This window comes from Martes martes (assembly GCF_963455335.1).
Source record: "Martes martes genome assembly, chromosome: 10".
Classification (NCBI taxonomy): Eukaryota; Metazoa; Chordata; class Mammalia; order Carnivora; family Mustelidae; genus Martes; species Martes martes.
This window is the reverse complement of record NC_137898.1, coordinates 21,710,823-21,999,180: the sequence shown is the minus strand read 5'-3', so window position 1 is coordinate 21,999,180 and position 288,358 is coordinate 21,710,823. Positions and strand designations below refer to the sequence as shown.

General features: G+C 40.3%; 1 protein-coding gene across 1 annotated transcript; it reads left to right on the top strand.

Moving 5' to 3' along the window:
• Window positions 1-127,051: 127,051 nt before the first annotated feature.
• On the top strand, window positions 127,052-284,642 carry HSD17B12 (hydroxysteroid 17-beta dehydrogenase 12). The gene is made up of 11 exons (XM_080814975.1): window positions 127,052-127,388; window positions 182,599-182,645; window positions 184,182-184,257; window positions 226,727-226,834; window positions 242,341-242,405; window positions 243,260-243,304; window positions 260,415-260,449; window positions 267,979-268,060; window positions 270,104-270,169; window positions 282,730-282,879; window positions 283,134-284,642. Exons 1-11 carry the CDS (start codon window positions 127,229-127,231, stop codon window positions 283,236-283,238), a joined length of 939 nt encoding a protein of 312 aa, XP_080671101.1. The 5' UTR covers window positions 127,052-127,228; the 3' UTR covers window positions 283,239-284,642.
• The last annotated feature ends 3,716 nt before the right edge of the window (window positions 284,643-288,358 follow it).

The window sequence follows — 288,358 nt, the reverse complement described above, 5'->3', positions numbered from 1 at the left end:
CTCACTTCCCTGTCTTCCTGTGGGAAATCATGGGCTGTTTTCTGGAACATGTATTATATTCCCTAGAGCAAGGGTAATTTCCCAGGAGAGTTGTTCTATGGAAGAAAACCCAAGTGTGTCCAGGTCTTAGTGGGTTCATTTCTAGGGTGGTGAGGAAATGAGAGGAGGAACGGAGCAGGGAGTTGTGTTCCCTCGGGCTATGTGTCTAGATATCAGTATATATGGACAAGTGTCTTTCTGCCCTTAGCTCTTAAGGAGACTCCTTGGCTCTCAACACTCACTTTATTAGGTATGAGGGTGGTCAATATATTTGAATAGTTATTGAGTGCTGGACACTGTGGAGAAAACAGAGGGAGTGCCAGGTAAGATCTTTGTCAGAAAGGAATTTATATCTCATAGGGGAAGTCCTACATTCTAGAAACACATGCTTAAGGAAATGTAAGCAGGTGTATGAGGTTACAAGCCAACATGAGTGGTGTAGACAAGTGCTTTGGTAGAAGGGGGAGAGCAGTAGATGCCAAGGAGCCAGAAAAGGATGGGGGGGGCGGGGATTTGAGTAAGTGAACAGGAGCCAGAGAAGACACCCTAGGTGCTGAGAACTACATGAACAAAGGCAGAGGCAAAGGTTGGCCACCCGATTGGTCATGGAGAAGGCCCTTTTGGATCTAGTGAAAGGCTCTAATAAAAGATCTAATAAAAGGATCAGAGGAAGTCAAAGATCTCCTTAATGAGTGAATCTATCAAGACCCAAAGCAGAAGCTTCCAGGTTCCCCTGCAGTCCTCTGGTTGCACAATATTCTCCAAATTTCAGCTCTGATCATATAAAACCCTATTAGGAACGTGCAGCAGCTCTCCATTGCCCAAACTCAATTATGGCAACGCAGGCCCTTTATGATTTATCCCAAACCTACCTTGTCAGCCCTGCCCCCTATCTACCCTTTCACGCCTACCATAATCCACAGAATTACTCTTGGTAATTCTGCCTTCTGTTTTCCCTCTTTGGTGCCTTCACTTGTAAGCTTTCCCTTTCTTTGGAATGTCCTCTCCTCCCGCACCATTTCTGCCCACTCATCCTTGAAGACACAGCTCAAGTGCCAGCTCATCCCACAGCCAGATGTAATTTTCATCTGAGTTCCCACAACATCGTGTACTCTATCTTGGCACCTCACGTTCTCCGTTGTATTCCAGATACGTAGAGGCATCAGCTTTCAAAGTAGGTACCACTAATCCAGCCACTTCTTTCCACCTCCATCACTGTCATCCTCGTCCTAGCTACTGTCATCTCTTGTCTGGACTGCTGAGTTAGCCTCCTGACCCGTCCCATTGCTTCCCTCTTGCCCTTTCCGGTCAGTCCTCCACATAGCAACAAGAGTGATCTTTTTAAAACATATACCAGATCTGGGGCGCCTGGGTGGCTCAGAGGGTTAAGGCCTCTGCCTTCGGCTCAGGTCCTGATCCCAGGGTCCTGGGATGGAGCCCCGCATCGGGCTCTCTCCTTGGCGGGGAGCCTGCTTCCTCCTCTCTCTCTCTGCCTGCCTCTCTGCCTACTTGTGATCTCTCTCTCTGTCGAATAAATAAATAAAATCTTAAAAAAAAAAATATACCAGATCATGTCATTCTCCTGCTCAAAACCCTACAATGGTTTTCCATCCACATTCAGATGTAACACAAGATTTATCTCAACATTTAGGACCCTGTGTCATCTGGCCCCATCTACCTCTCCTGTGTTCACTAAGGTCTAGCCACACTGGCTTTCTTCCTGTTTCTAGAACATTTCATGTCTTCCTCAGAAGCTTTACCCTTGTTGGCCCTCTTAATGGAGTGCATATCTCTTAGAAATTATAGGGCTCACTGCTGCATTTCATGTCTCTGGTCAGATACCTTCTTAGAGACGTGTTCCCTGGCTAGCTTATCTACAATTGGTTTTCCTGCCCGTCCCTCTCCCATTTCCTTGCTTTTTCTTAAAACCCGCTACCACTATCTAAGCCTTATTACATTAATTCTGTTGTTTATTTGTTCGTTGTCTCTCACCGTCATGAGAAGGTAAGCTTCATGAAGTCAGGAATTTCGGCCTTGTTCACTGATGTAGAACAAAGCTTTCTCACACATGGCAGGTGCTCAGTTTGTTAAACGAATTAATCTTAACTCTCTTACTCACCCAGAACATCCTTGAAAGCAAGCACCATGTGGATCCATTTGGGTCCCCTTCCCTGTCTCCTAGTCTCTTACGCAGAAGACCACTCAAGTGCTGTTTGAGTGAATTTCACATTCTGTACAGAGTATCTTCAACCGATTTTTCCCCTATAACGTGACTACACCTGTTTAGAAGATAACAGGAAATGGTCTTTATCTATTCTGTCACCTGAAAAGGTGTCTTCATTACATAGATCACTACATAGATTCCTGGAAGGTCCACTAGATCACTGTCTTCCCCTTAATTGGTTGTGAACTGAACTTTTTTTTTTTTTTTTGATGAAATAGAACAAATAAAATAGCAAAGTGCATTGCAAGTTGTAAGGCCAATATTGCCTTTCAGTTTGTGTGTGTGTTTGTGTGTGTGTCTTCAGGTCATGGTATAAAATATCTTATTGTTGGCTCTGGCTCAAAAACTTTAAAAGTTCTAGATGTCCCATAGATGGCTATTTATAGAATGCTTATTTATTCTCTTAGTAAATCTTTGACTTTTACTGTGCATTAAACGAGGTACTATATTATACATTTTCACATAGATTATTTCATACAGTCCTTGTAACAACTCCAAGAGTAGAGTACTGTTTTATTCCCATCTTACAGAGGGGCAAACTGAGGCTTAGAGAAATTAAGTAACTTGGGCAGGATCATGAAGCTGGTGCACAGCTAACTTGGTGATCCACTTTGGGGTTCTCCTTAAACACTACTCTCCAGTATCTCCAGCAGCATCTAGTCTTTGGTCTTGTAGAGTTCACTGCAAAAGCCCAGCTTGCTTTATGCACATAAAACAAACACTACCCCTACAGCGTTCTGATGGGCAGTTGTTCTAGGCAACCAAGTAGGACCCAGTGAAGCATGTGGATTTGGGACTTCCTGTGCTGCTGAAGAGTTCCACATGTGCAGAGAACTTGAGCATTCATGGTCTAGATGCATCCATACACACACACACACACCCCTTAGAGCTATAACTAGGTGTTCAAGAGAGCCACGTAACAGGAGCTGTGGCTTTTAGTAATGGGACATAGCCACAGACAGCCCATAACTTGAAAGGGAGGGACATAAGGGACTAAATCCCTTACTGTGTTCCCTTCTTGTCCTCAGTGTCCCTGTCAGGGACCCGCATTGGCGAACCAGAGATCAAGAGTCTATTAATGTAGACCACAGAGGTCAGCCTCTGGGCAGGGCACAGAGCAGAGTGGAGAGAGGGCCGGGTGGCTTGGGAGGGGCTGATGAGCATCCCCAGCTCCCCATTCTTGGTGTGCAGACCAACAAGAATCTCTGAGGCCTGGAAATGCCAAGCCTTGGCTCTGGTAGTACTTGACAGCTCTCCACGATGCTTACCTCTCCCCAAAGGACAAGATCTGAACCAGCCAACTGGGGCACTGCACAGCCTTGGGACACACTGCAAGCCCCTCCCTTGGCCCTCTTTTTATTCTCTGGGCTGCCAAGGGAGGAAAATCGGGCCAGGAAAAGAGCTGGCCCCCCTCATTCACCTAGGCATTTGCAGCTCTGCCAACACTTGGGCGTCTCGTCCATGATTTAATCACGGACAAGGTCAGTGGGTCTTGATGCAGACTGGGGATTCCACCATCTCAATGGCAGAAATTTATTCCTGCCAGGATTTTGCACACTTCAGAGTTGAACACCACCACCACACACACATACACACACCCACACACCCCGGGGAAAGAAGCAGAAAGCCAAGTGTGTGTGTGTGTGTCTGAGTGTGTGTAGGAGGGGAGGGGTAGAATGCAATCTTATAAAGGCATGTTCTTGCATGTACACTTGCCCAGGCTTTGCAGGCAAATGCACGGCCGGTGTTGTGGCTAAAATATGAATGAATGTGGTTGTGTGCAGGTGCATGAATGACTGTATGTGTCTGTGAATGAATGCATTTGGGACGAAGTGTGTATGGGAGCCCTTGCAAGCTGGGGTAGTGGTTTGCAGGTGCTTGGCGTCTGGAATCCTCCACCAATCAGCGTCTAGACCACAGTCTGTAAGTGCTGGGTTGGGGGAGAGGGGGACACTCGTTTGCTCAGAGCACCTCCCTTTTGCTGCTGCTACTGTGGCAGCTTGAGCCATTGGCAATTGCCTTGTCTTCCCTGAACCCTCAGGAAAGAAAGGCAGGGAAAGACAAAGGAAACCACGTGGTCAGCCTGTTATTAGTTGAAGATTCCTCCAAACACCAGAAATTGTCCTTAGATAAACTCTAGCCCCACAGCCTCCTGATTTGCCCTCAGTGCTCCTCCTTGGGGCTGAGCAAGGGGCCGATGAGTGGCTGGGGTATGATTTTTCTCTGACCTCCACTTCCCTGATCTATTAGCCCATTGTGGTAGAATTTATGCACATTCTGTCCTTGTCTGGAAACGTTGAGGTCGACATGTTACCCCCTTCTCTCTCAGCTAGATTTCAGGGCTGGAAAGAAAGGTCCTCATTCTTGTAGGAAATCATGATAAGCACAGCTGATTCGGTAGTTATAAAATGGCAATCTGACATTGTAGGTATACCAAAAAAAAAAAAAAAAAATGTAAGGCCCATTTAATTTTAAGTCAAATGATTTAAATATATCTTGGGTTCTCCTTCTCCTCCACCCAAGGCCCCCCACATCCCTTGTCATCCAAGTAGCCTCCTAAGAGGGCCCTTGTACACAATGGCCTTAATTAGTCCCCCTCATTAACAGTCTCAGCAGAGGCAAAAGACTGAATGGGTCAGAGAAACCAAATTCTTTTATCACTGAGAGGCACAAGTGCTGCCCATTGGAGGAGAGTGGGTCAGACAGAGGGTTGGGGAGCAAGAAATGTGGGGAATGAAGGCTCTACAAAATTGTGGTAAACTGCCTCCTCTGAAAATAGAAAAATCTAATAGCCACCCTCCCCCCAAGCTTTGAGAGTCACTCTGTATCACCCACCTCACTTCCGTTGGGGAGGCACCCTTTATATTCACGTATGTAATGCGTAGGTATGTATAAAACTGTATGGTTGTAAAACAGATGGGTTAAAACTGTATTGTTAGCTCTGTGAAGGGCGCAGTTGCTCCCCATAAAAAGTAGATTTTTTAGTAAGTGCAGAATTTAATAGTACAATCTAATTATCAATCTAATTGCATACTGAAATCCCCCAGATTAAACCTAATCCTGTTTCGGTGGGCTGCTAGGTCTTTTCTGCCAAGCAGCCATGAGAGGAAGGAACATCCCAGAGCCTTTGCTTATGAATGTACTGTCTCTGCTAAGTGTGAATGCGCTGGTGCTTTGTGTTTGTATGAATGGGGGTTGCATGTGCTGGTCAGAGGCCACGTGAGACACGTGGGGTGGGAATTATATCTTAAAAAAATGAATTGGAAAAAATGAAACAGGAAAGTGTGAATGGCATAAGTCTCTCCCATGGTGCCCCCTCTTCTCTGTTACCCACTGCCACCATAAGGCACACCTGTTTCATTAAAATTAATTCCTTGCTTTGCAAATAACAATAGATCAATATCTGTACTTGAGTTCCAGCCTTCTCTGGGACCACACTGCTAAAAACAGAGAGCCGCAACACAAAAGATACCGCAGTCAGCTCAAGCAAGGGGTTATTTTTAGATCAGAAAAAAAGAGGGGAAAGGGAAAAAAAAAAAAAGCAGTTCTGGGTTTTGCAATCTAATTTGGTCCCTTTTCTTAAGGGAAAAAAAAAATCCCATCAATGGCATTTTCCATACAATCTGATTTCTGTTTGGCTCCTAGAAAAAGCAGAGATCTAGGGCTGAAAATTCTGGAGTTTTATGGCTGATTCCAGCTAGTAGCCTTTCTTCACCAGGCTCCAACTGAATTAATTTGATACTATTTTTGAAAGTCAGTGTTTCTAAGGGAGACCTAATGACGCACTGACGTCAATGCAGGTCAATAGCACACACTGCTGGAACTGGGCGTGCTACACCGAGCCAGAGCTGGAGCCTTTTCAAACAGCCCCAACTCTGCAAATATCCCAGATTTGCGGGGGTTGGGGGGAGCCAGGGTTTTATTAGCATTGAGACCCCCACCATTCCCCCTCCCCGGACACCTTCATAATTGATGCATGTTTTCCTGATGCAAAAAAAAGAAAGAAGAAAATCCAAACAGATACAATCAGACGCACTGCAGTGCCAAAAAAAAAAAAAAAAAAAATCATACCTGTCAAAGGAACTGTATGTAATCCGTGCACACACACATTTACGTGCAGAATGCAATGCATATTATTAGGGTCTGTCTATAAATAGATCTCGGGAGTGTGTGCATGGGGACTTAGTCCCCAAACCGGGTTTTTGAACGTGGGTGATGAGTTCTTTGCTCTGATCAGTTACTCAGGAGGTGCCTGAATGTGTGGGGGTGGGAACGTGGGAGGGGGGCTGCCTCCTCTCTCCTTTCCTCTGGCTCCCCCCCTCCTTTCTTCTCTTTTTCTCTCTCCCCCTCCCTCCTCGCTCACCTCCCCTCTCCTCTCCCTCTATCCCTCTCTCATTTCCTCTTTCTCTTCTTCTCTCTCCTTCAGCCTTCCCCACCCTCTTTCTTTCTCTCCCCCTCCCTCTCTTCTCTCCTTTTCTCCCCCCTCCCTGTCTCCCCCTCCCTCTCTCTTCTCCCTCTCCCTCCAAGTCTGGCACTGAACGCGAACTGTTTTGCTTTGCTCCGGGAAGAGTGCAGACACATAACGTGAAATCCCGAGCTTTTTGCGTGGTGCATTTAAAATGCTTCCTTATTTATATTACCCTCATTCCCTCACCTCTCCCACCCCCTCACCAGTCCTTCCAAATTTCCCTAGAAATCTATGTAAAGCATGCGGAGGGGAAACATTTGCACAAAAAGTGAAGGAGCTCGCCAAGGTAGGTTATACCATGCACTGTCTTGTGTTTGGCTTTTGCAAAGTTTATGATGTCAGTTGGTGTATGTTTGGAGGAGTAGATCTGGGTGACTGGCCATGATTACTGTCTTTTTCACTGAACAATTATATTTGTACAGATTGCCTAGACTTCTTAAGCAGGCTTTCCGTGGTTGTGTGTGTATGTGTGATTTTTGCAAGAGGCATGCCAGTTGGAAGAGGATCCTGTGGTGGTAAACTGGGTAGAGGGTGCTGCCTCGTCTCCCCCCACCCTAATGTTTTGGGGGGGGCGGCGGTGGAGGGCGCTTCTGTAGTGGGCAAATGCTTCTTCCACTTTGTCCTATTTTGGGTTGATTCTCATTCACTAAGTGTCTTCATTCTTGTGATCATTTTGCACATGAAAATTTAGTTGCAAAAGGCTTCATGAAGTCAGAGCAAAGTGAGGGAGTGTGGGGAGATAAAGAGTCAGGGCACGGTGGTGGTGATGGTGGGAATATTTCTTGCATAGAGGATTTAATTTCTCACGACTTGGAGAAAATGCTCTTTAGTGGGTGCAATCAAAATAATAAAAAAAAACCTATTAGTGGGTAAAATGAAATTAAAAAAAAAAACTACATTTCCATTGCAAGAAGAAAAACTGCTACAGCTCACAACCACCTGTAGAGGGAAATCTTTATGCATGATTTCTTGGGGCCGGTTGTATAGAGGAAAACTGCCTGAAAAGGCGCCTGGCAAACTTTGCAGCATGAAGACAAGAGAGGCTGAACTCAGCAGGGTGGAGGGTTCCTGGCAGGGGTGGCAGAGGAGGGAAAGGCTGGCACCCAGCCAGGGTCTCTCAAGCCTGAGAAGCTGCAGAGTTGGCCTCTTTGCTCTGGGAGCCTGGTGTGGAGATGGGTCCAGCTTGAAGAGGAAAAGCTGCTAGGGGGCGAGGGCGTGCAGGGTGTATGTGTGCTGGGGTGTGTTCTGTGAGGTCAGGGGCTGTGCGGCGCCTGGTGCCATGGGGAGATGGGAGGTCAGAGGCCAGGTTTTCCAGCGGGGCCCTGGTTTCCCCGCTGCCCCACAAAGCAAGGTGGTTATCAACAAGTGTTTCTCCTGAGAAGATTAGTTTTGACAGAGACTTCAAGGGCTTCTCTAATCTGGGTAAATCCACCAGAGCTTTATTGTGTGTGGCAAAGAGAGTCATTCTTTGTTAGGAAGGAACTTGGGGAAGAGAGGTGGAGCGACAGTGAGGGGGGACTTTTGAACATCGGCCATTTGACCTTGGGGGCCAGAGTTCAAATCCTCGGGAGAGTAGAAAAGGCTGAAAAGAAAGTGACCCCCTCTTCCACCCCCCCCCCCCTTTCATACTGAGCTTTATCTTTAATGGGAAAAATTCCGTGCCTGGCGTTGGCCAAACCTCGTCAATGGGAATTCCATGTGTCTGAGAGCAGGATTTTTTTTTTTTTTTTTTAATCTAGGGAAGCAAGCAGCACTCTCAGCGGTAGTACTGTATTTTTTTTTCCCTGCAAATGATCTTCTAGGAAAGCTGAATCACCTCCACTCTGAAAAGCAGCCACTTCTGGGAGGTGGAGTTCAAGTCTCTGGAGGGGGGAGTACTCCCCCCCCCCCCACACACACAGCCTTTAAATATAGATGTGGGGGCACCGTTTGAATGTGAAGTTAAAATGCACTTAGAGATATGGGGAAGGTGACAGGCAATGGTTTTTTGGACTGGGCCAGGCTGGTAGTAGTGAAGACCACCGGGTTGAGGATGGGATTGGCAAGCGGTGACTTAGTAGCTTTTTGATCCTGGGCGTGTGGGAGGGGGCTGGGTCACCAAATTAACAGGAGAAGTGAATCTCTTTCAGCAGGGGGTGGGGGTGAGAGGGTGCTTGGAAGTTAACATCTGCAACGCTTGTGGCCACAGCAAGGCGCATCTCCAGAGCTAGAATAACCCAAAGGCATCGAGTCCAGACATAGAAACAGGATCAGAGGTGACACAGACTGGACTGCACCAGCTCTTAGGGTGACGCGTTGTCCAGCTAAAGAAAGCAGAGCGGATGGCAGTGCCATCTTTAGGGACCTGCCAGTGTGGAGTAAAACCAGGCCAACATGCCCGACATCCACTGTCCACGTCACTGGAAGTCCTAGTTCAGGGGCCTGCCCCCCCTCCCCCGCCCCATTTTTTATCCAGGGGTGGAGGAGGAATAGTCTTTCACAGCCTTGGAGGCAAGTAGGGTCACTTTCGTCGCTCCTTCTTAGAAAGAAATTATTTCTGTTCTTTACCTAAATCAGCAAGTGTCTGTCCCCTTTTGATATAAAGTTGGAAAGGAGAGTGGTTACAAGAAAAAACCTGGTCCTGGAAATATAGCTATGTGTCCTCCATAGTCCCCCGGACTCATTGGTATCACTCTCTACTCTGCTGTGGTGTCCTGAGGACCGAGTTCCAGAAGGACACCATTTTCACCCTAGCCTTAAAGGTGTTTCACGTCTGTCAGCCGGTCCCCAGAGATCCACGTAAAGACCACCCGTCTCAAGTTCTCCCAGGTGCCCAAGCACACATCCCGTACAGATACACATGCGCCGTGTACCTCACAAGTGTGCCAAGACCACAGCCCCGTGCGCAAGAATGTGTGTGTGTGTGCAGGGTTCTCTCCACACGTGAGCTCATGGGCGACACACACAGGAGCGGACCTTCTTCATCTTCTGTCACATCTGGTTCAGGGGTGGATCTGACGTCCCTGAGTGTATGTGGTGAACCTGAATTTGCCTTGGGTTTCCTCATACTCATTCAGGAGTGTTAGTTCCCTCTTCTCTCAACGTTGGAGAACCTTACCACAAGCAGCTGTCTACCCACTCATGAGAAGAATGGAGTCCAACTTTTCCCTTCATCACTTTGGATGAGCCCTGGTGCTTCACTGCTGTTTTCTTAACCATAAGGGCAGGAGCAGGGCCAACCACATAATTTGTGGGGTCCCGTATAGAATGACAATGTAGGGCTCCTTGTTCAAAAAGCAGGAAAAAAGTGCTGTTAGAGGAACTGACACATAAAACTTCTTTCTTTGTTTCTCTCAATTTGTTGTGTTGTTTTCTATTTGCTGTTGAATTGCTAAATAAAAATTAAAATTTTAAATTATTAGCATGAATTTTACCATCCCTCTTTATATTGTTCAGTGTTATAGGAGAGCATTTTATTTGCAGAATCACCAAAATTACACAATTCATATTTCCTTGGTCATACATGCATAGGTATTCTCTTCTTACCTGAATGATGGAAACCTCAAACAAAATTTACTCAACTGGTTTTATTTCACTTTTTAAATCCAAACATTCTACCAGCTCTCTCTGACGTCAGCTCTCTGATAAGGAAGGAATGAAAAGAAAAAGAACTGTGAGCTGTCCTATCCTTCCCTTTCCTCCTGTGTCATCATTTTCGGCATAGATGGTTGGTAAATACAGGGAAGGAATGAGGATAAGAAACTCTATGGTAGGGTTCCTTGTTCATTAGTGTTTCAAAGAACCCCACTGCCTTCTTTTTGCCTTTGAGCAAGTTCTGGTTCAAACAGCACTACCTCTGAGTACTGTCAATGCCCCCACTTACTCACAGATTTGTCTTTCACTTGCGTTGAGTCTCACTGAGCGCCACTGGAATTCTGTACTCTTGAGGGACTGCCAACACTATGGGGCAACAAGAGATGGTGAGCGTGTCCATGGCACATACTTTCTCTATTCACACATTCTCCACTGTCCCATAGACTTTGCTTACAAAACACAAGTTCGAAGGCAAAATTATTGTGAATTTCAAGACAAGGGTATTAAGTATTAAGAGTATTAGAGTATTAGGTATTAGAGTAGTAAGCCAAGCATGAAGCCCTGCTGAGCACAGGGCCATATATGACTATACAAGTTTGCCCACCCAAGAAGCCTAGGCAGGAGGAGGTGAGAAGTAATCCAGATCCTAGATTGAGAGCATGGTTGCTCATGCTCATCAAGCTAATACTACTATCTGCAGGGAAAAAAAAATCTTCAGCAACCTCCATTTTTGATCAATTGGGGTGTTCTTCTCCTCTAACCAAGTCCCACTCTGTGAAAAATCCACAAGTTTCATGGTGATCCTGTCACAGCTTTGAAGAGAGAAGTCATGTGCTGATCCTTCTGGGTCTGCTGAAGCCTTGGGTTAGAGACCAGGCCTGGAAATGAAGTATTATTCCAATCCTTACTCAACACTTCTGAGCTTGGCCCTATCCAATAGACCCTTTGCCTGAGAAGTACTTTGATTTCAGCATCTATAAATGAATAAAATAAAACTTAACTTGTTTCATGAATAATTGTGTTAGTTAGATATTTAATGGCAGGTTCTCAGAAAAGACTTTGGCAGTAGGTTCAACTGATGTTGATACAGAAGAAGTAGGGCTTAAGGCTCAAAGATTCAAGAGGAAGACAGTCCTCTATTATTCTGATGGACCCCAGTGCAAAGGGAATTTTCCCTTCCTTCATCAACCACCTCCGTACCCTTTAAGGAGCAAAGTTAGCAGGCACCTCAGAAATGTGAGGTGGACTAGAGTGGAAATCAGATGACATGAAAAATGCATTCAAACTAGAGAACAGAGACACTATTGACCCTCCATCATTGGTTGAGGGATTTTGAGAATTGTGTTTTCAGCCTTAATCTAGCTTTTCTTTCCTGCCCGGTCCTTTAGGTGACAGAACACCCTTTTGTGAAACATGGGAGTTTAGACTAAGCTACTGAGAGTACCTAGAGAAAAGAGGAAAAGGAATTACTCTTATTCTTTTATGTAACCTTTGTTAGACTTGGAGGCTGCTGCAGAGCAGCTCACTTAGTGGACTGGAAGATCAGTCGATGAGTAATTATTTACTGTTTGTGAAAGAGGCTAGCACAGTGCTTGACCCATTGTGGGTGTTTAATAAATGCTAGCTGACTCTGAGCGTGTCTTGTTATTGTGGAATATGTGGTATAGGCTATAGTTGAAAGAACCATGGATTTGGCTTCAAACGACATAGATTCAAGCAACCAAGGAAATATAGGATCTTGGACAAATTATTTAGGTTCTTTGTGACGTGCTGACCTCACCTGAACAATGGGAGTATTCACACTATAAGACGTACCCCATTGAGAATAAAATGAGAAATGAGATGGCTTATCCAAAAGCACTCTAGCATATTCTGCATATGTGAAATTTTTGTTGCACCTATATGTGTGCACGTAGGCACATGTTAAAAGTTTTTAAATCATGCTTACCTCTCTTTCCCATCCCAATTAGCAATAGGGGTAAACATAAGTCTCTGATAGGATGGACTCTCACAGGTTTCCTGAATACATTATCATGGCGGATAGTTCAGGGTTTGCACCCAAATCTGGGTTCTTGTATTTGGTTGGTTATGTGAGTTACAACAAGTTATTTAAACTCTCCACGCCTTGGTTTCTTGACAGTTAAAATTAGAGTAACAACAGTACCTACCTCAGAGATGTATGATGATGATTCATTGAGTTATTTGCAAAGGGCTTGGTACAGTGTCTGGAATATACTAAGTATTTGATATATTATCATTATATTTTTACTGGTATTTTTATTATCAGACCTCTGAAGCCAAGGAGACATCAGAAAAGTGGTGGGACAATCTTCTTATGGCATGTTGTGGGGTGGTATTTCCACCATGTGTCTTTCGTTCCTGTGTAGATTCTTCCTTCTCTGAAGATAGCTGGGCTGTTCTTAGACCTTCCCACATATGCTGGGACTCCTCTTGGGAGATGCTGGGTAAAATATATCTTCCCGCACCTTACCCTCTGATAGCCAAAGGAACTGTTCTCCACTGACCCTGCTAAGCTAGGGAGAGACCTGGGAAACTTCCCTGGACCTTTCATCTCAGCTCAGAGACCATAAGTTCTTTTCTCCCACTAGCCCTGAGTCCTGAGAGAGGAGGCATCCAGGTAAGGGGAAAGGGACTCAGTCTGTGCTTAGCACAGGTCATAGACCTCAAGAGAATGGATGTGAGAAGATTATCTGTGTTTGACTCACTGGAGCCTAGAGGCAAGACTCTAGGCCCCTCCTATCCACTGGGGCAAATTTCTAAGTCCTCCCTGGACACTGTGCGAGTCCCTCAGGGATTCCATGGAGGCAAGTATCACTATCTACTCTTCATCCAGATCTTGAGTTTTAATGACTTCATTCCTAGTGGAGGACAGAAGAAAGTAATCCCTTACCCGGTCCTCCTGACCTCGTGAAAAATTGGGAACTCAACAAAAATTTATGGAGGGTCCCCCCTAGATAGGAGGTCATATACTAGGCTCTGAAGATGGGTAATTAAGACATGCATCCTGCTTGCCATCATGGCACTCATAGTCTAGAAGGTGAAAAAGGCCTTTAGCAACTTACATTCTTCCTTTGGTAAGACCCTTACCAACCCTAGGTTCTTAGGAACTCATGAAGCTCTTGCTTAACCAATAATCCACTACAGGCTTCCTTTCCTTGTTCCAAACTTATCTTTCCTGTGTCCTATTCTGTCAGGAATCCTTTGATCCATGAGTTTATATGAACATGTTAACTGATGTGGATCTATCATTTGAAAAAGAAGTTCCATCTGTTAAAGTCCAGATTTTTGGGGGCACCTGGGTGGCTCAGGCGGTTAAGTGTCTGACTCTTGATCTGAGCTCTGGTCTTGATCTCAGAGTGGTGAGTTCAAGCCTCATGTGGGGCTCCAGGCCCAGCTCCCCTTAGAAAGTCCAGATTTTTTGTTCTAGGGACTTGATAATATTTGGGGAGGAAGCCAGGCTTTTGTGGCAGTTCATCCTATCCAAAGCTCATGAGATGATTATATTAGGTCTTATGGATCTCAGAATAGGACTTACCCTAACCAGTACATCTTGGGTATTAAAGAACCGCTGAGCCTGGGAAGATCTGCTTTCCAAGGAGTGGCCTCAACCTAGCTTCAGTCTGGGGCAGGAGTTAGGATCTCAATTCACTACAAGGGTTATTTACTCTACTTACTTTCCTATATTGAATTTACACAGATTTGGAAAACAAATCATTTGGGGAGGTGATTTTTTTTTTTTTTTTTTTTAAGGAAGAGTAAAATAGCCACTATCCCTCCATGAAAACTCCTTTGTTAGTCATCTCCACCAAGGCAAGAGGATTTCTCCCACTCTATATTAACCTACTATTTATAAACTCTCACATTTTAAAAAGCATTACAACCTATACTGTGTTCAAGGAATCTGGTGAGCTGAATATTTGGGAAAAGAAATCAATGAGCTCATTCCCTTGGCCTGTGACCTGGGGCAAGTTAACTCTCCCTCCAGGTTTTATTTCCCCTACACAGATTAAATGAACACCTTCCTTCCCGCTCCCCGCCCCCACCAGAAGGTAGGGGCTTCAGTACTAGTAGCCTGCCTCATCAGCAACTGCTATATTCTCTTATCTGTCCCCCAGTCTTCAGAGACCCTATGATTAGATAAATTGACTGAACCAGGTGTCAGCTGGGTTCTAGCCCTGGGTCTGCTGTCCTAACCTAGTGAACTTTGGTGATTCACTTGGCCTCTCTTTACCTCATCTCTAAAACAAAGGTCAGAGTCTACCAGACCTATAATTTATGTAATATCATGAGTGTTGGTCAGAGCAAGTTGAATAATTCCTGTCCTTAAGGAGCTCATAAGGTGTTTGGAAGAGTGAGCATGTAGGAGTTGAATGTACTGTTGTTACTGTTATCAGTCTTCTTTTCTGGTCATGGGATGGAGGGCTCAGTGGTTGCTCAGACCTCAGACAACAGGTTTTTCTGGGCCCATTAGTCCCCATGATGTCTGGCATTGCAGAGACCATCACAGCAAACACAACACAAGACTGAAAAAAAAAAGACTGACTATGGATCATTTTTCAGCTGGGACCTATACATCCCCAGCCTCTGCCAGCACTTTGGAGATCTTTCCATAAAGAGGAGAGACTCTCACATGGGGCTCAGAGCACAAGCCGGGGAGCCTGGATGAAAATCCTCCCTACTTAAGTAGTTCAGAGATCTCAGACAAGTTCAGTAACCTCTCTGTTTCCTCATCTGTAAAGATGGGAATAATAAGAGCTCCCACCTCCTATGGTTACAATGAGTAAATGAATACATACGAAGTGCTCAGGACATTGCCTGGTATATAAAAAGTGGTTAGTTGGATGCTTGTTGTTATTAGTGTTTCCCCCATTCATCAGGCGTCTCTGTCTCTAATATCCCACCCCTTCAGGTCCCCCTAGGGAGATTTCTATGCACTTGAAGATTTCAAGGAAAACATACTCTATAACTAGTTTGGCCCTGAAGGGCTCAAAGCAGGATGGACATGAAGCAGGTTGCAGCATGATGAAGGCTGGTTCCTGCTGAGGACTTGTGCATCCATATCAGGGCCTGGAAGTTAACCTGACCATAAATCTCTAATCATAATGAGCCCCGCATGTGCATGAGTCTGAGATCTAATCAAAACATTAACTCTCCTGAGTTACAATCCAGACCAAAGTTGTGTTTTGATTTGCAACTTTACATATCATTTTAAACCAATCAGAACCTATATATTTGCTAATACTGGTGGTCCACAGCCGCAAGTTATTCCATGAGTCAAAACACTTGGTATAAGCCCTAGAGATGGACCAAAAGGATAAGACAAGACTGGGCCTGAGTCCTCTCTTCTCCCTGTGGCCAGTGGTTCTCAGGCTCTTCAAGGCAGTAGCTCCTTCATTTTTTTCTCCTCCTTGTCATCAGAGGCCTGCGTTCTCACTGGATAGCTTCCTTCTGTTGACTTCAAGCGGAGGATGAGTAGTAGCAGCCAAGCTCATGGGGTAATTGAAGGCAGGGTCTTTGTCACCTATGGGTATGAGGAGCACCTCCTATGATGTTTGCTCTGCAGCCTGCACTTTCCCTACTAGGTCCCAGCCCCTATGTCAAAGGAGCCAACATTGACCCTTAACCAGAGGTGGGTAAGTAGAGCCACCAAAGTTACAGATCCAGACAGATGGAGTCATGGTTTGAGAGTTGCTGATAGAGTCCATAGCTTACCCCTCTTCCCCAGATTATTATTATTATTATTTTTTTAGATTTTATTTATTTGACAGAGAGAGATCACATGTAGGCTGAGAGGCAGGCAGAGAGAGAAGAGGAAGCAGGCTTCCTGCTGAGCAGAGAGCCCGATGCATGTCTCGATCCCAGGACCCTGGAATCATGACCTGAGCCGAAGGCAGAGGCTTAACCCACCGAGCCACCCAGGTGCCCCTCCCAGATTATTCTTAATGGCAGTTCTCAAAAAGTCTTTTCTTTACAGGCATGAGCCCTAGAGGTTTCTGTCCTTGAACTAAGTCCCCAGATGTCAGTCATTCCGTTCATCTCAAATTATAAAAGTCCAGTGCATTTGCCAAAGATGTAATGAGTCCATTTTGCTCTCCACGGTTTGGTCCAGGGTCACACTTGCCCTGTGGAAATGAAACAATGGGGTGAGAAGGAACATCAGATATTTCCATTGGTCCTGGTTAGAACTTAAGGTATGCTCTGGTTCTCCTTACTCGTGGAAACTTCTAGTACTGAAGGGAACTCCACTATTGTCTATTCTGGAAAACCTGGCTAGGGCTCAAAGAGGGGCTGCTCTGTATCTCAGACCAGCTGTTACACTTAATCACTGTTTGACCTAGGGCAGGTTATGTAGCCCCTCTAAGTCCCGGCTTTTCAACTTTAAAATGGTAACGGTAGTAGAAACTGTTTCACTCAGTTGCTGTAAGGATTGAATAGGATGATACATACCTATTAGCACAGTAGTTGAGATCAGTAAATAACGAAAAATATTGGTCATTGTTACTCTTGGTATTGTGCAACAGAAGGAGACAGAGGAGCTCATATATTTTCAACCTTCCTATATGTTAAGTCTTTGCCTTATTCTGGGTTCCTCCTAAGCTATGTATCATCCTATAAGTAGGTAAGGCACCGAGCCTCTTGGGTACCCTAAAAGAAATGAGGCCACTGCTAATCAAAATCGGGCTGTGAGCAAATGTTAATTGTAAGAAAGACTAGAAATATCTCCTACTATCTCTTGGGGCTCCTACTATTACATTGATTAACTGTGAGCTAGAAGATAAGTGTGAGGAAGAAAGCTCTGTGTCCTGATAGTGGGCTACCTGGTTGACCTCAGGAATCTGAGCAGAGAAGGAACTGGAAAAGCTCAGCTCAGACCCTCAGTAGAATCCACCCCACCACATTTTGGCAGCCATCTTAGGTATTTTATCTGAAAGACATGCCATGTCCATCATTCAGTTCCTCATATACTTGTGTTTAAAGACCCCTAACAGCAGACAGGACAATTTCCTTCACTCTGCTGTGAACAGCAGCCAGGCTTCATGACTGCCTTATAACAAATTTAAAATAAAGGTCCTTCAGTGACTATGAATCTAGATAACTGTGGAGAGAGGGTGACTGGAAAACTAGACCACCTTCAAGATTCTAAGGGCAAGAGACGTGTTAGCCTCAAAGTCTCGGCCCCAGATCTCCTTGGATCAGCCCCAACAGGAACTGTCCTTTCTGTCCCAAGTGACAACCTGGAGCCCAAGAGTTGAACCAGGCCATGGGACACAACATGTCTCTGACGTTCAAGAACTCCTGGATTCTCTGAAAGCAGGACTGGGTCTAGGTCTTTTGCTCAGCACTGCAGCTTGCTCTCCGTAAAAAGGTCTCTGGTAGAGAAAAGGTCTGTGGCCTCTGGGCAGAGATTTGTTTTATGGAGAAATGAAGCAAATACAGGCTAGCGAAGAGCAGTTTTACCTGGGAGCTCCCTCTACTGGCTCTTTGGTAGAAATTCCTAAGCAGTCATTCTGCCCTGCCCTGTGGGTATCAATTTGAGGCATGTGAGCTTCTCGGTGCCTTGAACCAAGAAGAAAATAAGGTAGCCAAGGAAGATGAAACTCCAGAGGTTGGCCTCTTCTGCCTCCTTGATAATTTAATCTAACATTCATTGGGTGCCAACGCATTGCTAGGCATTTTACTTGTATGATCTCATTGAATACCACAACTCCATGTGGCAAGGTTTTACAAATAAGACAGCCCAAACCTGGAACATTAAGTAGGTTCCTGGCATGACTAGAGCCGACCATACTCACTGTTCTTAGGATTCTCCTGAATGAGAACGTCAAGAGAATCAAGAACCAAGAGACAAATGTGAAATTAGAAGTGGAACTTGTTCTCACCACCTAATATAAATAGTTTACACCTGGCTATGGGATTGTTCCGTAAACATTCTAGAGCATTTCATCCTTGCTTTTTAAAAAATCCAGCCCATGAGACAATTAAGTACATGACAATGCTTCCCAGTGCGTGCTTTTAGTGTGATGCCCATACTGAAGAACTCAGAGTAACTACCACAGTGACTAATAAGAATTTCCATTACAGAGGTGAGGCCTTCTTTAATTTGTGGAACATGTTCACACCTACATCTTTAAAAATCAAATCTTGTGAAGTGGGTAGAGCAGGTAGCGGTGTACTCATTTTATAAGTTGGGAATTCAAGATACTGAATGATGTGTTCCAGATTTTCGTTAGGAGCAAATGGCAGAGCCCAGACCAGATCTTCACTCACAGATTAAGTTCTGACTTTCTGGTTGGCATTGGTTGAAACGGAGGTCCAGATTGGGCTTTTTAACTACAGAAAATACTGTGAAAGCACCTCCTTGATCCTTACATCTAGGTCTTGGCCTGAGTCACTCCTTTCCCTGTCTCAGGCTGGTTCCTAACTGAGCTCCCTTGACAGTGAGTCATTTGGGAATTAGAATTACACAGCCACTTACCTTTTTTAAGGCTGGTCTCTCACCAACCCCCATTTCAAAGGTATCTAGGTCCCTGTGAGAATCCTAAATATTACTTCAACTCTCCCGTACAGTGCAAAGATGTAAACTTTTTCATTTAATACGGAATAATCTCAAAGCATTTCTACATTGTTTCTTTCTGGGGAGTCACAGGATTCCCATTCTCTTTGGGTGGGGACTGGTCTCTAATTTCATTGCTATGTCTCTAAACCTCCATTATGGGACATCGGCCACACCGGGTTTACCGAGTTCCTCCACCCCTGCCTGAAGACTTTCTGCCCTGAAGACTTTCTGCCAGCTGCTGCTTCTCCTATAGACAGAGTGATGTCATAATGGATCAGAATGGTCTCTGGTGATAATAACGTAACAGATCCAAGAGTAGGCTTTCTGCAGCACCTTCTGAGCAACTGGACTATCAGTGTCTTAAAGGGAGTGGTTGGGTTAAAAACATGTGTCTGTGATGTAACTCCCCGGCCCTGAGCTACTACTGGAAGCAGGTCTCTCTGGTTTGACCTGTTAATACCACAAACTCTACTTTGCCAGAAATGTGACTACTTGATGAATAAGTTGGTCCTGGCCTGCCAATTTGAAGTGAACTCATATTTGGCCATCGGCTGGTAAGGCTGAGCAACCCTTTATCTAACCGTAGCCTCGAGCATCTGTCCCTCGTGTCCCTGCCACCCCCAGGGAAGCCAAAATGATATCACTGAAGGAGGGGCGGGGAGAGCCTGGAACTGTGTGCTCACAGGGAACTGTGAGTGAAGGAATATATAGGTTGCTGACACCCTATCCCTTTCATTCTTGCTTGTTGTAGGAGCGCCAACGATCAAGAGGAGACCAGATGAGTTTTCAAAGCAGTCCTCAAACACCCAGGACACACCTCATCCTTTGCCTCGTGCTTTCTGCAATGTTGCTGCTTACAGTCATCTTCCTGTTAACCCTTGCCATAATTACCCCTTCCTGATCACCATTCTTTCACCATTCACAACCCACTCAGCTCTTTCTCCAAGGTGCCCATCTCATGGACAGTGGCTTTGTTCTCTGGCAAGTTCCCTTCTGAGTTATGTCCAGATGGCTAACAGAAGTTGCCCCCTCTCCTACCCCCTGCTTCATGCCCCAAAGCCCAGCATGTCAGGAAAATCACAGCACACCGTACCTCTCCCAAAATGAAGTTGCAAGACTCTCTACCAGAGCAGTCTCACTCAGTGAAGGTACTCAAGGTATCTGATTGTGATGTAATTAAAACTAGATGGAAAAACCAGAAATCCCTTAATCCCAGTCAGATAGAGTGAAAGAGCTTACTCATGACTATTTGGATTGATTGAGAATGTGGAGGTAGGAAGAAAGAGAAAGAGAGTCTCAGGATTGCACTGTCCCTGAATACAGGATGGAATCATCTAGACTTTTTTTTTTTCCTCCAATTAAATTTGCATTTCATTCTACCACATTGTGATGGCTTCACTCTAGACATTTTCGTTTGAGACCCAAGGCTTTTCTTCATGGGTTCTGAACCAAGGTTCCTGGATGGTGAGGTAAGTGACATTTGCCAGCACTGTCTAGGGTGATTTGTAGTGATCTCTGAAGCCCAGGGCTCATAAACCAGACCTGCCCTGTTAGGCAGTTAAGATTTGTCTGCTCTGGGTTCCTCTTGACCCAAATGTCCTTCAGGGATCCCCAGCCAAGCCACAGACGTTAGTCCAACCTCACAAAGTTAATCTCATCCAAAAAACAGACCTCAGGATTACCCAAACCAGAATTTGTTGAGGTCATGGCGCTCTCCTTCTCAAAGACAATCGCTACAAAAAGTGTGGTCCTTGGAAAACCCACTATACCTGGAATTCATATTCCTCCCCACATCTTATTTCTGCTTTTAGTGGTAAGCTAGAACTAATGGAAGAAGCTGGGTTTTCACATGTGAGCTTCAAGTTTCTCTCCTATGGCAAGATTCAGACCTAATTTGTTACTTAAGTCATAGCCTTGCCAATAAGTACAAAAAACTGGCCAATCCAGCAGATATGTTAGTCCATTCTTCCTTGTGCTAAAGCCTGTAGTTATGGGACTACAAATTAAAGAAATATGGAGCCCATTTTTTCTTATTTGCCTGTCAGATATAGTGACCCAAGCAGCTAGTTTCAAGGCATTTTTAATCATGAAAAGATAAAAAAAAGTTTAGCTAATTCAGACCCCCATGAACTCATGATTGAGCTCTTCCTGCCCACTGAATTCAGGTATGGTAGACTGTATCTACCAACCACAAAATTAAAGCCAAACTCACATAGGCATCTTGAAGCACCCCTCAGGTAGTTCTTTTTTCCCCTGCAGTCCATGCTTTTAAAACTCTGATCCTTTTCTATTTAGTCTCTGCTAAACTAAAGCATGCTGGCATCCTGAGCCTTACCCCACCCTACCCCTTTAGCTGCAGCCCCCTATCATGCGCTTGCTCTGGCTTCCTTGTCTTTGCTTAGATCCTCACCATGAAACCTATTCTAGACATTCCTGGGTGACCCTCTGAGTCCCTATTCAAATGTGCCTTTCATCTGACAAGGCATGGGAAAACCTATCATCTGGTTCTCCAGGGTGTCTAGCAGAGTGGCATAGGGAGGGAGGAGGGCATTTGAAAGAGCTCACTCCCTGATAATGAAGGTGTGCGAAGAAGAGATACTGTCTTAACTGTTCTGAAGTTGAACACTGCATTTAGTTGAGACTTTTGAATGCTGATGGCAACAACAAAAAAGGGGGTGGTGGAATTCTAGTCAATTTCTTCCAGGGTGCAAGTGCTCCTTAAAAATATCACCCTCAGACCTCCAAATATGCTGGCTTCTAAGAAGTATTTCCCAAGACTGAATGTACCTCTTGATCAGGGTAAGTGATGAAAACATGTATTTAACAGGGGAAGGGGATTGTGGAATAGCTTGTATTATACATGCTGTGGCGCATCTCCCCCATGGTGCTAATGCCTTAGCTTCTAAAGTTTTCAGAATCAGGAATATGATCAGGGATGCCAGTTTCTAAAAGGGTGAAGGAGGGCTTGGATGATTAGCCAATCCAAATGCAGATCTGCTGCTGTTCTCACCTTAAGACAGCTTTCTTGGAAGACTGGACTGGGGAGTTTCTAACTCCTCCCTAGTGCCATCCAAAGGGCTGGTGTAGCAGCCTGAATGGACATAAAGTTCGCTGCATCTCCACACTGGCTGGCTTTGGACAAAACTCTTGAGTTTTGGATGAGGTTGAGCCAGCTGGTGCTTTCCTTGGTATAACTGGAGGGGGTGTCTTCTCAAGCAGATGGTCTTTTAGGGGGGTGATTCTCCTGGCACATGGGCCTCTTGAAGGAATAAAGTAGTTTCATTATTCAGGCCACTGCAGAGCAAGTTCCAGATATCTGCAATTCTACATGATGGTGCCCAAAAGTGGAATATAGAAGACCAGATACTGGAATAGAGACAACATGATGGAGCGGTATAGGCATGAGTGTTGGAGCCTCACAGATAGGAATTTGATTGGATACCAAGTTTTACCAACTTCAAGCTTTGAGACTTTTGGGCAAGTCACTTAAGCTATCTGGTCTCCATTTCCTTAGGTTTAAAATGGGAAAAATAATAACTAATATTTCTGGAGTGATTTCTGTGCTCAACAATCCAATTGGGTAGGTTAACATTATAATGACACCCGTACAGTTGCCTTAAGTACTATTCAAGATCGTTTATGTAAAGTGCCCAGCATGATGTCTGCCACAGAGTTGGTGCCAAAAACTATTGGTTTCTTTCTTCACTATCCCATCCCTTATTTTGGCCCCAAAGGTCAGCTCCCTAATGGAGACACCTTTAGGCAGGGAGGAATCTCTTTCCTGGACTTCCCTAATGCATTCCCTTTAGTTGATTTCTGGGGAGCTGCAGTTTTTTTCCTTCTCCAAGCCTAGTACTTTACCTACTGGCATTTTTCTTGGTGCTTGGAGAGGAGACAAGAGACACAAGCAGGACATTTCTAGGCTTCAGTGACCCTGAAAGAAAGGAGACTCAGTTCTTTTCAAGGGCTTGGTGACAGCAGTCTACCCCCACAGTCCTCTGGGGGAGCATTAGGGGAAACAAGTCCTCTTCATGCTTGGGATGTCCAGGAATGGGCTGGCAGTGCAGAAGGTGGTTTTCATCTTGGACTGGTTCCACATTGGTCTATTCATTCCCTAGGCACTGATCTTCAATGCTCAGACAGGAATTGGGCACCATAGCAGTTAACAAAGAATGGTGGGACAGCTCAGAAAGCCAAGGACACCAGCTCTAGTCGAGGCATGTACCAAAGGACCTGACTGATGTGGTGGGGGGCAATAATGGAGACAATGTCTACCTAGGACTAACTTTTTATGTTTCTGCTGAGCTTCCTAGCCACACCCCCACCTGCAATCTAACCAGCCAGCTTCATTGCAGTAGGGAAACAGGGACATGGCAGAAGGGCGCCCTCTTTTGGCAGGGGAAGAAGCAGAGACACTGAGTCTACCAATCCGCTAAAGTTAGATTAGGATAATTTTGGCTGCTACATTGAGCACATTTCTTCTTTTTCCAACTCTACCTCATTTGTAAGAGCTAGATTTCAGGGTTTGCTTAAAGATGTCAGGGGACCCTCAAAGTGACCTCAAATGAACCTGCCTTGATCTCAACGTAGACACAATGGCATCTAACCACCGTAGAAAGTAGGTCACATTATTTTAAATGGTCTCTTCTTTTTATAGATTATGTGGTCTGTATCAGAACTATATGGTTTCTGTGAATGTGCTCATATACATGAATTTATGCTTACCCATATACCTAGTCTCATATCTCTAGAAACATCCATACTTTGTGCATTTAGAAACATCCTTAGCCTGACATCTTCATGATTCCAAGAAGACTGCCTTGAAATGCTGCTGCCACATGTTGGGGAAGCTTTCTTGTCTGTCAGGCCACATCTGATGCTACCATGTGATAAGCCATCTTCAGTGCAAAAACCAGGGCCACCTACCTCCCATTGATATTTTTTCTGACTGCATACCTCCCCACTGCAGCCCCGTTCTCACATGCATTCATAGAGGCATTCATGGAGCTAAAAATAAGCAGTTGCTGATGGGGCTGCCAGAGGGTGTCCTCCATCCTGAGCGGCCGTTTGCCGTTTAGTAGGCAAAACTTAAGCCACAGACAGGAATTGAGGGTACAAGATGGGTTTAAGCTTAAATTAAAATCTCCGAGGCAAGCCAAGAAGCCTAGGAAGGTCTGAAGAGGGAGATGAGAGGGTATTAAAGATCACACTGTTGAAAGATCAGCCATGATCACTCCTAGGCCTTGTGCCCCAAATGGTAGCAGTAGCCTCTGAAAAACTGCTTACTGGCATCAAGGAAACCCATCATCAGGGAATGTTAAGAATGAGGGTTAATATAGGAAATAAAGACCTGGCTTAATGCCAGGTCTCTGCTTTCCAGTGCCCCCCACCCCCTCTGGGCAGAGGGCAGATGACTTGGGTATAGGATGCTGTGTAGATTTGGAAGGGTAATCCCTGTGTGTGTGATTTTGTTCAGATGTTTCAATTTGCAGGAATTCTTCCCACTTCATCACTCCACCAATCAATAAACCCTCTGTCATACAGAGGTGTGGCATGTCTTCTGCTGAAACCTCAGATTCAGATACAACACACTGAGGCATGTGAGCACACACACTTTGTCACCCTCATGAAACAAGCTCCATTCAAACTGGTTTAAAAATAGCACTCATCCACTGGTCTCCTTTCTTAGGGTTATTATTTTAAGAAGAAGAAAAGTAAAAGTAAAAGAAAAGGTCTCTTGGTCTTTAAGAGGGAGGAAGGGTAAAACCATCACCTAGTCTTAAAAAGTTCTGATAATGTTGCAAGAGACTAAGCATTTGCACTCTTTGTTGAATTTTCTTCTCTCTCACCATTCAACAAAAGTTGTTTATTTGCTAATACCCTGCCATCAGGATATTTATAGAGGTGGGTTTCCTTTTTGCGTGGTGAGGAGAGGGGAAAGCTGCAACATTGAGCCCTGTCCCTCCCTCTCGGGTTTCCCCCTCCCCCCAGCAGTGACTCCTCGGCGGCCGTTGGATTTGTGAATCAGCTTTCCCCTCCCCCCATTCAGGGGAGCCCCTAAACGCTGCTGGCCATTTACAAAGGGCTGTGTGTGTGTGTGTGTGTGTGTGTGTGTGTGTGTGTGTGTGTTAAACTGCAAGCTTATTTGTGCCTGTTCTGGGAGTCTGTCTGTCTGTAACTCGGATTATTGCCCTCTGGGAAGCTGTAGCTGGCTGATTCCGTGGGAGACCAAGCAGGATGCGTGGGCAGAGGAAACAGAAGAGGGAAAAGGAGGGAGGGAGAAGAGGGGAGCAGGGGAGACAACGGGAGCCGTAGAATCTGTTATTTGCGTCACTGGAGGAGCTGGGGCTATCTGCCCGACAAACACACAGAATTAATCCGAGTCATAGCCATAGCGGTCTTTGCTACAGTGACCAGTTGCGAAAGGGCGGGGAAAGGACGCTCGCCCGAGTCTGTACTGAGCGGACTTTGCACTGGGCGGCGCAGGGCTTTTGGGGAGGGGGCTGTCCTGCTGGGCACGCCCTCGGGGCCCCGCACGCCTAGTGCAGACGCGGCCGCAGCCTCCTCTGCACCTGCCTAGCCCAAGCCTGGGGTGGCGCCTGCCTCAGCGGCCTCGGCAGCTCAGTGGCTGCGCCGAACACAAAGCGCTGTCTCTGAGCAGAAGCCTCTTCTCGGCTGAACCAGACCCACCAAAGAGGAGAATCTGCACGTGACGTCAGTAGCTCATGACTGACGCAGGCTGGCAAAGGAGACTCAAGGCGGCTGCTCCGCGCTGCCTTCCTGAGTCTATTTTCTCCAACCCTCTCGTAGTGAATTTACTAGAACGCAAAACACACACACTCACACACACACACACACACACACACACACACACACACACACACACACACACACGCAGCTTTCAAAATATACATTTCCAAAGGCGGTGTGTTGCAAACACAGCGCGATTTTGCAAAGCATGGGTGGGAAACGTGGGAAGGGTATGGAAGCTTTTTTTTTTTTTTTTTCTTCCCTCATTTGGGAATCTCCATCGTGGATAGCGTTAGACTCTAGAGCTTGCTTGGGAAGCTCCTCTGGGGAAGGGGCCTAAGGACCCCCTTTCACCCCTCCCCAGCATGCAGGGAATCTGGTCAATGGAGACAAGCAGCTTTAAAAGAATACAACCACTCCAAAGCCTTCTGCTGGGGAGACTGCGAGAAGCTTGCAACAGGCAGAGGCAGACGGGAGTTAATGGGAGGGTGGGAAAATATAATATTTGGGTATTTTTCTGCTTTGAAAAACATCACCTGCAGTAATGCAAGTGAGTCTGGTGGTGCAGAAAAAAGTGAGGAGGGGGCGCTTAATGCACGTTTAATGTTTTGTATGTAACGTTCCAGCGAAATGCCTTTGTGTGTGGAGGTTTTTTCAGTACTTGCTAAAAATAGCATCAGGGTTTGATCGTGTTCCAGAAATAGACCGAGGGCTGTACTGGATAAAAAGCCAGCGCGGGTGGAAGAAAACCTGGACATCACCGCATTGCCCCCCCCAACTATGTCTGGAAATTAATTGTTGGATTTTTCCTCTCCTCTCTTCTGTCTCCCTCTCTCCTCCACTTTCTCTTCCCTCCCCCTGTGTTTCTCTTTCTCTCTCTTAAGGAGTTCCCGTTTGGGTAAGTAATATTATGTCATGTGCATGCCGCAGACTGTCTGAGGCTTACTTTTTGCATGCTCTGGGGTTCTTTTTTTGGCTGCCTTTCTACCCCTTTCTGAAGAAGAGGGTGGGACTGAGTGGAGGGTGAGGGGTATAGCTGTGTGTGTGCATAATGAATTTGGGGCTGCATGCAAAGGAACTGAAAGGGGGAATTCTTGCAGAGCTGGGAATCACCCTGACGAATCTCTGAATCAATAGCTGCTGCAACTCTCTCTTTCTTTATGGGTCGGCGCTGTTGAGCCCGGTTCTCTCGACTGCCCCCCTCCACTCCCAGTTTTCTCTGTCTTAAAGGGTGCTCAGATACCACTTAATGGACCATTTCTCTGTGAGATTAATGGAGGCGATGTGATATAGATTAAAATTGCATGGATGGGGCTGGGCGGTAAAGAGAGGGTAAAATCTCCATTCCTTTGACAAACTTCCCTACTCGCTCTGTTCCTGGAGCCCGAGGACTGAGACCCCGGCCCGGGCTGACTCAGGGCGCGGTAGCTGTCCATAGAAGGCAGGTGCTGAAAATTCCTTCGTCCTCCGCGAGTTCAGCTCCGAGCGCCAGGGGGCGGGGTTGGCGCCAGCTGCGGATAGCCCCGCCCTGGATGCAGAAGAGGGATTCGGAAAGGAGGGGGTTAAGGATGTTCAAAGGGGAGAGTCGTGACTTCGGTGAGAGCTTGGGGGAAAAGGAGGGGTGAGTGGGAAGGAAAGGGAAAAAAATTTAAAGGAGGGGAGAGCGAAGTGTTAGATTCGAGGATGAGCCAAGGCCCAGCGCTCCAGGAACCGAAAGCCGGTGGCTCACGGGCTTTCTCCGCAAAGGCCAGTTTCTATCTGGGTCTCCATTCCCAGGCTCCTGCACCTTCCCGCCAGTGGGTTTGAAAGATTTCTCTCCGGTGATGGTGACTCCCAAAATAAAAGACTATAGGTTGCTTTATTCGGACCCTCCTTACTCCCACTTCATGCCCCCAACGCTCCCACATTCTGCAATTCCCCGTAAGGTGTGTGAGGATGTGTCTGTGCATTATGGCATTTTTCTTACCATTCCCCTTTCCTTCGCGTCCTAGTCATAGGAACCCCAAATGAGTTGTGGAATGAATGAATTAGAAGCCAAAGCACAGGAGTTGCTGGTGAGATGCGCAGAAAATCCAGGCTTGGGAACAACGCGTGGAGCCTTAAAGTCAAAAGCCAAGGGTTTCTGAAAACCGACTCCGAGGGAAACTGGGGAATGGGGGTTCTTCTCCAAGTTGCTAAATGTTATTGGGGAGACCATCCACTCCCTGGGGTTATGGGATCGACCCAGAGTGAGATTCATTGCAATCGGCTCCAGACACTTTGACCAAACCTGTAGCCAGACAGGTGAGGAGGGAGGAAGGTTATCAGAGGCCAGAGGGGGGATGAATATCACGAGCACGCAAAGACATTCATACTGATTAACTCCTCAGAGAGGAATAATAAAAATGAATCCTCTAACTGGCCCACAAAGGTGGGCTGTACATGGTAGGGGAAATGAATCTTGCAGATCTGCGATAAGCTTGTGTGCATACAGGGATATTTTCTACATAATTAAAAAAAAATAAACTCAGGATGGTGAGGTAAGTATCTGAAGGGGATAGCCTTCAGGCGAGAGAGAATAGAGCCCAGGTACTCCGTGCTCCCTCTGTCCCATATTAATCCAGCCACAGTCTCTGGCTTTAGTGACCTGACCCCCACACAGGGCACCCAAGGTCCAACCCTCAGGGGGGAAATAAAGAGGGTGGGTCGAGTTATTTTTAGTTCAGAAGCAGTCCCTTTTTGAAAGATTCCCTGGTTGAGACTGAGTATTCGTCAACTCATAATAGTAACAAGGGCTGTTACCGATGTTGTGGAGAATAACACAAATAACGCTGCAACCCACACTGTCTTGACAATTCAGCTCAAACCAAAGCTGCTCGCAGCCTCTCGGCCCACCCCTCGGCCTCCTCGTCATTCACCCGGACCTACTGGTTTCTTTCCCCAAGCCTCGCCCCTCTCTGTCCTGAAAGTTGCGTGGTTGTGTTTACAAATTCTGCCACATTTGCAAGGGAAGTAGCTGGGGTAGGGGGAAGCGGCCGGGGCCGGGGAGGGTGGTAGGCTAATAAAACACTTGCAGCACGTGGAGCTCTAGTGGGGCTGGGGGTGGGGGTGGTCCAAAAGTCATGAAGGGGGAGGGGAGATGCCCCCTGTCCTCGTTTCCCCCATCCCTCGTTCCCCATCCCTTGGCACAATGCACAAGTTTACCCCCGAACTGGATCCTATTAAATAATTCAATGGTAGCGGTGTAATTTTGGTTGGAACCAGCACGGATTCCCAAGTCGTGACTGCAAAAAGTGAGTAATGCGCGCTGGCTGCGTCATGGCTCTAGTCACAGTTCATTCCGAACTGAGAAGGAATCGTGACTTTGCCTGGAGACGTCCCCTACATGGGAGACGGGGGGGGGGGCAAGCTAGGGGAGACGGGGATGGGGGGGAAGACCTATCCAATGAAAACCGCTGCCAGGGGGGCATTTGAACTCCGCCGCTCGCTGTCTCGCTCTCCCCACTCGGCCCGATGCACCTCTCTCCCCCCTCCCGGCCGGCGCGCTCTCTGGCGCGCTCGCTCGCTCTCCCGACGAGTCCTCAACAAGTTGGAAGAAGGCAGGAACGCAGGGGTTAAGCTCGGAAAGCAGCAATTACCAAGATCGTGACCCTCCCACACAGTACAGTAACTTATATACTTACCTGGAAGAGCCTGCTTTGCCGCTGGGCAAACACCCGTGGGGGGCGGGGAGGGGCGGGAGGGGAGCGGGCCGGTTGGAAAGGGACTCCTTCAAGCTGGCTGCAGTGCGGACGGGACCAGCGCGCTCTCGGGGCCTCCGGACCGAGGTAAGGAGGAGGGGGCTGGTACACCGGTCGGCTGGTGGTCTGTAGGTTCACTGGTCGGCTGAGCAGAACTTTTTTTTCCCAGTTGCCCCGCGCCGCAGCGGCGGCGGGCGCAGACGGTGGAGCCCCCTCTGGCGCGCTGGGCGCGCCGACGCTCGGGGGGGTGTGTGCGTGCGTCTGTCGGTCGCCTAGCCGAGGGGATGCCGTGGGAGAGTGGGTGGGTCGCAGAGCTGCGGAGGGTGATGGATGGGCGGAGGGGGTGGGTCGACAGGGACTTGGAGACAGTGCCTATTTCGTCTAGATACGTTTATTCCGGGCTTGCAGAGCAAGAGCGTGTGTGCGCCCGCGCCCGCCCGCACGTCGATTCCAGGGTGGCAAGAACAAATATGGCAACTTTCTTGCAATGTTTGCAGCATCCCACCCTGGCTGAGTTTTTCCCCCACTGGGGGGCTACCGTTGTGGAAGGAGGTGATCTGAACATTCCTTTGCCCACACCCTTCTTGGATACTGGGCGCGGGGGGGGGGGCGGGCAAGAGCAGACATGGGAAGGGTGGCGCTGCACTGGGAGGAAAGAGGTCAGCCCCTCGAAGTTTGGATGGATGGGATGGCAGAGGGGGCCTAGACTGAGACAGGGGAGAGAGAAAGAGGGAGAACGAAAAAAAAGGGATCACCCTCCTCCTTTCAACCCTGTCTCCCTTCCGCTCCCCTCTCTTTCCTCCTGCAAAATGTGGAATCTCCCGTCGTTGTGGGAGCCTGCGATCAGTGAGGGGCTCGTCCCTTGTTGTTCCCCTCAGCCTTCTGCAGAATGGGAAGGAAGGGGGGGGCTGCAGCAATGAAAGGGCACCTGAGGCGAGTGGGGGCATTAGACACCCAATATCTAGACGGGTTTGAAGAGGGTACAGAGGGAGGAGCTTCACCATTTCTCTTGAGCATTCAGAACTTTTTTTTTTTTTTTGAGGGTGGGATTGAGACATTCTCATTTTTCTAGAAATAGGTTGACTAGCGTGGAGTTTGGGTTTATTTTATGTTCATCTTTGCCTGTCGTTTTCTGTCTGAGTCTTCTGGCTTGGGTCCCGTTGGGAGAGGTCTGTCTCTCTTGAATCTTCTCTTGCTCAATATCTTGCACCCCTCTCCTCGCTTGGGCTGGAATGGGGGTAGGGGTCTTGGCCAGCTTTTTGCAACAACAAGATTTTAATGTGTTCCAGTCTGGGTTTTGTTGAATAATTAGAAATGGAAATATTTTTTTTCCTCCCTCCCCCTTCTGAAAAAAAAAAAAAAAAAAAGGGAAATGTGAGCTCTTTCCTGATTGGTGGGTGACGATTTTAGTCCGCACCAATGAGCTGGCGGCCTCGTCTGTATTTATTTAGTGCTCTGGGGGAGTTTTTCTCTTTACGCAGCGCCTGTAGTCACGGCTGGAACCTCGGCTGGGGGACTAGAAGGGACAAGAGCGGGTTCAGGGGAAATCCGAACTGTACCTGTTCAGAGATCCGCGACCTTGCAGCCGGGGCTGGCGGAACCCTGAGAGGGGAATGGGGATGATAGGCCAGATAGGCGGGGAAGCTCGGGGTGCTGAGTCTACGGAAGAGGGGTGGAGGCTGGGCGCCGGGATCCCTGGTTCCCCTCCGCGCTTCTCTTCTCGCCCTCCACACACCTCGCTCGCGTCTGTGCGGGCTGAGTTGGGGGGTCGCGGACGGTGTAAAGAAACGCAAGGATGGGTCGGGGGGTTCAGGGAGGGGCGGCAGAGGGGCGGGCGGCGCGCGGGGTGGAAAGGCAGAGCCGCGATGGAGCGCGCTGGGGAGACCCAGCGGGCTCGGCTCCGGGGTTCGGAGACATCCTTGGCTGAAGGCGGCGGCGGCGGCGGACTGAAGAAGCCAGCAGACTCTGCCCTTCGCGAATCTTTTTGCGGTCTGGGCTTGCTGTACATAACTCAATAGCCGGAAGCCCTTACCCCAAAAAGCATTCGCGGAGGGCGCGCTCGTCGAGAAGACCGCAGCCGGCAGCGATAGCCGAAGCCCGCACCTTCCCGAAGAGGCTCGGTCCGAGCCTTTCCCAGCCCTTTCCCCGTTTTCCACGGCAGAAACAATCCTTTCCCTCCCGTCCTTCCCGCTCTCCCTGAGGCATTGGTCACCCGCCTGTCTTCCGCGCGGGTCCCCCGCCCCCAACTTTTAAATCGACTTTGTATCACAGGGGGAATTGAAGCAGGCAGTGTGCGTGTGTTTTCGGAGAAGTGGAAAGAAGCTAAAATACAATAAAAGTTTACAGAAGTTGTGTCTTCCCCCCACCCCCGCCCACATCCCGAATAACCTTATTCACCCACTGCAAAAAAAAAAGGGGGGGGGGATCCTATCATAAGGCCAAGTCAGTACCTGGAATATAAATCAGTTTAGGACATGTCCTGGTCATTTTTGACCCTAAGGATCCAACTCTGCAATATAGGGGTGGGGAAGCCCTTGAGGGAGGAGCGGGAGGCCTTCAGCATCTTCTGTCCTAGCGTGGGGGACCCGGAGGTGAGGCGAGCCGCGGCGAATTGGGTAGCTCAGAAAAAGAGGGAAAACACCCAGGCACCGCCCGCTCCCCGGAGTCTCTTCTTCGTCCCGCACCTGCTTCCAACCTAATTTGGGGCGTTTTGCAGCCTCAGGTCTCTCTCATCTCATCTTTTTCAAAACTAAGCAGCACGGAACGGGGTAAAACAGGCGAAAACTGGGGAAACCCCCGCAGAGAAGGCGCTTTTGAGAGATGTGGTTGTACCCGACTCAGCAGCTTAGCAGTAGCAGCAGCAGCCCTGTCTTGGCCTCTCCAGGCGCCCCGTCCTGGGGAGGGAGGCAGAGCTGCAGGATTGGGAATCGTCTGTGGGTCCCCCTCCTTCCCTTGCAGTCGTTACCACTTCGGTTACAAGTGGCACAAATCAGGCCTTCGCCATGCTTTGCGCCCCGTGTCCTTCGCCAGCTAGAAACAGTGCTAGACGTCCTTAGGGACTGGACCAGAAGGACACACAGACATACACAGGCGCCCGCAGGGATGGACACGGATAGAGGATGAGTCTAGGGATATGAGAGTCTAAGATCCGAGGGCCGTGAAGCTTCCCATTTTCGGGGAGGGCCTGAATTCCCCCCGCACCCCAACCAGCGTTCTTCCAGCAAATTAAATGCCCACCATTATTCCCTTCTCCGTTAGCCAAGCACCCAGACTCTACCGTCTGCCGAAAAAGGAAAGGGCTGCGGAGTCCGAGAGTGCTGGCCAGAGTCTATCTTTTATAGCTCAGCCTGCGAGAAGGCACGGAGAAGTCACCGAAGGCGAGGACTTGAACCTCTGAGGCTAAATGAGAGCCCCTCTCCCCAGATAAAGGAGATTTTCCCTCCCTGATTGCGTTTTCGGAGAGAGTAAAAGGGTCCCTAAGATCTGCAGAGGAGATGGAGCAAAAGCAAAAACCCTGGGGGGTTTTCCTCCCTGCCTCTCACCTGGGGCCGTCTGTGGAGCGATAGCTCCCGCGGAGGGAGAAGCGTAAGAGCCACGTTAGGCTAAAAATAGCTTCACCCTATGTCCCTTCGGCTCTTTTTTCGTCTTTTGCTTCTTACATCCCCCACCTCCCCCCAGCCTGAAAGCCCTCCTCGCCCCAAAAGGCTGAATCTCCGCAGATTTGGGAGAGAGGTGACCTAAGACAAGTGAACTTGCACAGAAGAGGTTGAGCCACCGGAGCTCAGGCTGTTCGGGGTTACTGCCTCCCCAGTCCCCTCACTTCTCCCACGGAGGCTGGGTTTGAGGCAGGGGCTCCAGAGCCGCGGAGCACCGACCGAAGCCGGCGTCGTGCGCGCCAGAGCGAGTCCTTGGCTCGCCTCGCCTCAGCCAGACAACTGTTGCTGCTTGAGGCAGCTGCCTGCTGGCCGGGGCTGCTCACTTTTGATCCGGGCCGGGCGCGGGGGACTTGCGGAGAGGGGTGTCTCCGTCCGGGTGGGAACAGAGGAAAGGGCCCCCTCCCCTTTCCCTTCACAATAAGTGAAAATCTGTGGCTTTTCATGCCTCTTTCCTTCCTCCTCAAAGCAGCTGCGTCAGCCCGAGGCCAGTGGGAGCTGATCTCCCCCTTTCTCCCCACTCTGCCTTTGCTGAGGAAGGAGGGCGGGGTGGGGGGTTAATCTCTTAGAACCTTCCAACTGCTAATGCACGCCCCTCTTGAAAAAAGCCACGTCACCCAGTAAGCCAGGGGCCTGATGGAAACTTCTAGGCACTTGCTTCTGATGCCAAACTCTGGAGTCCCTATAGAGAAGCGGGTAGGGGTGACAGCTGGAGACCCTTCCTCACCCAGTTGGCTTCTCCGTGGGGAGTGGGACGTGTCCGAGAAGCCCCTGAGGAAACTTGGCTCCTCACGCCCAAATAGCTTAGTGTTTGACTGCGTTAGAAAATCAAGACGAGAGGTTGTCTCTGGAGGGGTGAAGGCACCTAGGAGATTCACCCCCTCTCCCGGCCATCTGCCCCCTAGTGGCTGGGCCGGGCTAGGGGGTTCTGCCCGCAGCCACCCTCAGGCCCCCTTTTGGTTGCCCTGAACCCACACTTCTCCCCTTCTGTCTCTCCTCCCCACCCAGGGCTGGAACCAGGTTTTCTCCTTTTGGCCCCTTTGCCCCTTCTATCCTCTTTCCAAGACCTGGGGCTGCTTTGAGTCCTTCTGCCTTATCTGCCTTAGGTTGGAGGCAAAGGAAGGGATTGAGATTGAGTCAAAAACACTTGCTGCCGTCTCAGACCAGACCCTCTTCTTTGTCCCAGGGACTTCCCAAACTGGGGGGGACTTTGTGAGCATCTCTGAAAAGCTCTCCTGGGGCATCAGCATCCCTGCTTTGCGCCCCTCTGCCCTTTTCCCTTCCTTCAGCCAACCCACTCCTTGATTTCCTAGAAAATGTCCCTGTCCCCAGTCTCTCCCATTCTCCTCCCGAGGCAGCAGAGTAACCCTACCCATCTTTTTGCCTTTTCAGGTAGTCAGACCTGTCCTGCCAGCCGGAGGTCTACGTGAGGGGTGGCCACTGGAGGCAAGAGTCTCGGAGGCCACGGAACTGAAGAGTCTGAACACTGTGAGCTCCAGAGTCCCAGGTGAGTGCAAAGATCCCTCAGCGCACGGCCCTTGGCCTGGGCAGAACCAAGGAGACTCCACACACACTTGGTGATACACTTGGTGATACAGCACAGGGAAATCAGGGATCCGGTGCTGAGGGCTGTCCTCAATGGCTTAACCTTTGGCAAAGAAAGGCACCCATCCCAGAGGTCGTTAGGAAAGACAGTGTCCTCCGAAGCAGACCCCTTCCTATTTTGTCTCCTCCAAGGGCTTGGGCCTGGGTGTGTGGACGCCCCCAGGACTGAGGCCTACAGGACCTCATCCATGGGGTGCAGCGTTCTCTCTCCACCCCCCACTTCCTAGGCTGTTTCAGGCCTCTGGCGGGGGTGGGGGGACAGGGATGTGTAGAGTTGAAAAGTTATTTGCTGAGCTCAGTTTCTCTGAGGAAACTGACATGTTGAGTTATTTCTCCTTAACTAAAGTTCAGCATAGGACAGGTAGGAAAAGTTTTAGATTATTGATTTTTTTTTTTTTGAGGAGTAAGGCATTAAACTCTAAATACATTTACTTTTCCTATTAACCAACAAAATTCTCTGCTATAGAGCTTTTGCTAGCTGCCTTTCTGAGCTTCAGAGTCATACTGTGAATTCTTATTGGGGAGTTCAGTTCTAGCGTGGCAGAGGACTTTGGAAAGCCCAGGGCAGTTAGATTTGTAAGGAAGGGAGAATGGAAGCTACCTGGCTAATCCTTGGATGGTATGTGAGCAAAACGTAGGAAACTGCCAAAAATCTTAGAGGGAAACTTGAGGCTCGTGGCAGAACAGAAGCACATTACACAGAAGACCTTCGGGTCATTATGCAACAGACCTATTTGTTGTATGAATTAAATGCCACATGAGTTTTTGGAAATGTTTACATTTTGCAAGTGGAACTCAAAGAACAAATAAATTGACTGGGATCCTCCATAATCCTACCCTGTAAAGTGAGGGCAAGGTCTTCAAATCATTCCCCCACCCTAACTTCCTCTAAATTCCCCTTTTTAATATAAGGGTCTGAAATTTACAACAGGTGTCTTTGTGCGATAGGGTTGTTGTTCACTCTAAGGGGTTAATATTTCCCTCTCCCCCGGCCCCCCTTAACTGATATTGCAGTTGCATTGCAGAGAAATGTAAGAAAATAATACATGGGTGGGCTTTTCTTGCCTGAAGGGTAACCTCTTCTGATCATGTTTGAAAAAAAATCTGTCTATGGGTTCAACCTCAAACTTAGATACAATATTTAGTATACAAAAGTTAGAAAGAGCTATAAAGGATATATAGACCAGTTCCTTCATTTTACAAATCAAGAAACAGAAGTTCAGAGAGGTTGAGTGATTTTACCAAGGTCACAGAGCTGGGGCTCAAATTCAGATTGTTTTTTGTCTACTCTGGGTTCTTTCTTTTTACTGAATATTTCCTACCATTGCCAAATGATAAGACAATCAATAAACATGATCTAGGGCATTGTAACGGATTCCCTTCCAAAATGACTTGCATTTAGGATGCCAGGGTTCAAAGAAGAGTATACTGGAAGTTTCTTCTGCTGGCCATTAGCATTCTGGAGGCATCCCTAGGTTAGGCACGGCTCTCCTCTCTCTCTCTCTTCTGACATGGCCTGAACTCAGAGCCTCCATGTTGGCCTCCTTCTGCCGAGGAAGTCATCAGCACGAGAAATTTGCTGTGTCATAGAATTCAAGTTATTGGTCTCTTTCAGAAACTGTCCCAGCATGAAGCAGCTCCCTGAGGCCTGGGCCCCTCTCCCCTATTTCTCTTCTCTGAGTGGCATTTGGATCCCTTCCTTCTTGCCTGCTGGGCTTGCTTTTGAGCTGTTAGGAGGGTAGCAAGGTCCAATTTGAATTCTCCCAGGATCTCCTAATAACTTTACAAGTAAGGAAGACCCTCAAAAGGAACTTTCGAACTGAGCAGAGGGTCTGTTGATCTCTGTTCCTCAGACATCTTTCAGAAAGCTGCAGCTCAACTGCTTGTCGGACTGATGCTTGGCCTGGCCGGTTTTAAGCTTACCTGCCAGCCCCCAGATCTAACTCCACTTTCATCTTTGTATATTTCCATCACTGACAGTGATTTCGATGCCGTGGGAGTGATCCTGTCCCCAGCACATAGGAAAAATAGCCATGCTCTGAGTGCCAGGACAAATACCTCATTCTGGTGGCCTTTTTCATAGACTCTCCCCACTGTTTGCCCCCCATTCCATCTCCCCTTTTGGGACGGGCACGTGTTGGCAGATTTAAACTAGCAAATGAGATGCATTTCTTTGCTTAAAAAGCAATAGTTTGGAAGGAAGAAAAATGAAATGCAGTGAAAGTTACAACTAGGCGAAAAAGCAAATCAACAGGGCTGTCTAGCAGTCGAAAGAGTTGAAAGAGCTCATTCTGTCTGATCCTGACTACTTAGGTTCATGACCTTACGGGAAAACAATTATATCCTTTCTAGGCCTTAATTTCTCCATCTATAGAATTAGGTGCTTTAGAGCTCAGACCCCTCATCCATTCATTCATTCAACAAACATTACTGAGTTCCTAGTATGGATCAGGCCTTTTTCTAGGCATTGGAGATAAAAATAATTTCTTCTCCCTTTGATAATCCAATGAAGCTAGGCACTTCCTCCCAGAAAAACAAAACAAGAATAGAAAAGAAAAACAAAAATAACACAGGTATTTTACATATAATTTCAGGGGGTTCATGACCTCCCTAAGCTCCATGAACCCCAAATTAAAATTTGTTTGTCTAGTTAGTCTCTGAGGCCTACATTTTGCCATATGAAGATTTGAGGCTTAGATCTCAGCGCCAAAGCTCGATTTTTAGTTGCTCCTTTTTTTTTTTCCTACTAGCTCCCTGTTGCATTTTTGTCGTGATTTTAGGCCCCCCTTTGTTGGAGAACAAATATCTGGAACTTACTTAATACGCAAACCGCTAGGTAAATGTTGAATAGAAAAATGAGTAACCAAAAGGCAAAGCAGGCATGGAGCCGAGGGACAGAAGCAGATGAGAAGTTTCATGTCCCACCCTAGCCTGTACCTGTAGAATTTCCAGAAGATAATCCATCTTTTAGGCTAAGTCTTCTCGGCAGAGTCTGGCAAGCGGTGGAGAGAAGAGAGGTTTGCACTGGAGCTGGACAGTAGAAGATCTGAACGTCCGGGTGAACTTCTGCTGGTGCTTTTGACTATCAGGGAACATTACAGCTGGATAGCACAGGGATGCCTTGAAAAGGGCAGGAAGATTCTGTTGTAGGTTGGGAGACACATAGCATAGCAGGACATGTATTCCAGGCAATTCTACCGAGGTCCTGGCTGAGGGAGAAATTAGGAGTCTCCAAGGCTCAAAATGGACATGGAGAGGCCGGTGTGCAAAGGTTTTATCCTAGTGCCGTGTTTCAGAGCCTCTCCCTTGCTGTCCTCGGGGCCCTCAGAATTCCTCCTTGCCATGACGAAGGCCTTGGTTTTTTTTATTTAGGGCAAAGGACATTTACCGACTGTAGTTCTGATCAGAAGCTGATGCAAACCTTACTAGCAGGGAGACGTAGATGCTCTTACTCAGCACGCCCGAGGCTCAGGGCCAGTGTAAGCCACTGCCTGGATTCAGATCTGACCTTGTAAAGACTTTGAGGTAGACTGTGGGAGGACAGGGGGAAGTGTGTGTTTCCACCTGAGCGAGAGAGTAGCAGGTCGCTATGGCTGAGGCTCCCGTGTGGGAAAATCCATCCACATGCAAACCAGTCTGAAATTTTCAATTTTTCCATTTCCTCATCTGTAAAATGGGAATAGTAATAGCAACCCTAAAGTTCTGGTGAGGATTAAAGGCGGTTATGCATGGAAAGTGCTTTATACCTGCTCAGTATTCGGTATACATTTCTCTCGTTGCTCTTGTTTTATTATCATTATTATTAATTTTATTATTATAATTTTTTTTCTGTTTGACACATATAGCAATGGCATATAAGGCTTAGATCCTAGAATCAGCCCTCATATAGACAGAGCTATTCTCTGAGTGATAGATAAAAGATAATCTTTTCTGGAAGCATCTGTCCATTTGCCCCACAGCTTGCCAGTGCCCAGGATTACCCAGCTGGGAGCAAATCAGAAGGGTTGATAGGAAAATCTTTTTCTCTACTTTAGGCATCCCTACACAAAGATTATCTCTTTGTGGTTTCATTTCCCTTTAATTCCTTGCTTTCCAGTTCTTTAAAAAAAATCTATTGAATTTAATCACAATTGTTTTTGCAAATCATTCTCTTTATACTTTTTTTGGTTGTTGTTGTTAACTTTCTGATCAGGGAGAATAAACGATTCGCCTAGGATGCCTGCCACTCACCTTTCACTTTCAGCCTCTATCCAGTCCTAAATTTTCAGGGCTTAGGTGATTCCCACCAAGGAAACAGTAAAGGAGAAAGAGAAGGGCAGGACTGGATGGCATCACTTGCTGTCATAAAGCATGTTTTCCCTTTCCTTTTCACACATATTTTATCTTTGTTCTTTTCTTCTTCCAGCTTCAACTTTTCATGGTCTTAGAAACCTTTTTGTCTCTTCTTACCCCCGAAAAAAAAAAAAAAAAAGATCTTTGCTCTCCTCCCTGCCATCCAGTTAACGTCCCATCAGGTAATTCTTTTAAGTCTTGGCTGCAAACTGCAGGGGTAATTATAGGGAGAATGTGATGTAGTCTCTACATTTCCAGATAACACTAGAAAAAAAGAGCCAAGTCACCCCCCAGACCTGTGGGGTACACCTGAGGCCATCCCAATGAGAAAGAAAAAGATGTTTTTTTAATCTATTTTATTTAATTTTCATAGAAATTGGACCCTCCCATATAGACTCTCCGTTTCAACTCAGAGCCTACCCATTGCTTCTACTCAGTGACTTTTCTTCTTTCTTTTTAAAAAAAAAAATCATAATTAAAAGCTCAGGGATATGTCAACTGCAGTCCATGCAGCTCTTCTTTGAAGACTTTTAAGAGAAGGATAAAGACAGCATAGTTTGAGGAAGCAGTAAAACCTAATGGTTGAGAGTCATGGGCTTGATTGCTAGTGAGACCCAGCTTTATTAACCAACTCTGTTCTTTTCAGCTGCGTGCCCTTAAGCAACTTGTGTCTCCAAGTCAGTTTTTGTCATCTGTAAAATGGGGATATTAAAGTACCTATTTCCCAACGACGTTGTTGGAGAGGTGAAACGAGATGTCAGGAAACACGCAGTCTAATACTTCAGGCATGTAGCATATACGCCACGGATATTCACTGTTTTGGCTAAGACAGATCCCTGCAGACCCAGGACTAGAAAAAGTCCTGCCCTCGTTGGAGAAGTTGAAGTACGAATAAGGAAGCAGAAACGTAAAGTTACTAATTGTCATGAGGTCGGAGATGAGTCTCGAGTCAAAGAGCGTCCGATCATACCAGTATTTTCTAGACATCGTGAACCCATCTGGAGCTGAACAAATAGTGATAGCATGAAGGGAACTTGATGAGGGCTTCCCAGCCTCTAAGGAGAGCCAGTCATTCAAATGGCAATGACCCCTTAATACTGCAACAGACAAATAACTTAGATTAGCTCTATAAAGGAATTATGATCCCCAGGTCAGCTCATCTTTCAGGCCCAGATCTCAAGTTAGTAGAAAAAAAAAAAAATCAAGTAAAAAGGTAGTTTCACTATTTGTTTCAAAGTGGAGTGAGTGTTTTTTTTTTTTTTTTTTTTAAATTAAGGGGTCTTCTTCACCCTTTGAATTTGTGGCAAGAACACTAGGTTAGGGAAGAGAAAAAGAGAGCATAAAACCTACTTGCTAGAGGTAGAGGTTTGATGAACCAAAATGAAATCATCTGGAAAATTCTATAATTCTCAGCTGATTCTGGGGCAGAAAGTAAATTGACAGCCTATAAATTAATTTTTAAAAGAAAGAGTGAATTAGCTATAGCCCTCCAAACTTTATCCTTTAGACTCTGAATCTTACTATTCACTTTAATGAAATAATATTTAAATAAAAAGGAGAAATAGTTTCCCTCTAATGAATTTTCTTAAGCCTAACTTTTTTAAAATTTTAAAACATGTAAGTAATGGGGCACAGAGGTAGTCATCTATAATAACATTTTTAAGGGAAAGAAAAAATTTTTATTGATAGGCAGCTTCCTGGATTAAAATTTGTTCATTAAAATGTTAAAGAATTAAAATTAGGATGTTAAGAGAACATATTAAGCTGTAGTACTCATCTGGCATTTTAATGTATTTGCAGACTTATAAAATCCTCCAATTCATAGAGATTTCCCCCTTGACATTACCTTTTAGGTAGTTTGTCTAGAATAAAAGCTGTTTTGGGTAGCTTTACACAAAAAATATTTACATTTAAATATGAAGTGGTCATGAAAACAATTGCTATCCCTTCAAATAATAAGTGGTATTTTAGAAATACAAATACAGGTTTATTGCTTTTTTGAGGATTAGCTATTAGCTTCTTAAAAATTTTTAATGATGCTTTAGAATTCTGAGAAAGGGAAATCTTTTTAAAAGAAGGGGGACTTTTAAAAATAAACTGTGTCCCTTTTTTTCATGTCATGATTGAAAATCTTTTTTCTCAGTGAGCTGCCTTTCAGCTAATCTAAGATTTAATGTGAAATTTTTTGTTTCTTTTTTGTTTGTTTGTTTTCTGTATAGTCAACTTGAATAACACTAAAGACAATTTACCCCAGTGAAGATCATCATTTAACCAAAGCTCAAATATTCAAGATATTTTATTTATGAATATAAAACATCAATTTTTCATGTGGCACAAAGGAAATATAACTTTCCAGAGAGATATGTGATGATTCATTAATATGCTTATTTTGGGGAGGGGTGCCACATTCTTTTAGTATTGATAAATTCATTCCTTAATTCGAAAATAAGATCCCTTTTGGAGTTAACTTTTAGTTAGAAATATAATTGTTATCAAAATATTTTTCCAGGTACAATTTTAAACAGGGCATTTTTTTTTTTTACTAACATAAATTGTAAAAGTTTATATTTTAGCACTAGGATAATTTCATCTCTATTTTTTCTTTCTGTATATGTTCATAGATTATAAAATTTATAGATCTTAATATAACACATCAAAATAGGTTCTTTTATTTGTGAAATTTATTCTTACAGAAGGATTATACATGACACTAAATAGAGACTGTTATTTACTGCTTTGCTTTTGGCAAAAATATTTTTGTTGTGGTTTTTATTTTTATATGTTAGGAGAGCCTTATAAGAAGTCAAAGTAGTAGATTCTGATAGTTGCTTGAGAAGTCATACTATAGAATTAAGTCAAATTTATGGAAATTTTCAGAAATGATTATAACTCAAAAAATAATATACGCCCCCAAAGAAAAGTATAAAACCCAGGTCACCAAATTGCTCCAAACTGATTTTTTTTTTCAAAGATTTCACAAATCTTTCATTTGTTTCTCATACTTTGCATTGTGACCGCCAACCTGTTGCATTTAGATGCTGTGTCTGCTGCAGAGAAGAGAGGAGAGCTCAAGTGATTAAAATAAATTTCCTTGTTCTCACTGCCATTTTCCTGGGCAGACAGGCACAGCCCGGGAGCAATCTTTCCATATATACGAGGGTTTTTTCCTACTCTTCCTGTTGTCTGTTAACATGTACCTGTATGGGAAAAAATTTGGCTAGTACAGCTTGCTTTCTTCTTCCCTTTTTTTTTTTTTTTTTTAAATGGAGGTTTTATGGCAGTCAGGAGGAGAAACTGATGCCTGTTAATTCTTTCTTTTTAAGGGGGTCAGAATTATATTTTTGATGCCATCCACTCTTGGAGGCTAATATATATTTACTGAAGGTAGGGAAGGGACGCTATGATCTTAAAGATCCCCAGAGGGTGAGGGAGAAATGTCACCAGCTAGTAAGTGACATGGAGAGTATGGGGTAAGGAGAGAGATGGGGAGATTATTCCAATATCTCAGCCCAGTGATGTCATCAAAACCCTGAAATTGTATACTCAACATCTGTCCACATGTTAATTTCGTTACGGTATTTTTGTTTGTACACGTGGGTATGTGCGTGCGTGTGCGCGCACACACACGCATATGCTATCACAAGCTGAGATACTCACTCGTCTTTCTCACTTAAGGTAGAAGGTAGAACTTAACCATTTGTTGTTCAGGGTACCCTAATGTTAAACCATAGTCTCATGCTGGCTTAAGCTGTCTAGTATCCCAGAAGATATAAATTCCTCTAAGTTTCATTTAAAATTAAAGTGCAGCCTGCCACATAAATAAGCTAAATATCAACATTATTTTTGACATAAGATAGTCTTTTTTCAAAAGTAAGTTACCCTCAACTCTGAATTAAACCTTAGAACCCTTTTTGCCTCCTTAAGAAAAACTGATCATGGAACTCTGCAGTTGTCAGCATCTGACAATGTTTAATCAAACATCATTAAATAAATAAAAATTTAATCCCTAACCTTGAATATGGAGGAATCCTAACAATGATGTGGGAAAGGCACTATCTAAAATGGTTTAGCATCAGAATCAATAAAAAAAATCGTAACTGTCAAATTTCTAAATCCTGTGAAAAGAGAAAGAACACTGATTTTATTTTCTCTTAGCAAACCACCTTGAGATCCTTGGAAGGAAAGCAATAGGTGATATAATTATAATCTTCAGTGTTGTAACCACCATTATTTACTGATTTTGTTGTTGAAAATACTGCCAATGAGCAAAAAAGAAATTAATGTATATAGCAGCATAAAGTAAGAAAAAGTAAAATATTTTAAAAAGGAAAGAAAAAAATCTGATGATAGGAAATTAAATTTGGAGAATTATTGGAGGCAGGTTTAAACATGTAATATAAATACATGAAATTCTTCTTTATACTGCTGTCTTCTTGCAGGAGTGCACGTACATAAATGTAAAATTTATAGACTACAAGTATTTTTTAATTGGTATTCAAGCTTATTTAAAATTTCACTGCTATTAAATTTGCCCATCATATTTTGGTAAATTTAGGTATCAGTATTCTCTGGAAAAGATTTCTTTTTTCCAAACTGGAAACAGGGATCACGAGGGGAAAAGGTCAACTCATCCTTTACCCTGATAATTGGATTAAGGCTTTCTGAGTCATAACGATGGTTAACTTTTTAAAATCTTAATTACTCCATAGTGACACAACCCTTGAAAAAGTAGTAATTGTTTTTAAATATCTGAAATTTTAAAAAAATACAACTTTGGTGAAGAAATCTTCTTTCAGGAAAAAAAAAATGTTAGCAATTTCTACAAAAACAAACAAAAAAGTCAAACCTATTTCATTAATATATTGAAACCAGATTCAGAGGAAATGTCCTTTTGGGGGAATTTTTCAATAAATAAAACACATATTTGATTTTAAGAAGGCATTCAATAGAGTGAAAAGATGCTAACATGTATGAGGAAGTTGAGTCTTAAAAAGAGTGTATTGAATTTTTGGCTCAAAATTTTATTAACCAATTCGGTTTTCCTTTTTGGTTGTTATTGTTGTTGTTGTTGTTGTTTTAAGGAATTTTTATACTCCTTTTTTTTAATTATTGTATTGATTGAATTACATTGACGTCAAAACTGTGCTCCTTCTTGTAACCTGGCTTGGTTAGGCCTTCTTAGGACTAGTGAATTAGTGAATGAATGAAGTCTTTTGTATTAGAGGCACGTACTCTCCGCTCTTGCTATGTTTCCATTAAGAATATGTTTTACTCAAAAGGGTACATTAGTCACTTATTTTTCTTTTTTCGTTTCTCTTTACTTTATTGATAACCTTTTTCTTCAGAATCTCATATCATGCTGCCCCAGCCCTACCCAAAATTAGCCAATCAAAAAAATTTGTTGTCTCCTTTTTTTCCCCCTCTTTCTTCTATTTTAAGGTTTTTTTTCCTTTGCAAAGCAAATAGCTTTTACTTAGAGCAAATTAATAGTCCTTACATAGTTAGAGCCTTTTTACTGGGACTACTGAAGTACTTGCACATTTGAGACCATTATGATGCAGCTTGGGGTCCAACAGTCTTGGTGAAATATCCAAACTATCTCAAGGAAACATTTGGTGTAAACAAAGGTGTGAGTCCCACCCTGATCCCAGCAGTGCTGAAGCCCGTGTTTATTCTAGGTTTTCTCTCACAACAGAGGGACAGAAGACTTTGTGTGTATCCTCAGGGAGGCAGAAATGTGTGGTGGTTTCCTCCAAAATCAGGATGAAGGGTCTCAGGTTTAGGTTGCTATGTGTATATGGGCATACCTTGTTTATGAACTGCACCTTTTCCCCCAAACTGTCATAGGGGACCTTTGGTCCAGTCTGATTTATGGTTTTACAAAGAACAGTTGAATCCAGATCAACTAACTACTAAGCAGTGAGTGATATGTTTTCATTGATTATCTGACTAGAATCGAGACCGTTACATGCTCCCTCTCCCTATGTTGAAGTTAATGCAACACTGTTGATGTATTCATTTATTTGTTCAACAGAAGATCCTTCTGGATGATGAGTCAGATGTTAGATGTAAATGAGAACTTACTTGTTAACGTTGATCTTTGAGTTCTGTAGGTCTGTGCGTTTTTAAAGTGATCCTCAATTGTCAGATTAATGTAGTTAAAATTTTAAATACAATTACTCCTCATTAGTTTCCTATTAACAACAGCAGCAAAAAACGGTAAACCTTCATGGGGAGTAACCAAGCAATGCTTTTGCTATTCATATATTCATTGAATACATTTGAAAATTGCTTGAAAATGTACTTTCGTGGAGTAACAAATTTCCACCTCTCACCCACAACGCACACACACAGAAAACATTCACAGAGCATGCACACACGCAGAGGAATCTATTGCCCTGTTTACATAATCTTCCATATTTGGTTTGTAGGTTGGCCTGAAGAGTGAGCCAATTCCCAAGTCATTTTGTATATGCTGATTCAAGATAGACTCTTAGGATTTTATGGAACTGGTAGGGACCCTCGAGATCATCCAGCCCAAACTGTCCATTCTACACGAGGACAAACTGAGGCAGACAGAGAGACACTGTCTTGCCTGAGTCCACAGAGAATTAGTGACTGGTCTAACGGCTAGAACCAGCAAGCCTAATGACGTCTGGCTCCAGGCAGAATAGAGATGTGATTCTGAGCTCCTGGGTGGAGCAAGGAAAAGCAAGTGGAAAAAGAGAAGGTGTTTTCCAGCTAGGGCATTTTTTGGAGACAGAATTATCAAAGCCTAAGTGTTTTTCACCCTGCCTCTGCATCATCCAACAGAGTTGATCCGGATAGCTCTTCCTCTCATTTTTTCCATTAAGTTCCCAAAAGGAGAGTAATTGAGTAACTTCCTTTCTCAAGCTCAGAAATCAAACCATTCCCCTTCTCTTGGTAGAATAATACAACAAACATTTATGATCCCCTGACATGTGTGAGCCTGTGAGCACAATGCCACATATTAGCAACCGAAGGATAAATCAGACAAGGTCTATGAAAGCACCTGGCATCCACAGTAGATGTTCAATAAATTCACTTACTACCTGTAAGGACGGGTTTAAATCAAGACAGATTTAAACAGCAACTAATATAAAGCAGCATATATTAATTTTAACTAGAGGTCAAATGGCCGTGGCACTGAAAGAAAGGAATGCTTAATTCTGATGGGGGTTCCGGGTTCAGCACATGTGAGCTGGACCTCATAAGTCGAGTAGGATTTTTTAAAAAGACTTTATTTATTTGACAGAGAGAGTACAAGCAGGGGGAGCAGCCGCTGGGGGGGAAGCAGACTCTCTGCTGAACAGGGAGCCCGATGCGGGGCTCGATCCCAGGACCCCGAAATCAGGACCTGAGTTGAAGGCAGATCTTTAACCGACTGAGCCTCCCAGGCGCCCGGGGATTTCGATAGATAATGAATAAGAGCATGTCTGGCTGTGGGAACCCCACCGGAAAGGTCTGACGTGGTGGGTGCATGAAGTGTCGGGTAACGCACTGTGATGGGAGCACTGGGTGACTGGGAATAATGAGGAAAAGGACACTACGGAGATGGTTAAGGCCCAGATGTAGAGGAAGTTGAATGCTGAGCAAGGACTTTGTGCTAAATTTGCAAGGCACTACAGAAGCCAATGAAGCCTTTGGACTAGGGAGTTGACCTCTGGTGATGCTATGAGAGGGTGGTCTGGGAGAAAAAGATAATGGAAGCAGGTGGCTCAGATTAGTTTGGGTCATTAGGATAGACCTGCCTTTCTCATATTGCTTTGAGGGAAGTCAAGACAGTACGAGTGTCTGACGGAAACTCATGTAGGGTGACACCATTCATGCCATCGCAGAGCCTGGTGTTCTGAGAAGCCGGGTGGGCCTTCGTTCGGCTTCCCTATCCACTCAGGGTACCCAGTACCAGTCAGCGTGCGCCAAGAAGCAGCCAGATCAGTGGGCATGCTGCTGTTGTGTGTGTGAAAGAGTGGCCTCCAGATGTCCACCGTCTTCGCGCAGAGTTCTGTGTCTCACGTGTCTGGTCTCCAGGGGCCTGTCAGCTCCTTTTGACCTGCGTCCTCAGATAACGTAGCGCTTCCTCCCCCAGGATGAGGAAGCGGAACCAGTCAGGTGTCTGAGCGCCATCTTGCTCCAGGTGTCTTGGATGGAAACCTCTCCGATAAGGGTTCTTTCTAAATCTCGATTTTGACCATCCGCGTACTGACCCAGCCGTTTCCGGGGCTGGGGTCATTTTCCCCTCCACCCTTGATCTCAGTGAAGGTGACTCATTTCTCTTGCATCCCCATTTCTGTTCATACTGGTTGTGCCAGTAGGAAAGTGTCCTTCTGTGGGTCTCGGGTGGGAACTAGGCCCTTCCTTTACTTCACATCTCCCCAACCACCCACCCCACACTGCTCCCACAGCTCTCTTGCTTTCTTGCTCTGTTTCCTGGCACCCCATGCCTGCCCGTTCCTGCCTCTGCTCCTTTGGACTCACGTCCTTGTCCCTCAGCCCTCTGCTTCTCTTGGTCCTCTTGGCTTCAACTGCCCTTCCCCTCAAAACCTCTCACGCATGCACCTGAGCTCTGTGCTCTGATGGCTCCGTATGGTGCCTTTGTGTCAGAGTGGGGTGTGACACGTCAGGCAAGGAAGTCCCTTCTGCAAGTGAGGACAAGACTCAGCCAGACCTCAGGATGATGTAAGTCACCAGGGGAGGAGGTCATATGTATGTGTGTGGAGGTGGGACCATGATGTCACATGTATGTATCTGCCTGGCGATGAATGCCTCTGGGGAAGCCGTTGTACTGCGGGCATAGACCCTAAACCCGGTGTTGAGAGATCGTGGTCTGATTTCTTACATCACTTTGGATAATATCATGGTTTAGGAGTTAAATGTAATCCTTTTGTTAGTAAATAGCACATACAGTCTCCTTTCATTTTTATAATATTGTTCCTATCTGCTCAACTATCGATCCATCTATCCACTGATTCTTATATCTGGATATCTGGATGAAATTCTCTGGAATAGTATTCACCCAATGATAATGATGGTTATTTCTAGATAGTAGGATTTGGTGTGATTTTTTTCTTTTTAAACTTCCTTGTTGATGTTTTTCTGTACTGCTTAAATTCCTAACAGAAAATCAGAATACCAGAATGGAATGAATGTTAGCTCAGATCACAACGGTCTCTATGTGTCCCTTACTACTTAATCTCTTTCTGTTTATATTTTTTTTCCATATAAAAGAGGAGATTTTAAAAGCCCCGTCCAGCTCCCCAAATCTATTATCATAACTTTCTTTATATAAAAATCATTTTATTGTTTTTGCTTTTAAAAATAGGTTATGCTTTAGGGCGCCTGAGTGGCTCAGTGGGTTAAGCCTCTGCCTTCGGCTCAGGTCATTATCTCAGGGTCTTGAGATCGAGCCCCGCATCAGGATCTCTGCTCAGCAGGGATCCTGCTTCCCCTTCTCTTTCTGCCTGCCTCTCTGCCTACTTGTGATCTCTGTCTGTCAAATAAATAAATGAAATCTTTAAAAAAAAAATTAAAAAATAAAAATAAATAAAAATAGGTTATGCTTAAAAAAAATAGTTTGTGGTTTTGGGGCACCTGGAGACTCAGTCGGTTAAGCGTCCGACTCTTGATTTGGTCTCAGGTCATGATCTAGGGGTTGTGAGATCGAGCCCCACATTGGGCTCTGTGCTAGGAGTGGAGTCTGATTAAGGTTCTCTCTCTCCCTCTTCCTCTCTTCTTCCCCTCAAAAATTTAAAAATAGATAAAGAATAAAAATAGTTTGTGGTTTTAAAGATCTTGTAGGCACATATAAATAGAACGATGGATGGATGGATGGGTGGATGGATGAATGGACGGGGATAGACACTTAAGATACTATGACTCTCATACAAAATGGGATCATACCACTGTTTTAAACAGAATTGTTACATTTAATTGTTCTTAGATTAAAGGAAGAAATCAAAGAAATTACTAAACTTCAAATGAACATTGCCTCATCACGAGAAATATCATTTCTTAAAATATCCCTTCTAAGGCCAAGAAGAAATTATGATGTACCCTCACGTGTTGCCACCATTACTTTTGACCCCATGTGGTTCCATGATTGATTTATGTCCCTTGACACAAGTACTTTTTCTTCCTCCCACCTCCTTTGCTTTCATTTTGATTTTTACTGTTTTATCATTTACAGTATGTGTGATTGTTATTTAGTTATATTATTATTGTTTGTACAGCATCACGTTTTATATCCTTCTGTAGCCATGATTCATAGCTTTTGTCTGGTGTTTGTTTCTTTTGTTATATTTTGTTACCGTTGCTTGTCCATCCTGGTGCTCTTTATTTGGATTTATTGTTTAATTGGCCCAATTTCACTGTAGACATTTTTCTCTATTTCCAAATAACTCATTGGTACTGTTTCTGTGAGTTCTTTTATATATATTGCCTTTATATTTGACTACCCATTCTATTCTTGGGTCACACTTTATTTCTAAAGAACTATGTAGTTATGTCTCTGTTCTCTTTCTGGCATTGAGCATTATTGTGGAGACGAGGGTCAGTGTGATAATTTCTCCTTGTAAGTAATTTACATTTTCTGACTGAATGTCTGAGAAGTGTTTTCTTTATCCTTGTTGTTATATTTTGGTGTTGTGAGTTTTGCATTCAGTAGTTCTAGAACCCAGTGAATACTTTTCAATAGATAGATTCAATTCTGCCTGGCTTTATATTATTAGCTGTAAAACCTTAGCAAGTTGCCAAATCTCTTTATGCCTCTGTTTTTTGATCTGTAAAATAGAAATGATTATAATACCTACCTCATAGAATCCTCAGGATGATTTGAGTTAACATGTATCAAGTACATGGAATAATTGTCTGGCACATAATAAGCACAATTTTTAAGGTTGCATTTTTTTAAAGAAATTTTCTTGTATTAGGTCTTTTAATACTTTTCCCCACTGTATTTATTGAGTTTATTGCTTTAAAGATATCAGTTATTATCATTATTATTGATCATTTTTATTATCCAGGCCCATTGACTTCTCTCTGACTTGTTTTAATTTATCTTTTCCATACTTTTCCATATGCATACACTATAATTACCTCAGTTCTTTATTCTGTAACTGTCCAGCTGTGTCTATGCTGTCCTTTGGTATTTTTATTTATTAATTTTTAATAGTATGTTTTGGCATCCATTTGTTCCCTTAGATCTGATCTTTCTCATCTCATTCTGTTTTATTTTATAAACTCATGTTCTAATTAGGTTATTCTTTAGTTAAATGCACATGTGAAGAATTTTTCTTCTTTCTTGAGTTACATTTTCTAAGCTGATTATTTGTGTGTCTTTTGCATGCTTTGTTAGTGCGCGTGTGCGTGCGTGCATGTACCTTGCATATGCTTGCATTGGTGACCTTCTATTTTTATCTTGGTCAGGCTTGACACTTCTATGCATATCGTATCTTCTCTCTATTTAGTCTGATAGTGTTAGTGATGTCTTGACTACCATCTCGCAGGAGCAATTTTTTCCCATAGGGTCTACACTTTAAGAGCTACCTAGTTCTTCCTATAGCCTGAGAGCAAGGGAGCAGAGAGAACTCAGCTAAGGCAGGCTTTGTTAGACAGCATGGGTTCTGCTTTCGCTTTGGAGATTTTATGAGTCGTCCTGTACCAGAGTTCACAGCTTCTGATTTGTGTGGGGGTGTGGATCTCCTTCTGATGGATAGACGATCTCTGGCTTCAGATCGATGCCTCACTCAGGACAGAGCCCGGTGGTCTCCATATCTGCCAGAAGCAGCCTTCTTGGCCTCTGTTTCTCTCAAGCAGCTGCCTGTATCTGTTTCTACTACTTTGCTGTGAAGAAGAAAAATACTAGCATATCCTCAATTTGCTTCTCACTAGGTTTGGGATTTTAGGTGAGAATTCTCATGATTGGCTCAACTTAACACCAGAGCTTTTGAGAAGTCGGGATGCAGTTAGGAGTCTAGCCATTTTGCTGCCCGACTCCACCCCAGAATTGATTTCTTTCTCAGCTATCCCTTTTTGAGCTTTATAGTATTCGCTGTGCCTCTCTCCTTGTGAGTTGTTACTAGAGAACTATATTGTTATTTCATTAGGTATTGGAGAAGGAATTTCTGTAAGGTGATTCTCTCTTTTCTTAACTCAGGGTCTTTCTCTGGACCTCATTCACTCCCATCTGTCCTGTTTCAATCTCTTAGGAATATTGAGGGGCTGATAGTAAAATTTAAAAAATATGGAATTATATTTAGCTACCAGATGAATACATGCTCATTTCAACCGGTTAAATAATACAAGGATACATCATTACAAAGTTCATATTTTCCTCCCAGCAAGTGCCCCATTTCCATTTCTGTGCGATAACAGCTTGAGTGTGGGAGGTTATGTCTTTAAAAACACAAGCACCCTTTAGAATCAAGGTACAGTGTGAATCTATTATACCAATAATGTACACACACACATTTGGTTTTTTTTTTTTTCGTATAATTAGTTAATTTGGTGCGATGTTCCCCAACACACACTGCTGTATTCTTAGTACCTACGGCAGCCCCCAGCCCATAGCAGCACCCAGTGCATTTTTGTTCAATAAATCAGTAAATGAATGGAGAACAGGACTCAGGTGATTTTATTTTGAAAGGCATTTGTACCATTTGTCTCTGTCAGCTTGGGCTGCTGTGACAAAATACCATTGACTGGGTAGCTTAAGTAACAGACATTTCTTCCTCACAGTTCCAAAGGCTAGAAGTCCAAGATCTAGGTCTTGGCTAATTCTGTTCCTGGTAGGAGCCGGCTTCTTGGCTTGTAGACAGCCACTCTCTCACTGTGTGCTCACATGACCTTTCCTCAGTGCACATGCATGGAGGAAGTGAGCTCCTGTCTCTGCTTATAAGGACACTAATCCTGCTGTGGAGCCCCACCTTCATTACCTCGTCTAAACCACCTCCTGAAAGCCCTGCCTCCCCATACCAACACATTAGGGTTTAGGGCTCCAGCATATGAATTTGGGGAGAAGACAAATATTCAACCCATAAGCATTTGAGGGCAGTAGGTAAAGACTGGGATATATGAATATCTCTAGGCTATTTGAGTTAGTGTATGTCCTCCAGCTGTGTCATTTTTGATTGTTGTCATTGTGGGCTTGTGCACCAAGAAATGGATGGGAAGAAGCACAGGAATGTGGATCTAGAAAGAGATTTGAGTCCGGGTCTGGGTTTTTCCCTTCTGGCCTAGTCTTTAGGTTAATTGTGTTCCAATATTCTTGTGAAAGGTCAAGATTACAGGTGCAACCCAGATAGGTTGTTTCATTTCAGAGATAAGACTTTCATCATCAAAGCCTTCTGGAAGCTGTTTTGCAAATGCATTGAGGCTCGATGTGAGATTGTGGAAGGTTTAGTGCCCACTCAGCTCCACTACTAGAAAAAGGTTGTAGAAAATTTCCATGCACCAAGACTGGCAGAATCCTAGTTTGGTCAATTTAAGGAGATCAGCTACAATTGACTCCACTTAATATTTTCTCCTGAGGATTTTTTTTTTAATTTCTTGGCCCAAAATAATAGTAATATTGGAAGTATATGTTTGCTATTAATCAGATTCCATATTTCCTCTGCAAGGATAAATATGCATCAGTAAAGAATGAAGCAACTCTTAATTCGGTGAACTTTGAAATCTTGAGTGAAAAATGCAATAGACTGTGATTTTATTTTTATTACCCTTAGTACTAAAAAACAAAAAACTTAGGTTGTAATTTTATTGTTTTGTATGTGACTTCCAAGCATCTTGTCCTGTCAGGGTGCTGTGTCTTTTTAAAAACATAAAGGAATTATGTTAATTTGGGGAAAATGTCATTCCAAGTAGAAGAATGCATACAGAAGGAGATACGTGAAATTTGCTGGTATTCCTAAAGCACACATTTGTTGGCCAGCTTGAAGAAAGATAGTGTAAGTGATGGGTTATAGAAACTAACTTGGAAAATTACTATTGATATTCCAAAATGTCATGGTTTACTCTTAAAAACTAAAAGCTTATTTTGTTATTATTTTGTTTCTCATTTTTGTTGAGTTTCTGGTTTTGGGATCACATAAAATCTATGCCCCAATTAGGCCATGTTAAGTTTACATAAAACTTTATTTTAATATGTTATTTCTAATTTAAAAAATCCTTCAAAGAATCAGACCAATATTTTTCTATGTTTATTTTTAGCTCCCTGTTAAACTTCCATAAGAATTTAATCCAAATTTACCTCTGAAAATGTAGACATACTCTGTTAATACAGAGTGAGACTTGTAACTGATGCCCTAACCTGATAATTCTGAGGCTAACAATGAGAAATTGTGATGCTGTTGGAGAAATATTTGAAAAAAATGAAATAACATGAAGCTTTTGTGTTTAAAACTCATTATTATGTAATACCGACTTATTTTGAATTGTAATATTGCAACTACATATTTTATCCTCCTTATTAATTCCCACATATATCTTACCTTATAATATGCACTGTACATGAAAAAAATTGATATGTATTATTTTTAAATAAACCTTAATTCTGAATGTTGGATAATTTCTTATTTCTCTTCTTTCAAACAATTGAGAATTTATAATATATAGTTAGATATTTATTTTGGCCTAGACTTGTTGAATTTTGTGACGCTCAAAATTTTCTGGACAAATAATCTTCAATTAAACTAGATATCCTTTATTCTCCAAAGGAGAGTAATGTTAAAATAGCATTAATGGGTTTATGTGGGTAAAGGTCCACTTTATTTCATGTTACTTTTGTTGGAATTTTGCTATTTTGCCGATATAGACCTGCCTGAAAATTGTGTACTTTAGCTTGTTTTTGTGATTTTTAACATGCTTTTATTTTTTTAAGGGCCACAAAAGTCATTTGAAAGTGGCTACTGTTAATAAAATGATGGAGTCAAAAAACTGAAACGCAAAATGGGAAAAATAGTTAAAGCTAAAGTTTCCATCACCATCCATTACCCACACCAAATACAGGACCCTCGTGTCAGGATTCCAGAAGCCCCCTGGATCTAGGATGTGCACCGACTCACACTGCAAGAAGAATTTCAACTTCTCATATTGAACTGAGTTATACGATCTTCATTCTACCTCTTCAATGTGATTTGGAAATTTCTTAAAGTTAGGAACTTTTCAGTAATGTCTTAGGAGTTAGGAGGCAATGGGGTATTTGCTATCTATTTCAAGTCAGATTACAACTGGCCCCCTTCAGCCCGAGCAGGCCGTTAATTCTGTGAGGGATGAAGCAGGATGGAAGCTTGGTCTTCCTCAAGTCAGGTGCACCGCTACGGGTGATCTTTGCAAAACGTTTCAGGATTTGCTATTGGGAGCCGCCATGTGTGGAAAATTCCAAGGTAGGGCAACCGTAATTCTTGGCCAGGTTTTTTGTGGTCAGAATGGGCAGAATGTCTCCTGCCAGGAAGGAACTTAGAGTTACCTGGGATTTCTGGGGACTGGGAGGTTAAATAGCCATGTGAACGTTGGTCTGGAATTGCTTGCCCCTTCTTATCCTGTTTCTGTCTTAGGTGGTCCATGGAATGAACGTGGATTTTTGTTTGTTTGTTTTTTTAATGTGAGTGGTAGAAAACGCTCTGGATCCGAGGGTCCTTTTGGTTACTGACTGGCTGTGTCCTCACAGGCAGTTTCTTCAACCTCTTTGTCTCCATTTTGTCTTTTGTGAATTATGGACCATAATAATTGCCTATCTGTATTACAATAGTGGCTTTGAAGTCTAACAAAATAGAGGATACTTGAGGGTATAAATCTCTACGTAAATACGAGGTATTCAGTATCATCGGTAATAATTACAGACTTCTCTGGAGAAATTGAGTGCCACAGTCCCTTACATTCTGAGGTATATAAAAGTGCACATGGGTTCTTTGGAGACTGTGTGCCAGAAACTACACCAAAGAAATCAGACAGCCTTAGTGAGCTGTCTTTGGTATTATGGATGCAGCCGATCTAAGGCCCAAGGAAAACAGTATGCCTAAATGAGGATGACTGGAAACACCGAACAAAGGATTGAGTGCAAGAACTTTGTGGCAGGACAGAAGTGGGAAAGAAGAGGAGGTCATTTCATCCAGGTCTCTGCCTGGTCTCAGGTCACTTCCTAAAACATTCAAGGTGCAAGGACTTACTGTTTTTAAATATCCCATGAAGGGAGTTCTCAGAGTCTCCCTTAAGGAACTTAATATACTTTGTGAAGTTCTTACTGATGTCTGGCTGTACCCATTTATTGCACAATTCAAGCACCCAGACTGCTTTGAAGATGTGAAGGACAATTTATCTGCTTCCTGATGGAATCTCTTTGGGCGTGTCACTCCCAAAGCGGTCCAACTCAGATGGCCTTGAGCGGCACGGATGGCTAAGGCTGCTGTTTGTGGAAGGGGAGTCAGCCGTCACTGTAAGAGTCTTGCTAATGATCAACAGGAGGATATTTTTTTCCTAGGAAACAATGATCCTACCTCCTGTCTATGTGGCTCGTTAGGGTTTATACGATACTTGCTCACACATTAGTGCTTTGGCCCTCACAACCAGTTCAGCAGTCACCATCCCCACTTGGAGTATAAGGAAACTGATGCCTGAACACTTTCAATCAAGTCACTGTGTTCACCCAGCAACCAAGGGTCAGAAGGGAGGACTGAAACCGGGACTTTTGTCTCCAAGTGCAGAGCACTAAGTAGGGTTCCCTGGAGAAGCTCCTCGTGCCCCCAGTGATTCCTCAACCAAATTAGGATAAGCCAGTGCTTTGTGCAAAAGAAAGAGGAAGTAAAACTGGGACTATCAGAGACTTTTAATTTGAGGCCAAGCAATTAATACTCATTCTTCTATGGATTACTCCCTTCTGAGAATTAAACGCACCCCAAAAATAATAGAATGACTTGAGAATACGAGCCTTCCACGCTTGTATGCGTTGGGAGTCTGTGTGATTAGTGCTGTGTGACTTCGGGTGGTTATTAAGCGTCTTAAGGCCCTGTTTTCAGTATCTGCAGAGAGGGGATTGCAACAGTCCCTACTTTAGGCGATTATTCTGGAAGTGAAGTGAATTGATATGGAAAGTGCTTAGCTCAGAAAAGAATGAACATGTTCAATGCATAATATTTATTATTATCTTAGTTGTTATTGTACTGAGAAATTTTGCTTCGTTATAGAAAAGTGGTATCATATCCTCATACTGCTTCCTTCTGTGAATTTTTTGACTGTGAGAGCCATAGGGGATCCTAGGAGACAGAGAAGAGGAAGGGTGATGGGTGTGTTGGCCAATGTGTGTGTGTGTGTGTGTGTGTGTGTGTGTGTGGCCCCACCTGGTATTACAGGCCTGAGAACTATGAAGTAAACTAGAAAAGTTTCTGAAAAGTTCAGAAAAGTTTCTGAGAAGACAAGAATAGACGTCAGAGCTTACTCCATAAAACTCAAGCACTTTTCCTCATTTCAAAGCCCTTCGAGCTCTGATTCAGAGCCCTTGTGCTTTTATTTTACCCTAATTGCTTATTTTTTTTCTTTAACAAGCATTTACTCATTACTTAATAAGTGTCAGACATGGGTCTAATTGCCTTACAAATAACTCATCTGATTGTCGGAGATAGGTACAGGAATACACCCATTTCACAGATAAGGAAACTGAGAAGCAATAGTATAAATGTACTCAATGCATGTGTAAAATAATATGAAAAATATAACCAGAGCCTATATATTTGCATAGTACTATATACTTGTTCAGTGGCTTTCACATGCATTTCTTTCATAAATGATTCTCAATCTTCACGACATAACTTCCCAGCCCACTTCAGATTAGAAGCTGTGGGCCAGAAGTTGGGAGGTGGCGATTGTGACATTGATGGTGACAAGGCAGAAAAGCTGGTTTTGAGATAATAGAATGACTATAAAAGGCAGTCCTGAGAACTCAAAACACACACCAGCCCAAGACCATTCCATGTAACGGAAACAAGTTCCACACATCTCAGTACATCCTGTGTGTGTAGCCCTTGTCTGGTCAGTTAAGGTTCGTGCCGATGGCTGGACCATCAGAAAGTGAGATGATGTTCCTCTGAAGATGACAGGAACCTATGCTTTTTTCCCAACTTGTCAACGTGTCTTTTTTTTTAAAATTTAGATAGAATTGACGTATAACATCATATTAGTTTCAGGTGTATAAGATGATTCATTATATGTATATATAGTGAAACGATCACGAGAAATCTAGCTAACATTCATCACCACACAGTTATAAATTTTTTCCCTCCAATGAGAATTTTAAGATCCATCCTCTTCACAACCTCCAAATACACAATAAAGTATTGTTAGCTATAGTCACCATGCTGTCCATGGCATCCCCAGGATGTTCTCATTTTTTTTTCAAAGATTTTATTTATTTGACAGAGAGGGATCACAAGTAGGCAGAGAGCCAGGCAGAGAGGGGGGGGGGGGGAAGCAGGCTCCCTGCTGAGCAGAGATCCCAATGTGGGGCTCGATCCCAGGACTCTGATCTCACGACCTGAGCCTAAGGCAGAGGCTTTTTTTTTTTTTTTTTATTTCTTTTCAGTGTTCCAAAATTCTTTTTTTTTTTTTAATTTTTTATTTCTTTTCAGCGTAACAGTATTCATTGTTTTTGCACCACACCCAGTGCTCCATGCAATCCATGCCCTCCCTAATACCCATGACCTGGTTCCCCCAACCTCCCACCCCCCGCCCCTTCAAAACCCTCAGGTTGTTTTTCAGAGCGGGTTAACCCACTGAGCCACCCAGGCGCCCTGGACTTACTCATTTTATAAATTAGGAGTTTGTACCTTTTAACCACCTTCACCCATCTGCCCACCCCCGGACCCCCTACTTCTGTATCTGTAAATTGGTTTTCCTTGTTTGGGGTTTGTTTTTTTAAGGTTCCACATATAAGCGAGACCATGCAATATTTGTCTGTCTCTGTCTGACTTACTTCATTTAGCACAGTATCTCTAGGTCCATCCATGTTGTCTCAAATGGCAAGATTTCCTTTTTTAGGGCTGAGTAATATTCCATTGTGTGTAGACATACATGTGTATGTGTGTATCTGTCACATTTTTTTAAGTGCATTCATCCATCAGTGGAGACTGAGGTTGTTTCCATGCTTTGGCTGTCATAAATAATGTTGCAGTGAACATGGGGAGTGCAGATATCTTTCCGAATTAGTGGTTTTGTTTCCTTCAGATAAATCTCCAGAGGTGGAATTGCTGGATTAGGTGGTAGTTCTATTTTTAATTTTCCATATTGGTTTCATATTGAAAATATGGTTTCCATATTGGTTTCCACAGTGACTGCATCAATTTACATTCTCACCAACAATGCACAAGTGTTCTCTTTTCTCCATATCCTTACCAGCTCTTGTTAGTTCTTGTCTTTTTGATAATCATCATTCTAATAGGTGTGATGTGATATCTCATTGTGGTTTTGATTTGCATTTCCCTGATGATTAGTGATGTTGGGCCCCTTTTCATGTACCAGTTGGCCAACTGTATGTCTTCTTTAGAAAATGTCTATTCAGATTCTCTGTCCATTTTTTAATTGGATTATTTGTTATTTTGCTATTGAATTGTATGATGTTTGCATTTTGAAAAAATTAAAATAAAATCTTCTTAAAGAGTGATGAACTTTCTTTGGAAGAAAACTTAGAAAGTACACTTAATCAAAAAGAAGACAAAATACGTATACTACTACTACTCAGAGATAGCATCTTATTGTGTGCATCGGTATAGAGTTTTGTTTTGTAAAAACAGGGTTGGGGTGCCTGGGTTGCTCAGTCAGTTAGGTGTCTGCTTTTGCCTTGGGTCATGCTCCCAGAGCCCAGGGATCGACCCCCACATTGGGCTCCCAGCTCAGCGGGAGTTTGCTTCTCTTTCTTCCACTCCCCCTGCTCATGCTCTCTCTTTCTCTCTCACTCGCTCAGATAAAGAAATACAATCTTTAAAAAAAAAAACAACAACAAAACAGGCTCAGTAACAATCCTTTGTTGTTGGAAAATTTTTTAACTTAAAAAAATTTGGGGGGCGCCTGGGCGGCTCAGTGGGTTAAAGCCTCTGCCTTCGGCTCAGGTCGTGATCTCAGGGTCCTGGGATCGAGCCCCCACATCGGGCTCTCTGCTCCGTGGGAAGCCTGCTTCCTCCTCTCTCTCTGCCTGCCTTTCTGCCTACTTGTGATCTCTGTCTGTCAAATAAATAAATAAAATCTTTAAACAAAAAAAAAAAAAAATGGGAGGGACCATTATAGGTAATTCAGTAAGAAAAATACTTGTAGCTAAATTTTTGTGAACATCCCTAATTATTTCTTTGGCTGACTTATTACCAAATTACTTTCCAGAAAAGTTGTCTCAAGTAGTAAAGCACTTTGGAAGGCCTTCCATTAAAAGCTCTTGACATGAGAGCCGACACAAGGGGAGTAAGGAGAGGAGGGGGAGCTGCAGAAATGGGGTCTGCTTCAGTTAACTGGGAAAGTCCTTCCATGGAGGAAAATCCCATTTCCAAATGAAGGAAGATATGTAAAGTCCTGCTATTTTCTAAGGCCTCAAAGAGCACGTTTAGTGTATAGTTCCCTTTCTCCACCTGCCCCAAACCCAGATTGATTGCTCTCTCTGCTACATGCTGTATGATAATTGGGAATATTACGACTCTTCCGAGTCACACTTTCCTCATAAGTAAAATGGGAATAATAGTATCTGCTTTGTAGGGGCCCTCAGAGTGTTAGAATCTCAAGATAGAGATAACATATGTGCGTTCCCATTTTAGAACAATGAAAACTTTTCACATGTCAGTTATGATGAATATAACTCTGTATATATTGGATCTCCGACACACCCTGCACCCATGGTCAAGGAAGAAGACCCCCAACCTGGCAAGGGGCAAGGGTTCTACTCCCAGAACTGCCAGTACCTCTCCCTGAGGGTTTAAGCAAGTTCCTTTCTCTCTCTGGAACTATTTCCCCATTTATAAAATGAGGGGTAGTACCACATGGCAGCCATTAGCAAGCTTTTGGTACGATCCTTACTGGCAACTCTGAGATAGGCTCAGAATGAGACTCATTAGTCCCATAAAGAAAACAATATCCAGCAAAATTAAATCTATCACCTATGGTTGCATTGTTCATATTTTCATCTGTTCCTTTCTGCAATGCTGGTAGCAAGGGATAAAATGAGAGTTCATGATTCCTAATTGTTACTAGAAAGAACAATTTGGAGTATGGTTTTCTCACCTCTTTCCCATAGAAGATTCCTTTTTCAATGTATTTATCTCTTTTATCCCCTTGGATTGCTCAATTGCTTTTGGCTAGGTTGATTCAGATATAAAGGGATTTTTTAAAAATACATATGGTGTCATAGGCACCCAGCATGAAATTGAATTCCTTAGTACATGAGGAAATCTTTGAGACCAGGGATATCTTATGCATTTTCCTATGCCCAGTATCTTGATATAACGTTTGGCACATAATCGATGACTAATGACTATTGTTATTAAAGGCGGATGGGTGAGCAAACAGACCAAGTGCAAGGTATCCAGCGTCTAATCAGGTCTTGGTTTCAGACAACTGGTTCAGCAAGAGTTTTCTTAAGAAGTAATTGGAAGGTTGGGGCGCCTGGGTGGCTCAGTGGGTTAAAGCCTCTGCCTTCGGCTCAGGTCATGATCCCAGGGTCCTGGGATCGAGCCCCGCATCGGGCTCTCTGCTCAGCAGGGAGCCTGCTTCCTCCTCTCTCTCTCTGCCTGCCTCTCTGCCTACTTGTGATCTCTGTCTGTCAAATAAATAAATAAAATCTTTAAAAAAAAAAAAAAAGAAGTAATTGGAAGGTACAAGGAAATTAGGAGGCAGCTGGTGAAGGCAGAAGATGTTGGTTGGAACTCTGGCTCTGACACTTATTAGCTGAGGGGCCTGAACCTCAGTTTCCTCAACTGGAGAATGGAAACGATAATGCCTACCTCGTTGCCATGGTTACACAGAGTACTAGTATATGGTAGGGGCTCATCACAGGGGAGTTCCTCCTAAAGAAAGAAGACATTACAAGATGTTTTGTGGGGACCATAAACAGCAGGGGAGATCTGGAAAATTTTGTTCTTGGGCATCTTTACATTAGTGCCGCCAAAAAGTGGCATTGTTTCGTCTTTGCCATGCAATGGAATGCATACACAGACCTACAGGAATATACTGACATGTGTTTGCATCCTCTGTCTCCCGTGGATAAAATGATACCTGAGAATATACAAGGTCTCCTAGAATATACAAGGTGTTTTTCCTCCTGTGGGCACACTTTTAGCACTTCCGAGATTGCCACTTGGCAGACAATGAGCATATTTTCTTGGAAATTCATTAGGAAAGTCCTGTGTTCCAAGGGTTTGAAATTTCATCCTTCCTAAAACCCAGTATATTTGATTTTCTGTTACCTGCATGCCAGCCGCCTATTTGATCGGTGGCATGTCTGTCCATGGGTCCAGTCTGTCGTCATCGTCTTCTTCTTAAGGTTTTTATTTATTTATTTATTTCAGACAGAGAGAGAGAGAGAGAGAGAGAGAGAGAGAGAGAGCGCCTGTACAGGAGGGAGGGGTTTAGGGAGAAGCAGACTCCCCGTTGAACAGGGAGTGGGATGTGGGGCTCAGGCCCAGGACCCTGGGATCCTGACCTGAGCCGAAGGTAGACACTTAACTGTCCAGTCTGTTTTCTTTATGACCCCTAAAATGACTCCCCCAGACCCCCCTTGATAGCTCTAATTGAATTGCTCAAGGAACACAAGTTACTTTAATAACGTTTTTTAAAAAGAGCAACAGCAGGTTGGGTTATGGACATTGGGGAGGGTGTGTGCTACGGTGAGTGCCGTGAAGTGTGTAAACCTGGCGATTCACAGACCTGTACCCCTGGGGCTAATAATATATTATATGTTAATAAAAAGAGCAACAGCAGCAAAGAAAACTGTGCCAGAAAGATAAACCTACTTAAAAAATATGTAGATGAGATCCCAAATATTTTGTGTTATCCTCTGCTTTCAAATTATTCATCCCATAGGAGGAATCTCCTTACCCGGTAGGCAAATTTTACCCATCCTTCCAGGTCCAGCTCAGATAACCCTTGTTTTATGAAGTCCTCCCTCCCCCAGTTCCAGATTGGTCGATGAGTTCTTGCTTAGGGCCAGTTTTGTGGCAGCTCAGTGACATTAATTTGTTTAATAAGTAGATAAAATATCACAATTAAGAATGTGCTGTATTAAATTTATGTTTAAGAGTTGCTAGTGGTTTTAAGGTTGTTATTATTTTTTAATCCTTCAGAACTTCAGACTCCCAGGCTGGGCATGGAGCCTCACTGACTCTGGTCTAGCACAGATGCAAACTCCCAGTGATCAAACAGCTCTGGTCAGGAGCAAGTGACAGGCTGTGGCCACCACTTGCCTTTGTCACCAACAGACTTCTCTGTCACCCCACACGCCTCCTCTCTGATAACCATAATTTTGCTCTCTATAGTTAAGAGTCTGTTTCCTGGTTTCTCTCTCTCTCTCTTTTCCCCCTTTGCTCGTTTGTTTTGTTTCTTAAATTTCACATATGAGTGAAATCACATGGCATTAGTCTTTCTCTGACTGACTTGTTTTGGTTAACGTAATACTCCCTAGCTCCACCCATGTCATTGCAAATGGCAAGATGTCATTCCTTTTTACAGCTGAATAATATTCCATTGTATACATATACCACTTCCTCATCCGTTCATCCATCTATGGACACTTGGGCTGTTTCCATATCTTGGCTATTGTAAATAATGCTGCTGTACACATGGGGATGCATGTATCCCTTCAAATTAGTGTTTTTGTAATTTTTGGGTAAATGCCCAGTAGCGAGATTGGTGGATTACAGGGTAGTTCTATTTTTAACTTTTTGAGGAAACTCCATATTGTTTTCCACAGTAGCTGCACCAGTTTGCATTCCTACCAATAGTGCACAAGTGATTTTTTTTCTCCACATCCTGCCCAAAACCCACTGTTTCTTGTGTTGTTGATTTTAGCCGTTCTGATGCATGAGGTGATATGTCACCATGGTTTTGATTTGCATTTTCCTGATGATAAGTGATGATGAGCATCTTTTCATGTGTCTGTTGGCCATCTGGATGTCTTCTTTAGAGAAAAGTCTGTTCATGATTTCTGCCCAGTTTTTAATTGGATTATTTGTTTTGGGGGTGTTGAGTTGTATAAGTTCTTTATATATTTTGAATACTAACCCTTTATCAGATATGTCATTTGCAAATATCTTCCCCCATTCCTAGGTTGTCTTTTAGTTTTGTTGAGTGCTTCCTTTGCTGTGCAGAAGACTTTTATTTTGATGTAGTCCCAATAGTTTATTTTTGCTTTTGTTTCCCTTGGCTCAGGGGATATTTCTAGAAAAAAGTTGCTCTGGCCAGTGTCAGAGAAATTACTGCCTGTGTTCTCTTCTAAGATTTTTATGGTTTCAGGTCTCACATGTAGGTCTTTAATCCATTTTGAATTTGTTTTGGTGTATGGTGTAAGAAAGTTGTCCGATTCCATTCTTTTGCGTATTGCTGTCCAGTTCTCCCAACACCATCTATTGAAGACTATCTTTTTCCCCTTGTATATTCTTTCCTTCTTTGTCAAAGATAACTGACCATATAACTGTGGGTTTATTTCTGGGTTTTCTATCTTATTCCATTGATCTATGTGTCTGGTTTTGTGCCAGTACTGTACTGTTTTGATTTCTACAGTTTTGGATATAATTTGAAGTCCAGAATCGTGATGCCTCCAGCTTTGCTTTCCTTTTTCACGATTGCTTTGTCTATTTGGATGTCTTTTGTGGTTCCATACAAATTTTAGGATTGTTTATTCTAGTTCTGTGAAAAATGCTGTTGGTATTTTGATAGAGATTGCATTCCACGTGTAGATTGCTTTGGGTAGCATAGGCGTTTTAACGGTATTTGTTGATTCAGTCCATGAGCATGGAATGTCTTTCCATTTTGTTGTGTCATCTTCAATTTCTTTCATCAGTGTTTTATAGTTTTCAGAGCACAGGTCTTTCACCTCTTTGGTTAGGTTTATTCCTAGGTATCTTATTATTTTTGGTGCAATTGTAATAGGATTGTTTTTTTCAATTTTCTCCTTCCATTGCTTCATTATTGGTGTATAGAAATGTAATAGATTTCTGTAGATTGATTCTGTATCCTGCAACTCTATGGAATTTGTTCATCAGTTCTAGCAGTTCTTTTGGTAGAATGTTTAGGCTTTTCTATATATGGTATCATTTCATCTTCAAATAGTGAAAGTTACTTCTTCCTTACCAATTTGGATGTCTTTCATTTCTTTGTGTTGTCTGATTGCTATGGCTAGGACCTCAGGTACTATGTTGAATAAAAGTGGTGAGAGTGGACATCCTTGTCTTGTTCCTGACGTTAGGAGAAAAGCTTTCAGTTTTTCCCTATTGAGGATGACATTAGCGGTGGGTTTTTCCATATATGGCCTTTATTAAGTTGAGGTATGTTCCCTCTAAACCTACTTTTTGAGGGTTTTTTATCATGATAGATATGTACTTTGTCAAATGCCTTTTCTGTGTTTATTGAAATGATCATATGGTTTTTATCCTTTCTCTTATTGATGTGATGTATCACACTGATTGATTTGCAAATATTGGACCACCCTTGTAATTCACGAATAAAACTGATTTGGGGTAATTATTTAAAATAACACTAATATTTTCAGTTTCTTCCAATACCAACTACCCATTGTCTATTATTTCAAATTCGGACAATAACCATGTAAGTTTTCATGGTTTTAGGGAAAAGAAACTGCGTTGTAAAATGGGTAAGTTAATCTCCTAGGTCACCCATTACAGACTGACTCTGAATTAATTGTACAACATAACTTAGTGCTGCTTGGGCTCATAGTAAGTTCATAGTAAAGAGTGTTTATTATTATTGCCATTGTTATGTTTTAAAGTGATGAACATAGGTCTTCTAGGGAATTCCAAACCCCATGTTCTTTCTGCTATGTCAGGGTATGCCTATCATCTTTCCTTTGTTTGACTCCTTTCTGGTTGAAAACAATGACAGAAAAAGATGACCACCCTCTTGGTATCAAATGATATAATTCATTGGAAAGTACTTTGAACACTGGAAAGTATTCATAGAACTCGAGGTATTATAATTATTAGTCAAATAATTATTAGAACATTATAATATTCTGATTATTATTATTGGTCCCTTTTCATCATTACATTGTGAGCCTTGGGACTAGGAATCGTGTCATATTCTTGACATCCACAGAACATGACTTAGGTGACACTTAATAAAAATAATGTGTGTAATACAAATTGCATTGACTTTCTTTGCAAGGTGGACTGGGAAGGGTCTAAGTTGGTCTGTGCTGACCCAGAAGCAGGCTGGTTCAGTGGCAACGCAAGCAAGACTGATAGTTCATTCATTCATTCAGAAAGGTGTATTGAGCCTCTCATATAGACGCTGCTCCAGATAAAGGGAAACAGCTGTGGACAAGAGTGATAAAGTCTAGCTAAGAAGCAGATAATGCCTAAGTAGGAAAATTACTGATTGTACCGAGCCACGAAGAAATGAAAATGATGCAGCCACCTTGTACAGGGTGGGTGAGAGAGGCCTTCAAGGCCCTGGGGGAAGAGTGGTCAGCTATGTCCCAAATAAGAAGGAGAGTTTCCCTGTAAACACCAAGGCCATGGAGCAGAGACAGGATTGACACACAGGACGGACAGTTAGGCCAATGTGGCTGGAGTGTAGTAAGAAGGGACAAGGCTAAGAGGTGAGGTCAGGGAAGTAGTCGGGATCCACATCATTTAGACCCTACTAGCCTGTCAGGAATTTGGGTTTAATTCCATGATCAATGAGAAAGCCATTGAAGGGTTTTAAGCGGAAGAATGATATGCTGACTTATTCTTGAAAATATCTCTTTGGCTGCTGGTGGAGGGCAGATTTGAAGAAAGGCAAGATGTCAACAGGGAAACCAGTTAAAAGCCTATTGCGGGTGAGAGATGACAGGGGTAGATGGAGAGAAGCAGATGTATCTTTGGCATGTTCTTGTGATACTACTCCTGGGGCCTAGGTTGTCTGTTCTCTCAGGAACGTGGAATGATGGAGCATTGCTCCCACTTCCCTAATTTTGTCTAGGGCTGGAAGCTGAATGAACAAATATTTGCCTATTCAGGACCAAAATTAGAATCTTAGGGTTGGAAGTGATTAACTGTCCCATTTTACAGATGACAATGTCATTTACAATGACAAAAGTGAGGTAAAGTAGCTGATCTAAGTCCCACAGTTTCTTACTGGCAAATCCCCTTCTAGCCCAGAGTTCTTTCCATTGCAGAAAGCAGTCCCTCCCTAGCAATGTTCTTTGCCCTTGTTTTGGCCTAAATCCTGAAAGGTCCAGCCCGGAATATTAAGAGGATTTCCTGATGGTTGTCTACATGGTCATGTGGTTTGGTGATTGGTGGCATGGTCAATAATATGACAGGGACAGATCTTTGTTTTCACTACATATGTCATCCATAAATAAAAACAGTTTTGCTTCTTTTTTTCCCCCTAAACTTTATGGCTTTCATTTCCTTTTCCCCCCTCCTTTGTTGCACTGGCTAAGATATTGAGGACAATGTTGTGAAATGGTGAAAACAGATATTCTTGTCTCATTCCTGAACTTAGTAAGGTGAGGGAGCTTAGCTGCAGGTTGTTCATAAAAGCCTTTTACAGTTAGGAATGTTCCTTAATTCCTAGTTTACTAAAACTGTTGGTTGTGGGTTTTTTTTTCCCCATGAATGTTAACTTCTCTTTGACATATATTGAAATGCTTGTGTCACTGTTCTTTATTTTGTGAATGTGGTGAACTACATTGATTTCCAGATATTAAACCCATATTGCTCTCTGAAATATACTCCAGTTGGTCACAATATAGTATCATTTTTATATATTGTTGGATTTGATTTGCTTATATTTTGTTAAATATTTCTGTCTATATTCATGAGAGATATTGTAGTTTTCTTCCTGTAATGTCCTTGGCTATTATCAGGGTTATGCTATTGTCATAAAATAAATAGGGAAATATTCCCTTTTCCTCCATTTTCTGAAAGAATTTATGTAAGTCGTTATTTGTTTTGGGTAGAATTCACCAGTGAGACCATGTCTGGAGTTTTCTTTGGGGAAAGTTTTTAATTCCTCTCCCATAGGTAAAAGGATATAGGATTATTTGCATTTTCTGTTTTGTCTGACTTAGCTCAGTGTCTAGGACACAAATTCCATTTCAAGTAAATTGTCAAATTTATTGTCATAAAGTTATTCATAATAATCTTGTATTGTCCTTTTACCATTTGGAAGATGTGTAATGATGCCCCTCTTTTATTATTTATATTGTTAATTTGTATTTTCTCTACTTTTTTCTTGCTCAGTCTAGCAAGGAATACATTAAATTTTGTGATCTTCTCAAAGAAACAATATTTTGTTTTCTTGGTTTTATGTGGGTTTTTTGGAAAGATTTTATTTATTTATTTGACAGAGAGATCACAAGTAGGCAGAGAGGCAGGCAGAGAGAGGGAGCAGTAGGCTCCCTGCTGAGCAGAGAGCCCAACATGGGGCTCGATTCCAGGACCCTGGGATCATGATCTGAGCCAAAGGCAGAGGCTTTAACCCACTGAGCCACCCAGGCGCCCCTTATGTTTTTCTATTTTATTGATTTCTGTTCTTACCTTTAAAAAAATTTTCATTTATCTGAGGGGGGGGACAGAGAGAGAGGGAGAGGGAGAGGGAGAAGCAGACTCCCCACTGAGTAGACAGCTGATGCAGGGCTCAATCCTAGGACCCTGAGACCATGATCTGAGTGAAAGGTGACAGTTAACCGACTGAGCCACCCAGGTGCCCCTGTTCTTATCTTTATTATTATTGCTGTTGTTGTTTAACCCTACATATTTGCTTTATTTCCTCTTCTTTTTCTAGTTTTTGCTTTATTTATTTATTTATTTTAAAGATTTATTTTTTCTATAAAGAAAGAGAGATGAAGGGAGAGTGGGATGGGGAGGGAAAGAAGAAGAGGGAGAGAGAGAATCTCTAGCAGATCCCCCGCTGAGCACAGACCCCCCCCCCCCATCGTGGGGCTCTATCTCATGACTTCAAGACCATGACCTGACCTGAATTCAAGAGTTGGATAATTAACTGGCTGAGCCACCCAGGCGCCCTGCGTTGTTTATTTCAAGTCTTTCCTTTAGTTGCAACCCACAACTTTTCAGATATGATTTTTTAAAATTATTATTCATTTAAAGTTCAGCTGAGGGCTATTTTAGATCTTTTGCTGATGATTTATAATTTCTTTTGCAGTCAGATAACATACCACATATGATTATAAAACTTTGAAAATTATTTAAATTTGTTTTGTGGCCCCGTATATGCTCTATTTTGGTAAGCATTCCCTGTGCACTTGAAAAAAAGAGTATATTCTGCAGTTGTTAGGTTTAGTGTTCAATTAGTATTAGTTAGATTAAGTTTATTGATAGAATTATTCAAATCTTATATTCTTACTAATTTTTTGTCTACTTGTATCAGTTTCTGGGACAGGAGAGTTAACATCTGACAATAATTATGGGTTTGTCTATTTTTTCCTTTAATTCTGTTTGTTTTGGCTTCATGTATTTTATTTTTAAAGATTTTATTTATTTATTTGACAGATAGAGATCACAAGTAGGCAGAGAGATTGGAGGAAGGAAGCAGGCTCCCCGCTGGGCAGAGAGCCCAATGTGGGGCTCGATCCCAGGACCCTGGGAATATGACCTGAGCCGAAGGCAGAGGCTTTAACCCACTGAGTCACCTAGGCGCCCCTGGCTTCATGTATTTTAAAGAACTGTTAATAGGCACATACTCATAGAGGATTATTATTTCTTCTTAAAAAAGTGACTCTTATCATTATGAAATATTCATTGTCTCTGTTAATATCATCTGATATTAATAACACACTCCAGCCTTCTTATGATTAGTGTCTCTATATTATATGTATTATATTTTTTCTCATTATTTTTTTAAAACTCATCTGTTTATTAATGTTTAGAACACAAATCTTTAGTACATAGTTAGATCTTGCTTTCTTATTCAGTCTGACAACAGCAACCTTTTTTAAAAGATTTTTTATTTTTTCATTTGAGACAGAGAGAGACAGAGAGAGAAACAGAGAGCATGGACAGAGGAGAGAGAAAGAAGGAGAAGCAGACTCCCGCTGAGCCAGGAACCTGACATGGGACTCAATCCCAGGACCCTGAGATCATAACCTGAGGCGAAGGCAGATGTTTAGCGATCTAAACCACCTAGGCACCTCAACAATAGCCTTTAATTGGAGTGTTTAATCAATTTCCACTTAATATAATTTCTAATATAGTTGAGTTTAAGTCTACATAAAGGGTTTATTTTGCCATCACTTTTTGAAGGAGATAGAATTCTCATTTGGCAAACTTTTTTCCTTCTCAGTATTTTAAAGAGGTCATTCCATCGTTTTCTGGCTTTCATTGTTTCTGATGAGAAGTCAGCGATATTTTAAATTTTTGTTCCTCCGTATATGATTCCCTGGCTATTTGATTTTTATTTTTATTTTTTTTAAAGATTTCATTTATTTATTTGACAGAGACAGAGATCACAAGTAGGCAGAGAGGCAGGCAGAGAGAGAGGAGGAAGCAGGCTCCCTGCTGAGCAGAGAGCCCGATGCGGGGCTCGATCCCAGGACCCTGAGATCATGACCTGAGCCGAAGGCAGAGGCTTTAACCCACTGAGCCACCCAGGTGCCCCTCCCTGGCTATTTTAAAGATTTTTCAGAGTGCCTGTCTGGCTCAGTTGGAAGAGCATGTGACTCTTGATCTCAAGATGGCGAGTTTGAACCCCACCTTGGGTGTAGAGAATACTAAAATAAATAAATAAATAAATAAATAACTTTAAAAAAGATTTTTCTATTTATCTTTGGCTTCAACAACATGACTACAGTGTGTCTGGGTATGATTTTGCTTTTATTTTTGCTTCTTGAGATTTGTTGAGTTTCTGGGATCTGTGGGTTGATATTTTTCATCAAATGTCAAGGGGAAAGTTGGTCATTGGGTCTTCAGATAATTTTTCCAATTCAATCTCTCTTTTCTCTCCTTCTGGGATTCCAGTTATACCTATATTATACTGTTTTGTATTGTCCCTCAGTTCCCTGTGTTCTATTCATTTTTTCAATTTGTTTTTGTTTTTGCTTTTTTAGTTTCTATGCTCCAAGTTTTCTGATCTCTTCTTCTGCAGTGTACAGTCTTCTGTTAAGCCAATTCAGTAAATTTTTATTTCAGATACAGTAATTTTAAAATTTTCATTTGGTACTTTTTATAGTTTCCATTTCTGTACTAAGATTCTTCATCTGTTCACCTATCATGTCTAGTTTCTCCTTAAAGTTCTTAATATGTTTTGAAGTCCTTGTCTACCAATTCCAGTATCAGTGTTATCTCTGCATTTGTTCATTTTGACTATTTTTTTGCCCTTGGTTGTATTTTTCTGTTTCTTTGAATAACTAGTGATTTTTTTTTTTTACTTCTTTTTTTTTTTTTAATTTATTTTCAGCGTAACAGTATTCATTGTTTTTTCACCACACCCAGTGCTCCATGCAATCTGTGCCCTCCCTAATACCCACCACCTGGTTCCCCCACCCTCCCACCCCGCCCCTTAAAACCCTCAGGTTGTTTTTCAGAGTCCATAGTCTCTCATGGTTCACCTCCCCTTCCAATTTCCCTCAACTCCCTTCTCCTCTCCATCTACCCTTGTCCTCTATATTATTTGTCATGCTCCACCAATAAGTGAAACCATATGATACTTGACTTTCTCTGCTTGACTTATTTCACTCAACATAATCTCTTCCAGTCCTGTCCATGTTGCTACAAAAGTTGGGTATTCGTCCTTTCTGATGGAGGCATAATACTCCATAGTGTATATGGACCACATCTTCCTTATCCATTCATCCGTTGAAGGGCATCTTGGTTCTTTCCACAGTTTGGCGACCGTGGCCATTGCTGCTATAAACATTGGGGTACAGATGGCCCTTCTTTTCACTACATCTGTATCTTTGGGGTAAATACCCAGCAGTGCAATTGCAGGGTCATAGGGAAGATCTATTTTTAATTTCCTGAGGAATCTCCACACTGTTCTCCAAAGTGGCTGCACCAGTTTGCATTCCCACCAACAGTGTAAGAGGGTTCCCCTTTCTCCACATCCTCTCCAACACACGTTGTTTCCTGTCTTGCTAATTTTGGCCATTCTAACTGGTGTAAGGTGGTATCTCAATGTGGTTTTGATTTGAATCTCCCTGATGGCTAGTGATGATGAACATTTTTTCATGTGTCTGGTAGCCATTTGTATGTCTTCATTGGAGAAGTGTCTGTTCATATCTTCTGCCCATTTTTTGATATGATTATCTGTTTTGTGTGTGTTGAGTTTGAGGAGTTCTTTATAGATCCTGGATATCAACCTTTTATCTGTACTGTCATTTGCAAATATCTTCTCCCATTCCGTGGGTTGCCTCTTTGTTTTGATGACTGTTTCTTTTGCTGTGCAGAAGCTTTTTATCTTGATGAAGTCCCAGAAGTTCATCTTTGCCTTTATTTCCTTCGCCTTTGGAGACATATCTTGAAAGAAGTTGCTATGGCTGATATCAAAGAGGTTACTCCCTATGTTCTCCTCGAGGATTCTGATGGATTCCTGTCTCACGTTGAGGTCTTTTATCCATTTCGAGTTTATCTTTGTGTACGGTGTAAGAGAATGGTCAAGTTTCATTCTTCTACATATAGCTGTCCAGTTTTCTTTAAAGGTATACCGGATATTGTGGATTTTGCTTTGTTTCAAGTGGATTTATTTGTCTTCCTTTAAAGAGTGTTGACTTTTGTTCTGTTAGGTAGTTAATTTACTCACAGATTAGCTGATCATTTGAGAATTGTTTTTAAAGTTTTGGGAGAGAGTATAAAGTAACTCTTATTCTAGAAGCAGAATAACCGTACTCCTAAGACTTTGCCCTTCTGAGGTCTCAGCTGAATGCCCAGTATGTGCAGTGAAGTATCTCTGTTCTGCCTTGTCAGATCATGGATGTCTCCCAGCCCTCTGCAATCTCTGGAATTGTTGTTCAGCTCATAATTTCTTGGTAATTCTCTGCCACGGCTCAGAGACTTTTTTCTATGCAGATGACAATTAAGTGTTCAGTGAAAGAATCAAGGACATTTTTATGCATATTTCTGGGGCTCTTTCTCTCTCTATATATAGCTTATTTCTCTCTGGTACCTGATGCACAAATTTCAGCCACACCTACGCAACCCTGAACTCCAGTCTTTACCTGATCAGCTCAATGAGATTATTCTGCTTTGCCTAAGCTATCCCTTCCTGCACCATAGTGCAGAAGGTGTTTCTAAGTAGAAGGTTGCAGGTGATTATGAAGGTGACATCCTATGTTTTCCTTTTCTTAGGAATCACATTCCTCTGATTGTTGTCCAAAGTGTGAAATCTTCTGCTTCAGTTTTATATTTGTTTACAGCAGGAGAACTAATCTTTTACTAATTACTCCATCATGGCTAAAGGTGCAAGTCTGTAGCACAACTGAATGACTCATATCCAATTGTTCATTCCCCTCCATCTTAGATGGCTATAGTTTTACCTTTAAGAAATGAGATATCTCTGGAAAGACATGTGAATGTATAAAAATATATATAAATTTTAAAAATATATTTTTAATAGACAAATAGCATGACCAAGGTGGCATGTAGAATTCAAGGTGTTGTTTACAAACTCTGGTTTAATGCTTTTCCTGTAAGTGTGACTGTGCGGTTTTGTGTATTTGTGTGTAAGGGAGTAAGAGTGAGAGAAAATGAATATTTAAAGGTGAAAAAGAGATCAAGTTAATAGAAAATAAGGGAAGACATGCTGGAAGGATCAAACCTTTATTCTTTAAAAAATAGTAGCATTAATTTAAAACTTAAAAAAATTTTAACTCTCCCCATAATATTAGCTGCATTTTAATGCTTTTCATGTGTTGAGCATTGTTTCAAGTGCTTCACATATTTTAATTTATTTAATTTTCACAACAACCCTTTGTCAGGGTTGCCTGTATTGTCCTCATCTTACAGATTAGGAAGCTGAAATGTAGAAAAATGGTACAATTTGCCTAAGGTTATAAGGTTAATAAGTAGAAGTTGGGATTTGATTTCAGGTGGTCCGCATCCAAAACTGTACATTTTTAACCTCTCTATTGCTTTCATACCAGAGAAGGAGTTTGTCTCTCCCCTACTCCCTCCCTCATTCCCCTGTCCCCAGACTGAAAAACAATTCCACGTTAAGTTTTGGTGAGCTATAAACACTCACCAGGATTTTGTGCTGGTGAGAGATGCTTGAAAGTGCAAGAGACAGTCATTTTTCCACCCTGGAGTCATTAATGTCGTTCATTTCATCTGTTCCATTCGTCAGTATCGCTTTTGATATTCACTTGACCTTCCAGGTGGGCAAAAGTTGATGAGTGACTCATGGAGATTTTCAGTGCCTGTCTTCTTAATCTGGACTGGTCGAGAAACCAGGTGATGATTGCAATGACCCATCTTTCCTGAGCTATAGGAAGGTTTTGCAAAAAAAAAAAAAAAAAAAAAATCACTTCACTAGATCATTAGCAATTCGTATTAGTAATCTTTCGGACTAGTTCCATTTCTGATGAGGGGGTGGTGATGATATTGGGAGGGTGGGTAGGAATATTGCCCCAGACCAGAGGCACTGGGTTTCTCTATGATTTTGTTTCCACTTCTCTACCTGAGAGTTGATATCTCCCTGGGCTGAGTTCTTCCTGTGGTCTTTGAGATTTTTTAGGAAGGAAGGAGATAGCAAATTGTGGGCTATTATTATGGCAAGATCACTTCTCTTTGGCCACCAAACATTTGTTCCCTGAGTCATGAACGACTCTGTTCAGTGGCTGTCGAACTAAACTGCCTTTGAAATTTGGAGGAGAAAGTCTGAGTGTGCCAAAACCAAGCCCCTGAGTCACCCAGCGCCCAGCAGGAAGACAGCAATGAATAGGCCTGGAAGTAGTGCCAGGATCCATGCCAAGCAGCTAGTGTGGACCTTCAAGTGCCCATTCCACTGACATCTTTCCAGGTCATAAAATCTCATGTCCTCGCAGATAGGAGGGACCATTGTCTATTCTCTTTGCTGTCTGCGAGGTTCCTGATTAGTGAATCATCTCCCTAAGTATCTTTTTACATGGATTGAGCCATGTACTAGGGAGGTCATATTTTATTTGTAATGTCTAAGGAAACTGCATTAGACATTACAGTTTATAAAACAAAATAGGTAGAGTTTGTATTTAGAAATATAATATCATATTTACTAGGGAGACTTGAATTTGGAAGGATCTACCTGGGTCCATTTTTAAAACCGGAAAACTAGTATATCCTTTTTCTCTTGTCAACCACAGTCCTGCAATTATTCTATATAATTGTTATCTTTCTTTTCTTTTTGGAAGGAGTCTCCTGCTGAAGGAAGAAACTAAAGAGATGCCTAAGTTCCAGGGAATTTTTCTCTAAGACAAATAACATCAAGATAGCTTTGATTTTATTTATGTTCATTATTTTTCCCCATTAAAATTTGTGTCATCTTCAGAGATCCTTGGTTAGAATTTTTTTTTAAATTTTCCCTGTGCTGATTGAAGGAAAAAAATCTAAAACCTTGATGCTGTTTTTTGTTTATTTCATGAAGAATTTAAGATGGTGCTTGACAACTTATGCCTCTTATAAAACAAAAAAAATATATTTTACACTCTGTATATTAAGATATCTTCCAACCGACATCTCACCAAACAAAAAAAATCAAATTGAGCCACCTTGCATCAAACATTTTTGGTTAAATACTTGAGAGCTATTGTTTTGAAAGTCACTCATAATAATAATAATAATCACCAACAAAAAAATATCCTACTGAAGGATCAGGTAAATTTTGGCTGTTTCTACACTTATATCCCATCTCTCTCTCTCTTTTAGTTCTTCCAGAACCAAACAGAGTATCCCTCCTCTGGCAAACTGCTTGCAAAGCTCCATGTAAGAAAACGCTGAACTTGAACTCATGAAACATCCCCATCAGTTTCTGAGGATTCCAGGATCAGAACTCATCCAGAATCTTTAGGATTTAGGGCTCAAGAGCCTAGAACATTAACTTCTGAAATGGAATGGTATTGGCTCCAAGGTTAAAAATAGAGGACCATAGCTTTATTGTTTGTGATTATGACATAGTCCCCACGAACATCAGTAAGGCTCAAACGTGCATTGAAGGCAGCCAAAGGGTAAATAAATTAAACTGAAGTGACTCAGAAAGCACATTGGGAGCAGAGATGTGCAGCAGTAACGAGGGATTTTGTTCTTGAGAACAGCCCCACTTAGAACTCAAGGGAAAGAGCCTCATTAGAAAACTCAAAGAACCACAGTACCAAAATGAGCTTCATTTATAAGCTTTCTCAACACCGAAGAGAATATATATATTTAAGGGGCTAGGTATCTGTGTTTGCAAGTTCTGGGCACTTGCCATGCATTCAAGTCAATGCACTTTTCCTTCTAAACGAACAGAATAGCTTGATCGTGTATACTAAGAATGTCTGTTGTAAAAGATAGACTAAAATATATTGATGTAAAGACCTTGAGACTGGCCTGAGGCTCACTTACCGGCTTGCTTCTCAGTGCAGCTTTCTGCCCAGGCCATGAGCTAGTACTGAAGCTCGTCTTTGTAGAATATTTTTTTCTCAGTGATTTGCCTTTATGACTTAACCTTGCTGCATTTTCCTGTACCAGGACAAGGCCCAGTTGTCCATTAACTTTCACGAAGGCATCTTTGGAAGGTTTTGAAGTCCATTGGTTAAGAGGGAAAAGTGCTTTTGCGTTTGATCAGAATGTAGGCAGAAGGTAGGAAGGAACATTGCTGAGTCACATTTTAAAACAGCTGCACTGCAAACAAAGCAGGAGGACTTCATCACTGGCTTTGAAGTCAGCAAACCTGGGTCCCAGCCTTGGTTATATCAAGGGCACACCTCTCAATGTCTCTAACTTTGTTCACCTTCTCTTTAAATAGCAATATTTACTGAGCATTTACTATGTGCCAGTCACTGTACTCTGAACTTTTATTCCTTGAAACCTCACAACAATCCTATGGAGTAAATATTATTATCACCCCCATTTTACAGATAAGTAAACCAAGGCTCAGAAAGGCCATGAAGCTTGCTCAAGGTTACACAGCTAGAAAATTAAGAGGACCAAGATATGAATTCTCATCAGTCTCAGTTCAAGGTCTGAACTTTTAGTCACCCTGCAGGGGCTGCTAACACCACCAAGATTAACACCGTGAGGATCAAGAAATCTTGTTTGTGAAACACCAAAGTCATACACACTTGGTATAATTGTTAGAAAGAGATCATTTAAGAAAAGAGAAAACTAAGAAATAGTTATATGACAAGGTCATGAAAAAGTATTTTCAAATGCCTATAAACCAGAGCTTATATGTTCTTTGTAAACCAACTTAGAATTTCCTGAATACATACTTTTACTTAATAATGCCCCATCAAAATATTAAGTATGATATGTTCCCTAAATCGGGTCTGAGGTATGACCAGTCTGAATCAGTTTTTAGAAGGCTGGGTGACCTGTAAGACAAGGAGCAGCGGCTCTGGTCTATATGTTACCTCTGAGCCAGGCTGCCCTGGTCTGTTTATTTATTTAAGTTATGAAGACATTTGCACAGAAATTCAGCTCAAACACCCCAGGAACAATAATGTAGGTTAACAGTAATCGAGAAAGTGTTATTTGTCTGCTCGCAGGACATAAGAGGATCAGAGTCTATGAAACGGAGACATAATGTTCCTTAAATCACCACCACAATAAAATATACACGATACAGAGTTATTTTTACCTAGAAACAGAAATTTAAATGGACCCTTACAAACAGTAAATTCAGAAACACGGTGATCAAGGGGTGCCTTGGGGGGCTCAGTCAGTTAAACATCTGCCTTCAGCTCAGGTCATGATCCCAGGGTCCTGGGATGGAGCACCCCATCACATGGTGCTTCTCCCTCAGCAGGGAGTCTGGTTCTCCCTCTCCCTCTGCCCCTCCTCCTCCACTCACACTCTGTCTCTTGCTTTCTCTCTCTCTCAAATAAATAAATAAAATCTTTTAAAAAAAAGAAAAAAGAAACACAGTGATCAAAATGCTTTGTACATTTATAGCTGAAAACAACCCAAAGAAACAATGAAAACCAAACCAAAACCCAAGGATTTTCAAAAGATTTTTTTCAAGTTTCCTACGGTCCTTCTCAGCAATGTACAAAACCCAACTGTTGGGGCCACAAAATCAAAACATACTTTCCCCCTCTACTAGATCTGCAGGTTCCTCAAAAGGACAAAACCTTCTGTGAGCGCTCTGCTTTCGCTGTATGGACCCGTCTCCCATAGTCAGAACTCCGTTGACAGATGGGTGTGCGAGGTCGAAGAGACGGCCGCTCCCTTCTTCCTGTTGGCTGTATCAGCAAGAACCCTTCCTTCAGTCACCAGCAGAAAGGCCACTGCTACACGGGCCAACTAGGCAGAGTCTCTCATGCATACAGTTTGCCTTGTTTTGGTTCCCCCAGTACTGATGGAATGGATTGAACTGATTGAGTCAGATACGAATATATAATAATAGGTAGATCCAGAGTCAGGAGTGAACCTCAAAATGAAAACCCAAGTCCGTACCCTGGTTACCAGATTTTGTACCCTCTGGGGAGCTGGAGGACAGAAAACTTGGAATTCATGGTTATATCCCTTATAAAGAAATATTTTGCAAATTCTTGATGGTGACAATAATTCCCCAACTAGGAATGGGGATATTTTATCTGACGATTGTCTTTTTCCCCTGAATTATGAGACTGTTGAGAGAAAGCATCTTTTGGAGTTAAAAATTTGCCTCACATGTAGCACATGTGTTAATAGTTCTTTATTGAAAAGAATAACATTTTTGGAAATTGGGGCTACGCTAGAAAATCCACGCTGAATGCTCTCCGTACTTCCAGGTTATCTTAGCTGATCTCCATCTGCTGAGTTGTAAAGGCTTCCCTCCGGAAAACCAAAGCTGCCTCCAACTCAAGGTTTAGCTGAGTGACAGAATCAGTGATGTAGCTCGTGCTCCAGTCTTTCCCCTTTTGTCCAAAAATAGGAAAGGGTTTGTGCTCTAAACAATATAAAGTGGTTTTATGAAGTTATTTGGGCTCTGTCCTTGGAAAGCGCGGACTGGAGATGGATTATTGTGGGAAGGGAAGTGCAGAATGAGGCAGCTGAACGCACAGCACAACATTTGGGGGATATTTGGGGGATAGGAGTTTTACTCTTTTACTGTTTTAATCCCTAATAAACCCCGATGACTTCTCAGAGCCCATGGCCCCCAACTGCTAAGTAATAGCTTTTATTATCTGAAGTTGAAGGATCAGTTTCATTGTATCAGGCAGATCATTGAGAATTTCTTTTAGAATAAATAGAAGAGGATATCTGATATGGTGACCAGATTTTATAAAGAAATGAATTGCAACAAACTGATGGAATTTGCCATGTTTTTGAAATGTGATATTGCAGATTTACTAGCCCAGCCTCCTTTCTCCTTAATTGTACGAGTTTTTTTTTTTTTTAAGATTTTATTTATTTATTTGTCAGAGAGAAAGAGGGAGAGAGAGAGTAAGAACAGGCAGAGGGAGTGGCAGGCAGAGGGAGAAGCAGGTCCCCTGCTGAGCAGGGAACCCAACAAGAGACTCGATTCCAAGACCCTAAGAACATGACCTGAGCTGAAGGCAGACACTTAACCTACTGAGCCACCCAACTGTATCCTAACTGTATTAGGTTTGCACTTTGAGAAATAAAGAGGGCATGAATAAGGAATCATCATATGAGAAATGAAGAAGTTAATTCCCTTGTGGAAAATTTTTTGTCGGGGGAAGGCTGTTGAGAATTTATCTAGATCCCCAAACCAAAATGTCTCAAGAAAGAACCATTTTCAGAAGGCAGTTTCATGAATTTTAACATTGGGATGGGATCTAACACTTCTATGACATTTGTGATCAATACTTTTTTGGTTTTGAATTTTTGGGGGTCTTTTGATTAGCCCAACTATGATTGATTGTGTACAGGTCCCATTTGTGATGCCAAAAAGTATGTTTCCCAGCAGCCATTTTGTGGGTCTCAGCAATACCAACAAAGAAAAATAATGTTGCTGGAGTAATGTTTTAAGCTCAATTAATTAATAAAATTCAAAGAAGTATATGGTTTTTGGATTTGTGGCTAACTTTTCTTTCCAGATTTTAGTCTGGAGGGACAGTAATTTATTTAACATGTCTGCAAATGAAGGATTCCATACATGGTCTTGCTTTACCAATAGAGACAAGGCAATTGGATCAATAGGCTGGCATTTATTAGAGTTTTTAATTCAGTCATATTTTTTCTTTTATTTTCTTTTTACTTTAAACTTTTTTCAGTTTTATTGAGATATAATTGACCTACACCCCCATGTAAGTTTAAGGGATACGGCATAAAGATGTAGCATATATATTTGCAAAATAATTATTGCAGTAAGCTTAGTTAACATCCCTCACTTCCTATAGGTACCCCCAAAATATTTATTTTCCTTGTGATGAAATCTTTTAAGATTTATTCTCTTAGTAACTTTCAAATGTAAGATACAGCAGTGTTACCTATAGTCATCACATTGTACATTACATCCTCCCCTGTGATTATTTATCTTACAACTGGAAATTTGGACCCTTTTTTTTTTTTTTCAAACCCTTGTGTCGAGGGCTGGGAAATTTGGACCTTTTGATGATCTTTATTCAATCCTATTTTTAACTCTTTCCAGTCTGCCATTAGTCATTAGAAACAATGATGAATAAATTTTTAGACTTCTTTTTTTTTTTCATATTCCTCCAAAACCATTATTTTTGGAGAAGCTTCTTTTTGTCTTGTGAAATGATCAATAACTTTTTTAAAAAAAGGATTCCAGCAAAATGTCATTGAGCAAATGTTGTTTCACAAATGATGCCATTCAGTTCTTTTCTAGAAAGAGTTACCTTTAAGTAGTCAATCAGCAACGTGTTTCAAAAAACACAAAAACTTTTTTCTTTTTGTATAAAGAGGTAAATATTTTTATTTGTTCCTGAAAATTGGGGGGTGGGAGGCTGGAAGAAAATTTATATTTTCCAGTATAGAAGTAACAAATTAAGTGCCCATGATAGGTTTTTAAAAGAGGAAAAGTAAAGCAGACCCTGGTAAGTTTTAAAACATGTATATGTATATATATTTCTGGATCACGACTGCTTAAAAAATGCCACAACAAGATTTCTGGAAGGCTTCAGAAGCAAGCAGCCGGTGAGATGACATGTGGAAGATAGTACGAATTACAATTCAAAATGCAGTTTCAAAAAAAAAGGCAGTTTCAAAAATCACAGTCCTTCCAAGCCTTATTCAGTCTAGTTTCCTGTCTAGACATGCAAATTGAACTGAAGAGTTGGACCAATTATTCAGATAATTTAAGGGGGAAAAAATCCCCTCACTGAAAACAGAAGATTCGAGGAGACTGAACTATGTGGATTATTTGTCGTCACTGATCAGTTCACCAGATAACTGCTCTTTACCCGAAGAGTTTGAAGAGGATCATAGGATATAAGTCAGGAAGAAATTTCATGAACGTTTCTTTTCTTTTTTTCTGTGCATTCAACCTCAATGAAATATGTATAATTTAAAGGAAAAGAAAATAAGACTTCTAGAGAATCCTCCTTCAAGAAAATCTAAAGTTATTTTTATGAGAGAGAGACAAATGCTGCATCGAGTAATACTCCCTTCTCTCCCTTAGAAAAGTTTTCTCAGGACTAACTCCCCAAGTACCTTTCATTTTCAGAAGAGATGATAAGATTTAACAGAAGGTAAAAGAGACTCATTAAGTTATTTGTCAGCTGGAGGTGATACCCTGCGGTTTTGTTCACATGGTATTTGTATATTCTTCTGAATTACACAATGTAAATCAAGAAAGGAATTATTACCTCTGTGTCTAGTGCACATGGGGGTAGTTATTGATGAATGTTAAACAGCAAAGCTATGAAGTTATAAAGGGCCAGAAATTCAAAAGTAATTAACATTGCTCTAGTCAGCTGAAGTTAGAGGATCTTTTAAAAATATTTTTTAAACTCAGTATGAATATCTTTAAAATTTTTTTAAAATAAATATTCACAGAAAACAAACTGGACTGTAAATTTCAGGGTAAAAAATCAGATAGATTAATAGTTTCTGAGATAGATCAGATATTTAAATTAAAACCGAGTTTGAAATTCATTCATGCCAGAAATGAGTACTGCCAAGGCCTGTCATATGTCCTATTAGAAAATTAGAAGCACAATATTTAAAACAGAAATAGTTAAATGAATATAAAAAGAAAGCTTATTTATCTCACTTGTTTTTCATATATAGACTTGTGGAATACAGTCAACAGAATCACGTTAATTCTAATGCTGCTTTAAGAAACTTTCAGGCACATGCAAAATTGAAAAGACAGTCTTCAACGAATAAAAATATTATCAAAACCATATTTCCAAGGATGAGACATGAAATGGCTGTTACCTATTTTACAAAAAGACTAAACTTTGTGAAATTAGATTGACAAAATGTAGAAAGAAAACAAAACCAAAAACTAAAATTTCCCCAAGTTTAACTTTCAAGATCTTTCTTTATAATTTTAGAATATTTGAAGATTTTTTTCAAGATGGCTAGTTAAATATTTTGAACTCTTAACATAAGCTTTTATAAAGCCTGTGGCAATATTGGCCTTAATCACTAATGCCAAAACTAATGGTTACTGTTAAAAATGATATAATTATATATCTTTAACCTCATGTATTTTCAGAATTAAAGTGAAAATAGATCATTCTAAAATAATCTGAAAAAGTAAGTTTTGATTATTAACAAATATTTCATTTCTCTGGCAATTAATTTATAATTCAAAGAAAAGGAGATATTACTAAAATATATTTCTTAGGAATTCTATCTTATAAATATGTTGTAAGAATGCAAGACAGTTTATCACATTTATAGGAACATTATTTAAAAGGAACAACTTAATTACAGAGAGATGTTACCCCTACAAATTACGTTGTTTAAATTTTTGCCAAATAGGAACATTTTGATGAAGGCAAATTGATAGCTGTAGAAGTTCATTGTCAATTTAGTCCTGAAATCTGCCTTTAATAATTCAAAAAATTGTTAAAAAGGCCAAAATAAGTAATTTTGGACTAATAGTTAACATATGATCCTGTTAAAAACCAATACAATTCTTTATTTTTCTCCCATAAGGAATCACAGATGATATCCAATTTTTAATATGAATTATTTCTAATTTGAAAGTATCCTCACTTAGGAATACAATTATTGTAAATATTTAAAACTCTTATGTTTTTTTAAAAACAGCTTAAATTCTTGGTTTTTGAAATACCAATATTTGCAATATTAAAAGGAAGCTGAGTTAAGTTCATTAGTTAAAAGTTTTATTTCCATGGAAAGCAAGGAGTTGCTAAGCAAGTATTAATTGCTTAGGATTTTTTATTTGAATTTTTGAACAATTGAACTGAAAAAACTCTGCATTATATCTATTTGTAAAACAGTAGAAAGGTATATATTCTGGATAGAAATACTATTTAAAAACATTTGATAAAAACTAAAAGCAATCTTAACTATGTATAAAACTTTTTAGTTATTTTAGTTCATCTCTTTTTAGAATTGTAAAGCAGAATAACAATTTTTAACTTGAATGTCGAACATTTAAAAAGTCGGTATTCTGCTGCTCAGAATTTTGTCCCCTTTCCTAGGAATAAAAACCTTTAATTAACTTCAATTTATATGTAAGTTCTAAAGATAGAATATACATTTGAGAACTAGTCACATATTTATTTATTGACCCTTAAAATTCAATAAAAGCAAGGGATTTTGTTTTTATATACAAATAAACTAGATAGCAAGAAACAGAAACTGTATGAGAATTTGAACTTTGCTCACGTTTTATTTTTTTAAAAGGTTGCTAAAACAATGATTTCAGGAAAAAGATGATTTTTATTTTCATCTAAGACCTGTAGTATCCTAAGTAACGTTTTGAAGAGCGTTAGGAAAATAATAGCATTGTTTTTAAACTTCCCATTTGCCAACTCCCAGACTTACATGAAGCAGCTGCTGCAGATTACAGTGTTGATGCAAAATGTGACTCAAAACATGGATCATAATCCTATTTTATGAAACTACGTATTTACATTGATACAGAAATCAATGTCACACATGCTCTGGGGTAGTCATAACAATTATAATAATGATAAATGGTATTACGCAGAACATAAGAACTATCATAGAAAGAATCAATAAAGATGGAGGGTCTAATACAGTTTTAGAACCTTCAGATCAATGGCTAACCAGTTGCATTTACTTTGCTTTACTTTCTTAATGAATTAATCTCACAACTTTTCAAAGTTAGAGAGGGACAGCTTAGTTTTAGAAGGTGCTAGAAGGTTACATGACTCAATTCTAGCTACCTAATGTTTACAAGCATTGTCAGGCATCAGCCAGGCAACATAGCCCTGTGAAGTTTTTTGATTTTTCAGACAGATGTACTGACATTATAAAAACCCAGTAATTGATTTTATAGTGATTATATGGAATTAAACTGACATTAAAAGAAATGTTTGGGATAAGCCCTAGTATCTCCTGAATTTGCTATCTAAATGTTTAAGTGTTAGACCTTGCTTGAAAAAAAAAACTTGATCACAATGAACTGCATTTAAGAAACAATACAGACACATATATATTTGAGTTAAAATAAAATGACATGATTTAACAAAAAATTCATAGTGATATCTTATGAAATAAGAGTCATAGAGGAAAACTAAAATAGCATTTTACTGTTTTATTACTTTTTGCTATTATTCATCCACTAGATATTAAAAGACTTTTTCATAGTGATGTTGTATCTGTTAGCATGTAATTTTTAATTAACTTTTTAAAATGTCATAGTATTTAAAAAAATCTATATTCTAGTCCCTTAAAGTAGTTGCCAGTGTCAATGAAAGCTTAACACATAAATTCAGTTCATTTCTAAAATGTATTTTCAGATATTCTAAATGATATTCTTTTCTTTAGATTTTTGTCACAGAATTCTGATATATAATGCTAAACTTTAAAATCTTGATCATGATAAATAAATTTTCAAGAAGTTTTGATTTTGTCTAATAAATTTTTATCTGTATCTAAAAAGTATTATTAGAAAATTGAAAGAACTAGCAAAGTTTTCTTTTTGCCAGTTTTAATGTCAGTAATAATAATGCTTTAAAATTCTTAATTTTACTCCAGAAGTTTTTGTCTTCATGACTTTTTTTTACAAAATACCAAATCAGAAGAAATATAAAATTATCTTTTAAAATGTTTGCAACATGCCACATAAAATAAATATCCCAATGTAATGATATTTTTTAATTACTAGAGAAATTGGATCCCATTTCAATGAAACTTTCTTTCCTCTTAGAAATAATTTTTTTTTCTTTTTCTGTCAGCTTCCGATGTCTTGGTTTTTATACTGATAACTCATTTTGCTGAATAACTTTGTATTTGAAATTTGCCCCAAATGAAAAAAATTTAAGCATTTTCGGCAACATCATTATTGCTTTTTGCCTGGCAACTATCAGCTATATCACTTTCACTGGCTGTGTATTACCAAAACAGCACCACTAACAAACAAAGCCTCTGGACTTGATGGCTTTTCACTGTCACTACTGATTAGAATTTTAAAGGCATTTTTAATTCTCAAGATTTGTTAGGCATTCAGATGAGCACTGACTCAAAAGGAAATCAGCTACACCTCCCCAAAAAAAGATGTTGTGCAAATATAAATGTTAATAAAAATGGACAAGAAGACCACTTCACTGTTGCAATTTTTCAGGCTACTTTGACTTAAGAACATTATGTTCTACTATAGATTGGTCTGGGTTAGAGCTAGTCTCCAGAGCCTTGTTAACTTTCTAAACCACTTTTTTTTTTTTTCCAAACCTGTGTGATAGCCATGGTCAAAGAGAAATGAATGAATATGTAGAAATGTACATTTATATTCTTTTGGCTTTATGTATTTATTATAGTCATGGCTCTCACTAAACTGTGATACTGCGTAACACCACTGGTAGAGCTATTCCAAACCTGTTTTAAAAGGCTCCAAGATTCATCTAAATAATTTCCAAGCAAATATTGTTGACTTCTGCAATGCCATTTGACTGGCTTAATCAAAAGTATGAAGGGCTATACAGTATGAGCATTTAAGGATGTCAGTCATCTTTACTGATAACCCATACCATTCACCTCATAACCACATTTCACCCAATGTCTGAGTCTATGTTTGTAATTGATATGGAACAGTGATTTGGCCAAACCTGATCCTACCCCTACCAATTTGTTTCCATGTTGTTGGATTTGGGAGTTGATTTACCCAGGCATATTTTTCTAGGGAAACATACATGGGGAGGGGAGGAGGGTAGGGATAAAGAAATATCTTTATTCCCGTCTACCCCCAAACTTGAAAAGATCTAGGTACTTTCCAATTCTGACAAAGCCTATTTGCAATCCTTTGCATTGAACAAATTATCCAGACTACTTGACAAAATATAGTAATTTTTATAATATCACAATTTTCCAAATGAGCAGTGTCAAGTGATTCTAATGGAGTCCTGCAATGTCTTGGTATTCGAGTTGTGGTCACGTATGGTATTTTGTTCATAACAGGAGTTCAGTCTGGCTCATTATCTCTTAAATGTACCTTGAGAAAGCTACTCTTACTATATTTTTGTTTGTCCTTGGTATTTGCTCAATTTTCTCTGCTTCTAAGCTTTCAATGTATTGGGTGACGCAAACCAACCTAGGTTATGGTGTATTTAGTCTAGAAGAGCTCAATGGCCAATGGTTGGAACGCCTCAGTGGCCCTATTTGTGGAGTTTATTGAGCCTGTATGGCAGCATCTCCCTCCTCAGGGAGGGAGGGCATTTCTCTCTAGGTCTCCATGGAAAACATACTACCTTGGCCACAGGCTCAATGGGCCTTAGCAACAATTTCATTTGGTGAATTCTTAACAACTGAGAATACAGCTTCTTTTCTATATTGAATGATCGCTATGAAATAGGAAAGCCCAGGGGCACCTGGGTGGCTCAGTGGGTTAAAGCCTCTGCCTTCAGCTCAGGTCATGATCCCAGCGTCCTGGGATCCAGCCCCGCATCGGGCTCCCTGCTTGGCGGGGAGCCTGCTTCTCCTCCTCTCTCTGTCTGCCTCTCTGCCTACTTGTGATCTCTGTCCGTCAAATAAATAAATAAAATCTTCAAAAAAAAAAAAAAAGAAATAGGAAAGTCCACAGGGTTGGACTTCCCAGCCATGGCTACAGCTGATGGCAGGTCCAGAAGGAAATGTGCAGATCAACATATTCTCCAGAAACATTTAGTAAGGAAGATGCAGTGTTGGGATTTTTTTTTTCAAGGTAACTGATTGTATTTAGTCCGGTCTCCAATTCAAATATAGGATTTTTGTTTGCTTCTTTAAAAAATTGGGATGTCAAAGAGAAAACATAATATATAAAGGACAAATGTAGATGCTAAATAAACAGAAACTATTATTTTCAGATGCCAATTCAATGTTGAGGGACCTAACTGTGATTCTGAATCTGGCAGTGATTTTGTGTAAACTTCTATAGTAATTTCTTTGTCCGGAAAATGGGGATGGCATGCTATCTTCCGCAGAGGTTTCTTACAGGATTAAATGAGGTGATGTGCGTGGTGTGTGGTTAAATGTTTTTGGAAAGGTGGAATTCCAGTGCATGGAAGAGAATTGGATGGGAGGCAGAAGTTCAGGGTTTTTAAAGCCTGTTGATTGTGTGACTTTGGGCACTTCTCTTCCCTGGAGCTGTTGCCATATCTACAAATTGCAAAAAATGGACTATATCATCGCTAAGTCATCTTTTAGCTTTGACAACCTATCTTTGGGGATGACGATGAACATTAGGGAAGTATATATTGACAAGAGAGCAAGGTTCCATGCTACACCCACTGTGGGGGTTTGTAGGGTTTGTAGGTTTATAGGGTGCTCTTTGATTTTGTTTTGTGTACGAGTTAATACCCTACATTTCTGTTTGCTTCTCTTGCCTTTTTAGGGACTATTCCCTGGAGGGTACTCCAAAATGTGTCAAGCCCCTGTGCATCCAGATGTCTCAGACAGCCAGAAGGACTTTTGTCTTAATGCCCAGCAGTGAGGTATCTTGCTATAGATTAGATTTGGGGCAAGGCTGGATATTCGGCTACCTCAACCTCTGTGTTTCTAAAAGTTCTTCTCCCTTTAAGAGGCTAGCTTGATGGTTGAAAAAGATGAAGATTCAAGATGAGTTTTTACTGGCTTAATTAATGTCACCTCCGTGGAAGCTTTCCCAGCATTGGCCCTAATGCCCTCTAAATGAAGTCCCAATAGTCTAGTGGGTTTCTTTTCTTCAAAAAAATAAAAACAAAAAAACAATGAACCTCTATCTTTCAAAAGTTACGGTTGTTGAATGTTTGGACACATGATTTAGACTACAAGGAGATTTAAGTTTGGTGCAGACAGAAAAGAGATGGTGGATGGTTTGGCAGGGGTAAAAAAAAATCTATAAGCTTTTAGATTTTTTTTTTTTTTTACAGATACAGATTGAGTAGAAAGTAAAGGATCTCATGTGTCTACGAGTATTTAATAAGAGAGCTCTTGCTAAAAGAGGATTTTCTAAAATATATTTCAGATGTACACAATTTATGTGTTAAGCTTTCTTTCTTTTTAGCAACTACTTTAAGAGACCAGAATATAGATTTTTTAATACTGGGAAAAAGTTTAAAAGTTAATTTAAAAATATATCCTAACAAATATAACGTGACTTTAAAGAAAAAAAAAAGGACCTTTCAAACATTTTCCCTCAAAATTCCTAAGGGCAGCTTCTAATTTGTCCAGAGTGTGGTCAGTCCTAATAGGCACCAGCTGAGCTCCTTTTCAGCCATTCTGTTAAAGGAGACAATTAAAGCTAGTACCAAAAGACAGGAAGGCCCCATGTCAGGAGACTGAATGAACAACGAAAACTTAGATACATTTTTTTTCTCTTTCCTTCCATTAATTTTCCCTGTAGGAATTGTTCCCTCTGAAACTCTTAGCAGCCCTGGCCTAAAGGTACCCTAGCTACCCAATGCGACAAGCTCTGGATTCCAATAGGAAGGAACCCCTTATCGATATTTGATTTGGAGCTGTCTCTGTAAGGTCATTTTCCGTGTATTGGCTCCATACCCCACAGCCGGCGTCCTGTTCTTTCCCTCCTCCCACCCCCCCCCCGCCCTCTCATCACCCACCTGCCCCCCAACCCAAGCCTGGCAGGGGAAGAAGCAGAGGGCAGGTGGTTGACCACCGCTCTGCAGGGCGCGTGGTGAGCAAGCGACGTGAGCAAAGAAGGATGGGGCAAATGGCCAGACTCTTTTACTTCTTCTGAAAAGTTGTCCAAGAGTCCAATTCTCCATCTTTTTGGTGCTGGTGGGTATTCTCTACCATATCCCTGGCTTTTAATTTGGAAGTTCCTTCTTTTGAGCTCTGTGTCCTCTACTGAAGGAGATAATCACTTCAGAAAGCTGTATGGCCTTGGTAAGTCATTTTACCTCTCTTGGCTTCCTCAGTAGAATGAATAAATTGAATTAGATGCTCTCTGAGGACCTTCCGACTCTAAAGACCAATGTTTCTATTACCAGGCAGGTCGAGGCAATGGATAAGTATTTGTCGGATGAGTAAGTGATGCTGACGTTCTGTTCCTTGGATAGTGGAATGCCTGCAAAGGATGGCAGAGTAGGAAACTGCTTATAGTGTAAACTTCGTTTGCAAAGTAACTCTTTAGAGGAAAAAAAAAATGCCTCTCCTGCGAGGCATTTTAAGTTTTTTGTAGTGTCTGTTTATGTATGTGTATGTGTTTATTTTGAGGCTGTTTCTTCTAACATCCCACTGAGTGCGGGCGGGAAGGCTTCGCTAGTGATGATCACATGGGCAGGTGGTATGCACAGCCTATCCATCTGTCTGTCCTGTCTGTTCACCTGCATATGCACTGGGTGGCTCTGCAGCCAATGTCATTGGCCAGGGATAGATTTCTGAGGTTTTAGATCATTATCGGTCTTTTACAGCTCTTTTTATTTCTGGTGTATTTGCCAGGTTTTCTGACTTTAAACGCTTTCTTCAGCAGAGTGCAGAGGGGTGGTGGTCAGCAACTAAGTTACTTACTGACTTTTCTGGAAAGTTTTTGTTGCCTAAAGGAAAAGATTGAGGACTGTTGTTGAATTCTGGTTTCCGGTGCTGCCGTTGGTCCCATTCTGGAAGCAGTTCACTTTGACTTCCTCTCCATAAATTACCATATCAAGTGCAAACATTTCCACACATGTATTTTTGTAAATGTTGCACAGGGGCACGTCGGCATGTCTTTTAGAATGAGGTTCTTCAGGGGCTGGCATATGGCTGAGTGTTGATGGCCATGCCTTCCTCAATTCTGACACTATCAGATTTAAATCTTGTCGACTTACACATTTGCTATAGTTCCCCTATTTTAAAAGGGGGAGAAATGGAGAAAAGCATAATATGATACGCTTTGGTTACAATAGAAAGAGGAGACGCCTTTATCTTGTCCCCCAAACAGTTTTACCTCAGTGGGGGAAAAAAAAATGTGAGTGTCCTTAACTAGTTCAGTCATATATAAATCAATTAAAATGATAATTTTAAGACAATAACATTGCATACATTATTAAGTGGCTTTGTGGACGAAGGGGAAGATGTGCAAGGTAACGGTTAAGGCAGGGTGTTCCAAGCGGTGTTCTTACCCTTAATACCGTGGAAGAATAGCCTTCAAGATAGCGTCAAGGGTCAGAGCTTGCACAACCGCTGACTGTCCCCTTTTGTTTACGTCGGTGTTTGAGAGACTCATATATAGTAGATGATCATTCCTAGAAAAACAAGTGGCTTGCAGACAAAATTGAAGCAAGAAGATAATCTTAGTTTCCTATTTCTCCTTCTGATTATTTCCTACAAATGATTCCTGCAAATTCCTACTTTATGAATGAGCATGACTTAAAATTTATGCCAAGTCAATTCCCAGTCTCTCCTCTCCCCACCCCCTAAGAAAATCCTCTTTATTCCTTACTCCTAGAAAACCCAACTAATCCAGTTATCCCCTCCTCTGATGGATTATAATTTTATTTGAGTGAAGGAAAAGTGATTTTTTTTTTCCCTCTGAGTTTCCATGAATTTGACTCTACAGAAAATTACCACCTTTGCATCTTGTGTAGATTGGGCTATATAGACCTGTTCTGAATGATTAGACAAAACAAGCCCATTTAAAACTATGTGACTGTATTTAGGATTTTGTGGTCCTTTGTCCCACTCTTTGCTCCCCAATGCATGCTGATTGTGGAGGGGAAATATATACCCGAAATCCTACAGTTTCTTTTACCCAGTGCTCATCAGAGTTTGACTTGGCATGATGTCTCCAACAGGCATATGGGCAAGACTAGATGATGTCTGGTGGTCCATCACGTAAAAAACTTGGAGCAGGTCAGGGAGCACACGGCTACCTCAGCAGACCTTTTTGGAATTAACCACTTTAGAGGTTGCTTTTATTTAAAAACACGTGTGTCCTGTCATTGATGGCAGAATAGAGACTTAAAGAAATTTTCAAGAAAATTAGATTCCACGTAGAAAAATCAGAATATGGCAGGGGCACCCGGGTGGCTCCGTTGGCTAGGCATCTGACTCTTGATTTCGGCTCAGGTCATGAGCTCTGGGTGGTGAGATCCAGCCCCACATCAGGCTCCACACTGGATATGGAGACTGCTTCAGATTCTCTCTGTGCTTCTCCTTCTGCCCAGCTCCCAGCCCCCAAAATAGGGTATGGCCTCGGGGTTGGGAATTATTGTTAATTTCATAGGCGTGATCGTGGCATTCTGGTTATGTAGGAAATGTGCACAATGAGGTAATTAGGAGTGAAATGCCATGGTGTCTGTCATTTCCTTTAGAGTACTTCAGCAAAGAAAAAAAAGAGAGAGATGAAACAAATGTGACCGTTAACTATTAAACAGAGATAATATGTGCATGGATGTTTGTTATATTCTTTCTACTTTTCTTTGCTTGAAAAATTCCAAAACAGACTGTAAAAACAAAGCAAAAAAAACCCCTTGAGATCCAATCTTCTAGTGTTAAAAAATACCACACATATCAATAAAAGAAAATCTTGTCGAGAGAATTATTTGTGCATGCACAAGAGGGGACCATAGATTTGAAATTTCTCTGAACAGATAAGAAAATTCAACATTCTCAGGTGGGGCTTTAGTTCTTAAGAGTATGTCATTAATGCACAAACCTGTACAAAATGAAAATCCTGGGCAAAAATACTATTTATTTTATTTTTTGAATGCATTCAAAAGTCTAGGATTGAAATTACAAGGAAATCATGGTAGACATTAAAAATGAAGGCATACCCCTTTTTACTTACTTGAGCTAAAGGCTGAGAAGTTTGGGATACTGACCTCAGGACAAGGTGGAATGTTCCTTGAAGATCACAGAAATAAAAGGGTTTGAGAGCCATGGCCTCTCAGATAATAAACTTGATAGGCAATGAAAGGAGCCAAGGTGATCCTAGAAGCTAACTGAAAGTCCGAAGATAATGGCATAAATTATGAAAATATAAACTGTACCAAGATTATTTTATTTTACTCTTGTTTGGAATTACCAGATTAATGCACTTCTTACAAAATCTTCTTTTGTCTTTTGAATAGTTATTACAACAGTAGCTGTGTTCTACCCAAGCAATGTAATACTTTTTTGATATGTTAGCATAGCTTTTGTTGATAACAAAATGTGTGTGTTTATTTATTGCCATGAGGACACAGGAAAAAATTTACTTCCAATAGCGAAGGGATTGTTTCCATGTAAAATTCTGGAGTGCAGAGCCCAGCCTCAACTGTGTCGAGTTTAGGTCCTTTAATTCTTTGCTGTATACAAATGCATTCTCAAATCTACTTTTATCACATTTAATACATGACGCCAAAGAAAAAAATATTAATATTACCTGCACAACTCTTGTGAGCCCAGGTTTCTTTATATAGGTAAGGAGACCTTTCCATCCTGAGCACCTATATCTTTTTCTTTTCTTTCTTTCTTTCTTTCTTTTTTTTTTTTTTAAAGTAAACACCACCTCCCATCGTGGGGCTCAAAGTCATGATCCTGAGATCAAGAGCCACATGCTTTACTGATTGAGCCAGCCAGGAGTCCCTATTTTTTGATTAATAAATATAAAATGGACTCATTCTCAAGAATGGGGCCTCTGGTGAGAAATGCATTCCACCAAGTCATTATCACCATTTGAAAAGACCTTCAACCTATACTCAATATGAAGGTAATTTTTTAAAGGTTTTATTTATTTATTTGAGAGAGAGAGAGATCAGGGGGAGAGGCAGGGGGAGAGGGAGAGAGAATTCCAAGCAGACTTCATGCTAAGTGTGGAGCCCAATGTGGGGTTCGGTGCCACGAACCCAAGATCATGACCTGAGCCAAAATCAAGAGTCTATGCTCAACTGACTGTGCTACCTAGGTTCCCCAATATGGAGGTGATTTTTAATAGATAGGAAGCCTCTGGTAAGCTCTTCCAAAAGCTATTAGAGGTTGTTGATATACTGGTACCAAAGCCCAGCCTTGTGTTTGAAGGTGGGGGCAGGCAAATCCAGAATCCTTGATTCCTTGGAATTTGCCACTTTAGCAAGAAGAGTATGTAGTTCAATAGATAAAGCCCCAGACTAAGAAACACAAGAAGTACATGAGTTTTTAATCTTAAATTTAAGTATGTTTCTGAAGTCAATACTGCATTCATAAATGGTATTTTTAAAAAGAAATGGGTCCGTTACTTCTGGGTCCCAGTCCTAGTCTTTCCACTAACTAACTAGTGACCTCAGTGTCTTCATCTGCAAATTGAGACTCTCCCATGAAATAATTGCTCACATTTCCTCAAACCACTCACTCTGTGCCAGGCACTGTTCTGAGTGCTTTACATTAAATTTCTTTCCTTTTTCCCCAACAACACTAGAAAGTAGATATTCTGGTTATGCCTAATTCATCTACTAGGAGACGGAGATAATCGAGTGCTGGGGAAGCAGAGCATTTTAGAGCTGGGAGGATCCACGGAAATCATCATATCAAAGGCAGTGAGCTCATCATGGGGTGAAGGGTGCAAGCCCTGTAGCCAAAATGTGTGGTTTTCAGGCTTGGATCCTCCACTCATTAGAAATAAGCCTCGAGCAAATGACTTAACCTTTGTTTGCCTCAATTTGCTCATCTGTAAAATGGGGATGATAATAGAATCTGCGTTATCTGGTTGTTAGTATTCAATGTGCGGTGCTTAGAATAGTGTTGCCTTGGAAGCCCTCCATAAATGTTACAGATAAGGAAGAGGACCATAGGGTCTGGGGAAGAACACTGTTGTTCTTAGAAGAATGTGTTGCGGTATTTTTTTTTTTTTAGATTATTTATTTATTTATTTATTTGACAGACAGAGATCACAAGTAGGCAGAGAGGCAGGCAGAGAGAGAGGAGGAAGCAGACTCCCTGCTGAGCAGAGAGCCCAATGCGGGGCTCGATCCCAGGACCCTGGGATCATGACCTGAGCCGAAAGCAGAGGCTTTAACCCACTGAGCCACCCAGGCCCTCCTGTTGCGGTATTATTAAGAGATTCCCCAGTGAGGTCAGAAAAGGTTGCTGGCAGTAGGGATGGCCTTAATGCAAACAACAGAGTGAGCATCATCAGGGATCCAGAATGGTTTCTTAGAGAAAGAAAAGTACTAGGTTGAATAAGTGGAGAGGGGACTGTTAGCCTCGAAAGGCAGAAAAATGTGTGTTATGGTGTAATTCAGCAAAAAGTTTACAGACGCACGGTGGAAGCAGTAGCGTGTACAGAAACGAGGCCCAGATTTGGGTGCTCACATGGAGTTATCCCAGTTTCTCTGGATCATCAGAGACACATATAGAATGCCAGTGCTAAATGGGACCTTGGAGACTGTCCTGTACAGCCCCCTCATTTTACATTTTGCATTTTACAGTTTCTGTGAGGATAGAGTTTGGTGAAATTTAGCCAGAATCGCAGTCCTGTGAAACCAGGAAAAACTGTGGTATGTTTAAAGAGGGATTTCAAGTAAGGAGAAGGGAAAGAGGCTGGAGGTTCCTTCCATTTTAGAGTGATACCCAGGGAGGAAAGCAGAGTACAGAAGACTGTGAATTCCCCCTAATTAATTAAAAGAGGGAGGATTAGGAGGAAGGAAGAGAGAGGGAGAACTCTTAATTTTATGCTAAACAGTCTGAGATTGGATTTGTAGTTAATGTTTAAAAGGCCATGATAAGGAGAACTCTTATTTTATTATTTCTAAGAATTTGGTTTCCTAAAATGGAAAGGAAGTTTGGGAGAGAGTGTGGCAATGTTGATTGTTCCAGCAAATGAATTAATCCATTTGCAGCTGGTGTCGAAACTGGTAAGTGGTTAACGTTAATCTGTTACTGTTTAGAATGAGTAAATCTTGGCTTTCTAAAAAAATCACTTTTAACTAAGTTTATGCTTAGCGCTTTCTTTTAAATAACAGTGTCTCAATAGGAACTAATGAGTCAGATTAATTTGGCCTGGGGTTCTGAGCAGGGGTTTGGGGCAGGAATCCTCTTTCTGAACACTCACAATGCTTTGCTGAGTTCCCTTTACAGTTCTCAGAGCCAGGCTGGGTTGGAGGGAGTTTCTCTGAGGGGTTTAAAGGCTCCCCACTGTGCTTGCTCCCCAGTTACAATAGCATTGGATTACTGAATGAGGACTAGTTTATCTGTTTACATGATGGAAAAGAAGCCAACAGCACCAAGGCTGAAGCAATGATCAGATTTTTATGGTTGTGAACCCACTTGTGCATTATTCTTTATAAAAAGCATTTACCTACCATGTCAATATTTTAGAAAGAGGCTTTTAGTTTGGAATTTTTTTTTAATTAAAAAGGAAAAATATTGTTGTGATGTCTGGCCATGTTACTGTTTGCACTGTTGTAGGGTTTGGGGATATTGGAGGCCGTCCATATTGTACCCCTCAATCTTGCCCAATACCACAGCCCACTTCCATGGCCGGGAGAAAGGCTTCAGGAAAAGGAGTGCAGCTGAGAAATAAATGCCTGTTAGTCTGAATCTTCGTTCTTTTTGCCTTTTGATTGGGCTCCCACTTCAAGATCTGCTTGTCCAGTTGTGTGATGGAATCAAATCGGAGACCAAGAAACTGAGGTGTAGCATGATTACAGGGTTATCTTCAGTCCCTCGGGAGCTTATGACAAGGCAAAAATCAGAGGCAGAACTCGAGCTTTCAGTCGGGTGGAGGCCCAATAGGTCATCCTGCTTCTGCCCTAGAAATTGGTTGGAACCCTGAGTGGTCAGTTCTCCTACCTTCAAAAGAAACGTCTGCTCTGCACTTGCAAAATTGTTTGTACCACAAAGGACACATTAAAAAAAAAAAACCAAAACAAAACAATGGCTTGGGAAATCAAAGGTTGCCACGAGTGCTGTAACAAAAAGGAGTATTTTAGTGGCTGGGCATAGGAGTTTTATAGGTTCTATATTGCTCTAAAGCATTAAGGTTACGAGCAAGACACTTGCAGTGATGTGACTGGTGACATCTGTGCTTGGCATTGTTTCTTGTGGTCTAACTCCCCTGTGCTCTCCAACTTTATTCATCCGTATGAGGACTCTAAATGGGATGTCCTGGTGAAGAACTAGATATTGCCAGGGTTTGGTGTAGGAAATCCCACAAGTTCCTAGTGGTGAATGAAAACTGGTTCTGTTTGGAGTACGGAGAGGTGGTATCAGCCGAACTGTGACATATGCATCAAAACACAAAAACAAAATCAGAACGTGCCCTCATATGTTGGGGAGAGGAACGTCAGACAAATCTTGTTGGTTAAAAAAAAAAAAAAAAAAAAAAGCTAAGTGGGATATGGCAGAATCATATAGAGGGAAGGATTAGAAAATAGCTCTATGAAAAGAAATTTGGGGGAGAAATAGTATAATTAATATTCACTTCCCCCTTCTGGACTTGGAAAGAGTAGATCCTGACGTGCCATTCAGGGAAAATGTAAAGAATCTGAAATTTTTCTATGCAGAAATAATTTTTCTTTGGAGAGAAGGAATGTGAGCTAATGAATGTAAACCTGTATTAAAATGGAAATAAAATTATGAGCAGAAAGAGGGAGAGGGAGGAGCACAACAGTTGTTTTTAAACATTCAGTCTAAGTCTTACTCTGTCTTAAAGTATTTATCGTTTCTGTTTTAGAGTATGTCACGTGTTAAATATCTCTTTTTGGGAAATTGATTTGACACTAGAAAAGCCTTTGAAAATTACGAAGTTTAAGATTTGAACTTTTTTCTCTCGTATGTTTAGAAATTTAGGCTATAGAAACTATGTGTAAAACAGGCATTATTACGTATTAGAAAATATCTTAAAACAGATTAGGATAGTTAATGACAAATACATGAAAAAAGCATTAAAACTATTGAGTCATAAATAAGAACCACATGATACGTCAGTACCAGGAAAAAATGTGGGACAATTAAGTATAAGAAACCATTATCTTGTGAGGGTTCTATGGTAAAATCTAAAATTTAAATGAGGATGATTTTTTAATTGGCACCACTGATTTAATTTAATTATATTTAAGCCTTGCTGTCCAAAATTAGGACTCAAAAAATGCAAATATCCATCATCCTATTATGAGTTTTTAGAGTGATCATAATCATTAACCTGTATCTTTTTTATTTCTATAGGAAAATGTCAAATTTTATCTTCGGAAGAAACTTGGAGACTTTTTTAAAGGTGAAATTTTCATCTCTAGGTAAGGAAACGTTTTCTATTGTTTATGCATCTGTTGAAAAGAGAGCATTTCGATTAGAGAAAAGAAGTAACATGAACTTAAGCGTTGCTTATGATAACTGATATAAAACATTATGAAGATGATAGAAAGCTGGGTTTTTAAGTTAAGTAAAACAAATTGTTGAAAATTTTTCGTTTAAAAAATCAGTTTGTTGGGGGAAAAAAGAGGCAACTTTTTGCACTTTCTAATAGACAGGCATTATAATAGGATTCCCATTATCATCTTTTCTAAGTATTTAGGACATAACAAAATTAAAATTATATTTTGCAAAATCTAGAGACACCTAGAGTATCCCTAGACATAAATATAGATGTATATAATAATAAAAAATAGACTATTTTGAAAAGCTGGCAAGACTGGTCACTGCTTTAAAAGCAGGCCAGTGAAATAAAGTTATTTAAGGTTGGACTGTAACAAAAAAGCTTAAATTCTAGGATATATTCACATGCTAGGAAAATATTGCTTTGTAGGGTCATAATGTAAATATAAATAGTTTGTTTAATCAAGCAAGAACCTGTCCTTTGTGTGTGACCTCTTTTCAGTTTTTATTTGTGTCATACTGGTAACGTATGAAAAGGAAAGACAGATGAACTTTTTGAGCATATTAAAATATTAGCAACTCATTCTATTTTTGGCAACAATTCTATTAGTGCAGTTTACTTGCATGAACAGTATAAACACATATATGAAAATCAGATGTTTTAAAGCAGATAAACTAAAAATGCAGTTAAAATGTCTAAACAATCATTTAGAGATGCTTTGAAGTATTTTATGAAGCTAAAAGAATGAAAGAAGTAGTTAGAGAAATTATACATAGAATCTGTTATAAAATATCCAAATTTGTACATTCTAGCTTTCTCACCAATACCACATTTGGAAAAAGAAATAAATTGCAATGTTTGTCTTTTATTAACATATATTCTGAAGGTTAAACAAGACTTCTCCTAATTTTAAATATATAAAACAGTTACATATAAATATTTTTAAAAATTGTAGAATAGAGGTTTCGGTCTCTAAGAAATGCACGTAAAAATTCATATGGTTAAATAAAATCTAAAAACGTTAGGAGAAAAGTACTAAGTTTTTAAATACATGGATTTGAAGAATTCATTTCTAGAATGTATTTTTCTCCTAATAAAGACATTCATATTAATATTAAGTATATAGGATAAGACTTACTTAAATTACTTAATTAGGATATACTAAACTTCTAAGTTATTTTTGAAAGAAGAATTTTATTAATCTGAAAAAGATTCTAACATTATTTCTAATGTACTCTTTAAATAAGTCTTTAATATGTCAGTTTTTAAATCTTATATTTTAAAAGATAAAAAAATAGAAAAAAACTAACCTTCTAATGGAAAATATAATTTAATAGCACTGAGAAAAGAGTTGTAAGCATGTTATAAATATATGAGGAGATCAGTTTCATTTCTGACTTGTTTTTGAAACTTTCTTATGAATCATATATTTTAACATCAGAAGAATAATATATAAAATATGCGTTACATTTTTATGGTCTAGCAGATATTAAAAAATAGAGAGTAAAAATGCAACTTTGCCTAGCTAAATCCTAACTAAGATGTTAAGTTAAAATTAGAAAAACACAAAAGCTGAAATAGTCTAATGAACTAAAATTTTAAAGCATATTTATGTGTATATTTTATGTCTTGGCATATAGCATTTACCTTAATTGTAAATGAAACTATATACTGTAACACGAATGAAAAAAAATTAATGATGTAGAAGTATTTTTTCACTGTAGTTTATTAGATCAAAAAATTTACTAATAAGCTAAATGTATTATTAAGGGTCGTGTTTAAAATAAGATTTTGTAGCGTTCTGCTGAAGACATATCTTTCCCAAAAAACCTGGTTTTTTTTGTGTATGTGTTAGGATTTCTGAGTTTTGTGATTTGAAATTCATGATACATTTTGAGTGCCCTTTCAACTGGCAAAATGTTTCCATGGAAAAATCAGACATTATGTACATTTTGTTTTATATTTTGGTATGAGAAAAATAGCAGTTACTATAGGAGAAATCTAGTTGTTGTTTTAGTGCATGCATCAAATACTGAAGCATTATTTTGTCTGTCAGTCAGTTACACGTCTGAGCAAGTTACAATTTGTGTAAGTACATCTTACACATTTAATTTATATTGATGATACAGTGATCTCTACATGTGATTGTTGTATTTACTGAAATTATGAGCAATGTATTTAAAAGAAATGCATTTTAAAACTTGTTTTTAATTAAAATGAGAAACTTTAAAGGAGTTCTTTCATTAGCAAAATATGTGATTTTGCAGTTTTCTGAAAGAATGAACTCTTGGTTTTCTTTTCAAATTATATGAAAATGTTTCCTGACTGGTTGTTTGTTATTTTTTAAAATCAGAAAGGAACAAAGTAGTAGTATATGCTATTTCTGATTATCTATCAATAGAGAGAAAAAGGGAAAACAAAGTATGTTGACACAATAGTTTTCCCTTTAAAAAAAAAAAAAGAACTTGAAATTTAAAAGATATATTGCCTATATCTAATTTTTCTTGTTAGGACTTATTTAGAGTTGCATGAATTTTTTGAGGAAGTGTATCTTACAAAAAGCAGAGATCGAGACTATTATAGTCAGCTATAGGATAGTCCTTCTCTATTGTTGGTTCCCAGATTTTAGAAAACAATTTTTAAATTAATATGTTGAGTACCAAAATATCTGTGTTATAATAATTTAGAAAAATGCCAGAAAATTATAAAGGCAAAGGGAAAGATTAATTGAAGCTAAATGTACCCCTATAAATGATAAGTATTTAGCAGTGTGAAGAGTGCTCTGGGGATAACAAGTAGTACTCTGTCAGGGATAATTTTCTGGGCAGCTGAGGTGGTTTGAGTGATAAAGGAAGGCAGCGAAACAGCAGAACTGGAACTGTTTGACAGAATTTGCAAAGTTAGTTTTGGATTGTTAAGGAGAAAGTTGGTGCAACAATTGGGTTCTGGAAGGGGGAGGGGTGAAGGGCTCGCCAGCCCCGGCGCCACGACAGGGTTAACGGCTGCGGCGCCCGGTGCACTCTGGGAGTTGTAGGCCGCGGGTATTGTGGGAGTTGTCGTAAAAGTTCGTTCTTTTGGTGTGATGGCCGCCGCCAAGGCAGGAATTGGGGGGTTCTGTTATTCCGGACGGCTTGGGGGGCTCTCTGTACCATCAGAAGGCCACCGACAGCCCCCAGGTTACCGAGGGCCTGTTAATTGTGTGCCAGGGAGGTGGGGAGCGGTGTGCTGGGTTAAGCTTGGGGCCTGCTGTCGCTAGATTGGCCTGGGGGCCTCTGGCAGCTAAGGGCTAGATGAGGGGCTCCAGCCTTCCAGACCCTAGCCATCTGGCTTTCAGCCTTCAAAGTATCTGGGTGGCCAGCGCCTAAGCATTTTGGGGCATGCCTTGTTTTGTTGTGGTTTGTGTCCTGCACCCCTCCCACTTTTTTTACAGTGTTGTACTGTGTTCCTGTAGTCGTTGATACTCAGGACCCTATTTGAGGTTAGGTTGGGCTTGTTTTCTTGGGTCTGGTGGGATTTGTGCAACAGGTGAAATTTTGGAGACTCTGAAGGGCAATATCCTGACTGTTGTCTGTCTTGTTTTCGGTGTGAGAAACTGCATGAGTGGTGAACGTGCCACTGAACGTGTGCTTCACCTTCTCTTGCATGTGGTGAACCTTGCCCTTGTTTGCTAACGCCGACAGGCAGTGTTCGGCAGTTCCTCCTTGTGAAATGCAATTCTGTGAACTTGGATGTGTTCTTAAACCTTTGCGAGCCTCTGGAAGACTGCTTTGCAGTTGGTCGTAGAACAGTATTGTAGAACAGTATTGCAGAAAATGGATATGAAACAAATACCACCATTACAATTACCCTTAGTTCTAGGGAGCAAGCCCCTCACCTTAGTGGTGCTGTGGGGTTGTTTGGGCACTTATGGAAATCAGATTTGCTTTTAGCTGCGTTACCTTACTCTTGGCTCCCAGGGTTCCTCTGCCTGTTTGCACACTTTGATCATACTTGTTTTTCCATACTCTCTAAGCTTGAGTCAAAATGGGACACTGTGTACTGACATGTAACTGCATGTATCAATCTCAGGATAACACCAAATTGCCAAGCAGGTCAGTACCTGTTTTAACACCCCTGCACAAACTCACTATTTCTGCCTCAGGTGCTGCTCCATAAATTCTGCCTTATTTAGATAGTTTGGTTGTTGTTTATGTGACTTAAGGCCTAACTGGCCATGAAAAGCTATTTCTCAGACGATATTATGTAAAAGCTTCTTACTCCCACAGGTAGAACTGGTGTCTAGAAAGTTTTTTTATTCAAGTTTGGTGAAAGAGGAGATTTAAAATAAGGTACCATGTGGTTTTGGAAATCAGCTACCAATTTTTAGTTTGTGGAGCAGGCCATGTGACAGAAATGATTTATAGTGAGAGGGAAAAAATTGTTCCTTTTCTTGATATTTTAGAGCCTATAAAACCTGTGTCTGTGTCATTTTATTGGACTACTTTCATATACCATTAAAAAAACCCTTTGATGTTTTGTGTATGAGTTTTCTTGATGTATCTGTATGGGTTTTCATAATTACCCTTTTGTCTGAGTTTGCTTAGTACTTGAATATTTGAAAATATAGTAGTGGTGTGGAAGGGAGCAAAGTGGAGGGGTTTGTATACATACTTCCGTTGAATATGATTTCGGGTACAGATTGATAGGTTAATACTGTTGGCTTGCTAGTCAGGTCTCAGGATGGTATTTCCTTCACTCTGACCTGACGCCAGTGTATCTTAGAATATTAGTTAACTTGCCAATGGAAAAAGATTGGGAAACTTAATTTTTAAGTGATCTGTACTGTTCATATTTGTTGTTATTTGGTAATTTGGTAAAATACTGTGAGTTGGTTTTGTATCTTAGGAAAACTGTATCTTAGGAATGGATAGAATTTGTAGATTTGTAGAATCATAAAATCATTCAAAACCAATGACAACCACAGTTTGCTTTGAAAGAGGATGCACACCTTTTTTTTTTTTTTTTTTTAGGTTTTATTTGGGAGAGAGAGTGAGCACCGGTTGGGTGAAGGGTAGGGGGAGAAGCAGGGTCTCTCGTGAGCAGGGAGCCCAATGTGGGGCTCGATCCTGGGACTCCCGGATCCTGATCTGAACCGAAGGCAGACGCTTAACTGTTGGAGTCACCCAGGCACCCCAAGAGGCATACATTTTTCTCTGTATCGTTCCAATTTTAGTATATGTGCTGCCGAAGCGAGCACGAGGCATACATTTTTAATTGCCAAGTTACCTATGACTCAGGTCCTCAACAAATGGTTCATTTGAAGGTGTTTGGAATAGGTAGGTACTTACTTTGAAAAGTTTAGAAATAAATGTATCTCTAAATACATGGATATGAAACAATCTGAGAGCCCTTCTGGACATTTGTGAGTAGACACATCTCTAAGAAATGGTGAGATTTTACACCCAAACATTTTAACATTTAATCCCTGAGGCCTTTGTTTTGTACTCTGCTTTCTACCGACATTATTTCAGTTCTGCTGGTGTGAAATATTTTTTGAAATACAAGGTCAGTTATACTTCCAGAAAAAAATATGGTAATAACCACTACCTTCTGGAGAACGTGATTCCTAAGGTTGTACATATGTATTTGATAAATGTGTCAAAGGTGATCATTTTGAAACTTAGGCTTTGTATGGTTTTGACAAAACTCCTTTCAGTGAGCTATAATAGCACCAAAGGGTAACTGGTAGCATTCTTTTTGTTGTTGTTTGATTAATTCTTTTTAAAATTAGCCTCCACCCCTAACATGGGGCTTGAACTCATGATCTGTAGATCAAGAGTCACATGCTTTATCAACTGAGACAGCCGGGCTTCCCACTGGTAATGTTCTTGACGCAGGTGTTATAAATGAAAGCCTTTGGTTCTGCTGTTCATTCAAAAATAAATACAAACTTACTTCCAAATAATACAGTGTGGAAGATAACAAAAAAATAAAGTTTTCGTTTTAGTTTGTAACCAAAATTTGGAAACACTTGTGGGAGGGGATTGAGTAGGAATATCTGTTTGAGCCCTTTATGTAAACTCTTTCTAATTTCATTTCCCTTTACAATACTGTTCACATTGCTGAAAACACACATTTTTATTAATGTACTTCTGCATCTGTGAACATTTGTGCATGGTAAAACTGCACATACAAGACAACAAAACCACCCATTCAGAATTTGGCCCTTAGTTTTCCTTTACAGTATTTGAAGTGGAAGAATTGTTGATTGTACTTTGTGCACTTGTTTATATATTTTGTTTTCAGATAACAATACTCTTAAACATGGAGTGCATCTCCACCCACTCATTCCACCTTTTTTGTAGGATAATTAGGTGTCTGAAAGAGAAAAAAGTTTTAAAATTTTTTCATGCCTTTCAATGAATCTTATTTTCTGCTTCTACCTACATATATTTCCAGGACAGGATACATTATTTCTGCTCTGCTGGGTATTATTTCTTGAAGACAGGTTATTAATGGTAGGATTTTTATAGGCAAGACACAACACACCAATGGTTACAGCAAAAGGTTGTATCTAGGTTAAAAGATATTACTTCGTTTCCTATTGGAAAGAAAGCAAGATCATATGCATATATTCTTTTTTTTTAAAGATATTATTTATTTGAGAGAGAAAGAGTGAATGAGAGAGAGGAGAAGGAGGAGGAGGGGGAGACAGAGAAGCAGACTCCCTCCTGAGCAGAGAACCTGACCTGGAGCTTGACCCCAGGACTCTGGGATCATGACCTGAGCTGAATGCAGACACTTAACAAACTGAGCTACCTATGCACCCCAGATTCTGTCTAGATCTTAGAAATTCAAGAGCCCTTAAGAGATTATTTTGCTTTGTCCTCAGCCTTCCTTATTTTTCATTTTGTTTAACCTACTCCCTCGGTGTGCTTGTTTGGCTCTAGAACTTAAATGGCATTTTTGTTTATTTTGGTACTTTTTTCCTAATTATTTGCTTCAACTTTTAAAAACCATTTTTCCTCTAAAATATCCATAATATTCATCCTAAATATCCATGCTTCAAGAAGTCAAGAAGAATATTCTTGAAAAAAAAAAAAATAGAGGAGTATCAGCAGAGAGATAATATGTGTGTGTGTGTGTGTGTGTGTGTGTGTGTGTGTGTAACAAAATAAAATGTTAGGACTCAAATATATAATAACCAAAATAAAACCCAAAATTCCCTGGAGGTCCTCAATTGCAGAATGGAGATGATGAAGAAAAGAGTCCGTGAACTTGAACCTAGAGCAATAGAAATTATCCAGTCTGATGAACATAGAGGAAAATGATAGAAAAGGTAAATGAACAGAGCCAATGGGACAATATCACAAGGTCTAATATTCATTTTATCAGAATCCCAAAAGGAGAAGAGGAAGAGTAGAGTGCAAAAAACATCTGAAGAAACAGTAGTGGAAAACATCCCAATTTTGGTGAAAGATACATGCTTAGAATTTCAGGAAGGTCAGTGAATCTCAACACTGATATTCAAAGAAACCATACTGGACATATCACGGACAACTAAAAATTATTTTAATGAAGCATTCCTGTTACATAACATTTTTTAAAGATACATTTATTTATTTGAGAAAGAATGTACACAAGAAGGGGGAGGGGCAGAGGATTCTCAAGCAGACTCCCTGCTGAGCACAGAGCCCAACTCGCGGCTGGATCCTGCGACCCTGAGATCACGACCTGAGCCGAAATCAAGAGTTGGATGCTTATGGTCTGAGCCGCGCAGGCTCCCCTTGTCACATTACATTTTTATAACTAAAACGCTATGTATGCTAGGTTTCTATATTCTGCGAAAAAAGGAATGAATGACTTCTTTAAACCTCAGCGCCAAGTTCCAGAATGTGGCCTGCAAAAACATCTAGGGTGTATGGCTTTAGTCTCCTTTTCTATTATTAACAATCTTTAGTTAATGGAGATCAGTATGATTTTTCATTTTCAGACAAATTTTACTTGAAGACAGTATTACTTCTTGTCTGACACTCATGGGATGCAGGTTTGTGAAATTTTTATGAAGACCATATAAGAAGATATTTTTAAATTCATCTGAAAGAATAGAAGTTGTGTGTATTTACTAATCTAAAAAAATTACTTGTAAACAGCTTTCATTTTTTTTAAACAACATGTTTTTGGATTTTAAATTGTTTTTCAAGAAGTTTTGTTTTTGTTTTTTTCCAAAGGGATAGGAACCATACTTTCAGTGAAGTTGTGGTCAACTTTTTCCTTTATATTTTAGTATTAATCGAAGATACAGAATTTGTACAGTTTATAAGAGGGAAAGAAAAGACCCATTGTATTAGTTAAAATGAAGACATCTGTGATTTTAAACTTTTCTGTACTATTTGTTATAATTAAGGAATTTGAACTTACGGAGTTAATTTTAAGATATTTGTGAAATGGCTTATTGATCATATTCTATAATATATCATTTTTTTGAGATACACAGATTTAAGTAAAGTTTTCTTTTCTTTTCTTTTCTTTTTTTAACAGTGCCAGGGCACTTGAACAGGGTGGGGGAGGAACAGAGAGAGAGGGAGAGAGAGAATCTTAAGCAGGCTCCATGACCAGCATGGTCATGACCTGAGCTGAATCAAGAGTTGGGTGCTCAAATGACTGAACCTCCCAGATGTCCCTAATTTTTTTCATTCTAACACAAGATTTTAAAAAGAAAACTAATGGTAAAGTAAATGAAACTGACTTGTAGTCTTCCACCTGAAGAGGAAAACTTGGAAAGAACATAATTTATAGAAATGCAAAAGTTTGAGATATGTAATTTTGAGTTTTATCAATCAGTAAGAGAAGATAGAAAGCCTAAGCCATGGTTTGACAGTTCACAAAAGAAAAAATAATAATGTCATTGCATAACATAGCAGATTATGTTTTCCAAAGATGACCACAGCAATATCTCCCAGCTGACATGTTCTTATGCAATGTGATGTCACTCTGTCATCAAAACGTGGCATCTCTCCACTTCTTTGAGTAGGCTTTTTGACTGCTTAGACCAAAAGAACATGGTAGAATGGATGATATCCTAGTTCCAGGTGTTGTTCTTACCTCACCTGGCAATTTCTTCCTGCCTTTTGGAACCCAGCCACTAAGTAAGAGATGTAATTACCCTCAAATTACTATGTTCTAAGAAGGCCAAAGTCATCTAATGAAGTCCTGGAGGATAAAACATCTGGAGAGGCCAAGGAGCATTGAGGAACCAGACATGTAAGTGAAGAAGCCATTTTGGAAATGGATCCTCCAGCCCCACCTGCCATGGCTGTTGCTTTGTAAATCAGATGAACCACCCAGGAGAGCCCTTCTCAATTTTTGACCCACAAAATCATGAGCAAAATAAAATGGTTTCTTTTAAACTTCTGAAGTTTTGGGTGCTTTGTTTTGTGTCAGTAATACCTGTAAAAAATACTGGGGAAGAAAAGATTTCATAGTTTTTATAAGAGATGGCAGTATAGGAGAATATGTCTACATGTCTAAATCTGTCAAGAGAAGTATCTACAGTGTAACAGGGAATGCCTAAATAATAAAAAAAAACAGCCTCAGTAGAAAAATATACCAAGGATATTAAATATTAAATGAGATAAATGACAGAAAGATATGCTCAAACTCATTAGTAATGAGAGAGGTTCAGATTAAAGCCACAAGAAAATATCTCTTAGTACCCAATAGACTAACAAAAACTAGAAAGATGGTGGGATAATGTCACATGTCGATGGCAGTGGGGGTGAATAGGAACCCTCACACACTGTTGCTTAGTGTAAAGTGGTGGAGCTGTTCTGGAGAGCAGTCTGGCAAAATTTAATATAGATATTAATAAATCATCCTGGATACATGTCCTCAAGAAGTCTTACACAGGTCTTTAAGGGAACAAATATGAAAATAATAATCACATTGGGCTTTTTGGTGACAAACTTCAAGTCAATGTAGGTTTTTGTTTTTTTTTTAAGATTTTATTTATTTGAGAGAGGGTACACACAAGCAAAGGAGGGAAGGAGGAGCGGGGAGGCAGGGGGACAAGCAAACTTCATGCTGAACACAGAGCCCAATGCAGGACAAGCCAAAATCGTGTTGGATGCTGAACCAACTGAGCCACCAAAGTGCCCTACCGATCTAGGTTTCTTAATCACTGAGAGAGCTAGTTAAAACTTGGTGAAGGCTTGGGGCGCCTGGGTGGCTCGGTGGGTTGAGCCACTCCCTTTGGCTCAGGTCATGATCCCGGGGTCCTGGGATCGAGCCCCGCATTGAGCTCTCTGCTCAGCTGGGAGCCCGCTTCACCCTCTCTCTGCCTGCCTCTCTGCCTACTTGTGATCTCTGTCTGTCAAATAAATAAAAATAAAATCTTTAAAAAAAGAAAAAAACTTGGTGAAGGCTCACATGTACAGTCGTGCGTTAGATAGAAGCAAAGGACTACATATATCTACCACATCTGCATATGTTTTAAAGATGCAGTTTAGTGAAAGTAATAAACAATGGAGTCTATAATAATACCATTTGTATAAATTTAAAACAGGGACACAAAAATATCCTGTAAGAAAATATTAAAAAACCTACATCAAACACATTGGAATGGTTTCCTAAGAACAAGAAAAAAGTCGCCCATAGAGGGAGGAGTGGGGAATGAGGTAAAAGAAATTAAAGGCCAGTAGTGATGGTGTGCTGTGAACCATTGTGTATGAGCAAGTGTTCTGTGCCTGAGGTCCAGCAATGAACTCCTCTGCTCAAGAGAAGATTATAATTCTTCAGGAGTCCAAAAAAGCAAATTGAAAGGATAGAACTATTTGCCAAATCTGTCACGCTTGGGGGGGTTTAAATGAGAGCAGTACTTACAAAAGTGTAGTCAAGGGGTGCCTAGGTGGTGTGGTCAGTTAAGCCTCTGACTCTTGGTTTCAGCTCAGGTCATTCTCTCGAGGTTGTGAGATCAAGTCTCACATCAGCTCTGTGCTCAGCATGGAGTCTGCTTGAGATTCTCTCTCCCTCTCCCTCTGCCATTCCTACTTGTGCTCTCTCTCTCTCTTTCTCAGATCTTTAAAAAAAAAGTGTGCTCAAACAGGCAATCTCATATTTTTTGGGTATATAATCTGGTATGACCTTTATACATGACAGTATTAATGAAGAGCCTTAGAAAATGCTCATGTCCTAGCCAAAACAAACAAACAAACAAACAAAAACTATAGAATGAAATTTAGAAAACAAACCATTTAAATAGCAACAGCAAACAGGAAATACTTGGAGATTTATTTAACAAGGTATGTGTAAGACCTGTATTATGGAAACTATAAAACACTGCAGAGAGAAACTAAGAACACCAAACTAATGGGAAAGATACCATGTTCATGGATTGGAAGACTCAATATTGTTAAGATTTCACCTCTCTTCAAATTGATCTATAGAGCCAAAAAAATTTCAGTCAAAATACCAGTAGGCTTTTGAACTATTTTTATAGAATTCAGCAGGCTAAATTTATATGGAAATGCTACAGCTCTAGAGTAGGTAAGACCAAAAAGGTACACTATTTGATTTCAAGACTTTATAGTAATCTATAGAGTGTAATTTTAACGATGATATATAAATCAATGGGACAAAACAAAGTGGAGGTATATAAATGTATCATCAAGTGATTTTCAACAAAAGTTCTGAGGTGAAATCAGTAAGGAAAAATTTTTCAACAAATGATGTAGGAACAGTTGGATATCATTGGCAAAATGATGAACTTTGTTTCTGGTCTCACACTATATACAAAGATTAACTTGAAATGGGTCACAAACCTAAATACAAGAGAGAAGACTTCTAGAAAAAACAGGAGGAAGATCTTGAAGATCTTTGTAATCTTGGGTAATGCAAAGATTTTTTAGATAAGCCACAGAAAGTAAGAAGCATTAAAAAAATAGGATGCGTGGCTGGCTCAGTAGGTAGAGAGCCTATGACTCTTAATCTCAGGGTTGAGTTTGAACCCCATGTTGGGTGTAGTGATTACTTAAAATCTTTTTTAAAAAGTTAATAAATTGGGTTTTATTAAAATAAAAATCTTCATCAGAATACACTGTTAAGAAATAAAAAGACGGGGCGCCTGGGTGGCTTAGTGAGTTAAAGCCTCTGCCTTCGGCTCAGGTCATGATCCCAGGGTCCTGGGATCGAGCCCCACATCGGGCTCCCTGCTCACCAGGGAGCCTGCTTCCTCTTCTCTCTCTGCCTGCCTCTCTGCCTACTTGTGATCTCTGTCAAATAAATAAAATCTTAAAAAAAAAAAAGAAATAAAAAGACAAGCCATAGACTGGGGAAAAATATTTGTAACACATCTGTGATGGATTCCTCTTCAGGATATATAAAGAAATTTTAGTACTCAGTAGTAAGAAGACAGACAACCTAATTAAAAGAGAGCAAAACTTTGTTAAGTAAGTGAGGCAAAGATGGTCTTTGTGTATTGGCCCCAAGTTTATTTCTTTTTTAAAATATTTTATTAATTTATTTGTCAGAGAGAGAGAGAAAGAGCACAAGCAGGAGGAGCAGCAGGCAGAGGGAGAAGCAGGCTCCCCATGGAGCAAAGAGCCCAACATGGGACTGGATCCCAGGACCCTGGGATCATGACCTGAGCCAAAGGCAGATGCTTACCCAACTGAGCCACCCAGGTGTCCCTCCAAGTTTATTTCCTTATGACAGTCTGAGAGCTTTTAGCTATAAAAGCCCACCAGTGCCAAACTCAAAATTTTATACATTCCATTATTTACAAAATAGTCTGAGCAGGTGGATTTTTAGAACCTGCCTGCTTTGCATACTCCAGGAAACCAACCTCCACATCTGCTGGCAATCAATAAGATAAACCCTGGGGGCATCTGGGTGGCTCAGTGGGTTGGGCACCTGCCTTCAGCTCAGATCATGATCTCAGGGTCCTGCCATCAAGCCTCACTTTGGGCTCCCTTATTGGCGGGGAGTCTGCTTCTCCCCCCTGCTTGTGCTCGCTCACTCATGTGCTCTCTCTCAAGTAAATAAATAAAATCTTAAAAAAAAAAAAAAAGATAACCTCTAGGCCATAAAGGCCCCAAGCCTTTGGTGCTGCCTTTCAAAGGTCTGACACAGAGACACTCTACCATGCTGCTAGAGCACATCACCTGGACATGTAAGCCTCCTGTCCGATTGCCCTCTCCTCCAGGAGTTCCCTTGCCCTCCTCCATTTTTGGGTGGTGACCCCCTCATTGTCAGCCTCCAGACAGTCTCATACTCTGAGGGACTTCGTGCAACCCTGAAAACTCCTACAACTCTACATACTGCCCAGTATGTGTGTTCGGATCTTGATCGATCCCCGAATCCCCAACAAGACTTTAATAGACATTTTGCAAAAAAAAAAAGGAGTGACTGTCCAATAAGCACATACAAAGATGCTCATCATCTTTATTCTCCAGGGAGATGCTAGTTAAAGCCACATTGGGTTACCTCTATATACCCACTAAGTGAAAAAGACTGGCACTACCAAGTGTGGTGAAGACATGGTACAAACTGCTTTGGAAAGCAGTTTGTCAATTTCTTATAAAATCAAACAGTTACCACTTAATCTGTAATTCCACTTCTCAGTATTATTTAGTCAAGGAAAATAAAAGCATTTGTCCACCTGAAGACTTGTATGTGAACATTCATAGTTGCTTTATTCATATAGTCAAAAGTCGGAAAGTCAAATGTTCATCAACTGATGAATGGATAACCAAATGGAATACTACTCAGGAAAGAGAAGGGATAGACTACCAAGACTTGCACCATGGATTAATGTCAAGGATGTTATGCTAATGGAGAAGCAAGACACAAAAGATTACATACCGTATGATTCCATTTATATGCATTTCTAGAAAAGTGATAGTGAACACAACCATTGGTCACGATGGTTGAAGGATCAGGGAGGGAACTGACTATAAAGCATGAGGAAGTATTAATCTTTATCATGGTAGTTATGCAAATCTACAAATTTATCAAAAGCCATCAACACTTAAAATTCATGAATTGTATTTTCAATTATCTTTCAATAAGGTGAACTGAGGAAAAAACAAAGTACTCATGCTTTTTAACACAAAATTGCATTACTTTTCTTAAGTTTTTTTTTTAAATTTATCTAAGTAATCTCTACACCTCATGGGGGACTTGAATTTACAACCCTGAGATCGTGAGTGATGTGCTCTACCAACTGAGCCAGCCAGGCACTCCAAAATCGCATATCTAAGAATTTAGTATATAGAAATAATCAGATATGTGTTTGAAACATAGAGTGTTCATTTCAACATTATTTATAATAGCTAACTTGAAACAACCTAAATGCCCAGCAGTAGAATATTGTTTAGATCTGTCTATGATACATTCATACAGGGAATTTGTCAAGTTAGTAACAATTACATAGAAAATAGGAATTGGAGAAATGTGTGCAGCTTTAAGTAAAAAGGCAGATTAAAATACAGTATGTGTCTAGTTTTTTACTTTGGCTTTTATTTTAAAACCAGAAGTTAATAGAGTACAATACTTTTTACTATATCATTGATAAATGAGGGACAAGAGGGATTTTCATGATATTATGCAAATAGGATCTGAAAATCTGCTACCTCCGTGTATATTTTTTTCTTCCAATGGGAAATGGAAGAGATTAACATTCAGACCAATGTTCTTTAGCAACAAGATAGGCCAAGTTCATTATTTTTTTTACAATAAAATAGGGATTATATGCACCCTGAAGGATATTGACTAATATTTACAAATCCTCAAGGTGATACCCCTAGCTTTGACTTTATAAAAAAAAAAAAAATCCGTAAATAGCTTGAGAGGACACTTATCTGTCCATATATAAAAATCAGAAGAGAGTTGAAATGAAATTAATTAGACATGGACACACAGTACATTTCCTGGGGTATGTTAAGGATCAGAATATCTCATCCCATCTAAAGTCTGCAGGTAAAATGTCGCTTTTACTGGCTGAGCAGTCCCAGAGCAGGATCCTGGTCAGGAACACTTGGACTATTCAATATTCCCATCCTGAGCCAGGGAAGGTCAAACAGGTAAATGAAAGGTGTTTGAATATACATTCAATAGGGAATAAAGGGCCTGTGAAATTATTTGATTAGTCTCTCTCTTGGTGTCCTGAGATTTTCATTTCATGATTGAAAGACAGAATGGATTAACTCTGAGATCTCCAGTTTTGTATCTCCAATTTTTACAGATTCTAGAACATTAAGGAAATATCTAAAATTGGAAATATTTTGCAATGCCTGGCTGGTTCACTTGGTAGAGGTTGCAACTCTTGATCTCAGCATTGTTAAGTTCAGGCCCCACACAGGGTGGTAGAGATTACTTAAATAAAAAATCTTTAAAAAGTAAAATAAAATTGGTTATATTTTTCAGTAGCCATTAGTTTTTTGAAAGTAAATTGGAAAAAGGTTTATGGCAGTATTCGATTTTTTTTTTTTAGAGGGGGAAAGAGGAGGGGAGAGGGCAGAAGAGAGAGGGAGAGAATCTTAAGCAGGATTCATGCCCAGTGTGGAGCCTGAGGCAGGGCTCAGTCTCACAACACTGAGATATTGACCTGAGCCAGATCAAGATTTGGATGCTTAACTGGCTGAGTCACCCAGGCGTCCCATCCCCTAAACAATTTATTTTTATTTTTTTTGAAGATTTAATGTATTTATTCCAGGAGAGAATGAGAGAGAGCACAAGCAGGGGGAGCAGTAGGCAGAGGGAGAAGCAGGCTCCCTGCCCAGCAAGGAGCCCGATTCAGGACTTGATCCCATGACCCTGGGATCATAAGCTGAGCCCAAGGCAGGTGCTTAATTGACTGAGCCACCCAAGTGCCCCTCCCCTGAGCAATTTAAATCATGTTTTCTATACACTTGGAAACCTGTAATCAAGAATTATAATCTTGTTCACAGATTGGGGTTTTTTTATCTGTAAGTTTGCAATTAATTGGATTTCTATAAACAGGGTCTTCTTTTATGTTCAGCCCAGTTCATTAAAAATCATGTGTAAATAAGAAATGTTCTTGGTTTTGGAAAGCAAATTTTTTTTAACATTCCCATGCAAATGGTTGAGTAGTTTATTTATGAGGAACGTGTGAAAATATTAAAAGTGGGTCCTTGGTCTCTCTACAAATCCAGACCAAGAAGAGAGCCATATTAAGGCACTTACAGAAAGAGTGTTCACTCATATGCCTTCACTAAACACACATATATAGACATAGAATAAAATGAGATATAAATAAGACAGTTCTCATGAAGAAATATCTAAGACAAAGTGTGGATTGGGAAGAGAAAACAGAGAACCTTGGAACTGCTCATGTCTTGCAAAAAGGTTGTTTCTTCCTAGTTAAAACCAGAGTGTCAACGTTTTATTCCCAGATGACTGGTGTCAAAGAGCTATTGTCATTTATACCCATACATTTTGTTTCCCTCTGAATTTCATATAACAAAGGTATACCAGAGCCAGGAGCAGCTGTTTACATTGCATCCAACTATACATCAAGACCACAAGCTTTGTGCTCTTAGAAGGAATCTATTTCACCTTTACTGTATTCACATATTCTCTCTCTTTCTCGCTCTCTCTCCCTTTGCCTTTGGTATTCAGAAAATGGAATGCTGTTACCCAAATAGACTATTTATACATGTTTCTGGTGATTATTTGTGGTGAGCCTAATTACTGATTTTACATCTGTTTTTAGCAACTCACTTTTCGGTAGTTCTTAGTTTTTAGCAACTCCATTTCAGTTAACCTAACTACCCTTTTTCACAGCTTACTTAAACACATGTTTTTGGTTTTTTTTTTTTCCCCATTAATCCCACTTTCTTGCTAGCTTTTCCTGTCCATCCTAACATTCTCAACTTGATGAATCTTCCACGTGTCAACTTTAAAAAATAAAATGGCCAGTTATTTTTTAGCAAACTAAGTTTATTTGGGAGTAGCAGAGGAATTGTGATTTAGCACCGGTAAACTGGAAAAACCATAGGCGAGTCCAAAGTGACGAAGGGAAGGGAAGCCGTTATTAGTTTTCAGGGGAGGGCTGTTTCACACGAAAGTTCGTCGGAGGTGGTGGTGGTTTCTCACTGGCTGCAAGTGTTGCTGCTGGGGCAGAAAGAGATCTTCCTTCTTGCCCCCTGTGTAGGCTGCAACCAGGGGTATGCATGTGAGCACTCCCCCTTTAGGGCTTCCCAACTCCATTTTCAATACTGTTTCCTTCACTACTTTTCATAGAAATGAAAGTATGCTGGATATTTTGAAAGAGGAAGAAAAAGTACGCCGTGTGCGATTACAGGGATATTTGATTTAGATGTGCTTCAAACAAAAGCACATTAGTCATATCAACAATGGCAAAGAGACCATGAAATAAAAAAGACACTAATAAGGCAAAAAGTTGGGACTATTTGATGGTAAGAATCCTGTTAATTTTTTTTGGTGGGATAATGGTATTTTGTTTTCAAAAAAGAGTCCCTTATAATTTTAGAGGTACATGTGGAAATAATTACAGATAAAATGATTATGTTTTCTGTGATTTGCTTCAAAATAATTCAGGAGAGGGGCACCTGGCTGGTTCAGTCAGTGGAGTGTGCAAATCTTGATCTTGGGGCCATGAATTTGAAGCCCACATTGGGCTTAGAGATTATTTTTTTAAAAACTATAGGAAAGGAGAAGTGGATAGTTGTATAAACAAGATTGGGCATGAGTTGATAGTTATGAAAGTTCATTATACATGGGAGTTCATTATATTATCTTGCCTACCTTTTCATACGTTTGAAATTATCCATAACAAAATGATAAATGCATTTCTAAAAGGGTTAATAGGGGCACCTGGGTGGCTCAGTCGTTAAATGTCCCACTCTTGATTTTGGCTCAGTTTGTGATCTCAGGGTCGTGGGATCAAGTCCCACGTCAGTCTCCACACTTAGCGTGGAGTCTGCTTAGGGTTCTCTCTCTCCCTCTCTCTCCCCATCCCCTTGCTCACATGAGTGCTCTCTCTCTCAAAATAAGTAAATATAAAATAAATAAGTAAATAAATAAAACGGTTAATAAGCTCATACAAATAACCTTGTAATAACCTTTAACAAATCATTAGGAAAAAGAGAAATATACCAAGTGAGCAAAAGATGTGAACAGGCAGTGTGCAAAAGAAACAATCAATGTTAAATAAGCATATGAAGAGAACTTCAATCTCAAAAACATGCAAATTAGGACGATGTGTGATATTGTGATTTATAGTGAGAAACATATTTGGTCTTCATCCACTCTTACTGGCTTGCAACTCTCCAAACCTTTGGAATTTCCTAATGAAAAAGAGCAATGGGAGTATCTTTTTAATAATATTTAGCCTTGTGTAATCAGTTCCCGAAATAGCTGCATAGCCATAAAGGTGGAAGGAGTGTATTGTTGTGCATAATAGGCCCCTTTCAACCACACCTAAATTAATGTTAATGAGATGAGTTTTGGAAAACTCCTAAGGATGGGGGCCCACCAGCACTGGAGGGTTGGAACTTTCAGTCCCATTCCTCACTCTACATCCAGAAAGATGAAAGGGTCTGGAGGTTGAATCAATTGCCAATGGCCAATGATTTAATCAATCGCGTCTATGTGATGAACCCTCCATAAAAACCCAACAGGTTCAGGGATTTTCCAGGTTGCTGAACATGGGGGTGTGCTGGGAAGGTGGCATGTCTGGAGAGCCCTGGACTGCCATGTCCCTTCCCGTATAGCTTATCTTCCCCTATGCATCTTTTCCATTGGGCTGTTCCTGAATTGTATCCTTTTCTAATAAACTGGTAACCTAGTAACGTAAACTGTTTTCCCAAGTTCTGTGAGCCACTCTACACAGTAACAGAACTCAAGCAGGAAGTTGTGGGAACCTGCAGGTATAGCCAGCCGGTCAGGAGCACAGGCAACAACCTGGGTCTGTAACTGATACCTGACGTGGGGAGAGTCTTGTGGAACTAAGCCTGTGGGATCTAATGCTATCACCAGGGAGCAACCAAATGGAATTAATTTAACTTCTTGGTGGTGTTGGAAAACACATTCAGAAAGGAGATACTTTTTTTCACCTGTAGAATTGACAAAACAGTTTAATGAGAACTACTACTGATGAGAATGAGGTAAAGCAAATAGTCTATCTACCGCTAGTGGGACAGTAAATTCAGTAGGTCCCTAGGCATTCTAGGTTGTCATCTCTATCTTCTCCAAAAGAGTGGGCATTATTTGCCATTCCCATTTGATATGTGAGCTAACTAAATACCAGAATTATCCAAGGTCACACAACTGAGGGCTTGTTTTTTTCCTTCTACCCCTGGAAAAGAAGATTCTGTTGATGAAATGTTTTGCAATATATATGATAATGAGTTCTCTAGAGTTATTTTCTGACCTAGGTGATCCCAGATGATTGAGAAACAGAACAGACATAAGCCCAGCCCATGGCCAGGAGCAAAGCCCAGCTGATAGCAGCCTGTGTCAGCCAAACCCTAGTCTACCCACAGACATGGGAGAGAGAAGTAAATGTAGCTCATTGTATACCAAGGAGGTTTTGCAGTTGCCAGCAGCTGCCTGAAGACTCTCCTCCTTTCCCTCGCTACTGCCCTTACACTCTAGTCCTACTCTTGCTTCCTCCCTGAGTGCTTTAGTCTTACAGCCATCAGATCCCCCAATACTGGGATGCTAAGAAAGGTGGGTTATTTATTTCTCCATTGTCTGTACCTTGTTTCAAAGATTTGAGGAGGCTTATTAAAATTCTCATAATGCAAAGTAAAGAAAGGTAGAAGGGAGCTAGAAATAGGACAATCTGTTTAGATCCCCTATATAGATAAAGGGAACCTAGTTCACTAACGATATCTACTTCACAGAAGCATAACCACTATTCTGATTTTTCAACGTCCTATACACGGGGTAACGTGAGACAGTTTTCCTCTCTTGTGGTGGCAACGTGGCCCCAAAGTTGGAGGCTTGCCAGATGGCCCGCCGAGGATGCCAAAGAGTAACCAAGTAATTGTACATTGTTTTTAACAGCTTGTTTTTCTCACCTGAGACAGCAAACGAACTGGTTGTGGGTAGGTGAGACCATAAAACGTGACTCTTTCCATCATCACGCCGTTTCAGTTTTTGGTTCTATACGGGAAGAATTCGTGAGTTAGGACTGAAGAGGAAAATAGAGCTAAGAAACAAGCTATATCATTTTTAAGTTGTGACCGATTTTATTTTTCCACTGGAAGTTCTCTCTCCCTGTCACTAATTTTTACTTTTTCCTTCAGCAATGCTAATCCATTTGTTCGTTTAACGAGTGTGTATTGAGTGGCTACTGTTTCCCAGGGCTGTGTCGGTGAATGGAACAGACCTTTATGGAACGTAAAGTATGGTCGCTGAAAGTATGGTTGCTGTAGGATGAACTTTGGTGCTTTTGAAGACTATGGGGCAGGCTCTTATGGCTTGAATACAATGAACAAGAGAGGAGGGCAGGGCCAGATTCAGGTGTGCTTCCTTAGGACACACACACACACACACACACACACACACACACACACAGTATTAGTTTTCTATTGTTGTTCCTACAAATTCCCACAAATTAGTGGCTTAAAGCAACACACACTTATTATCTGACAGTTCTATCGGTTAGAATTACAAGATGGGACTCACTGGACTGAAGTCAAAGTGTTCCTTTCAGAGGTTCTCAGGAAGGGTTTGTCTCCTTGCTGCTTTTCAGCCTCTAGAGGCTGCCTCCGTTCCTTGGCTCAAGGACCCCTTCCTCCATCCCCCAGCCAGCATCAGCGCCCCTCTCTGACCATTCTTCCATACTTGCATCTCCTTCTCTGACCAAATCTGAGGCAGGTTCTCCAATTTTAAGGACCCATGTGACATAGATTAGGCTCATTTGAATAATCTTCCCATCTTGAGATCCTTAATTTAGTCATAGCATCATAATATACTGTTTGATACAGTCACATTTGCAGGTTCTGGTGGTTAGGATATGTATCTCTTTAAGCGTGGGGAGGATCATTATTTTGCCTAATACACACTTACACATACAAAGGTAGTTATGGCATGAATATTAGAATTTATATAGAAATTTTTCTCAAAAATGTAAATAAGTAAAGGAACATAAACAAAAAGACTGCACCCCAAAATAGAGGCATGATCATTTTGGAAAAAGTTTTTCATGTATATATTATTCATTAATGTCTCCGATGAGATATTGCCATTGATGAGATATTGATGAGATATTGCCATTGATAGCGAAGAAAAAAGAAACGGAGAGGTACGGCTACAGTAAACAACATGAATAATTCTAAGAAACGTGATGTTGAATAAAAAAGCACGTCTCAGAAGACTCCCCAAGTATGGGTCTTAGATTTATACATGAATTTCCTCAGAGCTACTGTAACAGATTGATAAAAACTCGGCAGCTTTAAAGAGCAAAAAATTATTCTCTCAAAGTTTTTTTTGGCTAGAAGTCCAAATGGGCAGGGCCCTCTGACGACCCCAGGAAAGAATCCTTCCTCGCCTCTTCTAGGTTCTGCTGGGTGTCGGCAATCTTAACATTTTTGTTTTGTGTCTGCACGACTGCATTCTCCACCTCACAGGGCCCTCGTTCCTCTGTCTCCCTGCGCAACTCCAAATCTCCCTTCATAAGGACACAGTCGTTGAATTTAAAGCCCATCCTAGTCCCGTCCAACTGTATCTTAATTTGATTACATCTGCAAAGACCCTGTTTCCAAATACGGTCACATTCATACGTTGGTGGTGGGGGGAGAGTTAGGATTTCAATATATCTTTTGGGGGACACAATTCAACCCATACAGTCAGAATTACAGCATCTGTAAGGGAGTGAGGGAAGCAGGATTAAGTTGACAGAGCCCTTGAGCTGTGATGCAGGTCTAACAGAAGCCTGGGCTGATCCCACAGGGAGCTCTGCAGTTAGGATAGCCTCGCAGATGTCCGTAATTGAGGCAAGTAGGCCAGGCATGTTTCTTCCTGCGATATCTAGGCATTGGTTGCAGGCAACCATGGGGATGGGGCAAAGCAATGCCCTTCGGCCAAGAACAGTTCCCACGGGAGGACACAACTGGGAGCCCTCAGCAACTAGCACTCTCTGCAAATGACTGTCTTGGTCCTGGAGAGGATATCAGGGTTGCATACTCCAGCATCCACTATATTATGGTTTTCAATAGATCTCAAAAAATAAGCCAAAGTGTACAATATGTTATTATTTCATATACAATTGTGGTACTTATATACATGCATATGTATATATACATATTTATTTATATGTATATAAATATTTATTATTTACACCTAAAAACTGTGGAATGATACAGACATTTAGGACTGTAGGGATAGGGAGGTTCTTGGTTTTTTGGTTCTTGAGTTGGGTGGTGGGTTTATAGTTTTTCACTGTATTATGATTTATAACTAGCTTACGTATTTCATGTTATCTTTTGCATGTATCAAATAAGTAATCTCTACACCCAATGTGGGACTCGAACTCACAACCCCAAGATCAAAAATTGCATGCTCTATGGACTGAGCCAGCCAGGCGCCCCTGCATCAAATATATTTATAAAAATAATAAAAAGAAGAAAGAAAACTAGGCAAAAGTAATAGCAGTTAAAGTATAGAAATTTTAGAAAAAATATGAGTAAATAGAGCAAGTCCTGAGTCCTTTGCTACAGTAGGCATTCAGATGAAGAAATACTTCCCTGAAATTCCCTAATGTTACTTACTTTAGTTTGCTTGCATAACCATCCTGAAATTTTGTTATTTTTGGCTGGAAGTATGATGTTGACAAAAATAAATTGTTTACCTTCACTTTCACCTTTAAAAAAAAGATTTTATTTATTTGAGAATGAGAGAGAGAGAAAGAGAGAGAGCATGAGAAGTGGGAGGGTCAGAGGGAGAAGCAGACTGCCTGCTAAGCAGGGAGCCTGATGCAGGACTCGATCCCTGGACTCCGGGATCATGACCTGAGCGGAAGGCAGTTACTTCACCAACTGAGCCACCCGGGCGCCCCTCACCTAGTTTTAAATTGATTTGTTCACCATGACACTAATTTTTTTTTTTTAAGTGAAAGAGTATTTTGGGTAAGGTTGCTGGAATGCTTAATAGATCTGTTGGTGCAAGAAAGAAATCTGGTTCATGCACAATATTGACATGTCAAGTTTTCACCATGATATTTTTTAAGTGTAATCATTTATAATTTAAGTAATCACTACACCCAATGTGGGGATCAAACTCACAACCTTGAGATCAAGAGTCTTATGCTCTGGGGTACCTGGGTGGCTCAGTGGGTTAAGCCTCTGCCTTCAGCTTGGATCATGGTCTCGGGGTCCCAGGATGGAGCCCCGCATCTGGCTCCTGCTCAGTGGGGAGCCTGCTTCCCCCTCTCTCTCTGCCTGCCTCCCTGCCTACTTGTGATCTCTCTCTGTCAAATAAATAAATAAAATTAAAAAAAAAAAAAGAGTCTCGTGCTCTTCTAACTGAGCAGGCCAACCACTATTCACCATGGTATTTTTAATGGTACATTGAGTGGAGAAAGAGAGATGTTGCATTATGTTTTATGATCACAGTCTTTACTTTAAAAAAAAGGTATGTTGTCTATATTGTATAGCTTTATACTTACATAGAAAAAAAGAAATGAAAGAAGGCACTCCGAGTAGCCGACTGCCGTTTGTGGGGATCAGAAATGGGGTGGGATACTTTTTCACTTTATATACCTCTGAGAGCCTTTGAAACTAAAATAAAAAAAATAAAATATTAAAACATATTTTTTGACCACTTTTTTCAAAACGACTGGTTTGAGTTTTCTTAGCTCAAGAGTCTCTTTCCACGTTGGAAAAATGGGAGTGCTACTCGGACCTTGGAAGGGATAATATATGGGAAGTCAATTTCGGACATGCTAATGCGATAACAAAGCAGAGTAAATGCTAATGTGTGTGCCTTATGGTGATATTGTTTGTGAAAGAAATTAAATGGTAATAATGTTTGTTAAAGAAGTATTAACTTTTTGGAAACCTCCTGATTTTTTTCTTTTTAAAGATTTTATTTATTTGTTTTTGCAAGAGAGAGAGAGAAAAAGAGCACACAGGAGCAGGGAGGTGGGGTGGTGGAGGGGCAGAGGGAGGAGCACACTCCCCGATGTGGGGCTCGATCCCAGGACTCTGGAATCATGACCTGAGCTGAAGGCAGACACTTAACTTACTGAGCCACCCAGGTCCTCATGGAAACCTGATTTCTAATGCCAAAAATTTCAATTTCTTTTAAACCTGTTTGTTAACCATGGCTCTCTCTCTCTCTCTTTTTTAAATCCAGGACTGAACACCTTCTCAACTGAACTTAACAGAGAGATTAAGTGCCTTGTTTTGAGCTATGTTTAAATGAAGATGAGCTAGAAGACAGAACTGTTAAAAATACGTAAGTTTTATTATATAGCCAAATGAAGGATTCAGCTCTCTTGTAATGGTATTCTGAAAAATTCCTAGCTTCTGTGAAATTCCCTAATTATGGAATTTTCTTTCATTATATTGAGCTACTCCTGATTTCATCATGAGAATCTGATCTGAAACTCAATTTACGGAAATACTGAAAATGAATTTAAAATTAAATGAGACCATCTGTATACTAATATGATGCAATACTGTTGATTCACATTTTTCCATATTAAAGGCTGTTCTGAACTCTAAATCTTTTAAATAAACGAGACTGAAACTTAATGTTGTTGTGTCTGAGTATGTTACTTGTATAACAACCAGCTACTTGCAGGGACTCTTCACCTCTCCGTTAATCATTTTTTAATCCTGCCTTTCTGAGCTAGTTATCGAGATATGATTTCATAACCACACCTTGGTAGCTGAAATCCCAGTTCTGCCACTTAATCTCTATGTGTTCATAGGAAAGTTAGTTAGATATTTTAGGCTTCCTTTTTTTCACTGAACACATAATGCTTTTCTGCCAATCACTGATAAATGCTTATATAGTATTGTCCAATTTTACTGTTGTAAAATTTGAATGTTTAGTAGCTAAATTCATACACAGTCATACAGCTAATAAGAGGTAGAGTTGAGGTCTGGTTTCAGATTTACCTGATACCAAAGCCCAAAGTTTTAGAGTATAGCTTCCTCTTTGGAGAGTTAATGTTTTCATATGTTTGGTAGGATATCTGCCCATCTTTGGGAACCCTGGTCTGTATGTTAAATTTTAGCATAGAATAGTGCTGAATAGGAGTAGACCATCATTGTAGGTTCCTGTATGCAATAGAAGGTTTTTTAAACTGTTTTAAAAAAATTTTTTTTGAAGATTTTATTTATTTGACAGAGAGAGACCCATCGAGAGAGGGAAACATAAGCAGGGGGAGTGGGAGAGGGACAAGCAGACTCCCTGCTGAGCAGGGAGCCCGATGCAGGGCTCAATCCCAGGACCCTGGAATTATGACCTGAGCTGAAGGCAGATGCCCAATGACTGAGCCACCCAGGTGCCCCTTTAAAAATTTTTTGGGAAAGATTTGTATTTTTTGAGAGAGCTCAAGTTGGAGGAGGGGCATGAGAAGAGGGAAAGAGAGAAGCAGACTCCCCACTGAACAGGGATCCTGTTGTGGGTCTCGATCCCAGGACCCTGAGATGAAGTCAGACATTTAACTGATGCAGGACTTGAAGTCCAAAGCCAAGGTATGAGCAGGGCCCTCTGAAGTCAGACACTTAACCAACTTAACCCAGGCGCCCCTGCATTAGAGTTTTTAAGTGGTTCATAAAATTTATCCATAGACAAAGGATTCCTATTCAATTCCAAAAGTATATAGCCCTCTGGACCTCAAAGGAATTTCTTTGACACAGATCACTTCACTCTGTGATACTACTTTTTTTTTCTCTTAGTAAATATATGTGTGCACTCTTAATAAAGATTATTCCTGTTAATTGTAAGAATACTGCTCAGACCTTATAGGAAAAAGCAGGTACCCAACTGAGGTGGTTTCAATCAACATTCCTTGAGTAAAAATACCATGCTCAATACGAATTCTAAGAACAGTAGAAATTGCATTTCCATGGTGCCTGTTCTTATTCATTAAAAAAATCCCAAATCATCAATTATTTTTTGTTGCCTGTTTATTTTTATGTCAGATGCTGTGGTAGGTGCTAGAGGCACCTGTGTGTGTATGCATGTATATTCTTCAAAATCACAACAAAACCCTCAGTGGGTATCTGTTGTGCTCTCCTTTCCTCTACCCCGTCCTACTCCACCAGATTAATTTCTACTTCGCCTTAGATCCCAGCTCAAATGTCACTCCCTTAGAAAGGCCTGTCAGGGCAGTCCCCTCTTCTCACCTAAATTAGGTCTTCCCATGTCTTTGTACTCATGACAATTTTAATCATATCACTAGTTCGATGTCCTTAAGGTCTGCCTCTCTAGCTAGACCACTTCCATGTATTCATTATTCATTCATCCAACGGGTATTTTTTGCAGACCTACTAAGTGTCAGTTATTCTTCGGTGTATATCTTAGGTGAAGATACCATGGTGCGCAAGAAAAGGTCACTGTCTTCATGAACTTACATTCTATTGGGAAGATGGACAAAAACCAAATAATCAGACAATTTGAAGGCATTAAGCGTTATAAGGAAAGGTAAGTAAAGTGCGGTGAAAGGATAAGTGGTGACAGGGCAAAGGAGAGGAGGCGATTTGGTCTATTTATGTTGGTCCCTCAGAGAAAACCACTCTAAGGGGAAGAATGTGTGCACAGAAACCAAATAATATAAAGCGGTGAGACTTAGGAGACAGAGGGCAAGAGGTTCTGGAAAGGGAACAGGAAATAGAACTGCTCTGAGACTGGAATGAACTTGACTTATTTCAGAAACTGCAAGACATGTGGCTGGAATCAGGTGAGCCCAGGAGAGTATCACTGATGCTGCTGGAGAGGTCGGGGAAGAAATAACCAGTCATGGAGGATTTTATTCTTAATCTGATTTGTAAAGTCCTTGAAGGGATTTGAACAGAAGAAATGATATCTAATTTACTTAAAAACAAAAACAAAAGTGAACACAACCACTCCAGTTGCTTTGTGGAGAACAAACCCCAAGACAGTTTCAGGGAGACCAGGGAGGAGGCTGTTGCCATACTCCAGGCAAGAAATGCTTGTGATGTGGATTAGGTTGGTAGTAGCAGAAGTGAGGAAAAGTGATCAGTCAAGATCTATACTGGAGGTAGTGTGAATAAGACTGCTGAAGAACTGAATATGGGAATGTAATGGGAAGAAAAAAATCAAGGTTGACAGGTAGGTTTTAAACCTTAGAAAGCTGGTAAATAATGATATCTTTAACAGATTGGAAGAAGAGAAGTGTCTGTGTGTGTGTGTGTGTGTGTGTGTGTGTGTGTGTGTGTTGAGTCTGTTTTGAACACCTTTCAGTTGAGATGTTTATTTTTATTTTACATCTTAATGGAGATGTTGAGTAGGCATAGAGATTATGTGTTTATACACACCTCTGAGCAGATGTTCAGCCTGGCCAGAGATTTCGACTTCATTAACTTACAGTTGATATTTAAAACCAAGGGACTGCATAAAATCATGTAGGAAAATTGTGTAGAGAAGTACAAAGAACAGAGGTCTGAGCCCAAAGGCACAGGATCATATTAGCAAGGGGCCCTGAAGGACTCTGGGAACCAGGAGCTGGTAAGGAAAACAGAGGCCACTCCTTATTGAATGGTAGAATAGGATGAGGACAAAGAACTGACCATTTGCGCACTATTGTTATTATATCCAGTACCTACCTAGCTCAGTTTCTGGTACATACTTACAGCACAGTAGTATTTGTTAAATGAGTGAATCTTCACTCCCATTTCTTTGTCAGATGTTTATTGAGTATCCCAGGGTTCCAGGCACTGTTCTAGGTCCTATGGACTCACAGCATAGTGTTCCTAATAATCATAAGTTCTAGTGTGGGTCATAGACATACATACAAATGCAACATGAACACATATTATTAGTTTAGTTATTTTTTAAGATTTTATTCATTTTTTAAAGACTTATTTATTTATTAGAGAGAGCCAGTGGGGGAAGGACAGAGGGAGAGAGAGAATCCTTAAGCAGACTCCCTGCTGAGTGTGGAGTCGTCGTTTTCGCAGGGTCCATCCCACCACCCAACATCATGACCTAAGCTGAAATCAAGAGTCTCCCACTTAACCGACTGAGTCATACAGGCGCCCCTAAGATTTTATTTGTAAGTAATCTCTACATCCAATGTGGGGCTCAAATTTACAACCCTCAAGAGTCACCCACTCAACTGACCAAGCCAACAGGCATCCTTGTATTATTAGTTTATAATAGTTCTCTTCTCCTTCTGCCCTATTCTAAGGAGCATGGATATTTTGAGGGCCCTTAGTTGGTGAGCAATGTTGAATTGGGATATATGCATTTGGGGCTCCACTGCAGGTGAAGACTTTGGATAGAGGGAGATGTTGAGAGAGAGAGGAGTGGTGGGATTTCATTGAATTGGACAGACAGCCTCAGCCAAGGGGATCAAATTCAATTAAAACAAAATGTGCCTGCTCAACTCACATGGCTGAATTCTACTAGACAGCTGACAGTTTATAAAGAACAGTAAAAGCCTTAGGGGTTATACTCAATCTGATAAGACGGTGGAAAAAGAGTGGGGGGTTGGGCAGGGAGAGATAAGGCTCTGGAGCTACATGTTAGAAAATTACTACATTATCTTCAAGATCTGTTGTTGATCCTTAAAATTATTACCCTTAAATTCCCGCCTTTTAAAAAAGTCTCAAGTTTTGAATCAGGAGTCCCTACTGGCTAAGAAAAATTTCAGGTGTTTTATATAAGTCCATGCCAGAAAAGGAAACCAAAACTCTTGATGGATGGAAGAGTAAGTGTGAAGCACTCCATTGCATTATACAATCTCTCACTCTTACCTTGTGGAACTTTGCCGAGGTAGTTTTCCTTTTTTTTTTTTTTTTTTAAGATTTTATTTTTTATTTGACAGAGAGAGCGATCACAAGTAGGCAGAGAGGCAGGCGGGGGGAGGAGGGGGGAAGCAGGCTTCCTGCTGAGCAGAGAGCCCGATGTCGGCTCCATCCCAGGACCCTGAGATCATGAACTGAGCCGAAGGCAGAGGCTTAACCCACTGAGCCACCCAGGCAACCCGCCGAGGTAGTTTTCTTATCTCTACTAGGACCACATACTTTTGTGTTCCCTCATACCCCACCTTACCCCCCCAGAAAATGTAAATTAAAAAAAAAAAAGAGAGTAAAACAAAAATTCTCTATTGTCCTTTAAGGTCCAGTTAAACATGGAGTCCCTTCCCCAAACTGCTTATTCATCAAGCTGTGTTCCCTCTATTTTGCATTCATCTTACAGCTCTTATGCCGCTGTGTATTATAGTTATTTAAGTCCATGAAGTTATTCGCCTTGGACTCCAAGACCTTGGGAGCAATGCTGTTTGATGCTCAGAACGAGAGGGAGGGTTTAGAAGCTCCACAATAAGTGCATGTAATGGGAGAAGATGCTCCGGGAAGGAGACATAGAAAGGGGAGATGCAAGCCTTTATTCGAAAAAGTTTATGGGAACAGTGACAGCATATTTAACAATGATATAGATGTTTTAATACGGGGGGGAAATATAACTACGATTCCACGCCCACCTTTTACTATACCATCTTCCCATTCACAACTGGCTTCTCAGACCCCATTCCCTCCTAAATGCCGAGCTCCCTGGCCAATCGGAGCGCACTCTTCCGCCGTCGTGAGGATCGTTGCAGCCAATGAGAGACCTGGGCGATTTGGTGGGGTGAGACAAGCTGCCCTCTGGTGGAACCCTGGGGGCGTGGTGACGCGTTGGGCGGGACTGAAGTTTGATTGGCAGGCGAGCGATCTGCCGGCTGTGAACAGAGACTAGGCCCCATGGCGCGAGGGGGGGGACATGGGCGGGGTAGCGAAACTGGAGTCAGCCAATAGCTGACGCACTACTCACAGAGGGACCGCTAGATCACCAATGGCGGCACGGATATGGCGCCGTGGGCGGGGTTTAGGCCAAAAGAGGCGCAGGAGCCGCGCTTGTTAGTGTCGTCCTCACCGTCACGGCGGGCGCCTCTTCCTGGATTCATTCATTCGTTTTTCCATTCACGAAGGTAGTAAGGCCTAGTTGAAAGCCATGGAGAGCGCTCTTCCTGCCGCCGGCTTCTTGTACTGGGTCGGCGCAGGCACCGTGGCCTACGTGGCCCTGCGCATCTCGTACTCGCTCTTCACGGCCCTTCGGGTCTGGGGTTTGAGTCACGAGGCAGGGGTCGGACCAAGGCTCGGAGAATGGGCAGGTGAGTGCAATCCAGCGCCGCCGGTCTCCTCGCTTCTGCGGCGGCTCGCGCGGCTTCCGGCCGGAGTCTGGCCGGTGCTGCCCAAGTCCGGGCCCAGCGCCTGGCCTTCCGCTCTCCAGGTCCTCTCTCCCTCCTGAGGCTCCTGCGTCCCTTGTACCCGCCTGGCTCCTAGCCTTGGGGCCCCAAACCCTGGCTTGCCTGGACTCGCGAGTTTTTAAATAGGAAAGACGTTGTTGGCCCAACTCAGCGAATCTCACGTGCCACTTGGTGGGTGCGGGGGCAATTTGCTTGAACACCCAGGGGCTGGTGTCCTTTAAGCCATTCCGGGTTCATGGCCGGGAGTCAGTCACCTTGCTGCCTCCTCAGTCACACTGCCTACCTAGGTTCGCCCCTTATTGAGTGTTTTCAAAATAAAGATTTTCGCTTGATTGGAATAGTGGCCCCCTGCTAAGGATGAAAGGCATTCTGTTGACTTTTGGGGGGGTGAGGATGAACGGAGAGGACATAGAATTTCCGAAGTCTTTCTGCTTTTTAGAAACTTGTCTCTCTCCAGTTCCTTGGATTCGGCCTAGTTCATTTCAGATATAAAAGGTTTTTGTTTTGGTTTGTTTTTAAATTCTCCCTAAACTTTTCTGGAGGCCTGATGTGTAACATAATTATTGCTTCTGCAGAACGGTAACTCTCCGCGTAGCAATCAGAAATACTTTTGGCAGAAGGACGCTTATAGGAAAAAGTATTCCCCCAAAGAGTGAGTTAAGCCTGTGGATCTTGTTTCATTTTGTTGGAGGATTTGAGAAAGGTCAGTTTGGAGAAGTTGGGAGAATTACCTGCAGGGAAGTTTTGTGCTTGCTTTTTTTTCTTTTTTGTTGCTTTTCTTTACTTTTCGTTTATTTTTCTTTTAAACCAAGTGGTGTGCTGTGATCGTTCTCTGTGATTATTTATTCTGCTATTTCATGATTGAATGTACACTTCACCAAGCATTTCATTGAATTTTGGGATGGTTAAGGGTTGCTTTCAGACTAGGCTCAACTAAGGTACACAAATAATGGAACTCCGTATTCTTCACTATATTCACTCAAAAACATTTAAAGAACTTAGTAGGAAAAACATAAGAAATTAACTTTTTGGGACAGCAGTGTGAAGAGAACACATCTCAAGTAGGAAGGGACATGTAAGAACTCTGTGATATGAAGCAACTGTTCACATTATAATACTTGTTTTTATTTTTACTTATTTATTTTTTAAGATTTTGTTTATTTATTTGACAGATAGAGATCACAAGTAGGCGGAGAGGCAGGCAGAGAGAGAGAGAGAGGAGGAAACAGTCTCCCTGCCAAGCAGAGAGCCCGATGTGGGGCTCAATCCCATGACCCTGGGAACATGACCCGAGCGGAAGGCAGAGGCTTTAACCAACTGAGCCACCCAGGTGCCCCTAATACTTAAAAAATCACTTAGTGTTTTCTGATATTCCTTAAAAAACAAGTGAAGTGCTCAACTTGATTGTAATAAAGTTTTGTGATTTCACAATTGACTTGCCCAAGTTCTTGATTGTCACATTTGGAAAACTTGCTTATGAACTTTTGAGATAGTTGCACAAGATTCTGCTGCATTAGGAAATCCTGTAGCAAGATGAAGTTTTGTGATTTGTAAGCAAAGAGTCATGTTAGTTAACTTTTTAAAAACTATCTGAAATAGACTGTAGACTAATAACTCAAATGGTCCGAATCACTATTGAAAAGATTTGTCCCAGAGGAGGGATACTTGCTAAATTGAAGGAAATGTTTAAAAGATTTAGAAATGAAGTTTGAACCAGAACATTGGGAAGTCATAAAGTGACATTGTGATTGTTGAGTTCAGTCTACCCTGGATTGTTAGAAAAATCTCTTTTTTTTAAGTACTTAAGCAGAAGAAATGATCAAGTTGTTATTTGTAACATGACATATATGTGGTGGCCTGAATCTTAAAATATTTCCTTTACCTCTCCAAATTCAGGGAGTCTTTGAAAAACAAAATTAAGAGTACTTCATCTTAAATAGCTTCTTTGTATCATTTGGAGGAATGAACTAAAATAATTTGACAAAGCAGCAGAGATGATACTTGAATAATTAGGGCTAAATGTAATTAAAATTAGGTAAATGATTTGTTCAATCGAAGTTAGGATTATTGGAATTAATTTTTGTGTATAAATAGCACTAGTAAGTTTTCTGCCCCATAAAATTGGTATCTTCATTCTGTGCAGTCTTTTTTGAATAAATGGTGGTAGCCAGCAGTTTTAGGGAGACATTTTTTACTTTCTACTACTAACATCTAACATCTTCCTCTCCATAACCAATTAAATGTTTTAAGTATAATAATGTGCATTGAATTGATAATGTTTTTATTTTTGTTATTCTTAAGTCTCTTCATGTGAGTATGTTTAATTTCTCCTCAGATTTTAGAATCTGAAGGGGAGGGAGTGTGTGTCCCCATTTTTTTTTTTCCTTTTTCCACGGTAACTAGTGTATTGATCAGATTTAAGTGCTTCTAAATTTAAAAACAAAAGCTTGGAAAAATAAACAAGTTATGGGATATAATGTACAATATGGCAACTGTAGTTGATAATACTTTACTGCAAATTTGCAAGTTGCCAAGAGATGAAATCTTGAAAGTTCTCATCACAAGGGGTGTCTGGCTGGCTCGGTCGATGGAGCATGTGACCCTTGATCTTGGGGTCATGAGTTCAGGCCCCACACTGGGCAGGAAAAAATTCGCAAGAAAAAAATTCTGTAAATATGTCTGGTGATGGGTATTACCTAGACTTACTGTGGTGATCATTTCACAATATATATAACTATCAAATCGTTATGTTGTACACCTGAAACTAGTATAATGTTGTATGTCATTATATCTCAACAAACAAAACCCCCAAAGCTTGTCAAAACATGAAAACAGGTATGCTTTGCAATCAATAAAAATATTTCAGACCACATATTCCTTAATCTAGTTAGGGTTTTAAGACCATAAATTACTTGACCCATACTCTAGTTTATCTCCTTCTTGTAATCCAGAGTTAAGTCGTCTCTTTTCCCTAATTCTCTCCAGTACCATTCCCACTCAAGTGAGTTACACCGGTTTCATCAGGTCCCTAGCAGATGGGTTTTGCCGATTTTACCTGTCATCCTGTCATTGTTAGGGGATACTTCCCGTATTTCTTAGGAGAACAAAGAGCTCCTGTGGAACTGGAGCTTTACTTGCTTGAAGGTCACTGTAGCAAGTAATCAGAAGAAGAGTGCTAACAAAAGTGGTTAGTTTGTACTCAATAAAGGAGAGAACAGTCATTACTGTGGAGCAATAAAGAATGTAATCTGTAGGCTTTGGTTTGAGCATAGATAAATTTTGCATTTATTTGAGCAGTTTCCATCATTGCAATTCATCTAAAATGACTGATACTGAACTACTGTGGAGGTGACAGATGGAAAGGCAAGGTAAGTGGACTTCTAAAGCCAAGATACTTTATAACTTTAAAGCCAGGACAGCACTCTGAGCTCTTATTTTTAGATTTTAAAAGAGGGGATATTGCTCCAGGCGGCAAAGAATAAAGGATCCACGAAGCAGTTGGATTTTAAAAATAGCCTTGTTGAGGTAGAATTTATATACCATACAATTTACCCATTTAAAATATACAGTTTACGGGGTGCCTGGGTGGCTCAGATGGTTAAGTGACTTCCTTCAGCTCAGGTCATGATCTCCAGGTCCTGGGATGGAGCCCCATGTCGTGCTCCCAGCTCAGCAGGGAGTCTGCTTCTCCCTCTTCCTTTCTCTCTCTTCCCCTGCTGTGCTCTCTCTGACTCTGTCTCTCTCACGTGAATAAGTAAAATCTTAAAAAAAAAAAGTTTACAGTTCCAAGATTTTTATTATACTCACAGGGTTGTGCAACCAGTATAGTCTAATTTTGGAACATTTTCATCTTTCTTAAAACAAGCCCTGTACCCATTAGCTGTCACTCCCCAACCCCCACCCCCTCAATCCCTAGTCAACCACTAATCTACTTTTGGTCTATATGTATACATTATATATATGCCTATTCTGGGTATTTCCTATAAATGGGATCCTATAATGTGAAGTATTTTATGACTGGCTTTCATTGAGCACAATGTTCCCAAGGTTCCCCCACATTGTAACATGTTTTAGTGCTTCATTTCTCTTTATTGCTGAATAGTATTCCATTCTGTGGAGTGAGTGTAGATTTTGTAAAGGGTCTTTACCTCTGCATTTTGCTGTCTGCACATCTGTATTTGCAGCTCCCTGAGATTTTGCAGCTTTGGATGCTGATGGAACTCATTTGGCCCTGTAGTATTCCAAGACAATGAACACTTAGAAAAGTCATATAGGGTGGTGGTGGGGTTCTTTTGTAGAAAAGCCATCCATCAAAATGGCTTTGCTTAGCCAAGCTCCGAGAATCAAAGGATTCTCAGAGTCGAGTGTGGTGCATCATTTCTGTTTTTACTTCGGATAACTCCACACGATTGGTCTAGGTCTCCAGTGGCTGAGGGCTGCTTGAGTAACCAGGGTCCATTGGCAGTAGGTCCCTTTCTTTCACTGGGCTTTGATTTGAGGAATTATTTATGAAATGTTAATAATTTCAATTGGCAAGCCCAGAAGTCATATGAAGAACTGCCATTTATTGAATGCTTGAAGTGTTCCAGGCACTTGACAGAGATTATCTTTAATCAGTCTTTGAGCTCTGACTTATTATCCCCATTGTGTAAAGGAAGAAATAGAGGCTTAGGGTAAATGACTTCCTTTGTCTATGGTTTCCCAGCTAGTGAGTTGAAAGATGAGGATTTGAAGCCAAGTTGTCCATTTTGCAATATGCATGTCTTGTACGTTGGTGATTGGTTTATAGACTGCATGGGTACTTGGGGGCAGATTCCTTTGTATCTTAGGAATATACTGCTTTATTTTATTTTTTATTTTTTAAGCTTTAATTTTTTTAATTAAAAAAAATTTTTTTTAAAGATTTTATTTATTTATTTGACCAGCAGAGATCACAAGTAGGCAGAGAGGCAGGCAGAGAGAGAGAGGGAAGCAGGCTCCCTGCTAAGCAGAGAGCCGGATGGGGGGCTCGATCCCAGGACCTTGGGATCATGACCTGAGCCGAAGGCAGAGGCTTAACCCACTGAGCCACCCAGGCAGCCTTTTAAATTATTTTTTAAAAATTTTATTTACTTGAGAGAGCGAGCGTTGGAGAGAGAGAGAGCACAAGCCAAGGGAGGGGCAGAGGGTGAGGGAGAAGTAGGCTTCCCACTGAGCAGGGAGCCCTACCAGGCCCATCCCAGGACCCTGAGATCATGACCTGAGCCAAGTCAGATGTTTAAGCTTTTATTTTTCCGTAATCTCTACCCCCAACGTGGAGCTTGAACTCAAAACCTTGAGATCAAGAGTCACGTGCTCTACCAGACAAGCCAGCCAGGTACCCCGGAACATTCGGCTTTTTAATCGAAGGCACACTTTCAAATTTGCACATGCTTGGTGCTTCCGGGAGCGACGTGGACTAGGTAGCACATGTTCGAATCTAGTAGCTCGGGATTGGTCTGAGAGAGCCGCCCTGGGGAGCAGTGACTGAAGGGAAAGGAGGAAGGCTGGACATTGGAGGGCTGTCTCGAAATAGGGCCTGAGTGACTAGAGCCAGGAAGGGGTGGGCATGATGTAAACTGAGAGTGGGGTGGGGGGGATGGAGCCAGGAAGCAGGGCTATTTAATCTATCCCAAGAACAAGGAAAATAATTGAAGGGATTGTAAGCAGAAGGGTGATGCAGTTGAGTTGCAACTTTAAACAGAATTCTTTGTTTCTCTGATCTTCCCTACATTGTTGCATTGCCTCAGAGATGGACCAGTGCAAGTTATTCAGATAATCTCAATCAAAATTGCCTTAAAAACCCCCAAACAACCCCAAATGAAATTCATACTGTAGAGTATGGGAAGCCACTTTTATGCCATTCCTCATTATTGTCTTTCAGAGACCATTTCTTCCGTGGGTGGGGGGGGGGCGGGGAATCTAATACCTGTGATGTGGGAGGTTGTACTCTTACCAGGGACTGGGTGATAGGGTTGTTGCATGAAGCCTGAAACTGGGTTACTGCTTAAAACCATGGTGTGGTAGTTGAAAAGCCTGCCACAAAGCCCGTATCAGAGGGAACGCTTTATTTACGTGCTTTGTCTAGGGAAACAAGGGGTTCGCCCCATCTCAGACGGGCAGTTCCAGGGAGACTATCCAGTTCCCGCAAAGTTATCTTTAGCACCTTTAAGTGAAGTTATTTTCTATTTAAATGATGAAGCCAGCAGGGAAAGGAAGAAAGGCTACAAAACTTAAGATTTAGAACAATTACTGTCTCTCAAGAGTATTGAATTACATCAGTTAACAATAGTGATAATGGCTTTGGCTTTGGAGTCAGAGCCGAGAGGGTGAGCTTTGCTAGTGGCTAAAATGTTTGACCGTTGGGCAAAGATAGTTAACCTCTGAGAATAACTTTCTTCCTCTATCAAATGGGGCTTATACTTTTCAGGAGCATTATGGCAACGAAATGAGGTGTAAATGAGGCTCTAGTGTAGTCTTAGGTGTCTTATGGGTACTAAGTAAATATTTAAGGACATTTTTTGTTTGTATACATTACTCTTATTTGATGAGAAGAATTATTGTAACCAAGAATAATGTACTTCATTCAGCTGATAAACTATTAGAAATTAGATGTTATGAACAGATCAAGTAAGAGGTAATTAGTGTTACTTGAAGATTTCTTTCTTTTGTGAAAAGATTGACGAAATGCTTCCCTGAAATATGGCTCCCTTTAGTGAACCTAAGATATGAAGGTTTAGGAAAATTTGGTTATGTGCAACTTTTCAATTAAACTTGTAAAAACCTTAGAATTATCTTTGACTCTTCTTCTCTTACCCCATATACAGTCTATTAGGAAATCCCATTGTCTCTAACTTCAGAATATTCAGAATCCAGTTCCTTCTACACTGGTATAAGCCACTGAAATCTCTTGGCTTGATATAATGGCAAGATTAAAGTTTCAGCATAACCTTGCTACTTGGTAAGGTTGAGTGAATGAATGAAAAAAATAAATTCTAGGATCTGTTGACCAAAATATAGTTTGGTTATTTTGAAGGCCTGATAAAATATGCCTATGCCTTCTAAACCTTTAAACTTTTTGAATTGTTGGAGACATTGAACCAAATTCCCTGGAAAATCTCTTGGGTGGGAAAGCCATTGACTGGTAAATGTATATAGCCAATAACTTCTAGAAAGTTAACTGCAGAGCGCTGGATATGTAGTTTATTTGCCTCATGGAAAGAAATGAATACAACAGTTGGTTGATGATTTTTACAAAACTCTAGTCAGTCATTTTTGTGAGAAACTTAAGAAAATTGTAATGTCGGGGTGCCTGGGTGGCTCAGTCGGTTAAGCGTCTGCCTTTGGCTCAGGTCATGATCCCAGGGTCCTGGGATCGAGCCCCGCATTGGGCTCCCTGCTCGGTGGGAAGCCTGCTTCTCCCTCTCCCACTCCCCCTGCTTGTATTCCCTCTCTCGATGTCTCTCTCTCTCTCTGTCACATAAATAAATAAAACCTTCAAAAAAAAAAAAAAAGAAGAAGAAGAAAATTGTAATGTCCTTAGGAGGCAGAAGAGAACAGTGATGGAGTAATGAAACAGAAGGGCTTTTGGTGACCTCTTCAGTTGAACTATTAGGGAAATATGCTGCAAGATCATGCATCCAGTTAGAGAATGGCCAGGTGAGGCCGGCCAGTGGGAAAGCCAGAAAATGGTGGATGCCTCTGTGGTAGACTGAGTAAAAGCAGTGGTGGGAGTGTTGAGCATCAGGTTCTGACATAGAGGAGAAGAGACGTGTCAGGGCGATCAGTGGTAACAGTGAGGATGCCGGCAGAACTGGACGTGGTTATGTACCACTGCAGCTGGTATGGGACAAAAACAGTCCTCCCTGACCTCTAGAAGAACTGACATGCACTTCTAGCCATGGAGGGTACCGTTAATGCCATGTTCTCGGTACACCCCTTCACAGACATTAAGACTGGGGGAACCTTTTTCATTGTATACAGTGGTATAAGCTAAGTGAGTTGATCCAGTATCTCTTACCTACTGTCTCAGCTGTGCTTATCCCCCCCCAACTATGGATTATGTTGATGACACTGAATTGCCAGGGAAATAGTGTATTGTTTTAGTATGTGCTCCTCAAGGTGGCCAGGAAAGGCTACAGTATCTTTTAGAAGTTTAAATGCCAGTTTTAGTGCTCCCTTAACATTCCTAGTATGTAGAAAACTCATTCTCCAGATTGGTTTTACTGTAATGACTAGCATTAACTGCTCACGACCAAGCTAACTCCAGTAGAAATATTGCCAAGCTTGCTTTAATGATAGCTGAACCTCCCGACTTGTCACATAAACAGAGCTGATACAGTAAACAAGTTTTCCTAATCTTGCACGTTCAGTCTAATAATTTTGCCAGGGAACAGGGAGCTGCTGCTTATCTGTGTTTTCCAATACCTCTCATTGCCTGTCATGTGAAAGGAGGTGATGATCTCTTTATAGATAATGTGAAAAAAAAAAAAACACAAACAAACCACAGTTGGTTAGACAATGGTGTTCACACACTCTGAATTAGAGGAGGCTGAATTAATGAAGTTTTACTGTAATGATGACATACTAATATGCAAAGTGATTTTGCAAGCATTCTCAAATGATTTCCACAACAACCTGTGAAGCAGGTTAGGGTTGGGTTTGTTATTTCTACATAACATGCCAGCACCAGAGGGAGAAACAGTGACTGGCGGAAGGGTTACAGCCAGTGCCAGAAGAAATCGAATCCAGGTTTTCGGACTCCAGCCTCCATGTTCTTTCTACTTTCCTGCCAGAGTTCCTGGTAATGATTTTTAAGGCCGTTTGGAATACCCATACAAGAGCTTCTGAACTGGAGGTTTCCTCAAATGTTGCCTGGAACTAAAAGGTCTATTTATGCCGTGGCGATATCCAAACTCACATGGTTCATAAAAATAACTGGATGTGCTTGTTAAAAACACGGAGTCTAGGGCTTCGCCATAGACCTACTAAATCAAAATCTCTAAGAAAAGAACATGGGCAAATGTATTTCTGGCAAATAAGATGATTCTTAAGACCACACTTCGGGAAACACCGGGCTATGGTCAAGATAGCCCTAGAAGAAGACAGGGGACTAACACGTGCAGACTTTCTAGCTGGATGTCTTTTCTTGGTAGCAGAGCTTGGTTTATAATAGTGTTAAAACTCCCAGTGATTTCTGTACTAAACATTATAATTTTGACAGTGAAATAGAGATTCTATTTTAGGGTAGTTCTGTGTTTCCACATTTGAAATAGATTGGGGGAAAGAAAACCCCAACCACTTGGAACTTAAGTGTGTTGCTGTACAATGAGAACAGCAAGCAGCACATCCAGTATTTCCCAGGCTTTACTAATTGGAGATTTGGGGTGAGAGTAGGGGTCTCAGTAAGAGTGATGTTTTAGTAGATGCAAATAATAGAAGCTTTACTTTAAGTAAGACCATAGAAGGATAGCTGAAGACTTTGGAAGCTTCACTAGAAAGAATTGAGTATTTTGTTATTTTCTGTTTGTGATACTATTTTTTTGGTGGCTTTTTTTTTTTTTTTAGTTTATTATGTTTAGCAGAAAGGAAGTTTTAAGTCTGATTCCCTTCTTTATAGGTGGATTTAAAAAAATTATCTTTATTGTGAAATTAATATAAGTGATACATACTGGTGATTCTTTTTTGGGGGGAGATTTTATTTGTTTATTTGAAAGAGAGAGAGTGAGTGAGCATGAGCAGGGGAGGGGCAGAAGGAGAGAGAGAAGCAGACTCCCCGCTGATCAGGGAGCCCAGTGCGGGCTCCATCCATCCTGAAACCAGGACTCTGGGCTCATGACGTGAACCCAAAGCAAATGTTTAACGGACTGAGCCACCCAGGTGCCCCTGTACTGATGATTCTTACGGGCCAAGAAACTAGAGAAAATGTTCTAATTATTTTTTTTCTTTTAAAAAAATGTTAAGTCCTCCAAATGATGAAGAAAGAAAATGGCCCTAGGTTTAATCAGAAGAAATTTTCCTTTTAGTTGGCTGTATGCCATACTCAGTACTGAGTGCGGGAATATAGTAGTGAGTAAGAAAGCCATAGTTTCTGTCTCCATTGGTCTAGCAGAGGACACAGATCTTTATATAAGCAGCTCTGGAAAGTGTAATAGGACCAGCTTTGGGGACGGTAACCTGGTTCAGGGGCTTAGAGAAGGTTTTCTAGAAGAAATAACATTTAATCCAAAGTATGGAAGAAAAGGAGTAGAGGGAAGAAGATGATGATGTTAATAATGGTAATAAGATGTAATATTTATAAAAAAGCTAACCATGTACCAGATACTTTTCTAAATACCTCAGTGAATTTACTTAATCCTCACATAATCCAATAAGGTAGGTCTTAATAATTTCCCCATTTTACTGAAAGAAAGCTAAGTTAATAGAGAAGGCAAATGATTTGATCAAAGTCACATAGCTAGTAAGTGGAGGAGGACCTCGGATTTGAACTCTGTCTCCCGAGCTTCCTGTTAACCACTGAAAATTACACTGATGAGTTAAAGATGAGCAGATAAGGGAAGTTGGAGGAGAGGGGAGTACTTTGAGTAGAGGGACTGAACATTCGGGAACTTTGGGCTTAGAGTCCTGCAGGAGAGAATCAAGAGGTAAGGCAGAGAAGTGGGTGTGAGGGAGTGTGGGCAGGTTGTCATAAAGGACCTTGAGGCTCTGATAAGGGGTTTATTTATCCTAAGGGCAGTGGGAAGTCATTGAAAGATTTTAAGCAGTTGAGTGTCATGATCGAATTTATATTTTGGACAACCAAGGTGTTGGAGAATGGATGTGAAGAGAGCAACTCAGGAGAAAGAAGATCAGCAGGAGGGTGGCGGCGGTGGCTGCAGTGGTAAGCCAGGCATTGGGAGATGGTGGTTTGGGTTAAGATAATGAGGGCAGGCACTGAGGAAGAGGGTCAGACGAGAGAGACGAGGTTCAAGTTACAAGCCTTTGTCATAAATAGGTCATGGGGATGAAGGAGACCACAAAGTCAAGAAGGACAGTGGTATGTCTGGACTCTGGGCAGATGATGACACTTGTCACTGCCATTGGAAACAGAAAGAGAAGGAGCAGGCTCTGGGAGGGAAATAATGAGGTTGATCTCTGACAGGTTCTGTGTGGATGTCAGGCAGTCTTTCAAGAGATTAGCACCAGACTGAGTCTAATGTTCCAAGTTCTTTACCAAAGGCCTTTGGTTCAGCAGTCGTTTATAGTTGTCATAAAGTATATGCTATAGGAAAGTTTGGAGCCTCAGCATGTAATATTTTAGGAAAGGGACAACAGTATTTTTGAATGGCTTGAATGGAGTGTATCCCATGTAGCACTTTGTGCCTTAGTCCGGTCACTGTTTGCTGTTTCCTTTTAGGCAGAAAAGCAGGGAAGTATGGTGGAAAGTATACAGAACTTACCAGAAGACCTGAGTTCATATTCCATGTTCTCACTTTGACACTGATTAGCTGTGAAATCTTTGGTCAGCCACACTGTTTATTTCATCTTTCAAATATGTCTAAAGATACCCACTTCGTCTTCAGAGATGTAAGAGACTGAATCCTCTTTGTAGACAATACAAAGCATTTTACACACATTAGACATTGGGCCTTTTTTTCCCTTTCCATTTTCAATTAGAAATCTAGAAATAGAATTGCCCCAGGAGTTGATTAAATTGTTTATGTGAGGTTTAATTTGCTTCAGAGATTTATTTTGAGATCTGTTGCAACTTTGTCGTGATCAACACTTGAGTCCTTGATGTGATTATCTAATATATGTCAATTTTAGAATGTACCTAAAACAAAAAAAAATTTTTTTACAACTTTGTGAATGTAACCTGGGTTTCTGTATTAAAAGTGAAGCTAATTTAACCACAAATTGTGTTAGTTTTAAAGAAGTACCTTAAGCTTCAACTTTATTCTTAATATATACCAAAGCTATGGTTAGGTATAGTGGATTAACGATATCGTTAAAATATTGGTAGCAAAATGTTATTTCAACTGTAATATAATTGGATGACTTTCAAACTTGACATTACTCTTTAAAGTCCCATTATTGTATTACAAGCGTTATTATAAAAGGTGATTATAAATTCCCATCATTTCTTACTCAATACCTCACTGTTCCTGTCTCAGGCTTAAAGGTATTTAGAGTTCTTTCTTTAGTGAAAGATTTTCTATTGTTCTCGTCTTGGTTTCAGCTAGATTCTTATGATTTATAAGGTTGATGACAAAGCAGTACCTTTTAGATCTCTATAGCAAAGGTATTATCTTGGAAATGAGGGAATATTTTTTAGAATGTACTTGAAATGTACTTGAAATTAAATTTTTTAGAATTTAGCAAAGTTGAGGACTATATGTAAAACCCAAATCTTTTAATAATATTTGCTTCAAAATACGTTACTTCTTTGAAATTCACGAGTTAATTTTTTTTTTTTGACAATTTATTTGTTACTATTACTGCAATTGGAAACGTGTTTTTCTCTCCTTTTGCATTCCTGTATTTGGGTTGTCCCAGAAGCAGATGTTAAAGGACAGGGATTCAGGTGCTGTCAGTTTATTTGGAAGGTGATCCTAAGAAACACCAGGAGGGAGTGAGACAGGGAAGGGAACACAGCCAGTACTGGCGGCATTATCAAGCGCGTTGGTCAACTAGAACCTGATCCCACTGCAGAACTCTAGAGCTAGTGCAGGGCACACATTTCAGAGTTATCTCACCTGCAGGTCCAGGAAGCTCAGATAATTATATACCAAGAGCCATTAGGTGTTGGTTGAGGGCTGTTGGTGGGAAGGAACATTGATTTGATAGAATTTCTGTCTGCCATGCACTTGGGTGTTGCTGGCTTCAGCCACCAAAATCCTTGGGGAAAGCCATGCATTTGAAATGTGCGCTCCAATGGTATTGCCAGAGTGGAGGGTGGGGCACCAGCTTAGCTGTATTTCCAGTCTCAGTACTTGTGCACAGTCTCTTTTTCTTTCAACAAAACAAAATAAGGCCAAGAAAAAAAAAAAAGGAACTAAGTCCTGGCAAAAAGTAAAGAAATCTAGTAGATTTGAGGCAGTTGGGAGGGTGGTGGTGGAGGTTCTACTACATCTCAAGGTTGACGTATTGACCTATTTTCAGTACTTTAACAGAAAAATACAGGTGACTGATTAAATATTGAATGGACCTTATGAGTTCGTTTGTGTTATACTATGAGTTACTCTCTTCCTCTTCATAATTTACTTCTGATCTACCGAATGGGAGGTGATTTCCACGTGATCAGTAGACAGTGAGTACAGCATTTGGGGAAGTTGGCAAATGTGGCTGGTTGCTTGTTGACGGAATCCCAGTTTTGTATGAGTACTGATGACCGTATACCTTGGCTCACTCCTCAGTCCCAGGGGCCCAGTCTTGGGTAGTTTAAGCTTATCTTGGTGATTCTTTTTCCCTTGCTGGAGGTTGGTTTAGGAATGGGCATGTATCACAGTTCCTGGCCAGTGAGACGTGAGAGGTGATCTGCCAGAGGGAGGGCTTCTGAGAAGCCTTTTCTCCTCAGTAAAAAGAGGCAGAAGGAAAAGTGTTAGGTGACAATGTGATGGCCTGCAGCCATCCTTGGGACCGGAGGGTACAAACTGGGGGAAGAACCAATACACTGAGGACTGCAGAACAGAGAGATGGAAAGCACCTGGGACTTGATGCTGTCACTCACTGAGCTTCGGAATGCACTTCCATTGGAGGTGCCTTATACTTCCTGTTATTTTGAGATAATAAACCCCCCCTCTTTAAATTAACATATAATGTATTATTTGTTTCAGGGGAACAAGTCTGAGAATCATCATTCTTACACAATTTACAGCACTCACCCTAGCATATCCCCTCCCCAATCCCTCCCACCCTCCTCCCCTCCGGCAACCCTCAGTTTGTTTCCCGTGATTCAAGAATCTCTTATGGTTTATCTCCGTCCCTGGTCCTATCTTGTTTCATTTTCCCCTCCCCCCCACGTACCCCTGCCCTGCCTCTCAGATTCCTCCTATCAGAGAGATCATATGATAATTGTCTTTCTCTGATTGACTTATTTTGCCCAGCATAATACCCTCTAGTTCCATCTACGTCGTTGCAAATGGCAAGATTTCGGGGTTTTGATGGCTGCATAGTATTCCTGTGTGTGTGTGTGTGTGTGTGTGTGTGTGTGTGTGTGTGTGTGGTGTGTATACACACACAACACACCCCCACACACCATATCGTCTTTATCCATTCATCTATTGGCTATTGTGGACATTGCTGCTATAAACATTCAAGTGCATGTGCCCCTTTGGATCACTACATCTGTATCTTTGGGGTAAAAACCCAGTAGTGTGATCGCTGGGTCATAGGGTAGCTCTATTTTCAACTTTTTGAGGACCCTCCACACTGTTTTCCAGAATGGCTGCACCAGCTTGCATTCCCACCAATGCAAGGTGGGAGGAGGATTCCCCTTTCTCTGCATCTTCGCCAACACCTGTTGTTTCCTGACTTGTTAATTTTAGCCATTCTGCCTGGTGTGAGGTGGTATCTCGCTATGGTTTTGAATAAATCCAATTTTTCTTTAAGCTATTTCTGTTACTTGCAGCTGAAAGCACCCCAGTCTATAGGTTCACTAGAAAAGGAGGGAAATTTCTTGTTCTGAATAACGATTTATAATTAAAATCCTGTAGATTTGGGTGAATGTAATTTGCTGCTGTTCATTTTCTTTTGAGTATGGTTGACACTGTTGCTGTTCATTTGAAAACTGAAATGGATGAAAGGAGGCTGGCTTTGGTATGAGATACGATTGCAGATTAAATAAAATTTCATTCCTGATTATGCTGATTGTTGAGTATTGGGCTTTTATTTTTATTTATTTATTTGTTGCAAAGGTTTATTTATTTGAGAGAGTGTGCACAAAAGCTGGGAGAGAAGCAGAGGGGGAGAGAGAGAATCCTCAGGCAGTTTCCCTGCTGAGCGTGGAGCCTCATGAGGGGCTCCATCCCAGACGCCGAGATCATGACCTGAGCCAAAACCAAGAGTTGGACACTTAACCAACTGAGCCAGCCAGTCACCCTTGAGTGTTGGACTGTTAAATTATTTAGTGCCTAGGTCTACAGTTTAAAAATCCCAAGAGAATAGGTGTATACAGATTGTCTTATTGCCAATACTTTTTGAGAACTGTTACCAAATGATTCAGGAATATTGGGCTTTCAGTTAGCTTGAAGTAAATTTCTTAGTATAGTCTACTTTAAGTTAGTTTAAGTAACTCTTTATTTTTAGGGAGTACCTGGTAATCCGGGGACCTTGACCCAGTATAGTTTGATGGAACTAGAAAAAGGTTAGGACTATGTATGAAGAGGTGAAGGTGGTGTGGGCATGTGTATGTGTGGGTCTGTGTCTGGTACAATTCTGAGTGCATATTTCTCTCCAGTACATTCCAAAGCCAGTAAGAAGTCAATAGTGTTCATTATCTTGTTAAATTTTTTAGCTCCACCATTTCCCCATATAAATATATTATTAAAATATATTATTAAATATATAAAAATATATTTTTAGCTCCACCATTTCCCCATATAAATATATTAAATATATTATTAAATAAAAAAATTGTGAAATCTGTTTCAGTGATTCCTGGTTTGGGAAGATAATCAAGTGTAAAATTAGAGATTCAGTGTTACTTAAATTCCCTTAGTTTTAAAGTCCAAATGATGGGGGAAATGTGCCATCTGGGTCACTGGAAAGCTGGAGCAAAGATATATGGAACTTGGGGACATGGACTCTGCTTTGTGTACTATGTGGGGATATGGCCTTACTGATGTTGAGTTTATTACAAGAACCAGGAGAGCCTGATGTGTGTTTGTCAATATTGTTTTTAAAAGAATATAGAGATTGTTTATCTTAAATACCAGTAATGCAATGCCCAAGTCCTAAAGGACTATAGGCAATAAGAAATCAAGCTTTTCAGGTCTGTCAGGACGGACTAGCTGTGTACTTGGCCATGTACTATCAAAGGAAGCTGTACTTCTTTGTGTGGCACGTCCCTTCTGATAAGAAAGATTTGCCCTGTGAATGAAAGTGTGCAAGTGTGTGTATGTGCATTCTTTGTGCATTCTTTTCCTGCTTTCCTTTTACATATGAAACACTCATTGGCCTTGGAGAGATGACTATTCTTGTATTTAAGGAACAGGTCTTAATTAAGGTAAGGTACTGTTGATTAATAAAAGAACTTACTTCTTTGATAACGGACAGCTCTTTTGTTATGTTCTTATATTACTATCACTTCTGTCCCTTTTATTAACTGGTACGTCATACTGGGCATGTGACCTATATTGTGGATATATCATCAAGGATAAGATATCATCAATGAAATTGTATCCTCTATTCTTGAGCTTTTTCAATACTCCCATAATTATCTCTTCATGTATGGATTTTTGGTCCCCTTTTCTGTGTCAGAGACTTTGCAATGTGCTGGGGGTACAGCAGTGAACAACATGGGCAGAGTCTTGGCTCTCATGGAGCTTCATATGAATAGGGAAAGAGGAACAATAAGCAAACAAATGAATATTTGGTAAGTCTGGTGATTAGATGCACCAAGAAGAAAAATGGAGCAAGGTAGATAATAGACAATAACTGAGGAGGTTGGAGGGAAGATTGTGTTCTGCAAAGTTACTTAAGATCGTTAGGCAAGATTTTCCCATTAAGTTGACGTTTGAACTCAGATCTGAATGGAATTTTCTGTCTTCACTGCAACCGTACTGGCCTCCATGCTGTTCCTTGTGCATCTACAGCACAAACTTTATACTAACTTATCCCTCTGCCTAGAATACTCTTATAGGTAGTGATGATTTAAATAAATAGGAAGAAGGATTGGGAATGATCAAGTATTATCAGGCATTTGGAATTCCTTCTCTTAGAATGGCAGAGGTGGGTCTGGCTGCTACTGGATTATGTTGAAGACCCTAGCTGGGACTTTTTTTTTTTTTTTTTAGTGAATCACATTTATTTATTTGTTTGTTTGTTTATATATTTTTCACTATGAAAGTGGTTTTATTGGTAGTAGAGTTGAACGTACAAAAAAAATTCTCAGCTGGATGGGACCAGGGAGTCACAGTTATAGACAATACCAGGAGTGAGGAAAAGTAAAGTACTCGAAAGAGGTCCGCATCATCTGGAGCATCCAGGCCACAGTATTCTACAATGGCCCGTGGGTGTCATCGGACTATCCTGTGAGATATGGAAGAGGTAAGACGGGAGGACAGTTGAGGGTCCCTGAAAGGGAGCTTGAAGAGGGCAAGAAAGCTTGGACATCTTAGCTCATCTCACCTGTTCTGAGGGAGTGAACATAAATAATTTGTTATTTCTTTTAACAGAAAATAACAGAAATAATTTGTTTAAAAATCCATGATATTTAGATGGTCTTTTTGTTTTTTTTTTTTTTAAGATTGATTTATTTGAGAGAGAGATTGCACATGTGTGGGTGTGGAGGGAGGGCAGAGGGAGAGAGAGACTCTCCAGCAGACCCCCGCTGAGCGAGGAGCCTAACTATCCCTAGGATTATGACCCCAGTGGAAATGAAGAGTCAGATGCTTAACCGACTGAGCCACCCAGGCGCCCCTCAAAAACAATTTTAAACTAACAAAAGACCGAAGTTTTATAAGTTCCTCTGAAAACCGTACATTTATTGACTTTATCTAGAAGTGCGGTGTTTACATATCTCTTTACTAATCTTTTTTCTAAATATATTGAAACAATTTTGCACTGCACTCTTAGGATTGCTTAGGTTTATAAAGAAAAGGGAGCCGCGAATGAATTGCCAAATAGCATCTCCTGTTGGCTTATCTCTAAAATGATAATGCAAAAATAGAAAATAAAAACAAGTATTTTTGCCAAGTGTATGATTTATGTCATAGCAAAAGTGGTTTTAACACCGCATTTTCATGGAGATGCCATGTCGAGACTAGTAGCTGTGTATACTCTTGTTGACGAGGACAATTTCCGTTTGCATTTATTCTTCAGGTTATTCTGTACCTAGAGTCATTCATTTATTTGCACTTTTTAAAAAACGATTCTTTGCTTTCCATCTCCTTTTTTTTAATAGGTATGGGTGTTTAGAACAAAGGTTTTTGTTGTTGTCGCATTTTTGTTTGTTTGTTTGGTCTTAGCTGTTAGCCAATTAGTGGTTTTCTTTGATAATGGTTTTCAAGAACAGGGATGAAATTCAGATATATTACTGAAAGATCCTTTCTGATAGCAGCTTAACCTCTTCTCATCATACTACACTGTTTCTGGAACTGTAGAACCAAATTAGGTTTTACCAAATTTTCTTTTAGCTAACTGTGCCCTCCAGTGGAGAAAACACAGGGCGGTCGAGTAGCCCAAGTGTAAAAGTAGCAGGGAGGAGAGGACATAATGTATCCAGGTAAGATCCGAGCTGCATAAGTATTTTCTACGAAAAGAGGTTGTTTTCACCCATTGCAAGCAAGAATATTATGCATGAGTACTCTGAGTTTGCTGAAGATTCAAAGAAGGATTTATTAGCAGTGCTTTGACATAATCGCCTTTCACAGAGTAGCTGATTCGGTGCGTTGCTGTGTTTTGTACCCTCCGTGATGACGTATTTGGCAAGTCTAGTAAGAGTTGAGGGTAGGGAGTATTGGATTCGCTGCCCCCGCCGCAACCCGCCCCCTCCCCCTCCCCCCCCCCCCCCCCCCCGCCAATGAACTCAGTTGATGACTTTTTTTTAATTTTTGAAGACAAAAAATACCCCCAATTAATTTAGTGAGTATAAACAAGAAATATTTTGCTGCAGCACCTATGTATGACCACAGCACTCAGAAAATTGTGAATTGACCACCACTGTCCTTTTTTTCTAACTAGAAAGGGCTGGTCTCTTGCGCCGTGACTCCTGGCCCGAATTTTGGTCTCTTGGTGTCTGTGGGAATGGTGACTGCCCATGCCTGAGCCCCCGAGAGCCCTGCAGTGGCTCATGCTTGCAACACCGGCTGGTACAGGAGTAGGACCAGACTGGGCACCAGAACCAGACTGAGGGGGTGCTGAATTTTGCTGCATGATGATGTGCTCATTGTGCCTGCAGGCTTCCTCCGTCTCTGCCAGGGGGAGGGAGGGAGAACCAGATAACTTAGTTGAAGCAGAAACAGAAAAGATTTGATAGTTTGGTGTTCGGTACAAACTGGAGGTATTCTTCACTGAAATAATTTAGTGAGTAATATCTGAGAAATGGTAAACATAGGCTTTCTCTTTCTTGACTCTTACAAAACTTGGGCCAGTTGTCCTTTCAACGAATTGTCATTTGAGTTTTTTTTATATATCCAAGAAATAGAAGCTTCCTTCTTTATCTTATTTTAAGTGACTATGTATTAAATAAACCTTTTTACATTTAGAGTGATTCTTAAAATTTAGGCATGTGGAGGACAATTAGAAATAAAAAGACCTGAATAAAAACCTTAAATTTGTAAGTGTTTAAGCAAGGATCTTTGCATAGTAAAGTTTAAAAAGCATAGTGTCTTTCATTTGAACTGTCTTCCAGCACAACATAAATTTCTTAAAGAGATCCTGCCAAACTGAACTCATAAAAAAAGCATGGTATGTGGACTTTTAGAGGGGGATTTTGAAATTTTTGAAGGAAAATGATAATATGAGTATAATTTATGTTTCTTAAGAATTCTTTACCTGTATCACTTTTATTTTAAATAATGAATTACTATGTTTAAAGATCTGCAGTCACTGCAATAACTGAACTCTAGAGGGTGCCGGTGAGCACCAGACACTTTCTGCAAGTTTGTATTGAAGGTGATTTTTATTAGTGAAACTTCCTCTGGGTTTTCATATAGTTCTTGAAGGTAAACACACAGCTTGCCTCCCAGGAGATGCCAAAGCAAAGATACTTTGTTGTTGTTGTTTTTAGTTGGGTAAATAACTTACCATTGCACTTTGAAATTCTTTGAAAATTCCGTTGAATTTGTGTACTTTCTCTAAACCATGTTTGGATCCCACTTTTGTTTAATATTTCAAAAAGAAGAGACCTAATTCATGGCTCTAAAATGTAAGTCTTAGTACTGGATAAATTTGTCCTTTTTTCGTTTGTATGTTCTTTAGAAAGGAAGGGAGAGAGAGAGAGAGACCAAGGAGAGGGCAGAGAGAATCTTAAGCATGCTCCATGCCCAGCTTGGAGCCCCATGCAGGGCTCGATCTCATGACCCTGAGATCATGATCTGAGCTGAAATCAAGAGTCAGACACTTAAACAAGTGTCCCAATTTGTCTCTTTTAAATTCAGGTAAGTTTGGGGACACTTGGGTAGCTCAGTAGGTTTAGCATCTGACTTCGGCTCAGGGCATAATCTCAGGGTCCTGGGATCGAGCCCTATATCTGGGCTCCCTGCTCATCAGGGAATCTGCTTCTCTCCCTCTGCCTCTGCCCCTCCCCCTGCTTGTGCTCTCTCTGTCTCTCAAATAAATAAATAAATAAATACAATCTTAAAAAATTTTAAATTCAAATTCAGGTAAGTTTGAAGAGATGTTTATTTTATCTTTAGAAAGGAGCCATTTAAAAGTGTACACTAAAGTTAGGTTTTAGAGAATTAACATTTAGCTCTTAGGGTCCCAAATAACATATGCCTTGTATGTCTTGTCTTAGCAGGCCGACTAATTTAAAACCATAGTGTGATACATCAATTTGAAGAAAATTATCAGAGTTTTAGGATGAGAAAGCTCTAAGATAATCGCTCCCTTATTTCAAATTCTAGAGGTGGTGATGTTGAAGGTGTAGGTGAAGAGGAAGGTCTACATTACAAGGAGAGTTGATACGCTAAACAAAATGAATTGTCTTTAATTAGAATATTAGTCATGTCAAAAGATGAATTTTAATGTAAACTTTTTGCATCCTATCAACCTATGAAAAAATGATGTACTTCCTTTTCCTCAGACAGTGCCCCCCTGTTTAACATTTCTTCTGAAATAATGCACTGTTTTCATTGCTGCAGGCTGAAAGTCATATTGGAAGACTTCTCTCAGCCATCTGATTTGAAACTATGTTTCTTTCATTTAAGGCAGTCTTGTCCAGTAGAACTTTCTTTCTTTCTTTTTTTTTTAAGCTTTTATTTATTTGACAGAGAGCGAGTGTGAGCAGGGGGAAGCATCAAAGGGAGAGGGGGAAGTGGGTTCCCTGCCTAGCAGGGAACCAGATGCTGGACTTGATCCCAGGACCCTGGGATCATGACCTGAGCCGAAGGCAGACACTTAACCGACTAAGCCACCCAGGTGCCCCCAGTATAAATTTTTATGCATTTTTTATAATCTTTTCTGAAACATTATAATATGTAAGCACCTTATTTTCTTTCTTTCTTTTTTTTTTCAAGATTTTATTTATTTATTTGATAGAGAGAGAGATCACAAGTAGGCAGAGAGGAAGGCAGAGAGAGATGGGGAAGCAGGCTCCCCGTTTAGCAGAGAGCCCGATGTGGGGCTCGATCCCACGACCCTGAGATCATGACCTGAGCCAAAGGCAGAGGCTTAACCTACTGAGCCACCCAGCTGTCCACACCTTATTTTCAAATAACAACATTTAGTGAAAAGAAGAGGAATTTGTGTCCTAAAAACTAAGTTACTAAGTCTAAATAGACCTAAGTAGGTCTGAAATCCTGTGATTCTTAAAACCCACCAATTACACTGTGTTTGCCTGTTTGGTGTGTCTCAAGCCCCGAGGGTTTTCTTTGGTGCTTTTGGATTAAAATACAGATACACAGGAGAGAATAGGTGGCCGCAAAATGGAGTGACTTGATTTAAAAAAAAAATAGAGAGAGAAACAACAAACCAGAATTCATATGTACATGTGTAGGAACTTTATTTGGAAGTTGATATGCTTTTCTGAATGTCCTCAAGTTAACAAGTCTTCCTATTTTGAGAGTAAACTTAAGTATTAGAATGAGGAAATTTGTGCTCATGTCTGGCAAATAGTGATAAAAAGTTTGATTAATGCTTTATAGTTTCCTAGGCATTTGTAGTTTCATCTTCTGCTTGAATTACTTGACCCCCTGCCCCCCCTTTTTTTAAAGGGTTTTCTTTCTTTATTTGCCAGAGAGAGCACAAACAGGGGGAGCACGAGGCAGAGGGAGAGGGAGAAGCAGGCTCCTTGCTGAGCAGGGAGCCTGATGTGGGGCTCAATCCCAGGACCCTGATGATTTTATCAAAGTGTTAACATTCATTCATTCAACAGATATTTGTCACTTACTATTACGTGTAAGTTTCGAGGTTGAGAATGGAAGGACATTCCATGGAGGAAAAGGGAATCTGTAGTAGGGACAATTAAACAAAAGACCAAGAAATTGTAATAAGGTATGCCCAATACTGTGTGATACGATAGTGTAATGTTTCTGTGGTTTCAGTTACCTGTGATTAGCCGTGGTTCTGGAAGTGGATGGTTCTCCTTTTGATATAATTGTCACTCACTTCATCTCATTGTGTGGGCATTTTATCATCCAATATTATCTGAAGACGGATGAGTATAGTACAGTCAGCTATTTTGAGAGACTACATTCACATAACTTATTATAGTATATTGTTATCATTGTTCCATCTTTGTATTAATTATTGTTGTTAATCTCCTAATGTGCGCAATTTACAAATTAAACTTTATCATAGGTATGTATGTATAGAAAAAAAACATAGTATGTATAAGGTTTGGTACCATGTGTGGTTTCAGGCATCTGCTGGGGCTCTAGTGTGTGTGTTGGGGGACTCCAACATGTGCTCACAGGATGCAGTGGGAGAGCAGAGGCACCTGGAGTGGGGGGTGATTGATGCGGATGGCAGGAGTCCTCCAGGTGAAGAAGGCAGGGGAAGGGCACTCAGGAAGAGGAGACAGCAGGGGCAAAGGTGTGAAAGTGCTAATGTTCTAAATCAGGGAATAAATTTAGTACATTAAAGATATCTGAAAATTCAGGTGCACAAAATTTATTCGTGTTCTTATATCATCTTGACCTTGTTTTTCTTCTAGTTCAGTCTGAAGAAGGGCTGGGCTAAAAATAGCTCCTGGTACAGTGATAAAACATCCAACTAACAATTTCAAGGAGAAAGTTAAAACTAGATTTAGTTATTTGGCAAACACTTACTTACAATATTGATGGGCTAATTAAAAATCACTTTATTTATTAAAGCAGATCCCTGAAGGCTTCCCCTTGTTCTTACTAAGCTTTACGAAGCTTTAATTCATGGCTCTTTTTCCAGGGCCTCAAACAGTACCTGGCACATATTAGATGCTCAGTAAATATTTGGTGAATGAAGAAATGAATCCTACATTTTTATTTTAAAAGTCACCGTGAATGTTTAAAAGCATTAAAAAATGTGGTTTTTTTTGAAATTAAAATATTTAGACATTTCCATTTTTCAGACTGGCCTTTCCTCCATTGTTTCAGTTACTTATTGCTATGTAACAAGCTGTCCTAAACTCAGTGGCTTAGAAGAACAACCAAACATATTACTGCTAATGATTTGTGGATCAGAAATTTGGGCAGGGCTCAGTGAAGACAGCTTTTCTCTTTTTGCAAGGTGTTGGCTGAGACAGATACACTAGGGCTGGAGGAATCAAGATGATCTCAACTCCCTGTGTGGGGCCTTGGTACAGGTTATAGACTGGGGAACTTTAGATCTCCATGTGGCTTCTCCAGAGGGTCTGTCGTCATTTACTAGACTACACTCAGCTATTCTTACAGACACTGAGATTGTTCCAAGAAGGTAAAAACAGAAATTGCACGATATCTTAAGCTTTGACCTGGAAGTCATACAGTGACATTCCCGTGGCCAAACCAAGTCACAGGACCCGTCCAGAATCAGGCAGAGGAGAAAAAATTCCACCTTGTGATGCAAGAATGGCCTATTCCCATTGCACAGTGGCATAAGATGGGAGGTATTGTCGCAGCCATTTTTGGAAACGCTCCACTACAGCCAGCCCTCTGAGCATAACAAGTCACATCTCTTCCACCCACAGAATACACTTCTTACTCCCAGAAGTTTTCTCTCATTATGGCATCAACTTAAAGTCCGGGATCTTATCATTTAAGTAAAGGCCCAATGCACATGAAGCTTCTCAGGCACAGCTGCTTTGGTGTGGCTTCTTCTGATCTGGAAGTCTGTGAACTAAAAAGACAAAGTTGCCTGCCCTTCTACCTCGCCTGCCCATACCCAGCATACTGTGGTGAGATGGGGACAGGAAAACTGCAGTAGATACTCCCATTCAAAAAGAGGAAGAAAGTGAAGAACCTCGCCATCACTGGTCCATAGCAATTTTGAAATCAATCTGGGCACATTTTGCCAGCTCTCTTACTACACACGTTGAGGATCATGAGAGTACTGCTCCTTTGATTTATTTCCTAATATTTCCTAATATATTTGTTTTTGAGGCTAGTTGTACCCTCTGCTCTTGGCTTTCTTCTCTGCTGCTTTTTTCCCCCCATAAGAAATGAGTTCTATTTGCTTTTCAACCCAGTTCCCCTCTGTGTGAAGTTGTGAGCCCTCAGAGTCTTTTTTTAAATTTTAAATTGTTTCTGTCTCTTTTAATCCAACCTGGTGGTAGTTTTAGTACTTTAGTTTTCTTAAAAACGTTGAGAGTTTTCTATGAGTTTTATTGGGGGTAGATTCTAAGCCCCAAAAGCCACATCCATAAGTCCTTTCCAACGTAGACTTCTCTATGTTTTGGAGTTATTAGACTGTTTATATAAGATAAAATCCTCAAGATTCTTAGAAGTCCCTTTGTATAGATGAGAAGGTTTTGTTAGGCAATACTTAAACCTTTCCAAGGTCTCAACAAAAGATTTTGAGGACAAACTCTTAATTTGCTGTTTACCCTGAGGCCATTTCTTAATTTGAGAATCTTATGTTGGTTGGCAAGACTGTCCTGTGCCTTTAAATTCTGTACCTTTAAATTCTGTGTCTTTAAGTTCTGCTTGAAAATTAAACAGGTCTTTATTTCTCTCTTCCTATATCTTATCACAGGCAGTTGAAAGAAGCCAGTTGGCACTTTTAATGTTCTACCTGTAAGTATCTTTAGCCAGAGCCACCAGTTCATTAGATAAATAGTCTAGCTTTTACATTATTGTGGGCAACATCCTTGCCAGACATCCCACCACTATGTAACCTGGCTTGCTTTTTCTCCAGCCTCTAATAGCAATTTTCTAATGGCACCTCTGGCCTTTGCTAACATTCTGCTAGTCACTTTCTAGCCCCTGCCTGCCCCTCTGTCCCAAGCAAATGCCACACGTTTTAGGTTTTTGTTTTTGGCACCTCACTTTTGGATATCAGTTTCTATCTCAATTCTCTATTACTGAGAAACATGCTACCACAAAAATATAATTGTTTAAACAATAGTCATTTCATTCCTCACCACTCTGTGGGTCAGAAATTTGGTCAGGTCTGGCTGGGATGGCTCACCTTGGTACCATGTGGAGTCAGCGAAGATGACTTTGCTGGAGCAGGTTCAAGATTACATCCTCACATGTCTGGATGCCTAGTGCTGGTTTTGGAGTATTGATGGGAACCCAGAGGATCTCAGATGGCCTTCCTCCATCTTTGGGGTCTTGGATCTCCACAGGCCCTCTCATCATTCAGTGGTTATAGCTGGACTCCCTTACATGACTTGCAAGGCCTCCCAAATTCCTAGGTCAGAAGACACAAAGCAAGGTAATCAAAATAAGTCATATATCCAAGGGAAGGGGAGAATAGATTCCCTCTCCTGAGAGGAGGAATGAGAGTTGTACATTGTAAAAGGGCATGCAGAATGCGAGGGGCTGGTGTAGTCATCTTTAGCATAATACTTTAGCATAATATTTCATACCTACTAAGTCTAAATTTAGGAGATTTTACTATAGGGGAGAAATTAACATGTGTGGCCTGTATATATATCTGGTTTACAGATATGGTTTATTTGGCAATATTTGATACAGAGTTTTAATTTTTAGAAAAAGCACAATAAGTTGTCAACATTAGACAATTAGACGATTTCATTTAGAAAGTTGTATATCGGACGTCTCTTGAGAAATAGTAAGCAATAGTATTAGGCTTGCCTTTTCACATTAGCTGGAAATTACCTGCTTTACTCACCTTACCTGTCTGGATTCTATAGGTATTTGAGTTTGTATTCTCTGTTCCTGTAGGTGATTGATTTATACATTAGGGTTTTTAGGGGATACAGTGATGTGTAAGACAGAGAACTTTAAGTAGGGAGAGATTGACAATAATCAACTAGACCCATAAAGAATATAATCACTGATGGTGATATGTGTCCTAATGGAATAAAGCAAGGATAAAGAGGATAGAAAGTAACTGTTGTGTGAGTTAGATAGAGTAGTTAGGGAGACCTTTTTGAAGACATATTGAATGGAGCCCTTAGTGATGAGAAGGAGCCAGTTTTCTGAAGCACTGGGGACAAGAGTATTTTAGATGGGGAAAAGCAAGTAAAAAGAGCCATGGTAGGACTGGGCTTGATGTGTTTGAGAAAAAGGAAGGCCTTTGGCTGAGCTACGTAAATAGGAAGAGAGTATACAAGGGGAAGATGGTAGTAGAGGAGGTGAGCATGGATGAAATTATGAAAGATCCTGTAGGACATGGGAAGAACTTTGGACTTTATTCTGAGTAATGGAAAGTCACTGGAGGAATTCAAGAGGGGTAATGATGTAATGTCATTTGCTTTTTATAAAGATGACTTTGGCTGCTGTGCGGTGAATAGTGGCCAATGGTGGAAGTCGGGTGGACATTAATGAGCCTCAGTCATCTGGGTTAGGTACAAGTGATGGAGCCTTGAACCTAGGGAGTGGTGCTTTAGGGAAGGAGAAGTGCTTATATATGATATGTATTTGAGAGAGAGTAGACAGGTCTTGTGGATGATTAGACACAGAATGTGGGGAAGAAAGGACTCAAAGCTGACTAGTAGGCTTTTGGGTTAGTCAGTGGAATGAATGGATGGTCCCAAGGGGAATTCTGACAGAGGAACAAGCTTGAAGTGAGAATTAAGAGTTTTATTTTGACCATTATTAAGTTTGTGATGCCGACTATGAAGATAGATCAGTGATAATTAAAACTCCTAAAGTTGAAATTGTTTTTAATCTTATGGTTCTTTACACATGTATTTTTTTCATTAGGAAACTTTGCTGTTGTTTAGATTGAGATGTGATCTGCAATGGAAGGAGTATATGGATGAGCATTGGAGGATATAGTTATTTAGTGTGTATTTACTGTGCAACGAGTAGCACAACTGAATACCATTGAGAATTTGGTGGTACTAGTATTGTATTGTGAAAATGTCATCGGTCCCTGAAATGTTGATCTGTTTTCTTTAACTTTCTATTTATTCCAACTGGGTGTGTGTGGTCATAAAGAATCAAGTGTGGATATTATTCATGTTATATTATTAGGAAGAATTAATTCATCTTTACTATTAAAAATGGTGGCATGGTAGTGATCAAAATGTTCTGGGAGAGCTTCCTGGAGGTTTATAACTCTTAGAGTTGAAATTACCATTTAGTTAAGACCAGAATCTTAATGCATAGGGCAGGATTGAATAAGGTGAATGGATTTGATGAATTAAAGTACTGCCTGTAAAGGATAGAAATTTGCTTTTGCATTTTAGCCAACAGCTTTTTATTGTAGAGTTTAGCTGCAAAATGAGGTAATAGGTTTTCACCCCATCTCCAGAATCATTTGGACATATCATTTTGACTAGATCTGCCATTCAAATCAGCATGGCTTAGAAATAATTTATAATTTTATTTTTAGATCGCAATTTTAGGATATTACCACAAGATGGTCATAATACTACTCTGTTTTACTGTAATTGGCTTGGGAGAAAGATCTCTTAAGATGAGTTAACAGTTTATTGCTATTACCATTTATTTTATCTTTTTTAGTAAATGAAAATCATGTGAAATTAAATTCAAATATATATGGTATAGAGAACTTAACTAATTTAAAACCATGTAAAATATCTTCTCTTGCTAGCAAAATGTTCAGTTTTTCTTTCTTTGTGAAACCTTGAGTCAAGATGTACTAGGGAGTGAGTGTTTGTATTCCGGTGGTGTAGCTGAGCCAGACAGGTCTGCGGCACAGTGGGTTATTTTTAGACACTGGGTTGCCATTTTTATCCTGCAAAAATATTCATCAGTGCCTTGCTGACAGGCCATCAGTTTTTATAAATGTGTCACACAGACCAGATTTTGTTCTTTGTCTCATTCTCTTTCCAACTTTTGTCTTTTCCTTTTGATTTGTTCTTATGACTCTTTGGAGGAGGAAAACGTTTTTTATTTCGGTTCATGTATTAGATACTTCAATTCACAGATTTTCAGTGTCACACAATTCATTCATCTGTCTGCAGCTGCTTACACCTCTCTCCTTATTGTCTTTCATGGGAAACTGCTATAGATTGCTGAGTTGAATGGGGGGACAAGAGAAATATGTGCGTTACAGGCTCTCTTCATGGGTTCATTCAGTTTTTGGCTCTATCTTCTCCAAATAAGTTGTTTTATGTGTGTGTGCGTGTGTGTTTCCTTGTCTTACCCAGCTAGGGACTGACATTATTTTGTATGAGCAATGGCTGCCTAAGGGCCTAGGGGTTACCGTATGTGGCAGACAGCCTACTGGTTTGCACTGAAAATAAAGCCATCAAATCCATCATTATCTCTAAATGTGTACAACACCAATCATTTAATTCATTAGGAGACCTTTTTTTCCCCTTATAGACCCTTGAGTGGCAAATACAGTCCAAACAGGAAGATTCCCACAATCATGAGAAAACAAAGGGAAAGTCATACATATAGTAAATTAATTTTTAAACAATGTATATTCTTGTCTCATTTTTAAAAAGCTTTAATTTCCAAAGCAGGCTTAGTATTCACTTTTCTGTCTTTCTAATGAATGTTTACAGAGTAGGTATTTAAGGGGCTAACACATTCATTGCTTTGGTGGATACCATGGCTTGGATAATAGGATTCCAAACCTGTAGAGCTTAGTTATTTTAAGGAGAGAAGACTTCTTTATATATATTTTACAGACTTGACAGTGTTGTACACTAGGTCAAAGTGTACGCACTGGAGCCAGGAACTTGGGTTTACAACTTGTGCTTTTTATTTCCTATTTGTGTTACCTTGGACAAGCTGTGTTAGCTTCCCTAAGCCTCAGTTTCTTCATCTGTAAAATTGGCGTGTACCTCAAAAGTTACTATTATGTAGCAATATGCTAAAAATATGGAATGTCATATCCAGAACATAGTAAGCACATACAAATACTAGTTAATTCATGTTAATAACAGTAATAACACTAGCAGGGATAATAAAAAATATTTTACCAGTATTCTATGGTACTTTAATAGTTGGGAATGTATTCAGCTGTAAGCAACAGAACACCTCAGTGTGGCGGTTCAAACAGAGATTTATCTAATAAGCCTGGGGTAGGCCAGAGTGCGTAGTCAGCATTCAACAATATTTATTGAAAATATATTTGCCAGGTACTATTCTAGGCACAAGGATTCATCCACAAATAAAGTATAACAAGCTCTATCCTCATGAATCTTATATTCTAATTGGGGAGAGAGGCAAAATAAACAAAAGGAAAGTGCAAGTTATTAATATATTAGATGGTGGGCCTCAGAAAGGAGGGGCCATTTAAATTAGCCCACAAGAGAATGATTGAGTTTCAGTAAACAAAGGCTTAGTAAGAGAAAGGCACAACAGAGCTATAGATGTGAGAAAGGGTGGAGGTGTCACCCTCAAAATGGACTTTGGATGAGAGTGCCATTAGTCAGCAAGTAGTCGGGAACCATGAATGTAAGGTTTGTGTAAGATTTCTAAATTTAAAAAATTTCACATGTTCTTATTACTGTTCTCACTGTCTATGACGACGAGCAACCAGATACTTAAAACAAATAATGACACTAATATATGGCGCTGTTCTATCAAACATTGCTCTAAACAGCGCTAATAATGACACATAATGGCTGACTCTTCATGACAGGCTAATTGTGTGCCAGGAACTGTTGCAAGGATTTGCTATCCATACTCCTACCCCAGTCTCTGAGTTAAGTACTTCTACTGTGGCCATTTTACGAATGAGTGAACTGAGCTAGTTAAGTACCTCAGACCAGAGTTATCTGTGAGGACAAGAAGAGGGGGTGGGGTAGGTGAGAGTAATGCTGACAGAAGTGTAAGCAGATTGACTCCCAGGAGCCTGAGCAGAGGAAGAAAGGAGAAATTGAGGGTGTGTGTCGGGCTGAGATGGCTCATATAAACAGTTACCCCAATTTCTGCAGCTCTGCCTGAGACCTACCTTTGGTTATGATTTGGTCCAGAGCTCTGTCCTACTTCAGAGACATGCTTCCTAGAGTCAAGCCCCAGGAGTATACCTTACTCAACAGGTACCTTTAGAATCCTTCACTCATGGAAAGAGCATCTTTTTGTTTGTTTGATTCTCCACTTGAATTGAATGAAAGAGGAATTTCCCAACTTCATTATTGGCCTTCTAATGTACTGAGCTTCCAAAATTAAATACCTTCAGGTAGTATCTGAAAAACTCTTATAATAACAAACGTTATGACATGACCTATTAAAATTTCCATCTGGTTTCTTGTACACATTCTGTCCCAAATTAGAAGCTGCCAGCCTGTCAGAAAACAGGTGTGGTCCACTCTTAAGAAAACCTGGTATAAGAAAATATAAATTTACAAAAATAGCTAAAGTGTGGGGTGTTTGCATTCCCAAAAGATTCTTAAGACTTCTATTAAGTTAATTGGGGAGAGTTGCTTTGCATAATGATTCAAGAATAGATTTCATTTATAGTACATAAATGTAAAGCTACAGCTATTGAAGGGTAAACTTATTAAATATACTTTATATTAAGGACTTGTCAGGATATAATATGCTCATTTTCAGTGATGGGGACAGATTGTATATGACAGAGAGGACTGTGACCTCTTAAAGGCCAAGAGGTCTGCTGAAGCTGAGGGTGGCCTTGTTGGTTCTCTTAGATTGAGTAATGTTAGAAGGAATAAGTAGACTCTATCAGACAACAAATTCAATGTAAAATATTACAGCAGCTCTCATTATTTCAGTAGCTATTTCCCTGAGTATTCTTTTTTTTTTAAAGTAGTCTCCATGCCCAGTGTAGTGTTGAATGTGGGGCCTAAACCCAAACCCCGAGATCAAGACCTGGGTTGAGATCAAGAGTCGGAGGCTTTGCCAACTAAGCCACCCATGTGGCCCTTCCTGAGTATTCTTATGTAGTATCTGCTCACTTGCCCAGAATGGCCCTGTCATATTTAAATAAAACCCGAGTGGAAGGGTCTACTGAAGACCCAGTTTAGAAAGAACTTTATGTGAACTTTGGGACTATTTGAATCTTCAGTATGCTAGAGGAATAGCTCATAATTATAAGACACTTTGTGGTATAAATTACCCCCAGAGAACATACCCCCATCTCATAATACTGTTTTACAACTCTTTCTTCAAGTACTTGCTATTATTAGGATAAAGCCATAGAAACCCACAAAAATCCCCTTCTCTAATCAGTCCTGTTTCTCTGTTTTGCCTGTTGTACCTGTTGGTCTCAGGCCAGGAGAGGTGGACTTGAAGCAGGCAGTCAGTGCATAGTGGGCAATGGCCGCCCACTTTTCCAGAAGTGGCAGAATAGGTCCAGTGCCTTTTATTGGTTTCATTTCTGGAAAGCCCGAGTTTATTAAGTGCTTTTCTGTCCTAGGCTTTAACTGTTAATTAAACAGACCATCTCACTGTGGCAATAACCATATAGGGGCTTCCACAGTATAATTCTGCTTAAGTTAGCATTTACAGAATATAATTTTACACTTTAAAAAAAACTATCCAAGAAATGCCTTTAGTTATTATTTAAAAAAATAGAAAATGCTGCTAAGTAAAGAAAAGAAAAAGTACTTAACAGTCCTCTGAGGTAATTCCCATCAACTCCTTGGTCTATGTATGACCTTTTAGATTTTTTAGACCTTCTCCAGTGTACACACAAACATACATGCTTGTGTGTATGTAAAACTTTTTTTATATAAAAGATGGTAACTGGACTTGCTACTTCTGTTGCACCTGGGAATTGGCTTATTTATAAGCAAGATCATTGGTAAACTTCTTTTGGCTCATCATTAGATAGTGGTCATAGAAATTCCAGCTAAGGGGATGGGGGGATGAGGGTAAATGGGTGATGAGCATTAAGGAGGGCACATGTTGTAATGAGCAATGGGTGTTATATGCAAGTGATGAATCACTAAATTCTACCCCTGCAATTAATACTACACTATATATTAACTAACTAGAATTTTAATAAAATCTTTTAAAAAAAAAAAAGTGAGAAAAATTCCAACTAAGGGTCTTCAGGAGAAATAAACATTGTTAAAACAAATATGGTCAGTTTTGCTCTACACAATTTTGCTCTAATTTGTACTCACTGAATAATATATTATAGACACCTTTTACTGCCAATAACTATTCTTTGGTGCTATAATTTTTGATAGATGCATTGTGTTTCCGTTGTATTGATATCCTATATATAATATAGATATGAGTATATTCTACATTACTATCTATGCCATAATTATATACCATATTCACTATATATAAGCTATATATACATTGTGTATATACACTATATGTATTCTTTAATTATATATTATAATTTATTTAGTGGTTCTTTAGCATTAGATGGTCTCAATTTTACTATTGCAAACATTGCCACAGTATATCAGCATCTTAAAGGTCACGTTCATTCTGAAAAACTGAAAAGGAAAGGCAGTGGAGCATTAAGTTAGTAAGGACCAGCAGATGGCATGGAAAGGTGTGTGACATTTAAAGAATTGCTTCAGATGCTCTTGTATCTTAAGGATCAACGACCAATTAAGAAAAACATGGGACATTTTAGGTCTAATAGAATCCAGTAGAACACTGAATTTATAAATTTAGCGCTGTCTTAATCTTATGAGGAATTGAAGGTGTTTTCAAAACATTAAGAAATAATGTTATCCTTCCAGCATACCTGCAAGGTAGAGGAGTAGATCAGTAAACAAGACAACTTTTAACTTAAGGCATCAGAGATCTTACTCTTTAAGTCAGTCTAGTTCCAGTAATGATACTCTGTTAAATCATTTGCATTTGAAAAAGGGAGAGCCTGAAAGTAAGACCAGAAAGGAATAGAGACAATATACAGTAACAGTCACTTTACAGGTAACACAATGGCACTAAATTCCTATCTTTCAATAATTACTTTAAAATGTAAATGGACTAAACACCCCAATCACAAGACACAGGGTATCAGATTGGATAAAAAAGCAAGACCTGTTGATATGCTGTCTGCAAGAGACTCATTTTAGACCCAAAGACAGATTTAAAGTGAGGGGGTGGAAAACAATTTATCATGCTAATGGACATCAAAAGAAAGTCGGGGTGGGGGGTGGGGGTGGGGGGGCAATCCTTGTAGCAGACAAATTAGATTTTAAACCAAAGACTAATAACAGATGAGGAAGGACACTATATTATAATTAAAGTGTCCATCCAACAAGAAGATGTAATAATTATAAATATTTTTGCCCCTAACATGGGAGGAGCCAATTATATAAACCAACTAATAACAAAATTAAAGAAACACATAGAAAATACTACAATTATAGTGGGAGACTTTAAACACCCCACTCCCAGCAATGGACAGATCATCTAAGCAGAAGATCAACAAGGAAACAAAAGCTTTAAATGACACACTGGACCAGATGGACTTCACAGATATATTCAGAGCATTCCATCCTAAAACAACAGAATACACATTTTCTCGAGTGCACATGGAATATTCTCCAGAATAGATCACATACCGGGTCACAAACCAGGGCTCAACTGGTACCAAAAGATGGGGGTCATTCCCTGCATATTTTCAGACCACAATGCTTTGAAACTGGAACTTAATCATGAGAGGAAATTTGGAAAGAACTCAAATACATGGAGGCTAAAGAGCATCCTACTAAAGAATGGGTCAGCTGGGAAATTGAAGAATAATTTTAAAAGCTCATGGAAAAAAAATGAAAATGAAAACACAACTTTCAAAACCTTTAGGATGCAGCAAAGGCAGTCCTAGGGAGGAAGTATATAGCAATACAAGCCTTTCTCAAGAAATAAGAAAGTTCTCAAATACACAGCCTAACCTTACACCTAAAGCAGATAGAGAAAGAACAGCCAGTAAAGCCTGCATCCAGCAGGAGAAGAGAATTACTAAAGATTAGGTCAGAAATCAGTGAAGTAGAAACTGAAAGAAGAGTAGAACAGATCAACCAAACTGGGAGCTAGTTCTTTGAAAGAATTAATAAGATTGACAAAGTCATGAATGGAAAGGGAGAGATCACAACGAACATCAAAGAAATCCAAACAAAAACAACAAAAAAAAAGAAATCCAAACAATTATAAGAACTTATTATAAGCAACTATATGCCAAGAAATTAAGCAATCTGGAAGAAATGGTTGTATTCCTAGAGATAAACTACCAGAACTGAAACAGGAAGAAATAGAAAACCTGAACAGACCCATAACCAGCAAGGAAATGGAAGCAGTAATCAAAAATCTGGCAATAAACAAGAGCCCAGAGATGGCTTCCCAGGGGAATTCTACCAAACATTTAAAGAAGAATTAATACCTATTCCTCTGAAACTGTTTCAGAAATCAGAATGGAAGGTAAACTTCCAAACTCTTTCTATGATGCCAGCATTACCTTGATCCCCAGACTAGATAAAGGCCCCACCAAAAGGGAGAATTACAGACCAATATCCCTGATGAACATGGATGCAAAAATTCTCACCAACATACTAGCCAGTAGGTTCCAACAGTACATAAAAAGGATTATTCACCACAACCAAGTGGGATATATTCCTGGCCTACAAGGGTGATTCAACATCTGCAAATCAATCAATATGATACACTACATAAATAAAATTAAAGACAAGAACCATATGATCCTCTCAATAGTTGCAGAAAAAATATTGGACAAAGTACAGCATCTTTTCTTGACTAAAACTCTTCCCAGGGTAGGGATAGAGGGTACATACTTCAATATCATAAAGGCCATCTGCAAAAAGCCCACAGTGAGTATCATTGAATATCAATCTCAATGGGGAAAAACTGAGAGCTTTTCTCCTAAGGTCAGGAACACAGCAGGGATGTCCACTTTCACCATTGTTGTTCAACATAGTACTAGAAGTCCTAACCTCAGCAACTGGACAACAAAAAGAAACAAAAGGCATCTGAATTAACAAAGAAGAAGTCAAACTCTCACTCTTCACAGATGACATGCTAGTCTATGTGGAAAACCTAAAAGACTCCACCCCAAAATTGCTAGAACTCTTACAGGAATTCAGCAAAGTGGAAGGATATAAAATAAATGAGACAGAAGAAAGAGAAATTAAGGAGTCAATCCCATTTATAATTGTGCCTAATACCATAAGACACGTAAGAATAAACCTAACCAAAGAGGCAAAGGGATCTGTACTCGAAAACTATAGAACACCCATGAAACAAATTTGAGGAAGACACAAAGAAATGGAAAACGTTCCATGCTCATGGATTGGAAAAACAAATATTGTTAAAATGCCTATGTTACCTAGAGCAGTCTACACATTCAATCCAACCCCTATCCAAATCCATCAACTTTTTTCACAGAGCTGGAACAAATAAACCTAAAATTTGTACAGAACCAGAAAAGGTCACAAATAGCCAAAGGAATGTTGAAAAAGAAAACCAAAGCTAGTGGCATCACAATTCCGGACTTCAAGCTCTATTACAAAGCTGTAATCATCAAGACAGTATGGTACTGGCACAAAAGCAGACACATAGATCAGTGGAACACAATAGAGAACCCAGAAATGGATCCTCAACTCAATGGTCAACTAATCTTCAACAAAGCAGGAAAGAATATCCAATGGGAGAAGGACAGTCTCTTCAACAAATGGTGTTGGAAAAATTGGATAGCTACATGCAGAAGAATGAAACTGGACCACTTCCTTACTCCACACACAAAAATAGACTCAAAACGGATGAAAGACTTCAATGTGAGACGGGAATCCATCAAAATCCTAGAGTAGAGCACAGGCAACAACCTCCTTGACCTCTGCTGCAGCAATTTCTTGCTAGACACGTCTCCAAAGGCAAGGGAAACAAAGGCAAAAATGAACTATTGGGGCTTCATCCAGATAAAAAGCTCCTGCTCAGCAAAGGAAACAGTCAGCAAAAATAAAAGGCAAGCCACGGAATGGGAGATATTTGAAAATGTCAGATAAAGGGCTGGTATCCAAGATCTATAAAGAACTTATCGAACTCAACACCCAAAAACCAAATAATCCAGTCAAGAAATGGGCAGAAGATATGAACAGACATTCTCCAGAGAAAACCTACAAATAGCCAAAAGACACATGAAAAAATGCTCAATATCACTTGGCATTAGGGAAATACAAATCAAAATCACAAGGGGATACCGCCTCATACCAGTCAGAATGGCTAAAATTAACAAGTCAAGAAATGACAGATGTTAGTGAAGATACGGCAAAAGGGGAACCCTCTTACAGTGGGGATGCAGGCTGATGCAGCCACTCCAGAAAACAACATGAAGTTTCCTCAGAAAGTTGCAAATAGGGCTATCCTACAACTACTAGGGATTTACTACTAGGGATTTACCCCAAAGAAGAAATGTAGTGACCCACCTGCACCCCAGTGTCTCTAGCAGCAGTGTCCACAATAACGGAACTATGGAAAGAACCCAGATGTTCATCAACGGATGAATGGATAAAGAAGAAATATATGCAGTGGAATACTCCTCAGCCATCAAAAAATGAAATCTTGCCATTGCAATGACATGGATGGAACTAGAGGTTATTATGCTAAGCGAAATAAGTCAATCAGAGAAAGAATTATCACATCATGTCACTCATATATGGAATGTAAGAAACAAAACAGGATCATAGAGGAAGAGAGGAAAAAATAAGATGAAATTAGAGAGGGAGACAAACCATAAGAGACTCTTAGTCATAGGAAACAGTGTTGCTGGTGGGGAGGGTGTTTAAGGGATGGGGTAAGTGGGTGATGGACATTAAGGAGGGCATATGATGTAATGAGCACTGGGCGTGATCTAAGACTGACGAATCACTGACTTCTCCCTCTGAAACCAATAATACATTATGTGTTAATTAATTGAATTTAAATTTAAGAATGTTAATTACTGGGCCAGGGACACTTAGCAGAGCCAGGACTAGATCATAGGTTTCCCTGACTGGTGGTCAACTCACAGCTATTTTTTGTAGAATACAATCTCTGTAACTCAGAAAAATAGTGTTGGATTACATGAAGCTCCTTTAAAAGATTCTGTTGGAAATGTATCTCTTTGAGTGTTCATTTTGAAAAGTGTGATACTTGTTGAGTTGCTTAGCATAATTGCATTGGCAGTGTTGGGTTTTCCTAAAAAGTAGAATGAGGATCCAGCCAGATGTTGTCTGACAGACAGGAATTGTGCTTCCTTGGTTTGGCTCTTCAGGGATGAGGCGAAAAAAAAAAACTTGGAGAGAATAGATTAGATTTCTTCATTTCCTACCTCCAATTTGTTGTTGAGGGGAGCCATGCTGGCTCAGTTGGTAAAACATGTGACTTTTGATCTTGAAATTGTGAGTTAAAGCCCCACATTGAGCAAAGAGCTCACTAAAATTAAAAAATTAATTAATTTAAACCCTCTTTAAAAGTTTTTTGTTGTTGATATATTATTTATCTCAGTCTTCAAGTTATATATCATAAATCATTTATCAGACTATCTTTTGGGGAGGATTTTTAAAGTTCTCGATCAGACATGAGTCAGGCAGGACAGCAGATGAAGTTGCTTTCTCTTAGGTAAAAAGTACCTAGGGATATGGTGAGGCCTCTTCAACTAAAGCATTAACATTTGAGTCTTCAGGGAACTCTCTATTCCTTGAGGAAGAAGTTGTTCATTAGGAGACTCTGGCTCAAACAATGACTTTATTGTAGTGTTATTGTGATAAACCTGTGGTTTAAAGGCAGATTGACGTCTTAGTGCGGAGGGAGGGATTTACTTCTCAGAGTGACAGAAATCCAGGGTCTCTTTGTTTTGGAGGATTTTACCCACTTCTTAGCTGAAGAATATTGTTAAAAGCTTAAACTAGATGAGTTAAGTTGGAACAAGCCACATAATTTATACTAGACTCTGTCCGGATATTTATCTACCTTGGTGTATATAAATTTGGGCCATTCAGTAGAAGTTAATTATTGGAATTACCAAGTAGATCTCCTTACAATTCTCAATTTTATCAGGCCTGAATTGTATATTTTAAGAAAACTCATGTAGGAAGCACTATGGACTAGCTAGTGTGTTTGCCTAATGTTTATAAGTTAAGGAAATGTTTGATTTAGTTATTACTCCGCCAATTAAATATGTACAACCATAAGATATGTCAAAAGCTGCTCTTTCTTTTTTAAAGAAGATTTTATTTATCTTAATGAAAGAGAGAGAGAGAATGAGCAGGAGGGGCAGAGGGAGAGGGATAGAGGATCTCAGACTCCACACTGAGCATTGAACCCAACCTGGATTTTGATCCTACAACCCTGAGATCATGACTTGAGCTGAAACCAAGAGATGGAGGCTCAACTGACTGAGTCACCCAGGAACCCAAAAGCTAATATTTCTTATTTTGAGCTACAGAACTGTTCCAATTTGGACTTGTTTAAGTGAATTCAAGCCTGTAGGCATTTATGAGGTACAGATATCGTACATAGGAGTAAAGGAAATGTGATAATTTATGTTGAATGTAAAACAGTTGCATAGATGGGACAGTTATCATTTGAATGTTAACTATTCCATCTACATTAAAAAAAAAAAAAAAAGCCACAGGGCACCTAGGTGGCTCAGTCAGTTAAGCATCTGGCTCTTGGTTTAGTTTCATGTCATGAACTCATGGGTCATGGGATCAAGCACCGCCTTGGGCTCTGTGCTTCAGCACGGAATCTGCTTGTCTCTCTCCCTTTGCTCTTCCCCAGCTCATGCTCTCTTTCTCTTTCATACACACACTTTCTCTCATAAATAAATAAATAAATAAATAAATAAATAAATAAAATCTTTTAAAAAGGAAAGAAAAAACCAGGATTATATAACATTGGAAATAAGAATCTCATAACTAGGGGCGCCTGGGTGGCTCAGTGGGTTAAAGCCTCTGCCTTCAGCTCAGGTCATCATCCCAGGGTCCTGGGATCGAGCCCCACATCGGGCTCTCTGCTCCGTGGAGACCCTGCTTTCTCCTCTCTCTCTGCCTGCCTCTCTGCCTACTTGTGATCTCTGTCTGTCAAATAAATAAATAAAATCTTAAAAAAAAAAAAGAATCTCATAACTATACTGCCAACTCTTTTTCCTTACTATGTTTCATGATCTAATTAATCATTAAGATTACTTGTGATCTCTGTCAAATAAATAAGTAAAATCTTAAAAAAAAAAAAGAACCAGACAAAAAATCAGGGATAGTTCTGTTTCTTTGCTTCCAGGTATTTTGAACCTGTACGCATTCTTTAGCTTGCTGATTGCAAGGTGGCTGATGGCAGTGGGGAGTGAAGAGAAATACTACTCTTAATGTAAGGATTGAGTTGGGCACACAATGGAGCCGATTCCCTAATATGTTATATTTGGGAAACATCGGACAGACTGGCTTGGGCTAAGAAGCTGCTTAAGGAATAGTGAAAAAGTTGGATTCTGCATTATGGGATTAATGAGGAAGGGACTCGAATATTTGTGTATGCAACATGCGTTATTGCTGATGTGAGTATTGTAGGTTGTTCCAAGTTTGTAGGTCGTTCCAAGTTTGTAGGTCATGTTCTGTTGTGTAGAGGGTTAATGTTCTGACATTTAGGTTGATATGACCATTGGCAAGTCACTTAACCTCTCTTGAGATGGTTTCTTTATTTGTAAATCTAGATGTTATAATCTCTTATTTTCTGGGACCCTCGTTTAGTTCTGGGGCAGCTACTAATTGTGCCTAGTAGAGTGTTGGGTCAGTTAAGACAGCGCCTGTAAAGTGTTTGCCATCCTGTGTTTGGCACAAAATAAGTTTTCAATATTAGATACATGAAAAGGGACCGTTCTGCCCATAGGGACAGTCCAAACTTAGGTTCCTCTGTATTCTTTTGTGTAAATTGAATGATGCATTGATTGGATTTTTGCTTCCTAAATTCAAGGGACAATGCAGCAAAATTTAATGGATGGTACAGCAAGAGAAATAGCCATTTCTTTTCCTTTTTGCTCTAGCCCTTGGTAAAAAGCTAATCTTTGCTAACTTTTGAAAGAGATTTTTTTTTTTAATTGAGGTAAAATTCTCATAACATAAAATTAACTATAAACTATTTTAAAGTGTATAATTCAGTGAGATTTAGAAGCTTCACAGTGTTGTGCAACCATCACTTCTCTCCAGTTCCAGGACATTCTTATCACATCAGAAGGAAACAGCATACCCATTGAAGCAGTCACTCCTCATCTCTCTCTCCCCAGCTCCTGGCAATCACTAATCTTTCTTTCTCTGTGGATTTTCCTATTCTGGATGTTGTATAAATGGAATCATTGGATGTTGTATAAATGGAATCATTGTGATCTTTGTATCTGGCATCTTTCAGTTAGCATAATGTTCATATCGATGGTTCATCTGTATTTTTTAATTTTATTTTTTTAAAAGATTTTATTTATTTATTTTGACAGAGAGAGAGAGAGAGAGATCACAAGTAGGCAGAGAGGGATGGGGAGGAAGCAGGCTCCCAGCTGAGCAGAGAGACAGATGCGGGGCTCGATCCCAGGACCCTGAGATCATGATCTGAGCTGAAGGCAGAGGCTTAACCCACTGAGCCACCCAGGCGCCTGGTTCATCTGTATTTTAAAACGTGTCAATACTTCATTCCTTTTCATGGCTGAATAATATTCCACTGTATGGAGAGACCACATTTTGTTTATGCATTCATCATTTGATGGGCATTTGGTCATTTCCATCATCTGGCTGTTGTATATAGTCCTGCTAACAAACATTCATGGACAATTTCCTGTTTGAATACTTGTTTTCAGTTCTTTTGAGTATATAGGTAGGAGCAGAATTAATGCGTCACATTGTAATTCTGTGTTTATCCTTGTGAAGAACCACTGAACTGTTTACTTCAGCAACTGCACCATTTTACATTCCTACCAACAGTGTACTAGGGCTCCGTTCTCTCCACATTCTTATCAACACTTGTTATTTTCCATTTTCTTTTTTAAAAAATTGTGACCAAACTAGTTTGTTGTTGTACTTTTGGTTTACATTTCCCTAATGATACTAAACATTTTTTCCTGTGCTTTTTGGCCTTTTGTTTACTTTCTCTGATAAATATCTCTGGAAGTCCTTTGCCTATTTTAAGATTGAGTTGTCTTTTTATTGTTGAGTTGTTAGGAGTCTTTTATATATTCTGAATCTGGACCCTTATTAAAACTATGATTTACAAATATTTTCTGCTATTCTTTTTTTTTTTTTTTAAAGATTTTATTTATTTATTTGTCAGAGAGAGTGAGCACAGGCAGACAGAGTGGCAGGCAGAGGCAGAGGGAGAAGCAGGCTCCCTGCTGAGCAAGGAGCCCGATGTGGGACTCGATCCCAGTACCTTGGGATCATGACCTGAGCCAAAGGCAGCCACCCAACCAACTGAGCCACCCAGGCGTCCCTCTGCTATTCTTTGGTTTGTCTTTTCAGTTTCTTGATATGGTCATTTGATGTTCAAGAAGGTTCAGGTTTTTTGCTTTTTTGTTTTTAGGATTTTATTTTTAGGTAATCTCTACCCCCAACGTGGGGCTTGAACTCATGACCCCGAGATCGAGTCTCATGCTCCACTGACTGATCCAGCTGGGCACTTGTAAGAAGTTTTAGTTTTGATGAAGTCCAACTTGCCTATTTTTTCTTTTGTTGGTTGTTATTTTGGTATCATATCTAACCTTAGTAGCTCTTTTTTTTTCTTTCTATACCCCTGTCACTTTCTAGTGTTCTTTGTCTATTACTAACATTTATTGGGAATTTACTACTTGTCAAGTTGTGTGCTAAATACATTGTGTTATATACATTGTCCCGTTTAATTTTCAAGTAATCCTGAATGCTGATATTGTTATTAACATTATCTTATGGAATTTTTACAATGACTGTGGGATGGATAGTATTGTCTTCACTTTACAGATAAATCAAGATACTAGAGGTTAACCTGCCTCTGATAGATGGCAGAGTTGGAATTTGAACCTGGACTTGAACCTTGCTGGTCTGATTTTTCCACCCATATTCTTAACCACTTCACATACTGATTTTTGTACCAAAATAGCAAAAGCCCAAAGTCCTTGCACTGTAGGGAAGGAAAAATTTTTCTTCCACTCTTCAGGGTCTTCCAGCTGAGCTAACAATTACATTTACATGAGACAGGTTAACAGGAGGAAAAAAACCCAACATTTTATTATGTGTAACTGGAGGCCCAATATTGAAATTGAGACCCAAAGAAAAGACCAAGGCAGACAGTTTTTATACTTTTTGGCCAAAGATACAGTACATTTTTGAGGAATTGATGGGATGAAGAAAACATGTTTGGGAGCTTTGAGGAGTAAGAAATTCTAAACAGAATTTGGACTGAGATAGTTAAAAAGTAACAGGTTTGTTTCTACAGCGTTCTTGGTTCCTGTCTTTAGAAAGGAACCTTTCTAAAGTTCCTGTCTCCGGTGATAAGAATGTCTTTTTATTTCTTAGCACAGGGAGGGTACCTTTCATGTGAGAGATTTATTTCCTGCTCTCAGAGGGACAGAGGAGGGTCTGAGTGCCCTTGGACTTAGGTAACTTCTTTCAAAATAATCAGTATGCCAGAGTGGCACATTTTGGGGTAGGCTGCTCTTGGTCCCTACACTACTGTGGCGTTTTCCTAGGTTTGTGATGCAGAGTAGTAACTTCTTTGTTCCCGGTCAGAATTCCTACACGCGTGATGCCCTTTCCACATTACCCCCTCATTTTGGCTATCCCCAAAGGAAACCACAAAGCAGTCGGAATCCACCAAAACACCAAGGCGCAGGGCTTGATAGCCTTTTAATTCTTATGCAAGGGTTTGAATTTTTACAGAGGATGTGGCAGTCACTGAAATGAATCATTAGCTGGAAAGGTTTTCAGTTAACCAAGCAAAGTGACAAAGTCAGGCAGAAGGTATTTTTGGGGTGTGGTGCCAGCAGAAGATGAAAGGCCTTGCCCGGAAGACCGTCCCCGGGATTGGCTGCCTCAAGTGGATGCTGCTTTCAGTTCCTCCTCCTCCTCTGTCCTGAACCTAGGTGCTTTGAATGGTGTTTGGTTTGGTTTTTCTGTTGGCTAGTTTTTGAAGTGATAAACTGTACCTGTCTGCAGTGTCTGGTTGGGTCAAGAGAAGAGGAAGGGGGAGGTGAGAGAGGGCCCGCTGGGTGGGGAAACCTTGTGGGCAAACTTGAGTGGGAAAAGGGACCTCGCTGTAGGGATAGCACATTTGGAAGCTGGACATTTTCTTTTCTCTCTAGTAATGTACTGTGCTTGAAAAAAGGCGTGTATTTTTCCAAACCATGGGGTTGTGGGAAATGCCCACACTGTCTGGGCTTATGCATAATCTGATTTTTTTCCCTGCAAAATTACTTTTTATCAAAATATGATTAGGAGAATAAGTGATAGTTGTCTTATTTTGTATCCCTTTCACTGCCTCTCTCGAATAAAAATGCAGGAAGTTGCTGCTGTTTTATTAACTTGCAGCCTGCATGCTTCTCTTTGTTCTTTGTTAAATATGAGCTGGCATGTGTTAAGACTACGTTAGCATTTGCTCTTTGGGACTTCAGTGGTTTCTAAATTCAGCACTGCTAAGCCGCTTCCCTGTTTGCTTGAATCAATTGAGGCTGCTATTTTTAGCAACAAAAGGGAATTGAAATAGCAATTTTTTTTTCATGTAATAGATCCCCAGGAGGAATACTGATGCAAGCTCTCTGTCATTTTCTATTCTCCCCATCCCCCAAAAGCACTCAGAGGAAAGGCAGCTGTCATGGTTTGCGGCAGTATTAATCTTTAATCAATTGAGTGTTTTCTGCATTCAGGTGTTCAGGGAGGAAAAAAAAAGGGTCAGAAGAAGGAACCTGCCTAGAATAACTAAGCTCTTATGCATGGGCTCTGCAGTCAGAATTTGGTGGGTAGTGGCAGGGAAGAGTCAGAAGAGCTAAAAATAGCATATTTGCTTCCAGTGTTTCTCTAGTCTATTTTTGATGTTTGATTTTGATAAGGTTGATTGGCTGCTTACTAAAAATATCTGTTCTTAGCAAGTTGAGGACAAAAAGAGTAGAATATTTTTAACCTACACAAACTAAAGTATTTTTGTTGACTGTATAAAATCTGGAAGCTGAGCTCTGGTCAGTTGCCAGTATTTTATATAATCTGTAACAAGCTAGACACTTCTGGATGCCAAGTTGGGATATTCTTTATAGTTGTCAGTTTTCATCTTCACAAAGGCTTGCAAATTCGGGTTCTGCTGTTATATTTATACATGAAGACGGAGGCCTTTTTTTTTTTTTTTTTTTAACCTCCCTTTTCCCCCTCCCTTTATTCACTTCCTCTACCTCAGTTCTGCCCCTGGCCATCTTACCTACACTCAGAGCCAGCAGGGATAGGGGTGGTACCTGTAGCTTCTTTCTGTGTATTGTTGAAAACTACCTTACTTACCTGCTTACTCCATAGCAAAATGAAATCTGAGAATACTCAGTGTTAATGGAGGAAGCAAATCTCAATGACAAGAACAATGATCTGTCACTTCATTGGTAATTTGCCATGCTTTCCTAAACCAGAATGGTTCATCTCCCCTTCCTCTTAATTCTGCTTTGGATTTGTTCACTCCATATCCACCCTGGCACATTATGAATGAAGTAGCTCTCTAACATTGAAAACAATCTCTTTTCAAAGATAGCCTGAGATTCATCTACAGAAAATGTGTCTCTGCAGATTCATCATGAAGTTAAACTTCTCTCTGTTAAATTTCTTAAATTTCACTTTAGATCACTACTTGATGTTGAGAGAGGCTGAGGGATATATGGGGTTCTGTATAGTAGGTGACTGGACATTATTACTAGGGAAAAAAAAGTTGACAAAATAGTGGGTAGAATGCTAAGAGGCTAGTTTTCCATTCATAATCTTTTTTCATTCATTTACTCATTCATTCATCCATCCACTCAGTCATCTACTTTTTGCAAGGCACTGTGCTAGCAGTTAGACTGTGGTGACCCAGACAGACCCTTATATAAACCTTTGTGATTAATGTCATGATGGGAGGGGGAGTATGGAGTACTGTGGGGGCAGAGAGCTAGGAGATTCTGTTTGTCTAGAGATCAAGGAAGCCTTCATGGGAGAGGAGATGTTCAAGTGAAGACCTCAAGGATGGGACAGAGACACTGGTTGGAGTGAAACTGGGACTAGAACAAAACTTTTGTAAAGAGAGAACTTGTTACCTTGTAGGAACTGGGAAAATTTCAGCGTGTCTGGGGAAGTGAGTGGTAGGAGGAAAGTGATGGGTATAAGATAAGCTCATGGAAGACCTCGTGAAGAATAAGGGCAGTGGGAAGCCATTGACTGGTTTTAGGCAGGGAAGTGATGTCAGATTTGCCCTTTGGAGGGATCATTTCGGCTGCAGTGAATTGGAGAGGAATAGGTGTGGGAGCAGGCGAATGATTTAGTAGGCTGTTGGAGTAGTTATTGTGGGAGATGAATGTTGGTAGCCCCGGGTGGTGGTAACCAGGAGAAGTGAATGGATTTGTGTTTCAGGTTTTATGTAATTGGCAATAGAGAAACACTGTCACTTCTTGACAGAAGAATGAAATCATAAAAATGGTGTTTGAGAAAGATAATTCTTAACTATGTAGAGCATGAACTAAGTGAGAAAGGACTGAAAGGTTCATTGGACAAGTCTGTATGTTGGGATGATAGCTTAGGTTGGGGTGATAGCTATTATGAGAATTAACTGGATGATATGAATGAGGTACCTTGAGCAAATATTCTTGTAATCATGTGAATTGTAAATATTTTGTTTTAATAACTGACTTTATTGACAGCTTACTCTTGCTTTTCTGGGCCTATAGTCATGACTTTAACAAGAGAGAAGTTTACTTTTCACCCAGTTTAAAGAAAACTAGAATATGTTTGATTCTTTGTGGTAAGCAGTAAAAAAGGAAACGATTAATTAAAAAAACATGCTAATTCCATGGAGTCCTCAGGAACCTTGATTCCTATGAGTATGCACCTTCACTTTAGCCTGTGGCTTCTACCCTCAAGGTTACTTGTGGTTCAAGACCGCCAGACTTCCTGCCATCACTTCTGAATTGGCTAGATGAAGGTCAAAAAGGGGTCTCTCCCTGCTGAGTCAGCTTCCTGACTGTGAGCAGCCATTCACTGTAATTTGAGGGGCTCATATTACTGCTTGGATCTTATTTCCAGAATCGAGTAACAGCTACACCTGGCTGCTGAGGAGTTTGGGAAATAGAGTCTATATCCCAGGCCACAGTTGCTGGAAAGAAAGAAGGGAAGACAGTTGCCAACTGGGCTCTGGCCCAGATGTGCATATAACATGAGAAGGAGGAGTCCCCGGGGGTATTTCTGTACTTGGCACCTTATTTCATTTTGGCTGATTGCTTAATTTTTTCATTTTAAGAAACCAACAGAAAAACAAGCAGTACTTCTAATATGAATGATGTGGGAGCTGCTGGTCTTTGCTTCATTGGTTCCCATTGCAAGATGGTAGGCATTTCAGAATTAGATCAAGTATTTCCCAGAGCAAAAGATGATCTTAGGTACTGCATTGACGAATTTTAAGAATTTAAAACTTTTTTCCCCTTAGGTTTTTATTTACTTATTTGTGACAGAGAGAGCACAAGCAGGCAGAGTGGCAGGCAGAGGCAGAGGGAGAAACAGGCTCCCCGCTGAGCAAGGAGCCTGATGCAGGACTCGATCTCAGGACCCTAGGATCATGACCTGAGCTGGAGACAGACGCTTAACCAACTAAGCCACCCAGGCATCCCAAATTTTAAAAATTTTAATGGTTACGTATATACATACATATTTTACACTAATATTCTATTTAATGGTAGTTAAAACTGGTGGTCTTTTATAATAATCAAATAATTCAGTAAATAGTAGTCAAGTTTTCTATTAAATTTTATTTTTAAGAACTCTGTTCTAAGAAAATGTTAAGTGACCTTGAGAAGCAGGGGTTTAAGCAGTGCTACACTGATTTTTGGGAAAGTGGAATAGATAAAAGAGTCTGCTGGCTCAGTTTGTACCATCTTTCTATTCGTGGTAGGAAAGGACTTCTTTGTTAGAAAGGCAGAATACGCACATGGGTAAAAAATATCAACAGTAGGAAGGATAAAAAATAGTAATCTATTTCATGTCTTTTCCCAGTGTTCCAGAAGCAACACTAAAAGACTTTTGATTTAAGATATGGTATGCTTTGATTAGCTTCCTAAAATTAATAATGGTAGTTGACTCCCCAGACAATATGGTATCATCTTAATAGAGAGAATCACACTATTATTTTATGAAAATAAAAAATTAATGAACTCGATTAGGAGATTTTTCTATCCAACTACCAGCTGCTATATCTGCTACCACTTTAGGAATGTATGTGGCTTTAAAGCAGAGAATGGATCTTGAAAAGCAAAAGCAGCAGGACAATTCTTGTCTCCATTGTCTGTGTCTTAAATAAATAAATTAAAATTCTTTTTTTGCATCAAATGAAACTTTTATGATTGACTGAAGTTTGACCGATGACTTGGTCATGTTTTTACGTTATTGCAAACACTTACCTACCGTATGACATAGAGAACTAAAGAATTTGTCACTTCCTTTGATGGAGAGGGATGGTTGATCCCCCATTGCGTGACCATTGTGTAGGTGACTGATTATTGTAGAACTACAGTGGTGCTTACAGAGATGACTAAGGGAGCCTCTGAGTTTCCAGTTTTATTTTTTATTTCTTTTGTGTCCATAAAAATGATTTTTATACTTTTCTGTTTTCTTAGGGAAAAAAATGTACTTGTGAGGTAATATTTGGCTCATACATAACTATGCGGTGCTGGATTTGATTTTGAGACTTAGAATACAGGAAAATGATATATTTTTTAAAGACTTAATCATTTTAGAGAGAACGAGTGCACGAGAGCACGTGCAGGGGGGAGGGGCAGAGGGCGAGGGGAAGAAGCAGACGCCCCATTGAGTGTAGAACCTTACACAGGGCTTGATCTCAGGACTCTGAGATTGTGACCTGAGATGAAGTCAAGAGCTGGGTGCTCAACTGAGCCACCCAGGAGCCCCTAGAAAAATGATATTTTTATCTATCTAAAAAGATCAAGCTAAATTTTTGGGACACCTGGGTGGCTCAGTTGGTTGAGCGACTGCCTTCAGCTCAGGTCATGATCCTGGAGTCCCAGGATCGAGTCTCATATCGGGCTCCCTGCTCGGCAGGAAGTCTGCTTTTCCCTCTGACCCTCCCACTTCTCATGCTTATTCTCTCTCACACTCTCTCTCTCAAGTAAATAAATAAAATCTTAAAAAAAAAAAAAAGATCAAGCTAAACTTTTAATATTTATATCTATTTAAAAGTCAGATTGTTTCTGCTTAATATTTAAAGTCCTAGGGGACGCCTGGGTGGCTCAGTTGGTTAAGCGGCTGCCTTCGGCTCAGGTCATGATCCCAGCGTCCTGGGATCGAGTCCCACATCGGGCTCCTTGCTCAGCAGGGAGCCTGCTTCTCCCTCTGCCTCTGCCTGCCTCTCTGTCTGTCTGTGCTCACTCTCTCTGACAAATAAATAAATAAAATCTTTAAAAAAATAAAAAAAATAAAAAATAAAGTCCTAACCATAGGATGGGTGATTTATAGAACACCTGATATCCAGAATGGATCTCATACGTCGTTGTAGTCTCCAAAGTTGTGCACATAATAGTTTCTAAAAACTGTTCATTTGATTTAGATTTGATAGTTAATAGCAGGAGATGATAGGAAAAAGTGTTCTTGCTGGGAGTATAAAATCAGTTTTTTTTGAGTAGTGTGTTTAGTATCTCATTCTCAACTAAAGTTAGTCTACTTTAGTATAATATGTTTCAGAGGAAACTTGGGGAACTTCCCAGTTTTAAAATGATCAAATAACTGTATTTCCAGCCTCTTATTTTTTGGAAATCCTCTCTAAAATTAGAACAATGAGAAACGGGAAGCTCCAGTTTGATGAGACTAGGGGACTTCTGAAATCCCTCATTCCCCAGTAATAGCAAATGTAGGTGGAAGAGTGGTCCCTCACTTCAGAGAGCAGACACCAGAGTGCTCACAGACTGTCCACCATTGGGAAGCACACAGATTTGCTTTGGGATCTCAGAAAAGCACAATTGGAAGTGTCAGGTACTTCAAAAGACAGGAGTGGGGAAGGCCACGGAGCCAGATGTGCTTGAGACTCAGGCAGAGACTCAGAAGGCAGAGGTGAGACACCTGACTGAGAGCAGGGGTTGAGGAAAAAGTCTGCAGACTATAACAGCTGCTCACCTACCCAGCAGCCAAAAGATTGAAATGGGGAAATGCTTCTTAAGAGATACTGAAGGGTCTCAGAGAAAAGACACTGACTTTTGTGGAATCTCTAATAAAAAAGCTGGTTTGTTCACTGGTTACCCTAGAGTGAGGCTCACAGTGCAGTCACCCCACATATGCACACTAGTTGCCATATTGATGCTTCCAAGATGAGACAGACCAAACCAGTCAAAAGGAATATAGAGGAAAGAGAATGTAAGGAGAAGAAAATATTAATACAGTTGACCCTTGAACAACGTGGGGATTAGGGACCCTGTGCAGTGGAAAGCCTGCATTTTGGCTCCCCAGAAACTTAACTACAAATGGCTATTGCTGATTGGAAGCCCTACCGATACCAACAGTTGATAACATATATTTTATATTTTATGGATTAGCTGCCTGTATTCTTACACTCTGCTAGAAAAAAGAAAAGGTTATTTAGAAAATTATAAGGAAAACAAAATACATTTACAGTACTGTACTGTATTTATAAAAATCTGTGTATAGGTGGACCCATGCAGTTCAAGCCCCTGTTGTTCAAGGGTCAACTGTATATAAATAAAGTCTAGTTAATATCCTCAGAGATAAGAGAAGATAATAGGTCTATAATAAGAACAAGATACTCCTAAAAAAAAAAAAAAAGAGGGCAAGAGCAATCAGAATAAAGGAGAGCTCTTCAAACTTAAAAATTTGACAACCTAAAATTTAAAAGTCAATAGAAAGTTTGGAAGATAAAGTTGAAGAAACTTCCAGGAAAGTAGAACAAAAAGAAAAATATGATTAATAGAGAAACTGTTATATCTAAATTCTGATTGATAAGAATTAGAGAGAAGAGTATAGGGAAGAAATTAGCAAAGAACCAATATAAGGAAACTGCCAAAATCAAAGATCATGGATTTTAAGGCCCATCAGTGCCTAGCACCAATGAATAGAAGAAAACCACTGAAAAGTATATTACTGTGACAGATGGTTAAAGATTGAATGATAATCCTAAAAGCTCTGGTAACAAAAAAGCAGGTCACTTGAAAATGGTCTGAACTCAGAATGATGAAACACTTTTTGAACAGTACTGGTGCTGGAAGACAGTGGAGAGTTGTCTTCAATTTTTTGTTGTTGTTAAAAATTATTTCCTGCTTAGAATTTTAACCCAGTTAAACTATTATGTATGAGGTTAGCATATAGACTTTCTAAAAAAAAAAAGGTATACACAATCAAAAAAGTATCTCTTAAACTATCAAAAAAAAGTTTCTCTTAAGCTGTCACATGAATTTAATAGGATATTCTGGATGTTATCCTAGAACAGAAGGACATTCAGTAACAAGAAAATCTGAAAAAGATAGAAGCTTTTGTTGAAAATACAGTAGTACCCCCACTTACCTGAGGTTGTGCTCTCTGCAGTTTCATTTACCTGCCGTCAACTGTGGTCCAGAAGCAGATGATCCTCCTTCTGACATCTTGTTAGAATGTCACTAGTAGCCTAACACTACATCATGATGCCTACATCATTCACCTCAGTTCATTTCATCGTGTGGACATTTTATCTCACATCATCCCAAGAAGGCTGAATATAGTACAATAAGGTTTTGTGAGAGAAACCATATTCACTTAACTTTTATTATAGTACATTAGAATTGTTCTATTTTATTATTAACATTGTTAATCTCTTACAATGCCTAACATAAATTGAACTTTATCATTGGTATGTATGTCTAGGAAAAACCATAGTGTATATAAGGTGTGGTGCTATCCATAGTTTCAAGCATCACGAGCGGTCTTAGAATGTATCCCCCATGGAAAAGAGGGGACTACTATAATGTACCAATATTCGTTCATGAATTGTGACAAATATAAGATGTTAGTAATAGGAAAACCTGAGTTGAAATATAGAGATCCCCCTGTATTATATTCACATTTTTTGGTTAAGTCTAAAAAACTATTCTAAAATAGTTTATTTTAAAAAACTGTTTACAAAACTGAGTCTTCGTGCATCTGTCCTTGGGAAGCTACTTGTGGATGTGATCCCCAATGAGGGAATAGAATAAGATCTAGAAATAAGAGATTCAACAGAAGAGGGAGGCCAAAGGAATTCCCATGGTTATGTTCTAGAACAACAGCTGTGCAGCACAGTAGCCATTCCAGGGAGGAACAGGATAAAAGCTGGAGGGGTCTGGGAAAGTAATCTCTATGGGGGGGGAAAATTCATGGGATTGACTCTGTGGAAAATTGTACTGAGAGGCTGTTAGGGAATGGGAGATTTAAAAAGAAAACTTTGCAAATGGAAGAAAAGGCAATTTGACTATAGGAAAAGAAAAATGTTGGCCAAGAAAGGAAATGTAATTATACTATATTATTTGATTCAGTAGTGAATAATATATTTATCTAACCACGATAATTGTTGTATGATAAGGAATTTGACTGGCCTTCATCCCTGGTTCCTGGTGGGGAGAATCTAAATCCTTGGAATTTTCCGAGTGACAGGATTGTCTTTATTATTCATGATGGACCCCGATGCTTTGTGCCAATGAGAGGACTCATAGTGGGATCCTGGATAGCTTCAAGATGGAGGCTAGTCATGCTGTAAAAACCAACCGTGTGATTAGAAGATTGGAGGTCTGAGCCATGTGATATCAGCTCAGCCTTTCAACCTCTGGGAGGGAAGGGGGGTTTTGGCGATTGAGGTCAACCTCCAAACAACATATTGGTGTTCTGTGAGGGCGAAGTGCCCTGATTCAGAGAGGGCACAGAAGCTCTGCGTTTAGGACCTTCCTAGACCTTGCCCCTTGTGGCTGTTCATTTGGTTGGTCCTAATTTGTATTCTTTATTGAAAAACTGTAATCACAAATTTTTAAGTTGTCCTGGGTCCTGTGACTTATTTAGTGAATTGCTGAACCCGAGGAGTTGTGGGAACCCTGAATTTTGCAGTCAGTCAGTGTAGGTGCCTATCAGGATCTCTGAATTTGCAACTGATGCCTGGCATATTGGCAGTTTTGCTGGGGCCCAGGTCCTAAGGCTAGTGTTAGAATTGAGTTACATTATTATAATAATGTACACACTGAGTATTGACAGAGCACTCTCTCCCGCCCCCCCAACCCTAAAAGCACAAATATCACTGTACTCAACATCTAGTGAAATTCTGTATCTCAGTTGTTAACAGTGGCTGCTAATAAAACAACAAAGACAGATAACCAGGTATGTGCCTCCTGATGTAAATATGTGTTATTGCTTGTGAAGTATTCTTACCAAAAAAATCAAACTTGAATTTGATCAAGCATTGATAGGTAACCACTAGGGGACTGAAGAACATGTTATATGACATCAGGGGAATGTAATCAGTAAATGCCATGCTGGGGAAGTAATAGGACCCAATTATCTTCAACAACTAGTAGGAAAGTTGGGGGTCGGGGGAAGAAGGGGAGGGAGAGGGAGTGGAAGCAGAGGAGAGAGTGATGGAGATTGAATAAATAGATACAGAAAGGTAGATGGATAGATAGACCTAGAGTCTAAAAATAGACATTAGCCAATTTTAAGTATGGAAGTTATTTAATCCTGACTTGACCAAATTATTAGAAGTTTTCTGAAACACTTGGGGGAATTTACATACTGATTAGATAATTGATGTTTGATTTGAGATTAGATAATTTAATTAGGACTTATTATTTACAGTTTAGGAATGTGATAATGGTATTGTGGCTATTTTAAATAACATATAATGAAATTCTTATGAAGTCATATGATGTTAGTGATTTACTTAATTTGAGGTGGGAGGAAGTGGGTGGGGGTATATAGTTGAAGAAACATTACTTAAAATCAAGTTGATAGTCTTTGAAGCTGGGTCATGGGTACATGGGGATTTGTTATACTGTTTATATTTTTTTATATATGTTTGCCCTTGAGTAATTTAGAATAAAGTGTTTTTAGTACAAATACAAGAAAATCCTACTTTACTCCATAACTTGTTTTCCATAATTTGTAAATGGCTTGGAAAATCTCAGAGAAGTTTGAGGCACATCCCTAACAATTTGGAGGAGATAGCTATGCTCTGAGTTTGTAACAAGTGTCATTCCAGTATTTCAGAGATAAGGTACCATAATGAAGCCTGACCCATTATAATATTCAAATGTTTCTGCTACATAAGGTTTTTGAGGGGCACCTGGCTGGCTCAGTTGGTTAAGCATATGCCTTTGGCTTGGGTCCTGATCCCAGAGTCCTGGGATGGAGCCCCACATCAGGCTCTCTGCTCAGTGGCATGTCTGCTTCTCCCTCTCCCTCTGTGCTCTTCTCACTCTCTCTCTCTCTCTCAGTAAGTAAAATCTTTAAAAAAAAGAAAAAGGTTTTTGAGGTTGTAAGATAAATATACTTTCCTATAGAATAAATCATACTCAGGGCGCCTGGGTGGCTCAGTGGGTTAAGCCTCTGCCTTCGGCTCAGGTCATGATCTCAGGGTCCTGGGATCGAGTCCCGCATCAGGCTCTCTGCTCGGCGGGGAGCCTGCTTCCCCCTCTCTCTGTCTGCCTGCCTGTCTGCCTACTTGTGATCTCTGTCTGTCAAATTAAAAAAAAAAAAATCTTAGAAAAAAAAAGAATAAATCATACTCAATTTCTTTTTATTGCCCATAATTTCAAAAAATTAAGTTTATTCAAGTATAACAGATATATACGTAAGTATGCATTTTAAAAGTGAATTCTTTCACACTTTTATACCCAAATCAAGATAAAGGATATACATCCTCTACCCCAGAGGTCCCTTAATGTCCCTTCCTTGTCATCTACCCCCTCACCCAGAGATAATCAATATTCTGATTTCTGTCATTGTAGATTAGTTTTACTTTTTTCTTTTTCTTTTTTTTTTTTTTGGCCTTCATACATGGAATCATAACAGCTTGCATGCTTTTATGTCAGGCTTTTTTCACTTGCAATAATGTCTGGGAGATTAGTCCATGTTTTGAATATATCAGTTGTTCTTTTTTATTGCTGTATAGTATTCCATTATATGACTATACCTCCGTTTACTTATTCTCTTGTAGATCAACGTTTGGGCCTGTTTACCTATTATGCATAAATAAAGCTACCATGGACATTCTTTTGGTAGACATGATCCGTTCATACTTCTTGGAAATTGCTAAGTCACAGGGTAGGCACGTGTTTAATTCTGGACCTAATGCCAAATAGCTTTTTTTCAAAGTGATTGTATCAAATTTACCGTGCCACCAGCAACATATGAAAGTTCCAGTTCCTCCACAACCTTGTCAAGACTTGGCATTGCAGCCCCTTAAATTTTAGCCCCTATGGTGGGTATTCCATCTTTAATTTGAATCATTAGCGTTCCTTCATCTTTTACGTCGAAGTATTACACAGGTTCTCTGGTGTATAACTGGTGGGTCCTATGATTGGTTCTTCGTTGTATTTCTTAACGTAAACTGTTTTTTTCTTTTCTCAGTTGTCACAGGTAGTACTGATGGAATTGGAAAATCATATGCAGAAGAGGTAGGTAGTTTTCAAGACCTTTTTCTTGGTATAAAAATAAAACAACAAATACAGGATGATCTCTTATAGTTGCTTTGATTTTTGAAGTTAAAAACAAATACACCGTTATATAGTACAATAAATATGCTTTATTTCTAATCAGAAATCCCACACTTGCTCAAAGACAATTTTAATATACATTTTTGTGCAAAAATGAGTATAAAACTTTCTGTTCCAATAAGTTGGAATTGGGGAAAGTGTAGCATAGTTTTATTTTATATTGTGTAATTATGGACAGTCCTTAGTCAGTTGTTTTGAACTCTTTTCCAAAAGGTGGCTATGGCATTAGGCAATAGTTATATTTCCAGGCTAGTCCATGGCATCGTTTCTTTATAAGGAAGACTATGATTGACAAAAAGATATCGACAGACATGGGCAAAGGGTTCAAGTTCTCTGTAATGTCATGAAAGGATAGGGACCATGGTAATTTGAGAGCCATTGCACAAAACAGGAGTGTTGGTAGTACTCTTTGAAAGCAAGCTTTCCTGCCCTCTGGTTCTGCTGAGGCATCACAGCTTATGATACCACCCAATTCTGATGACAGTCTTGGCAGATTTTTTTTAAAACTTCTGCGGGCGCCTGGATGGCTCAGTCGGTTAAGCCACTGCCTTCAGCTCAGGTCATGATCCCAAGGTCCTGGGATCTTGCCCCGCCATCAGGCTCCCTGCTCAGTGGGGAGCCTGGTTCTCGCTCTCCTTCTACTGTTCTCCCTGCTTGTGCTCTCTCTCTCAAATAAATAAACAAATTAAAAAAACAAAACAAAACCTGACTTTTAAATTATAGAAGTAATAGATACTACTTATTTATTTATTTATTTATTTATTTATTTTAAATTTATTTCACACACACGGAGAGATCACAAGTAGGCAGAGAGGCAGGCAGACAGAGGAGGAAGCAGGCTCCCCGCTGAGCAGAGAGCCCGATGCGGGGCTTGATCCCAGGACCCTGAGATCATGACCTAAGCTGAAGGCAGAGGCTTTAACCCACTGAGCCACCCAGGCGCCCCTATTTATTTATTTTTGAAAGATTATTTTAGAAGGAGATCGTGAGCATGAGTGGGAGGGGTGGAGGGAGAAGAAGAGAGACTCTCAAGCCGTCTCTGCATGCAGGGCTTGATCTTATGACCCTAAGATCACGACTTGAGCCCAAACTGAGAGGCACTTAACCCGCTACACCACCCAGATGCCCCAGTACTTATGATTTTAAAAACGACAGCAGTGTAGATGGGTATAAAATGAAAAGTAAAAGTTTTATTCTTTCTGAAACCCTTTGACATTTGTATACTAGCTTGATTCAGAAAGACAGCCCTTTGGAAGACTCCTTTATAAAGTCTTCATTTTGAATTGGCCATTCATTACTACTTAAGTTTATTTATTTATTTTTTTGTTGGGTTTATCATATTATCAGGTTTTCTTAAAATGAGAGTATATCTGATTTCTGTTTTTTAATGAAATGTAAAGGTGTGATTCAATTGCTTGGTGTTTTTTATTGTTTCAGTTAGCAAAACATGGAATGAAGATTGTCCTTATCAGCAGATCACAGGATAAACTGAATCAAGTTTCCAGTGAAATAAGTAAGTTTTTCACACACCCTCTTCTTTCATATTTACAAAAGGAATACAGCTAATCTAAGTTGAATGTTTTCAAGTAGGTATCTAGCACTGACGTATTTATAGTTCAGAAAGCCTCTTTCTTATGTTGTTAAAAGGTGTGCTTTAAAATGGGTCATCAACTTTTTTCAAATTAATATGGGACTGTTAAAATTTCCTTAAAATGTCTTTTCCTGACTCATTTAAGTTGTTTTTAGGAGTCAGCTTCTCTGATTATTTTTTCATGTTCTACTTAAACACCTGAATTCCTTTTCTGTTGCTTTATTTCAGTATTCTTGCATTTTTTTTTACTCTTTGACATCATTGCCTCTAAATTTTTTTCATATATAATTGAAGAAAAATACAGAAGGCAGCCTATATATATATATATATATCTTTTGAGCTTTCTTCTTAGTCAGCTGTGCTGGAGACCTGAATTACTATGTAGCAAAGATTCTTAACTCATGTCTAATTAACCAATCCGATGGGTAAGTAGTCCTGTCCATTCCTTGGTAGAGCACACCGCTGTTCCCAGCGTGCTGACCGTTTGTGGCCGGTTGGCTTCTGAGTGTGAGGCTTTTGCACGTTTCCCCCTATGAGTTAACTTACTTGCTTTAAGAGTCAGCTATGTGTGTTCCCAAACTTAGGCTGAATGCATTTATTATTTAATATTCCACACAGATGCAATATTTGTGTAAAAAGGGGGCGTTATTTCTACGAAAACTAATTTGAATGCCTGAAAAGGGTGAGAAAAGCGAGTTCTTTCAGAAATCGGCTGTCAAATTAGGGGTGAAGAAGACAAATGTAAACTAATTGGAAAAAATGATAAAAAGTAACAAATTTGCTCTCCAGTTGTTTCATATGTGTTGGATTTTTTGCTGTGCTTTAAAAAGAACTGAAACTGGGGTGCCTGGGTGGCTCAGTGGGTTAAAGCCTCTGCCTTCGGCTCAGGTCATGATCTCAGGGTCCTGGGATCGAGCCCCGCATCGGGCTCTCTGCTCAGCAGGGAGCCTGCTTCCCTTCCTCTCTCTCTCTCTCTCTCTCTGCCTGCCTCTCTGCCTGCTTGTGATCTCTATCTGATAAATAAAATCTTTAAAAAAAATCAAAAAATATAAAAAGAACTGAAACTGCAATCATAAAGGGTGCTTTATGAGCGTGGGTGAGACAGGAAAGTCGGGAATACCAGTCAGCAGACCTAAACTCTTACGGAAGGTAGGGGTCCTGCCTGGACGATTGGTGAATGAATTACATTTATGCAAGATTTAAATTAAATAAAGTGGTTACAATGTGTATTTATCATTTTCTAGGATTCCCGCTTTAACTTCTGTGAGTAGCCAACTAACACACTGCTCCAATTCTTTCAGATGAGAGAAGATTTCTTCTGTATTTTTTTCAGCGTTATTGAGATATAATTGAAATTGATGTAAGGTGTACCACATACTGTATTTTATTATTAACATTACTACCTGCCATTAGCGTTCATATGGTGCTTTATTATTTATTTATTCCCTCACATGTATTATCTTTTTAAGCTTTCAAACATCCTTGTGAGGTGAATATTTTTGTTATTGTTTCTTTCCAGACCATAACTGGTCCTTCTGGATAGATTATATATAAATGCACTTTATCTTTATGTAAAAAGCAGATCTTTATAAATACTGATATTAAGTATGCTAAGTCTTGTTTTCTTTCTTAAAAAAAAATTTTTTTTAACCCTGTTACGGTCATAGATTTTTACATCTTTGGCATTTAAAGATTTTAACTTTCCAAGTTTTGAATTATGTAAACACAACCCTGAAGGTCCAAGACATACAGTATTTTGCACTTTGGCTAAGGTGTGAATTTGACTTAAGCCGTGGCACTGATGAGCCTGGGGCAGTTAGCTTAGGTAGTTGAACTTTATATATTGCCTGGATCTTAACACTGTTTCTTTCTTAGTTACTTGTGCTCATGTGTATAATTAACTCTTACAGTGATAAAAATGTTGTGTTGGTGCATGTGTAGATAAAACTGGCTGTTAATGAAAGCATTTGCTCATGGCTGGAAGTTAAGGTTCATAGGTGAAAAATAGAACCTTTGATGAAATGGAATGTTGAATTTTGAAATGCTGTGATCTGAGCGAATCCACCATCTACTTGATCCCAAGACAAGTAAAGCTCCCTTATGACAGTCTTTGAGAAAGTGCTCCAGCCTGTACAAAAAAATTGCTCAGCAAGCCAGAAGTATACTTTAATGATATTTGAGAATTTATTAACTTGTGATAGGAGGTGACATGTGACTGTGGGCAGAGATACGGTTCTAGATAAAGACGGGATCCTGTTCAAACATTTTCATGAAGGGACAGATGGTGATGCACTGAATTGACCTTTACTATGTTTTCCTGGGTGTCATATAAATTAAATGAGAAAGGTGGTATCAGCAGACCAGGTCGTCAGTTCTAAGCTGAAGAAATACAAAGAGGAGTTTATGTATACCTGTGCAGGTTTTCAGCTCAGATGTAAATCATCTCTTTGGCAGGATAGTGTTTTCATGCACATCTCTATTCCTGGAGAAGGAAGGACCACAATTTAATGTTGACGAAGACAGAATAACTCTGTTTATGCCTTTAGCACATCTTTATTGAATGCCTGTGTACCAGGTCCTGTGCTAGCTGGTCAGTGTACAGTGGTGAGCGTGGCAGAGGCTTTTCTTGCTTTCATGGAAATTCTATGCTGGTGGAGGAGACAGAGGAAAAAAATAGGTAAAAAAGCAAAAAAACAAAACAAAACAAAACAAAACAAAGCAAATCAGACAAATAAATAATTGCAGTTTGTAATAGTGCCATGAAAGAAACAAATAAGGAGAGAACACAGAGAGGTTCTCATTTTGTGGCAATGTGAATTTTATGACTGACCAGGTGTTAAAGGCCAGACTAATAACCTCTTGCCCATATAGTGCCACTCTAGTTATGCAGCTGGAGCCTTAGGTGCCAAGAATATGCGCTGGGCCTTCTTAGGGGGTGTAGTGGGAAGGGGTTTTATGTGTAAGCTGCGCATGATAAATCCGCTCCAGCATTCCTCTTTTCTTAAGCCTTTGAATCCCTGCCTCTACATTATGCCAAGAAAGTTGTAGCCTCCCAGTCTTACTAGACGGAAGGCCGTTATGGAGTCCCAAGTTGCAGTCAGCCACCCAAGTCAACTCTTAGAGCGCCTTCCAGTTGTACAAGCTAACAGTTAAGTCCTAAATCTCTGGTAAGTGATTCCTGTCTTAAAAAAATATCCCAGTCTGGTATTGGATTATGTTTTCCTTGGCCTAACACTCTTCAAATCATTCTCACCCAGATTTCCTAGCCATCTCCCAGTACAAATGAACACACTTGTGCAGTTATTTTTGTGTGTCAGTTACTACTTTATGGATCTGACTTTATCCTTGTTCCTCAAAGAATGCTTGTGATCTTACCCTGTTACGAGTAGCAGTAAGGGGATCGTCTGGTTGGGTCTTGAGGAGAAGAATTCTCTTGCAAGGAAACTGCCCTGAGAGTTATCGTGAGGTTCTGCAGGTTCTTCTGTCCAGAGAAAGCTAATCTCTTCCAACACAGGAGAGAAGGGTGTTTCTCTTTGCATTGGCAAGGGAGGCTCAGAATGGCTTAGGAGTTCAAGATCGTCGGCTTCAGTGGAGCCCACCCAGATATCCCCATCCCAAGTCTCCTTCAGTGTTCTCACTTCCGTACATGAGACGTGGAGAGTCTGGGAGCGCAGCTTACACACTGTAATTCTGCCCCTGGCTCAGTTAAAGCCAATGTTAGCAAGGGGAGCCTGTGGCTGTAAAACATGAGGGTTTTTCCTAGGGCTGCCATAGAAGTTCTCTGCTTCTCTGCTCAGAAATGGGACTGAAAGCTTTAAGGCCGAAGCTGGTCATTTGAGACGAAGCTGTGCCATGCTACAGTCTCTGTGTTCATCACTTCTGCCCAACTCAAATATGACAGCCACTTGGTCCCTTAAGGCGCTTCTTCAGAGGACACTGAATTATAATCGGCAGCCAGCATTCATTTGATTAGTGACAATGCGACTGCATTATGGATCAAATCAGACCAATACCAAAAAATCCTTTGAGGTCTGTTTTTGGGGATCCCACTCCTGATACCAATTTCTGTATCAGTTAGACTTGAGTCAAGAAACAGAAGTCAGGCAAGTTAGTTTAACTAGGCTAACTTGTCTTTTCTAGTCCAGGTCTCACATTCACTCCAGGAGGTTAAACTCATCCCTCCTCCTTTCCTACGTGACTGAAAGAAGAAGAGAGGAAAGGAGGGGATTGAAAAAGAAATCACGTGCCAATTGAGAAAAAACAGGACTCTTCTGGGCTCCTGTCACCTTCTGACTCTCCACTGTCATTATGTAAACTTGGGGATTCTATTTCTTTAGAAGCAATTTCTTGTGAGTGTGGAGGACAACCTACTTACAAAAGTTCTTCAGGAGAATTTTTAAAGGATTATATATAGTTTAGTAGGGAACTAAATGTTTTGCCAGCAATGGATAAGTGCCTTCTCGGGATCAACTGCTTTGATGAGTTTTCGCTTCTTTGTAAGGGTAACTGTCACCTGTTGAATTAATACCAGCTGAGAGTCAACACATATATAATAAGCTTCTTTTATTATCTTTGTTAGCCAGGATTATTAATATATTCAGTATTTGGTCAATTTTGATTTGTCAAAGCAAAAACCTCCTAGATAATGTTTGAACTCTGAGCTATGTTTTTACTTGCAAAAAGCACAATGCAAAGACTAGCTTTTAGAACAACCTATTGGCTCACAGAATAGAGAGATGGTGATATTTACCGTTCATATTAGTACATGGCAGTTGGTAATTCTTATTGCATTCACTTTAATCAGCTTTGATTAAAAAAAATACAAATTCTGTCTTTGATTAAAACAAACAAAACAAGGGGTGTTTGGCTTAGTCAGAAGAGCATCTGACTCTTGATCTCCGGTCAGGTCAAGAGTCTAAGCCCCATGTTGGATGTAGAGATTACTTGAATTAAAAAACAAGCAAACAAACGAAAGAAACAGGGTGTTTTCTCTCTTTTTGTTATTATCTTAGGGTGTAAAGCTCTGGGATGACCTTGTAATTCCATGGTCTCTTAAGAAATGCTTTTAGAAATGTAAATCTTACTAGTCAGGTAGTCAACAGAGGGATAGGGTTAGGTTAAAAAAGAATCACTTTCATGTTTTCAAACCTTACCTCTGATCAAATCTGTATAGTTAGGTGTAGATTTGACCAATAAGTTTGTTTCACCATTTTCTTTCTTTCTTTCTTTCTTTTTAAAAAAGATTTTATTTATTTATTTGACAGACAGAGATCACAGGTAGGCAGAGAGACAGGCAGAGAGAGGAGAGGAGGCAGGCTCCCCGCTGAGCAGAGAGCCCGATGTAGGGCTCGATCCCAGGACCCTGAGATCATGACCTGAGCCGAAGGCAAAGGCTTTAACCCACTGAGCCACCCAGGTGCCCGTTTCACCATTTTCTGATGCACTCTCAGTATCATTAATGTGATGCCTTGTTTTATTTAGCCTGTTTCATTTACATAAGGACAACAAGGTAGTAGTGAACCATTTTACTTTCATGTTTAATGAAACTAGAATCACATGATGTCAGGGTCAGAGAGTTGACCATGCAGCCCCTAGAATCTTAAATGTTTTTCTGGCACTTCTGTAGTTACCAGAAACATTTTTATTGCCCTTGTTAGTTCACCTGTTTTAAAGTAAGGAACTACCAGGAACCAAAGCCCACCCGTTTTGTCTGTGGTGCCTCTGATTGTAGAGGTATCCTCTTATTCCAAGATCCCCAGATTTGTCAACATTTCCAGAAAGTAACATTCTGTACCACCCATGAGATCGAGATCCCAGAAGATCCTGGCTACCACGTAGGTGCCAGGACAGTTTCTTTGAAGCATTGTTTCTACATATTGGAGTGGAATTATTGTTCCTTACTAGTGGGCTTGTCATGCCTAATTAAATGAGATTTACTGTTAAATGAAACGTTTCTGGCATGGTCATGGTTACAAATTTGTTTTATCTAATTATATCCTGGTAGGAGGAAGAGTAGATTCTTATTGAGCCTATGCAAGTAATTACATTGCCATGTAAGGTGAAGAACTCGGTAAGGGCCTGTATGCCATCTAACCATCATTCTGATTAGTTTTGCAGACAAGGCCAGTCAGTATGTGTTGTATTTTCTATACAGTTTCCATCTTGAGATTTGCCTAAACAATTGAATAGTTTATGTTCCAGTTGCTATTGCTGCATAACAACCACCCCAGACTTACCAATGTGAAATAAAACTCTGTTAGTTGCTCAGAAATTCTGCTGATCGGGAGTTTCGCCAGGACTCAGGGAAATGTTTCTTTGGCTTCTCATGGCATTACCAAGTTCCCTAACTGTGACACTCAGTAGCGGAGACGCTCATTCAAAAGATTTAAGATGGTTTCTCTCAAAGGTCTGGTGCCATGGTCGAGAATGACCAGAAAGCTGGACAGAGCTGGAACTGTTGGCTGTGGTGCCTTTGCATAGTCCGCCTAGCATGGCCAGATCTGGGGCGCTGGACCCCTCACACAGTAACTGCATCCCTCACAGTGGATGTTGCAAGACAACAAATCATACGCTGATGTCTTTTTGTGGCGTGCCTTCAGAACTCACACAGCATTACTTTTGTCATATTCTGTTGGTCAAAGCAGACACGAGCCTGCCCAGATCCCAGGTGAAAAGAATAGACTCTACCTCTTGATGGAGGAGTGACTTGGTAACATTGGAAAAGAGCGCGTGGGAAGGGAGATATTTTTGGAAAATAAAATCTGGATCTGGAGAATACAATCTGCCACAGTTTATAAGCTATATTTTTCTCGATTTCTGGGGGATCAGTTGGAGCAACACACCATTCCAAGAGTGCTTTGTTCCAGTTTGCCTAAGGACAGCCAGCCACCAAGGAAGGAGGCGGGAGAATAAAAAATTAAGAAAAAAATGCTTTCTTAAAACCACTATTAAAGTTTCTTCATTGACCTCATTCAGTTGCAAAATTAATTCTTGTTCCATTGGATCTTGGGGCAAGAGCATTAAAGAGTCCTATAGATACTGACTCAGTTTCCTGGTCTATCTGTCCCATAGTCTGAGCTTGGTGGCAGTGTCAGGTTATGCTGGGAAGGAGGTCTGAAACAGGAGTTGACTCTTAACAGCATCCTTGGAGGTCAAGAGTACTGTAACGGACCTCTATCTACCGAGGCTATTATTCTTTGGGTGTTCTTCCTAAAGACTCAGTTCTCTGACCTCCAGCTTATGGGTCTCCAGCTTTTGGCAAACTTGAAGGAAAAGTAGGAATCCACCTATTAATAAGACTGATGGTCTCTGGTTTACTTATTAAAATAATGAACAGTGTCAGAAGAGAATACCCAATTCTGGTATAATATAGAGCTAATTAATGATTTAGTGATTTTTCTCAGGACAGGAGCCTTATGGTGGACACTAAAGGCATTGAAAAAGCTCCAGGGACTTCTATAAAGTGTGTTTTAAAATTGTCACCATTTAACCATAATCTTAGATATCATTTTGTTCATAGCTGTGTGCCAGGCTCTGCACAGGAACATGAATATGTTTCTGTCCATCCTGAAAAGTATACACATGTTCAGTGATATTCATTATTAGTCAGACCGTGGCTCTTCCCATGTTATGGGTAAACAGGGCAGCTCGCATAAGAGAGTTGAGCTAATTAAAGATACAGAAAATATACTACATATCTAGTTTTTTTCCTAATAGCCTCTCTGCTCAGTAGTGCTCTAGTGGCCATCTGGGAAATACCAATGATGGTTTGACTATAACATACACTTTAATCAATTTCATTATTTTTAATTTTATGGCCCAAATTTGTGAAGGCAGTAGCATAAAGAGTTGCCAGGAGACTAGTGATTATAGCAAAATATAAGCATAAATCACAGGTGCCCAAGACAAGAAATGATTAGAATGGTGGTTTAAGTGACAGTCACTAAAATAAAACATAGCCTTAAGAAACAATATATTAGGAAATCCAGCTCTTTTAGAAATGAGAAACTTTTGTTAAACAATGATTCAAGGGCATGACAAAAGTCAACAGAAAAGCTTAAAAAGTTAACAGGCTGTTAGAAAGTGAGAGTGTTTTGGGGAGATAAGGAACCTTTGTTGGCCAGGCTGGACACTGATGATACAGAATAATTTTTTTTTACAGCTTTCTCATTAAGAGAAGACTATATTATCAAAGATCAAGTTTCTTTTCAACAACTTGTTTCAAATTATTTAATTCATAAGCTTTCTTTGTTGATTTTAATATATTTTATATACTTACTTACACATATATTTAGATAAGTTAACACTTTCCCCTGAAGCTTAAAAATGCATTAACTTTATGTGCTGTTATTACATTGTAAGAAAACTCACCTATCGCAGTGACTTTGCCACCTGAATTGGGGTTTTCTTTAAGAGGCCTCCTTCTTTAACTCACTGTGGTATTAGTATAGTATCTTAAGGTCAGTTAAGGATCATAGAAGCTATATTTAAGTTGAGAGTGTGGAGCAATACAGTCATTATTGATAGCAAGTTTGTCCAAAAGATGACATTTGCAAATTTTACACAGAGGACAGGAAGAGTAATTAACATCAGTGATTTGCAGTATTGTCTGAAGTTTAGAAGAGGCTGTCCTTTCATGAAGACACCAACTGTCATAACTTGAAATAGTTTGTGGAAGCAGGGATAGTATAGCTAACTGATAAAACCTATGTAGAAAATTTAAAAGTTCAAAGAATGAAATGTTGCAATGGCATTAAATTCCAGACTGTGATATGATCAGAAAGAAGAGATATAGCCACTTTTAAAATTAAAATGGTCAAACCAGTTCTAATTTGGCCGTTTTACCTTAATTAGGACTTATATGTATATCTTAGATTCTTATGTAATTCTTTGTTTATATACCAATTAATAAAAATACTTCAAAAGTTTATTAGTACATTTAAAAAGACTATTAGTTGCTAGCCAAATATCTGTCTGGATTTTTTACTGTCCTTTCTCAAGCTGGCCATTTCTGTGAGGATGAAATTTCTAGTACATTTTAAAGCATTAGAAGTTTTGTTCTTGTCTGGTCATTCTTGAATTTTCTCTTCTCAGATTTAAGGGAACACTGATTAATCTCTATAAGCCACTCAGAAGAGGCTTATTAAAATACAAAATAGTTGATTGATGGTATTGTTCAAGTCTCCTGTATCTTCATTGATTTTTCTGTGTACTTGCTGTGGGGGCGGGGGTGTTGAAATCCCCAACTATAATTATGGATTTGTCTGTTTCTTTGTGTCTATTTTTTTGTTATTAGATGCATTAACATTTAGGAGTGATATGTTTTCTTGATGAATTCATTCCTTTATCATTATGAAATGACCTTTTATATTCTTGGTAATATTCTTTGCACTGAAATCAACTTTGTTTATCTTTCTTTTGGTTGGTGTTAGCATGGTATATATATATTTTTTCTGTCTTTTCTTTTAACCTATATGTGCCTTATATTCATTTATTTATTTTTTATTATTTTTTAAGATTTTTATTGTGTTATGTTAGTCACCATAAAATACATCATTTGTTTTTGATTGTGCTTTATATTTAAAGCATAATCTTTAAATAAATCTTTAAATCTTAGATTTAAACAGCATAGATTCGGTCATTTTTTTTTAAAATTCAATTTGATGACTTCCGCCTTTTAATTGGGGTTCTCAGACCATTTACACTTAATGTTATTGTTGATAGGATTGGGTTAAGATCTACCCATTTACTCTGTTTTCTGTTCACCTCATCTGTTCTTTGTTCCCTTGTTTGGTTTTTTTTCTGCCTATGTTTGGATTAATAACATGTTTTTAATCATTCTTTATTATTGGGGCACTTGGGTGGTTCAGTTGTTAAGAGTTTGCCTTCGGCTCAGGTTTGGATCTGGCCCTGCATCCAGGCTCCTTGCTCAGCGGGAAGCCTGCTTCTCCTTCTCCCACTCCCCCTGCTTGTATTCTCTCTCTCACTGTGTCTCTCTCTGTCAGATAAAATAAAATAAATCATTCCTTATTTCCTTCCTTGACTATTGGCTGTACATCTTTTTTCTTTGTTTTTAGTGATTGCTTTAGATTTTACAGTGTTTACCTTGTCACAGGCTACTACTACTTGATGTAGAGCACAAGAATGTGACGACAGTATACTCCCATTCCCCACTGTTTTACTTATTTCTATATATATATAAATCTATATTTATATATATATTTCTATATATAAATATATATTTCTTTATTTTATTTATTTCTATATATATTTATATAGAGAATATTTATATTCTATAAATATATTTTATTTATTTCTATATATATATTTCTATATATATATTTCTATATATTCATAACATATGTATATGTTATGAATTGTATAACATTTTTGCCTTAGTCAACTATATTTTAGAGAGAATTAAACTTATTTTTTATTTTTTAAAGTGTTCTTTACTTACACACATTATTTCTGATGCTATTCATTCCTTTTTATGGATACATAATTCAGTCAGGAATCTTATTTTTTTTCTTTCCTGTCTGAAAGACTTCCTTTTATATCTCTCAGAGTGCTGATCTGCTGCTGATGAATTTTTTGGTAAGTCAGAACAAAAACATTTAGCTTTGAATGTATTTTCTCTGGGTATAAAATTTTATGATGACAGATTCTTGCTTCCCCTTTCACTACTTTACTTTGCTTCATTGTGTTCTGGTCTGTAGTGTTTTTGAGAGGTCTGCTATTATTTTTTTTCTTTCTTTTTTACTACCTTGCGTAAGTCACTTCTTTTTTTCTTCTCTGGTTACTTTTTTTTTTTTTTTTCTTTAAAGATTTTATTTATTTATTTGTCAGAGAGAGAGAGAGCACAGGCAGACAGAGTGGCAGAGTGAGAAGCAGGCTCCCTGCGGAGCAAGGAGCCCGATGTGGGACTCGATCCCAGGACGCTGGGATCATGACCTGAGCCGAAGGCAGCCGCTCAACCAACTGAGCCACCCAGGCGTCCCTCTCTGGTTACTTTTAAGATTTATCTTTTTATTAGCAGCTTTAAGGAATTTGAGTATTTTGCCCCATGGTGTACTTTTCTTCATGTTTCTCCTACTTGGAATTGATTGAGCATAGATTTGTATGTTTGTAATTTTCATTATATTTGGGAAAATTGGAGCCATCAAATATTTTTTCTATCCTTCACTCTCTTTTTAGGATTCTAGGTATACATATATTGAATGGATTAAAGTTGACTCTCAACTTACTGATGTTGTCTTCTTTCCTTTTCTTTTTGGGGGAGGGGTCTCTTTTCTCTGTGTTTCATTTTAGAGAGTGTCTATTGCCATGCCTTTACATTCATTAATCTTTCTTTCTCTAGTTTCTAATCTGCCATTAATCCTGTTAGTGTATTTTTTTTTTAATTCAGATATTTTATTTTTCTCTCAAAATAAAATTTTAGGTCATTTTTGTATCTCCTTTATCTCTTTTAAAGATGTTTGCCCTTTCCTTTTTTGAACATACACCAGCCCTTATATGTGGGGGATGTGTTGCAAGACCCGCCCCCCCCATGCCTGAAACTGTGGGTAGTACTGAGCTCTGCACATACTTCGTTTTTTTTCTGTATATCCATACTTATGATAGAGTTTAAGTTATAAATTAGACACAAGAGATTAACAACAAAGTAGTAGAATAATTACAATATACTGTAAATAAAATTATATGAGTGTTAGTCTCTTAAAATATTTTATTGTACTGTTCTCACCCTTCTTGTGATGATTGGAGATGACAAAATGCCTATATGATGAGATGAAGGACATAGGCACTGTGACCTCGCATTGGGCTACTGTTGACCTGCTGACGATTCATCAGAAGGGGAATCATCTGCTTCCAGACTGTAGCTGATTGTGGCTAACTAGAACCTTGGAAAGCAATACTGTGAATAAGGGAGGATTACTGTATATAGTGTACTCTTGCTCTTGTTTTATTCTTGTCTTTCTCTTGCTGTTAGTCTCACTCATGCTCTCTCTGTCCACTGTCTGGTAATTCTAGGGACTCTATCTTACCCACATGCTTAAGGCTGTTTCCTCAACTCAGGGGAACTGCTGATCTCTATTTGAGTCCCTCTCCCTGCATTCTAATCTAAAAAATCTGTAGGCAGTAAGTTAGGGCAGCTGCAGGGCTCACCTCATTTGTTTCCCTTCTTGTGGATATCAGTGTCCTGAACTGTCTCTCTTGCACTGACTGAAATCCATTGTTTCACATATTTTGTCCAGTTTTTTCAGTTTAAGGTCATGGGGTAAATCTAGTCTGTTATACCATCATGGCTGGAAACAGAAGAGCGTCATATCCCCCTCCCTTTTACCCTTACAGATCCTTATAGATTTCCTGGTAAATATAATTATTATCTTTGCACATGTCTATAAATATTTGGCCTGCATTAGGCTTTTTTTTTTTAAGAGTGCATTTATTTGTCAGAGAGAGGGAGAGCATAAACAGGGTGACGCAGGCTCCCTGCTATGCAGGGAGCCTGATACAGGACTCGATCCCAAGACCCTGCGATCATGACCTGAGCTGAAGGCAGATGCTTAACTGACTGAGCCATCCAGGCGTCCCTGCATTAGGCTTTAAGGAAAGAACAGGACTAAATGTTTTTGCACATTTGCCCTGGGCTTGGTATGGTTAAGGGGGATGGGTCCACTTCACAAGTGTTGCAAGTGTTATTTTGGTGACCGAAGAACCCTTGTGAAACGTTTTAGTATTCTTAATCTTGCACAGAAAGATACTTTTGAAATTTAGTTGATGTTCCAATTTTGGCACAAGTGGTTTTCAGAGCTAATGTGGGATCCTCTTGTAAACTGTCCAACTAAATCATTTCGCCAAGTGTACCTTATTGCCACTTCATTACTGTTTGTTACCAATCGTTTACCCTGCTAGAGAACAACATCTGTAATATGGGTGGATATTTTGTTAGAAATGTAGCCTACCTACCAATTAGTTGGCCCAGCCAAATGAGCATGTGTTGATCTGCATCTGCAATTAAGGCAGCTGCTTGAAATTCACTGTTCTACAGCTGGCATTAAGCGCGTGGGAGTGTACTGCGCTGTGGCCAGACGCGAACTATACCTCTTAATTAAGACATTTGCTTATGTTTGCATGGTTTCTTTAAAACAGCAAGTGGTCTTTCCAATTGGATTATTGATGGCTCGGTAACTTACGTAAAATAAAACTTTTTAGTTGAGGAAATGTGGGGCCAAGGTGTTCTGAAATGAGTCCCATTTAAGTAGATGATTGGTGTTTCTCCTCCCACTTGAAAATTATTAGTTGTTATTCTAAGTGGATAATTGTAATTTGGGGTATGGACTTAAACTATAAAAGAATTCGTAGAAAGGCATATTCTTTGGATGTATTTATAAAGTTCTTCAGGACTTTCATGTAGGGCTTGCTTCCCTTTTCATCATGGAAAGAAAGTACTTTGAAAGTTTGATGGAAAAGGCTCACTTTAACTTGATTTTTCCATCCAATAAAGTTATATATTTTCTTGTCAATTATCCACCATTTTAATAGTTTTATATCATTACTTCTTAAATGCCAAGTTTATGTTACATGCTACTCTTTATAAATCTTCAACTACCAAGTACTAATTTAAATGACTTAGTGCTATATCTAATACTAAAATGAAAGGAAAGATGAGTCCATTAAAACCAACAAGAAACTTCACAAATTTTGAATTCTTTTATTCCTTCACTGTTAAGAAAAAATAATAGAATTAATGTCTAATGACAACAGGCTAAGAGTATTAAAGAATGTTGATGTCGAATCAGCTTTCATTGTGTTTCCATCCTGTTTAATGCTGTAGTGATGTGTAAAATCTTAAATGTAATCACTCTTCAATAACTGATAAAAATATTAAGCCACAAAATGTAAGTATATTCATTTTGGGGAAACACTGAGTAGAATCACGTTAGGTATGTGTACTTTAGAAAACATACCCTGCATGATTTTAAAGGTCATTCCTGTTTAGGAACTACTGATAGACTAAACCCTTTTTAAATATAGAAACTAAGTCTGAGAAACCAAGTCTTACCTAGCTAATGACCGAAATGGGCAGAATCTTTGGCTTCTTGTGCTATGTTTTCCATTACCCCTCTGCTCTTAATTTGTGCTTTAAATATCGTAGCTGGGGAACTAAGTGACAATTTGGGGGAGGTAAATATTGCCAAAAGGTAGTGTCATGGTTACATAGCATCAAGAGTTTAAAAAAACAAACTAAACTCAACTTGTATAGTGACTGTGTTGAATTACAGTCAATTACAGTCAGTTGTTATCATTGGGTCAGTTTTAGGATTGTGAGCATTTTTATTAAAACGGACGTATTTATTTCCATCTTTAAAAGATTTTTGAATAATTTTTTAATTGACGTGCAATGTTATATCACTTTCAAGTGTAAAACAATGATTCATATCTCTGTACATTATGGTACACTTACCACAAGTGTAGCTTCCTTCTGTCACCATACAACACTTTTACCATATCATGGACTGTATTCCCTATGCTGTACCTTTATTCCCGTGATTTATTCATCTCATAACCAGAAGCCTGTATCTCCCACTCCCCTTTACTCATTTGGCCATTCTCCCACAACCCTTCCTTCTGGCAACCATCAGTTTGTTGTCTATAAGGCTGATTCTACTTTTTGTTTGTTTATTCCTTTGCTTTGTTTTTTAGATTCCACATGTGAGTGAAATCACGTAGTACTTTTCTTTCTCGGTCTGACTTGTTTCATTTAGTATAATATCCCCCCCGCTCCCGAGAATGGTCTTTTTATTTATTTATTTTTTAAATTTTTTATTTTTTATTAACATATAATGTATTATTAGCCCCACGGTACAGGTCTGTGAATCGCCAGGTTTACACACTTGACAGCACTCACCATAGCACATACCTTCCCCAATGTCCATAACCCAATAGTATAATATCCTTAGGTCCATCCATGTTGCTGCAAATGGCAAGATTTCATACCTTTTTATGGTTGTGGAATATTCAGTGTGTGTGTGTGTATATACCAAATCTTCCTTATCCATTCATCTTTTTTTTTTTTTTTTTTTTGGTAACGATTTTATTTATTTATTTATTTGTCAGAGAGAGAGAGAGAGAGCGAGCGAGAGCACGCGCACAAGCGGGGGAGCGGCAGTCTGAGGGAGAAGCAGGCTCCCTGCTGAGTGAGGAGCCAGATATGGGGCTCGATCCCAGGACTCTGGGATCATGACCTGAGCTGAAGGCAGGTACTTAACCAACTGAGCCACCCAGGTGTCCCTCCATTCATCTTTTGATGAATTCTTAAGTTGCTTCCATATCTTCTTGGCTATTGTAAATAATGCTGCAATAAACATAGGGATGCATGTATCCCTTTGAATTAGTGTTTTCATATTCTTTGGGTAAATACCCAGAGATATAATTACCAGATTGTATGGTAGTTCTATTTTTAATTCTTTGAGGAACCTCCATATTGTTTTTTACAGTGGCTGCACCTATTTACGTCCCCACTAATAATGCACAAGGGTTCCTTTAACACTTGCTATTTCTTGTCTTTTTGATTCTAGCTATTCTGACAGGTATAAGGTAGTATCTCATTGTGGTTTTGATTTGCATTTCCCTGATGATTAGTGATGCCAAACAACTCTCCATGTACCTGTTGGCCATCTGTATATCTTCTTTGCAAAAATATCTATTCAGGTCCTCTGCTCATTTTTTTAATTTAAATTTTAGGTGGTTAACATGCAGGGCACTACTGGTTTCTGGAGTCGAATTCAGTATTTCATCACTTACATCCCATTACAGTGCTCATCCCAACAAGTGTCTTCCATAATACCAGTCACCTATCTGCCCATCCCCCACCCACATCCCTCCATCAACCCTCAGCTTGTTCTATATTGTTAAGAGGCTCTTATGGCTTGTTTCTCTCTCTCCTTTTTTTTTCTTACCCCTTCCTGTATATTTATCTGTTTTCTTTCTTAAATTCCTCCTATGAATGAGAGTATGTGGAGTTTGTCTTTCTCTGACTTATTTCACTTAGCATAATACACTTTAGCACCATCCATGTCACTGCAAATGGCAAGATTTCCTTCTTTTTGATGGCTGAGTGATATTCCTGTGTGTGTGTCTGTGTGTGTGTGTGTCTATGTCACATCTTTATCCATTCATCAGTGGGTGGACATTTTGGCTTTCCCCATAGTTTGGTTATTGTTGATAATGCTGCTATAAACATGGTGCATGTGTCCTTTCAAATCTGTATTTTTTTATCCTTTGGGTAAATACCTAGAAGTGCAATTGCTGGGTCATAGGGTAGTTTTATTTTTAATATTTTGAGGAACCTCCATACTGTTCTCCAGAGTGGCTGCACCAGTTTACATTCCTACCAACGGTGCAAGAGGGTTCCCCTTTCTCTGCATCCTTGCCAACACCTGTTGCATCCTATACAGTAATAACAGAACAGAAGAAAAAGAAATCAAGGAATTGATCGCATTTGCAAGTGCACCAAAAACAGTAAGATACCAAGGAATAAATCTAATGAAAGAAGTAAAAGATCTGTACTCTGAAAACTATAGAATACTTATGAAAGAAATTGAAGAGGACACAAAGAAATGGAAAAGCATTCCATCCTCATGGATTGAAGAACATTGTTAAAATGTCTATACTACCGAAAGCCATCTATACATCTAATGCAGTCCCCATCAAAATACCACCAGCATTTTTCATAGCGCTAGAACAAGCGATCCTAAAAGTTGTATGGAACCACAAAAGACCCTGAATAGCCAAAGCAATTCTGAAAAAGAAAAACTGGAGGCATAACAATTTTGGTTTTCAAGGTATTACAAAGCTGTAGTCATCAAGACAGTATGGTACTGGCAAAAACAAACACAAAGATCAATGGAACAGAAAAAAGAATCCAGAAATGGACCCCCAACTATCTGGTCTACTAAGCTTTGACAAAGCAGGAAAGAATGTCCGATGGAAAAAAGCCTTTTCAACAAACGGTGTTGGGAAAACTGGACAGCAACATGCAGAAGAATGATACTGGACCACTTTCTTACTCCATACACAAAGATAAATTCAAAATGGATGAAAGACCTTAATGTGAGACGGGAAATCATGAAAATCCTAGAGGAGAACACAGGCTGCAACCTCTTCGACCTTGGCCATAGCAGCTTCTTACTAGACCTGTCTTTGGAGACAAAGGAAACAAAAGCAAAAATGAATTATTGGGACTTCATCAAGATAAAAAACTTCTGCACAGTGGAGAAAACAGTCAACAAAACTGAAAGGAAGCCTATGGAATGGGAGAAAATATTTGCCAATGACATATCTGATAAAGAGTATCCAAAATCTATAAAGAACTTATCAAACTCAACACCAAGACGACAAATAACCCAATTGAGAAATGGGCAGGAGACCTAAATAGACACTTTTCAAAGAAGACATCCAGGTGGCTAACAGACACATGAAGCGATCTCAACATCACTCATCATCAGGGAAACACAAATCAAAAGCATGATGAGATACCATCTCACACCTGTCAGGATGGCTAAAAGTCCTTTTCATTTTTTAAGACACAGCCGTGTCCAACTGGTTATTTAAGGATGACTTTGAATTAGTAACACCCTAATGTAACTGCATAAAATGGTTAATTTTACTAAAATGAGCTTTGATTAAAAACAAGTGTTCCAGTAATATTTGAGAGGTTTCCTGTAATAAGTGGTGAGATAAGCATCCATGTCGATCCTTAGAACAAGTATGAGGACAAGCTGGCGAGGTTCCCCAAGATCCTGCAGTAGGCCGTAATGCTGATCTTCACTTGGAGGCGTCAAGTGCACATCTACTTCTGCTTTCACTGCTACGTGGTATTTCTTCTGTTCTTTCTAACTATTCATCCTCCTCTCCCCCAGCTCATCCTTTATGGTATTAATCCAGAACCCAAGGTGCCTTGAAAATGTGCCTTGTTTTCCGGTCTTGAATTGCTCAGAATTGTGTTTTTGGCTCCTATTTCTGAACTGCATGGGGGATGGAAAACTCTGGAAAGCCTCTATTTATCCTTTGTGTGTCTTTTAGGAGTCGTTTGTGAGGCTGAATGTTGGACTGCTGGCAAGGTAGATGACACCTCGGAGGTGGGATTCCAGCTTTCCTCCTGATACAGGGTTGGCCCTCTGCTTCGATCGGTTTTATACATTGAGTTTTGCATTCTTTTGATAAAAGGGTCTGTTGCGGCTAAGTTTGAGAACCATTGCTACAGATAACTCCCCACACCTTCCTGGTCAGTCCTTATTGTGTCCTTCGAACAAAGGCCCTGTTTTATCCAGTGTGTGTCTCTATACGCTTAGCCTTTCATCCTCCTCTCAGAAAGAAATATCATCTTCTCTAGGAGCCAACCTTTTGCTGGTGTCTTGCTTACCAACCTCTTACTGGTTCCTTCAGGACTTCTTCCCACAGCATTCCTCTCCTCTGATGTCTCTAACAGATACCCTTGAGACAGGTTTTTTTGGGCCTGATTTTTGTTTTAATGATCAGCAGATTTCACTTAATCACATAAATCTTACTTTTTATGTTTTCTTTTGAAAATCCAAATGATCTGTTAACCCTGGGCCCAGCATTCCTGTAGGGCAGCAATCCGTTGGCATTGAGACCCAGTTGCCCTTTAGGTGGGGCCTGCCCTGTCAAGTTTGTCCCAGCCTGTCCCTGTTCACGCAGTGCTACACATATGCTTTTATGGGGCTCTCTTCACGAACTTGAGTAACGAACTTGAGTAACATGCTTGGCCCGAAGGACATTACAGTTTGTGACCTTTGTTACCCTTTCTAAGCGCATCTAGAGAGAAATTCTATTTCATTTGTGTCATTGTCAGTGAAATAACGTCCTTCTCGTTTGGTATACTTACACTTTATAAATATTCTCCATTAATTTTGCTTTTGTCTCCTAACAGAAACATACCTATAAATGTTAATACTAAAAACAATATAAACTCAGGATGTAAGAAAACTGTACACATACAGGTTAGGAAGTGATCACAAAATCCCGGGAATCACATGCTCCCTCCCAATTATTTACTGCTCCTTCTTTCCTCTCCTGAGTTTTTTAATTTTAATTAAATTTTTAACATTACCTAATAGTAATTAATTTACAATATCATTAATTTTGACTTCTTTGGTTTTTATATACATCGCATAATACACTATGTATTCTTTTGAGTTTCGGATTCTTCAGTTCAGTATATAATGTATAGATGCAACACATGTGCATTCATGTGTACTCTGAGGACATGCCCAGGATTGATCCCAGGATCATTACTGATAATAGCAAAAAAATGTAGTTCATTTATTTTCATCCCTTGTAAATATACTGCAATTTAGTTATCTATTCCACTGTTGATGGGCATTCGGGTTGTTTCCCATTTTTGACTATTTTGGATCTGTCCTTGTAAGAGGACTTATGTTCTTGAGACATACTGAGAGTCTCTTTGTCATACCTGAAACATTGCTTTTTCCATCAAATACATTGCTTAAGATAACGTTGTAAATACAGTAGCAGACTTGGAGTTAGTACCTAGACCTTAAATCCTTCTGTGGACTGACACCTCACGAACAAAACACCGAAAAAACACCAAAGCATGATAATAAAAGAGGAGAAACCCCACATATACCAGTAAAGTATGCAAAATAAGCCCCCATCCAAGGCAGGGTCACATGTAGTCAAGACTACCTTGAGGAAAGGTCGAAGAATCTGAGAATGGCTCTACCACAGGCAACAAAGTCATAAAGGAGAGAATTGGAGGAATTTTAAAGAGCCATACTGAGCTAAAGCATTCAAGAGTATTTGTGGACACTGGTCACTATTTTGCCCCCGTAACTATGGTCAAACAGGTGATAGAGCGCATCGCTGCAGTTTTAATCATCCATACCAAGATTCTGATTTTTATGTCTTAGCTCTTGGTATGCTTTATGAATTTTAAACTTAAATATATCCAAAGTTTGAAAGCAGAATAGCTAACCTTCTTACTTAACTGCTTTAAAAGTTTTTAACCTACAAAGATTTTTAAAGTCTGGGCGCCTGGATGGCTCATTCATTAAGTGTCTGCCTTTGGCTCAGGTCACGATCCCAGGGTCCTGGGATCGAGCCCTGTGTTGGGTTCCCTGCTGGGTGGAAGCCTGCTTCTCCCTCTCCCACACCTGCTGTTTGTGTTCCCTTTCTCGCTGTCCCTCTCTCTGCCAAATAAATAAATAAAAATCTTAAAAAAAAAAAATTTTTGTAAGTCAGTTTACCTGGCAGTTTGCCCTCTGTTGGCATGGTTCCAAGTGGTGAGTGGTCACTAGTGAGGAGATGTAAAGTACATTTTAAAGATCACATTAAGTATGATGGAGGCTGAATATACTGCAAATTATTGCATTAAGTGGAAAATAAACAGTTGTAAGACTCCCCTCAACCCATTCATTTTCTCTTAGAGGTTCATTCCTGAAAATGTGAGAATAGACGTGTCTTTATGTAAGTTGTACCATCATAATCAAAACATGAATTAAAATATTTTAGTTATTTCTTTGGCTTTGTCTTCTTTCCATCACCCTTTCACACTCAGTGCGTTATTTTTTTCCTGGCATGACTACACGAGAAGGGCTGAGTATTACTTCAGTCATGATTTTACATAGTAGCATTGCCTCTAGGACTTTTATACAATGCAGCTGCTTGCGGTAGATGAAGGAAATCAAGTATTGTGCTACAGACTTTTAGGGATATTAACATATTTTTGAAAGCAAGTGAAATATCCTATGTACTAGCTTGTGATCCCGTATGAATGGAGACTCAATCCATAGGGGTGGTTACTTTTTCTTGAATGGAATGAGCATTGTGGGAATATGTACTGATCTTTTTTGTGACTGAATTTTAAGTTGTCAGATTCTTATGAATGATTTTGGGAGAAAGAAAAATACTTTCAAGCCATTTTGGAGATGTTTTGAAAAAATTTTAAAGAGAATTTTGAGGGGAAATTTTTGTCTTACTAGATTTAAAAAATATTTCAGTGTATTTATTTATTTTTAAAAGTAAACTATTTTTTAAAGCAGTTTTAGGTTCACAGCAAAACTGAGTGGAGGGTATGGAGACTGACCATATACACACAGCGTCCCTTACTATCAAAATCCTGAGTACCTTTATTCCAATTGACGAAGCTATGTTGACATATCACTATGATCCCAAAATCTGTAGTTCAGTATAAGTTTTTCATGCTTTTGGAAGGAATAAATTTAAATCTCAAACTTTTGTTTTTACATGCTGCCTACAAAATGTTTCTCTTTGATGTCTGCATTTGGATTCCTTAGCTTATTCTCCTTTGGCTTTTAAAAAAATGGCATGGGAAGTACATATTTTGTTTTTCTTCCTTTTACTTTTTTAACATTTAATATTTTCAAAAAATACATTTTACTGTATACCTGTCTTCTGTCTTTGTTTTGTACGTGGGACATAGGCTGGAAGGGATCAGTTTAGATTTCTGGTCAGAAATACATATGCTTATAGAGACCGGGTAGTTATGGAAATGAATCAGGTGGGCTGGAGTGAGGCAAGAAGATGTAGTGAGGCCTGGAGAACTGAAGAACCCTCCCCATGTAATGGTGGCAGCTCCCCCTTATTGTTACTGTGTGGCTGTGCAAGCCCTGGGCGCCATATTTTTCCAGTTAAATTAAAAGAATTTAAAAAGGAAACTAGATAACTTGTGAAAGACTTTGCAATTTTCTATCATCTTAGCCTTAATTGGGGCCAGACAAAGTTGAGGACCCACCAACTCATGGACCACTATTTTCATTACTTATTTTTTGTTGAGCCATTATTTCTATTACTATAAGGTGTACTGGGGACTGCTCTGAGAGCTCTGTAGAACTCTACTCCTTGAACCATTGAACAGCTTTCTGAGATTGATACTTCTGTTATCCCCATTGGAGAGAGGATACAAGTAAGATATGGAGGGGTAAGTGTCTGTGGTAAGCAGAATTCTAAGATGCTCCTAAAGATTCCTGCCCCATGGTGTATACACCCCATGTAATCCCCCTCTTTTGAGGGAATGGCAGGTGACCTTTAGGAGATGGATTCCCAATTTTACAATTGCAGGGAATAAAATCCTGTAGGACTGGTAGATATAGTGGATGACATTCTTGTGATTAGGTTACATTATATGGCAAAGGTGAAGTGAGCTTGCAGATACACGGTCTCATCAGTTGACTTTGAGTTCATCAAAAGGGAAATTATCCTTGGTGGGCCTGACCCAATCAGGTGACCACTTAAAACGCTTACTCAAGTCTTCCCTAAGGTTAGAGATTTAAAGCACCAGAAATGCTCTTCTTTTGGCCTTGTTGAAGCACACTGCTGTGTGTGAGGAGGGCCATGTGGCAGGGGATGGCAGGTGGCCTCTAGGAGATGGATCCCCAGTTTTATAATTGCAAGGAATAGAATCCTGTCAACAAACAAGGGCTGAGCTTGAGAGTAGAGCCTGAGCTGCAGAGGAGGTCACAACCTTCTGAGAACCTGAGCAAAGGACACAGGCATACCATGGCTGCATTCTTGACCTACAGAAACTGAGGTAAGGAACATGTGTTATTTTAAACAGCTAAGTTCATGGTAATGTATGATGCAGCCATCAAAAACTAATAGGTCACATTGCCGAGGAGTGGCAGAACTGGGGTTTGGCTCAAGCAGCCCAGCTACAGAGTACACTGCCTTGTGTGATCACTAGCCAGACAGCTCTTTGAGTAAATAAGTGTAAAAATGTTTTTGAAAGCTTCTTTTCTGTCCTGCATAACCACAACCCCAAGTGTGCATTCTGCTATGATCTGCTTCATAAATCCACTTTTATGGGCAACTCAGATTAATTTCTTCAAGTTTTCTTTTTATCTTTTCCCCTAAATTAAAAAGCTGATAGGGACACACATGCACAAACACAGTTATATACATGGTTCACAATTACTTACATATTGTATATTAAAATTTGCTTTATTAAAAAGCCAGATTTATTTTTGGTATTGTGAACTAATATTAATGTTCTCTTTCTAATCTCTTTGGTATAAAATTGTAAAGACTAAGCATTTTAGAATATGTAAATAAAGTATTTGCTGAAAGCTCTATTAGGTATTGTGGAAGGTTTATTTTCCTTGATTCAATTTGAAAATGATGATGGAATATTTTAGAATTCAGTTGTTCAATTAATGACATTCATCTTGAACTTTGTGACCTTCAGAATTCATAGTTTACCTTACATTTCAGAATCATGAACTGGAATTTATCATTTTTCACTTTACCTTCATCTACTTTTAAATATGTGGGTGGTAAAGAGACCCACTCAAAGCCATGCAGACAACGTAGCCGGAGTATATATATAATCTGTGTGAGCAGTAAACACTTTAAGGAGGACCTAATAGGCATTTGTCATTTATTAATAATTAATGGATCTGCATGATTAAGAATTATCCACCTTAAGTGAGCTGGAATCCAGACCTTTAAAAAAAAAAAAAGTTCCGTGTTGAACTATGAAATAAACTGATGACATTGCTTTTATCTAGATTGCACTATTTAAATACCGAGAATTGTTACCAGAGCTTGATGCTGTGAGCAGGAATTAGTCAGTGGGTGGCCTGGATCCATCTGGAGTCTTCCACCGAGGATCGCTGTTACCCAAGACACCTGCTTCTCTGTTGTACTTTGTGCAAGACAGGTATATTCCTGTCTGTGACGTTGATAATATCCGCTGTATATAACTTAGCGGATTGTTGTAAAGATCAAGCAAGGTAATATACTTGAGACATTTTTGAGTGTAGGGGAAAGCTGAACTTTCAGTCTTTGCTCTTGCAGTTTTATATGTTAATTGCTTTCTTGGGGCAGAAGGAGGAATTTAACTGCTCTTTACCCAGGGCGGTCTACCAGATGTCTTCTCCATGATCCCCTACTGCTTTCCCTGTAGGCAGGATGCTTGAGGCGACTTACTGAATTTTGTTCTTTCTGTTTTTCATCATCTTGGCCTCTAATACCTACTGATAAAGAAAACTTGCCACTGCTTTTCCCATTTCTGATCCTAAATAGCTGCCCCTTCAAAAATTGTTAGAATGCATTGACATTTGCAAAATAATTTTGCTGACTCAGATATTTGAGAGAATAATAAAGGTTAGCATCTCCTTAATTTCCTGGGAGAGATTGAGCTCCCTAATTTCATGGTAGCAGAATCTAGGTGATCTCCTCCCTACTCCCTTTTCTCTGTGTTACATTTCCACACATACTGTCTGCTGTGCAAGATAGCATCTCATACACATGCTGTTCTTTTTTTCTTTTTTTTTGGTTTAATTTTTTAAAAAATTTATTCACTTGAGAGAGATACAGAAGCAGAGAGAGCACAAACAGGGGGAGAGGCAAAGAGAGAGGGAGAAGCAGACTCCCTGCTGAGCTGGGAGCCCAACATGGGGCTCGATCCCAGAACCTGGAGATCATGACCTGAGCTGAAGGCAGATGCTTAACCATCTGAGCCACCCAGGCATACGTCCCCCCACCTTTTTAAAAAAGATTTCATTTTTAAGTAATCCCTACACCCAACATGGGCTGGAACTCACAACCCTGAGATCAAGAGTTGCATGTTCCACTGACTGAGCCATCCAAGTGCCCTACGCATGCTCTTCTTCTAAATATGTGGCATTGCTACGTGTCATATACGTGAGTGACATAGTCACACATAAGGATATCATGTCTTCTGTTGTTTTAGTCTTCCTCCAGAAGATGTAGAAGCGTCTTCGCTGGTTTGTCTGTTTGTTTTGGGGGAGGGAGAGAAAGAGGGGAGGTTCGGAAGGAGAGGAGAGAAAATCTTAAGCAGGCTCCATGCTCAGCACGGAGCCAATGGGGTGGGGGTGGGGGCTCAATCTCACAACCCTGACCTGAGCTGAAATCAGGTCTGATGCTTAACTGACTGAGCCACCAGGCACCCCTCTTACAAGTTTCTACTTAAATTCGATTTAGTTAACATACAGTCTAATATTAGTCTCAGGTATACAATATAGTGATTCCACACTTACATACAACACCCATTGCTTTTTTTTTTCCTTAAACAAAACTTCCGACAGTGAAGTGCTTTTCCTGACTTCCCAATGAAATGTGATGTGCTTTCGTAGCTCCTAATTCTTATCTGCTTGTGGCATTTGATGAGGAATAGGAGTGGGTAAAAGGGAGGAAAAAGACATTGGCCTTTACTTACTTTTCCAAATAACTTTTCAAATAAATAAATGAAATTTTAAAAATTAAAAAATAATAAAAGCCCTTTAAAAAAAACATACGTACATACATACAGAATTTTAAAAGGTAAAAGGATATGTTACTGCAGAAGGCTGTGGCCACCAGAAGTTGGCTGACGAACCCTGGGTGGGGGACGGAGAGAGAGCCCAAGTGCCCCATTTCCAAGATTGAACACTTAAATTCCACACTATTCAGTTCAAAAGGGACCTCCTGGAGAACTAACCAAGATTTAGGAACTGGCATATAAATTTGCAGGCCCCGAAACCTGCTTTTGCTGGGAGACTCACGAGTGACTATGCCTTTTAAGGGAAAACTTGACTGAAATCAAGTTTAGTATGATGATAAACAAAATTGAATGCCCAGGGTTTTTTGTTTGTTTGTTTTTAAAGAAGTGTAATGGTTGTGCAGGCTCTAATACTTACCAGTATAACTGCTTCCTGGTGGCTAATGTATAAAGGAAGCCAAAATAAAACCGGAGGCTCCCTGCATGAGCATGCTATCTATTGCCAGAAAGCGTGTGTGGTCAGGTGTGTCAAGTGAAGAGCGACTGGCATGTTTATGTCCATGATAGGAGCAGCCTTAAGGGGAGACCTAACCTTCTGATGCTCATACACAGGACAGGACAATGAGAATGGGAGCTTCTACCTCCTCTTGGTCAGTGATTCCTTCCAGACCTTGGTATGGATGATTGAAACTATAGCCGTGGAGCCACCTGGGTGGCTCGGTTGGTTAAGCATCTGTCTTCCGCTCAAGTCATGATCCAGAGTCCTAGGATCGGGGCCCACAGTGGGCTCCCTGCTCGATGGGGCATCTCCTTTTCCCTCTCCCTCTGTTCCTTCCCCTGCTTGTGCTCTCTCGCTCGCTCACTTTCTCAAATCAATAAAATATTTTTAAAAAATAAAATAAACTGCAGCCATGTGATCTATCACCTGCTTGACCATAGTTATGGGGGTAAAATAGGGACCAGCATCCACAAATACTCTTGAATGCTTTGGCTCAGTGTGGCTCTTTAATGTATTCCTCAAATCCTCTCCTCTATGACTTTATGCCTTTGTTGCCTGTGGTAGAGCCTTCTCAAATTCTTCCCCAGACCTTTCCTTGATGTGGGCTTGACTACATGTGACCCCCTCTTGGATTGGAACTTATTTTGCGTATTTTATTTGTATATGTTGGATTTTTCTCTCTCTCTTTTTTTTTTTTTGGTCATGTCTTTAGCATGGGGAGGGATCCTGGAAGAGGGGCGAGGGGCATATGTGAGGAGGCTAGCCTTAGTTGCACCCAAAACTCCTTTTGGTCAAACTGCTTTTGGTGTTGGTGGTAACGTGTAAACATTCTGTAGTTTCTCCATCCTTATTTTGTCTTTTTCATTGTATTTGTTTTGTTTTTCTAGATTTTATTTATTTGTTTGACAGAGAGAGACACGGCGAGAGAAGGAACACAAGCAGGGGGAGTGGGAGAGGGAGAAGCAGGCTTCCTGCTGAGCAGGGAGCTGGGTGCAGGACTCAATCCCAGGACCAGGACCAGGACCAGGCACCTGGGATTATTACCTGAGCTGAAGGCAGACGCTTAAGGACTGAGGCACCCCTGTTTTTGTTTTTAATAAGGTCTTGCTGACCTATAAAAGTTCTCCTGAATTCATTGGCATTCTGGTTTTGTTTTTTTTTTTAAACTTGCCATGATATATTCCCCTTCTCCAGTATAATAAGTTCTTCCTTTGATCTTTGCTCATAATATTTGTTTTTTTTTAAAGATTTTATTTATTTGACAGACAGAGATCACAAGTAGGTGGAGAGACAGGCAGAGAGAGAGAGAGGAAAGCAGGCTCCCTGCTAAGCAGAGAGCCCGATACGGGGCTCGATCCCAGGACACTGGGATCATGACCTGAGCCAAAGGCAGAGGCTTTAACCCACTGAGCCACCCAGGCGCCCCGCTCATAATGTTTTGAATGATTGGTTAAATAAATTATGGACCAGCTATTCCATATAATTAAAAAGGTCTATCTATTTGAAGGTGCCTGGGTAGCTCAGTTGGTTAAGCAACTGCCTTTGGCTCAGGTCATGATCCCAGAGTCCTGGGATCAAGCTTCATGTTGGGCTCCCAGTTTAGCAGGGAGGCTGCTTCTCCATCTGCCTTCGGTTCTCCCCCGTGGTCCTGTTCTCCGTCCCTCTCTCTCCCCTCTCTCAAATCAATCAATCAGTCAGTCATTTTTAAAAGTCTATGTGTAAAGCCATCTTTTTTTTTTTTAAGATTTTATTTATTTGACAGAGAGAGAGAACAAGGACAAGCGGGGGATCCCCATGTGGGACTTGATCCCAGGATCCTGACCTGAGCTGAAGGCAAACACTTAACCAACTGAGCCACCCAGGCATCCCAGAAGACCATCTTTATTAAAAAAAAAAAAGCAAGTTGCAACGTAGCATACTTCAAGAAAGTCTGGTTTTACTTTTGCAAAACAGCAGTAACAAAACCCCCAAATGCTCAACTCATGAGCAAACTTTGTATGTATATAATGTATAACATATGTAGGTATGTATCAAAAAAGGTCTGTGAGTTTATAGCCCAGACCGTTCAGAGTGGTTATTTCTGGGGAGTAGTTAGACCAAAAATTTTTACTCTTTTGAGGGTCATAGAGCTTTTTTTGTGAATCGAAAGGATACAGAAATGTATCCCTATAAAAATATGTATGTTTATAGTTGGCCCATGAACGATGTGGGGTTTAGGGGTGCTGACCCCCCCATTCAGTTAAAGATTCACGTGTAACTTTTGTCTCTTCAAAAACGTAACTACTAATAACCTATTGACAGGAAGCCTTCCCGATAACATAAAGTCCATTAACACATTTTGTGTTTTATCTCTATTGTATACTCTTTCTTACAATAAAGTAAGCTAGAGAATAGAAAATGCTATTAAGAAAGTCATAAAGAGGGGCACTGGGTGGCTCAGTCAGTGGCGCATCTGCCTTTGTTATTCAAGGGTCAATTTATATATAGAATATTTTGCCTGCAATTTTACAGAATTCAGGGAGTCCACTGATAACTGCTTTGATCCAGCTAATGTGTATTAGCATTACAGCCTAGCATCAACCTTGGTTCATCTGTTTTTGAGTACTGAGGAAAGTTTTGCCTTCATTCTTATATCTGTTGAGCTTCTGCTACAGGGCTTTGAGGCAACCAGATGGTAATGGAAATGCCATTGTGCCTGTCAGCTGTAGAGAAATACGATTAATATGAAAGAAAGTTTAGCTTATATTTCATTGAGCTTCTTTTTTAAAGGCCCATACTGTCCAGATCATTCCCCTAAATTCTAAGAAGGCAGTTTTATTATATATTAAGATAAATGGGACTAACTAATGTGTTTTAAATAAATAAAATTATATGCACTTTTATATGTTGTAGGTCATACACACACATACACACATATATATTCACACACACACACATATATACACATATACACATACATACACACACTTCATAGTAAATTGGGTCCTCAAGACAATCAGTATTTGGGAGCACAGTTTTACTATTTTAAATTATAGAAGCTAATGGTATTGTATGTTTGTGTATTTATGGTATATTATTAGGCTTAGCTATGATTGATTTTAGTAACAGAAATTCCAATTGTAAAATTGTTTCTGTGGGCAGATGGGATTTACTTTTCAATATCTATTTGGCATACTTTCTGGAAATGCTCTGGGCAAAGTATAGAGTTGCTTATATATGTTTAGCATGAAAAGAAGTAACCAAGAGCTTGTTTTGCCCCTACAAAGCTCAAATATTTATTTACATTTTAATCCACCAAGTAAAGGCCACAAAGCTATCCCTTCTGAAACTAAAGCCTAACTTACAGTATTTTATCGGCCTTTATTACTCAGTACTATCAAAACATTTGTGTGTTTAGTATGTAAGATGATTTACATTGTTCTGAACTCTGAAGGAGACCCCCAAGGCCTAACTACTGCATCTTTGGCTTCTCTGCAAAAGCATCTTGGGTGATGTGTCTTGGTTGCTGCTCTGTGGGACAGTCCCCAGTATATGCTTGTGTTGTGTTGAGGCAGTGTTGACACTGCCAACATTGGTTGCTAAGGCTTATAGTCCTTCCTGGGAGCAGGAACACCCCAACTGCAATGAACAAACTCAGCACCCACATTTTGGTTCTAGATATGTTTTCTAATTAAGGATCCAGGGGCCCTTGGAGAAATGGCTAGTTCAGGGCTGGGGCTGGGAGAATGGAAGATGAGTCTGGAATATCTCTTAAGAGTATACTTATCTTGATGAGCAGTGAGAAGTATATAGAATTGTTGAGCCATTATATTGTACACCTGAAACTAATATAACACTGCATGTTAATTAGACTTAAATAAGAAAAAGAAAAAAACGGGATTTTATATAGTCGCAAAATTTCTCCCTATAGAGTACCAAAATCCTTGTTGATTACAAAGGGAAAAATAGCAACTTTACAGGGGAGGAGCCTGGCAGACACCCCCTTACTCAGAGATCAGAGTTATCTTCAATCAGTAGTGGGACAGTTGAAACTTTGTGCCACCTGATAGGATGCAGTGAGAAACACCACTTCTACGATAGTCCTGCCAAGGATGCATGATTTAAATCTAATCATGCGGAAACACATACACACACACACACACACACACATACACCCCTAAGTTGAGGGATACTCTATAAAGTAATTGGCCTGTAATCTTCAAGTGTCAAAATCATAAAGGTCAAGAGAAGGCTGAAAAGTGGTTCCAAATTGGAAGAAGCTAAACAAGACACGGCAGCTAAATGTGTGTCTGGTGATTCTGATTTGGATCCTTTCTCTGTAATGGACGTTGTTGTGACATTTGGTGAAACTCGACCAGGCTCCGAGGACTAGAGGCAGTAATGCATCAGTGTTAATTTCCTGATTTTGAAGGCTATCTGAGTTTTGGAGACTATAGGAAATACATACTGAAGCAACATTCATAAACTTTTTAGTCTCAGGACCCCTTTACAGCTCTTAAAATATTGAGGACTCCAAAGAGCTTTGGTTTATGTGTGATACAGCTGTGAATGTTAATTATCTTAGAAATTCAGACTGACTAATTAAAAAATTTATTTAATTCATGTAAGAATAACAGTAAACCCATCACATGTTCATATAATATTTTTTTGGCAGGAAAAACAACTATAGGTTCTGAAACAAAACAAAATTCAGTGACAAGAGTGGCGGTTTCCATTTTTGCAAATCTAATATCTGGCATGGTAGAAGACAGTTACATTTGCATATCTGCTTCTGCGTTTAGTCTGCTGTGATGTTATTTTGGTTGAAGTAGAAGAAAATCTGGCTTTACATGGTAATGTAGTTGGAAAATAGCAAGTGATTTGATTTGAATGGCCTCCTCAGGTAATTGTGCATATTCTTCTTTGATACTACATCAAAATGCCATAAGGGGAGATTTCTTAAAAGTTAGTTGCACTATGGAATCTGAAAATGTATCAATGGATTTTTGTACTCAGTTACATTAAAATCTATTTGTCCACCTCGCACTTTGCACATGCTTTTTGTGCATTAAGATTTTGTTAACTGTGTGCCTTGGTCATCAGACAGTATTGCTTCCTGAGTTTTGCAGATCTCACAAATGTTGACATGGCAACCCCCCCCAAATCATAGTTATTAATATCACTCCAATCTTATCTGAAAAATCTTTTCTCTCAAGCACATGAAGGTAGCTGCAAGCATTCCAAAATTCTGATATTTCCTTTAAAAGCTCAAATTTTCAGGTCATGATCTCAAGGTCCTGGGATCGAGACCCGCATTGCAGGGAGTCTGCTCCCCGGCAGGCCCCCTCCCCCCGCTTTAAAAGCTCAAATTTTCTTCTGGACAATAAATACTGTTGGTTGTTTTTCTTAAAACGAGAGACTCCATTTTTAAAAATACGTCTGCTAAATATGAAGAAGCATGGTTTTGTGCCCATTGTTCTTTCAAGTCAAAGGGCGCAGTATGGGAACAGGGCCTAACGCCGCTTACATGACTCAGTTTCATGAATGTTTCTCCTCAGGACACTTGTCCTATTAGGTGCACAGAAAAGGTGCTTTATGCATACTTCCCATTGCCGCACAGCACATGAAAAAGATGTGTCCTCAAGGGTACAGACATAGAGTTAATGATTTTACTGCTTCTTCAAGGGACATTCTTAAGTCAAACTGACTTCTTTTTCACTGCAAGTCTGCGAAGGATATCGTTAGGTACTGCTGCTTGAATTCATGTTAAGGTTTTTACCTGCCATGTAGATAATGGTCATCAGAGTAATTTTGACTCTCAGCGACCCTCAAAGTCATGGACCACGTTTTGAGAACCACTGCATTGAAGTATTTATGGCTGATGGGATGACATCTTGTTAGCAGCTGACTGTGACACCATTCAGGGAAGAAAGTTCCTTGTAGAGTATTTGCAACTTTTCTTTGCTTGAGATTACTTCACAACGAAAAAACAAATAAATAATGGCCTTTTAAATGTTGAAAACTAAAATTTATGGGAATAATCATTTGCAAGTTTCAGCAATATACCAGTAAATTCTTATGGAGATTAAATGATGTAATGTCACTTCGTAGACTTCTTGGCATCTAGCTGATGCTCGGTAATTGATGACGGTAATAGTTACTACTCCTGTTCAGTTGGTAGAATGTTAGCTGCAACTCTGTATTTTTTTATTTTGTACCTTTGGGTTCTGGGCACCTCAGAGTCAGGATGATTTGCATCAAGTTCTTATCCTTAGTTCTAAGAGTGCAGGAGAAAGAAACTCTAAATCAGTCATTCTTTTGCTTTTATTTTCGTTTGATAAGTGAAAGCTATGCTCTTTTAACAATTTAAATGAAGAGGAGGGTTTTTTTTGTGCACGTTGAACAGAAAGATGGTTCTACTCTTGGCAAAATGTTGTTGAACTATATTTATCTTCAAAGTGTTAATTGCCATAAAGTAAATATTCATTTCAATAGCTGATATTTTAAATTTTATGGTAATTTTTTCAAAAGTTCCTCTTTTTTTTTTTTTTAAGAAATAAAAGCAAGTGTTAAGCTTCCTTTTTCTAAATACCAAAATGAGAGACCCAGATCTTGAAAAGAATACTTTTTTCCTGTGGCAGGATTTCACAAAACCACAACAGAATCTTGTGAGAACAAAGTGACAGGTTAAAATAACAAGTGGTTGCTTAAAAAAAAAAAAGTAGCTCAATCAGAATTTTTAGAAGGTACTGTGTGATATTTGACTTCTAATTAATTTTAGTTCTCTTTCGTTTTGAAAGATAAAGGGAGGAATATACGGACGTTTAAAAAAAATGTATCTTTGCTTGCCAACTTGGTTTTTAGTTCACGATAATCCTCTGTATAAAACTGGTCAGCTCTGGGCCAAATCTCAGTGGTAGTAATTTCATTTTTTAAGCCAACAAAGAGAGGGAAGTGAGCTACCTCAAGAAAAAACTCACTTTACTAAAAAAAATAGCAAACTTTTTTGGGTGATTTTATTTTTTTAATTTTTTTTAAAGATTTTATTGATTTATTTGAGAGACAGAAAGATAAATAGGGAGAGACCACAAACAGAGGGGTGGGGAGAGAGAGAAGCAGGCTCCCCACTGAGCAGGGAGCTAGATGTGGGACTCGATCCCAGGACCTCAGGATCGTGACCTGAGCTGAAGGCAGATGCTTAACTGACTGAGCCACCCAGGTGTCCCCTCCTTTCATATATATATATATATATATATATATATATATATTTATGATTTTAAAAAACACTGAGATATAAGTACAGGAACATTGCCTCAGATGCAAAACTATGAAGACTCTTGTGGTTCTAAGATATGATAGTTTATTTACCAGATTTCTAAACCAAAAGGATAAAACCATTGTGTCCTCTCTCCCTAAAGCAGTGTGTCTAATCAAACTCTAACTCAGAAGAGTCTCCCAGCCTGCCTGCCTCTCTCCTTGGGGCCCTCCTTTCTCATGGGACTAAAGCAGAAGCTGCTGGATTCTGTCCTTTTTGCCCACCACTTTTCATAACACGCTGTGTGCCCTCTCTTCTGCCACTAGCATTTTTTTTCCTAAAGTACAAGTGTGATCTTATCACTTTCCAGTCGAGTGGCCTCATTATAGGGCTGCCTTCATTAGGTGTGTGGCCTCTGCATTCCCACTTAGAAGGGCCCATACTTAGTTTGATGCTCTGCTGTGGTCATCTTGAATTTCATAATAATTTTTGAACAAGGGGCCCCACATTTTTATTTTGTTTGCATCGGCCCTGCCAATTATGTCTCTAGTCCTATTTATTATCTTGGCCCATAAAACCTCTGCTAGCTTCTTGCTACAGAATACTTTCTGTCCCGTCCTCCCTGTGCACTATATACTCCATCCACAGGAATTCTTAGAACATGCTTTTCCTTTTCGCTTTTCCTTTTTCCTTTTCACTTTCTGCCTCTGCTTACTTCTCCCCCTTCTCTGCATGGCCAATTTCCTACACAAGGACTCCACACAAATGTCACCTCCTATTTAAAATCCCACTCTGCAGGCGTGAGTTGCTTTCTCTTTGCACTCTTCGTTCATATAAATGAGCAACAGCTGGGTTCATGCATATCTCCTTCACCAAAATATGACCTCTTTGAGAATATCTGCTGTTCTGCTCAGGTTGAAATCTGACAGGCGGGCACTATTCAGTGGGTACTTTTCGAATTTACTTAGTCAAAACATAGATATTGATCTCCTAAAGTGGCATCAGGTCCTGTTGGGCTCTGAGTGTGTGGTGTCAGAGGAAGACCCAGACATGGACACTCCTCTCATAGCTGACAGTTTAGAGAGTGAGATGCTTTGTTTGGTTTGCAAATGGCTGTGCCCCCCCCCCCCCCCCCCCCCCAGTAAATGAATGAGCGTATGCTGAGGTTTTCGGGTCTTAGTTTAGGATGGGAAATCTGCCTTCGTGAAGAGTGGTGCTGGCGGGGTAAGCACGGGCAAACCAGAGAATCTTGCCTTTGGAAGCTGCCTTCGCTTCGTTTTGTGACATTAAGGGGAAGGCTGGGTTGTCAGCAGAGTTCTCAGGTTCTTTCATCAAATCCGAGACACCAGTGATCATGAAACAATGAGGTAGCTTGTAAGCATTAAGAAAGAAAAATCACCGGTTAAACTGGCATGCCATCAATTGTATGGCATCCTGATTTCAGAGACAAAAAAGTGAGTAAAAATGTGCCTTTTGGAACCAATAAAACAGAGTAATTCAAAGGTTAATTACAGGCAGATTGAGTCAAAGAAATCCTTGGACACAAAAGGCATTGCTAAAAATAGCATAACATGACCATTGATTCCATGAATAATATAGTAATAAAGAAATCACTTTTTAGAGTAGAGTTGGATGTGCATATGCAGCTGATGCAAAGAGGAAAGAGTGAATGGTGCAGAAAATTCGTATGGCAGCCTGCGCTGTTGAGGACAAAAACAACTGTACGTGATGTGGTCCTCTTTTAGATGCTGACAGGTCTACGGAAAGCAAACATTTGTGTAAGACTTGACAGCTGCCTTCATACATTCTCACATACTCACAAGAACTCTGTAGGGTGGGCATTATTTCTTGCAGTAAGGGGATTCTTGCAGGTGAAAAGGCTTGAGTGAAGGGCCCTCAGCCAACAAGTGGCTGAGTTGACAGCCACGTCCAGGGTGTCTAACTGCATCCCACGCTTTTTTGAACAAACTCTGTTTGGGTCAGCTCAGGCTGCTGTAACAAAATGTCATGGTCCACCTATCTTAAAGAACACACATTTATTTCTCACAGTTCTACAGGCTGGGAAGTCCCCGATCAGGGTTCTGGCAGATTCAGTTCCTGGTGAGGGCTCCTGTTAGATGGCCGCCTTCACACTGATGAGAAGATGGCCTTTCGTTGGTGCGTGCATGTGAGGAGAGAGCTCTCTCTGTCTTCTTCTCAAAAGGACAATAATTCCATCAGGAGAACCTCATCCTCCTTACTTCATCAGAACCTAGTTACCTCCCAATGGTCCCACCTCCTGATACCATTGCTTGGGGGGTCGGGCTTCAACACATGAATTTGGAGGGACACAAACACTCTGCTTATTATGTCATACTAATGACATCATCTTGGAATCTTTAGTAATGTTAGGAATACCTTTTGCATTTTTTCTCACCTCAGAACATAAAATTCAGATCCATTAGCAGATTTTTGTTATTTTTTTTCCCCAAGTTTAGAAAATAAACATCCTTATTTGAAAATTTTTTCAAAGGTGACTTGCCCACCTGAACTCAGTGTTGAACTCAGGCTTTCAAAAGAAAAGAATCTATTCATGTGCTCTCAATAGAACAAATTCGCATCGTATATGGTTTTTATTTGTTTCAGTTGTTGTTCTAGTTAAATAGCCTGTAATGAACAAAATATAATAACCTTGGCTTAAAATAAAGAAATAGTTGGTTTGGGATGGAGTCCTGGTGATGGTATTAATGGATTTTTTTTTTTATTTGACTGAAAGTGGGTCTCTTCATATGAGATTAAAATGATCATGAGAGTGTTTTCAAGGGCAATGAAAAAAAGAAATGGACCATTATTTGTGTAGCATCTCTGATAATTATAATTAAATGGGTCTTTAAAAATGGAGTCAGATGAATTACTCCCTTCTAGGGCACAATCACCGTTTCTCCATAGCTACACAAAGAAGGCTTTCTCTGTGGAGAGGTATCTCACCCTGAGGGGTAGGGGAGGAGGGAGATGGTAAGACCTCGGGGCCAAAAAGGAAAACAGCAAAAGGAGGGAAGTAGAGGGAATTTAGTTAGGGGACATTTTGTTCTTTGCTTTCCCCTTAAAATTAGAGAAAGTACAAAAGACTCATTGTGCTTTTTACATTTGTAAATACTCTAAAACATTTTATGTGAAAACAGAGGGGTTTTTAAAACATGCAATATATTTTTATGGTTCTAAATTGCGTTTAATGAATTTAGATTTTAAAAGCTAAAATTGGTAGGTGTTGAGTATAGTGCCATTTCCCCAAGAGTCGCTCCTCTCCCCTAATTATCTTTTTCAGGACTGGGGTTAGGGAGAGTGGTCCGTGACTAAAATTATCTTCAACCTTCATCTCTGTGTCCTGTGTTAAGCTTCTAGAGTACTTTATTCATGAGACTGGATGGTTTCCTACAACTCTAAAATGTTTCCGCCTCTCTGAGAATGATAGTCCAACCCATGCAGGGCAAATGGAGGGACTGAGATGTTTCTCAGTTTATCTTAATGCTTTCAAATGCCTAATAGTAAGCACTTTATGTTTTTATGCCTCATAATGGACATCTATTACCAGCACATAGTTTTATTTCTATAGGGAAGAGTTTAAGAAGTTACTGAGAAGATGATTTTAATAAATTGGCTGTGTCAGCCTTGATGTATTTACTCACTCAGCAGACATTTGAGTGACCTCTGTGCTATATGCCAGGCCTTGTGCTGGGTGCTGGATATACAAAGATGACAGAGAATGATCTGTGTTTGTTAGGAAATGGACTGTTGGCATAATATATTATGAGTTTACTAAGGGTATATAGAAGGTCTGTAGGAACATAGCTGAGAGAGTAAGTAGTTTTATGTTGGAGGAAATGGGAATCCCGAAAAGACAGTCCACAGGGCTGGTGACATAACTTGAATCTTAAATGATGAAATTTATAATATGGAAAAGATGGAGAAGAGTGAAATGTAGTAAGAATTTCATAATGGATAGCACCTGAAACTTAGGGGAAAAACAGGTTGTTTATTTGGAACAGATGTAGGGACAAAGGAGAATTCCTATATTTTTGTTTTATTAATAGAAAAATTATTAATGATGCATGAGTTTATGTACATTAGGTCTCTTCTCTAACATTCTCAGGCCTCCTTCCCCTAGGCACCCAGAGGAAAAATGAGGAGTCTTTCTAAGACTTACGCAATCATTCTTAGGGGAAGACTGTTAAAGTTTAGAGATGTCAATTTTTTGAGCAAAATAAAAACAATGATGGCCAGACCTAGAAGTATGTTAAACAAAAGGCTATTCTGAATATGTTTCAGAATATTTGTAGGCATGAACCTAAAGGTGTGTTAGTTTTAATACTGAGAGGTGTTAGCAACATCTCGAGACTACTTATAAGTGCAGTCTCTTCTCTGTCCTTTCAAGACTTGACCTTGAACTAATTTATAATCCTCTGAGTAAAAATCAGCCATGTAACTGGAGGAGCAGGACATCCATGCTTGGAAGTGGTGGAATGTCTTGGGGCTCTGAGTATTCAGTGTTATATAGCTCTATAGTTATAAATAATATTTCTTCCTCTTATTCTACTATTGTAGTAGGGTAGCTTTCAGTGGACCAGTAGATAAAAAGGAATAATGGTATCATCCCAGCTATTTCTTAGCTGCGTTCCCTGCAAGCCAGAGCTGATTATCTGCCTCCATTTCTAGTGAGTTGGCTGCCATGAACAGCTCATACCACTCATCAGCTCTTTGCTTCTTAGGGTTTGGTCTTTGCCACTAGGCCGAGAAACAGTGGGCCAAGACTATCTCAGAATCACTTCAATCTGCAAAAAGGGAGGAGGGCATAATTGTATTTGGCCACAATTGTAAGTAGCAGGATGCCAGCCTATTCAATTTCAAATGCCAAGCGGTTTGACGGTAGGAATAATCAACAGTGTTGAGTATCTTTGCAAAATGGTGTGTAACATTCTAATAACAGCATCCTTTAGTTCTTTAATTTCTTAAAGAATTTACAACCACAAGATTTTACCCTGAGACATTGAGTAAATGGAGAGCCTGGAGGGAATGCTACATTGTCATCCTTCATAAATTTAATTGAAATGTTTAATGTAACCCCAGTGAAAACAGACTAAACAAGTAAGGATAACCAATACACTTTTGAAAGAATAATAACGAAGAAAATTGCACCACTAGAAATATTAAAACTTGTCTTAAAGCTAGAATAATTATAACCAGGGCATGATGAAAGAACAGAAAATAGGATAGTGAATAGACCATAATTTGGAATCAGAAGCTGGCAGGTACAAGCTGTCCAATGGCTTTATACTCCCACCTCGGTCAGTCATTGGATGTGGATGTTATGGGAGAGGCACGATCTGGGTCCGGGCAGCTCTCTGAAACCGAGGCAATCCCTGAAGGGCCGGGCACCTGAACGCTGTCTACCGATGACGCTCTTGCAGCTGGGGCAACCAGAATTTCCTCGAAGGGACATTTGAGGGGCTATGTCTTTCCATTGGAATACCCAAATTCACTGTTTATCTTTATCCTACACTTACAGTACATTTTTATTTATTTACAGCTGTCATGCCTTGTGCCTTTGTGGTGGGCAAGGATCAGAGTACTCAAAAGTAACCTCTCCAAGTCTTTGATCAAGTTCTTATTCTTCCCCATCAGTGGGATGTTGCTGAGTGGTGTGGACTTACGGTGGTCTTAAGAAGAGCCAGGGTTTAGGGAGGGGGTGAAGGTGGAAATGAAAGCTGTATTATGGGTATCCGCTTGTGTTCCAGGTGCTTTGATACATCCTAAAATTAGAGGATGTTCGTTCATCTGCGTTGGCTTCTGTTGGCAGGGTCAGGTGAGGGCTGGTGGGTTATGGGAAAGGAGGAGATGCCTAGATTTATTTCCTCAGTTCCCTAAAGAAGCCAGTTACCTCCCATCTCAGCTTTTTGGAACACTCATCAGAATTCTCTCCTGATTGCCTGGACCCAGAGAGTGAAGTATGTCCTGTCCTGTTCTTCTGTACATGCTGCGCTTTCTGTCTCACACAACTTGGTGGTGGTAGTGGGGACAGTTCATGGAATCCGTGAAGCCCATCTATGGACCAGGTCAAGAGCATGCATATCTCATAATTCTGGGAAAGGAAATGTGAGGGGAGTTTGCTGGACTCTCTGGGGGAAGTTTTCCTCACTCTATAAAAGGAAAATATAGGGAGGGAGACAAACCATAAAAGACTCAATCTCAAAAAACAGACTGAGGGTTGCTGGGGGGAGGGGGGACGGGCGAGGGTGGTGGGGAAATGGATATTGGGGAGGGTATGTGCTATGATGAGTGCTGTGAAATGTGTAAACCTGGCGATTCACAGACCTGTACCATTGGGGATAAAAATACATTATATGTTTATTAAAATAAAATAAAATAAATAAATAAGGAAAATATAACAGGTTGGCCCATTTCTGCCATTGCACACTGCTGTGTGTATGGGGTACTTGGAAGGGCAGTGGGGAGGGGAGCCAGCCTAATGGAATAAGAGAGGAGGGAGGAAAGACCCTGGATCCTTTGTGATACGGTTGAACAGCTGAATAAAATAGACCCAAGCTCTTGTCTTCACAAAGCTTAATTCTGGTGGAGGCAGATAGCAAACATGCATGTGTTATTAAGAAGATGGTTAAGTGCCATGGAATGAAATAAAGCCGGGGCTGGGGGGTGGGGGCAAGGGATGCATGCTAGTGGAGGAGTAGAAAGCTTCCCTGAGGTGGTAACATTTGCGTAAAGACCCAACAGAAACAAGGGATGCGGAAGAGCATTCCAGGCAGAGGGAACAGTAAGTGCAAAAGCCCTGAATGTGTTTGGGGGTTATTCTGAGTTTAAAGAATTGCTCAAGGGGCATCTGGGTGGCTCAGTTGTTAAGCATCGGACTCTTGATTTGGGCTTGGGTCATGCTCTCAAGGGTCCTGGGATTGAGCCCTGCAAAGGGCTCTGCTTTTAGTGGGGAGTCTGCTTATCTCTCTTCCTCTGCTCCTTCCCCCCACCCCCCATAGCATGTGCGCATGCTCCCTCTCTCTCAAATAAATAAAATCTCAAAAAAAGAGAGAGAATGCTCAGGGCCTGTGTGGCTAGAGCCCGGGACAGCAAGAAGAGTAGGGAGGTGGAGGTCAGTTCAGAGCGCTATTAGGCCATTGCCACAGACTGTAACTCTTACCAAAGCCAGCTGGAGCTCCTAGAGTGTGTGAGGGGGTGGGGGAGGTGATCAGACAGCCCTACATTGCAGAAGAAGCAGCTCGTGCTGGAGGCAGTGGTGAAAAGATAGAAAAGCAGTGTTAACTGGACTAGGACATGATTCAGGGTAACCCAGGAACAAGTTCAAAATTGGATTTATTTTGAAGAGCTTGCATCAGTAGCCATTTTGCTTATCCTGATGTGAGTACAAAGAAAAGCTTACCTTGTGGGTTCTTATTAAATGACATTCTTTCCAAAAGGGTCTCTGAATATGTTTAGCAGCCTATCTATATAAGACTCTACATTATAAGTACATCCCCCAAATCCTGTGAGATTTAAAAGAGTAAATCTGATTCAGGAGTTGTGAGGTGGCTTTTATTACTAGAGAGAATTTTCTTAAATGTCAGTCTATAGCACTTGTGTGGAAGCATACTTTGTTTTTCTCAAAATAAATAGATAAATTTATCTCATTTCATTCCTGAACGAAGTTGTACATTTAATACAAGGTATCCTTCAGCCTTTTGATTTGGGTCTTTTTTTCCTTGAGAATCTGTGGCTGTAATAAGGGCATTGTTCTCTACTTACTGGTGGTAAATCCTGGGAAGCATTTATAGTAAGACCTGTTGGATGAGCTATCATGAAGTGACAGCCCAGTCTGTGGCTCCCCATTACACGAACACATACAATAACTCATTTATCCTGGAATTGTAAGTGTGCCCTTTTAAGATTTTATTTATTTATCTGAGAGAGCGTGAGTGCGAGAGAGGAGAGAAGGAAGAGGGCGGGACGGGGAGGGAGAGGGAGAAGCAGATTCCCCGCTGAGTGGGGAGCCTGACGTAGGGCCTGATCCTTGGACGCTGGGATCGTGACCTGAGCCAAAGGCACATGGAGCCTCCTAGGCGCCCCAACACCAGATACGGAATTTTCTAGGTCACATATTCTCCTCTCCAGTTAATTCATGGATTCCTTCCTCAGGTCAATACTTCTCTCTAAGACTAAGAACCAGATCTCTTGTGAACCAGCTCAGTTGTAGGCAGAACTCCTTTTAGATCAAGAATGGTAGCGTCCTATATGGAGTAACATTCCATACTCTGAGATGAGCCAACATCGACTTTGAATGAAGAAAAATTTATTTTTTGGAAGCAGGATTTTTAAATTCATTCTTTTGAATTCTCATCAAGTTCCAAAGAGTAAACATTCTTAGCCACCTGAACTGCACTAGGTGAAGTGAGTGTGGGGTTAGTGGAGGAGAGAGGAGACTTAACATTTATGGAGTGCCTTCTGTATACTACCAGATACTATTTGAGCCTCGGATCATGGGTTGGGTAGCATTACTTTCATTTTCAGGAGAGGATGCTGAGGCTTGTGGAGGATATGTGACTATTACTCAGTTATTTAGCAAATAGATACAAAAATAAAACTGGTACCCGTGACTGGAAGACCTCACAGTTCATGCCTTCTCAAATGGGCTCACGAAAGAGAGTGAAAGTAACATTTGACATTACATCAATAAGTTGGTTTCTTCAGAGTCCCGTTTCTCAACGTGTGATTTCCATCAGCTCTGTGTGTACTTCGTCATCCTGAGCACAGCGGAACACCGAGGTCTGTCTTCTGTCACTTTGTAGCTCTGTTCACTGTGCATTTTGTATGGGTGTTTTTAATGTGGTGACCATTAACTATTAACCAAGGCTCTAAATTCCATGATGATCATATTCATTTTATTTCCATTTTAATAAGATGGATTTTTATATATCACTGTTTAAAACATTTTGCAACATAAACACTTCTGTCTGAAATTATGAAGCATCACTTTGCAATTAAAAATCGCGAAACCAGTGATATTTAAAGAGTATATAACATTATGGTATGAAACATGTTTTATTATTTGTACCTAAGGGTCTAAAAAGGAGCCATTATTGATTTATAGAAGGAGAACTGATTAAGGAGCAGTCAGCCAGCTCTGTAACAACACTGGAGTTTTTATTGCAGGATTATTGTGTTGACTCTGTATCATCTCTTAGAGGGTCTCATGATTGCTTAACAGGATTCTGGTCAAAATTTCATATCAGACTGGGGCGGGGGGAAGAGTTTGAATAGGTAGTGTCATAAAATGCTTTAATCTTAATTGCCATGTTATAATTTTCCTTCTCTCTATTTATGTTTTTTTCCCTAGGAGAAAAATTCAAAGTGGAAACAAGAACCATTGCTGTTGACTTTGCATCAGAAGATATTTATGATAAAATTAAAACAAGCTTGGCAGGTCTTAAAATTGGTGTTTTAGGTTTGTATCTTTGTCACATTTATAGCTTCATCTTGCACTTTCTTATTTGACTTTTACTATGACTGTACGTTTTCTTTTTAGATCTTAGGTATTCAGTCACTAAAATGAGTAGTGAGAAGAAAATTGTCTTTTTAATACAATTGATTGTGAGATGACATTATATACGTTTGGGTCTTTGTTTTTAGTTATATTTTAATGACTTTTTACAGTTTTGGTTATTTTCTCTGTCTGCTTTATTTTCTGTCTCTCGTTCTCTTTTGTATATATGTACGTATTTTTAAAGATTTATTTATTTGAGAGATAGAGAGAGGAAGAGTGCGTGCATGCATGTGCGGGAGAGGGGCCGAGGTAGAGGGGAGAATCTCAAGCAGAACTTCCCGCAGAGCTCAGAGCACGATGGAGGGCTCGGTCCTGGGACCCTGAGATCATGACCTGAGCCGAAATCAAGAGCTGGCTGCTTAACTGACTGCGTCACCCAAGTGCCCCTCTTTTGTATGTATTTAGATATGGTTATAACATAATAATTCTTTAAGGTGGGTGATGCTGACTCTTTTTGACAGTTGAAGAAATGAAGGCTAAGGGAAGTGTTTCTCCGCTTTCTGTTCGTTACTACCCTCCTCTTATCCAAGGAGGCTTTTCAACATTATTTTCCCCTCATCTTCCCTCTCATGAAATTTTTATTTTTAAGATTTTATTTATTTATTTGACAGAGAGAGAGAGAGATCACAAGTAGGCAGAGAGGCAGGCAGAGAGAGAGAGGGGGAAGCAGGCTCCCTGCCGAGCAGAGAGCCTGACTCTGGGCTCGATCCCAGAATCCTGGGTTCATGACCCGAGCCGAAGAGCGAGGCCTTAACCCACTGAGCCACCCAGGCGCCCCACCCCCCCCCATGAAATTTTAACACCACAGGTTCACTGTATGTCTTATTTCTGTACTATATGTATCTCTGTGCTTTAACAGACAAAGCATAAGATATCACACTGCCCACCCCTGAACCAGTTTTTGTACTTTGGGAATGAGCTCACCCAAGCTGCGAACACGTGGCTGTGAGACTTGTCTAAGGTCTCATGAGAACTGAGCGATGCAGTTGGGAATTCTGTTTTTCCCAAGTCTGCTACTCCCTTTTGTTACACCTCAGCTACGTTGCTCTCATTATGAAAAAGCAGTGCTTTTGCTGAGGTGGGACAGGTGTTGGAAATTATTATGGAAAAGATTCACCAGATTTTAAGGGGAAATGTGGGCTTTGGAAAGTTACCCACCATTTTTTGAGTCCTTTCCAGAAAGAAACAGCATCTAGTTCGGAAAAAAGTTGCTTCTTCACTAAATCTCTTTATCCCACTGGCTAAATTGGTGTTAACCTGGTAATTTGCCATCATTTTCTTTTGGGGGGTTATCAAAGGAGAAAAAAAAAAGAGAAAATACTTTAAAAAAAAAGTTTCCTAACATTTCTTTAGTCAAGACCCAACATCCCTTCTTCATTCTATAAAAGAATGGTCTTTTATGTAATTTCTGCCTTAGGCAAGAAAAGAACCGAGTTAAACGCACGTAGCCTACCTCCGTAACCTTGGACCTGCTGTTCCTCCTGGCTTTGACACACTATCTGCTTCCGCTCCTGCCTGGTCTGTTTCACATAGCACCACGCCCTTCCTACCCACACTGCTACTTTCCCGCTTCTGGGAGAGCCTGTGGCAAAAGGTGAATGGAGACACGGGTCTAATTTTTGCCTCTGTATCTACATGTTCTTCTCAAAATACATATATTCCTGGACTCTTTTACAGGTTCCTCTTCTTTAGCCTAGTTCTGGAATACCCAAAACACCACTAACATCTATAAAGCTCTTGCCTTCTTGAAACTTCCTTATCAGTATCAGCTGTAACTTACTAGTAAGGATAGATACTGCCATAGTCTATCTTCACCCCTTTCAGACTAGTCATGTGTTGACGGGGGACAAAGGCTGGCTTATGCATGGAGGTAGATTGAGGATCCCTAAGGAAAAGAAACGAGACTTATCTTGAACTTGTAACCTTGGAGAATGATTTTCTTTCAGAAATAGCTCATGATTGTTTTAAGCTTTGCGTAACTTTTAGCTAATTTTCACTGGGTAACTTTGAAACTGTGGATACTCTGGGACTGTGACATTGAAGATGGAAAATGTCAGGCATCTTTTTCCCAGAGGGCAGGAGGATTATAAAAGGCATTTTTCAGCTGGTCTTTCCCAACTCAACCTGTAGAAAGTTTACCGTATGAGCTTAGGCACAGTAGAGATCTGTCAAGGATGAGAGTACAGGGCACATGGTTCCCAAGCACTTTTTCCCCACTTCTAGAATCCTAGGACTCGTAGCAGCACATCCGCGCGGCATTGAGACGTGAAGACTGATGTTTTCCAGCACTCATATGCAAGTGGAACCATTGTTTTGTAGTTCAGCTCCTTAGTAAATGGTAACCTGTGAGCTAGCAGTTTGTACCCTCTTTACTCACTCACTCACTCATTCATTCACTCATTCATTCTTGAAAAAACTAGAGACACCGCAATGAACAGGAAAGTGCCTGACCTCATGTAGTATGATGTCTAATAGGAAAGACAGCACTTCTGAGAAGGGCAGGGCGGGGTGTAATAAGAATGTAAAGGAAAGAGGGGGTTGATACGGAGTAAGTGATGGTGACATGGCCCAGTCATTGGGGTAGGAGAAAGGAGGAGTCCAGAAGTATTTAGGAAGTAAATGAAGTAGAACTTCACAAGAGATTGTGAGTGGGATGAAGGAGAAGAGAGAAGTCATGGGCAACTTTGAGGTTTCTGGCTTGAGAACCTCGTTAATGGGGCCATTTACTAAAATGGGGACTCCTGGAACAATCTTTTTCAGAATGAGGATCATTTAAATTTGGGGTTCCTCCAGAATGTCCGAGTGGGGTTGTTAAGTTGGTAGTGGGTATATGGATCTAGGTTTTATTTATGTATTATAGGGATCTCTCTCTCTCTCTTTTTAAAGTTCATTTATTTTTAGTTATCTCTGCTCCCACTGTGGGGCACAGACTCACAACCCTAAGGTCAAGAGTCACATGCTCTACCAATTGAGCCAGCTAGGTGCCCTGGATCTAGGTTTTAGTAGAGCTTTTAATAGGAGAGAGAGTTTGGAGATTATGATCAAAGCATCGAGACTGGAGATCTTCCAAGGGGAGTATAGAAAATGTAAGGAGAAAACTGAGGACAGAGCCCTTTTAGTTCCCTTCCTTGTCGGCAAAGGCTGCCTGGAATATATAGCATGAAGGAGGGATAGTTTTTTGCACAAGTTCAACCCCGTCTGATTGAAATATAGAAGTGCAACATGAGCCACGTGTGTAATTTGAACTTCTCTAGTAGCCACGTTTTTCAAAATAAATAATAACAGATAATTTTAATAATGTATTTTATTTTAACCCGCTGTATCTTAAAATATCACTTTAGCATGTAATCCATACAAAATTATTATTTTTAATTTGCATTATAGAGGTCCCAGAAGGAGAAGCATATAAAAATTTATTAAAATATTTTGCATTCTTTTTCTCATACTAAGTCTTCTCATCTAACATGTATGGTACGCTGACAACATATCTCTATTCAGATTGGCCGCATTTTAAGTGTTCAGTAGCCGTATGTGCCCGGTGAGGGACATCTTCGCTCTCGGTCACATTGGCTGTCTTCTCATCCTCAATTTGTGTAGGAGAACCATAATTTCTACATTTTTCTTATGCTTTAACCTGGTTTTCGGCCAGGAGCAGTTTTGCACTGTCTGGCCATGTCCAGAGACATTTCTAGCTGTTACTAATTGAGGGAGGAGGTGGGAGAAGTTTTGTTGGCCCCGAGTGGGTAAAGATCAGGGGTGCTGCTAAACACCCTGCAGTGTATGGGGCAGACCCAATCCCCCAGCAAAGCCTCAGCCTGAAATCTCAATAGTGCTGAAGTTGAGAAACCCTGCATTCAAGTTTTAATATAATCAAACTGTTCTGATTGAATACTGATATTCTCTCTCTCTTTCTCTCTCTCTCTCTCTCTCACGCATGCACACACACACTCACACACAACTTTGTTTTAAATTTCTGTTTGGTGACAAATCAATAATAAAAATAATTGTAGGGAGACCTGGGTGGCTCAGTTGTTAAGTGTCTGCCTTCAGCTCGGGTCCTGATCCCAAGGTCCTGGGATTGAGCCCTACATCAGGCTCTCTGCTCAGTGGGGAGCCTGCTTCTCCCACTCCCTCTGCTGCTCCCCCTGCTTGTGCTCACTCGCTCTCTCTCTCTCTCTCTCTCTCTCTCACTGTCTCTCTGTGTCAAATAAATAAATAATTAAAATCTTAAAAAAAAATTGTAACTAATGTTTATATGATCCTTTCAAGTCTGTAGTTCTGTCTTCACATATGTTGTCTTATTAACTGGCTATATGCTTACTTCTCTTCCTACTCTACCACAACTGTCTCCTTACTCATAAGGTGTATATAATTACTGACAATTATTAGCAGATAGACTTATATCGCATCATAATTTTAATTTGTTAAGGTTTTTGAGGGATCTATTAAAAACACCTTAAATATAAATATAAACACATTTATGAGCTTTGTTTTATCGCCAGGTCATATTTGAACTCTAATCTTACAGTTCCTTCTCTAGTGTGGATATAACACTATAGAACTCGTCTGGGAGGGTGTGTCTAATGTCTTTTTTCTTAGGATTCCCTGGGTATATAGCTCTTCTACCTTCCTTCTCCTCCCCAGCCAGATCCCACATACCTCCATCTCTGTCTTGTAAGGGGGAAATAATGTTTCCATTTAATGCCAGTCTCACTTTTCTAACATTTCCTAAAATAATAAACACGTAGATTGATTCCTAGTCAGACCTTGCAATCTATATGAGGGCATAGGAAGGTTTTTTTTCTACTGAGTATTAATGAAACCAGTAATGATAAAAGGAAAACTAGGTCACCAAGCCGTACTCTGTTTGAATAACATTAACCACCAAAGTATATAGTTAGTGCTTAATAAAATTAGTATTGTCAGAATCACAAAGGAAAATGCTAAAGCCCTTTGTCATGAAAGAAACATCAAGTTTTCAGTAAGCTAAGTGGAAAGAAAATGGCTATGCATTGTCTGAATTTATACAGAAAGGTTATAGGAGCTTGATAAGACCATAAATGCTAAAAGTGGAGAAGTTGGATTCTTGACTCTGTTAGTAAAATAAATAAGCATCTGCTGTCTTCTTTCAGGCAAATGCCGAGAAACAGATTTGAGAAAGCTTAGAAAACTTGAACTATTTAGAGAAAATGACATCAATACTGCTTTGAGTAAGCAAACAATAGGTTAACAAAATGCGATTGCTATAATACTGACTTGATTCCTCCGGAGAGAGTCTCCTGGGTGCTCCAAATGGGTTTGGAGGACTTTGCACAATACATTGCAGGAGGCGTAGTTTACCAAGGCCAAAAGAGTAGCCTTGGATTTGAAGTATGCCACAAACAATACTTTGTCAAGTTCCCCTAGTATGACTTTTTTAACCTTTAAAAAGTGACATTCTTTATTCTAGAAGAAAAATAAAAAGGTTCTCTTGGAAAAAATAGTTATTTAGTTTGTGATTCATTAAAAAAAATCAATTATTGCTTTATTCAAAATCTTCATGCATCCTAGACCCAGAATTTCCCCGTGCCAAATGCTGTCGAGGCCTTTTGCATGCATACTGTCATGCATGTGTCCATTGCAAAATCAAGAGGATCTGTTGATACAGGCTGATGTGATGCTGGGCTGCCTTTAGCGTATTCAGGACTGTCTGTTACCTAGTGACTTTTTTCTATCCGAACACAGTGCCATAATTTTATTAAGAGACATCATTTTTTAAAAAGATCTTATTTATTTGAGAGAGAGATAAGTAGGGAGCATGGCGGGGTGGTGGGTAGGGCAGAGGAAGAGGGACAAGCCACCTCCCTGCTGAGCAGGGAGCTGGACATGGGGCTGCATCCCAAGGACCCCAGGATCATGACCTGAGCCGAAGGCAGACATTAACTGAGCCACCCAGGCGCCCCAAGAGGCATCATTTTAATAGTGTAGTATTAACCAAAGTTTAGACATAGTATGGATAATAACAATAGTATAGATAATAAAATAGTATAGATCTAACATAGTATAGATAATAAAAGTCAGTTCATTGTAAAAAAATGATTGATCGTAAAAGCTGGACTGGAACTTACTATTCTTTCTTCCCATGCCCTTTGTAAGTGAATACTTGCTTCACTAACATATTTGATAGATTATTTTTTTTATTAGTGTCCTTCCTTTTTCCTTGGCTAAATGCAAATTTTTTTATTTTTTTTACATTTAGAATCCAGAGATCTCTTCCTTATAGTTCAGTGCCCAGCATATCAAAGGAAGTGGTGTAGGTGTAGGCTGAGGAGATAGAGCCAAGGGGGTACAGGAACCGGGTTGAGGAAGACTCTCCTGGGCTCTCCGGGAAGGAAGGAAATTGTTAGGAGCGGTGCAAGCTTCCTGGTCCCAGCTGGGAAGTTACAGGTGGAAGAATCTTGCTTCTTCAGAGGGCTTAGAAATTTATAAAGCTACTTGTTACCTTCTTGCTCTCCTCAGGAACTTTAATAATTAGAAATTAGCTCACATGGACACCTGGGTGGCTCAGTCCATTGAGTGTCTGACTCTTGATTTTGGCTCAGGTCATGATCCTCAGGATTATGAGATCAAGCCCCAGAGTCTGCTTAAGATTCTCTCTCTCTTTAGCTCTACTCCACACCCCCCACTCCCGGCTCTCATAAACATGCTTTCTCTCTCTCTCTTTAAAAAAAAAAAAAAAAAGCTTTAAGTTTGCTTTTTAAATGTCTCTGAAGCATGCTCCTGGATGTTTCATTTGGTTAAATGTCTCCCTTCGGCTCAGGTCATAATCCTGGGGTCCTGGGATTGAGCCCTGCATTGGGCACCCTGCTCAGCAAGGAATCTGCTTCTCTCTCTCCCTCTGATCCTCCCCCCTGCTTGTGCTCTCACTCTCTGTCTCTCAAATGAATGGATAAAAGATCTTTAAAAAAATAAATAAATAAAATAAAATGTCTCAGAAAGGGCCAGTGACATCTTCGTTTACATTTTATTGGGATTAGTACATTTGGTTTATTACTGGTTTACTTACTGAATCAGTCCTGTGGAGGAAATGACTATTGTAGTTGGTGAAAGATGTGGAAAAATCTCTTTGAAATGGAAAAGGAGAGACTTGAAGAGGAAACTGTCATGGTAAGCTGGTGATCAGTGGGGTGCAGAGAAAGGGAGAAAGCATAGAAGGACAAAATAAAGTTAGTTGAGAGAGCACCAAAGATAAATTTTATGTGTTTAGAAATAACGACCCACCTTTCCCCCTGCCACTGCACCCATATAGCTCCGATATAAAATGGCTCAGGCCCAATGTTAGGTGAGGTCTACAGGAAAGGCTCACAGGAGTGTGATGGGATGATAGTTTGCAGACAGGGTGGAACTTCTTATACCAGGATATGATTTTTGTGCCCTCTAGGGGTTTAAGACACATCCAAAACATCCTTTTTGTAATGCAATCAAATTTTGTCCCTAACCACCTAGAGTTAGTATGGACTCCACAAGTTCAAGGGCACAGTCCCCAATAAGAGTGCCCCTACCTACTTCAGACACTAACAGCAAGTTCAGCAGTCCCCAGGCCACCTGTACTTCTGATCAGCTGGCTACCAATTTGGGGGTTCCCATGGCCCCTTCAGGTTTGAAATTTGTTGAACATCTTCTAGAACTTGGGAAAGCACTATACTCACTTACAGTTTAACTGTGAGGGGTAGGAATTAATATTAGCTAAATATGAGACACACAGGGCAAGTTCTGAAAGAGTTCTGAACTCTGTGCCTTGGTGTGGAGTTAGGATACATCACCCTCCCTGCACACTGATTGATGTTCACCAACCAAAAAACTGAGAGTTTTTATTGGGGTTTCATTATGTAGGCATGATCAATTGAATCACTGGCTCTGTGATTGAACTTAGTTTCCAGTCCCCCTCCCTTTTCCCAGGTTGGTCTGGCTCAAAGCCTTAACCTTCTATTCACACAGTTGGTCTTTTGGGTGACCAAGCCCCATCTAGATTCATCTCATTAACATAAACTCAGGTGTGGTCCAGAGGCCCACCATGAATAACAAAGAAACCCCTGTCATCCTGGAAGTTGCAAGGGTTTAGAACCACCCCAGGGATCCAAGACAAATACTTCACACCTTTTATTTCCTATTTGTCAGTGGATTCATGTGCCAGTTCATTCAACAAGTAAAATTCCAGAGATACAGTAGTAAATAAAACTGATACTATTTCTGTTTTCATGGGAGACGCTTCTGAAGAAGCATTTGGGAATGTTTTGCATATACTGAGAGACTGTTACTGATGAAGTGGAGAGTGTCAGAGATGGTTTCTGAGAAAGCAACATTTAAGTGGAGGCCTACAGGCTGATCAGCTCTGGGAGAAGGGATGTGGGAAGGGTTCCCAGGCAGAAGAAAAGCCTGAAGGCGAATGTGCTTGGCTGGTTGGAGGAACCGATGGAAGACCTGTAAATCTAGAGTGTAGACCGTGAAAGGGGACAGTGGCCAGAGTCAGGAGACTGAGCAGGGCCAGATCCTGAGAGGCTTAGAAAATCAGCTTAATAGGAGTGGGCTTAATGGAAGGACAGTGTAGATACTGTAGAGTGTCAGCAGTAAATGGACATCATACTAGAATTTTAGAGAGATTTTTCTGACTTCCGAGTGGAAGAGGGCAAGAATTAATAAAAGGAGACCAATGAGCCTCTTTTAGCAACGAAACATAAGATGATGGTGGTAACTTCAGGATGTGGGCGATGGGAATGGTTAGAAGTAGATTGACTGCAGAGATGTTTAGGAAATAGAAACAGGGCCCATGTCTACTGGGATGAGGGAGGGTCCTCATCAGTGCTTTTGTCTGATAGGAGTGACCAGTAATAGTAGTAACAGTAGCCTCTGCTTGTTTTTCTGGTCATTATTGCCAACATCCTCAAGAACTTTTGTATGTCAGCCTCCATGCTAATGAATCTCATGCAATCCTCAACAATACTGTAAGGTAGGCGTCTCTGTTTTTGTGCCCATTTTATGGACAAGAAACAGACTTAGGGAGGTTAAAAACGTTGTCCGGGATTTGCAAGTAGTAATTAGCAACTTGCAGGTTCTGACATGAACAACTGTATGCTGTTTGCAAAAGACAAGAAAACCTGGATCAGGAGCAAATTCCCTAAAGAATATGATGATTTCATTTTGGGGTATGTTAAACTTGAGAGAGCGGTGGAGAAATCCAAGTGGAGATTCAAGTAGACCTTTGGATCTTGGTGACTGCACACTCCTTCGTGTTGAATGAGATTGAAGCCTGGTGTCACCAATCATGGCAAGTGGAGTTGATACATGGAATTTATTTTTTTTTTAGACTAGGAGACTCATCAGGAACATTGTCAGGCTAAGCATAGTTCCTTCTAGTTCCATTAGACCTGTTGGATGAAATTGGATTTCTAGAGTGAGAATAAAGCATAGAGTTCAAATGTATCTCCTTTCACTAGAAAAGCACTAATAGTATTAATTAAAACAGAACCTTTGACTTAAAACTGGGTAATTAGCTGTGATCTCAGAAATGTAAATAGAACTGTAATTCAAGAAATTGACGAACGTTCCTCCTGTTCACTAAGATTTAACTACCAAACTGTCATTATTCTTTCCTCCTCTCTTCCGAGTTTATGGATGGCAGATCTTACCTAGTTTTGTAATGAGGATCACATAGCAATTTATAATTAAGCAGTGGAAACGAAATGTTCTGTTGTGTTGCTTTTAACTCAGTCTTAACTTTTCAATTTCTGATTAAAGGCACTGCAAATTTAAAGCCTTGTAAACTCTCTTTTATTTAGAAATTGCTACTCACAAGTGTATGAAAACTGTAAAGTTTGCAAAATGTTTTACATGGTGTTCCAAATATCATCTGTCAGAGTATGAACATGTGCTAGCTACAGCAATATGTTAAGTAAGGCAAAGAAGGAACACTTTGCAAACTCTCTCTAGACTGTCAGGCTAGATCCACTTGAAAGAAAGGAGAGAGGAACAACTGGTCTACCCTTGATCAGTACGAGCAGTTGCTCTGGCTAAACTGTGGCCCGGAGCGGGCTTTCCGTCTCTGCACTGTGCCAGTGCTCACATCTGATGAAAGCAGGGACCTTGCCGGGCCTGCTGCGTCCCAGAATCTAGGACAGTCGGCTACAGAGTGGGTCAATAACCACCTGTTGAAGAAATGACCACACAAAAATAACAACTCTCCTTCCTCCATTTACTAACATACTGATATGTTCTGGGCCATGGGTTAAAGATTTGATACATAGCATCTCATTTGCTTAAATTATTAGCCCTATTTTATATATAAGGACATTGAGAAACTGAGGCCCATTGAGGTGAAATCACTTGCCCCTTGCAGGAGCTGATTGTAGGAGAGTCAGGGCTGAAACCCTGTTTCCAACGGGCCTGTTGGACTCCAAGATCCAGAACTTGTTAGTTCAAAAGCTTATGACAGGGGCGCCTGGGTGGCTCAGTGGGTTAAGCATCTGCCTTTGCTCAGGTCATGATCCCAGGGTCCTTATGAGAGGAGAGGTTCCCCCCTACTTTTAGCATATACACTGTTCCTGACGTCTACATATAAAAAATTCAGTCTGTTTTGAAATATAACGAGATAGTGCATTTTTTTACCTAAACCATTTTATTAATGAACTGTAATAGGTTTTCCATTTCTCTAGTCTTTAGTTTGAGTGCTAGAACTGGGTTAGTGTATATCACTATAAATGTGACTGAAATTATCTTAACATTTGTATTTTGATATAATGAGCCGGAAATTCAGAATACTTTATTTGTCATGTATTCGGAAACCCAACCATTAAGTGATGTACTTTTAAAGATTTTATTTATTTATTTGACAGACAGAGATCACAAGTAGGCAGAGAGGCAAGGAGAGAGAGGAAGAAGCAGACTCTCTGCTGAGCAGAGAGCCCGATGATCCCAGGACCCTGAGCCAAAGGCAGAGGCTTTAACTCACTGAGCCACCCAGGCGCCCCAAGTGATGTACTTTTATACCACCTTAATTTCTTAAGCCTCTAGTTAATCTGGAAAAAGCAGGTTAGAGGTGTTCTGTGTGTGGTTGTTGCTTGCATCAGTTAGTATTGTGTTCAAGTGGATTTTTATTTTTTAGTAATTTATTGTTTGCCCTTCCCTCATGCCCAACCCAGACACCAAATATCTGATTTTCTAATGACATCATTGTCTCAAAAGCAGCTGGTTTTGGTAAAGGGTTCTAAGTCCAATAAGGTCAGAAACAGCAGCAAGTGAATTTAGAAGAAACAAATCTTGTGAATGTTCTTTTTTTAAAAAATATTTTATTTATTTATTTGACAGAGATCACAAGTAGGCAGAGAGGCAGGCAGAGAGAGAGGAAGGGAAGCAGGCTCCCTGCTGAGCACAGAGCCCGATGTGGGGCTTGATCCCAGGACCCTGGGATCATGACCTGAGCCAAAGGCAGAGACTTTAACCCACTGAGCCACCCAGGCGCCCTGTGAATGTTCTTTTTAAGTAGGAGATGTGGAAATGATTTTTAGCAGTAGTATGATACAGAATATTTACATAACATTTCAGAATTATTCTGGATTTTGAGTCTTTAGAATACAATACTTTATCAGTGTTGGTGTTTTCAAAAGTTCTGCATGGGTGGTTAGGGGGAGGCTGTGGAGGGCACTGCTGAGCTCAGTGCACTTGACAGTTCTTCCCAGTGAGGGTCGGCGCTGTGAGGATTGTTGCTTTGCCCGCCGCCTCCTCCTTTTTCCACTTACCTTGTCCTTGTTCTTGGTCTGCTGTGACCTCTGCTCTGTTTGCTTCATCTCTTCTGTTGGACTCTTCTTATCTTAGAACTCCAATGAGAAACTGATGGGAAACATTTTATATCTGCTCATGATCCTGTGGTGATTGTTGGAGTCCTGGCTGGAATTCTGAGATTACATGGACATCCTTTGTTTTCGGAAAGACTCGGTGTCTTTCACATGAGTGAAAGGTTTTTGCGGGTCACCAAATAAAAAATTTTAAATCTGTCTCTGGTGCCTTACTTGAAGAATTAAAAAAAAAAAATCCTCACTACTAAATAGATATTTAATGCCAATTTAAATGGGTGCCATTTAGAAGGGATCTTCAACCATCTGAATAATGTTGGAACAACTTGTGACATTATTTGGTTTGGTGGATTCTATAATGAATCCTGTAATATATAAAGATGGCATTGCATGCACCCATTCTTAATGAGATTACATTTTAATGGAAATATTTCCATCCTTCACTCCCACCCAAAGCCTGTTTTCTTCCTTTTCCAGTTCCCTGAAAGCTTTCCGTCTGCCATTTGGTTATTGCTGCCACCTTATGTCTCAAAATAAAATTGCAATGGGATTGGCTTTTTCAAAAGATTTGCACTAGCAAGCAATTTATGGATATAGCTACTTGAGAGCAACAGTTGTTTTTCTCTGCACTCTGAAGTGATGGCCAAGAGTGGAGAGATTCTAGGTAGTGTATATTTCACAAGCAAAAGGTGCAACTATCAAAACAGGAAGGGATTTAAGAAGCCTTCGCCCTAGCATAGGACAAATTGCCTGTGTGACCTTGGTATGCACTTCTCCCTCATAAAACTGGGATTAATGCTCTCAAAGATCTATTCCAGCTTTAATGTTTTGGGTTTGTGTGTGTGTGTGTGTGTGTGTGTGTAGTTTTGGATATAATAACACAGCCCTTATACATGATTCTGTTTATTTCTTTGAGCTAAAGTTCTCAGTGTTGAACGCGTTTTCCTTCAAAGAGCTATGTTAGATTTTTTTTCTTCTTTTTGACAGACAAAGATCACATGCAGGCAGAGAGGCAGGCAGAGAGAAGGGGGGGGAAACAGGCTCCCCACCGAGCAGAGAGTCTGATGTGGGGTGTTCCCAGGACCCTGAGATCACAACCCGAGCAGAAGGCAGAGGCTTAACTCACTGAGCCACCCAGGAGCCCCTAGAACTTTGTTAAATAGATGTTTGCATTTTCATTGTGCAAGTGGGTAGTTTTGATAGCTCTCCTTTGCTCAATTAGAAACAGATCCGTTGTTAGTGCAGCCTTAATCAGAGTGACAGTTCCCTGCTTGCTTTGTTTTTAGTGGGCTCTCTTGGCCCAACTTTGTACTTGCAATGCTTGTTAAGATGACAAAATCAAGTGTGCTGGTTATAAAGTTCCCAGATTAAAAAAAAAAAATCCAAGTCTGGATTTTTAAAGATTTATGATTATACTCTCCAATTTTCTTCTGTATTTCAAAATAGAGTGTTAATATTTCCATTGGCTAGAAAGAAATCTGAAGATAAAATTTTCTAGATCCACGAGAGGGAAGGCAGATGGGGTTGGCTACAGATGATGGAATTTTTCTTCAGTCCTGAGGAAATTACAATTTGGCAAAACCTCTCCTGGAGGATTCTGTTATTTTAAACTGATTTTGTAACAAATATTTTGTTTATTTGTAACATTTTAACATACTTTTAGATGTTTCTCTTAGTCATGCTGTGAGTTATTCATCCTTTATAATTCTGTCCATGGGTAAAGCAAAGTCAAGGGAACATAATGCCTCACCTTTAACTAATTTAGCCTTAATTGTCAAAAGGTCTTTTATGGAATCCATTCCTTGAACTTCTGTTGGGTAGAGAAACCGCTGAATAAAATAAAAATGGATTTGGACCTGCAGTTATCAATTATGTTTAGATATAATCCCCGTTCAAAGGGGCATGAATCATAATTAAGTACAGTTTGCTTTGCCATTGTCCTTTGTTTTCAGATTTTCAGATTAGCTTCAGTGACATTGTTCAGTCCATCGTGACCAGGTTGTGCAAGTAAAATCCTGAGACTCACAGCCTCAAGTGACTGGCTTACCGCTAAGTAGAGAACTCTTGCTAAGTTATTTCGAACTACCAATTTTGTTAGTCTATTGAAAAAGTTAGTGTTACTATTATCAGGTTTATTTGGCACAGCTCCTTCTAAATTTTGCAGACTGATCATAATTTCACTTTCTTTTTGTTACTGAAATCTTTCTTTTCTAAAACTTTAGTTTTATTAAACATTGCTACCAGATTTCTGTTTATTATCCAATTATTACTGATTTTTTTTTTCCCTGAACTAAGTACTGGGTGAAGACATATGGTGGCTTTAATGTAGTGGAAAGAAACTAACCTCTGAAGTCAAATTTCGAAGTCTGAGCCTGCTTTATTCTATGACCTTTGGCAAGTTATTTAACTGCTGTGAACTTTGGTTTCCTACTATGTAGAAGGGAGATTATAATAGGAACTACCCAATAGGATTGTTATGGTGAGTCAATGTAGATAAGGTTATCCATTTCGTTATTAGAAATTCCAGGATATTTTATGTATTTTCTTGATTCCTGCAAACGGATCCTTATTTTGAGTTTGTCTTTCTGGAACTAGGGAAAACCATAGAGTATCTGAGTGTTAATCATATCTCTAAATAAATTTAGATAAATAAAGTTTATAAATTTTTTCTTGGCTTCTCGATTGTCTTGTAGTTCCAGCCTTAGGGGAGGTGGCTGAGGAAGGAAGTTACAGAAAGACTAAAACATAATGTTTCAGGGTTTATGATCTGGTGGGGATTGATGCTTCATTGGAGACATTTAGCCTCGCCCACTCTCTTGGCCTCCACGACGAAGCCTTCCCTCACTTCCTCGATAAGGTCAGACTCCAGGAATAGGCTCCCATGGCACTCTGTATTTTGCAATGAAATAATTGTTTGATTCTTTTTCTTCGGTGCCTTTCTCTTCCTACGACATAGTATATTCTATGATGCCAACAAACTGCCTTTTTCTTCCTGGTGTTTCTAGTCCTAGTGCATGTCTTGTACACAGGTGTATGGCAAATATTTGTTGAATGATTAAACAAGCTCTTGTGTTAGAGATGAAGAAACTGAGATGCATCTCAGATGTGACTTATCCCAAGTCACAGGCTTTCCATTTCTAGTAGAACTCGGATGTCTGGTCTCCTATGCTGTAGTACTCTTCGCTCTTTCTACTACATTATGAAAATGTGTGTCTAGAGAGGAGATAAACAATACTTACAGGTAACTGTAAGTTACCTTACAATCCTTACAGATAAACAATACTCACAGAGCAGAATGTACACACACTCCAAGGGGTTATGGAAATTGAAGTGAATAAAAAGTCCCTTTGTCAGGGGATGGATGGAAGGTGCAGGAAGGCTTAATGAAGGAGAAGACATTTGAACTAGACATACACTGATAGATTTCTGATGGAAAGGTGTGGTAAAGTTCACTCCAGCCATACACAGTGTTTCATGCCTCTGTATGTGTCATTTTAGTCTTGATATTATTAATCTCATTATTTTAATAAATCTGTAAAATAAAGTGTATGTCAGCCAGCTAACGATCTTGTCTAATTTCAGTGAACAATGTGGGAATGTCATATGAGTATCCTGAATACTTTTTGGACGTTCCTGACTTGGACAACGTAAGTCTGTTTCTGTATAGTACGGTAACAAAAAGAATGCATGTGAGTATTGTCAAGGCAGTGTGATATAATGGTTCATACTGTGAGCACTGGAGTCCAGCTGCCCGAGGTTCACACTCTGGCTCTTCTGCTTGTTCCCGGAGTTTACCCTGGGGATGATCCCAACCATGCTTAGTGTCCATTCCCATGTCTATGAAGGAGGCAACTTCATAGGAATGTTAGAAGGACTGAATGAGAAAATGTTTGTAACCTCATTAGTATAGTGCCAGGTTTGGAAATAACTCATTGTATTATTCTTATTTCTATTTTTATGATATCAGTATAGATTTGCTTTAACTATCAGGATCTAAACACCGATTTAGATATCATAAATATGTTAACATATAACAATATGGTTGATTCAAGTAAACCTACCAAAATGAAAGCTGTATTCTTGAGACATGCATAGTTCTTTAATAAAAATTAGAAAAGCAAGTCATTGAAAGAATATGTGAATTTTAAAAAACTGTTGAGAATCTCAGATTCAATAATTTTTCCTTTTGATATTAGCAGAAGGAAAATAGCATATTTATTTTAGATTTAGTATCTTTTGCTTCCAGATTTTCCTTACTACATCTACCTTGAATTTTGCATATTAACATGAGTTGCTGCTTTTGGTAGAAAAGTACTGTAAATAGTACATAAAAAGAGTAAATAAAATTTACCTTTCTACCCCGACTCCTGTCATTTTCCAGTTCCCTACTCTATCTGGGGAAACGTTCAGTGGTTCTCTAGATCACTTGCATATACATATAAAATATGGTTATTTTACATGATGATGTGTATATAAAATTATCAATATTTTCTTTTTTCAGACCATCAAGAAACTGATAAATATTAATGTTCTTTCTGTTTGTAAGGTAAGTAGCTTCTTTATAGCTTCTTTTTAAATATGTCTTCCTTTTTTGGTTTGCTCTATTTAAAAACACATGATTAGTTCGTGCACTTCAGCCAGCTTCTGTTCCCATATGAGTATGTATTCTAGATGTAGGTGGTTATTTCCTTCTGTCTTCGGGAAGTAGAAAGAACCGAAGACCGAACAAGTGAGTAATTTTGCTTTTTAACAACTGAGCCTATGCAAACAATGTGGTAGGTCCTGGGACTACACAAATAACCTAGGCTGAAGACTGATTTTTACAAAGTTTTCCTCTACACATGGTCCTTCACTGATAGATTATTTCCATTTTGCATCCCCCATGACCATGTAAGTGGATGAATTAAATGTGGTGAAAGCATTGTGCGGTAGTATGGGCCTATACAATAATGAGTGGTTTTTATTAGCCACACGTAAACATCATTCTGATTAAGTTTTAGAATATAAGTAAGGTTCAGTGGGGTTGACTCCGGAGCCGATGACCAAGAAAGAATTTTTGTGATGTCTTTGGTGCAAAATAGTGGTTTATTTAAACATAGAGACAGGACCCGTAGGCAGAAAGAGCAGCTGCCCTGAGGTTGTGAGGGGTGTCTGATTATATATATATATTATATGGAGGAGGTAAGGAAAAAGGGAGGTTTCAAAAGAACTTTTATATGCTAACGAGGACCTATAAGATACCGGACACCAGAGGTCTTGCATTGTCAAGGGTTTCCCTCTAGTAAGGCATTAACCTCAAGATAGTTGGGAGAGGGAGCCTGGGTGGCTCAGTGGGTTAAAGCCTCTGCCTTCAGCCCAGGTCATGATCCCAGCATCCTGGGATCGAGTCCCGCATCGGGCTCTCTGCTCAGCAGGAAGCCTGCTTCCCCTTCTCTCTCTGCCTGCCTCTCTGCCTACTTGTAATCTCTATCAAATAAATTTAAAGAATAAATAAATAAATAAATAAAGATAGTTGGGAGACTCTTGGAAGAGTGTCCCACGTGTCCTACCCAGGAGTGAGGGGTAGGGGAAATGTTGGAGGGTGTCAGCTTCTGCTTTGTCCTCAGCTTGCCTTCTGCTCCCTCATCACTTCTGGTTTCTAGTTGGTAGACACATTGCTTGTATGTGCCAACAAAAGATGCCACAGCTAATGACGTGCTAAAAGGAAGATTAGGTAGCAAATCTGAGCACCTGAGCACCACTTTTCTTTATGTGTTAGCAGTCACTCAGAGTAAGGCACCATACCTTGATTATACATCCTAGCCCAGCAGCAAATATTGCCCGAGGCAGAATTTCCATAGGCACCGTCAAATACGTCAAATTTGAACCTATGGGAGTCCCCCCTTATCCACAGGGGATGCGTTCTGATACTTCCCATAGATGCCTGAAACCACAGAAACTACCAAACCCTATACATACTATGTGTTTTCCTATACCCGTGATGAAGTTTAATTTATAAATTAGGCTCAGTAAGAGATTAACAATAATAAAATAGAACAATTATAACAATACACTGTAATAAAGTTTATGGGAATTTGGGCTCTCTCTTTCTCAAAACATCTGATTGTATGTACTTGTTCGTGTTCTTGCACTGTTCTTGTGGTGATATGAGATGATAAAATGCCTATACGATGAGATGAAACAAGGGGAGGGATGCAGGCGCGGAGCCCCTGCTGCTGACCTTCTGACGATACAGGTCGGAAGGAGGATCCTCTGTTGACTGTGGGTAACTTGAAACCTTGGGAAGTGAAACCTCAGATAAAGGCCATCGTACTGACAGAAAAGCCACGTCCATTTTCAGTAACTCTTAAATGCTCTATTTAAGGAAATGAAAAAATATTGACCTCAAAACTATTAGAATTAACCAGATAAATAGAAATAAGAACTTAATTAATTGATTTTCACTTTATGGCACGGTCTTGATCTTTTCCTCTATTGTGAATGTTTAAAGAAAAATTCTCCTTGTGTCTTCATGTCCTGAGAAATCATATCTACTACATGCTTAATTTCAAGTGCGGGGACCTGAAAATCTTATGCCTTGTCCAACTTTTCAGTTATGGCTGTGCTTAGTTCATTCATTATTTATGTGGTTTTGTACACTTTTGGCACTATGTTGTTTCACATAAACTGGCCACCGGAATGAAAGCTTCATTGTGACTGTCTGCATACCATGTGGTATTTGATAGCTTGCTACTGAGAGGCACCTTATCTGAATTATTTTGTAACATGACCAATAATTTTTAAAAAGAAATAATCACAGTATCTTTTCCACTGTTGTTTTTAACTGGGGTTTTTACTTACATGAGATTTAGTTTAAGTGAGATAAACTACTAACAAATGGATCCTTGATTAGATTTGAAACAAGACCCACACACAAAATGGAAGCCTTTAAAACAGGGTTGGTATGAATATATACATATAGTTTTAAAGGTATTTCCCTTGGCACACCTGTATAAATGTTAACTTTCTTCAATAATCTGTGTGAGGTTTCAAGTTAATTAAATAACTCTACAATTTACTAGTTGTATGACCTTGAACAAATTACTTGCCCTCTGTGCTTCAGTTTTTCATCTGTAAATTGAGGGTGTTAATCTCTTTACCTCACAGAGGTGTTTTGGGAATTGAGCAAGGTAGTATGTGCAAATCACTTAGAAGAGGACCCAGATCATAGTAAGGGCCCTAAAGAATGTTACTATTAAAGATTTTTAGTAAAAATGTGAGTTTATTTTTTAGCAAGCAAAGTTTTTTGATCAAAATTAACATTCTGGTCTATAATTTGTATGTTTTATGATTTTGAAATGACTGATGTGTACTATTGTTTTGATAATCTTTTCTAGGTACATCTAGCCAAATGCCTAAAAATAATGAGTGTTAAAACTATGTACATGTATTTCATAATATGTTTTAATGAGTTAATGATGAAAACTATATTTAAGTGTTTAAATTTGATTTTATAGAACTGTTGATATTAGCTACAGATTTAGTCTTCTGATACATTTATCTCCTCTGATAAATTTAACTCCTCTGTGAGATAAGCTGTGTGAAGTTTTACTCTCCATGCGTTAGTATTTATTTTCTCCTGTAATGTCCTGCTTGTCAATACTTAACATGTTTGTATTCCTTCATAATATAAAATGCTGACCCCCTCCATCTCCCAAAACATGTGTTTTTGGCTGACAGTCTACAGAATACTAATGATAAAAGGCCAGGGACTTGACCTTGACTTATGAGAACCAATCAGCTTGCTGTGCTCCACGGCTGCACACAGCATCCTCCAGGAAGCATCTGAGCACAGAGCAGGGTGTGCTGGTGGTGATCACCTCATGTCCCTGGTTTGAAGATGAGTCGTGCAGGCGGGTAGCATTACGGATAAAGCAGTACAGATCCAACAGCACTGTATAGTACCCTTCAGGTTCTTCACAACAATAATGAGATAAGAATGAGGCACCGGTCCTAAGATCTCGGCAGATCACAAAAGGCTTCTCCCACTACTTCATTCTTCCTCTTCCACTTTCTCTTTTCATGTTGGCGTAAGTATTGGTTCCCATGAATTGAGTTGGGGGGACGCACACTGACTTATTAAATATGTCCTGTCATATCAACTGTGAACCGTATGGGCGGCAAGTGTCACCGCCAGAGGAGCTCGATATATGGGCTTCACATTTTTGTATGGAAGCCTGATTTTTGCAAGTCAAGTCCCATTTACCAAGCACTAAGGGAGTTTATTATTTAAAACACTTCTACGTCAAGCTGAATAATCATCCTTTATCTTTAGTGTAAACACGAATATTCCTGTACCTGTGTGATGCGTACTTTTAGTTGGAAAACAGTTCAAAACTCTTGCTTGATTCATTGTGGAACTAAGACCATCTGCAGCCACATGGTCTTTGTTGGGCTGTAGACAGGATCCGTGCAGTTGGCATCTCGGCTGCACAGTTGACTAGGGCGTGTTCAGGGGTGAGAAAGTTTGACTCGAGCAGCGGGAGGCGAGGGGTGTGCAGTGGCTGACCAACCAGCGGCCAAAAAGGTGAGTGAGGATACAAGGTGTAAGAGCTTGGGTGCTGGGCTCAAGAGGATGGAGAGAGCCATAGGAAGCCTTAGAGCAGAGATAAGGTGTGATCTGATGTACATTTTAGAAAGGCGGGTCTAGTGGCAGAGTGACATGGCGTTTGTGTTTTATGGTCTCTCTGTTTATTTTCATTGTACTGAAAAAAGGGCATTCACCTTGATGAGGTTTTCTGCGCAAGGCTCCCAGGTTTAATGTCCTTCAGTGCTGCTGTGATGTCCCCTCTGGTGTATTTTGATGAATTGTGCTTTAGTTGACTGTGTTATGTTGCTGCGGCCAGGGCTCCATTTTCTGTAGAAATGTAACTTCTGTTGGGAGCCCTGGGGTAACTTAAAAGAAGATGAAAATTGGTCTGGCTCTAGAATCTTAGAAGATTTTATGGCGACTGGACATCAAGAGAGCTAGGGCATGGGTGTCTGCTGCCTAATGTCATAACACAAGTATTGAAAAAAGGTTTAGACAAGAAAGAAAACAGCCTCTTCTCATCATCAGTGCTGGCCCAAGTTTTATCTCCTCACCAAACCATACAGTAGGGCTGGCTGGCTGAGAAGCATGCCTAGAAAGATCAGAGAGATCAGTGCCCCCTTGTGACCTTGGGCTTCTTCCCCTAATCTGGAGATGGTTGATGGGGAAGGCCCTGTGCCACTTGATGAGCACTGAATGACCTGGATCCCTCAAATCCAGGATTATGGCTTGGTCCATGTGCTCCTGTGTTAGGAGGTCAGAGGATTATAAAAAGTCACAGAAGTTCTACATTCCTACAGAGGAATCATAAAAGTGAAATATCCTGACCAGAGAAATGATGGGTCTTCACCAGAGGAAGTGGTGGTGAGTGGTCCAGAAGAATATTGGGATCGCTTCTCAGCCTTTTGGCTAAGATCAAGTGCAGAAGAATATTGGGGAAGAAATATTAACCCGAATAGTTTTGACATATCAATTAACCTTGGTATGTCATCATAGAGTGCAGCTCGGCTCTCCCAGGCCATTGTCTGAGCCCCACTTAATGAGGCTTTCCCTTAGCAGACATAAAGCTGCCGGTCAGAGTAAGCCCAGGGGTATTTAAAAGCCTTGTTGCTTGCCTTACAGTTTTGCTCTCAAATCCTTCAGGGGTGAATTTCGTCTTGTTCTTGTGCTCTGCTGAGCAGTTAAGTGCCAAGCTGGAGAGAGGGGTGGTGTGGAAGTTCTCTGTAGTTGATCCATATGGCAGGTGAATCAGCCTTCCACTAGAAGAGAGGTCCTACTAGCCGGGGCTTTTTTTCCTTATGATTTCAGATGCTCCATGACTGAAATCAAACGTAAGTCTTTTTCTCCTCAAGAACAGTGACCTTCAGACCAGATATGGTGGCGTTTAGAGATAATTAAGCCTCCAAATATTGACCCAGACTCTTCTAAAATAGCTGCGGTTTTCTGCCTGGAGGGCTTGCCGTCTCAGAATACTGAGAGTTGGCAAAGGAGATTGTTGTACGACTGTTGATGACTATGACAGAAATCGTGGGCAACGGGAGAAGTCCCACAACTCCAGAGGCAGCTAAATACAAGTCTGGTTTCAAACAGGCAGGACACCGAGCTCCACACCACTTCAAAGACAAGTTCTAAAACTGATCTTGCTTGCATTGTTTGTTTCGGATTGGAGATTACTTGTTTAAACATCTGCCAAATTCAGAGTTGCCTTCCTTCTCTAGGCCTGTTGGTTCTTAGATTCCTTTAATGACCGTTTTAGGACCTCAAGATACTATAGACTCTTCACTTCTTTTCAGATAAATACTACCCAAGCAATACCACCCAAACCACCTGTAGTTCTTACCTAGGGCTGGGAAACCTGTTCTCTCTGATGGTCCTGGATCCTGAAGCTGCCACTGGCTTCGGGGGAGAAGGTGGATGGTTGGTAGTCGCCCTGCCTGTGCCTGAATTCCTCGGGAAACCTGCAGGCTCCCATTCTGATAAATGGGGAGAACATTCCAGCCTTCTTCATTACCTCTCTCAGAGCAGGGAAGGAAGCAGGTGGGGCTGTGACCCGAGGTAAAAATTTATTAACCTCCACTTACACTGAAGTACACTCAGTTTTGTTTGTTTTATTTGGGACTGGGGAGGAGTCTTAAACAGGGGATCGGCATTTAGTTTTTCCTTCATCAGATGTGCAACCGAAGTGGGGGCTTGAAACCACGTCTTGTTAGGAGTGGCCTAAAAAACTAGACATATTTAGCATGGAGAGAGGAAGCATGACATCACACCCAGACACAAAGACCACCCCCACCCCCCATCAAGGCCAGTTAGTTCTACCTCCTTAGTATTTTGGAAGTCAGCTCACTTCTTTTCATCCCCCATGATTCCTTCCAAATTTGAAGCCTCTAAACTTTTCAGTGGGAACCGCTGGAACAGCCTGACCAGCCTTTTGACACCAACTTGTCTCCCTCCCGTGCAGCCTCCATCCCCCAACCAAAGTGTTATTTTACATTAAGTCATATCACTTTCCTGGGAGATCCTTCAAGGACTTCTTGCCCTCAAGTCCTGACTCCTTCATATGACCTCTAGGGAAGGACCTACCTGACGGGGCTGCTGCCCACCCCTCCAGTTCTCCCCTTAGCTCTGTGTCCCTCTACTTCTCTGCGTCCAGATCACGGCCCCTTCACTCTCTTGAACCTCGTGCCCCCTCAGGCAGTTTCCTCTCTGTGGAAGCTCCCTTGTCTCCCACTTCACTCATGCCACTCATCTTTCAGCTCTCGACTGACAGTATTCTGTCCTTGCGGGCTGGTGGGGAACCTTCCAGAGTCGCCCAGGTCTCTCAGCCCTGGAGTTTTGTCACACACAGCACGGCTTTCCTTCACTCAGCATTTTCATGTTCGGTTTAGCGCCTGTCTCCAGACTGTAAGCCCCTTGAGTGCTGGTACTGCGTTCTTTTTGTTCTCTGCCATTCCCTGGCCCTGGGCCTCACCTATGGCAGGCATATGACACATGATTTTGTTTTTGTTTTATTTTGTTTTTATATTTTTAAAATTTATTTGCGAGAAACAGAGAGAGAGAGAGAGAGAGAGAGAGGCGGGGGCGGGGGGGAGAAGGCTCCCCTCAGAGCAGGGAGCCTGATGCGGGACTGTATCCCAGGACCCCAGGATCACGACCTGAGCTGAAGGCAGACACTTAACCAACTGAGCCACCCAGGTGCCCCCAACAAATGCTTTTGAATAAATAAATGAATGAATTTTAAAAAACTGAAAATCCTCTTTCTTTGGGAATAAGGAACCTACTTATTGTATGTGGCCCTAAAAGACTGAGCTTAGATCCATCGTTGGTATTTACACTCAAAGAAACTGTGAGAACTTTGTAATCTTTGGATCGGCTAGAAGTGGGATGGGCCAAAGGTGAGTTCCCCTTCTGATTCTAGGCCAGAGTTTTTGCAAACCCATAGTCTGGGTTGCGTGTGCCCTACCAACATATCTCAGTTGGTTCAGGCAGTGTTTCCAGAAGCGGGACGTCAAACACTCAACGTCTAGCTTCTCCTGGGGAAGATCTGAAAATGAGGGAATGCAGAGCTGAACCGCTGCATGCCAGGAAGGGGCAAGGCCTCTGAGAGGAGCAAGCAGGTGAGGCCGCGGAGTAATGAGGCCCGCCCTCTCCAGCTCACCGCAGTCCCCGCTCACCCCTGCTGTCTGGCGCGCTGTGCTCCTTTATGTCACCTGCCCGGGCCTTTCAGGCGTGTGGGTTTGCAGTCCCCTGTGCGTTGAACGCCAGCCCTTCAGTGTACTCAGACTGCATAACTGCTTGATGGTGTTGAAAGGTTAGAATGGTCTTAACCCAATCCGTCTCTCCCATCCCTATTATTATCTGAAATCAAAGCACTTGGAGTGCTTTGCGTGTTTTCGAAAAGCTATTTTTTTCCCTACTCCCACCGCTGTGTGTTCATCGTATGTGGCTCAGCCAGAAGTGTGAATGCTATGCCTGGCCCGTGGCGTGGGTAATAAAGGTTTGGATGGATGAAAAGCCCAGGAGAAGCATTGGTTGCCTTTTTCTTGCCTGCATTTGCGTTTGGCATGTGACACGGTACCAGTAGAGGGAGCCCTCCAATAATTTGGAAATCCCTGAGAAGAATCTCTGTTCATCCCTCTAATTGTATTTAATTTAGGGATTATGCTAAGAATGTATTCCTCCACACTGCCCCAAGAATTTAAGTTAAGGACACTGGGAAGTTAATAAATTGTGGGAAAGGAGAGTATGACCGTCAGCCCTCACCCCCACCTGGGACTTTTTAAATGAAGACATTCCAAGTTAGTCTCTAGAGTCTTTTAATCCTTTTTGAAAGCCGCTCTCATTATGCTCCTAAAAATTTCCAAATAATTGGGTACATTTAGCCCTTAGGGTCTCATAGTAACAGGGCTTCCTCAGGCATAACTACAAAATGATGGGTTTGCCAGACAGCCTGACAACCACTCTTTGCATAGCTTTCATCTGTGAAAAACGAGTGAGTGGTTGGAGATTGGTTCTAAAGTTCTTCCCAGCTCAAAGCAAAGCTAGTTTATAATGCCTTATATATGGGTGAAATTGTAAAAATCTCTTTGAGAACTTTAGAAATTATTTTCTCCTCCTAAAATCTCTTTTGAGAAATCAGCTTATTTGGGGAAAATTTAAGTAATGGAAATTCTTAGCATGTCATAATATGCTAAAGTTGGAAAAGCAGTGAATGGTGGTATATGTGTTAATTTTTTGTTTAAGGGTAAAGATTATGGCTTTAGAGTCATTATTATCCATTGGCATGCAGCCCTCTCTGTTCTGGAAATTTCTTTTATCTTTCTTTAGTTCAATTATTTTAACATACATCAAAACAATTTATTATGAAAGGAAAAATTTTGTGTTTTTTTATGGCGTGGGGTTGAATTTCAGATTAAGTAAAATGGGGTGGGGGAGGCAATGGTAAAGAGGGCTCTTAACTTCCTCATACTTAAAACATTATTAAAGAGGAAAATGAAATAATACTTGGAGATCTCAAAGCCCTCAAAAATTTTTACCTGATTAAGCTTTTTACCCCCTGTGCAGTAAATATTGCTTTAGTCATACAGGTGACATTCTAAGAATTTCTAATGAAGTTGTATTCTCGGGACCACAGAGCTCAAATTACACAGTTTCTAAAGGAAATATGTGCTGTGCCATTCCAGCATGACTTCCAATGAGTCACCCTCTAATTTCTCCCAAACAGGCATGGTGTAACATCATTGTTACATAATTTATGTGATTCTTTTCACTATCAGACTATGATTTTTTAAAATCATTGTTAATGATTCCAATTGAAAACTTGTTTAAGGCATTTATATCTCCTTTCTTCTAATTTGTCTGAGTTCATGTTTCAGTTGCTTGAATTCAGATCCTGTTTGCTCCACGCAGATTTCTCTGGGCAAGAAGGCAGGGCAGATGTGGACAAAGTGGTGATTTGTGATGACCTAATTATTTATATGAATAGCCTGGATTCTTGGGGCTTTACCCAGATTCTAGAGTTAAGTTGTTACACTTTAAATTCTATTTATATACAATGGTGATATAGGGGACAATATTTGCTTCCTTATTTTACCAAGTTACCTTGAATTTTAATCTTTCCTTTTGGGTTTTTGGTTGTCTCCTTGAGCTTAATACAGACTGTTTTCTTTGTCCTAGTCTTTACAGAAACTGACCAAATGCCAGAAGTTGCATGATACAAAAATAATTTGCTTATAAAATTAAATCACTTGCATGTAAAACAATTTGCATAATTTGTATAATTTGCTTGTACAAGTTTTCATAATAAACTAAAATACAGAGAACCCTAAATTGGGTTTCAGGAATAAAATAAAATTCCTTCTATGAGCTCTTGATTACTGATATCAGAGAAGTGAAAGAAAAAAAAAATTATTCATGTTAATTTCTTTCAGAAATAACACTATTTGTAGGGGCTCTTCTAATTATGAAAACAGTGCAAATTATTGCCCCCAAAATGTGAGAAATATTTAAGAATACTAAGATGGTTACATTTTAATATAACATTTTCAGAGATTTTTTTTTTTAGGCCAGCCAATGCATTCAGTCAGGTATCTCAGCTAAATGATCTGATAATACTGATCTGATTTTTTTTATGAGCTAAATCAGCCTCTTACTCATTTTCCCAGCCCAAATATATACAGCTGTGGTAATAAATACCAGTAAATATTTTGCTCTTGAAATTGACTATGTGGTATCCCCAGAAAGACTTCTTAAGCTGTCATTGCTAAAGACTTTCATTTATTTTTGTGTATTTGTATACAGTATGGCCAGCTTGCATACAAAGTGGTGCAATATAATGTGTATTGACCTTTCTCCCTTTGATTTTAGGCTTCTGGGACTTTTTTTTTATGGTGAGGATTGATGAAACAGTCACTAAAAATATATATATACATAACTAGGAAGTATCTGGGGTTTTTTTGGAGAGATTTGAAGCTCTCGTTGGAGAGGCACTACTGCAACAACTTTTATCGCTTTTTAGGAAAGAACTAAATTTAAAGTGTTTGCTGTACACTTTTGAAAACAGCTTCAGGGGCACCTGGGTGGGTCAGTGGGTTAAAGCCTCTGCCTTCAGCTCAGGTCATGATCCCAGGGTTCTGAGATCAAGTCCCACATCCGGCTCTCTGCTCAGCAGGGAGCCTGCTTCTCCCTCTCTCTCTGCCTCCCTCTCCGCCTACTTGTGTCTCTGTCTGTCAAATAAATAAATAAAATCTTAAAAAAGAAAAGAAAAGAAAACAACTTCAACACAGGAAAAAACAAGTTAGAAACCATATTTACTGCTATTTTTCTAATATTCTTAGGCACTGAACTTACAAGTTATGGTAACCTTACTTTAGCAGTATCTTAAGAGGAACAAAAAATTTCCTGGTACAGCAATTATCACCTGCAGATGGCCTAAAATTAGCATATTGAGTTAACTCCAGAAACAGCTTGTGAGCTGTGAAATGGAGTTCAGATAGATAGTGAGATTTCACAGAAACGCTTGGTATATGGTATAAATAACCAGATATCAAGATGCCAATCGGTGCATACAAAGTAAAATGAGACTTCTAATAGCTTAGTTAAAATATCCTATGTAAAACTTGATGTCAAAGAGAATTTTTAAAAAATTTAATTTAATGTGAACATAGTGAAGCCTCTCTTTTGCTTATGCATAGAATTTTAAGAATTATTTGTATACACATATACGAAAAATGCTTGAAGTCGAATTTATGATGAATTAGGATCTGATTAGGAGAAAAGAGAATTTAAGTATAGATGAAGGCATTAATCAGGTTTATAAAAGCATGCAGATTTCAAGTTAACTTTTCTTAGGCTTTTCGGTGTTGTTATTATTTGGCAGATCAAAAAAGATATTCCCTCCTGTGGCAAGGAGAAATAGTTTAGAGCCAGAATTTAAAAGGAGAAGCCAATGAACAATGCAAAAGAATTTAAATTTTTCAGGAGAGGACTCGATAGATTATTTGGTCATTGGGCATCCAACAAGTATTTCAGGCCCTTTAATAGCTAAGCATCAAAAATACTGCTTCTTCCTTCCTCTTTGCATTAAGTTACTTAAACTTCTTGAGTGTTGGGTTTTTAAAAAATATTATTTATTTATTTGAGAGAGTGAGAGCGAGCAAGCACATGGGCGCAAGAAGGAGGAAGAGCAGAGGGAGAGGGATGTGCTGGGTGTGGAGCCCAGTGTGGGGCTTGATCCCACGAGCCTGAGATCATGACCTGAACCAAAATCAAGAGTTAGAAGTTCAACTGACTGTGCCACCTAGGTGCCCCTAAACTTCTTGAGTTTTAATTCACGTGTATAAAGGATACATTTTGGTGCTCGTTTCGGCAGCACATACACTAAAATTGGAATGATATGGAGATTAGCATGGCCCATATGCAGAGACGACCCAGAAATTCATTCAGCGTTCTATAATTTTGATGTTAACTTACTGTGGTAATCCTTTTGCAGTATATACATATATCAAATCATTATGCTCTACAGCTTAAACTAATACAATGTTTTATGTCAGTTACTTCTTACAAAAACAGAGAGGGGAAAGGTATATTTTGAATATGTCCCCCATACATCGAAGACCATCCAGAAAATATTTAATGTTTAGCTATTGATGTAGTTTTATAAGTAAGATTCAATCTTATGGGATTTAATTTTGTCTCTGATCATGGATAATTTTTTGCCATTCAGAAAGGAAACATTTAATGTATGACATGCACACAGTGTAAGGGAAAAAATAGCTCCCATGCATGCATTTCTGTTTCTTCAATATCCCAGCTAATGTGATATTTCTTTTTCTTTTTAAGATTTTATTTGTTTATTTTACAGAGAGAGCGAGATCACAAGTAGACAGAGAGGCAGGCGGGGGAGGTGGGGGAAGCAGACTCCCTGCCAAGCAGAGAGCCCGATGCGGCGCTGGATCCCAGGACCCCAAGACCATGACCTGTGCCAAAGGCAGAGGCCTTAACCCACTGAGCCACCCAGGTGCCCCTCATGTGATATTTCTTACTGGATTATATTTAGGAGAGTAAATTTATGTCTTGGGAAAAAAATCTGAATTAAACTTTATAACTCTGTGCAACCACTTGTTAATAGTCAAATAGTTCTGAGATCCCTGGTCAGAATAAAAGAATTTAGCAATAGATTTTATAGACTTTCCTGGGTGTTTTCCAGGTTGATCGCTGTCTACAAATCCCATCCTTTCTCTCTTTTTGTGTAGGAGGGCCAGTTGGCGGCTACCTCAGTGAACTGAAGAGTCAGCTACTATTCAGTTAACAAGTCTCATTTCATGTACATGTGTACACACACGCACATGCAGGCACACCTCCCTGCCATTGGTTGAGAACATGTTTATTATCAATCTGCTTATCCTGTTTCTGGTGGTCTCAGGTCTTGGAGGACTGAATGCTCGCTTCTCTCCATGGAGTGCTTGGGGACCTCCTACATTAGCTAACCATTATGGTCCCCTGAGGAAATGTGCTGAATAAAAAATGTTTTCAGATTTTGCTAGGAATGCATGTAATATATCCTTACAATAAAATACTCTACAATGGTTAATATGCCTGAAGTACGTCTGTTTGCGCTAGCATGGGAAGCTGTCCGTGAAGTGGTATGATATGCAGATTGCATGACGTATATATAACAGGATGCTCGTGAATTTCCTTATAAGCTCCGTTCAACAAAAGGTTTTCTCAGTGCATCATTTCTATGGCATACATTGTAGTTTCTTGCGGCTGTTTGCCTTTTTGTATTCTATTCCTTCTACTAGAATATTTTTTCCGCCTGATGAATTCCTATTTATTCTTTCAGAACTTAACTGAAATATAATCTGTGAAGCTCTAGACCTGATTCCCCAGACATAACGAGTTTTTCTCCAAAGCATTAGGGCCCTCTGTTCCCACCTCTGTTGTACCATTCACGGTATGTCTTGTAATGATTTGTTTATATGTACATGTATTCTCTGGCTAGGTAGTGAGCACCTATCAGCCAGCCCAGATTCGAGTACATAACGTGGCCTTGACAAAACTGAAGAATGTCTCTTTTTATTATTTTGTGTTTCTCGGGCCATAAGTTGATATGCATAGAACATTTTGAGAGCTCTTTTTTTCTCCTGGGTTTGATAAAGTAACCGCTGTATTTTGTGATTCCAGCTCCTTAACTCATTCATATGATTAAGATTTTTTTTTAAGATTTTGTTTATTTATTTGACAGACAGAGATCACAAATAGGCAGAGAGGCAGACAGAGGGAGAGGAGGAAGCAGGCTTCCTGCTGAGCAGAGAGCCTGATGCAGGGCTCGATTCCAGGAACCTGGGATCATGACCTGAGCCGAAGGCAGACGCTTTAACCCACTGAGCCACCCAGGCGCCCCTGATTAAGATTTTTTTTTTTTTAATTTCATTTTAAATGGGTGGCTCAGTGGTTGAAGCATCTGACTTGGGCTCAGATCATGATCCTGGGATCCTGGAACTGAGCTCTGCACCAGGCTCTCTGCTCAGCAGGGAGTCTCCCTTTGCCTCTCCCCCTGCCCGTGCTCTCTCTTTCTCTTTCTCTCTGCAATAAATAAATAAAATCTTAAAAAATATAAAAAAATAAAAACTTCATTGAAGGATAATTTATAAACCATAAAATTCATCCACTTTAAGTGTATAATTAAAAGGTAAATAAATTCAGAGTTGTGCAATCATCATCAAATCCAATTTTAGAACAATTCCATTACCCCAAGAACATCCCAGCTGAGGTATTTTTCAATATTGGTGGAACTATCCAGAAACTTGTTGTCACTTGTACTTGATGACCTCAAACTTTGTCATTATTTTTGGCTCTAAACTGTGTCAGACACGACATGGTTAAAGGAGGCCTACATACGTAGTGGCACTGAATCTTGAAACAATAGTGCCTCCTGGCAATAAGGGACACTAATTCCTCTTCAGAGGCTTGCTGTGTGACAAGCTCTGTGCTGAGTCCATTACAAACATTACCTCGTTTGAGATTCAGAGTAGAATAATCTGTAACGTAGATGCCTTCTTTATATAATCCATATGTACGTTGCAGAGAAGGAAGTAACTCGAGATCACATTACTAGTAAGTGGAACGGCTGGGATTTGAACTTGGACCTGACTGTGTCCCACCTTTACCTGAACATTCCGTGGCTATATATTGAGCAATTGCTGTGTGTTCCCATAAAAAGGCACATCTTAGGAAATGTGTAGGCAAGTTTGAAGAGTTACTTCATCTGAAAAGGGAGGAGGTAACTACAGTGTTGAAAGGATCAGCCCTGAAATCAGCTTTTTCTCTGACTTGGCTCCATCCAGTTGGGTTTGAGGCCCCGTGGGCATATCCTGAATCGGGTCAGCAGACCTAGAAAAGAGAAGAAACAGGAGCATGTTGTAAAAAATTATAAAATACTGAGGCCATTTGGGTTATCAGCATAATCTCTGATTAAGTTTGCTTTGGGAGTTATTTGATCTTTAAGTCTTAAAATGTTACCATCGCTTGGTTTTCGTCAACACAAATGGTCAATTTTATTAGTTAGAGTAGTGGTTTGGTTGCTGTAACAGAGACCTAGCAGTGGCTTAAATAAAATAGTATTTTTCTCTCATATAAAAAGCTGGATAGGAAATCAAGGTTTGGCATAGTAGTTCCCCAGTCATTAGGGATCCTGCCTCTTTACCTCATTGCTCTGCCCCTATTATCACACAGCTCTCAGCTTGCGGTTCAGGTGGGTTGTTTTAGCTCCTTCCACCACATCTATCCAGCCATCAGGTGGAGGAATGTGTCAGGAGGAGGACACGTGTTTTTCTCTCCTTTTAGGCCATGACCAAGAACTTGCATGTGTAAGTTCTAAGTGCTAGAACATAGAGAGCATGTGCCCCTCGTTCTGTGAAGACGACTTTAATATGAAAAACAGTCTTGTATGTAAGAAGGAGGGAGATATGGAATGCTTTAGGCCAAACTCTTTCTCTTGGTATCTTTTTTTTTTTTTAATCTGGGCCAGAAGATTCGGCCAAATCCAGAAACTTCTGTCAACATGATTCCCCTAGGCTTTGAAGACACTTCTTTGTCTGTTTCGAAGTTGGCAGTGTGTCAGTCTGTCTTTCATGCTGCAGTGTCAGTTTGAACTTGTTTTTCCTGGAAAAGTATATGCAGCAGCTCCCGGCTTGACATCTGGGTTGGGAGCACCGCATAGCAGATTTTACCTTGTAAAGCTGAATACATTTTCTTTCTTCAAAATATTTCTAGGAAAAAAAATTATTTTCTCATCAGAGCACTGTTTTCATTAAGACATAGTATTCAAGAAAAAACACTTAAAATTCCTATGTTTGGCATGCGTGCCAACTTTTCTGTGACAGAGCAGCATTTGCTTCTTAGAAAATTGATGATACCTGCAAATCAAGAATTCGTGTTCTAACCTCAGTACTTAACTAAGACGTGGCCCTGACTAAGCCAGTGGGTGTCTTAACCGTTCTTAGTAATACTTTAAAACAGAATTTAGGAGTAGCCTCTCATCATATTATATGTATTTTTTTAAGATTTTATTTATTTATTTGAGATAGTGAGAGAGAGCAGGAACGGAGGAGCAGAAGGAGAGAGAGAAGCAGACTCCCCACTGAGTAGGGAGCCCAACGTGGGGTTTAATCCCAGGATCCCGGGATCATGACCTGAGCTGAAGGCAGATGCTTAACCGACTGAGCCACTCCAGTACCCTGCATTATATGTATTTAATCAACAATTCCAAGGCCCTTTGAAAATGCAGGTGTCATTTTTCTTTGTTGTTGGTTTCGAGAGATCACAGATAACCTTAACTTTCTTGAAGGATGTGTTTTACTCACAGCTAGCTAGACCAACAAGGGGAATGAAATGTCAGGATACACTTAACATTTGCCAACCTGTCACTTTGGGGCATTCTTCTAAAGGCCTTTTTGATAGGAAAAGATCGTTTGAGCACTTAAGATTAGGAATCTTAAGTGATCTTGGTTCACAGATATTCCCTTTGATAACGTATGTCCCTTTCCTGGAGTACATTTTGGGAGACTAGAGCTCACTGTTAATTCCTTGATTATTTGAAGATCTCTGTGCCAGTATTAGGTTTCAGGCAAGGCCAAGTTTAGCCAAGTTTACTGAAAGTATTCCCAGTGTTAACTCCAGTGATTTCATCTGATTCCCTTTATGCACTCTTTTTTTTTTTTTAAGATTTTATTTATTTATTTGACAGACAGAGATCACAAGTAGGCAGAGAGGCAGGCAGAGAGAGAGGAGGAAGCAGGCTCCCTGCTGAGCAGAGAGCCCGATGCGGGGCTTGATCCCAGGACCCTGGGATCATGAGATCATGACCTGAGCCGAAGGCAGAGGCTTTAACCCACTGAGCGACCCAGGCGCCCCCTTTTTATGCACCCTTGACACAGCCAAATTATATAGAGTATATAAAATAATCTGCTGTCTATAGAGTGGTGAGTGGTTTCGTGATTCCCTTCTGTTTTGAGAATGGCTTCTCTCCACTGTTTATCTGATGCCTGCAACCTCAGCCATCATGAATGTTTTGTTTTCTCTTTTGCAGATGACACGATTGGTGCTGCCCGGTATGGTGGAAAGGTGAGTCACGAGCGCACTCACAAACACTAGAGAGACAGAGCTCATGATTATTTATAGGGAGAATCCTTTCTTTGCAAAATTCAGTAGAGTGACTAATGAACCTATCCTCCATGTCTTAGCAACAGAGTAATGTGCCTGGCGAGTCACACGGTAGAGCATGAGTCATCTGGTGGCGGAGGCCTTTTCCACTCGATTCCCTTTTTATTTCCCTCTCCAGGGTTGTGGTGGTTCCTTTAGATCAGGATTAAAAAGTCTGCCTGAGTCACCATCACCAACTCAATTGCCTGCTATTCTGAGGGGGCGGACAGAGTTCCTAGGGTATTCCCGGGAATGCCTTCTTAAAGCTATATGCTCTCAGAACTAAAATCAGTGGAGTTTGACAAAGCAAGACCCAATCTTTGGGTTGTTTAGTTTTTAAAGGGTGAACAGATATATGAGGAACTTAGGCATGTTATAAAATGGTTATAAGATGTCAAACCTACTTTGGAGCAGAACCCACACCGTGGAGCCCCTTTTGTGTTCTGGTTTGAGTGGGGTTCCCCTAGAATATGCTAGATGTCTTCATTTTCATTGAGAAATGTGTCGTAGAATTTCTTCTTGAAATAGCACAAAGTGTAAAATTGTAATTAAGCTCTGTTTCTCCCTTGGAAAAGCCTGAATGATGCCTAGGCTTTCAAAAGAAACCTGTTGAAAAGATCTGGGCTTGCATCTTGAGCTAGCTTGATCGTTTGCTAAATTTAGGGCTTCGCAGTCATCCTTCCTCTGTGAAACAGCTTTGAGTTTGGAAGAGATCCAAAAGAATCACAGCTTCGGAAAGGGCAGAGCCCGAAGACCCTACTTTGAAGAAACCTCTGTGACCAGCTACAGGCAAGGTTGACAGCTAATGTTTGTTGAGGACCTGTTACATCCCAAGTGTTGTACTGAGGACTTGATGTGTGTTAACTCATTTAACTTCGATAGCCTCCCACCATTGTACAGAGGAGGAAGTAAGGTTAGGAATCCATTTTGTTTGGCATCTACCGAGACTGGTGGAAAAATTGCTTCTTTGCAGTTTTTGTTTGTGATTCCATTTTATATGAAGTTTGGTATATTTCAATTCCTGTAGTAAAATTTCCCTCTAAACACTCAGACTGCTTCGTGTTGGTCAACAGTGAGAGTGTGCCCCTGATGGTCAGATATGGAAGTGAACAGACAGTGGTCTAAACAGACAGAACCCTAGATTACAGAGAATTGGGGCCGACAGGGTAGAACCCTGGAGGGATGAAGTTATGGCCATCATCTTAATCCAGTTTCGCTATCTGCCAGTGACTCGGTATTAATTCAGGACAGTAAGTCCATCCATTAAAAATGAAATACTTAAAAACCACAGAAGCATTGTAAAAGGAATTTTTAAGTGTGTTGGTGAAAACCCTATCAAAAAGAGATGATTGTTGTGAAGTAATCTTGCAGATCATAATGGATTTAAATAGTCATGGAATTCTAGTACTTTAATTAGTTGAAACCAGTCCCGCCCTTATTTGATAGAAAGTGAGTCCCAAGGAGATTGAGCGCTATGAAGCTTCATGATTAGTTAGTAAATGATACAGACACAGAGTGCCAGGAACTTCACTCCTATCTTTAGAGACCTGGCAGCCTTGACTGCAGTGATAGCCAGAGCATTAGATAAAAACAATGCAAAGAAGAGGATCCATTCATTCAGCAGGCACTTACTGAGTAGAGTTTATCATGGAGTATACAGAAGATGAACCCGATCTTTGCCTTTAGGAAATCAAGTTGATTTTAAACTAAAGTTGAGAAATGATCTGGTGGAAAGCCGTTATAGGCTGTGGACCAAAGCTGACACCGTGAGGGTGATCGTGGCTCTTGCTAAGAACTGGTAAGAAATATAAGTGAACTTTCTCCATCAGTACTTTTGGTCAGAGGAAGTCCACTCGAATTAAGAGTTAGTGGTTCTGTTAGTTAAGGTAAGCTAACTGCTGTAAGAGACCATCCCAAGATCTCCGTGGCTTACCACGCTATAGGCTGACTTTCTTCCTCCTAATACATGGCCAGTGTGGATCAGTGGTTGGGGCTGTGCTCTACCCGGTCATTCAGGGATCTCAGACTCCTTCCATGTAGGGGCTGTTCTTCCCTTGGCCCTAGCAGCTCTCCATGCATTTTCTGCATCCAGCTAGCAGGTGAGGGAAGAATGAATGGGATGATTTTATGGGAGGTTTCATTGGGCCAGGCCTGGAAGGGGTGTACATCACTTCTGCCAACAGTTCATTGTCTAGAACTCAGTCGCAGGCTACCACTAACTGCACAGGAGGCCAGAAGTGTTAGCTGTGTGCCCAAGAGGAGAGGAAAAACTCCAAGGTAACCGATCATCTGGAAGCCTTCTTCCTTGTACATATAAGTGATTTTCTTATAGCCTGCCCTCAAATGGCATATTTCCTATGGTTGGTTTCCATAGGAGTCAAATTTCCATTGAGGAAAGCAGAGTCCTTTCTAAAGATCCTTTGTTGTTGTTGTCGTTGCTGCTTTTCCCCTTTCACTGATTCTACCTCTGATGTATGAGATTTTCCAAACCCTCTAGAACGATAGCCTAAAGCCAACTCTCACTAAACAAGTACCTATAATTAAACTAAGGTATTATTACCACAGAAGTAGAAAGTGCATAATTACATTATAGAGGAAACTTGCTCTTTCCACTTCTCTGGAATTATAAACATTGTGTACAGCTGGAGCCAGGAGGTGGTTGCCATAACAACCATGGAAAAGCTAAAAATAGCCCCTTTCATACTGTATTGCTTAAGGTGGAATTATGACATGTTACGGTGTTTTAGGGCAGGCAGTCCTCTTTCATGTGGGAAATGTTTGCAAACTTCCTTCAGCAAAGCATGATTCGTATAATGTATTTGGATTGCCTGTTCTAATTATATGTCTGACCCCTCTGTACCAGGATTCTTTTCTGACATAGAACTCTGTTTTGATATGTTTCTGAGTCTGCTGGAGAGTCTGCTGGAGAATTGTCTGTACCAATTTCAGTGTTATATTTAAGCTTAAAAAAAAAAAAGTAATGACCCTCCAGGAGCTCCCTTATAGGCTCCTTGATAAGAAATGGAAATAAGAAGCATCATCATGGAGTCTTTTCTGCACAATCTCCCTTATCTGCCATCAGACTCTGTATACAGTTAGCTCCCCGCATCAGAGTTGACCCTGTGTTCCAGCCCTCCACGGGAGCACTTATACCTCCCCATTTCTCTCCCCGGCATCACAGGGCAGCGCCGACGTTCCCGAGGAAGGTGGAGATCAGCGACTTATTCAAAGGAGACCTATCACTTCCTCTATGACAATAGTATTTTTACAGAGCTGTGGACAAGGGTACTGCAGCAGTCTGACAGAATAGTGGGGGCATTTATGGGCAAATAAAGGCCTGACAATTTTTTTTATCCAGGTGACAATTAAGGGGAGCATTATTAGGACAGGGTTTCTTTCCACAGGTCTGCGGGAATGCTACCAGAGAGCAGAGCTATGAGAAGCTATAAATACCAGATACTGAATTTTATAGGGTTGGATGAGTTGACGTTTGGCTTGTAAAACGGCTAGTAATTGAAGAGAATATGTTTCTGCGAAAAGGCGCTTTCTTATCAGCAGTGGTGTCTTCTGCTTTGTTTTTGCAGTATTTTAGTTCTGGTAGATCCTCTGTAATTTGTACCACTGAGACACCATCGTGTGGCTGTTAGCAAGGAAGCAGTGTGATGAATTAAGAATGTTCTATCACAGAAAATATGACTTGACTTGTTTATTTGGATATTTGTCATAACAGGCTGGGAAGTGTGCTGAAGTAAGAGCAACACGAGTCTTCATTATGGAACTTGAGCACATATTGTTAATGTACCTTCCGATCTTAGAATTGTTCCCCAAGTCCCCAGAAAATGAGATATTAACTAAGGTTCGGTTTTCTGTTTGTTTTCTTGTGCAATTAAGCGCAGCCCATTTTGTCCTCCTGCTTGATATAACAGAGCTGTCGTGAGTCTGGCTCTGCCATGGAAACTGGCTTGACGTCACTAATTCTGCTTGGATGGAGGGATGGAGGATTAGAGCCAGACAAAGTAGTTGATTTTAAAGACGAGCCCTTTGTGCCTCGCAGTCCCAAATGTTCACCCCATCCCTGCATGAAGAATAGATACTGTATACAGTACAAGGATTAAGACAGCTCTACCAGCGTGTTGTTTATGATTCACACAAAACTAAGTTGAATATTATTATCCTTGGAGAGAAAGAGCATTCTGTGCTGTTGTGTGTGTGGGTGTGGGAGGAAGGTTTTTGCTAGACAAATTCGTGAGCTGCTTGTTGGCACAGAGTTTTCATGGAAGGGGTGTTTCTCTGCTGTCATTGTGGTACAATTATAAAATGGTATCCTTTCATTTCCTCAGGTCTAGTGTGTTCTTGCTTTAGACTTCGTTGGTCTTGGGTCTGTTTAATGTAGTCTAGAGTGCAGATACTTTGTTTGAATAACGTTCTCCCAAATTCTGACTTTTCACTAACAACCAGCTCTTAGCTCCCAGACATTTTAACTGGGGTAGAGTATTTGAGAAGCGACGATCTTAGTTGCGTCAAGGGGTAAACAATTAAAGGAGCACACGTGCATAATTGTGACATATTTGATTATTGGTCTATTATTTTTGAAAATGGGAAAGAAGTTTTTATTGTCTTTAAATAAATTTTTTCTGTACTGAAATCATTGCTTTGGTGAGTGAAGTTTAAAGAGTGTGTTTTGTTTTGGTAAGATCACGATTTCATTTTTAAAATGCATTTGAGGGACACCTGGGTGGCTCAATTGGTTAAGCAACTGCCTTCGGCTCAGGTCATGATCCCGGAGACCAGGAATCGAGTCCTGCATCAGGCTCCCAGCTCCGGGGGGAGTCTGCTTCTCCCTCTGACCCTCTCCCTTCTCATGCTCTCTCTCACTTTCTCTCTTTTTCCCTCTCAAATAAATAAATAAAATCTTTAAAAAAGTAAAATGCATTTGATAACGTTAAACTTTAATTTTGGAAGACTTGTAAATTGCATTTCATGTGTGAGGAATGAAATTTAAAATGTTAAGATTTTTGTTCAAGGGCACATGTAACTGCCTGCCAATCTGAGTATAATGGAGCACATGATCCGGCTGACAAAACCAGCAGCGCTGTACTCCACCTTCCATGAAGAACACGATCATCTACAACTCCTCTAAACTAGCTTTTTTTCTTCATTTGCTCCAAATGAGTGAGGCCATGGCAATTCCTGGTTACACCAGAAGAGGTTAAAATAAAATGCTAACCTAAAGCCACAGGAGTGCTTAAGGCTCAGACAGGGGTACAGCTTGTCAGGATTTGAGGTTACTTCTCAGAAAGCATTCTGTGTTGCGGAAGACACCATAGCTCTCTCCTCTTTCCTGTGATTGAGGTCTGCTCTGAGCTTAAAAGTGACACCTTGTAATAGATCATAAATACACTTCTCTCTCTCTTTGTCTTTTACAGGTTTGTTGAGATATATTTCACATACCATACAGTCCACCCATTAAAGTGTACAATTTGGTGGTTTCTAGCGTGTTCACAGAGCTGTGCAACCATCCCCACAATCTAATTTGAGAACATTTTCAACACCCCAAGAAGATAGGGATATTTTAAACATCGTTAATTAGTACTCTCTTAAAGGTCTCCTGTAACAAAAGTTGCCTTTTAGTCCACTTTGATCAGAGGAGTTTCTCACAAATAGATAAAATCAAAATCTTAAATACTTATTCCTAATTACTAGTTTTTGCCTTAGAGTGATTGGGTTTTAATTCCTGATAGGCACTCTTACTCCCTTCCAGTATTTAAAAACAAAAGCCTTTTGGGGCACCTGGGTGGCTCAGTCGGTTAAGCCTCTGCCTTCAGCTCAGGTCATGATCTCAGAGTCCTGGGATCAAGCCCCCATCAGGCTCTCTGCTCAGCAGGGAGCCTGCTTCCCCCTTTCTCTCTGCCTGCCTCTCTGCCTGCTTGTGATCTCTCTCTCTCTGTGTCAAATAAATAAATAAATAAATAAATAAATAAAATCTTTAAAAAACAAACAAACAAAAGGCTTTTTTTGTCTCTGAGATACAAGCAAAACATGGAAGAATCATATATCAGTGCATAGACTAAATATTTCCAACTTTCTTTAAAACCTCAATATAATACTTTTAAATTTGACATTTGATTTCAGTGACCAAAATGTGAGTGGATTTCACTGCTTAGGAACATGTGTATTACTAGTAAGGACTTGGGTTCAAAAATAAAAACACAAGACGGCAACTTGTTTCCAGGGACACAGTAAGCTAAGAGTCCAGACTTCTGTTTGATGGCTGAAGTGGCATCTCGCCTAGAGGCTGACAGATGGACTGGGTGACCTTTGGGGATTATTTCTTTTCAGATTTATGTCTAAAATAACGTAGATTCCATTTAATCATGTTTCTTTTATTATTTTGCATAAAGTGGGTCTATATAGTCTTTTTTAAAAAAGTACTGAAAAAAACAGGTCTTGGGGGAGGTAAATTCGGAAGAACAAGGGGAAGCTGAGCAGAAGGAAAGGAGCCTCACCTGGAGGACAAGAGATGGGAAGGGTTTGCTTGAAGTAGATGAAGGGGACTGAGACCCCACCTACTCCCCTGAGAAGAATGGATTTGTTGGGGGACGAGTGGCTCTTAATTCTGTTGAAAATTCCTAAAACCCTAATTCCAAACTTTACCCAAACTGGATGTACTTGCTGGCAACTGGTATATTTACAGCATTGCTTTCCTCCAGTTATTGTTCATTTATTAGTAAAATTAGTAATTCCTGGTAACTTTCTGACTTGGACCTTTCAGTAGTCTCTAGAAGGTACAGTAGAAATTGAGCTTTGCCTCTGGGCAAAGAGTATGGTTTGATCTCCTGTAGAGTTGCATAATTTTATAGTCAACTCTTTGTTTTGTAACTGAGTAGCTACAGCCTGGAGGAAGAAGCAGGGCAGAACATAACTATTCACTTATCACTGGGAGGTTTTATTAAGCACCTGTTACATGCTCAGGACTGTGCAGGGGTGTTGGAGGAAAAGTGTAAGGTAAGGGCTATGATGTGTAGAAACTTAGGGTTTTGTGAGGGAGAAAAGCATTTATACATATGCGATGATTAAATACTACAGCAAGGTAGTATGTGCTGGCAGGCCAGGATTATGAGAGTGTTTCTAAGAGCAAGGATTCTTGGTGATGTGGCCAGAGAAGACCTTTGACAGGAGAGATCAACCGGAGGAGATTGTCGCTCTGATCTGGTCATGCCCCGGATTACTAAAGCAGAAATGAGCTAATCGCAGACAAGAGCTATTTTTAGTTGATTGAGTTATGCCTCATTCACGGACCACGGATATCATGTGCTATGAAAGGCAAGGGGAGATGTCTGTTAGAAAAACAGCTATATTCTGTTTAAAATAATTCTGTGTCACGAACTGTAATTTACAAGCCATTGTGTCTATGATTTCATTCTGTTTACTTGGTGCATTTTCCTTTTCAGATCTAAAGGGGCAATTCTGAACATCTCCTCCGCCAGTGGCATTGCCCCAGTTCCACTGTTGGCTATCTACTCTGCAACCAAGGTGAACAATTTTTTAGTCAATCATGTCAGGCTACGAATGACGAGAAATAACCATAGAGGCTTCTTGGAGTTCTCTTCTTGGCTGTTTTCCAATGTACTGGGAAGGAAAGGAATGAGGCACTAAGAGCTCAGATTCACAGATGCTTTATTCTCCTGGCAGTCAGCTGGTTTCAGAACCGATACAGGTGTACCTCAGAGTTACCATAGGCTTGGTTCCAGACCCTCACAATAGCGTGAATATCACAATAAAGCAAGGCCAATGAGTGGTTTGGTTTCCCAGTGTATATAAAAGTTCCTTTTACACTTGGGTCTGTGTAAAAAAAAAAAGTTATGTTTACACTACACTGTAGTCTATTAAGTGTGCAATAGCATTATGTCTCGAAAAGCAATGTACCTATTTTAATTAAAAAATACTTTATTGCTAAAATATGCTGTCCTCTGAGCCCTCAACATGTGGTAATCACTGAACACAGATCACCATAACAAATATAATAATAACGAAAAACTTGAAATATTACAAGAATTGCCAAAATATGACGCAGAGACAAGAAGTGAGCATATGCTGTTGGAAAAACGGTGTTGATAGACTTGCCTGACGCAGGGTTGCCACAAACCTTCCACTTTGTAAAGAACACAGTCTGTGTGATATGCAGTAAGGCGAAATACAAGGAAACAAGGTATGCCTGATTTTGTGCTTTCCGTGGAGAGCTGGCCTAGGCCAGTCAGCTCTGTTGATCAGAACATGTTAATGATGGTGGATTTGGCTCATGAATGAGTCAGCTTCATCATCCAGCAAAAGTTTCAACTCTGCAGAGCTAAGTGGAAGAATTTGCCGCCAGTCAGGACATAAATACGCATAGTAGGTACAAGACAGCCCCGGTCAGAGTGTGAGTGTTTTACATTATTCAGAATTCATAGATATTTATTGTCACTTCTGGAGTGAGACAAGGATTTTCTAGAACTCTCTGGCAGATGTCATAATTCTATACAATATCACCATTCACCTCTTCACATTACTAGGAGGAAAAATTATTTAGAATCCATTTCCGGCTGCCTGCAGGTCCACAGTGTCTTCTTACCCATTGCTGAGGCATAGGACACATCTCTGAAATGAAAGTGACCATTGAGATGCTGAAATTAAATGCGATTTTAGGGGGAAATGAGCAAAAATAAGTAAGAACTTGCAATATGTCAGAGAAGGAAAAGAGCAAAATGCTTGCTTGCTTTTTCACTTGGCTCCATATCCACTGGAAAAACGTGAACAGTGACTACTGTTTTGAAAAAGCAAGGCACCACGCCCCCTCCTGCCATCTTGCTTTCTGTATCTCTGAAATATACAGAAGGTGGGTTTAAGATGAACACCATGTTTCTTGAAGTGATTGTTGGACCCACGCTTCTCACCCTGTTCTGCTCTGTGGGCATAAGACTATGATTAATTGGGAGACCAGCGGAGTCATTATTGATACATTATTTTAAGCCTGAGGTGGAGTTCATATTTGAAAAATAGGACATTATATTTTACAAATAGATTTAAAAGTATACTATCAGAAGAAGATGGGCTGTTACATTCATCCCTACACTTCTTGGATCTTTCCATCCCCAAGGACCAAGAGGATGCTTGCTCTTTTCTTTACTGACAACAAAATCCCCATAGAGGAGAGTTGAACAGAATACATATTGTGTTTCCGTTTGAATGGCAAGTGGGGAGGAGGAACCAGAGCCTTTGTTATATAATAAAACATTTCTTCCTGGAAAGTAATTTTCTGAAAAAAAAAAGGAGAGAGAAGACCCTTTGCTGGTTAAGTCAAGATTTGATCTGGAGATTATATTTGGTAAGGGAATACTTAATTTAGTGGCAGATAAAAACAACTTGAGGTTTTGAGGGTTTTTTTTTTTTTTTTAAGGTCTCTTCTGCATTTGAAATAAGAAGAATGATTAGGAACTCAGTGTTAAATGGTTAGTTTGTTATTTGTGTTGCCATGACTACTGATCAGGCCAATTGATGTAATGTGTGTGTTTCCTTCTCACTCCCACCCCATCCCAGGCTTTTGTGGATTTCTTCTCTCAGTGCCTCCATGAGGAATATAAGAGCAAGGGCATCTTTGTGCAGGTGAGTGGGGTTTGTCTCAGTTGCCTCTCCCTGTTTTTGTGTGGTTTCCACAGCAACTGTTGCCGTCTTGGCAACGAAAGAAAATCACATTCCTAAAGAAGTGAGTGTGACGTTAGCACACCATTAAAGACATGATTTCTTTTTCTTTTATGCACTTAAGTCTAGATTTAAAAAAATTATCCCCTAGAATTCTGAAGTAGGGATACTTAAAGTAGGACTAAGTGCACGGTTTTATTTCTTAACAGCTTTATTTTGAGAAAATTGGGACTGTCAGTATCTCTTAGCTGCCAGGTGTGAAAGGTGTGCTATGACTCCATTCCCAAAGCCGCAGGGTAAGCATCACAGGGGCAGGTGGAGGGCTGTGTCTTTCCTCTCTTTCCAGAGCAAGGCTATGACTCTGGGGTGGTAGCGAGTTTTCTTTCTTTTTTTTTTTTTTTAAATTGTGGTAAAAATACCTAACAGAAAACACCACTTAAATCACTTTTCAATATTGAGTTCAGTTGCATTAAGCACATTCACACCGTTGTGCTACCATCAGCACCATCCCTCTCCAGAACTTTCTCAGCTGCCCAGACTGAAACACTGTGTCTATTAAAGTAACTCCTCACTTCCCCTCCCCTCCCAGCCCTGGACACGCTCCATTCTACTTTCTGTGGCTCTGAACCTGACTACTCGAGGGACCTCACATGGGTGGAACCCCCAGTCTTGATCCTTTTGTGGCTGGCTCATTGCACTTCGTGTAATATCTTCAAGGTTCGCCCGTGTTGTTGGCTGTGTCGCACTTCCCTTTTGCTTGAAGGCTGAATGGAATTCCATTGTATATATACACCACGTTGTGTTTCTTCGTTCACCTGCTGCTGGGCATTTGGGTTGCTTCCACCTTTTGGCTGCTGTGAATAGTGTTGCTATGAACATGAGGTGTGCACCTATCTTTTTGAGACTCTGCTTTCAGTTCTTTTGGACAGGTGCCCAGAAGTGGAGTTGTTGGATCAGGTGGCATTTATTTACGTGTGTGTGTGTGTGTGTGTGTGTCTGTGTGTGTGTGTGTGTCTGTGTGTGTGTGTGTGTGTGTCTGTATCTTTTCTTTGAACTGCCTTACTTTTTCTTTAGAAGCTTACCTATTTTGTATTCCCACAACATATCAGGATTCCAACTTTTCCATATCCTTACCATATCCTTACCAATACTTATTATTTTGTTGTGTTTTTGTTTTTAAATAATAGCTGTCCTAATGGGTAGGAGGTGGCCTGTCATTGTGGTTTTGATTTGCGTCTCCCTCATTCGTGATGCTAAACACCTTTTCAGTGCCCTTTCAGCTGGTCATTTTGTATCTTCTTTGAAGAAATGTTGGTTCAGATCCATTGCCCTTTTTTACTTGGGTCATTAGCTCTTTATTGTTGAATTGTGGGAGTTCTTTATATATTCTGGATATTAACCCTTTGTCAGATATATGATTTGCAAATATTTTCTCTTGCTCTGTGGGTTGCCTTTTCATTCTGTGGATTGTGCCCTTGGATGCACAGAAGTTTTTAATTTGAATGTAGTCAGTTTATCTATTTTTCCTTTCGTTGCCTGTGCTTTGGGTGTCCTATGCAGCAAATCATTGCCTAATCGAATGTTGTGAAGCTCTCTCCGTTTTCTTTCAAGAGTTTTATGGTTTTAGCTTTTACATTTAGGCCTTTGATCCATTTTGACTTAATCTTTGTAGAGACCTTTGCTTTTATTATGTAGCTAACAGACACAATGCTGTGAAAGTACAATACCAAATATGAGAGGGAGCAAATGTAGGGGGTTTTATGACTATCTGTCTCAAAGCAGCTCTCCTTGTTCAACACAAAGAAATAATGGCTCACGGCGTTTCCCTGCTTAGGCACATTTTTAATAGTATCTTAGGAGAAGTTGCAATGCACATCCCTTTCCTACTCTCACCCACAACCTGCCCCCACTTCTCCACACACCCCATTGTTCATCATGGCTCTCATTATTGCGAGCCTCATATTTTGATTTTTGCGCCCTCCAGCCCCAGATGATCAGTCATCGTAATAGCTAATGTTTGAAGGGTTACTTTCCACGCACAGTGCTAAGTACTTTATATGTATCCATTTATTTCATTTTTATCTCGTAATGACTTCATAAGGTGGTATGATTATCATCTTCTATAAATTTATGGAAATCAGGGTTAGAGGGGTTAAGCCACTTGTCCATGTTGAATCAGGCCTCAAATCCAAGGCCATTTGGCACCAAAGCCTTTGTTTTTAATCACTGGGCTCCTAACTTGAGGCCTTTAGGGCAGCGTTGAACACATTGCAGCCATCTGTGCTCGGGCAGTTACGGACTCAGTTCGATTTCTCCCTTGTATCTTTGGATGGTCAAGGTGGCCCAAAGTGTTGTCCGGATCCAGCTTCAAAGCCGTTATATCCTATGGGTGGAGACCACAGCTAAGTCACCCACAGTGAGATGGCGTGGTAGGTAAGGGAAGAGTAGGGTCAGTGTGTCCTCATCTTCCAGGGCCACCTAGAGTCTGCTTCCTGAGGTCTCGCCCCTGCGGTCCTTAAGTATCATAGCCCTTTGACGTTCTTCTGATTTGCAGCCTCCCATTAATACACAGCGTACGTCGGGGGAGAAAGATGGGTTTTCGAGAATCCTGAATTTTACACTGAACTACCACACTCCCCCTTCTTCCCCTGACCCTGTCATTTCAGTGCTAGTAGCTGAAGTCTGCCATGTGGAACGTGGTGTATTTCGGTGACAAGGAGTTGGTAAAGCACACGTGGAATGTAGGGTATCACGTGCCACACAGTGTCGTGCCATTTCCTCATTCTGAGGAATCTGTTGTAATCAAGTTATTAATTTCATAATTTTTAAACACCTGCTGAGACTCAGTAGGATCTCACCGATCCGTCAGCGGGTGACCTTCAGGCAGCATGGCCAGTGGCTGCCAGTGGCTGAATGACAAAAGGGAGTATTACACTCTGTGAGCGCAGATGAGCGATTTCTGAAATTCTCTGAATAGATGAGATCGTCTCCTCCCTCATTCCCACAGCTTGTTTCCCTCAAAGATCTTTTCTCCATATTCTCTGCCTATTAGCCTGGCGTGATTAGAAGCTACTCCAAAAACAGTGACAGTTTGTTTTTTGAAATGTGTAACTTTGATAAACTTGTTTTTCCCCAATAATGAATTCTCAATTATGTAATTTCATTGATCATTGTCTTCCTTCAGAATGCATTCATTTGAGGTTTAAATGTAGCGTGAATTTGGCAAAAAAGAAATAAAAGCTCACATGTTTGGGAAGGAAAGTACAGCTGTCGTTTCTGTGTGAACGTACCAGAATGCTGAAGAGAATAGAATGTCATACTAGTTCTGACCAAAGGGACAGAAATAGCTGGTCCAAATAAAGCTCAGAGTTAAAAATTATTGGTTTTTCTTTGGTGGTGGTTTATGTTTGCCTGTTTTTTGGACCAGGAGTTATTTACTGGCAATTTTTTTTCCCCACTCCACCCCACATACTGTTTCTTGGATGGTCTTGCTAGAATCCAAGTCAGGTAGTGTTGCTTTCCTGCATAGTCCTCCAGCGGCTGCCTGCGGGGTTTGAGATTGAATTCTGACTCCACAAGGCCATCGCCTCTCTTGCTACTCATCATCCCCCCCTGCATCCGGCCAGAGTGGGCCTGTGGTGTCCAACATATACTCCGCTCTCTGCAGACTGGCTCCTCGGCTGGCACGCCTTTCTCCTCTTCTCCCCACTCCCCACCTCCCTATCCCATTCACACCGGAGTCAATGACCCCTGTCCGTCTTTCAGGGCTCAGGCCACACTTCACCTGCCCTGGGAAACCGAATCTCAGCCACATGATATGTCTTTCCTTCTCCTCTCCTCGTTCTGCTTACGGACCTCAGCCTGATACTCTCTGGCTCCCCTGCCTTCCTCCACTTCAATATATCCTTGAGATCTGGATTTTTTTTTTTTTTTTTTAAATCTTGTTTGTGTTTGTGGTTGCTAGTGGCACATGTAATTTGGGGCACACTAGGGACCTGCCTATAGGTTGGTATCAGGGAAGACTCTGGTTATGCATGCCATGCTTCGCGGTACACAGACATTCATTTTAAAGGCCCTTTGAGCTTCTGCTCCCATAGGCCTCCGGTCTTGAATTTTCAACCTCTGTATCTAGAGGGCTTCCAGGCTAACGCTATGTTGCCACATTTCAGTTCCCTCTAATCCTTGGAAGGAAAGCTATCATTTTTAGGTCTCCCTCCATGTGAATGTATATCAGATTGCTCTTTGGGGAGAGAAAGAGAGTATGTTTTTTTGAATTTAGGTTGTTTCATATTAATTGCTTCTTAATATTTTTCCTTCGCTTTTCCCATTCCATCTTTCCCTCAACTTCTTTCCTATAATTTTGTAAGGATATTTAAAATTTCCTTCATGGATTCAGATTTGCCATGAAATAAGCATTTTGTGGAAATGCAAATGAACAGTGGAGAAAGCAAGTGAAAAAAAGGTGAATTTTGGACCTGGTAAATTCTGTCCATTATGTTTAAATTGAGAGTAAGAAGTTCTTTCTTGAGTAAGCCTTATCAAACATGTGCTTTTGGTATGTTGGTGAGGACTCTCTGTTCTCATTACTGCCTTATAATTAAAGCCTAGTCAGAATTATGCTTAACACTTTCAAAGGGCAAAATCATAAGTAATCCAACTGGCTAGTGGGTGGCCCCCGTCCTGGCTCCTTCTGTATGCCAGGTACCAACTAGCCATGAATGCTGAAAAAATATAAGGAGCTAAGACTAAGCCAACTTCCTGAATCATACTTCTTGAACTCTTACTCTGTGAAACCTTCACAAGCTGCCTTGTTTTTTAAAAATGTCTTATTTGGAAATAATTTCAAATTTACAGAAAAGCTGTAAGAATAAGAATAATACAAAGAACATTGTAGACCCTCTACCCAGATTCACTTAATGTTACATAACTTACTCCATTTGCTTTATTACTGAAAGGTAAGTTGCATACATCATGGTTCTTTACCTCTAAATACTTCGGTGTGCACTGCCAAAGAATAAGGATATTCTCTTATATAACCACAACACACTCATCAACTTCAGAGTTAACATTGACATCATATTTTTATCTAATTTACCATCTGTGTTCTAGTTTTTGACTCCATAATATTCCTTATGGCATTTTTAATCCTCCAGTTAAGAATTCAGCCTAGGATCGGGTACTCCATAGTTGTCCCGTCCCTTTAGTTTACTTTAATCTGGGATAGATCCACAGCTTTTTATTGTTTTTATGACATTGACATTTTTAAAGAGCAGAGTACGCATCCTGCTCCTTTTGATTGAACACTGCTTATTTGGAGTTTATCTGATGCTTCCTCATAGCTAACATCACGTTATGCTTTCCTGGCCAAACTGGCACGCGTGGTTTTATATCTTTCTCGGGGCATCGTATCCGGAGACACACGATAGCCCACTGCCCTTCGTTGCTGCTGTTCATTTGGTTGCTTCACTCAAGGTGCTCCCCAGTTTCTCTGCTGTAGAGTTACTGTCTTTTCCCCTTGCACTGCTAAGCAGTCAGTGGGAAGGCACTTTAAGACCAGGCAGATATCCTGCCTCCCTGTCAGTTTAGTGTTCCCTAGGTTTAGCTGTGGTGATTCCTCACCAACCTGCCTTAGGAAGAGGTTTTTGATGAATTCATGAAGTCCTGCTTCATGAGTGGGTAGTTGGTCAGTTCCGTGCAAGAAGTCACGGCTTCCTCAATCCAGACCATGGTTTTATGCAAACTCTTTTTATCACTGGTATGTTTGGGGGCAGTGAGGAAGGGACACTGGGCTTGGCGTCAGTGAACCAAGGTTTTACTTCTGATATCACCAGTCGGTGGTCATCTGACCTACAGAAAGCTGCTTCCTTACTTTGAGCCCTAGTCTCCCCTTTTGGCAAGTGGGGACAAACGATGGGGCAGATGTAAGAACGCCAGAAATGGAATTGATATCCAAGTGTGAAGAAGAGAGGAAAGAAACTTACATGTATTGAATATGTACAATATGCTCCATGCTTTCCACTATTTTGTTATATTCCTTGAGATAGACCTCAACCTAGTTCCATTTTACAGCTAGGAAACAAAGAAGCAATAGGAGTTGTGTCACTTGTGTAAGGTCCGTCCGGTGTGTCAGCCCACGAATGCCTGCTACTTGCCAGGTCCTTGGGCAGGCAGGGAGGTAACGAAGTGAATAAGACACCATCCTTGTCCTCAAGGCACACAAAGCAAGAAAAGACAGGTATTTAAACACATTAGAAAGATAGTAAGTCCAAAACTAGAAGTATATATCGTGAGCCACATTTCTTCGATGCAGACAGATTTAGAGGGTACCTGGTAGTCTGTACCTGGGGATACAGTGGCAAAAAGACGGAGAGAGATGGATGTGGTAGAAACTTATGTTTAGTTGGGAGACAGACAGTAAACAAGTAAACAGATACGTGAATTCTCATTCATGACAGTATCCAGTGAGAGCTCTATCGAGAAATTAGAGGAGGGTGATCTGTTCACGAATGTGGGGAAGTGTGGGGAATTTGCCCATCTCTGGATTTGTAACCTGGGTTTGAATAACTCTGAAGTCTGTGTTCTTTCTGTTTCTCGTGGGGGTGTTTCTCTGCACCATACAGTTTTCTTCCTTGGAGCTGGGAAACCAAGTCTCTGGAAATGCTATCAACAGGGAGATCATTTGCTAACTGAAACCACCCCTTGGGGTTTAGTTTGTCTGACTCTTTACCAGAGGACAGACGGGGACACAGGTCGAGACCATGAAACCCAGAGAAGGTGGTTGTAGTTTCACCTGGCCTGAAAATGAAATGGGTTTTCTCATTTTTAGCATAAGATTGCAGAAGAGTACTACATTTAGATGTGAACTTACTGTAATGGGGACATTCACTGGGCCCCTTCTCTTAAGTTACCACCTTCCAGTGCTTTGGTCCTCTTGGGTGATGAGAGTTGGTGGTTTCGTTAATTCATCTAAATGTAGTTTTTAATCAGAATAAATTTAGAAAATAAATAGGACACATTGAGATGAGGGAAAAACAAAATTCAATTTTTTTTAAATGAAAGAAGATAGTCCTCTTTTATATTTTGTTAAATATTTTATAGCTTTGAATAATCATGGAGATCTTTGGGGCTTCAAAGACCTAGGAAGCTAAATACTGAGAAGCGGCTATCAGGATTGAAAACCAAATTCTTCATCCATTCTTCTTGTTAATTGCCAGAGCCAATAAAAGAAGGCAATGGACTGTGTCTTTTCTTTGCTAGTGCAGATGGAATCTAAGTAGAACTATAAAGCAATATAATTCTCCCGAGAAATAATCGTATCTGCACCATAACTGCACCAACTTTGAGAACTGGCTTAAGAATAGTAACTTTAGGGGCACCTGGGTGGCTCAGTGGGTTAAAGCGTCTGCCTTCGGCTCAGGTCATGATCCCAGGGTCCTGGGATCGAGCCCCATATCGGGCTCTCTGCTCAGCGGGGAGCCTGCTTCCTCCTCTCTCTCTCTCTGCCTGCCTCTCTGCCTACTTGTGATCTCTGTCTGTCAAATGAATAAATAAAACCTTTAAAAAAAAAAAAAGAATAGTAACTTTAGTCCCGTTGGAGGTCATTGGACTCTGATCCCTCCCAGCCACGTGAATCTCCACGTTTGTCATTGATAACATCCACTTTGCTTGGCTCTTTAACAACAGTGGTGTCTCACAAGAACTAAAACCTTAAGAGGTAATAATTTTAAGGTGTCGGAGTAAGTCCAGAAAGAACTAACAGGTGGTTACCTCAGGAGTCACTCTGTAAATATGGCGTTCTTCCACTTTTTACAAGATGTAAAAATTCAGCCAAGTTTTTCTTTCTAAATTTATTCTGGAAAATATAAACATTATAAACCTTAGAAAATACCAGAGTTCAAACCCCACACACTTTCACTGACAGTAGTTTATTTAATCCTCATAATAGTATAATAAGAAGGATGTTATATCCCCCAACTGCAGAGTAAAAAACTTAAAGCTCAGTATTTTGGTCAAGATCAGACAACTAGTAAGTGGTTAAGTCCGCCTGATTTCAAAACTGACATTCCCCCACCTCATACCCTACTACCTCTTTCTTTCATACCCCAAATTCAGTGCATTGGGAAATCCTGTTGACTTCAGTATCCTTTAAACATATCCACGATCTGACCACTTCCTGGGACCACCACTGCTACCACTAATTTAAGCCATCGTGATCGGGTGCTCTGAATATTTTGCAGTACCTTCCTACCCAGCCTCCCCTCCTCCCATCCTTGCCTATCATCCCCACAGTCTGCTCCCAACAGTCAGAGTGATCTCTTTAAAGCTAAATCCAGGTCATTTCACTTTTCTTCTCAAAAATTCTCCTGTGCCCTTTAAATTCTTTCAGAGTAAAATCATGAGTTCTTATGACCTACTATGTTCTGATTTCAAACATCCCACATTTTCTCATCCCCTGCTATTTTTCTGGCCTCCTTGCAGTTCCTCAAACATTTCAAACGCATGTCTGCCTCAGGACCTTTGCACTTCTGTTCTTTCATTGAAAAGGATCTTTACCAAGATAGACTTTTTGCTAGCTCTCTCCCCTCACTGAAATCTTTGCTTATATGTCACCACATCAGAGATGCCTTTCTTGGTCACCTGCAGGAACAGCGTCTGTCACCTCTGTCCTTACTCAGGCTTATTTTTCTTTTTTCCTTTTTGTCATCACCCCCTAATGTAGTATCATTTTTTACTACTTGTTTATAGTCTTTGTGCCCCACCCCCGCCCCAGATTTAAGCTGTATAAGATTAGGGACTTTGCTTTCGTTCACAAATGTAGTCCACTGCTGACAACAGTATCCTAGTAGGTGCTCAGGAAATGTTTGTTGTTAAGTAAATGTTTTTTCGTGCTTTAACAGTTTTTCCTTTTGTTATATGAATGTTAACAGATAAATTCCACGTATTTGGAGGTAGGTCATTTGTGAGATTACCACGCAGCCATCTTTATCAAGGATTTTCTTTGTACAGAACTTAGTACATTTTAACTCCTTCATTTGGGGTTTAGGTGTTAAGGTTTATATGTAATGTTACTCAACGCCATGTAATCAGGGATCTCTGCCCCATCAGAGTGATGAGATATGCAAGAGCCCTTTTGTGGAAATGCTCATCTCATGGCCTGCAAGTAAAGGAACACCAACTCCCCAAACTACGCTCTGTGTACATAGTTACGGGTCTTCCGGAGGATCTCAGATCCTGAGATGGGAGATGAACAGACACACATAAGGAGAAAAGGTTCTCTAAATGATGCCTCCGCAGAGCCACAGCCTCTGCCTAAAGAATGTGTGCCGGTCACACTGGTGAACGTGATGCTCACAAAAGGCAGATCAGACATCGTGTCCAGAATTCTGTATTGTGCAAATGGCCTGGAGTCTGGTGTCCTTTGGATCAACGTTTTTCAAAACCCGGTTGTGAGTTGTTCTGGTCATTTTTAAATTCAAGAAGGCATGTTTAGTACAGGTGACAACATGAGAGATGCTCTACCACCTGAAGTTACAATGTTCAGTATCTGATTCTTGAATGCCTGCCACGCAGTATTTTGTGTCCATCTTTCTTTCTTTTTTTTTTAAGATTTTATTTATTCATTTGATAGAGATCACAAGTAGACAGAGAGGCAGGCAGAGAGAGAGAAGGGGAAGCAGGCTCCCTGCTGAGCAGAGAGCCCAATGCGGGGCTCAATCCTAGGACCCTGGCATCATGACCTGAGCCGAAGGCAGAGGCTTAACCCACTGAGCCATCAGGCGTCCTGTGGTGTCCATCTTTCCAGTATACCGTGACACTGCATTAGAGCTGATACTCTAGAAATCACTGCTGTCCAGTGATTGGGTCTAGTTTTCTGTTCCATTTAGCTTTCCTCCTGCCACTGCTCCACGCATTTCTTTTTTTTTTTTTTTAAAGATGTTATTTATTTATTTGACAGAGATCACAAGTAGGCAGAGAGGCAGTCAGAGAGAGGAGGGAAGCAGGCTCGCCGCTGAGCAGAGAGCCCCATGTGGGGCTCGATCCCAGGACCCTGGGATCATGACCTGAGCTGAAGGCAGAGGCTTTAACCCACTGAGCCACCCAGGCGCCCCGTGCTCCACGCATTTCTGACACCTGAACCATACTGAACAGCTTTGCAGTTGCCCGAGGACCTTGTGCTCTCTTTCCTTTTCTTTGCTCCCACTGTTCTTGTTACCCAAAATGGTCTTCGTATGTTTGTTTACCTGGCAAAGTCCTCCACTTTATTTAAGACTTCGCTCTAAAGTATTTCATCTTTGAATCCTTTGCATCTTCTGCTAGACCACATTAACTGCCTTGATTTTAAGCCATTGGCGGAAATAAAAAACCTTCCCAGAACAGGATTTATGTTTCTTCATTGGAAAAACATAGCTCGACTTGGGATTCCTAGGCATGTGTCTCTTGCCTCCACTTCCGGAGCTAGGAGGTTCCCCAGGCTCTCTGGATGGTTTAGCTGAATGGTGAGTGAACTTGTGGCACCATCAAGTGGTTCATCCAGGCAGTGCCACTTAATTCTTCTGCAGGATGCTAATAGTCCAACTTACGCCATGTATCTACAGAGAGAGGGAGGATGATAATATCAAGATGTAATTGGAAGGTATAATTATCAGACCATCTTCATCCTGAGACACTCAGAACTTTACAGAACCCTCAGTAGGCTTGTGATCCATAGATGGAAATGGGATTTTAAATCTTCACTTTTTTTATAACCGGGAAACCTGAGACAGAGATGTGGCACGGCTTGCTTCCTTCATTATTCCTTCATTATTCGAGATGGTGCATAGGCATATGCTTTCTTTTGCTTTGTTTGCCACTCAGCTTGGCAAACAGTTGTCTTTCCTCACCCATCGTTAGAGTCTCAGTGAACTCTTCATTTCATACTGTATCCTGGCCACATGGCTTTAAAATTAAAGACCTTTTGGACAAAGTATTTTTGCTCAGTAAGGGGGAGGTTTGCATGGATAGAGGTAAATTCTCAAAAACCAAGAGTCACCTAATCACAGGTAGCCCAGGTATTGAGGTACTTGGGGGCATTAATTAACTTAGTGTGGGTTTGTGGCTGCCAGCACATAATAGAAAGATGGAGAAAGACCGTTTAGGCCCTTGGGCCCTTGGTTCTTACCAGGCAGGCTGGACTTTCAGCTCCCATGTTAAGGAGGGTGGATTATATTCCTTGACTCATACTTGGAGTGGGAAAAATTAAAAAACCGAAAAGCAAAAACCCCAAAGAGACATGGGAGCATTCCTTCCAGCTCTCAGCAGGAAGGAAACACCTTGTCTGGAACATATCTCAATTTTATTTCTACCTCTAGTGAAGTTTTTTATTTTGACCACCAGGTATTAGATCCTCTTCTTTAACAGAAACATCACTGTCCTCAATACCCTTTCCTCTCATGCACACGTGGGAAACAGAATACATTTACTCTTTGAGGAACAACCTAGCCCAACTTACTTCAAACTGCAGAAGGAACCTCTTGTGTCATGAGTGAGGATCCATTGTAGTAGGGTCTCCTCGTGTTCTATGTTGAATCCTGTCCAAATGTGTCAAGCCTGAGCAATAAAGAACCTGACGTTAGTTAAGTCCTTCTGACAGGTCGTGTTCAAATCTGTCCTCCCACACCACTCCCCTCAAGGGTCTCTCGGTTACCCAGGCTGTTTCCATGTAGTTTTAGGGTCTCCCCACAACAACGAAGAAAAAAAAAAAAAGTGTGCTGGGGGAAGATCCTATCTTATCAGCAGCAACGTTTATAAGACACAGACACAGTAGTAAGAAACTAGGAAAGGAAGAGTAGTAGCTCAATTCTGAGAAGTGGAAATGCTTATTTTTTAGAGGCACCAAAGCTGATAGAATTATCTTAATGAACCACAAATTAGGAAGAAAATGAGCATTATCTCTTTGGGAGGATAAAATGTCAAAAACTTTCATGGTGGCTTTGTAACAATATTCAGTTTAGTCGGGGCTCCTGGGTGGCTCAGTTGGTTGAACGACTGCCTTCGGCTCAGGTCATGATCCCGGACTTCCAGGATCGAGTCCCGCATCGGGCTCCCAGCTCCTTGGGGAGTCTGCTTCTCTCTCTGACCTTCTCCTCTCTCATGCTCTCTCTCACTCATTCTCTCTCAAATAAATAAATAAAATCTTAAAAAAAAAATATATTCAGTTTAGTCAAGAGTAGAAAGAGCATCCTTTCCGGAACCACCACTCTCCAGGTTTCTTTAAGTGCCTTCTTTTTAAAAGGTACAAAAAGGTCTATTTCTGCTTATTTTTAATACTTTCTCAGTCTCAAACTGTTTCATTGATAGATTGCCATATTACAGTTGATTTTATGCCGTCATGTACTCTCTCAAGCTGACTTTAGATCTCACCAAAATGTTTCTATGTTTCTGCCACTAAGAGCAATCAAGCAATTCTCAGTTTATGGTCTAACTAATCAAGAGCATGTTTTTTGTTTTTGTTCTTGTGGTGGTGGTGATGGCGTGTTCCCTTCTAGAGTGTTCTGCCGTACTACGTAGCTACAAAGCTGTCGAAAATCCGAAAGCCAACTCTGGATAAACCGTCTGCAGAGACGTATGTGAAGTCTGCGCTGAAAACGGTGGGCTTGCAGTCCCGAACCACCGGATACCTGGTCCATTCTCTTATGGTATGTAGCCTTGCAAGTCTCCAATCAGCCCTTTGGTTTGGAGTTTTCTTTCCTGGTAGGTCACAAAATAGCATGTGGTGTGTTAGCATCTATACATTGTCTAGACTTACTAATGAGGCATCTGTGTTTTATTTTAAACACCCAAGAACTTGAAAATTGACCAACAAAACAATAGAGTAAAACATAAGATCGGATGCTCTCAGTTAGCCCAAATTGCAGGCTGTCATGACATATGTCCCCATTTCTCTCCCTAGGACTCAGTAATTTCAGTCATGCCCACCTGGCTGTATTTTAAAATGACCATGAATTTTGGGAAGTCCACGCGGGCTCGCTATATGAAGAAAAACAAGAAGAACTAAGCACTGGAAACTCGCTGAGTAGCTTGGCCCAGTGTGCCAGCCTACGCGTGTTTACGGCAAGGCACCCACCCATCTCCAAAGTCTGCGGTTGTCATTTGATCAGTTACTAATAAGGCTAAATGTTGTCATAATTGGGACGAAAGCAGAAGTTGTGTTCAGGAGTTCTGGACATACATTTTGAATACTGCCAGGAGTTATTTTGAAATTTAATGTAAATGCTCCTATCAAATGGACATAGAACTAATAATACTAGCAAGAACAGTGTCATGGGAAGGAACATGATTTTGGCAAATCACAGAATGACAGAGCCAGACATAACCCTTCAGTGGTTTCCTCTGGCCCAGATGGTGATGGTTCTTGTATTTTCTCTGAATTATACTTTAAAAAGTAATGGCGAGCTCCTTTTTTTTTTTTTAAACACTTGGAGGGAGTGGAGATTAATTGATTCACTTTTAGGAGGACAGACTGTAATAAGCATTGCTATGAGGTTTTCTAAAAGTATGTCCCAATGTGTATATTTCTGTGGAACTTTTTGTTCTCAAAGGTAGCTAATGACGTAAAGATAATACAGGAAACATGAAGTTCCTTTCGACACATGGAGCCCACTAATATATGCTTTCCTCTAATAAATATTTCTTCTCAGTTTAAATGCGTGTAAATACTGAAAGCTATATGGTATGATTTATAAAGGTAAATCGGCCAAAAAATACATTGAGATGAGCAGCCACCTATCGTGCCGCTAAAACCCTGACCCAGGAGAGTGGCCTGCTTGGACCCCAGCCTCCTTTGTCTCTGCACTGCACCAGTCCTGTTCCCATGTGTGACCACAAGCTATTCCTAAAACAGTAATGATAACAGAGAAGTGACCTTAGACTTTGAAATCAATACCCTGTAGATAGCAGTCTGACTAGTTTTAATAAAAGATGATATAACCACAGTGATGACTGTAAATGTATTTCTTTGGTGCTTGAAATTAAGGCTGTTTTTACGCTGGCTTACTATAAATTAAGACTTACTTTTATCCTGCTCCATAACTTGAGGGAAATCACCAAGAGATAATTCAATATTGTGAAACATGAAACATCGAAGGTAGGTCTTTATCAAGGCTGTGGTTCCTAAGCTCTGAGTTTTAAGCACCAGGAGATTTGTTTAAAAAAAAAAACAGTAATTGCCGTGTCTCAGTGTTGAGGTGTTTCTAGCCTTTAGTTTTGCTAGCGAAGGATGTAAAACAAAAATAGGAAGATCCAAAGTACTATCTGCTCTTAGCATCATTACATAGGAGAAAAGACATTTTAGCACCCCAAAAGTAAGAACATAATCTCAGAATCATTTAAACTGACTTTTGAAATATGATTTTGAAATTGACTTTGAAATGAAAATAAACTTAGTTTTATGAAAAACACATTGCCTTTTTCTTTCTCATTTTGTTGTTGAAATGGTGAAACCACAGTGACCTGAGCGATACTTTGCTTTCACATGTTGGCTTGTTGATTATTGTGGGTGGTAGTTTTCAGTGGAGTTGGTAGCGTGGGGAGGGATGGATGTACAAGCATACAAAATATGTTCCCTTCCATCCAAGTTAGAAAACAGTTGCGTTCTGACCAAATCCTGTAGCAATCTCCAAACTTCTGAGCTGTAGCTTTTACTACTTCAACTTGGCATGTGTCCTCTTGTATTTGACACCCAAGACTGAAGATAATGGAATGAAACTCTGTTTCTAGGCACAGGAAAAAATTCATTGAAAGAGAACCCAGCGTACTCCAAACTTTGTGGAGCACAGTTTTTAGATTTAACTTTATATCACCTTGATGTTATAGTCCTATGTGTGCTAGATAAGGTTGGAACCAAAGAGAGTAGAGTAAAAGAGAGACTGATGCATGTAAAATCAGCTCATTTCACAACACAGTGAGCTAGATTTTAATCTCTTGTTCTTTCATGGTTTCTGGTGGTAGCATGGGGGGAACACGAGAGGAATTGTCTTGCACACGTAATGACATTGCCATTCTGAGTTGTCTTTGTGCCAGTCCCCCATGCACTGGGAGTAAATAGAGATGTTATGACTGTTCTCAATTTCCTCAAATGTGGTCCTGCCCTAAATAGATGACTTCCTCTCATTGGATCATTTATTGCATTGAAATACGACAGAACTGAACTTTATATGGGGTGAACATTAGTGGTGACTCCAGACAAATGGTGCTGATGCCATGTAGAAGAGGAGATTTATTGTGATACCTTATGAGAATGCAATAAACTTAAGTTGCACTCTAATTTTTTAAACTCTATTGATACCAAGTTATCCGAGATTTAGGTGGTCCTGGATTCTGCTGCTTTGATCTGTAGTTACAGTGTCAGAGGAAATTGTCAAAGCTCTTTATTGAATATGTTGGAAACTAATCCAGTTAAAAAATGTTTAAGGGCTCACTACTTTGTACTTTGATACTCACCTCATGATGAAAACTATACATGTGGACAGAATTTAAATTCCCTCTTGGAATGTAGTTCTTTCTGTAGAGGTTTATGTAGAGATACCTAGAAATGAAACATTATGTCCAGCATGAACACAAACATATTAAATGAAACCATGTTAACGTGATGATGGCATATTACAACTTTGCACTCTCCTTTTACCTGTGTCTGAAAAGCCAGTGAAATGGGTAGTATAAATGATAATCCTAAGAGGATATAAGGATATATACTACAAAAGTTTCTAGACATAGTATTGTGTACATTTATTGAGTGCTAACCACACGCTCTTTACTATTCTGGGAAAGAAGAAGAAATTACAGCGAAAAAGGGACCAAAGATTTTGCCTCCGTAGAGCTTACATTTGAGCTGGGGGAAGGTGAGGCAAGCAAAGGAGGGAGACAGGTTAAAAAAGAAGAAAGAAAGAGTAACATAGCATAAGTGCTTTATGCTATGCAGTGAGGGGTGCGGAACGAAGCAAGTTAAGGAGAACGGGGAATCAATGTGTGTAGGGTAAGAGTGGGAGGCTTGTATACTCATAGTGGGTGTGGAGAGAGGTTTTGAATGGCCCTGGGGAAGCCTTTCGGCTATGTGGGAGAAGGCAGACCAGCCTGAGCAAAGAACCCAAGGAGAGTGCATGCCTGGTATATTCCAAGAGTGGCTAGGAGTACATACATATTGAAGTACATACTGCATGAAGTCTTTCCTAAAGATTTCAGAGATCTTGTTTAGTTATGAGTTTTTAGTATGAAATCACCTTATGTTCTCGGTATCTTTGTACTGCTGAATTCAATTTGCTGGTATTTTATTTGGAATTTTTGCATCTATATTTAGGAAATTGGTTTGCAGTCTTTTTCATATTTATCTGGCTTTCATATTAATATTATAACTTCATTAAATGAGCTGGGAATTGTTGCTTATTTTACTATGCCCTGGAAGACCAAAAGATTGGAGCAGCCTTTTTCCTTGAAGTTTATAAAACCATCTGGCCATAGTATTTATCTTTGGGAAGATTTTTAACTCCTGATGATGTTGTTTTAATGGTAATAAGACTACTCAAGCCTTCAATTTTTTCTTGAGTCAATTTTGAAAAAAAAAAAAAATTCTAAGCACTGACTCGTTTTTTTCCCAGCATAATGTGTATTATTAGCATAATGTGACTTGAGGAATCTTTTATTTTTTTTAAGCCTTCTTTTTCCTTTTCCAGTATTCCTTGTGTTTTCTCACTTTCCTTCCCTTGACCATTTTGCTAGAAATTTATCTCCTTTATTAGTTTTTAAAGAAGCAACTTTTGGGGTGCCTGGGTGGCTCAGTGGGTTAAGCCTCTGCTTTTAGCTCAGGTCATGATCTCAGGATCCTGAGATCAAGCCCTGCATCAGGCCCTCTGCTCAGCAGGGAGCCTGTTCCCTCCCACCCCCGCCTGCCTCTCTGCCTACTTGTGATCTCTCTCTCTCTCTGTGTCAAATAAAGAAAGAAAATCCTTAAGTTAAAAAAAAAAAAAAAGCAACTTTTGGCTTTATCGATCCTTTCGGTCCTTCTCACTCTATGTTCTCCTGATTTCTGGCCGTTTATTCTGTTATTTTTCTTATATCACAAACTGAACATTTCATCCCATGTTTTCACATTTTTTCTATTCTGACATAAACATTTATTGCTCTAAGTTTAATTATCTTTTGCTACATACCACAATTCAGGAGTGTGTGTGTGTGTGTGTGTGTACATAAACATGTGCATACACACATTCTTTTTCAGTGCTAATATTTAAAAATTTATGACTTTTACCTCTGACCTGTTTAGAAATATTTTTTAAAGCACAAATTCAAATTTTTATAAATGCTATTTCCTTTTTCAAATGCTTGTGTTGGGGCACCTGGGTGGCTCAGTGGGTTAAGCCTGTGCCTTCGGCTCAAGTCATGATCTCAGGTCCTGGGATCGAGCCCCACATCGGGCTTTCTGCTCAGCGGGGAGCCTGCTTCCCGCCCCCCCCCCTCTGCCTACCTCTCTGCCTACTTGTAATCTCTCTCTGTCAAATAAATAAATAAAATCTTAAAAAATAAAAATAAAATGCTTGTGTTGGTATCACCATTAATGAGGCAATTTTATATTTTGTATATTGTGTTATCGTGGACTGAAGCTACAACATCAATTATGTAGTATTCCTGCCAAAAATGTATAATCTGAACCTAATCACACTTGATCTTTGCCAAAAGGCCAAGAAGCAATAACCTGAACCTAATCAAAAAGAAATAACAGAAAAATCTAAATTGAAAGATACCCTACAAAATAACCAACTTAAATTTGTCAGAAGTTTCAGATTAAAGAAAACTAAAGAAACGTGACAAGTAAATGTTACATGATCTCAGATTGAATCTTGATTAAAAATGAGATTTTTGAGACAATGGGTAAGATTTGAGTAAGGTCTGTAGGTTAGATAATAGCATCGTATCAATGTTAATTTCCTGAGTTTGATCATTGTACTGTGGTTATTCAAGAAAAAGCTCTTGAATTTTAGGAAATACACACTAGAGTATTTAGGGATAATGGGACATTATCTATGCAACTTAATCTCAAAAGGTTCGGAAAAAAATTATGTATACAGAGAAAGATAAAGCAAACGTGTTAAAATGTTAACATTGGAAGAATCTAGGTGAAAGTTG

Excerpts from the sequence above, each read along its gene's own strand:
- HSD17B12 (XM_080814975.1), top strand. The coding sequence starts at position 127,229 with ATGGAGAGCGCTCTTCCTGCCGCCGGCTTCTTGTACTGGGTCGGCGCA. Across the intron at positions 182,646-184,181 it reads GAAAATCATATGCAGAAGAG|TTAGCAAAACATGGAATGAA; the intron begins GTAGGTAGTTTT and ends TTATTGTTTCAG. Across the intron at positions 268,061-270,103 it reads CTATCTACTCTGCAACCAAG|GCTTTTGTGGATTTCTTCTC; the intron begins GTGAACAATTTT and ends ACCCCATCCCAG.